Source organism: Microchirus variegatus (genome assembly GCF_963457635.1).
Source record: "Microchirus variegatus genome assembly, chromosome: 7".
Classification (NCBI taxonomy): Eukaryota; Metazoa; Chordata; class Actinopteri; order Pleuronectiformes; family Soleidae; genus Microchirus; species Microchirus variegatus.
This window is the reverse complement of record NC_139808.1, coordinates 20,172,366-20,460,723: the sequence shown is the minus strand read 5'-3', so window position 1 is coordinate 20,460,723 and position 288,358 is coordinate 20,172,366. Positions and strand designations below refer to the sequence as shown.

At 40.4% G+C, this 288,358-nt stretch overlaps 3 protein-coding genes across 4 annotated transcripts; 1 reads left to right on the top strand and 2 right to left on the bottom strand.

The window, feature by feature from the left end:
* Positions 1 to 49,540: 49,540 nt before the first annotated feature.
* LOC310929642 (adenosine receptor A1-like) lies at positions 49,541 to 60,181 on the top strand (the record flags this gene model as incomplete). The annotated part of the gene is made up of 3 exons (XM_083892459.1): positions 49,541 to 49,881; positions 55,290 to 55,584; positions 59,798 to 60,181. The coding sequence occupies 3 exons, from the start codon at positions 49,541 to 49,543 to the stop codon at positions 60,179 to 60,181; spliced, it is 1,020 nt and encodes a 339-aa protein (XP_083748585.1).
* A 4,566-nt stretch (positions 60,182 to 64,747) lies between these two features.
* On the bottom strand, positions 64,748 to 70,548 carry LOC310929592 (bcl-2-like protein 15). Its single transcript, XM_083892396.1, has 4 exons — positions 70,397 to 70,548; positions 68,723 to 68,838; positions 66,848 to 67,069; positions 64,748 to 66,231 (listed from the first exon to the last, which is right to left on the bottom strand). Exons 1-4 carry the CDS (start codon positions 70,518 to 70,520, stop codon positions 66,211 to 66,213), a joined length of 483 nt encoding a protein of 160 aa, XP_083748522.1. The 5' UTR covers positions 70,521 to 70,548; the 3' UTR covers positions 64,748 to 66,210.
* Positions 70,549 to 100,492: 29,944 nt separating this feature from the next.
* cpne5b (copine Vb) lies at positions 100,493 to 268,676 on the bottom strand (the record flags this gene model as incomplete). Of its 2 annotated transcripts, XM_083892908.1 has the most annotated exons (21): positions 100,493 to 100,684; positions 101,431 to 101,504; positions 102,044 to 102,101; positions 109,682 to 109,784; positions 111,356 to 111,483; positions 111,725 to 111,906; positions 114,840 to 114,886; positions 122,319 to 122,380; positions 122,881 to 122,934; positions 127,022 to 127,097; positions 128,572 to 128,613; positions 139,383 to 139,487; positions 142,818 to 142,921; positions 154,121 to 154,184; positions 192,123 to 192,199; positions 196,035 to 196,049; positions 196,882 to 196,921; positions 200,796 to 200,899; positions 211,208 to 211,254; positions 211,777 to 211,817; positions 268,417 to 268,676. In XM_083892908.1, the coding sequence occupies 21 exons, from the start codon at positions 268,533 to 268,535 to the stop codon at positions 100,493 to 100,495; spliced, it is 1,734 nt and encodes a 577-aa protein (XP_083749034.1). The 2 variants fall into 2 exon arrangements, with proteins under 2 accessions (XP_083749034.1, XP_083749033.1); XM_083892907.1 differs by lacking the exon at positions 196,035 to 196,049 and having other exon boundaries at positions 268,417 to 268,535.
* Positions 268,677 to 288,358: the final 19,682 nt, after the last annotated feature.

The window sequence follows — 288,358 nt, the reverse complement described above, 5'->3', positions numbered from 1 at the left end:
ATGTCAGCTCCACCACGTCTCTTCCATATGCACGGCGAAATGTACAGCTCTGGAGGGAGTGCGTTTATATTGAAATAATTCACAAATGCTTTGTTTGAAATGCCTTATTTCTCCTCCAGTCCACGCACCACCCAGACAGATGTGATATGTGATAAAATATAGGCTTTCATGAGCAATGAAATCAAACAAGATTGACATTAGTATAATCACATTTCAGAGACAGTAAAAATGTGATTTAAAACCAATAAAAAAGTAAAAACTATGAAAACAAGCAGGCAAACTTATCTAGGGATTAAAAAACAGAATTAAGGGTGCATTATGTAATAAATCTAAAGCAACTGGCCATAAAATCCTCCTAATATGTCACAGAGACTAAGGAATAATGTTCATATAACAAACTGAACTCACCAACAACAACAGTACAGACAAAATATTGCATTAAAAAAATATTTCTAGGACTTCAAATCATGTTTGTTTTGAGTCGCAGCTACCGAGCAACCATGGGTTGCCAGTTACGTCTGAGCTACAATGGCGGAGAAAAGGAAACCTAAAAGACCTCTGTATTTTACATTTGAGTGTAGTAACTGTTTTTGGCCACATTCTTACATATGGCACCTTTAAAATTAGATTAGGAAGTAAAACGTTTGGATTAAGGATCTTGTTGGTATGGCCTGTATACTTCTGCACTTTACTTTTATTATACCTCTCTTTTTTACTCTTCCTTACTTTTCACTTTTATATAGTGTTGTGAGTTTTATATTTGAAATTGTTTTGTCTCTGCAACTATTTGTATTATTTGTGCTGCTATCTTGACCAGGACTCTCTGGAAGAAGTGACCTTGTCTCTCTGGCTAAATAAATAAAAGAAAGAAAGAAAGAAAGAAAGAAAGAAAGAAAGAAAGAAAGAAAGAAAGAAAGAAAGAAAGAAAGAAAAGAAATACGATTTAAAAATAACACAAGCAAGCAGACAAAAAATAGCTAAAGAATTTGTACGGGAAAGCAGCAGTAAACACTTATGTTTTTGGGTTGAATGAGCTGAGAGTCTGTGAACTCAGTGTTCAGGGAGCTTGCTCCACATAGAAACTAAAACCTTCATCCTGTTTGGTTCTGTAACTAACTCGTCACTCCGAAACACTCAGGGCCAAAAGTATTCAGTGAGACCTTGTAGGTTTTAAAATAGATCAGTTTACACAGTGGAAGGACATGAGTGTTATTGTCTATTTTCCCCATGATATTTTGGATGAGCTGCATCTGCCTGATTGTTTTCTCTTTTTTTGTTGTTGTTTTTTTTACTTGCACCTCTAAAGACACTGGACATAAAAGCATGGACAGGTTTTTCTGTGTCTGTTTTGATAGAAATCCTTTAATTCTTGTTATGTTTTTAAAGTAGCGACAGGCTGAATTATGTGGCTGTTAAAATTCAGGTCTGAGTCGGAGAAAAACAACAAAAACAAGAGTATGAGACTGTCTGTTTTATGGTTTGTTTTTTAGGTCTTTTAAATGATAATATAATAAAGTCAATAATATTGTGCATCCCTGACAAAATATAATAGTTAATTCTGTAAGACTGATATCAATACAACATTCAACACTACAAAAGATATACTAATTCATATAACAGGGATGGATTTTGCTGTGCCAAAGTACAAACAATGTAAACTACAGACTTAAAGGGACACTGTGTAGTATTTATGGGTTTATATCCACTTTTTTATACATATTATGTGCTCCTGCATTGTCTAGTCGCTGTATAATAGTTTTTGTTTCATTTTCGTAGTGTTTCAAAAAGTCATGTAAAATAACATGGTCGCGGGCCGCGGTTGCATTGTCACTGTTAAGCAGCGAGACGCCATGTTTCTACCGGAGTCTGTAAGGACAAACGCGAGATAACAAATCAAGCGTCTCTTTACTTGTAGCGGAAGTCCCGCCTCCTCTCTCTCCGCTTCGTCTGCTACGGCCGCGGTAGCTCGCCCTCTCCCTCGCCTCACGAACCTCATCTGCTGACACGGAGAAAGACGACGAGGACGACATTTGACCGGCTGAGGATACCGTATCGCCAAGGCCGCTTTAATGCATGGGATTACCTGGGCTGAAGCCCAGGGGCCTCCCATGTTTAGGGGCCTCCCATTTTGAGATTCATGATGCGCTGAAAATGTCATATTGCTTTACAACAGGTCAGGTTTTCTGTCAATCACTCTAATCACACGTTACGTGGCTTCTCGGCTGCTGATTGATCCAAGTGACACACATGACCCCATTGGCCCGTGGGCTTACCTATCAGAATGTCTAGTTTTGGGGTGTGTGTCCCTCTATGATTGAGTGACAGTGTGGAAAATGTCGGGGAAGACGTTCGAGAGTGGTGCCCAGAAAAGAAAAGAAAAAATTAAGAAAGAGTTGCGGGAAAAGGATTTATTAAAGAGCATCCTAAAGCTCACTGGATTTTTTTTAAACCAGCTGCTTCTGCTGAAGATGGACCCAGCACCGGAGAAAACTTGCTGTCTCACACACCGGAGGGAGCGGAGGAGCCGCAGTCCGCGCAGGTGGATGGTGCTGGAGAGGAGCAGGGGGCTGCCACTGCCCGCAGCAGTGGAGAGGAAGAGGGGGAGGCACACGCGCCCCAGAGAGAGGACCAGGCTGCAAACCAGCTAGGTGGAGACGAGTCAGGTAATGACCCATATAACAGTGACACCGGCCGCTGGGGAAAACATTGACGGCGCAAAAGTGCGTGGTTATTGGGCCAAAATGGGACCGGATTCTTGTCAAAATAAAAGCGCTAACGTGTCGGCATCGGAACGCCAATATAAACAACTGAAACTATTTTCTTTTCAAAACTATATTTCATAGGCAAACTCAATAATGGAGAGTGTGTGCCCAGAAAATGGCTCTGTTATTTGCTATCAGCAGGTACTGTGTTTTGCTTTGCAGACACATTTTTGGTGATAATAAAAAGTCACCATTCGTTACCAGGGGTTATTTTGACTGGAAACATGCAAATGATCGTATAACAGAACATGAAAGCTGTGACATTCACAGAAAAGCCATGATTGCTTTCATCAAGCAGCTGACAGTGGGACAGTGGACTCGGAACTCAAATAAACAGTTCAATGAGGAGTGTGAATATTGGACACAGGTTCTACAGAGAGTTGCTGTTGTAAAGTTTTCGGCTGTAGATTACCTTTATATTACAATTTTAAAAAATGAGACTATAAATCGAGGGGATGGGGGGGCCTCCAAAACCTCTCAGCCCCGGGGCCTAACATTAGGTTAAGGCGTATCGCTCAGGGAAGGGCGGGGGTGAGCAGAGGAGCAGTTCGTTGTTGTAAATTTCAGCCTCTCCTCTAGATGGCACTATAAACTACTTACTTCACCTTTAAATTAATTTGACGAGACTGGGGTAATTGTGTTGAAGCAACACAATCAATATAGAGCGATTTAACATGATTTATTCAAGTGCGTGGCAATACAAAATGACATTAATCCAATTAATTATTTGTACTTTGTCGTCTTCATGTACTGGATACAAATATTCTCCCGGCCTGCAAAGAACACAGAGAAAACCTCGCCTCAGTGTTGACATTTGTTATGTGCCACAGTCACAATGACCTGAGAAGAGACAAATGTCATGCCAGAATTCCACTTAGCTGAGATGAGAGCTTGAGCAGGTTCCTGTGAAATATAAACTGTAAGCGATTGTGGTGACATGTTATTAGTTTCTTGTCTAATTCAAAACTCTTATATAAACACATCAGCACTGTTTGAACCTGTTTGTAACCTGCACACCTTAACTGTGTGGAATGAACTGGGGGGGGGTTGAGTCCCGATAAAGGGATTAAAAAGAATGAATGACACAAACTGTACGCTGGAAATACACTGTGTGGAGGTCACTGTAACACTTGGCTGAGGTGGGACGCTGCTCTGCTCGAGCATGGCTGTGTTCTGCATCACAATGAGCTCCAGCTCTCTCTGTGTGTGTGTGTGTGTGTGTGTGTGTGTGTCAGAGAAAGAGAAGAAGAAAGAGCTAAAATAAAGGAGTACAAGTGAGAGAGGCGAAGGTAAACGGGGAGTGACTGGAAGGTGGATGTTTGTTTGTTTACCCTCTATCTGACTTTTAATCATGTACTGATTAAAATCTACTTAGTCGTGTAGCGAGGTTGTTTTTAAGTCCCCTAAATGAGAATACTGTGAGGGCTGAAACATGGCAGTAATGAGACTCTACTTACAATTTGCACAAATGAAACCTCGAGTCACAAATGAAGCAGCAGAGAAATCATCTTGTATGATGAATAGAGCTCTTTCCTCACACAGAAATATTTAGATTGATTGATTTAATCACATCCTGTTTTATTTAGCTGATTGTATCATGCTGGGTTTCTCTGATAAACACAGGAGAACGACTGTTTCTGTCAGTATGTTTACATGAACTGTTCAAGGGTAAGTCAACTCCCTATCTGCAGACCTGAGTGAGGGGAAGAAGGAGGAGGAATTTCAATACTTTACAGTAAACTGTGAAGATCTGCACCATTGAATAACATTAGATACTAAAATATACTTAAACATGGTAAAAACTACGGTGGCCCTGAGGTGCAAAACACAAACGCAAATCACAAAACACAACACAAACGCAAATCAAAAAACACAAACGCAAATCAAAAAACACAAACGCAAATCACACAACACAAACACAAAAGCAGAAAACACAAAAACATTAACTCACAACGCAAACACAAAAGTAGAAAACACGAAAACATTAACTCACAACGCAAACACGAAAGCATTCAACACAACAACATTAACTCACAACGGAAACGCAAATCATAAAACGCAAACAAAAAAGCAGACAACACAACGGAAATGCATGTCAAAACAGCAACGCAACTCAAAAAACAACAACGAAAAACGTTGTTTCCTGCGATCGACCAGTGTCGTCGCTCATTGCACAGTCCGTGTTTTTAACATCCATAGGTTATTTTTGTGTTTTCTGCTTTGTGTTTGCGTTGTGAGTTAATGTTTTCTGCTTTTGTGTTTGTGTTGTGTGATTTGTGTTTGCGTTGTGAGTTAATGTTTTTGTGTTTTTGATTTGCGTTTGTGCTTTTTGATTTGCGTTTGTGTTTTTTTATTTGCGTTTGTGGGTTTGTTAGGTAGAAGATTACACATAGGTCTAATTAAAATAAATAAAGCGGATCACCACAACGGCTTTTTAGTCCCAGTCCGTCCCTGGTTTCATCTGTGTTAATTCAGTCAGGCTGAGTTTCCATTACGCGTGCCAACAGCCTTTGATCTGACGTCAGAGGCGACGGGACAATCGATATAGATGATATATCTATAGCGGATTCAGATAGTTACATTAAATCGTGATTGTTGTGATTATTTATTGCATTTAAATGTGCCTGGAACTGGAAGGGTTAGGGTTAGGGTAACCTGTCTGTGAGGTTTTGGTGACACCTGCGCACTGTGCCGCCTGCGCTTCACCGTGCACCGAGAGTAGACCAGGTTAGAGCTGGATCCGTTAAGGTAAAGCGGGGTTCCCCGTTCCTCCGGTCTTAACCGGGGAACATAGGTACGAGCCCTCCTTGAACCACAAACTGCAGACCAAGGTAAGCCCATACCAGTACAAACATATATTTCTCCTATGGATATCTATGTTTAATTTATTCAGATATACCAAATAAGAAATGAATGTGCGTCATCTGTGAACGTGTAGTTGAACATGCTCTGGAAAAGCGTAATTTCCTGATTTACAAATATAATATAACTATAAATAACCGCAGCCATGTGCGCGCACCGCTGTGCCAGTTAAGACCTGCCTTTCAAACGTGCTGGGTTAGGGTTAGTGCAATCAGTTTCAGGTTTGATAAATCACTTTGCGCGTGCTAAAATAACATATTTACATTTTCTCCTCCCATCACACGAAAAATAGCGTGTAAACGCCCCATATTGCATATGCATTAAGGCAAGAACGCTAAATGGGTTGCGAGTGCTATTTTGCCCGTCTTAGGGACGCAGTCCTCGTTGCGCCCTGTTAGTAGATCAGATCCAACGCTAATCTGCGTGTGCAAAGCTTTAGTAAATCAGGCCCCAAGTGTGTGGTCGTGTGTCTTGACTGGATCGTCTAGTCTGTGCTTTCTCACAATATTAAAACATTGAAAATCGGTTAGAAGGTTTGTTGTGTCTGTGATGTCATATGTTTTTAAATCAAGTCAGATTTGAAAACACTCTGTTTAACAGAAAAACAGGCTCCTTGTCAGTCAAAAAAAATTACCAAATTTTTGCTCCACAGTTTATTCCCAGGATGATATAATTCTAAAACTAACTTTATTAAATAGTAAATAACTCAGGCTTTCACATATGCATTAAAAAATGTGTTCAAAGTACATTTTCCTTTCAAAGGCCTCAAGTGAATAGAAATTATTCAAATCTCCAACCAGTAAAAGCTTTCAACTGCATGAGAGGGTAGCATTCACACTCAAAGCGAGTGTCACCTGAGGATGAGGATATTAATTCATTCAATCCGACAACAGTTTTTACTCTTGTTGATTTAGCTGATTTATATTCTGACTGCTCAGAAGATGCCGTAAACCCTGTGCACAGAATGACCTTGCGAGCAGAGCTGTTGTATTACACAGTAAAATTTTATTTGTGCTACATTTTGATTGGCATTTGATCTGGGCTTGTGTGCGTGTGCCTGAGACGCTGACAACACAACCACTTTATTAGGCACATGCACCTGTGGCACCGGGTACACCAGCAAATGATGTAATCAGGCGATCACAGGTTCATCCAGGTGAACGTTTGATTTTCTTTTGAGATAGTTCAGGTTTTTGAATTGAGTGGTTGGATGAGGAATTGGCACAATAATCAAGAGTGACATCGCAGAACATGCCTCTACAGGTAACATGGAGGTCTACAAAACTGTATAAATATAAACCTCTATGCCTCTTTCCTCACAGTTTGACTGCATTTTTCGTTTGGAACATGAAGTTTGTGAAAAATTCTCCCCCTGCACCAAAGTCCATTGTGAAAATCACAGATTTTACGTCATGGCTTGGAGGAGTTGTTGATGCACTGCTGCCTCCACCAGTAAGTTCAAATGTGTTATCTTGTCACTCTGGGGTTTGAAATCCTTTGTTCAAATATACCTAAGTGACATAAACCTACCAAACGAAGCAGCAGCAGAAAAGCAGCTTGTGTGTCCATGTGAATTAAAAAACGCTGATTTTCTTTATAGACTTTGGTGCAGGAGAGAGTTTTTAACAAAGTTTGGTTTTCAATTAGGATGTGTAATGAGGAGATATGCAACAGGTATTATGCTTAACATTACATTTAATTATATATACGGTTGTGTTTAGATTACCGTTGTCCAAATATTATTATTTATTTAAAGGCGCCAAATGTAAGAATGTGGCCAAAAACGGTTACTACACTCAAATTCAAAATACTGAGGTCTTTTATGTTTCGTTTTCTCCGCCATTGTAGCGCAGATGTAACTGGCAATGATCTGTCTGCAATGATTGGTAGACGGCGGTAGGTGGCGCCACATGCGAAAACATGATTTCAAAACATAAACATGATTTGCAGTCTGTAAAAAAACTTTTTTTAATACAAATATTTTATCTGTACTGTTGTTGTTGGTGAGTTCAGTTTGTTATATGGACATTATTCCTGAGTCTCTGTGACATATTAGGAGGAATTTATGGCCAGTTGCTTTAGATTTATTACATAATGCACCTTTAATTTTTTGATTCCATTCGATCTGTCTATTTGTGGATATATGTTGCATCATAGATGTGTTTGTGAACTATACATAGAAACAAAAGTTTCACTTTTAAATTCCACCATAAATGTTACTGCAACATCATAATGTCAATCAATCAATTTTGAATTCACATCGCTCCATCCTGACTTAACAGTCATTTTTTTGGACATTTTCCCACTTGACTGGTCTCGTCTTGACCCGAGTAGACATTCATTGGTCCCCAAAGGTCATTTGAGTTTGAGAGCCCTGACTTTAGTCAAATCAAGTTAGGTCCTGTTTATTTCAATAGTAGATTACAACAACAGGACCAAAGAACCAAAGTGCTTTACAGAAATAGATTTTTTTATTATTATTATTATACTGTATTAGTGCCTGCTGTCCTTTTCTATCAACAGTTCCTCATGAAGTAGAAGCAGGCACACTGGGGGCTTTTATCGTTATTTGCTCAGTTTATTAGACATTGTTGTGACTTCACAGCAAAGGAAAAAACAAACAAGCATTGACTTTTTGTTTTCATGGAGCGAGGGACGTGACACAAAGGAGAAAGACCACAGCAGGATCTCACACTGAGCCAGCAGGAAATAATGTTACAACAGCAGCAGCTTGACTATAAAGTCCACCACAACACCAGGAGGCAACGATTATGGGGTTTTTGTCTCAGGGCGAAGAAAATAGTCTCACCATATGAAAATGCCTGATATGGAAATGCTTGCATGTTCTTTTTTCTTTTATTGCCCAGGCAGAATTAGATTTTTTTTCCGACTACACAGTCCTCTCAAAGGTCGACGCTATGTATCGGCAGAGGAAGGAGCAGAGGAAGGAGCAGAGGAAGGAGCAGAGGAAGGCGCCAGTCTTCTTGACCTGAAGCCTCTCCTCCTCTCCTGCAAACCTGAACTCTGACATTCACAGGCAGAATGACAGAGAATGCCCAACTGTTAACACCTCGTTGTTCATCTTTGGCATTGTCTCAGTTCTCCTCGGAGCTGAGCTGTCTTCAATAAAGCTTTTCAACCACTGACTCCAGAAACTCGTCGTCTCACCGGGCAGATGGTCGCACATCTTTGAGTCTGGTTCTGTCAGAGATTTCTTCCTGTTAAAAGGGTGTTTGTTCTCTCCACTGATGAACTGTTGGGTTTCTCTGCTCTAATATTGTAAAGGCTTCTGTCTTACTATGTACAGTGCCTTGAGATGATGTATGTTGTGATTTGGCACTTTACAAATGAAACTTAATTGAATGGAATTGAATAAAATAAAGACTTAAATCTCATCATTATATATCAACTTCATTCTCTCTAATACTCCATCATAGAGTTTTGACACTAACTGAAGGTTACATTTCTGCAAATAGGGTTGCCAGGATTTGTCCTGTATTTGACCGATAAAAGTTGTGTTCCTTATTTTAACAGATACAGAACACATGTACTTTATTCCTTATTTTTAATAAATGCATTGTGTATTTTTAAATCCAAACTGAGAGTTCTTGAGGCGGACTCCACAACATGCACTTGCACTCCTTCATGATCTGCTTGTAAATTTATTCTGTTTTCATTTTATTTGTCTTCTGCTTGTGTTTTAACATGTACATTTGTGACTGTGTTGAGTGTTTTTGCAGCTGTGGACAGGAATCCCTTGAAAAAGAGGTTCTTAATCTCAATGGGATTTTACTGGTTAAATAAAGTATATAAAATATTAAGTTAAGATAACCACCTGTTCTCTCTTTTATTTGTTTTCACTGTGATTATTTAGATTATGAGTTTATGCATGCCATCATGACTTCATCATCCCCTTTTCTTCCCTTTATAAAAGATTCAACTTATTTTGAAAATCCAGTGATTTATTTTGTTGATCCTTTGTTTTACCTTCAGTACAAGAATGAAGATTACATGATTTGTGTGAGGGGAAAATAAAATCCTCCTCCTGCTGTCAGACCCTCTCCATCTGTCTGTCATTCATTACTATCCAACAGAAAATGGGCACTTTTAATGGGTCGTCAGTATTTACATTTATTATTTTCTTATTAGGACATTGGCAACCCTATCGCCAATACACTTGGAAGGGAAAGGGAACAAGCAGCCAAAAAATTTACGTTTCCAGCAGCGCAGTGCCAAGAAAAGCATAGTAAACTACAAAATAGGTGTTTAAATGTTACTGTTTTTTTAAATTTACGAGTGACTATTAATTATATTATTATTATTATTATTATTACTGTTTTTGTTTTGCTGCTTGAGGGAGTGACAATGTTAATTTTCTAAATAACGCATTGATTGTCTCATCCGTAACAGAAACAACTGTGTTCATTTTAATGTAAATGTTCAGGCTTGGGATGAGCGAGCTCTGACTGAACGTCATGGACTGGAACGATGAAGCCTCGTGGCTGAAGGTTTGGAGATAAAGATTTTGGGGCGGCAACTAAAAGAAATGAGAGAAAAATCAATCTGAATATGAATCTATTTGCATCACTCCACTAATCCCCCTGCATTCATTACTGTGAGCAAACACATTTCCTTAAGGACTAATCAGAGAAATAGATTCATAATGCCAAGGTAAACCACAGCTTCATACGTCACTGTCTCTGTGTGTAAAAGAGAGAGAGAGAGAGAGAGAGGGGGGGGGGGGGGGGACAACATGGTAACAAAACTGCCTGGAAATCTATTTAAGGATGCAGATGCATAAACTTTGCCTGGCAGGGAGAAGATAACTAATGTTTTACAGTGATATGTTCTCACACCAGATCTAAAAGAGAGACCAAATGACTTTTTTAATGATTGCAGAGAATAAAACGGTTCTTCTGGCTTTATTGACTGATCGGCCTTCAGTGAGCGAATCGGCGAGCAAACAGATGCACGCACAGGTGCACACATGCATACAGAACGACATGCACACACAGAGAGGCTGTTGTGACATGGTTCTTTTATTGAATTCATTTCAATTACTGTTTTTATCCATCCTTTCCTTTTCTGTAAGCAGTGGTGCAAGTCAAACATCGGACCCAATCACATCCACGCATGACATTAGAAATATAATTTTCAATGTGTTTTCATGATGTTAGAATCATTAAACCTAATGAAAGGTTAAAACAATAACACTCGTTGCCTTACAAAATAGTACACTCTCCAAAAACAAATGTTAGATTGATTTTTCAGCAAATCAAACCCGATCTTTAAAAAACATAGATTACATAGATAGAAACATAGATAGAATCAGTTCTGATTCCACCACAGGGACACGTGAAAGGTGGGGTGGACGTTGAGGGAGCGTGGCAGTTTCAAGCGCACTGAGGTGGGGTCGATTACCCTGTCGACAGGGAATGGGCCGATATACCTGGGGGCCAGCTTCTTGGACTCGACCTGGAGAGGAAGGTCTTTAGTGGACAGCCACACTTTCTGTCCTGGTTGGTAGTCGGGGGAAGGTATTCGGTGTTGGTTGGCCTGTCTTTGGGACTGCTGGGAGGCTTTAAGGAGGGCGGCTCGGACCTCCTGCCAGATCGCCTGGCAGTGTTGGATGTTGGCTTGGACGGAGGGGACAGCCAATTCCCTCTCCTGGCAGTTGAAGAGAGGGGGCTGGTAACCCAGGGAGGCCATGAAGGGGGAAACACCGGTGGATTGAATTGTGAACATACTCAATCCATGGCAGGAAGGAGCTCCAGGCAGAGGGGTGACGTGCGGAAACACAGCGTAAGGCGACCTCCATGCTTTGGTTCGAACGCTCCGTTTGGCCATTAGATTGGGGGTGGTATGGGTGACAGGCAAGTTTGGAGGAGTGTCCCCACTGTAGCACCTCGGACCGCATGGTGGCCGGGACGTAAAGCCGATTAGGTGGACCCCCACCTGGATCAGGTTTGGCTTGTTGAGCTCTGCGCAATCTTGTTTACACCGGCCAGGATGCTGCGCCCAGGATGCAGGTGGAGGGCAGGATGGGATCAGGTTCCTGGTCCGGGTGGTCAGGGGAGTAGAGGCGGGATAAGGCTTCGGGTTTGATGTTCTGGGTCCCCGGGCGGAATGTCAGGGTGAAGTTGAATCTGCCTAGGAAGAGGGACCACCGGGCCTGTCGGGAGTTGAGGCGTTTGGCGTTCTGAAGATAGGACAGATTCTTGTGGTCGGTCCAGACCACAAATGGCTGGGCGGTCCCCTCTTGCCAGTGTCGCCATTCCTGTAACGCCAGGACGTGGGTAAGAAGCTCCTTGTTACCTACGTCAAATTTTTTTTCAGCAGGTGACAGCCGACGGCTGAGAGGAACGCCCTCACTCCGGTGTCAGTTGTCCGTCGACCTCCACTGTAAACTGCCTTTCGGGGTCCGGGTGCGACAGGATAGGAGCCGAGGTGAATCTCTCCTTCAGATGTTTGAAGGCTGACTCGGCTTCACTGGACCAGCGGAAGATCTGCTTAGGAGAGGTGAGTTTGGTTAGTGGTTCAGCGATACGGCTGTAGTCCTTAATAAATCTGCGGTAGAAGTTAGCAAAACCCAGGAAACGTTGAAGCTGCTTTCTAGTCAGCGGAGTGGGCCAGTCCTTCACCGCGGAGATCTTTGCAGGGTCGGGGGATAGTTTGCCTTGCTCGACTATGAAGCCTATGAAAGGGACGGATTGGGCATGAAAGGAACATTTCTCTGCCTTTACAAAAAGCTTATTTTCGAGCAGGCGTTGAAGGACCAGGCGGACATGCTGGACATGTTCCTCTTTGCTTTCAGAAAATATCAAGATGTCGTCTAGATACACAAAGAGGAACTTGTCCAGCATGTCACGGAGAATGTCATTGACCAGGTGCTGGAAGACGGCTGGGGCATTGGTGAGGCCGAAAGGCATGACCAGATATTCAAAGTGTCCCATAGGTGTATTAAAAGCCATCTTCCATTCGTCGCCCTGTCTGATGCGAATGAGGTGATAGGCATTACGTAAATCTAGTTTGGAGAAATAACGTGCCTTGCTCAGAGGACAGAAAGCAGTGTCCAGAAGGGGAAGGGCGTAACAGTTTTTAACCGTGATGTCATTTAAGCCTCTGTAGTCGATGCAGGGTCTGAGGGATCCGTCCTTTTGCACAAAGAAGAACCCTGCACCGACTGGGGACGAGGAGGGACGAATCAGACCAGCCGCCAGAGACTGGTTGACATAGTCTTCCATGCTCTGACGTTCAGAGTGGGAGAGATTATATAGACGTATGGATGGTAGTGAGGCCCCAGGAAGGAGGTCGATGCCGCAGTCGTAGGGACGATGAGGCGGCAGGGAGAGGGCCCGGTCCTTGGAGAAGACCTCTGCAAGGTCGTGGTATGTCTCAGGAACGCCAGAGAGGTTAGGTGGCTCAGGAGCAGGAACAGACTTGACTGTGGGCATTGGATGGGCGGAACGGAGACACCGGGAGTGACAGTTGGTGCTCCAGCTGGAAAGTTGACCAGTAGACTAGTTGAAGGTGGGGTTGTGGAGAGCCAGCCAAGGGAGTCCCAGAACGATCGGAGCCGAAGACAAAGGGATCAGGAACAGCTGGAGTTCCTCCAGGTGATTGCCAGATAAGGTGATGGTGAGGGGTGCAGTGTGGTGGGTAACCTCAGCCAGAGGTTTGCCATCCAGATCACAGATTGTCTTAGGTTTAGGGAGAAGAACTCATGGGATTCCAGCACGTTCGGCCACCTGTTGGTCGATGAAGTTCTCGTCGGCCCCACCGAACTTGGCCAGCCAGAGTCATCCGTGTCGGAGCTGGGCAGGAAACAGCTCTGCTCTTAGGGCCTGATTTACTAAAGCTTTGCGCATGCAAAATGTGTGCAAACTGGATTGCTTTTCCAGAGCATGTTCAACTACGCCTTCACAGATGACGCACATTCATTTCTTATTTGGTATATCTGAATAAATTAAACATAGATATCCAGAGGAGAAATGCGTGTTTGTGCTGGTATGGGCTTACCTTGGTCTGCAGTTGGTGGTTCAAGGAGGGGTCGTACCTATGTTCCCCGGTTAAGACCGGAGGAACGGGGAACCCCGCTTTACCTTAACGGGTCCAGCTCTAACCTGGTCTACACGGCGAACCGCAGGCGGCACAGTGCGCTCACGTCACCAAAACCTCACAGGCAGGTTACCCTAACCCTAACCCTTCCAGTTCCAGGCTCATTAAATGCAATAAATAATCACAACAATCACTATTTAATGTAACTATCTGAATCAGCTATAGATATATCATCTATATCGATTGTCTTGTCGCCTCTGACGTCAGATCAAAGGCTGTTGGCACGCGTAATGGAAACTCAGCCTGACTGAATTAACACAGATGAAACCAGGGACGGACTGGGCCCAGCTGCATTGGTTCCGTGTCTGGGATGTGAGTGTCGGAGGGTGAGTGTGTAGCATGAGAATTACTCGGAGGTGATTGACGGGAGTGAGAGGGTGGAAGTAACGAGCGTCTCTTTTCGCGTCGTCTCTCTCGTAATCTACCATCTATTTTAATGGCGATCTCGATAGCTGTGTCAAGATCGGTTGCTTCGTCACGAGTAACTAACTCATCCCTTAGTTCGTCATTTAAACTACGTAAGAAAAGGCCCCGAAAGGCAGTGTTATTCCAACCACTCTCTGCGGCGAGAATATGGAAATTTACGGAGAAATCAGCGGCAGATAAGTTACCCTGTTTTAGGTTTAGCAAACGGTTAGCGATGTCGTTACTCTGAAAGGGATGATCAAAAACCCGACGGCGAGGAGGCGACGAGGGAGACGACAGAAGGCGGAAGTGATCTCAGGAGCATAGAGATCGGCGAAACCTCCGTGTCTTCGCGGCCAGCAGGAGACGTGGTGACCTGGAGAGTAGACGAAGTAAATATCGCGCAGGAGTCAAAGTTTCTAGTAGCTAGTAAGGCGATGTTACCGGCTGTAGTGAAACTACATTCTGACGCTGGTGTCGCGACTGGTTCCCGCTTAAGAGTGCTCCTGATTGCAGATCAGGAGCAGCTGGGAGGAACCGCGCAGGTGCAGTGATCACCAGCATCATCAGGGAAGTTGGTCAACCACGCCTCCTGCAGAGAGAGAGCAAAGACACGGAGCAGCAGGGAAAACACAGGAACTTGTAGGAAATGTGGAAGAGTGTGAGTGAGAGTGTGGATCGTGACACACAGTGCATTAAAGACGTCATAGGAGCATAAAATATCAGTAAAAGAGCAAACCTTAGTGAAATGTCACGAGACATGCATTAACACAGACAAAATATCCAAGAAATAGAAGATGAGCAGCTGTAAAAGTTGTGACAAAGCATTTATTATTTTTTTCTCTGGAATTAAAAGTGGGGCCATGGAGTCTCTGGTATGATATCATGATGTTCAGATTAGGCAAATAAACAGGCGGATGCTATGGAGTGTAATTCCCAATAATGCTCATAAATATTCATCACTAAACTCACAAGCACAACAGATAAAAACAAAATGTGTGGTGTGAAAAGGTCAAGATGCAAAAATTCACAGTAACTTTGCCAGAGTGATGTGTATCACTGATGAACTGACCTTTAACGTTTGTTATGCCTTATTCAGACTGACAAAAGAGGCTATAGAAGCAGAAGGATGATGTGATATCTGACCAAAATGACAACTTTAATACAAAGCCCCATATTAATGTGTGTCAAGTATATTAAAGTCACAAGACAATAAAAAGCTTGAAAGCTTGTGAGAATTCCCCGCAGAGCCAGCAGATTGAGCCACTTTTCCTTCCCAGTGAACTGAGCACAGACGAGATTATGGATACTTTTACAAAGCTATATTATTATCAAATCGAACAATAATAACTATGGGCATTTAAACATCTGCATATGCAATATACTCAATACATTCAGAGGGTTATTCTCTGCATTTTGCCCTCTAAAAGCAATTAATGTATTTTTGTAACACTTAACATTAGAAGAGTGAAACAATTTTGTTGAAGTAAGGTATAACATTTTGTAAAAACTATTTCACATGTGTGCAATCTCCATTAATTCTGTATGTTTAAAAAAAAAAAAAAAAAAGATTAATTTAGCATCATTAAGACATTTTCTAGAAAACATAAAATACATGGTATATATATTCAATATTCCATATCAACGCAAAGCTTTTATTTTGAAATTCTGTGAAATATCACAATTTAGTTTTTCTAAATCTAAAAAGTTTGACTCTTTTTTTTTCCAGTTAACCGACCCCTTACTGACCTGACCGGGTCATTAGAGACTTCTACCCTAGAGCAATCAGGCTCAGTGGAGCCACCAGTGGCTGATGAGTTGAGAGCCAGATTCAGGCTGATTATGTGTGAATATGTGTGTTTATGCTGCAACAGCTGCAAGTAGCAATTGTACTTTGGTGAACATTTTAGAAATATTGCTTTTATTTTGCGAAAGTGTAATGGAATCACATCTATGGTGAGGTTTTGTGCCTTTGGAGGTAAGGACTTCTAAATTTCAAAATAATACCACTTACATTTCCATTATGTATATCACCTGTTTCATTCATTATGTGACCACCAGGATCTAAGCACAGCATGTACTTTTTTAAGACTAAGATAAAAATGTCACTTCATTAGGGATCAAATATAATATTATATAACCTGTTTGAACTCATAAAAGGTTCATTATTTCCTGAACATACCATTATACTACACCTGTAAGCTTTACATGAGAACATAAATTAGTATTTATATGATATTTTATGCGTATTGCTTATTGAATTCTAAGAGAGAAATCAAATGTTCATTTGGATTTTCATATAAATCCTTTGTCGTCGTGGGTGCACTGGACTGCACCATATGACAAATAGAAGGGTACAAAAATGAAATGGTTGGGCCTGGATATTTTCCTAATAGAAACGCAAAAAAATAGTTTGAATAAGAAATGCTAGGGAATAGTTTAAGGGCGCTTTCACACCACTAGTTCGATTATTTGATCCACACCAGGCAATACAATTGTTATTATGTAACATACGACACAGTGTGGTCCGCTTTCACACCAGCAAACGAACCAAAATTGGCCCGATTGACGTTTCATCAATGTGTATATATCTTCCGGTAGAAAAGCGCCAATTCTGACTCACTATGTAGCAACACGTTCGCACATTGCTACTTGCTCTGATCTTCGTTTATTACATTCTCTGTATTGGCCATTTTTGGCAAAATATCCAATTTGAGAATGAGTGGCGGCTGCGTCTGGAGAACAATCAGCTGATGCGCTGGAGTCGGCGAAGACGTATAGCGTGTCATTTCAGGCAGAGGAGACGCGATATTTTCATGAATATGGTCGTGCTAACTATGAGAGGAAGATTGCTCCAAAGACCTACAAGGTAGGCTATGTCCATGGCATTTACTGCAGAATATGGTTTGGACCCCGAGTTTGCGTTCTCACCAGAGGGACCACACCAGAGTCTGACATTTGGTGCGGAGTCAAGTGGACCGAGACCACCTCTTTTTGGCGGTCTCCGTCTGCTTGATTTGGTGCGGACCCTAGTGCGATTGATGCTTTCACACCAACGAAAACGAAACGAACTAGAGTTTTTGGTTCGAATGGATCGTTTGGTGCGCACCAACTGCAAACATTTTATTGTGAAGGTATTTCCCCTGTGGTCGCCAACAGTCAGATATTATTTCCTGGATGTGTTGCTAGAATATTATCTCCACATATTACCACAATATAACATTGTAAATACCCAGCTAGAAACTCCATTAAAAATGAAATTGTATTAATAATAATACAAAATGACTGCACACTGTAACGTTATATATTCATTTTTTGTTTCATCAGTGGTCTGTATGAGCAAAACCCTGTAAAATCACTAGTGGCAGCTGTTGTGTTCAAGATAAATTACAGTACATGAAGTTCCAGACCTCTGGTTAGCATCATAAAGAATCAAACATCCTTTTAAGCTAAAAAATGCCCAAACAAGCAGTCGTGTTTCTCTTACTAAGAGCTGAAATGACTGGGGTTAGTGCCAAGGTGGCTGACTCTGGGGAAAAACAAAATCTATCATGACAGACAAGAAAAGAAAACAGTTCATGACAACAGACTTGGTGTGAACCTAAAACATGCAGAGACAAAGAAATGTAACTGTTTCCACACTGAGATTGACATTACTGCATGGAGTTTGCATGTTCTCCCCGTGGGTGCGTGGGTTTTCTTGAGGCCAAATCTCCTTGATTGCCACCTAGTGGCTGACTGTAGTACAGAACATAAACGTCGACGTAACTTTCGGTGACTCTCGTTGATGCTCTGCCTCAGTTTGGTCTTTGCGAGCAGAAACAATGTAAGATTATTTCTGTAAAGCAATACCATCAGACCTGACTGACGGAGTGTTTGTATGTATACACCAGCAGTGCAGGGGTGGGTGGAGATTAGAGAAGTTTTTTTGTGTGTATTTTTTTAAATGACATTTTTGATTAATTGTTCAGCCCTAGTACACAGTGAAACCACCCAGCAATAGTTTTCAATCACACTCCTTTGTCTTAAAACACTTCCTGTGCACAACACTGATTAGTAAACATTGTGTGAATTTATTTGACAATGATTCTCAGGAAAAAGTTACAGCTACACAGCAGTGGAATTGTTGAAATGAATGCATAGAATAACAAGAGAATCTCCAGGGTAAACCACAGAAATTCAATTCACAAAGCGCTCCATGAAAGATTCATTGCATTGCATATTTAAAAATTTGCTGTTTGGACTATCAATGAAGCGTTACACCGAGGGGAGACGTATATGACTCCCCTGTCAGCACAGGAGCAACAGCCCAACTGTTCAGTGAATCACGCCACAGCTGCTACACTTTTACCTTTAATGCAGAGTGTGGAAATCTCTGACGTGGTAGCAATTTCTCTTTCCCGTCTCATTCGTCACAATTGTGTTATTTACAAACTGACTCATCACACTGTGAATTATGTGCAGTATAGGTTTCAGCAGCAAGTCCTACTGAGACTATTGGAATGCGATTGTTATGAATCTCACTTCTTCCCCCATCTGATGGTTACCACTTCCACACACTAATGTTTCCACACTTGGCTGGGTCTGAGATGATGTCGATTGATGGATGGGTCACCAGAGGTACAACTCTGCTCAGGAAGGAGAACAACAAAGAGAGAAACACAACAACAACAACAACAACACACAGCATGAGAAGAGCTGACAGATGTCGTCTGAAGCTGCTTTCACACTAAAGTCAGTTAGAGCACCAGAGAAGTCTGGGTTTAAACAAAAGCACAGTACCATACCATACCATTAATACCATTACTACTGCCAGTGTTTGCTTTTGCCCTATGGAGTTTTTTGTCACCTCACCTGTGAAGTCACGGATGTGCCAGAAACAAAATGAGTCATATGAAGAAACCACAACAACATAGCCCTCAAGGATGTACAGTAGTTACTATTTGAATCTTTCACTTTAGTCGCGACTCAAATCAATTGTTAAGCTAAGGCAACATGTCACCTGAGGGCCAAAACGTGGCCCATGAGATTTAAAAACATGAGTAACAATCTTTTTTAAACCAACATTTAAATTGGTCATTTGTCAATGATATTTAGCACAGTTACCTATTAAAACATTTGTCACACTGGTTTGGAGTAAATAACACAATTATTACAAATGCAATTTATAGAGTGACATTTGTATCCATAATAGTCAAGCACAGGTGACTTCAAGGTGGTCAGGGGTGATATTTCACAGAATTTCAAAGTAAAAGCATCAGTTAATAATTAATAATTAATTGAAAAGCAGCTTCACACTCTGATCACAGTAAATAGCTATAACAATAATTTTTAGTATTATGTTCTATAGTCTAGCTACAGCTAGAGGAGGTCAGGGGTCAGTTCTCATTAAAACTTGATATGAAGTTTGTGTCCACTTTATCTTTGCATGTATTTGGACTGTGGGAGGAAACTAGAGAACCTGGAGAAAACCCACACGCACACAAGCGGAGAACATGCAAAGCTCCACACATCTCAAACTGTAATCTACACGGGTGACCTTCTTACTGTGAGGCAACCACATGCTCCACTGTGTGGCCCATCATCATCAATCATCAGGACACTAAGTAAATTATCATAATCCATCTCTACACAACGTCACAGAAGGCAAGATAAGTTCATTTGTATAACACTATTCATACACAGGGCACAAGTATCCACTAATAATATAATATATGAAATATTATGTTTAAACCTGCTTTTTCCACCTCATGTACAACCCAGTACAATTAGTGATGGGATCGGCAGTTCATTTGAGTGTACTGAATCACTAGAATCCGTTCATTAAAATGATTTGTTCAAAAGATTCGTTCACCGAATCGTTCAGGGCTTAGGAGGAGCCCAGTGCCCTGCTACGTGACTCACGTCCTCCCTGAGTGCAGTACGTTCGCGCCGTGGGTCATAGTGAGTGACAGCGCGGACGAGATTCACGTCCACAGCCACAGTTCACCAGTTCTCTGTGTGTCAGTTTTTTCGCGACGCGAACAAGATTCACGTCCACAGCCACAGTTCAGTGTGTGTCAGTACGTGCACGGGTCAGTGAGTGAGTGACCGCACGAACGAGATTCACGTCCACAGCCACAGTTCTCCAGTTCTCTCTGTCTCAGTACATTCACGAATCATGACTGACTGGCTGACTCTTTCAAACGAATCATTCATGACCGACACAACACTAAGTACAATGCGCATAAAGACAATGGCCGCGTTTCCCAGATTCGTTAAGAAGCTCTTAACGCTAAGATCTTCTTTGGAGCGCTCTTAAGAACGCTGTGAAAGAAGAACGTGTTTCCCAGAGTCGCTCTTAGCTTAAGAAGATCTTTCACTATGAAGGAAACGTAAGATCGAGCTGACCCACCCTTAACAGCCTTCTTATCGATCAAATGTTCAGTGATCATAGCCACTAGGGGCGTCTAGAAGATTTCTAGGCTACAGTGATCAAGCCGCATCAGGGAAATTTATATCCTCCACTTTTTGAAATAATAAAACAATGTTCATTGTTGAAATGAGCTCATAGCTGTGGACCACTGGCGCAAGAAACATAGGCTAATAGTAGAGAAGAAAAAACTGTTATTGAATTACACGTTTATGAGTTTATAGTACTACACATAAAAAAACCCATCAACATCCCCGTCTGGGAAACACCCGTATCTTAGCGCTCCTTCTTAGCCATTCCTTCTTAAGAGCCTTCTTAAGTCCTTAAGAAAGATCGAATCTGGGAAACGCGGCCAATGTCTCTTCATTTTCAGTAAATAATACAGTGAGTTAGCTCAGGCAGACAAACTCCGGCTGCACCATATACACGCCACACGCCTCACTCACTACAGTACATAATAAAACCCACTCAGATTTGGAGGAAAATGTGACAAATGCAGCAGGTACAGTGATATTGGTTCATAAAACTTCTAATTGTCTAATCTGAAAAAAACACATTGAGGTAAGAGAACGGTTCTAGGAAAGGTTCCAAAGGGTTTCCAGAGAGTTCTACAATGAATTCCTGTTACTGACTGTAGTAGTACGAGTTTCTGACCATTTGATTGTAACTGAGAATGCATTAAATGTCACTTAAAGCGGAACTAGACCGGAAGTTTCTATTATCGCTGTTTTTTTTGGTGTGTATCTGCGTCATTACCTTGTTTATGAAGCCTGACGGTTCGAAACAAACAGTTCAGCCATTGCTGAGAACGTTGTGTTTTATTGTAATCTCGGGGCTCAACGAAATCTCTGAAAATCCCGTACTAGTTACGTAAGCAGCGGTTCTCCTGAACAACCGATCGTCCTGCTGCGGGCTGTAGTCCGGGGACATCCGGTTGCGTACATTGAACCGCAGAAGAAGAATAACGTCCGTTGTGGAGGTGTTTCACGAGCAACAGTGTCTTCTGACTCTGGGTCTGACTCCAGTTTAAAGTCATAAAGGGACTGCGGCGGGGAGTCGTGACGAAGCTATTTTTAAACACTGTTAAAACAATGTTTTGATAATGAGTAGCAATGCATCCACCGCTCCAGAGAGGGAGCTGCGCTTCTGAGAGCTGACGTGATAGATTACGTCACTTCCAGATACCTGGCCAATCACAACACAGGTGGGAAGGCTCTACGCTGGCTGGCCAATCACAACACACTTTGTCTTCTCGGGCGAGATTTATGGCTGAAATAGTGCGACTGACAAGCGCTTCGAAAAGGACAGATTTCAATCGGCTCGTTTACATCAACTAGGAGGATTTTGACCATAAAAACAACTTAATATATGTAAGTAGACCTCCATAACTCACATATATGTGCAACAGGACCACTCTATGTGACCTTTAAAAAATGTTTTATCTTTTCTGCGATGGACTGGTGAACTGTCCAGGGTGTACCCCGCTTATCGCCCAATGTCAGCTGAGATAGGCACAGCACCCCGGCGACCCTCTGGTGGAGGACAAAGTGGTAGATAATGGATGGATGGATTTTATCTTTCAAAAAAACCATATTTTTCTATGTATTGTTTATTTGTGTTGTTTTCATACTTTCTACATTATTGTTTGTTCTAAGGTCTATTAGGTCTTACATTTTCAAATTTTATTTGTTTTATTTATCTCTAATGTACAGCACTTTGTTTCAGCTGTTGTTTTTAAGTGCTTTATAAATAAAGTTGGATTGGAGTTGGATTAACTACAGATTTTCAGTACTCTTTCCACCACTGCTAATGGGTTTTTTCCCCTTGGTCTAATGCAGGGGTTCTCAAAGTTTTGATACCTGAGGGCCACTTTAGGAACCCAACATTGGACTGAGGGCCGCCAAAGGGAAAAAAACAGAAATAAATCCCATTTGTAATAATTTTAATGACCAGATTGCAGTTCTACAGTTTAGCGTTAAGTAATATAAGCATTAATATAATGTCATTTAAGTATTAATATAATAACGCTTTATAATTTACTGAGTAATTACCCAGTATTTTGGCAATGGTTCTTACCTTCTAATTACGGGTTAATACCAAGTAACACATTTCTGCTAGTAATTGGGGGCTGTAGCTACCTGCTTATTACCAGCTTATAACCCAATAATACACTAAAACTCACCATATAGAAACCAGGTAAATACCCAGTATTTTTGTTTACACTTATTGGTCTGTATCCAGTAATGTCCAATAAACATTTAACAAGCTTAGTACCTCCTGGATTAAAACTATCAACTGTAATTCATTGAGGGACGCCATAAATGTGTCTGCAGGCCGCCATTGGCCCCCGGGCCGCACTTTGAGAACCAATGGTCTAATGTGTCAAACATGGTGGTCATCAAATAGCAGTTTCTCACCCAGGGAAGAGTCACTACACCGTTAGGAGATAGTCATTGCTCTTTAAAAAACAGGCACATTTGTTGACATGTTTTTCATCACTCTGCATTGATCTTTCTGGTTGTTGGTTTATCCAGTTGCGTACAGAGGCATTTTGATCCACGTCCACTTTCCAGTCATACTTAGTCTCAAGTGAGATGGAGTTTGGCGTTAGCCAGGCAAAGGAATGATGAGGTCAGAAAAATGTGCCATGTCTGACTGAACTGAAGCTTTCAATGTCAATTGTGATACGCAACAGTTTTTCCTCAACTCTCATGTACCTTCATGTTCAATCACAGTGATCCTCTGTATGTTGGGCATCACGCCACACGTTTCTTCAAAGTTACTTTTGAAGTGGAGACCCTCGGTGCTGCTCTCTCATTCTGACTGATCTCACTTGAACTGAATGGTCAAACTTCAAAGCTGACAACATGTTGGTGAGTAATAAGTTTAAAGTAGAGGATGAGCTCTACTCCAGCTGTATAACATGAGAGTGCTTTTAGGCCACATTCTACTTCTCCGACTGCGTAACCACGGAGTCGGAGTGGACTTCACAGGGTTGGTAACATCCTCTGTCCTTAGACCTTCGACCAGGGTAAGGAAAAACTACCAGGGAAAAAAAACCCTTGTAAAAGGGAAAAAGGGTAGAAACCTTAGGGAGAACCACAGGTGAGGGATCCACTCCCTGGACAGACAGACGTGCAGTAGATGTTACCCAAAACATACAATACACAATTACAAAGAATAAAAAGTAAAAAGTCTTTAAATGCCAGGATCATCTGGATCACTGGGTTTGTCACAGCCTGTAGTGAAGGCTGTTGTGGTCAGAGACTTGGGGATGACGGGGTCCTCTTTCACACAACTGGATGGCTACAGCTTTTTCTAAAATCTTTGAAATAAAAGGAAGGTTCGAGATCGGTCTATAGTTACTCAGAATGCTGCTGTCGAGAGAAGGCTTTTTAAGTAATGGCTTAATTACTGCCATCTTAAAGGCCTTTGGGACACAGCCGCTCAGTAAAGACATATATTTGATCTAAGTAAAATATTACCAACTTGTGGTAGAGCCTCTCTAAGGAGTCTAGCTAGTATAGGGTCCAGCTGACATGTAGTAAGTCTAGAGGAGGAGACCAGTGAGGTCAGCTCCGGGAGGCTTATAGGAATAAAATTATTTAGTACATGTAAAGCTGGAGAAGTCTAGGCTCGCTGTACTAAACTGGTTGTTAATTCTATCTCTGATCGTTTCTATCTTATCGTAAAAAAAAGTTTTAAAGTCCTTACGACTCAGCGATCGAGGGATCGATGGATTCGTTGCATCGTGGCTCTCCGTCAGCCTGGCTACAGTGCTGAAAAGGAACCTGGGGTTGCTCTTATTTTTCTCTATTAACTCTGAGTAATAAGAAGTTCTTGCCGACTCAGAGCTTTTTTATTTTTATCAAAACTGTTCTTCCACAAGACATAGTGATTGTCATTATGTGTGGAACGACACGTTCTTTCTAACTTCCGTGTACTGAGCTTTAACGCTCGAGTTTGGGCTGTGTACCACGGGGCAGACTTATCCTGGGTGATAACCTTTCTCTTAAGAGGAGCAACAGTGTTTAGAACTGTTTGCAAGGTTAAATTTGTGTTGTCCACTATTCCATTAAGTTCCGTGGGAGCTATGTTGACATCTGTACACACATTTTTTAAATGTTGTTCTTGGGAACAGAAAGGATGTAAGTGTATATTAATACAACGTGCAGGAAGCCAAATCTGATCTCATGTGGTCATGGGAGGAGATGCATCCACTGTGCAGACAAGAATCAAATTACAAATAAATATATCCTTCAGTTTGGTCATTCTGTGGAAAACTTTGAAGCTTATTTTAATCTGCTTCCAGTAAATTAAACACTACAAAATGTTTACCTACATTAAGTTGTAGAGGGAGTTCTTAGGAAAAAACTGATTAATATCTATATATGGGAGCTGGGATGGATGTGTGAGGATGATGTGATGTGAAGTGATGAGAGACGGTTCTGTGCATAATGTCTCCAGCGAGGATTTGAGGCTGTCAAATCTGGTGTTTGTAGGACCAGCTTTCAATCCAGGCACCTGGGTTCAGTAAACTCAGCTCATCAGAAACTGTCTACAGCTCTCTGAAATCCTGGTTCTCCTGTCATCCGTTGTCTAATCCCCATTTCCACTGATAAAAAAAATCCCATTTTATTCCAAATTTAAACAGGTTTTTGACCATTTTTCATGTCAGTAAAACTAAGGATTGATTATTTTATTAATAATAATAATAATAATAATAATAATAATGATAATAATAATAATGCATTATATTTAAGGCGCCTTTCAAGACACTCAAGGTCGCCGACTTTAAATGAAAGTAAAAGACCGAAAACACAAAGAATGTGATGGTAAACCAGGAACAGAAATCTATAAAACCGCCTGAGATCACACACAGCATGGCAGAAACACATGGGAACACTCTGACAAAAGACACTGAGGAGAAGAGTCTTAAATACACTGGGGTAGGGAGAGATAATAAGACACAGGTGAAAATCACTAAAGGCACAGGTGAATGAGATCAGAGGAGAGAAAACAGAACCTTTATAACCTCTAGGCTGGATTACTGTAACTCCTTACTGTGTGGATGTCCGAGTAAGTCCCTGAGAAGCCTTCAACTTGTCCAGAATGCAGCAGCACGTATACTGACTGGAACCAGACGACGTGATCATATAACTCCTGTCTTGGCTTCTCTTCACTGGCTCCCAGTGAAAAGTAGAATAGATTGTAAAACTTCTACTCACATACAAGGCCCTGAATAATCAGGCACCTTCTTATAATCACTTTATATCAACCGAATAGACCGCTGCACTCCCTGAATTCGGGTCTACTGGGTCTACTGTGAAGTTTTGATGAAGAACCGACGTAAAAGACACAACATAGTAATGACTGTGAAATTTCAGACATGTTTATCTGACGAGAGTCATAATGTTAAACAACACAGTCGTTCACCCCCCGACCCATTTTCAGCTTGTTCATTTACCCGAGTTGAGAGGTTAAAGAGCTGTTACTGTATGTGAAGTCTGCCAAATACTGGAGGATTTTCAAATCTGACTTGATTAAAAAAAAACAAGGAGAGACCACAGATACAACAAACTGATTTTAAATGTTTTAACAATGAAAAAGCTCTGCAGAAGCCTGATGAAGAGCTGTTGGAGCAGGGCAACATCTAAAACATGGAGGGCAGTGTTCCCTGAGGACCAGGGGTGAATTCCAATTCCTTGCTTAACCCTCAATCTCAAAAATGCGCACTCCCTCTAGTGCAAGTGCTGTCCCGATTCTCAGAAAAATTAAGTTGAGGGGCAAGTTTAAGGGCTGTATCGCCCTCAATATTGAGATTTTCCGAGACCACCCTTGGGAGCAAGGGCTACCCAGAATGCATTGCGAGTATTTTCTTTGTTAATAGAGATATAAAAATGATGAAAACCATTGTATTATCTTAGTTTAGGCCCATATTATGGATTACTGACGTCATTGTTGTGTAACTTTTATTTTGGCCGGTGCGAACAAGCGATCGGTTGCTATCGTTTACTTTTCAATAAGCCGTGGTGTGTGGTAACTGTCAGCTGAATATGTCTATGGTTGTGGTATTTGTATGAGTATCATCTTATAACTAACTGACAACCTAATAACTTGACTGACAAACGGATCGTAATAAATAATCGTGACATAAATGCTTTGTTCTTCTTCTTATTTTTTGGAGTTGACAAACATCGAAATAATAATGTTTATGATGCTATTTCACATAATTTCAAAACAAGAGTTTGTTTTGATATGGAACAATAACTAGTTCACAATATAAACATATTTATGATGCATTATAACTTGATATTAAGTGACTTTAAAGCCTCTGCATTACAGGTTCAAGTTCAGCCTAAAATCTGTAGACATCCACAATTGTTGAAGGACCAAATCAGGACTAAAATCTGGCTAATTATTCTCGAGTGTGGGGACAGGTGTCTAATCTAGCTAGGTTTCCAGCCTACAGAGGCTACCTGGTTTTCCAGAACTGAGAGGTAAAACATCTTCAAATATAACACAAGCAAGTCCAGTTACAGCAAACCACTAAAGATTCCTATAACTCAGCCTCTTTTAATTTGCAATTAAAAGGCAAAAAAGGAATGTTTTTCATCGCCTTATTAAGTGTTTTCACATGGAAGAAATCCCTGGTACACCCTAGTGTCCATTTTAGTATTAAAGAGGCTTAACTGTCCTGTTGGTAAGTAGGTATTTTTGAGCTGCATGCTAACCTGCTTGTCGCTGTGTCTCAGGACTCCAGTGAAAACCGGAGCAACTGTCACTGCCCTCGCTGCCGCTGCTGTCGTCTAAACACCCATTATGATCATTACACCTGCATATTACACATTAAGAACGAGTTATATATTTATATGCATATTCAGCTCCCCGTGGGACTCAGCACTTCCACAGTATTCCCACAGCTTGTTTACATACGCAGTAAGTCGATAAGAACATGACAATTCTGAGAAACAAACTCTCCAGCAATGATGAATATAAAAACTATGTTCTCATTATGACCCATCATGCTGGAAGAGGCTGTACATGGCTTTATACACTTTTAGTGAAAACATCGATAAGGGTTAATACAAGGGTTAGAATTATGTTTAGGCACTTAGTTGTGATTGTTAAATTGAAGGTATACGATATAAATTAAACGTATAAAACATGCAGGACATTAAAACCCTGGGCTAGGGAATGCATTATGTCAATGACGTGTCCTCACTAAGACATAAAAACAAGTTTGTTTTTACTCAGAAATTCCCTCATGTCATATTTCAGAAGCTATTTTCCCCAGCTATTTATGCGTCACGCACAAAGTAACTCATGACCTACACATCAGTAACATTTGTAATAATAGAGCCATTTGATAGAAAAAAATCTGGAAACTGTGTCATGTTTCCTAAAAATGCAACACATTTGCAACAAATAAGATTCGAGACAAGAAGTTACCCAGTCATCTGTCATTATATGGTATAAATGATGATAAATGATGTCATGCTGTGCAGGGTGCGCAAGACTGTTCTGATACTTGACTGTTTTTTAACATTGAGGGTTTATTTAAAGGTTCAGTTTGTAAAATCTAGGTGAATATATTTTCATTTGGCAGATACTGAAGAGAAATGATTATTTACTTTTTTGTTTATAAGTGTACAATAACCTGATCGTATTGAATGAAGCTTCTTTTTCCCCCCCCCAGAATGAGTTAGGTGAGCTCTGGACCGGCCGCCATTTTGGATCCAGAATGTTTTTACAGCAGCCCACAAAAGACAGAGGCCGTTTCTCAATATCCATACTTGTACGTACTTGTCTGTAGTTGCAAACTCCCGTACTCAGAAAATCAGCCTCAGTCCAAATTCTGTTCCAATTCTCAAGAACATGAGCAGCGAGTACAGTTCTCATACCCAGAAGTGTTCTCACTCCACCCATTTTACCAAGTATGCATCAGGTGGTGACTTGAGCGTACTTGGGAAAGCCATGTATCCCAGAATGCATTTCGGCAGAACACAGCAGGATAAAATAGTAATATAAACCTGAAATAAATATTTTTCTGTGACCCGGAACGCAGTTTTTAAATCATTTGAGGTGAGAAATTAGTCATTTAGAATCCAAACATGTGGTTTGTGTAATAAGATATGACGTATTTATAGTTTGACAGCGGCGCTGTCGGAGGTTATCAGCTCCGCCCCTTCAGAGCAGCGTTACCTCAGCCTGACCTGATGAAATTATCCGCTGGCTCAGACGGCTCCGTCATTAGATACTTGGTGTGATTTGTTGTTGACACGTTGTTTTGTTTTTAATGCGTTTAAAACGTTTTGACCTGACAGTGTGAACATTTGAATATTATTAATGTTTTATTTATTTTAACTTCTAATTTTAGATTTATATTAAAGTTGCACTGTCATTATATACGTATTTAAATATAATGGACACTATAATATAATGTCCATTATATTTAAATACATATATACACACATTTTATATTTGTAATATATACATTACTCTACACTGCTCTAATGTATCTATTTTCCACATGGTACTGTATATTTTAATAAACATGAATTAAATATTTAAAATGTGAAAATAACAACAATATATGATTTTATTATGTTCATTCATCACCACTGTAGATGGCGGTAATGAGGCTTAAGTGCTTGGCGCCACCCGCCATTCAAACCGTAGAACAAGGAAGTACTGTTCCAATTGAAGTGATCGTACTCGTGTACTCCCGTACTCGGCGAGTATGTATACTCCAGTCGTACTTCTCAAGTATGTACTTCCCAAGTACATGCAAGTACGTACTGGCATACTTGGGTATTGAGAAAGGGCCAGAGTTTGCTGCTGAAGATGCTAACTGAAGGCTACAACATGTCTTCCAGCTAAAACATCACTATGGGTTGTGTTGGTCAAGATTCAGAATCAAATCAAATCGTGATCTTAAAACTGAAAATCAGTTCTCAGTCGAAATGCAAACCTAACCCAGGGCTTACCGAACTCTACCATGATGAAAACACAGCATTGGTGTCATTGTAATTTCACATCTGCTCACAGCTACAGTAGTCTTATGTTGGCATAGACTGAGCTTCACCATCACAGCTTGTCTGGATTAAGGTGTAAAATAAGGGCCAGGCCGTTTACAATGCTTTAAATGTCAGACGGGGACTGCAGGGTAATAGTGAGGAGATGGTGATCTGTTGATGAGTAAATCAGAGGAATGCTGTAGTCTCATTATCTTAGGTGAGTCAGTAGTGGATGAGCCAAAAGAGCTGTCAGCCAAGTAGGTGCATGGGGCTGCTCGAGGGAAGATATGAGGAGTAAAAAGTCTCAGAGAGCTGATAGGAAAGATTTCTATATAGATCAAGGACATCTTAGAGGCAGAGTACATTGGCACTGGACCCCAGAGCCCTTCAGCCTCCATCCTCTGTACATGTTAACTTTTGAGAGACTTTTGTCTTGGGTACAAACTGGCTTCTGAAAATGTTCTTTGCCTTCATTCACAGTGAGAGGTAAAATGTCATGGCACCAATAATGATAATTATCAATAATGCTGTTGATGCTTTTCTTAAATCTGATGCATGCAGATGCCTGGAAGCAGAAGTGTGGTGAAGAATGCACCAGTTTAAACCAAGTGGCAGCAAGACATGACATTTACTCATGAGAATGGTGGAAAGGATTTGTGATTTAACTGACGCCAGGTTGAGTTTTTGCAACTGGAAATTCAGAGAAGTCACTGAATTTGTCAATGCCACATACAAGGACATGGCACGTCAGCACAGGTAGAAGTAAAGTCAACTGTTGATTTGGCGGGATTTTGTGACTGAATGGAGAGAGGGTGAATGAGAAAGTCCTACTTTTTTGCTGAACCCTTGGACATCGCTGTGTACTTTGTTTTGTCAGCAAATAAAACAAAGTACTTTGACGCGGTGATTCATTGACACGTTAACGGCGATTAAGTTTGTTTTTGTCATCTACGCGTCTGATTTTCTGTAAATGGGAACATGATTTACACAATTTGACATCATGTTCGATTGAAGAACACCTGAAACTAGTGAATGAGACCATAAACTTCCCAGGAAAATGTTTACTAACAAGGCAATCTGAGATGGCATCCCATTCACGCAACAAGCCTCTGGCGGCCTCTGTTGGTCATACTGGCAAGTGCAAGTGCGGAAGTACAAACAGAGAGACAGACAGACACACAGAGCCACTAAAAACAATACTTTACTCAAACTCTGTGGGGTGAAGTGATGATATAAATCAAGCAAGATGACAAGAACTGAGCTCTTTTTGTAACCAGTAGAGTCTCCCCCTGGTGGCTGTTCAATATAATCCTTCTGACTGGAAGATGGTGTCCACTACATGGTCTCTACTGTAGTAAAGTGTAGTGTACTGTCATATTTTCTCGTTTAGCTTCTACTTCATCAACTCTTTATGATGATATGAAAGTATATGAAAGTGACACAAACAGTGTTAGGAATAAATAAAGCGACATGTTTACATTCAGCCTCCAATCAGTGTTGGAGGTAGGATGGGCATACTGTACGTCTGGATTTATGCCTGACAGTCTGGATTTTAAATACTATGGACGCTCAGTTGTTGATCAATGGTCTAACAGATAATTGACTGAAAGCATAACATTTTGTGGTTAAAATAAGAAAAAAAAAGTCCAGACAGACATTTTGAGGTTATAGGCTTAATAGGTTAATACTGGTTCTTAATACATATGATAACATGAATATGATATTAGCTCTAAATTATATTACACTTAAAATCTGCTGCTAGAAATGTCATTCCTTCCATGAGAGTGACCATAAATCTATATGACACATCAGCAGAATTGAGAATGAAAGATATTGAAGCAGATGACAACATAACAGGAAGTGCAGAGGGCAGTTAGTGTGCACATTAAGAGCTGCTTTCAGCAGCAGCAGTTGGATCGTAGTGTTGACTCTGTTAAGCCTCAAGGAGAAAACATGTCAATAAGTCGACCTGCAGTGCCTTAAACTTATCTTTGTCACACAGAATATACTCCATTGAGGCTACTTTGTAGACATAATTGAGAAGAATGATCACAAATATTCAGTATTTGTGAATATTAGGCTTCTGGGCGTTCATCGATTCTTTCTCTTTTACTGCATATCTGTGGTCTTATACTGTATCTGCATGCACTGATTTAAGCTAAACCAATAATTCACCGCAGTGATGAATCGTCACGACTTGCTTGTCTGACTTTTGCACAAATTGCATGTGTCTCATTCTCATGTTGTGTGGCATTGAGTAGGTCAGCGAACAAAGGGCTTTGATAGGAGGCTCAGCCTGGCATTAAAGTGCATGAATAATTCCCTCAGTTCAGTGCAAGAGAGGGCTGATGAGCAGCTGCACGTTCTCTCCTTAAATTATCACGCTTCAACAGCAACCACACAAATCCAACACAATTGCATGCCTGCGGAGGGTCAGTTCCTGGAAAGAGAGAAGAGAAATGTTTGCACTCAGGAACAAACATGTTGTTTTCCTGTGTCGCATACATTAGCTCGAAATAGGGGGAGAAAAAGGACAGACGGCCGCAGTGTAGGGATCAACAGAATTTTCATGACAGCTGAGGGAAAGCAGGAGAAGATTTGTGCTTGTCAAAGCTCACATTTAAATTTTATTTGCCTGTGACGTCCGAGCTTCAAGCATGGAAAAGGTCACTGGCAAAAAAAGATTGGAAACTAGATCTGAAGATTAGAGGCCAGGTCAGATTCTCTGGGATATCAATAATACATAGATGTGATAGATATGGTGCACAAGAATAACTGAAACGAATGCTGAGATTTGTACATTTTTAACTTCTGATGGTTTTTTCTTGTCTTTATATTTCGGTATAAATCCATCCATCCATCCATTATCTACTGCTCCATCCAATCCCAGCAGAAATGGGTAAAGGTGGGGTACACCCTGGACAGTTCGCCAGTCCATCACAGGGCCACATAACCATTCGCTCCCACATTCACACCTACAGTCAATTTAGAGTGACTAATTTACCTAATCCCCATATCGCATGTTTTTGGACTGTGGGAGGAAGCAGGAGAACCCGGAGAAAACCCACGCACACACGGAGCGAACATGCAAACTCCATGCAGAAAGGACCTTGTTCCAACCAGGGCTCGAACCCGGGTCTTCTTGCTGCAAAAGCAAAAGCAAGAGCACCAACCACTACACCAACAGTTTTTCAGGTGTTTGGAATAACACACCAGATCACACCAGGACAGTTTAAATAATTAAATAAAACTAACCTTAACCCTGTAAGACCCAAATTAAGAAAAACCTAAAAAAAAAATTATTTGACCATTCAGATGTTGTTGTAGGAGGCCTTAGATGCAGAAATCAAAGAGTTTTTGGAAAAACAATGTTTATGTACGTTTTTAGAGAAATGTTGTAATTTTACAACGTTGGGCTTTGGTGGTAGCAGAATTTCTGTCTTTTTGCTCACTTTGTCTGAACCACAATTCACAACAACTAAGGGTTTATTTGCAAGATTGATTGCTTACTTGGCTCCATAAATGTATATAACATTTAAAAATAATCACACATTAGTCATATTTTTATGAAATCATTTATTAAAAATAAATACATAAATAAATAAAAAGGATAAAATTCTAGCTTTTTCTAGCAACTTCTTCATTCCTTTTTTCTTTTCATGACAAACTTTCATTGTTAGGGAAAGTCCTAAAAACAGTTCTTGTCCTCTGAAAAGCAAAGGCGAACATCACACTTGCTGCATTGTGTGTTGGTGAATCCTTTACTGCAGCATCCTCTCCCTGTCTTCATGTCCTTGTGTACATCCAATAACAGGTGTGCACATCTCTTGGATGGTCTCTTCTGAGCATTCAGAGGCTTCATGATGTCACTGTCTGTGTTGCTGGGCTCTCTTTGCCTTAAGATCTTATCCAGACCAGAAAAATCTGTGTTGGGACTGATGAAATATTTCTTCGGCCAGCGACACCTGTCACTGTGCATGATGTGTTTGTGTGTTTTTGGCTCAAAGTCCATGTAATTATCAGCTGGACAGTCCATGGGTGGTTGGTTTTCTTTGTCCACTTGTTGACAGACATCTTCATCTGAGTCTTCATCACTCTCATCAGTGTCATTGAGATCCATCTCAACTTCACTCTCTCCAGTTTGGATGATATCAATCACATCCTGCACACTGTATCACGGCTCTCTCCTTGCTGGTGGCATTCTGGAAAAAAAAGTAATGAATTAACATGTATAAATATGCTTTGTATATTGTAGTACATAATCTGAAGGAATAGATAGGGTGGTGGACCAAGTCCTCTGGGTAGAAATGCTTTCAAGGCAGACAATACTGTCTGCTGATTGTAAGTCACTTTGGACTAAAGCATCTGCTAAATGCCCTAAATGTAAATGTAATTGTCTTAGCCTATGCTCTCTACTTATCATACTTAAAGAAAAACATGCAAACCCCCACTTACATCCACACCACACATTCAGGAACATTTACACCTTTCCCAGAACTGAATTGTCTGTTGATATCCTCTTTGTGGACAAAGACATGGGATTTTAGCTCAGTCTGATCAAATTAAATCGAAAGTTACGTATGTAACTACGGTTCTATGAATCCTGGATGACCGCCAGAGGCGGTGCTTTAGCACTGGATGTCTCCATCTTGCGCATGCGCAGGTCGAGTGTTTATACCAACAAAGTCACCCATGACCCCTGATGACGCCGGCTAGCCTATATCTTCCGGTGACATCAGAGGATCTGTTCCTGCAGAATCTTCTCGCGAAACCACGAGGATTCCGAGTGACAGAACGCTCTGGCGGTCATCCAGGATTCATAGAACCGTAGTTACATACGTAACTTTCGTTCTATTTCATCCTTACTGACCGCCAGAGGCGGTGCTTTAGCACTGGATGACCATAACAACAAAGTCACGAGGAATGCCAGTACGTACCTCAGTGAGAGTAAAGGGTAGAGGCGGCACATTCACCCTATAGAATCTGGACAGGGTAGCTGGTGATGCCCACCAGGGGCACGCCGCGCAGAGCCGCCCATGATGTAGTGACAGCCCTAGTAGAGTGGCACCTCCCCCGGATGGCAGGGGATAACCACCGTGTTTGTACACCTGAGTGATGATGTCCATAATTCTGTGTGAGAGTCACTGTTCGGAGGGAGCACGGCCTTATTAGTACGCCGTAGTAGAGAAACAGCTGTTCTGACCGTCTCAAGCTCGCGGTCGAAGTTATATAGACTCTTAAGGTCTGGACAGGGCACGGCCGTCATGACCTTTCCTCCCCTGCTGGGAGGATAAACTGTGCCAGGATTAAGGTTTGACGATGACAGAACCTGAGGAGGAAAAGCCCGTATTTGGCCACAGAGTGACCCCTGAGCCATCTGAGTCTGAGTTCGACCTCAGACATGAGTCCCTCACAGAGAGAGCATGTAGCTCCTCAGCACTCCTTACTAAGTGATGGTGAGGAGAAAGGCAGTCTTCAACTCAAGGGGGGGGGCAGCACCGGGGCAGACCCCAAGCCAGAATTCTCTGTACCCTTGGTAGTTGTAGCCTTGAGGCTTTCCTTTAAGGAAAAGGACACGAGTCTGTGGCACTCCACGGTGTTGTCATCAACTTGAGTGTGTCGAGAGGAAAAGCCCGCCACATAAGCCCTCCCGTCCGCCATTCGGGAGTGGCTGTAGGAACTACAGAATTGTTGTAGTTGTATAGTAGACGGGGCCCTCGCCCCCGTCGGAACACCAGGCAGACAGTTTACACCTGTTCACATACTGCATTTGGGTAGAAAGCTCCATAGTTTTCAGTGTGGTACATTGGGCTGTGTCTGAACACTCTGCCCGGAGGTCGTGCCCTGCAGTGGCCGACCCAGAGCTGGAGGCAATGAGGGTCAGGATGCCAGACCTGGCCCCCTAACTGAGACAGGAGATCCAACCTGTCGGGGAGACGCCGCGATGAGCTGCAGCAGAGCCTGTGCAGCAGAGGAAAACATGTCATCCCTGGCCAGAAAAGGGGGCCACCACTAGCAGGTTGTGGCCCTGCTGGAGGACCCTCTGCAGTGTTTGAGGAATCAGCGGCTCTGTGGGAAGGCATAGATAAGAGCTTCTGGGCGATCGTGTGCGAGAGCATCCTCGCGGCTGAGAAGGGCTGGCCTTCTCTGTCAAGGAGAACCAGAGGGGGGCAGTGGGTCGTCGACTCCTCTGTGGTAAAGAGATCCCCCTCTGCCCTGCCGAAAAAACATCCCGGATATTAAATACCACCTCTACATCAGAGTGTGTGCAATTATGTCAGAGAGAGACGGTTGAGACATTGTCTGACCGTACTAGCACATGCCTCTACTGAAGGAACTGAAGAAAAAGCTGCAGTGCCATGTGCACTGCCCGTAGCTGTGAGGGATACATCTGTGTGACAGTCTCCCGAAGGGATGTAATGGCGCCCATGGGCGTGCCCTGAAGAAGAAACCATCTCACCCTCCGTGGGGCCAGAGCAGGCCGAGGAGGCAGGAGGCCAAGGAGGCAGCGTTGTGATGCCTAAGCTTCCTGTGCTGGTGCCACTTGGCATACAAGTGGAAACTGTTCGGCCACCTCTGAAGGGGGCGTAGTGGCAGCGGGCCTAAGGGAGCCACAGTGGCAGCAGCTGTTAGCTTGCCTAAGAGGCGCATATACTGGGTGTAGCGCAAGCAGCGGCCCTTCTGAAGAGGAGAAGGAGGATGAGGATGTCGTCCACACGCCGAAGTGATGGACAGGCCCTCATGGCAACAGCATCCGGAGTCACCCCCCTAGAAAAGTGTACTCTGAGAGGGAACCAGGCAGCTCATTGTGAAAATCACTCTGAGGATGTTCATGCCCCGCGACTGCAGGGGGGAGAGGGCTGCTGCCACACACCTGGCCAGCACCAGTGGTGAAGGGAGAGGCCGAACGGGAGCAGTGAGCACCCTGGACTGATAATGGCGGCCCTGAGAGCAGGCTGCAGAAAATGCCTGGTGCTATGGGGACGTGAAAGTACGCGTCCTTCAAGAATAAGAGGTAAACCATTCCCCTGTAAAAGCCAGTACGCAGAACCACTGCATTACTGAGCATGTGGAACTTCGTGAACTTCAGGAACCTGTTGTCCCCTCAAGTTGAGTGATAGGGCGGAGTCCATCGTCTTTCTTTTCCATGAGAAAGTAAGTTGAGTAGAACCCCATGGTGACAGGGTTTTTTTCTGCCGGGTCGCGTATAATGGTCATTTGACCAGGCTGTAGGTTGGGGGTGTCGGAACTGAAATTTGTACCTGTGGGGTTAAGGTGGAATCACCTAAGGGCCTGTGGTGAAAACAGTCCAGTAGCTGAGCTGCTGCTGGAAAAAAGAAGCCGATAATCAGCCACTGAATCTCCCCTGAGCTAGCCACTGGCGGCGAGTCAAAACAGTGGGGGAGCTGGGCTGGTTCACGCCTGAAGAGGCACTGGCGGGAGCCGGCTGAGCCTGTGGGGCCATGCGAATGGTGGCACCCATGAAGTTATACCCGCCACTGCTGGCTGGGGAGCGGGAGCTCACCCCAAAGGTGTGTGAGGCAGCACCTTGGGGAACCACATTGGCCCCATTGTTGGTGAACTCGGTGGCTGAAGCCGCCACGGAGATTACATCTTCCTCCGGTTCGACCGTGGCAGCGGGGAAGCGGAAAAACCTGCGTCCACTGCACCGATCCCAGAACTGGACGGCTATGAAGAGGGTCTTCATCTAGTTTAACTCCTCAGTCAGCTGGTCCCCCCTGGAGGCCAGTTTAGACTCCTCGACCCTCTTCCCAGAGGGGGCGCCCACAGCCTCTGCAGCCGAGGTCGATTAGAGCTGTGCTGGTGGCAGTCGCTGGGCTGGGGTCAGCTGGTCCGGTTCCGGAACATGACCCAGCAGGTGTTCCTCAGCCAGTCTGGCAACCCGCACTGCCCTGGGCATGAAGCTGCAGTTCATGCACGGATCCTCCGCCAGCCCCTCCCTCAGGTGTTCGAGGCCAAGGCACGGAGGGCACCTATCATGACCGTCCTCCGGCTGCAGGGAGGCCATACAGGTCGCACAGGAGTGGTCACCGAGCATGGTGCCAGTCGGCGGCTGTAGAGTGGGAGAAGCAACAGATGCTGGGAGAGGGAGCGAGAACACTGCCTTCACCAACAGGTGTCGCACGGCCGTAGTTAGGGTAAGTGGTTCTTCACACTAACTATGAGGCCAACGGCGTCCGCCTATGCTGGGAGCGGGAGCGAGAACACTGCCATCACCAGCAAAGGTCAGCTTGCTGCGCCAGTACAGACTGTCACCACCGAGCAGACACAGCTCGATGTGGCTGTTACTGACGGTAAGTAGTATACACCTGTGATGGGAGAGGGAGCGAGCACACTGCCTTCACCAACAGGTGTCGCACAGCCGAATACAGTTAGGATTAGTGGTTCTTCACACTAACTATGAGGGCACCAGCATCCGCCTATGCTGGGAGCGGGAGCGAGAACACTGCCTTCACCGGCAAAGGCCAGCTTGCTGCGCCAATACAGACTGTCGCCACCGAGCAGACGCAGCTCGAGATGTGGCTGTTACTGACGTTTAGTAGCATACACCTGTGATGGGAGAGGGAGCGAGCGCACTGCCTTCACCAACAGGTGTCGCACAGACAAATACAGTTAGCCTTAGTGGGCTCTTCACACTTCTGCTAACTGGAGGGCAACAGCATCCGCCTATGCTGGGAGTGGGAGCGAGAGCACTGCCTTCACCAGCAAAAGGTCGGCTTGCTGCGCCAAATACAACCATCCCGCCTAGCAACACAGCTCAAGATATGGCTGTTACTAGAGGTAGTAGTATACACCTGCGATGGGAAAGGGAGCGAACACACTGCCTTCACAAACAGGTATCCAATGCAGTTAGCCTTAGTGGAACACGTCTGCTTACTACAGGGGACTAGAATGAAGAGTACAGCAAACGGTGTATCATCATCGTCAACACAGTAAAAACCCAAAGCAAAAGCAGTACTCACTGTACAGTTACTCCCAGATAACTGTAGTACAGATGTCAGGAGAGGGAGCGAATACACTGGTTTCACTGACATATGTATAATGTACCGATTACACATACGCAAGGTCAAGCAAGCAGTGCTGACACTAGCGCCTGTAACTAAAATCACAAATGTCGGGAGAGAGAGCGCACACGCTGTCTTCACCGACACAGGAGAGTAAAAAAGAGAGACAGTACACACCGTACAGTTACTCATAGATACAGCAGAAGTACAAAGTTGGAAGAGGGAGCGAGTACGCTGGCTTCACAAACATACAACCACCACGAAAGGTGGGCCGGGTACAACCAGCTGTGTACCGATTACACAGCCTCTAGGTCAAGCTTCTACGGATATAGCAGAAATACAGATGTCAGGAGGGAGTGAGTACGCTGGCTTCACCGACATATGAAGCTACAACTGGAGGTGGGTACGAGCAGCGGTGTAGCGATTATGCAGACGCTAGGTCAAGCGAGCAATGTTGACCGCCAGCGCAACAACCCAATGTCGGGAGAGAGAGCGGACACGCTGTCTTTACCAACACATCAAATGAAAAAACAAAGCGAGAAACGGTACACACTGTACAGTTACTCACGGATAACAGTAGTACAGATGTCAGGAGAGGGAGCGAGTACACTGGCTTCACTGACATGTATAATGTACAGATTATGCAGACACTAGATTAAGTAGCAGTGCTGACACTAGTGCCTGTAATTAAATCACAAATGTCGAAGAGAGAGCACACACGCTGTCTGCACCGACACATGACAGTAAAAAAGGAGAGAGGCAGTACACGTTGTACTGTTACTCATAGATACAGCATAAGTACGGGTGTCGGGGCTTCACCGACATACAACTACAACGAAAGGCGGGTACGACCAATTGTGTAGCGATTACACAGACTCTGTGTCTTAAAGCAATGCTGTCTTCATAACATGGAAAAGTACAGATAAAAAACGGTACAAGTTGTACAATTACTCACAGATATAGGAGTACAGATGCACTTTCTTCACCAACATATGACCGCAACAAAGCGGGTACTATCAGCTGTGTACCGATTATACAGACGCTAGGTCGAGCAGGCAATGCTAACCGCTAGCGCCCGTAATTAACACACGGAAATGTCGGGAGAGAGCGCACAACGCCTTCACCGACTAATTTTACAGAGAAGACATATTCTCAAAGGAGGCGAAAGACGCCTGGTATACTCAGCCAGTTGTAGCGTTGGCTGATCCAACTTCTATTACGGGGTGTTCACGGCGAACCGCGACGAACCTCCCGTCTCCGCTCGTCGCAGCCCTTGGAGGGCGAGCAGCTCGCAGCTCCGACAGATTGTCACAAGGCTACCAGCGACGGAGCGGCAATGGACGCTTTAATTCAGCTAGAGTTCGCTGACATGCGTCTACCTGCAAAGCGAGAAGATGAAAAGGAACAGATCCTCTGATGTCACCGGAAGATATAGGCTAGCCGGCGTCATCAGGGGTCATGGGTGACTTTGTTGGTATAAACACTCGACCTGCGCATGCGCAAGATGGAGACATCCAGTGCTAAAGCACCGCCTCTGGCGGTCAGTAAGGATGAAATAGAAATATATTTTTTTAGACATAAAACTTTAAAATCAGTCAAATTTGACCAGAACACAACACAAGGGTATAATGTATGTAATGTATACTGTTCATGTATGAAGAAAATCCTCTGTTTCAGGCAGTGGTGTTGTGGAGGGAATACAACCTGTTTGTGTCCACTGCAACAAGCCTGCTATTTTTGCTACCACCAAGACCCAGTGTTGTAAAATTACAACAAATATGTAACAAGCTCTAAATGAAATTTGATGCATCTATTCCACAATAACTAAATATGTACATGCTCTACACATTATAATAACATCCAAAAAAAATATAAAAGACATTTTACTTACTTTAATCTGATGAATCCAGTCCAATGAAACTAAGAGATTTTGTTCGGAGGAAATCTTGAAAAGTTGTCTGCGTTCATGGCCATAAAGTGGGACTTATAAACAAATGTAACATCCACTAACATTGTTAGACTGAACAATAAGACCCAATGACTATGTACATGAGGTAAAAAACCAGATAAAATATAACAGATAGTTTTTTGGGATGGCTAAAGTTAACGTTGTAAATTTACAACCGTGGGTCTTACAGGGTTAAAAGGATTTTATCCAAATTCAACACTAAGTCCATACATTTTTCCTCTTTTACCAATAGAATACAGAACATTTTTTCTGCTTTTTTCCATTACTATGTTAAAGAGTGTAAACAGAGGCTATAAGAATGTGCAGTATAGTGTCTTAAATCCCCTTTTTTTTCAGCACAACCAAAGCAATCTGATGAAATCATAGTTCATTTTCTCCAACTATATAATCACACCTGGGCAAAAACTGCATAAAAAATAATAATCTGTTTCAATATGTGACATTTGGACATACCTTACAGTTCAAAGTTCGTTTGGCTCGTTTAATATAAAGAAAAACTTCTGCACCGATATTGCTACTCACTTTAAAAAAACAAACAAAAAAAAACCCTGAAACGGGGGATGCACTGCTCCTCATTATCAAAACATTGTTTTAACAGTGTTTAAAAATAGCTTCGTCACGACTCCCCGCCGCAGTCCCTTTTATGACTTTAAACCGGAGTCAGACCCAGAGTCAGAAGACACTGTCACTCGTGAAACACCTCCACAGCGGACGTTATTCTTATTCTGCGGTTCAATGTACGTAACCAGATGTGCCCGGACTACCGCCCGGAGCAGGACGATCTGTTGTTCAGGAGAACCGCTGCTTACGTAACTATTACGGGATTTTCGGTGATCTCGTTGAGCCCCGAGATTACAATAAAACACAACGTTCTCAGCAATGGCTGAACTGTTTGTTTCGAACCATCAGGCTTCATAAACAAGGTAATGACGCAGATACACACCAAAAAAAACAGCGATAATAGGAACTTCCGGTCTAGTTCCACTTTAAACAATTGTCCTTGATGGTAAAGTCCCGCTTATAAAGCATATCTGTTCTTTAGTCTCGTCTGTCTAACAGAGCCTCAGAAATCCTGAGTGAAACATCCTAAACAGTCAATCAGAAACTGCTATTTCCACCAACGTAACATTTCCAAACTCCTGTGTCAAAGGCTGAATTAGAAGGGATTTTACAGGCTTTTATCTACTTAGATTTTACAGGCTTTTATCTACTTAGATTTTACAGGCTTTTATCTGCTTCTACTAGTTAGTGTTAGCGTCAGCTAGCATTCTGACGCTAATGTTAGCTGCTGTCTGTGTCCCTGTTAGTTAGACAGTGACTGTTAATGTTATGATTATATCTTTATCTGCGCCAGCAGCGCCACTTACAACTGTGTGTCTTTCTTTCTTTTTTCTTCATCCTCTTTTTTGCTTCCTCTTCTAACTTCCTGATTGATAACTTCTCTTAATTTTCCTTCAGCTTCACACAGGTTAACGTGAGGAGACATGGGGCCCCTTTAGGGAGGTTTCCTACTGAGATGTCATTGCAAATCAACCCTTGTTGTTTAAGGGGGACGGGGATGCAGCTGCTCACTGACATTTAAAAAAAATGTACGCGTTAATTCCACAAATTAATCATCCTGCGTTAACGCGTTCATTTTGACAGCCCTAATATATATATATATATATACTGTATATGTATGTATATATAGATATATACACAAGATTATGTTTACTTTCTGTTTCTGTGAAGTAGATACTACATTGACAAGCTCTACAAGGGAAAATGACTCCTGGTACAGTGACATGTCCATTGCATTATATCTGATGAGCTTGGATTAAGATTACTGTTTAATTTACTGCTGTAAATTTTAGTTTGGGCTCAGATTTAAGTACTTAATATACATATGGCTGGTTTAATTTACAGTGACATATCAGATTATACAATTGTATACAATTATAATAGGATTGTATGGCTGCAAAGTGACATTTATTATGTTTCTAAAGGATTTCTATAGGAGTTCACAGCATAACCATGTTTATTTTACCTGTTCATGTTTGTCTTTCAACCTGAGAAACATCACACGCCGGCATCTGTGGTGAAGGTTCTTTATATGTAATATTAATATTGTTATTATTATTCTAATAATCTAAAGGCTCCATCCAAACTAAACTAAATTAAAAGGAATGGTAAACATACCTAAAACAGACTAAAAACTATACTACTACAACTAATTTACAACTAAATAATGATTGTAATGATATAATAATGAATTATTTTGAAATAATGAATCGTTCTTTAAGATAGTTAGTGGCAGATTAAGTAGACTATTTTACGAACACTAATACTAATAAAGCAGCTCTAGCTTCGGGAATCGGGAAGAATTGGTGACGGCTTGCCGCTTAGCGACGGCACGCTAACCGGTTAGCGTCTTCTATCGCCTGCCGTAAAGAAGAAGTAGAAGAAGAAGAGGTAGGCTAGACCGTCTCATTTTGCAGCGTTTGACTTCCGAGTCCTCCGGTGGCTGCGGTCCACATCGGCCGCAACCGACGTCGACCGCGGTCTCGCATTTGGGACATAGCTATAGTTTCCCAACCCTGGTCCTCAGAGAACACTGCCCTGCATGTTTCAGATGTTGCCCTGCTCTAACACACCTGATTCAGATGAACAGCTCTTAATCAGACTTCTGCAGAGCTTGATGACGAGCTGACCATCTGAATCAGGTGTGTTGGAGCAGGGCGACGTCTAAGTGGAGGCCAGTTTTCTCTGAGGACCAGGGTTGCTTTACAAGAACAAATCTTGTTCACAGGATCAATTAACTGAGTTTATGATTCAGTTACACTGAAAACAACTGCTTTACAAGTCACTGGTCACTCGTTTGTGATGCGTATATAAAACAACGCCAGTTTTGAGCCGAGCCGTGCTGGAAGTGTATCGTGGAAAAGTGCCATAAATGCTTGTCATGGAGGGATCGAATGATTTTGAGACTGCAGTGATTATTAAAAGTGACTTTCTGTGTTGAATTTGGAGAAACCACTTATAATATGAGTTGTGCGAGTTATTAAAATGGTCCTTGTGTGATTTGTGTAGCGCAAACAGCTGCTAGTTTAGGCATTTTGCCACTAAACCTAATTTGCACTGAGGGTTTAATAATTCCGACTGCAGCTGTGGATCGTCGTATGAAAAGGTTTTAGTCTGTTTATGGTAAGCCTTGTGGTGTTGGCTGTCAATGATAAACAACACTCTTGACTGATAGAAATGGATCTTGTAAAGACCGTAACATGGAAATAATGAGCTTGCTTCTGCATTTTTTTGAATACTAATGCACCTACTGAGTCTCAGTGCATGTCACATTTAAATATTATTGGCTTTCAGTCCAGTGAAGCGTCCGTGCTAAATGATGTCATGTCAATCATATGGGATGAATACACACATAAATACTGAGAGTCATTATAGCATGCGTTAAGCGGGTGAGAATGCAACACTGCTCAATGTTGTTCGCTGACATTAGATCACAATTAGATTGTAAAACAATTAATAAATCTCAGAGAAAATGAGGTTCACACTGACTATAATGTCTGTGTCTGAGTGGAGGGAATTCGATTAATTAAAGTCTATCGAGGTGTTGTAGGGAAATGATTGAGGGCGTGGACGGATGCAAATCATCACCTCCACATTAATTACGTTCTGTTAAACAGGCTGTCAGAGAATTAAGCGGGATTCTTTTGAGATTGAAGGAAATACTGATTGAATTAAAACCACTTTATGTCCATTCACTGATCAGCAATACAGAGCTTAACACATTTATTAGACCACCACCCAAAGCCACAGCTGCCCCAAATGAACAGCACTGGTAATTATCAAAATCATTTGTCATGTTTCTGTAATGGTTATGTAGAAGCTCTTTAACTGAAATGATATTTTTAATGCTAAAATTAATTTTAAAATGTACTCTTTTACAAAAACCCCAGAAAAAAATAGTAAAGCACATAATTATTTCTTGATTAAGATGTCACATTATAGTGATTTACTTGCATTTGACACATTTGTTTTAGTGGCTGAATGTTAAGCTTTGTTAATTGTTGCCTAAAAATGGAACTGTTTCTTATTTGCCGACTAAATAACAATAACGTTGTTTAGTTTTAAATGTTTTTGAAAGATTTATCGTTTATGACAGGTGTACATGCTCCTCATGTTCTGATAAACACACAGTTCAAAGTGTCCGGCCGTGTTTCCCCGAGTGTCCTCTGCAGCTGTACGGGTGCATCTGTCTCGTCCCCTGAGTCCTGCTGTTTTACTCCGATACCAAACGGGTGTCCACTGATGTTTTATTGTCTCCCTCCAACACAAAGCATGGGATCATTAATCTTCTGCAGCTTCCTCATGAATCCTCTCAAGAGTCTCACTTAAGACTTAGCAATGGAGCCACACTCATATTAGGGCTGTCACTTTTTCCAAAAATCTAGTTTGAACAAATGTTACGTGACACCCAATTCCCACAAAGATATTGGGATAAACCCCTAATTCAGCACTCGTTGTGCTGCTTGTCTGTGCTGCCTCACTCTGGTGGAGCTGCCAGCTGATCGAACAGGTGAGTCTGCAGATTTGTTCTTTACTTTGCCCTCTACGGCATATATATATATATATGCCGTAGAGGGCAAAGTAAAGAACAAATCTGCAGACTCACCTGTTATATATATGTATATATGTATGTATGCACTTTTTAAAGACTGTGACCCAAAATCATGATAGTTTGCCCTTAACCCTTAGAACACAGAGCATTTGGCCGTTCTCCTCCATTACTATGTTAAAACATATATACAGAGGCTATAAGAATGTACATTATATAGTTTCATATTCATTTTTATCAGCACAACCTATAGGCAATGTAATGAACTTATTTATTAAGCTTTTTTTTTTTTCATTTTCTATATAACTATATAAACACACCTGAGTAAAAAGCTCTCAAAACTTGAAAATACGTCACAGTTCAAAGTTCTCTTGGCTCATTTTTGATGATTTTTCACAAAAATAAAATCTATTTTGTGATACAGCTCAATTATTTTTTTAATTTTTAAAATATGCAATATAAAATGATTTAGAACTTTGACTCAACAACGCATAAGAAGACACACTTTTGTAAAGCCTGAAGATGTGGCATTTAATCACATCAAGACAATGTTATTGTTGCAGAGATTTTATTATTTGGTGAGTCGACCAATGGATGGAATTTCCATCCATTGGAGTCAGAGATGAGTTAAGTTGAAAAGCTTTATTGGAAGCAACTCAGATCTGAGAAGAACTTAGACAATGCTGAACATAAACATAAAGTATGTTAAGAGTTGGGCATCCTCTATCAGTCTGTCTGTGAGTCCTAGTGTTAGGATATTTAAAGGTGCTTTCTCTGCTGATACATGGAGCTGACCTTGGGGAGGACTGGGCAGTAGTGTCATCAGTCGTCTGCCCCAGTCCGGTCAGGCTCAGCGAAAATATGAAGAGACAAATTCTGTAGACAACAGACTGGAGCCAGTTCTACACCGAGGTCGCTGTGATTCGATAGTTGCAGCAGGCACCATCCTGAGATGTTTAGGCTTGTGCTTAGAAATGGGAGCTGACTAATATGTTTTTCCCTTGCAGTTATAACATTGCCTTTCTGATGGCGTCCAAAGTGGATCTTTCTTCAGGCTACGCTCATAGCGCCCTCTGCTGCTCTGTCTGATGCACTTCTAGGCTGTATATTTTGATGGATGGCACGTTTGATACTCATACTGATATTAGTCCTATTCAGTGATTTTAAACCATGGAGCTGTGAACAACACATTGTGCCACTTCAAGCGTTTTCAAAGACATAATTCTCCAACTGTGTAATGAATATTCTACTCCCATAAAGCAGAAATAAACAGCCCACAACATGACTCAGCTAAAATTGGAATGTGATCTCAAGTTTGAACTTTTCTTACCAAGTTGGGATATATATATCTTATGTATAATAGATAAGAGCCCTAACTCATACTGAGAGTAAGTGTTTATAATCACATTATTTGTTGTCATTATATGGTTTTCATGACCATATAAAATGATTTCTCAATCGTTTTATTGGAATAAAACCAGAAAACACAGGAAACGTGTATGCATTATTAAATAAACTATTCTACAGGTTAAAAAGTCATGCTCTTTAAAATCTAAATGGAGCGGAACTACAATTAATGTCGCGGGTAAAACCTGTACGTGTCCAACTATCTCATCTCAGAAATGGCTGCTGTGAAAAGGAAACGTTTTTGAGCTTTTCACACACGTGTTATTTGAGTTTCACTCACTGGAAGCTTGCTGATATGGAAGAAGACAACTTTCAGTCACAAGATACAGCATTGAAGCTGTGTTCTACATTTGTACCATTCCTTTTGGAACATGTTTGAATGGAAATAGTTTTTTGATCATGCAGTGATTGAAAACACAAACGGTCAGGGACCGGACTAAATAGAGTCCAGACCTGAATATTATAGGGACAGAATGAAACCATCTGGACAGAAAAATAAATAAAAGCCTAAAGCCTAAAATTGAAGAAGAACTCCGGGAGGCCTGGTATAATATACCAGAATATTACTTACTGTAAGAAAACTTCAATACAGTCTCCCCAAAAAGTTCAAGAGAGGTCACACTAAATATACCGACTTTTGCCCATATAAGCAATTTTGCTCTAAAAACTTTTGATATTGTCGTTATGGTTATGTTGGTGTATTTTCTGTTCAAATCTTAATAAAGACACTGGACAATAAACATGGATGTTATTAAAACGAGGACTTTTTCTCACATAAAAAAACATTCATTATTAAAGAAAATGTCGGATGTTGGTTCTTAATGATGCATTTGGTCACACATGACTTTCCAGGAAGAAAACAAGGATGTTTTGAGAATAATGACATTTACCCGTGTGGTCGTCAACACGGATGTTGGGGGAGAAAATCGCTACGATGAAATATCACGATATATTGCTTGGTGATTCGCTTTTGAGACACAGCGTATCGGTTTTTAACCTTTACATTTTTAACTGATGTTTCATCCACTAGATGGGGGGTAAATTCTCTCAGAGCTGTTTGTGTGAGAAAACGGCTGAAATCAACACATGATGGACAACGTGTGCCAACAAAGTTTAAATCCAACGTCTGGAACGGAATGAAAAAGATGTTGACAAAGTTTAATTTGTGTCCATGACTTGCAGTTGAAAAAAATATTTTTTAAAAATCCCAATATATCGCAATTCCAACCATTGTGACTTAAATGTTGCGATAATATTATATTTATGTCATGATATTGTGATAATGTATCGTGACCTTAATATTGTGATAATATCGCATTGTGACCTGAATGTTGCAATAATATCGTATTGTGACCTAAATATTGTGATAACGTATCGTGACGTAAATATCGTGATATCGTATCGTGACCTTAATATCGTCATAATATCGTATTGTGGCCTAAATATCACGATAATATCGTATTGTGATAGTATAGTATTGTGGCCTAAAAATCACAATAATATCGTATTGTGACTTAAGTATCATAATAGTATCGTATCGTGGCCTAAATATTGTAATAGTATCGTATTGTGACCTAAATTTCATGATACTGTCGTATTGTGGCCTAAATATTGTGATAATATCGTATTGTGGCCTAAATATTGTGATAATATCGTATTGTGAGCTAAATATCGTGATAATATCGTATTATGACCTAAATGTGATAACATCGTATTGTGACCTAAATATCAGGATTATATCGTATCGTGACTTAGATATCGTGATAGTATCGTATTGTGACCTAAAAATCTGGATAATATTGTAACGTGACTTAAGTATCATAATAGTATCATATCGTGGCCTAAATACCGGGATAATATTGATCAGATAAGCCCTTTTTCACCCAACATTTCCGGGAAATGTTATATGAACAGGAACGTATTTACCTGGGGAAAAGGAATTCCTGGTCATCTCTGTGGTTTGCGTTGCCCCTTCACGTTAAAGTTCCACAAAAACGATACTTAGTCATTCAGTGGCCTCCTCATCAAATACACCGTGCCGTACGTCCTTTTCTTTTGATCCGTATTTTTGAAATTACCAGCAAACCCTGTGTCTTCTTTTAAAGCTCTTGTTAAAGTCTCTTGTCGTGAGCAGGTAATTCTTTCAGTGAAAGTTTGGGGTCGAAATCCTGGGTAAATGAGAAAAGTTCCTGCGGTGGAAAAGGGGTGATTCTCAAAAGTATAACAATCATCTAAAATGACAATATTTACATGAAATTGTTGTCAGTGTATGTGCATATGTGTGTGTGTGAAAGTGTATGTTCCTTGATTCATCTCAGAGTTTTCTGTGATTTTATAAACTCAATTTTTTCCCAGTTTTCCTTTAACAATTATGTTGAGGTGCCCTTTTTCCTCACTTGAGCACGTGTCATCTAAAATGTCTGTACACACCACTGGTCTTCAGACAGTCACTGTGACTAAACTGGGGTTACTTCTCAAGAAATAATTAAACATACATGAACTACGCCTACGCAGAGTGAGTTATGTTACGAGTCACTGGGGTAGGGAATGATTGGGACACCGCGTGTCTTTTTGGACCTGTGGCGCACGGCTGACATTGAGGGGGGAATCAAACGCGCTTTTTGAGGAGCTGTGACTCATCCAGTTCCTGTTCCGTCCAGTCAGAGCGCGGCTTTATTCTCGGAATCATCACCTCCTGCGCGTGTGGAGACCAACTTCTGCGTCCGGAGCGCGGATCGCCGTCCCGGGACCCGATCCTGGAATGATCCAGAGCCGCACAGATGGAACCTTTTTACCTAAGTGGGACATGAAACATGCGAAGCCTCAGTCAGAGAGTCTCAGCCGGCACAAAACTCAGACAGGGAGCAACTCCCTTGGCGCGTATCGGTTGTTCCTCTACTGAGCGCACACTCATCCAGCAGAAACAGCAGCAGCAGCAGCATCCGTGACCATGACTTCAGCTCTGCCCGCCTCTAAAGCCATCTACATCGGGATGGAGGTGGTGATCGCGGTGTCCTCGGTCATCGGCAACGTGATGGTGGTGTACGCCGTGCGCATTAACAGATCTCTGAGAGACACCACCTTTTATTTCATCGTCTCCCTGGCCTTGGCTGACATTGCAGTGGGCGCTCTGGTCATCCCGCTCGCCATCACCATCAGCATCGGACTGAAGACGCACTTCTACAGTTGCCTGCTGCTCGTCTGCACGGTGCTCGTTCTCACACAAAGTTCCATCCTGGCGCTGCTGGCCATCGCCATCGACCGCTACCTGAGAGTTAAAATACCCATGAGGTAGGCCTAAAGGTGAATTCCCCTAGTTTTCAATATATTGTCTCCTTCACAGAAAACCTCTCTCTTTGTGTCTGGACACCTGCTGCTGCTGCTGCTGCTGCTCGGACCTAAACAGTCCTGATAGAGTCACACTTTTATAGAGCGTCTTGTCCTCAGAAAATAACTGTAACATGTTTAAAGTGTGGTGATTTTAATTAATTCACACCAACAGTAATGTTGGGCTTCTTTAGAATCTGCTCTGACATTTCTGGGAAATCTCTGCTGGGTGTTAAACTGTCTGTGACATCACCTCAATCATTCATTCATGCATTAATTCATTCAGTTTACAGCTTTGGATTTCTCCTAAGGTCAAACAGATAACATGACTGAATTTGTAAAGAAAAATAAAAAACAATGTGAGATCTCATTGTTATTGTGATTTTGAGGCATAGACGTCAACCAATATGGGTTATTTTAATGGTTGCTGTTGATCAAAGACATCAATATAGCACAATATGTTTTGGTCGATGTAATGTAATTGGCCATTTTTGTGCCACCCACCTACAAAAAATATCAAATAAACACTTTACTAATAATATGACTGATGCCCAAAACTGCTCAAATCGCACAATAATTGACCAAAGACAGTGTAAAAAGTGTAGTTACTAAAACAATTTGTAAACTAATTAAATATGTATAACAGGTGATGTAAAAAAAAAATAAACTATCCAAAAAAAACAAAAAACCTAATCAGTTGTGCTGTGGATTGGTGGAGAAACGTTGCTTTTGTTGTAAATTGCAGATGTGACATAATTGACATGATTTTCTTTGGCCCTTTCTTGTCTGACCTCATCGTTATTTAAATGAAAACTTTAAAGATGCTTCTACAGGTCGACTTGTTCTCCAATAATCCTCACAGAGTTTGACAGAGAATGCATGAATGGTCAATGGGCTCTCATGGTGGACGATTGATGGATTGCATAATTTCTTAAACTGGCAGCCAACACGCACACGCACACGAACACGCATAAAAGCGTGCACTAACAACGCAGTCTGCCACTGAGAGCGACTTACACAGAAACCTTCATACATTATGCATGAATGAAGGCTTTTACTATTAATTATCAGTCACTATGTTAACCTGACGTTAGAAAAGAAACACTTAATTATTGTCTGAGTCCTTCTCAAAATGGGACTAATGCACACAGATAATGTGATTAGTAGTCGAGGGACGACTCCATGTATATGTTAAGTCGGGACAGAGTCAGACTGGAGCTGGTGCAGTGGATCGTTGAGGAGACGGAGACCGCTGTTTGTCTGTTAATCTGTGATGATTCCATCCTGGAATCAAGGTTATCTATGAATCTAAATCTGAATCAGGATCATAGTCAGACCTCGTGTGTTCAGTTTTCTGATACTCACTCAGAACATTTACATGCATGCACGGTTTGATTGAGGCTGAACTAAGACAGGCGACCGGACAACTCGCAGTCCGAGCGTACGTGCGGAGGAGTGTGTGTGTGTACGTCTCCGCAGGTGGCGCTGCATCTCTCTATACGGCAGTGTGCTTTGAAACAGTTTCCTGTTGACCTTCACAGAAAAACAAACAGTGGAGCGTTGCTGTGGTTCTGTATGTTTCGTCTGCTGTTCATGTTAATCGTGACACAGATTAGATGGAGCGAGGCTCTTGTGGTTGCTGTGTTGTCCGAAGAAAGACGCTGCCACTGCTGTTTATATGTTGTCTCCTTCTGCTTCTGGGTCATAAGTCCTCCATAAGACTCTATAGTCCGACTAAGCATATACATGTAGGAGTAATCGGTAATCGACATGAAGAAAACCAAATTACTGTCTTAGTCCGTCTAAAATTTGACTTTTAACCTGTTTTTCCTCCTCATGTGTGGAGAAAGGTACAGGACCATGAGCTGCAGAACAAGCAGGATGCTGAAGAGCTTCTTTGGACAAGCAGTGAGACTGATAAACAGACTGGGCCTTCTCCCCATCCACTCGCACACTCACACCACTTTGTGTGTGAAATGGACTGTTACACCTCCCACTACAGCACTCACACACACATAATCACCACTAACCACATCTTTGAGTCTCATAAATGGACTGTAACTCCCCATCCACATAAAAAAAATGCATCCTGAATGCGAGAGACGGTGAGAAATATTTTTGCTGCTTCTCTCTGTCACATAATCATGTTGTCTGTCATTAGTTTAGCACCACTTGAGAAAATATTGAGCTCTTTTGGTGTGAAGTAATCAAATAAATCTAAAAGTCAAACTCATAAAGTAACTTTATTTACATGTATTTGATTCTAAATCAAGATACACTGGTAAATGTTGCCTTACATTGTCAACATGGACTTAAAAACCGAATATGAAACGTGATGAAAATGAGATTAATCGCAATGAGCGAATGAATTTCTGTAATAAATTGTGATTAAGAAAAAAATAGCAAACAGCAAGTGGAATCATGTGATGATCACTTGGGAAAATGTGGGTAAATGAATGTACAGGCACTGATTAGTGTAAAAATACAGTGGACATTAGCTGAGGACACTGTCTCTATTGTGTCCTGTGGACAGGGACAGATTGAGTTCATGCAGCTCAGGCATGGTCACATGTCTCCTCAAACCACATCTGAATGTGTTATTTTTTGTGGATTTTAGGACGTACTTAGGACGGATTTTGGACATTTAGACCTGTAACTAAGGCGATTATCAGGTTCTGCTAGTGGTCATAGGGTGTTTAAGAAACTTCACACTGAAGCTGCACAACTCAAACAAATAACTGTTTTTTCTTTTTTTGGGGTGACATACATGCACCTTATCAATTATTATCATTTTAAGATATAGAATTCTTTCTCGAAAGGATTTCAATTGAAAAAAAATGAAGAAATTGTGTCCTTCCTCCCCTGAAAATGCCCCTGAGACTCCAGATAGACACAGTTCAACAATTGCTTTTTATAGCAGAAGTGCTGTGGACGCATACTCTCATGATAAGGTGTGTGCGGTTGGTGTGAGATTTAAAAATAACACAGCCTGTTGCTGGTGAGCTTAACAGAGGAGGGTAGGACTTACAGGTGGGACACAAACGAACAGAATTCCCAGCAGACAGTGCAGATAAGTTTGGTAAATTATTTTCGACACACGGACAGCTGAACTGTGTGCAGACTGAGCTTTACAAGCAGCTGTGCACAGTCATCAGGGAGAGAGTGGTGAAAAAAACTTCCCTTTTTGGAATACTTATTCAAGACATGCTCTCTTTCGACATCCCTCTTCTCCCTTTTTTTCTTTTGTCTGGCAAAGTTCTCTATGTGTGTCTGTGCACAATACATCTGATTATAGTGTTTGAGGTGTGGAACGCTGAGAGAAAAGGAGAGGAGAAAATGAAGGAGAAATGTGACATGTGTATGGCTCTGGTGCATATTTCTGCAATGCATGTTTCTGTGTTTGCCAGCGCAACAAGACGAAGGGAACAATGTGTCTGACGTGTGTGTGGACCTTTCATCAGCTTAGAGTCAGCTTGTGTTCTTTAGAAATAGAAGCTGGATTCAAAAGTCATCGGTCCTCCACGATGACTCTGAGCCGTCCACTCACAGGCGGATGTGTGTAGGAGCAGTGACATCATTAAAATACCAAATAATTACAGACTGATGGCTGTTTTTCTCCAGCATTCATCTTGTTTATGGTCAGCGTTTGATTTGTGTCCAAAGAAAACAACACGGCAGTGATTTCAGATTTAATGGTGAGGAAGTCGTTTGCTGCCACACCTCAGTGAGACCAAGCACACATTAGGGAATTAGAGGACATTAAAAAACCGAGGCGGTCCAATAAAACAAACTGAGACCTTACATCAAGCTTGTTTAGCCTTTAAATGAAGAAATAACACTGTCTTCCACTAACAATTCAGATCATTACCAATGTTTTGAAGTGTGTGTATGCGTATAATGTCTTAAAACAACTATCTTTTGGGTTTTTTAGCCTTTGAATAAACCTTGTAAATCTGTAGTTGAAAAAAACAAAAAAAACAAAACAGCGTTTCAGCTTTACAAAAAATGTAAATGCAGAGGTCAAATTCACTATCACTTATCTGTGCATGTGCAAAAATTCTAATACTGGTCAAAATCACTGGATCAGATAGGGGTTAACTACAAATATAAAATCTGATACAATAAACAAAAACAACCCTAAATCTAATATAAATGTTCATTAAGCACAGACTGTAAAGCAGGGGTCTATCAAAAAATATCAGCATAATAACATTTATGATGACATTTCACCTAATTTAAAAATAGTTTGTTTTGATATGGAGCGATAAATAGTTCACAATAGACATATTTATGATGAAAAATTAATCTATTCATTGAAAACAACATACAGAAATAACTAATTGTAACTTGATCACATCGACAAAGTAGGAGACAAAGTATATCAGAGAGAGAGAGGACCATTGTGAGAGTGGTAACAGTGCGTGCTGCAACAATGGACACTGTCCAACAAAGGTCACACTTGTTTTAGAAGCAAGAGTAAGATTTGGAAATCTATCCTTTGACCCACCGGAAGCCAGTGTAGAGACCTGAGGATTAGGGTCCAGTTTCCTGGCATTAGATTCTGACTCTAGCAGTTGAACCAGTTAGAGCTGCCTTATTGATTTTTTGTAAAGACACTGTTACAATAATCTAGTCTGCTGAAAATGAAAGCATGAACAAGTTTTCTTTGTGTCTTGTTTAGACAGAAAACCCTTGATCCTTGTGATGTTCCTCAGGTGGTAATAAACCCCTGTAGACTGAAACAGTCATTGAGACAATTAACTCCAAAGAAAAATGTCTCCAGATGTTACAAGCGAGACATAAACTCATTGATTGACTCATGGAGTCGCCCCCTGTTGGCTATTTAGTATATCCTGACTTCTTGTATAGCTTCTTGTTCACTTATTTAGTCTTTAGTCCAGCTGTGAACGAAAAGCTTAACTTTCACCTTCAATTTTAGTTCCTCATCAGTCCTCAGTTTCACCGTTTCCTTCCCCATTCATATTGCAATTACGCTTTCTGAAACTAAGCAAAGAACTGCCAAGGACCGAATCAACTTCCTGTTTTCATTGCGGGCACATGCAAAGTGTCCCTGTATGGTCACATGAATTAGGGATGCAGATCATTTTAACCTGAAAATGCCATTTTAAATGAAGCCTTAAAGAGAATGCTGTCTTTTTTAATAACAAGCATTTTGGCTGTTGTATTAAATGACCTATGAATGAAGATACTGTCCCTGTCACTCTCACCATCCCCAGCCTGTGTGTTTTTCAAGGATGTGTATAATATGTGTATAGTGTATATGTAAAAGAAATGTGAAATAGCATTCATCATCACGTTTGCTGTCCCTGGAGATTTATACTTTTCTTAACGTGTCTCCCTTTTTGCTATAGCTACAAGCGGGTCGTGACCCCTCGAAGAGCCGGCACGGCCGTGTTGTTGTGTTGGCTGGTTTCCATCATAGTGGGCCTCACGCCAATGCTCGGCTGGAATAACCTGAATCGTCTCCATGACAACGGCTCCCTGATCACCGATGACCTTGTGGTGACCTGTGAGTTTGAGACTGTCATCAGCATGGACTATATGGTCTACTTCAACTTCTTTGGCTGGGTGCTGCCCCCTCTGTTGCTCATGCTGGTCATCTATGTGGAGATTTTCTACATCATACACAAGCAGCTCAACAAGAAGGTGAGACTTTCTTTGTGTCGTGTGGGACAAGTGTGTCATATAAGCTCATGTCAATCCATCCTAAAGACAATTTGCAACAAAAAGAGACTTAAAATGGTAGTTTGGGATCTTTGAAGTGTGTTTGTATAAAGTATTTGTTGCGGAGATTTGATTATTTAGTGAGTCGACCGAAGATGGAGTTTCCTGGAGTCAGAGATGAGTTAAGTTGAAAAGCTTTATTGGAAGCAACTCAGATCTGAGGAGAACTGAGACAATGCCGAACATAAAACAAGTATGTTAACAGTTGGGCATCATCTGTCAGTCTGCCTGTGAGTCCTAGAGTTAGGATATTTAAAGGTGCTTTCTCTGCTGATACATGGAGCTGACCTTGGGCAGGACTGCGCAGCAGCGTCATCAGTCGTCTGCTCCATTCCGGTCAGGCTCAGCGAAAATATGAAGAGACGAATTCTGTAGACAACAGACTGGAGCCAGTGCTACACCGAGGTCGCGTCAGGCACCGTCCTGAATTGTTTAGGTTTGTGCTTAGGAATGGGAGCTGATAACTTTAGAGAGGGCCGAATAATGTTTTTCCCTTTCAGTATTGACACACAAACAACAGTGACTTTCCCAAGCGTTCTGCCAAGTGAGACACTCTCTCTCACTGATAACATGGCTGCCAGCAGAGATAGAGGAGAAAATAGCTACTTTACAAAATGGACTCTTGATAAAATCTACATGTGCTTGAGTCAATGATATTCTTGAAATGAGATCAGCAACCACTCACTCTTCTGAGCCAAAGTCCATTGAGAAAAATCTGCACGTAGGTACACAAGAGCTGCTGGTAATGCCTTGTCTGTAAGTAGTTTATGTACATTTCGGTAAATCTGAACCTGTGTCGATTGCTCTCAGGGTTCATTCACACCAGCTCTTCTTAAATCGGACCTAGACCGGAAGTTCCTATTAACGCTGTTTTTTTGGTGTGTATCTGCATCATTACCTTGTTTATGAAGCCCTGAAGGTTCTAAACAAACAGTTCAGCCACTGCTGAGAACACTGTGTTTATTGTAATCTCGGGGCTCAACGAGATCTCTGAAAATCCCGTAATAGTTATGTAAACAGCGGTTCTCCTGAACAGCACATCCTCCTGCTCCGGGCACTAGTCCAGGCACATCCGGTTGCGTACATTGAACCGCAGAAGAAGAATAGCGTCCGTTGTGGAGGTGTTTCACGAGCGACAGTGTCTTCTGACTCTGGGTCTGACTTCGGGTCAAAGTCATAAAAGGGACTGCGGTGGGGAGTTGTGAAGAAGCTATTTTTAAACACTGTTAAAACAATGTTTTGATAATGAGGAGCAGTGCATCCACCGTTCCAGAAGGGGGAGCTGTGCTTCTGAGAGCTGGTGTGCTGAATAGTACTGGCCAATCACAAGACTCTGTCTTCTGGGGGTCAGAGTTCACTCTGAAACATCACGGCTGACGAACAGCGTCAGAAAAGAGGATTTCAATCGGCTCGTTTACAGCAACTAGGAGGTTTTTGACCATAAAAACAAGTTAATGTATGTAAGTAGAACTCCATAACTGACATATATGTGCAACAGGACCACTCTATGTGACCTTTAACCTCTTCTTCACGGTTGCCCCCGGTACCGGGGGCAGCGTCAGACGCAGTGACAAAAGCGTCATAAAACCATATCTAACTTTAATAAACACAGACATGCTGCATACCCACAGAATCTCTGCTAAAAGCTCATATAAACCATTCTTATGTTCACGAAACACAGTTAAAACACCGTCAGCGTGATTATGTAAACAAATGGATCCAGCCCCAAAATAAGAGCAAAACAACAACTGACTTTCAAGAAATACAAGCAGAAATGTTGTCTTACCTTTGCTGTTTATCAAAACAAGTTATTTCCACCGGAACAAAACCAGTTCTAATGAAGAACTACACTTTCCAGCATGCTTTGGGAACAAATCCCGGTCTGATTGATCATTACAGAGCGACATTAGATCGTTCTTATTAGGAGAAGGACAAATGTCTGCACAAATGCGTCATATGCATTCATGTCCTTTTGACTCTAATAATAATGAATGATTCACACGCATTTGGAGACCTGGGTCTGATTCTACCGGTTTAGAGGTTTAAAAAACAAGCTGTCAATCACCCTAATTGATCAAGGTAAGCCAGAGCTATGGCGATGCGTAACTGAAGACGCTGCAGAGTCACAGAGTTGTTATTACGCACCGCACAGGTAGCATTGATTTGCAGCGAGTTATCATATATATGTTTATATTTTTTTTTAAAACAAGTTCTTTATAGACCTGTAGTGACATATAAATAAAATTAAATGGGTTTTTAATAATTTGGTACCTAAGAAATCTCAAATGGCACAGATGGTGCCAAGCTGTGCCAAACGAGAGAATACCAAGACATCTCTTTACTAACACCTCTGTAATTTCACTCTGCTTCATTTAAACAGCATCAGACTTTGCACAGCTCATGTCCACATGATGTTACATGACCATGTGTTTTTTAAGCTCCTACTGCATATTTAAAAGGTGATATTTGCTTAAAAATGCAATATTTTTTTAGGCGCGAGAGACAAAATTCCTCCACTCATGCAGTGTTCCATGTATATTTACTCTGACACAGTGGCATCTACAGTGAAACTTACACTTCTGGTGGAATCTGACAAGTGTTATCTGTAGTTTGATACCAAGATAATCCACATAGAGCTTGTAACTGCAGATATTTACTCTATTTACTTTTGGGCATGTCATTTTCGAGCAGGGTCTCCAAAAAGAGGGTCAGGGAAGAAGTGGTTAATCAAACCCTATATATACACACGTGTAGAACATATACTCTGCAAAAACACCCACTATTATAGCCTTTCACTTTCACATTATTGTTATTTCCTTGTTCTTGCAGAATTTATGTAAGAATGTATGTATTAATAACTGGGGGTGAAATGAACTTCCCCTGAAACTTTAACTGAACAAATTATTTCAAACACTGAAATCAAAAGATGACACATTTGAATTCACAGATGGCGTTAACAGTGTGTTACGGCCAGGTCTATGGGAAAATCTGTTCTCAAACACTGTTTTCTAACATATATGAGGTGAGAAAAAGAAAGCAGTTTGATAGTGTTTTGGCTGGGAGTTGTACAAGAGACATCCAATGTAGTGAGGATGATCAGGCCTCTTACACTGGAAACACCTGTGCAGGACCAATCAGCTCCCAGGATTCACCTAAACACACACACACACACACACACACAAACACACACACACACACACACACACACACACACACACACACACACACACACACACACACACACACACACACACACACACACACACACACACACACACACACACACACACACACACACACACACACACACACGATCAGTCAATCATGCACACCTGCAGCCCATCACACACACACACTCACAGATGCAGAGAGAGGGATCCTGGGGTCATAACAAGAAGATTAGCAACTCTGGTGGAGTGAGTGGTTTCACACTTGAGTTTAAAAAAGGCGATCTAAATGTGGACAAATGTCACAGTGACATTATTAAAGACCCTGTAAAGCAAATTCTGCTTTTCTTGTCACACATAGTGGCTGAGGACATGTGAAAAAAATTACATAAAATAAAACAAATAAAACTTGTTCCTTTGTCTTTAAAGCGAGCGAGCTGAGATGCCTTTGTCCTGCAAAGGCATCTCACCTGGGTGCACCTGGGTGCACCTCACCTGGGTGTAAAAACACACAGAAAAGCTCTGACACAGGACTGCTGATAAAGTTGCTCTTTTTTGTGCAATATGACGCTAAACTGCCACCAAAATGGTAAAAATGTCATCACGTTTACGTGTCTGTAACACTGACTACGTTACCAAATATCATTTCCCTGTGGGGTGACAAAGTCAGACGTGATTTTCTTTATCACTGTACAGGAACTTCAAGGTATCATAGACTTATGTAAGTGTAGATTTCATTTTGGTCCGTGGCCAAAATCTGTTTTCCCCTCACTCAGTGCAGGCAGCCATGTTATCAGTGAGAGAAAGGGTCCAGGCTGGTTCTTGGAAACTGCAGCACACTTTGTTAATAACGATAATGTGTTAATACCTCATACAACCGCTACCTCATAAAAACCTCAGCGTTCCCTTTAGCGTGAAGTTGAGAGTTCACTTTATACGCTGACGGTCTTCTCCTTACCTCCGTGCAGGTGACAGCGAGCCACACAGACCCAAGGCGTTACTTTGGCAAGGAGCTGAAACTGGCCAAGTCGCTGGCCCTTGTTCTTCTCCTCTTCGCGGTGAGCTGGCTTCCTCTTCACATCCTCAACTGCATCACTCTCTTCTGCCCGGCCTGCGACAAGCCAATGTTCCTCATATACATCGCCATCATCCTCAGCCACGGCAACTCCACCGTCAATCCCATCATTTACACGTTCCGAATCAAGAAATTCCGCACGGCGTTCCATAAAATCTGGAAACAGTACGTCCTTTGTCAGGATCAAGTGGGCCGGCTCCCTCAAAGGGGGGGCCGGAGGGGACAGATTCACGAGAGTCGGCTGAGGCAGATTTATGACGATGACGATGACGTGTGAGCTTTGGCAACTAATTGCGTTGCTGTGTCGCTGCAAAGTTTCCCTCCAGAGGCTGCAGAATGGAAAGGACACTCGAGGTGTCGTAATTGCCCTAATGGTAGCGAAGGATGTCAGAGGGATTACACAGACGACAGGACTTCATTGTGGATGAAGATTTTCCTCCTTCCAACATGCTTCAAGAGGACAAATCAGCAAAAGTGACGAGCTCTGTGATCCTCAGTCAGACTTTGATTTAGACTGATTGTTTTACCACTGGATGGAAAATACTAAAAGATTGTTTCGTACGGGACAAGGGGCTCCTTTTCAGTTACAACATAAATCTGTTGAACTTGAACCAGTAAGTGTACTGTATATTGTATCTGTAGCACATATGATACAATGGTGATGTATCTTTACTATTCAATCTGTACTCAAACTTAAACTCATGCCTTTTTTTTCAAATAGTTAAAGTTGTAGTGCATAACTTTTAGATATAAACAAATTATTAAGCCTTTCAGCTTCCACATGAATCTCTCTGTGTTTCTTGGTATAGCTGTATTTAGATCCCTCTCTGCACACAGGAAGTGATTTGTTTTCAACTTTAAGTGGCCATGTGAAGTGGATTCTTCTGCTCAAAAAAAATACCTGCTCATTCAGCTGTTGTTAGATCATAAAAAGGATCCTTTTGTCATTGTTTATATTCAGGAAAACCATATTAAAAGGCACACTTTCATGTAAACAACAGCAACAGAAACAATGACCAAACATTACGCACTGTAGCTTTAACATCTGCTATTTTCTGTGGCCTTATGACAACAAGAATCTAAAGAAGAAAAGAATAATTAGCACTGTGGAAAAAAAACAGGAATCTGGTAAAACAGAGCGCAAACACACTGCGAGGACCAGAACACAGGATGTGGGAAAACAAAATAAAAGAGTTGGTGTAAATAACGAAGACATTTTTGTGACAAACCTCTGGTTTACCAACTATGTATCAGACTCATTGCTTTTGCACACGTGGCCTGTGGTGCAGTCACACATGTAAAGGTTTTTTGTAAACATCTGAACGCATTTGACCAACAGAACAACTAATACTAGCTCATAATTGTCACTAAACATGACTTGTACCATCTTGATTGTAGAGTTTGTATCATAAAATGAGTCCATGGTCGAACAAATTCTACCCGATGGTTGTCATTAACGACTGTAGAGGACGAGTGTGAAGTCCGGCTGAAACCTGCTGTAGCTCCAACAGAAGACTGTGACTAAGGATGATGGAGGATCTCCATCCACATTTCATTCACTTCATTTCATCCTGTAATGTACAACAGAGCATAAACAGTATATCCATCAGGCCTGCTCCACCACTCGGAGGCCACTTTTTTTCAATTCTGTTAGTGTAGACTAATAGCGGTGTATAAAATACACTTAATAAAGTTTTTTGGGGATGGAAAAATCACCATGGAAGCAAATTTATGGAAAGTCAGGGTTATCTTTCTGTGGAGAAGGTCTTCAGTGTGTGTGTGTGTGTGTGTGTGTGTGCTTATATTTATATCTTAGTGAGGTACAAAGAACATACAAACCGTTCTTTGTGGGTACCTCTTGACCTTGTGGGGACATTTTGTCTGGGCCCCACAACCTTAAAGGGCCTTTATCAGGGTTAAGACCTGGGATTAGGGTGATAATTGAGTTCAGGTTAGAGTTAGGGTAAGGGCTAGTAAATGATCATGTCTATGATGTGTCCTTATTAAGGAATAAAAGTGTGTGTGTGTGTGTGTTTATACTATTCTCATTCACCTCACACTGGTGAACATTTACAGTGCCCGTGTGATCTGCAGGCTCTGCAGGCTCTGCAGCCACAACAACACAAAAACAAAACAGGAAAAGCCAAATTAAACGGATCCTCCTGGTATATATGTATATACATACATATATATACATATATATGTATATACAAAATACTTCTACACTTTTAGAAATAAAAGTGCTAAGTAGAACCATATATAGTTCTTCGGCTTGTCTATAGGAGAACCTTTTTTGGCTCCAGGTGGAACCTTTTTATAAAGGTTCTACCTGGAACCCTTTTGGAGGGTTCCATCAAGAACCCTTTTAAAACCCTTTATTCAGGAACGGGGTTTTAAAGGGTTCTCTGGATCAAAATGGTTCTTACTGGAACCATTAGTGTTACCAAGAAACCTTGAAAAATGTCTAAGCAAATGGTTCCAGGTAAAACCTTAGCCCTTGTAGAAGAACCCTTTCGGAACCCTTATTTCTAAGAGTGTAGGACAACAAATTGTATTTATTGTCTGTGTGATAGTGAGTTTCTGTTCTCTTAGACCATGACCTTCTCAACAGTCGCTCTAATTGATCGACTGACATTTTACCTTCACCCTATGATGGAAAAAAAAAAACAAGGTCAACTAATACATCTGAAATATTGATTGTACCTCAATGTTTACACGATTCAAATGAAAAATCGTGATGTGAATGTGACCTTCACAGAGAGAGACACTTTATTGGGAAGAGGAAATCAATTATTCATTCTTTTTTCTTTTTACTCCTTTATCCTCTGCACGAGGTTCACAGCAGGCTGGAGCCAATACCCAGCTGACATGGGGGCGAAAGGCTGGGTCACACCGTGGACAGTTTATCGCAGGAGACGGACAAGCATTCATTCTCACATTTAGTGTCTAATTCTGCATGTTTTTGGACTATGGGAAGAAACCCAGAGAACCCACACACACACATGGAAAACTCCACACAGATCAAACCGTAATCCAAACTGGTGACCTTCTTACTGTGAGGCAACAACATGCTCCACCACGTGTCCCATCATCAATCATCAGGACACTAAGTGAATAATCCTAATTCCATACTTAGTACCTCTATTATTATTGAATATGTATAACCGTAAGAGACTATTATTGTATGTGAGTAGTAATATATCATCACATACAGTCACTGTTGTGCTCCGTACGTGTCTTATTGTGCTGGAAGAGCGACTCCTCTGTGTCTGAGCTCTTCTTTTCTTTGCTTTTCTCTTTTCCTGTTTAAAGGGGTTTGAGGAAGTTGTTTCTTATCTGATCTGAAGGTCTATCAACAGATGATGTTGCGACCTGTACAGATTGTAAAGCCCATTGAGGCGAACTTTGATTTGTGAAACTTGGGGGCTTCACAAATAAAACTGATCAGATTATCTCAGAGACAAGACTCATGAGTGTATTCTCTGGTGTTTTCCACTTATTTGAATTAGTAGAATATGGAAATGTGAAAGCTTTTAAGCCTCCAGTCTATACAAAGATGATCAAATATTCAAAGGAATAATATGTTTTAAGTTTCCAGCCTCGTCCAACTTAAGGTATTATTATTATTATTATCAGAAAACATACAGCTCTTGAAGTAACTCCATTATCACCAACGTTAAAATACAGTGGTGTAAATAGGTCGAGCAAAGTCAGTTACAGACTTTTCACGGGAGGCAGATTTATTCTCAATAAGATCATTTCCTCACATCATCCTCCTCTTACTCACATATACTTCACACACTGGTATAGTGACATGAGGTCTCATATCACATATACTAGTATATACAGTAGAACAGTATTTCGGATTTTTCTCCAAGTACCACTAGAGGACGCTTGCGTACCACTGGTTGTACATGTACTACAGTTTGAGAACCATGGCTTTCGCTGATACATGTTGCATATAAATGTGTACATGAATATGTGTGTGGATGGAAAACTGTGGTTTTGGTTGTCACGACTAGAGAAGCTCTAAATAAACACAGATGGACTGTTTATTATTAAATTAAAATAAAATAACATAATAATTTACCATACAATAAACCTCAAAACAATATGAAACAACAAAAATATAGTGTATTTATTTGATTTGTTGTGTACTAAATGAAAATAAAACACAACATAAAATTGGATGTTGACTTCACAGTGGTATCTAATAAATGATACTGTTCAGTGCTGCCCTCTGCTGGTCACTGGCTAGACGTGATACATATAGAATCTGTGAATCCAACACAGGTGGTTTGGTGCAAGATATCACACAAACTTAATAAAGCTACATCTGAGGTTTGAGTAATGTAAACATGCTGGTGCATGACATTGGAATAAATTAAACTGATGAACAGCTTACTGATGTATCAACAGCATTTTAAAATAGGCCTGAATAGTGGAGCTTATCAGGAAACACCTGAATAAAGTCGTTTTTGGCAACTGACAAAAAAACACTGGTTGTGGTTGTGGTTTTCAACAGGTCAAAGACAAATCTATACAAACATGTTATTACAATCATGATAAATAAATAAAATTAAGCCATTTTGAGGGCGACGTGAAAACCAGGCACTTCTTTGTTGTCTTTACTTTTTGAATAAACGATTTACCATTTAAATGTTTCAGTAGCTTTGATCTGTGTATGTGCAGGTTAACGCTTAAAAATATAAATCAATAAATAATAAAACATTAAGTATGACATTAAGAATTAAATGAGCGTAACATTATTTTCACATTTTTATTGACATGATTATAAAATGTGCCAACAAATTACACATAAACGGAAACCATTTCATTGACTTGGTGCATGTACTTTGATGTGCTATTTCCCCCACATTCTACCTGTAAACATGAATCCCCATTTGATTTTATACGTAAATATCAGAAATTACAATTTGCGGCAAATACATTCTATTTCAATGTGGACAAACACGACTAAAACAGTGACACACACATACTATATTTGAGAAAAACATTTACATTTTAAAAATATCATTGAGTGTAAGAATTGTGAAAACAGTTCATAAGAAATTTTAATTAAGAAGAAAATCAGGGTTTATTGATTGTAGAATGCTTTTTCCCCTCTATTTTGGATAAAATGAATGGTGGAAATATGTATTATTATAATATTGTACTTCACAGCACTACTGAGACCCTGAAGATGTGAGTGTTTGTCTGCATCTGTCGGTGTGCAAACAAAAACCCATAAACAAAATGTTATTACTTCACTTGGCATCAAATTAATGTTCAACTGCTTTAATCAGGGTTCCCACACCTTGGTTGACATCAGATTCTCGGACTTTCCAAGGATTTCCAGGACCAACTTCCTCAAATTCAAGAACAGGATACAACTTGTAAGAGCTGCTTCGTCCTTGACGTCCACTTTCATTCATTTGCAGAAAGCTCTGCATCTGGACATGTTATTTTTCCTTGGGATCTTGGTCAAAGTCAGTTTTTGTCATTTCCTTTGGTGAGACAGAGATGTTGGAATTTTCAATTCCCAGGCATCATGTCGTTATTTGCTCGCTCTTGCTTAACTTAAATCGCTCATTGTTCTGCACGGAATCTCACGAAAACGGTGGAGAGTGTAATTATGACTCAGCGTTTGTTCTGCGTAGGCCTAGTCTACGTACATCAAGCAATGCAGGACATTTACCTAAATATCAACTTAATTTCTTTCGTTCAAAAAAATCAGAAAAATTAATTATTTTTTTCAAATGAACAAACAAAAGGATTTCAAGGACCTGTAGGAACCCTGGTGTATGGCTGTAGATATGGCATTGTGAAAAGTACATCTGTGAGTCCTAAGAAAACAGACCCATTTACAATATTGAATCATTTACATTGACATCAAATTAATGCTCAACTGGTTTAATGTAAATGAAATGAAAAATGCCAATTGAAATGGGTTCATAAGAACTGACATAGTGGAAAATAAATGAAGTAGAATCCTGTTTTGGTTTGAAGTGCTTCCCATTATTTTCCAGGAATTAAAGTCATTCACATGATTGACTGATTACTTTGCCACTGTACACATGGCCTGTGCAGGTGGACTCTACAACACGCAATAAATGACAGATTAAATTAAGACTTAAGTGTGAAGAACTTCCTCAAAGTCTAATGAAAAGTCTTTGAGTATATCATCAGATTATCAGCCTGTGTGATCACCCTGAGCAGACGGATACAGCGGCTCCGCGATGTTAGCTGGTGAAACGTTGTGTGAGGAAGCGATTGTCATGACGGCTTCATTTCCACGAGGAAGGATCAATTACATGCTACGTTATCCTGAGAAAAAAGACACAGACACAAGCATAAATGAACTCACTCAGAACGAAAGTGGAACCTCTTGACACATGAGTGTGATGAGAGTGACATGCGTATAAGTGATGTTATTTTTGTCCAAATCTTGTTTGGACTGAATCAGATCGAAGAGACTGTGAATGGTTTGTCAGTGTCAGACGAATTGGTCTGAATATTTCAGACACTGCTGATCTACTGAGATTTTCACACACGACCATGTTTAGCATTTACAAAGAGTGGTCCGAAAAAGGGAAAATATCCACTGAGTGTGAGAGTAGGAAATGCCTTGTTGATGCCAGAGTTCAGAGGAGAATGACCCCACTGCTTTAAAAAAAAAGCAGAAGAGCACACTGTGACAGTCCTGCCACTTTATAAGGTTACCTGTGTACCTAATAAAGTGGCCAGTGAATGTCAGGAGCTACACAAGCGTAATCTGTTGTTTAACTTAATCTGATTCAGCTAATCCAATTTGAGTAATAGATCCATGAGAGAAGTATGATGAGGTCAAATATGCCTCATGCTACAGTTTTTACCGGGTTAGTTTGAAGCCTGTTAGTTTCATTTCAGGAGGAAGCAATGGATCTCAATTAAAAACACTCACCCATCCTCCTTGCTGAGCCACCCATGTGCCAACACGCCTGTTGAGAAATGCTGTCATGGCACTCTGGACTCGGTTTTTTAGATCTGGAGAGGATTTCTTAATATAGAGGCCTAAAGCCACCGAGGCCCTGATGAGCTGCATCTCTGGAGCGACCTCTGCCTTCTGAGAGGCCTGAGTCTTACACAACTCCTCCACACTATGGCTGAACACTGCCTCTGCAGCCTGGAGAGGAAACAAGGATTAAAGATACAGCTGAGGCAGAAATGCATTTTGTGCACTTTTTTTACACTAATCTGAGACAATATGATAGACATAATCAGGGGTGTGATTGGCAAAGGACAAAAAAAAGGAAAATATACAATGACCTACCATGACGCAGAGGTGCACCTACCATGATGTGGTGGCATTGTATTGTTTCAAAAATTAAAATAAAGTGCAGTAGCCAACATGGAAGAGAGTTAAACCATGTACAAAAAAAGGTCACAGGTTTCCTGGTTAAGGAGCTTTCTGTCTAGACATACACTCTGTTTGTTTTTTGTCCGTCTCTGTGTGTTGGCCCTGTGATGAACAACCAACCTGTCTGGAGTGGCTCCAGTTGCCCCTGCAGTCCTCATGTGGAGGATAAAGTGTGAGAAAATAGATGGATGGTTTGGCTGAAATCATTTTCATTGTTCTCCTATGACTACTGAAGACACAGTCTCCAAGATGTTTGTCAAGCAGTGAAAGAACACAATCAGACAGAAGCTGCTGTCAAACACAAACTACAGACCGGGCAGATAAGTGGGCAGCAAGCGCGGAATGGTAGCTAAAGGATTTTCGACCGTAGTGTGGAGCTGCATATGAAGAAAATAAAGTCAGCAGCACCTTATCTCTCTTTCAGCTGTGCCTTACTGCAATTTTGATAACACCAGTGTCTGAGGAAGCAGCTGTGCTATCACAGCTCCAAGTGAAAGTGTGAGGTTGCCACTTTTCTTCTGAGGACACTGCATCGACTTCCATTCACTTGGACAGCATAAACAAAGCATCATCCCTAACCATGACCATATCCAGTTAATGGTTAACCCTTACCTTAACCTATCCACAATTTAATACTCAGCCCTTAACTTAACCAGTTCCTCAGAAATGAGTTTCTGCCTCATTAGGACCAGGTTGTGGTATTCATGTGGACTAATGGTAGTCTCCACACACTCTATCACAGATCCAGGCCTTCTGTGGCGACCCAGGCCACTTCCAGGTCCTTTGTTGTAAGTCTAACCCTACTCTCTCTCCACCTTCATACCTAAAGATATACACTACCGTTCAAAAGTTTGGGGTCACTTAGAAATCTCCTTATTTTTGAAGGAAAAAAAACACTATTTTTCATTGAATATAACATTAAATGAATCAGAAATACACTCTATACATTATTAATGTGGTAAACGACTATTCTAGCTGCGAAAAGTCTGGTTTTTAATGGAATATGTACATAGGTGTATAGAGGCCCATTTCCAGTGTTCTAATGGTACATTGTGTTTGCTCATCGCGCTAGAAGGCTATTGATGATTGGAAAACCCTTGAAAACCCTTGTGCAATGATGTTAGCACAGCTGAAAACAGTTTTACTGGTTCTTTGACTGAAAGTTTGAAGGGCAACATTATCATTTTGAATAAAAATCATTATTTCTAATCTTGTCAATGTCTTGACTACATTTTCTATTCATTTTGCAACTCTTTTGATGATTAAAAGTGTGAGTTTTAATGGGAAACACAACAAAAATGTACAGGTGACCCCAAACACCTAACTTTGAATGCATCTCATTAGCTTCCCTGTGAGCTCAACATGCTGTGAACCCTGCGTTGTCATGCACTGAAGTTCAGAATATTCAGAATATTGTACCTCTTGTGCCACTGCTTGCCTCAACTCGTTTAGTGCAGCTTTAAAAGCGAGGTCGTCGTTCAGGGAGTCAGCGATGTGCCTCAGTTTTCCAGCGACCTTAACTGGGTCAAAATCATCTGAAACAAACAATCAAATTAAGTGTAAATAAATAATAAGCAAACAAACTGATGCTGAGTTTTTACATAGTAATAATTATAATAAGTGAAACCAGACAGAAACAACAGTGGAATACAGTGCGTTCATTTTTCCCACCTATGGTGTTTAAAATTAGGATCATTACTTCGAACAAAGGTTATGTTTTCATCAGGAATTTTGTCCTGTTCTGTTTGTGACATCCTGGTTGTTTTGTGATGATCAACCAAGTATGTTCACATTAGATTTAGGTAAGAATCTACCCACTGATTTCCTCTTCCTGTCTTTACATGATGCACTATATGGACACAAGTATTGTACTTGTTAAGTATTGAATTCAGCCGTTTCAATCAGGCTTAGGGCTTTAGGCCCTTTATGTCCAATGAAGGGCACTCTTAACGTTTTAGCTTCCAACTTTGTGGCAACACTTTGAAGAAGGCCTTTCTCTATTCCAATAGGATTGTGTCCCAGTGCACAAAGCAAGGACTATAAAAACACGGTTTGACTTTGAGAATGTGACTGGCCCGGTCAGAGCCCTGACCTCAACTCCATCGAGCACCTTTAGGGATGAATTGGAACAGAAATTGTGAGCCAGACCTTCTCGTCTGACATCAGTGCTTGACCGAGAGGTTAGATTATTAACGTATATTTAAATGTCTTACAATGTCCCTTCTCCATGTATGTTTAAAACAAAAACATGAATCTGTCAATTATTTCAATAGCTCAGCATTCACTAATAGGCCATCACTCATTTTCACATTGATATTTAAAAATAATAATGCCAATTTGTATAGCTTGTATGTCTGATTATCATGCAATTGACAGATGATGATGATGATGATGTTTCAAATAAAAACATAAATATATTATCCTGTGTATTATTTGATTAGCTAAGTATTGAATGCACAATAACAAGGCCTAGTGCCCAGTTTAGTATAAAATCAATTGTATACAATATAAATAGTAGGGGCCATCTCATCTCTCCATCATTAGCTTTCTGCTGCATTGACTGCATCCATGTGTATTCAAACTAATCAGGAAACAAATGTGATTTGCTTATTATTTTTGCTATATTTTGCTTATTGAGAGAGTAGGAAATATATATATATAAATAAAAGTTTGATAAATGGTGCAAACAAACCACACCCAGTTAAACACAGACAGACACACACACACACAGACAGACACACACACACACAGACAGACACACACACACACACAGACAGACACACACACACACACACACACACACACACACACACACACACACACACACACACACACACACCTGTAAGAACACGAACAATCAGTGTGTGTGTCTGTGAGGGAGAACAACATGTGCGTTTAAATAAAACAGTCCAGGAAACAAAAGGACACATTTGCCAAGTCATTCCAGGTCGAGTTAAGTTAAAACGAAAGTGCACGTACTGTAGCTAACGTTTGACGCAACACATACACACACGCACACGCACACGCACGCACACATACACACATACGTCACATACTGAAGCTACATTAACAGTGAATGAGAGTCAAACGAACCCGGACCGTCCGTCTCCACACAGTCATCGAAATGTCGACTTCTTAAAACATCTTCGTCCTCGAACAGACATCCTATAATTTGGCTGGTCTGGAAATCCACAGTGTTTTTATCGGCTGGAGCCATCGCTGTTCGTCCCAGTGTCTCCTCTCCACACTCGTTCACCCACCAGGCGCAAGCGCGAAGAGAGAGTGCCGGTGCTTTTTTTTTTTTCCTGAATACAAAACTTTATTTATACACTGTACAAAGAAACACAGGTTATCCATTGTGAGGACATTTTACGAAAAAAAAAAAAAAGATCTGCAATGTGTAACACATACATTCAATTTAAGTAAAAAAAAAAAAAAAAAAACACAATTCATCAAAACAAGAACAGGGAAACCCATTTTCCCCACACACATGTATGAATTATTGTAAGATGGCTTCATGAAGCCAAATGATGTTTTTCTACTCACTGTGTACCTTATGGTCTTCACCAGAAGGTGGCGACATCTACCCACAGATCTGTGATGGATGCTGCCCCACCCCAGTTCTATACATAAGAGCAACACCACAAGAATAACTCACAACAAACTGTTTACACACATTACGACAAACTGATAGTTCAGTCAGCACAATTGACTTTTAACATGTGGCTCAGCCTCTAATCCACAATCTCATACACTCGGTGTGCACTGACCTGCATTGCAGGCTGATAAAATATACAATGTCCAGATGTAATGAAATGATATAGAATGCTTGTTGAATTGTGTTCCCCCTAAAACTAGAAAATAAAAAAATCTAACTGAAGTCAGTAAGTTGTACTAAAACTGTTTAATAACTTACTGACATTCAATTGAGTGTGAGCAATTAAAGGCTTTTCCCCCAGTGGACGAACAGTAATCACAGAAAGCCTTTTACTAATTCTTTATTACCATGGGTTTCAACTCTTGTTTACTTTATTCCAGTCTTTTAATATTGTTTTTCATTAGTCACATCTCATATAATTGAATTATTCATCTTATTTTTAAAGCATTTCATATATAGGGATACGATATCAGAAATGCTGATATATTGGGAGTGACGTAATCAAGGACGTAGGATCCTTCCATTCAGCCTATACTTTTACACTCATTATTTATCAGGGAATGTTGCTGCATTAATAAATACCTTGCTTGCTTGTGTGCATATACATTCCCATACTCTACTGTTCCCTCTGAAACTCATTTATATAAATGTGTGTATGCTATCAATTTAATCCCCCCTGTCGTGGATTAGCAAAGCTTTCTTCACTTGTTAAACACAGTGTTCAGTTTATGACAGCGATATGAGCATTCAGCCGCAAACATGAACAGCAAAAAATATCCACTCTGGCTGTAATTGGTGCTTAGTTAACAATGTAGTTTCACCTCAATCTCAGCATCTAATCTGCATTTCATCAAAACACGCCATCCAGAACTCACATCCAAGAGCTCGTCTGCTACGATAATAAAAGTAAAAGAGCTGCTGTCTGGAAAGCTGTCCTGGTTTTGCAGAACAGGTGCAGCTGCCTTGCTCATGAAGACACGCACAGAGGATGCAAACAACGAAAGTGTGTTTTTTAATGTATTCTGGGATGTGAGAAGATTGAGATGAAAATTGGGTTGCCCAGCCATGCAATTCCATCTGTTCTGGAAGGAATAAAGCCTTGATTAGGAATCATGCCCCGGTATAATCAGCAGGGATGTCACAGAGTCACTGCTGTGAAGTCGGACACACAACGATAACATCAAACACAAGGCTGGGTATTTCGCTGTTACATTGGAAATAATTAGCCAAAGGGATTAATCTCTATACATCCCCAGGATGATCAAATATTAACCCCTCGCTTTACCCACTCATAACAGGAAGTGGTGCCATCCAACACAATGGCAGGTTATGACTGGTCATCATGTCAGTGTCCAGGATAAATAAGCATGAAATGTTAAGTGACCATGGAATGATCTGCAATTATGGCTCAATTTGTGAGATTATAGCCATATTATAGCTTCAATAGCTGGATTTTTAAGGCAAAGAAATGTAAATCTAAAGCATTGTTTCAGAGTGAAAAGAACAAAAAATTAAAAGCTTTAATGTACAATATATTATAAAGGGCTAGAGGATAAAGGTTTTTAAATTATTTATTTTTTGACTGCATTGATTGCAATACATAAAAACAACAAAATTATACAATTGAGGAATTATACAACAGGAAAGAAGTTAAGTTTTAGCCTCTTAACACTTGCAAGTAAACAACAAAATAATCACAAAACAAAAATAGCTTTATTCCAGCAGCTATTTCACAACATTATTCATTAATTTTCCCCAGTTTTTTATGCTTGCCATATTTCTTTTTTTGTATATTCTAATGTTGTTCCAGTGGGTCTTTTCTTTATGGTGGATTTTAAATCTTGATTAGTGAAGCCTATATGCCAATGTTTTTTACATGCTTTTATAATGAGGTCATTTATATTGCATCTTTCATACACAGCGGTGCAGCTCAAAGCGCTTCACTGGATTAAAAAAACAGAGACGAGGAAACAAGCACTATTATAGAGTTCAACTATCAGCCTTAAGGGAAACACTGGAGACTACCACACTAATGAATGACCAAAACACAGCAGGAATAAATATATTAGTAATAAAAATAGCAACTCTGTAAACAATGTTTATTTAATAAAGCATATAAAAAGGGTATATTGATGATGTATAATGGACTAAAATATAAGAAATAAAAATGTAAAATGCGTGTGTAGTGCCGGATGGTTGTCCTACTTAAAAACTGCAAAAAGGAAACAAAGTAAGAACTAACTTATCACGTCGATGACCAGAAGATACACATGTTTGATAATGACTGTTTGAAGATCCAGTGGATGCAGCATTGTTGGAATTGTAGCGATTCATTTAACAATCTGGGATTAGGTGAATTAGGTGGATGTTTGTCTCTATATGTGGCCCTGTGATGGACTGACAAACTGTCCAGGGTGTACCCCGCCTATCCCCCTATGTCAGGTGAGATAGGCACAGCAGTCTCCACGACGCTACGCTGGAGGACAAATCGGTAGATGATGGATGGATAATTTAACGATCTATTCATCAGTGGATTATTTTGTCGCTTAGTCGAGTAATCGTTTGGTCCAAAAAATGTCAGAAAATGTTGATTAGTGTTCTTCAAACATACATGTAATAATTTCTGGTTCCTGGAACATTCTGGGAACGTTACTTGAAAGTTTTCCTGAACGTTCTCCAAACGTTAGCTTTTGTGACAAAATGAATGAAGTTCTGAAATGTCTTGTTTTTGTCCACAAACCAAAAAAGATTCAGTTCTAACGATTTCTTTATTATTTGGAGCAAAGAAACCAGCAAATATTCACATTTAAGAAGCTGGAAAACCTGAAAAAACAACAACACTGAATAATCAATTATAAAAATTGTTGACAATTCATTTAGCAATCGTTTTATTTGTGATTATGGGGTTATCGCTGGTCAGAAGGAGAATAACCGCGTGATTGACTGGTGACTGGGTTAATACACCAATAACACTGACACCAATAAGAGTAACACACAGTTAATGTTTGCACTGAAGCAGAACTAATAAATACAGTAAATAAGCACTACAGGAAGCTCTGTGCCTCTGTGGAGGCTGCTCACTTTCCCCACAGTGTCAATAAAACTCCCCATATAATCTAATAATTTCTTCCTGGGGCCATTTCCAACAGAAACTTTCATTAACATCCGTCCTTTACATTTCCAGAGACTTGTCTTTTGGTTCTCCAAGGAGAAACACGGTGGAACGTGAGCGTCTTAATAAGAACACGGGACGTGGCAGCGAGTGCAACAAGGCCGCGGTGATGTGTTGCTGTGGACGTTTGTTTTTGTAACCCACCACAGGGAGGGGAGCTGTTTTTGAATCAGTTTACAGAAGAACGGAACGAGCCAGAGAAGAGAGGCTTTCAATTATTTTCAGCTTAGGCTGGAATCCTCTCATTTGCTGCCCTGTAATGACAAACCTGATCAATAGCTGCCTCAGTTAACCCTCAGTTATCCCACCTTATTTCAACTTCGTGAATGTGATTTGTGTCCCCCCCCTTGGCTCTACTTTTGGATGTCCCTGTCCCTGTTGGACTGAATCCTTCTGAGACTTACTGTAATAAGCTGCTTTGTGTTTTTCTGTATCTGCTCAGTGTTTGACCTCAGCTTTGTCTGTCCCTCCCCTGAGATATTGTCAGTTTTGCTGTAACATGTCCTGGTCTCTGTGAGACTCTGTGTGAATTCTTGGTTTCATTTTTTTTTTGCTGTTGCTGCTGTTGTTTGCCCTTGAGCATTTTGCAGTGGTTCTGTTATGATGACCTTAAACTGATGATTCATCGAAATGCTTCCCATGCTGTTGATAAACCTAAAAGTGAAATATAAATATTCATGTTGGATTATTATGTGTATTGTGGGCAGAATTGATCTCCACCAAGGTTGTTGCCTTTGTTTTGGGGAATTTTCTATGACTCACTAAATCTTAGGCTTGTGGTAGACATTCATAATATTTTTCATAACTGTCCTCTGTGTGTAGCAGTCAATACTGTTGTAATCATTCAAGTAAGACTTGTATTGTACCACCTTATTACATTGTGGAATTAAGTTATTAAATTTTGGTTCAATAACTGCATTACATGATTTACTTTTACTATTACACCAACCCTTAGAACATCCTGTTTCCATGACTATGATTAAATGTACAGTATATACAGAGGCTATCATAATTAGCAATATAGAGTGTCTTATATCCTTTTTTAGCAACATATGGGCAAACAAACACAGTTCAAAGTTCACTTGGCTTGTTTCTATGGTCTATTTTGTGACTTCTGCACAATTATTGCTACCTTACATATACAATATAATGATAACTTTGACTCAACAACACATAAACCACATTTTTAAAGCCTGAATATGTGACCTATAAACACACACACCCCCAGCATGTCCATATAAGGAGTTGGGTATTATTAGACACTTATCTAATATTATCACACTTGACATAAAGAATAGTTAGTACATTGTGCATTCACATAATGACAGTGAAAACTCAACATGGCCCTTTTTTTTCCCTTCACACACTTAATATTCACCTTTAAAGCTTCACTGTGCAAGTTATATCGTCCCCTGAGGACGTTTGAGGTATTACCAAAATGCTTCTCTCTTGCCCTGCATTTTCTCACTCATATATTTTGTGTTTGTGTATATATACATACAGGGCTATATATATGTGTATATATATATATATGTGTATATATATATATATATATATATAGGTGTATATATATATATATATATATAGTTCTGTCGTATGTTTTTCCACTTGTTTTTGTTTAAACTATGTGAAATATGATTGGTATACATGAATAAATAAAACGAAGAGGGGTTAGCCTTGTTTTTGAGCGTTTTGTGTTTTGCATAATTATGTGCTGCATTCCTCTCTGGCACAGCTTATCCTGCTGCAGCTCCACTGTTGTTTTGCAGGTTTAGATTAATCCATCTCAGGTCATTTAGATGCCAGACAACCTGTAATTACTAGAGGAGCTTTTTATTCAATGTGTATTCCTGTCACTTCCAAATCTCTTCTGTCACCTCAGATGGAGGAAACGTTGCTTTGTTCTGTGTTTCAGACGAGATTTCCCGTTGTTCATACATCCTGAAGCATTTCTCGCACATATATTGGTCATGGTTGTTTGTCTCTATATGTGGCCCTGGATGGACTGGCGAACTGTCCAGGGTGTAGCCCACTTATCGCCCTATGTCAGCTGAGATGGACACAGTAGCCCCCGTGACCCTCCGGTGGAGGATTAAGCGATAGATAATGGATGGATGGATATTGCTCATGTTTATGATGGAGTGTTGTCTAGATTCTCATTTAACACCTCAGCAAAGCGTGATGTTATGTTTAGCATTCAGGGCCCAGTGGTGAGCGTTCGGGTGCAGCTCATGAATTAATGAGCACATACTGGACAGTGACTGACAGTGAGGTTACATCGACACAATAACATTTCCTTGATACTGAATATTGTGGCTCGTCCTCTTAATTGCATATTTTGGTTTGTTGATTCTCTGGAGGAAACAGAAGTGAACTTCCAAGTCCATTAATTAAATCTTACGATTAGACTCTTACCTCTGTCTGCTGCTGATGAACTTAATAATTATCCCTGTTTTCAGCACAGTTCTCTCCTCCTCTCTATTTTATATAAACCAGATAATTGGAAGCAAAGCTGTGGGTAATTGGTCTATTATTGGCCAGTTTGAGTAAAGTAGCTTCTTCTTTGTTCTCTTGAATCTTGAGCTTGAAGAGGAGCTTTTACAGAATGTACAATTTTAGTTTTTTTCTTCTTTTTACTATCTACAGACTGTGACCTCTTGGTGTCACCTCACATGTATTGTGTTGTTTTATGATATTTAGTGCCACATGGAGTTCGTAGCTGACCTTCTTGTCTGGGTGCAGGTGACCTTTTCAAATGGCAACTCAAAGCATGTTTCCTTGTTTTTTTGCTGCATCTTTCATCTTGCTTGAGAAGAAGAAATGCATCTTCAATAATACCCACTAATACAAAATGTTTTTGTTTTTAGGCCAGTGGTTGGTCTGCCCTCAGGCGCTTTTTCCAACACCGCGTCATCCATCCGTGCCGGAAACAAGTTGGAGGAAGAAGAAAACAAAAACATCTCACTGTTCTGCCAGTGTGTTGTGTTCAGAATTCTGATGAAATTATAATTTATTGAGCGCTGTCTATTGAGGTTCACTTCCAAAAATGAAGGAGACAATGAAGACATGGAAATGTTTACTTGTGCATTTATTCCCACCAGTGCCAAAACCAATAAAAACCCAGAGTGAATGCACTCCCACTGGTCAAAAACCCATTTAAAATCGGGTGTAAATGGGTTTTGTGACCAGAGGGAATTGGGTGTAACTCTATTACCAACTCATGTACGGTTCCACCATGTAGGTGATACATTCCCTCAAAGGTTACACAAACCTAAATGCCTTTAGCTCCCATCTCTTGTGTATTGATTAGCTGCATCAACTGCACGAACCCCTCACTTATATCTTATAATAGTAATAATAGTAATAATGTGCACTTACAAAATCATACAGTAATAAAAACTATATCAAATATAAAGTGGAGGGAAAACAAGAATGGTAAAGGGAGCAATGAACAGTAAAACAAAGACAAAAAAACACCTGTTTTAATTTTTACGACTGTAACCGTTTTAAACCTGTGTCAAAGCTTCAGTTTTAAACAAAAGCTTTAGGACAGATTGTTGAAGAGAAATGACTTGTTTTTGTTCAGGAATAATGCTATAGTTGTAAAAAGCTGTTGTCAACATTGAACACAAACCTGCCCTTGTCCTGCTCGATTGACTTTGACACCACTGAGATGGTTTGTGTATGGTGAGGATGTTATTTAATATATACTCAACTAAACGCACAAACTTGAAATGGTGAACAAAAACAGAATGTCATGACATTTGCTCAGATTCTTGATGCATTTGTTCATGGAATGATTCGTTTTGCGCAAACCCAGTAGTCCAGTGTCACTTGACCACTCCTATTGACTACAATCTCAGATTGAGTATTTCAACTAAGTAGAGTCATGGAGCATGGCAGAGTAGTGGTCAATATGCGTGACCAGTACACAGACACTCCTTATGGTCTGGTCAATAAAGGGGCACACCAAAATGTGGAATTTTGTCACTTGTCAATATGCCACAGATGTCAGAAACCATGAGGGAGCGTGCCATTGGCATGCTGAGTGCTGGGTTGAGCGTTTCACATGTTGTCAACACAACTGAATGTGCATCATTCCACGATCATTCCAGGCCACGATCGACAACCTGGTGATATCCATGCGTCGCCGGTGTAGCGCTCTGCATGAGGCTAATGTGGACACACACGTTATTGAAGTTTGTGAACTTGGATCATCAACCCCCATTGTGTTCTTCCTGCCATTACTCCAGGACTTTTGTTTTTAAATTGCTTGCAAATTAAAGCCACTTTATTGATAAAATTGTACTGTTATGTTTGGATAGTTACTCTGTTTTGTCACATAACAATAACCACAAGTTTTTCTTGTTTATTACATTTTTTCTGGCATTGTCAATGCTATAGGTCTACGACAGCATCTACCAATTGCCGAGGTACCCCAAGGTTCACATAGTGCTAATCCTCTTCTCCATTAATGGTCAAACCTACACATAAACACATGATTAATTTCAACACAATTTTTGTTGTTATTATTGTTTTTGCAGCTTCTCTTCATCACCACCAGGAAGTTGTCACTACAGGGACTAAACTCTTAAGTTAGCAGCCATTAATGTCACAACTGGGTCAACAGAAGCATAGACAGTGCACACACATAGTTGCACACACAAGTTATTCACCGGTGTCAATGTAAACATTATCACGTTACCATTTAACAGTAGTGTAAGCCATTACAATTTTTAATAAAAATGCAGTAGTGTACATTTTAGTTTCAATAAAGTGGAGTCATTTCCAAAAGACAGTTGTTGTACATCATAATGTAGTAACATAATGACTAACATTATGTTTGATACTTTTGAGTGAAAAATGTTGACTTTTTTATATACATAATAAATGACTTCTTACACTTTCAGAGTAACTTATCCAACACTGTTATTCATCCGTCTCTACAACATTGAACTCCCTCAGTGCTGCTGGTTCCCGGCCTAAAGTTTGCCTAAAAATGTTATTTGAAGCTTGTTATGATTTCGTTGGACATTGTGGTGTAACGGTAGTGCAGTGCAGGAAGCAGACATAAAGCAAAGACTGGCAGAGAATAGGGTGGAATCGTTACTCCAGTGTACAGGATATCAAACGGGGTCAAAGGAAAAGGACACTGCAGGACAGGAGAGGGATTCTCAGAGTCTGTGGTGGACTGGCAACAACACAGACAAGCTCACAAATGACTGGAAGTGACTGTCATCTGTGCTGGAACATCCATCCATCCGTCCATTTTCCAAACCTCCCATGGCTGAAAGTCTCTCAGGACATTCACTGTGGGCCAGAGCAGGAGCACAGGCTTGTAAAGACAAGCACAAAATAGACAAGAGTGACACCGGTACAGTGAAATAGAGGAAGGCGTTGCTTTGGGTGCAGGCATCATTGTGACAGGAATGACATATGATAAAAGTCCCAAGGCAGATTTAAATCAATACTGAGTTAAAAATTGCCTTGGGACAGACTGGGGTAAGTCACTTAGCAAAGAGCTCTCGTTCTGTAATGAAAGCTCAAGCGTTGAACAAGGATTATACTGAAGGGATATAACATATGAACAGTATACATCTGATCAAGTCAGATTATTTATTTTCTCTCATGGCAGATTTATTTACTAGATTTATCTTTTTTATTCTTTTTATTCTTTTGCTTATTATTATGATTACTATTGTCATTATGATTATTGTTATGTGTTATGTGTATTATTATTACTATTATAGTGTCATATTAATATATTATATTGTATGACTAATATTATATAGCCACCTATACGTCATGTCATGTGTCTAATTATGTTCTCTTTATGTATGTATGTATGTATGTAACCTTTTTTGTCATATTACAAATAAAATAAAACACAATATGTGTGTGTGTGTGTATATATATATGTATATATATATATATACATATATATAGAGAGAGAGATATCTCAAATGGAACTATCCCTAACCCTAACCCTATGGGGACATAAAAACTCTATGGTGTTTTAAGGGATTTGAATATTTAAGAATACAATAATACAAATCTGCATGTGTTCTGCAGAGAATGTCCCGTTGAAGACTAACTGTATTTAATAATTTCAGCTGTAAATGCAGGAAGCTCTGGCTAGACACACTTTCTGGACTAAGTTTAGGGTGGTTTTGTGCTCTTTGGATGACTTTTTTTTTTAAACAAACTCTTTTAAACTATCAATATTAAATTGTTTGGCCATTCAACCCTTTAAAATACATTCAGTATTCTATACCACAAAACTTAATCGGGAAGTATCAAGAAAGTAGTAGTTCTTTGACTGTTTCTCCATCTATGACTGTTTATTGACCTTTACCACATGTTTATTGCTATCACCACGAAAAAGATCCTCATCCTAATTCTGCTTATGATGAGGATGACTGCTAATACTGCCTCCTGAATAAATTATTATCCCTCCCTAAATATTTTAGAGGAGAGGACAGAAGTACACTGTGGAGCTGTGGAACAGAGTTAGAGTAAGTTGTCTTCTGAGAAGTTCAGGGTTCAATCCTCTGCTTCTCCAGTCTTCATATCGTTGTGTCCTTGAGGAAGACACTTAAACTCAATCTGCTCCTGGCAGCTGTATTGTGTGAGTGAATGGGTCATAGATGTGTGATAGGAAAAAAAATGCTGCTCATGGATGCACTGTACTGTGTGTCTGATTAGATGTGAATGGGTGAATCACCAAGAAAACCCTATAAAAACACAGACCGTCAACTGGAGAGATGTGTCACTCCTTTGAATATATTGGATGTTGACTAGTCTTCTCCTGGGTCGTACTGTCTGTGTCTGCAGAGAGCCGCTATGCCTGTGTTCTCAATCTCACGTTCCACTCTGGCAGTGGCAATGAATCACCTTGAGTTTGTCCCTGTTTGTGCTGTCCTGGTATTCTTATGGCAATGTTCCATTACACACTTCTAGCACGACCTCAAACTTTGATATCAGACACATCGTGTTCCACTACTATAGTACCTCCTCAACATGGGCAGGGTCGTCATAGCACGACTGCACGAAACTGCAGTGACGTTATTTTATACAGTTGAGGCCAAAATGATTAGCCCCCCGGGAATTATGGAACATTTTCCTAAAATCCTTCCCAGTGTTTGCAGCATTGATAAAACTTGATATAATCAAACATTCACCAGTGCTATATAGTAGCTTTTGGTACATTTTGGATATAAAATACATTTTTAGGCTTGCTTTGTATCAAATATAGTGAAAAATCCAAAATATTAGCCCCCATGTGAATTTTTGCTTTCAAAACACACCTAATTAACCAATTAGGTTTCAAACCACACATATGCAGTCAATAGGCTTCCGGACAACACTTGCGCATTCAATCAGCATAAAAGGACTCCAAGGAACGGGGCACCTGTGCACATTGAGAGGGATCACTTTTACTCATCATGACAAAGACAAAGGAAATCAGTCTTGAGCTCAGAAAGAAGATTGTGGAGGCTCATGAGAAGGGGGAAGGTTATACTGCCATTTCAAGTGTTTCACAGTCTACAACCGCTGTATGTTGTATCACTGCCAAGTACAAGGAGACAAATTCAGAAAGACACAAACCTGGGCGTGGTCGTAAGTGCAAGATTTCAATAATTCAGGATAGGAAAATCGTCTGAGATGTCGGCTAGAACCCCCGGACATCTGCCAATATGATTGTTGCTGACCTGGCCTCTTCTGGAGTTGATCTTTCAAGGAACACAGTTGTGAGGGTTCTTCATCGTGGTGGACTTCATTGCCATCGTCCAAGAAGAACCCCTTTACTCAAAGAGCTGCACATCACAGCAAGACTGAAGTTTGCCCGTGAACATTTGAAAGGTAAAGATGAGTTTGGAAGTCTGTGCTTTGGTCTGATGAGACTAAACTGGAACTGTTTGGGCACATGGATGTGGCGTATGTTTTGCAAAGAAAGGTAGAGGCCTTCAACACAAAGAACACAGCTTCCACAGTTAAACATGGTGGTGGGAGCATCATGCTGTGGGGCTGTTTTGCAGCCTCGAGCACAGGGAGCCATGTTCAGGTGCATGGCATCATGAAAAAAAGAAAATGATGTTGAAATTCTGAGGAATAATATGCAGAAATCTGCTCGTAGTCTATATTTAGGTCGTCGCTGGGTCTTCCAAAAAGACAATGACCCGAAGCACACATCGAAATTGGTCCAAAAGTTCCTGAAGGATACCAAAACCAAGGTCCTGGAGTGGCCCGCACAGAGCCCAGACCTCAATCCTATTGAGAATCTGTGGCGGGTGCTCAAGTTGAATACTGATGCTTGGAAACCACGCACTTTGGACCAGCTGGAATGGAAGAATGGGCCAAAATCCCTCAGGAGACCTGTTCCAAACAAGTAAAGAACTAATCTTAGAGGTTGTTGTCAGCTGTGGCTCAGAAAGGGTTCACTATTGACTATTAATGGGCAGGGGACTGATCATTTTGGACGTCTCATTTTTGCTCTTTCTTGTTTCAATTCAGTGAATCAATAAAATATTCTAATTTAACTTAGTGGACATTTTGTCTTTGTTATTTTGGAAACACATGCAATATACACACTTGTTGTTAATGGTAATTTTCAGAGAGAAATAAAGTGTTTTGTCTAATTTCACAAGGGGGGCTAATAATTTTGGCCTCAGCTGTATGCAACACAAACAAGTGTAAGCAGTTCTTCTCTGTGTAACTGAATCATTAGAATCAGTTTATCAAAAAGATTGGTTCACCACATAGTTCAGTACTTCCTGCATGACCAGAGCATAGACTCGCTGACACAGTTACTGAACTGAAATACGACTGAACGTGGCTGGCTTTCAGCAGTGCTGTCACTAAATACACCAGACTCATCTGTTAAATATTGAGATTTTAGAAATTTCCTTTGCTAAATGTTGGAGATTAACACATGTTAAGGATTTTTAAGTCTTTAAGTCTAACGGATCTACAGTTCAGGCATTGTTCAGTTTGATTCGTGTCGGACATCGCGCTCATGACTCTTCAGGTGACGACACTCTCTGACCAATCAGTGACGTCACATTTTAGTATCGACTCACCCACTTGAAACCTCACCAGAGCAGGTACCAAAAAAAGCACCAGGTACTATAACTGATAGAAAAGCAAAAAAGAAAAACAAGTGGAGTGGAGTCGAGCCAAGTCCTGCAAGAACTGTATCTGTAATGAAAGCACCATTTGAGGGGAGGGGTGGTAAATGTTTGGGCACCAGTGCATGTTTATCCTCTTCTTTGTTGTCTCTTTTGACCAAAACACCACTAACTGGACTGGAAAGAGCAAGTATGGTCTGCCTGCACCAGCTTTTTCCAGCTTCTCCTTTCAGCTAAAGTAAAACCCTTCATCAAAAGGCATGATCTTGAAAAGCCAATTCACACTTTTATTAGCTCAAAAACGGATCACTACAATGCACTTTATGTTGGTGTTACCCAGTCTTAGACTTTCACACCTCCAGTTAGTCCAAAATGCAGCTGCTCACTTCTTAACAAACACCCTTAGGTGAAAACACACCTCCCCTGTTCACTCCAGTGGCTGTTGGTTCATCTCATCATTTTAACTTCTTGCTGCTTGTTTTTAAAGCCATTAACGGCCTTGTTTTGCCTAATTTAAGAGGAAATTTAACATAACAGGGCTTCGCGATCACTGTGTCATCTTTAACTCTATGTCCCCTACTGGTTGAGGTATAAAATATGGGGTGATCATTCCTTTGTTGTTGCTGTTCCCCAACTCTGGAACATTTTTGATAAACATTGATTGATTAACATTGATCGATATCAGACATTTGCAGACATACTGAAATGGAAGGTATGACCCAGTCGTTACCGTTGTCATAATACCGCTTACCTTATTCTCCAAGATTGCCTCCAAGCGCCAACATACCTGCTAATGATGATGATAATGCAATCACACAGTTCATGTGTGTCCTTTACCGTGATGTGTGCAGGGAGATTTTAATCACATTGGCCTCTCAAAATGCACATGCACAAAAAAATAGGTTCCCATTTTGAAGGAGAACTACACTTTGATCTGGCTGTAGCGTTACCCAAGGTAATTGAGATCAGTGTAAAGAAACACAAACAAGCCAAAATATAGTGTTTTTCCCTTTGTAACTCAATGATTATGAGTGCAAGTCTGACCATTCACCAGCGCCGCCGATGATGGGTCTGGCTGAGTGAGACTCATTTCCAACAATGACAGCTCGCTAAGACATTGACAGAATAAAGAAACACCTTGGCCCACAGGCAGTACATTTTCTGCAGATACATAATGTTCTGGAACTCTGAGCAAGAGTAAATGAGGTTTGTTGCCTCATTTAAATCCAAACCTTAAATATATGACCAAATTTTCAATTTGTACAATGTGCAAATGTACAAAAGCTATTTTGGTGATGTTTTATTGCACAATAAGAACACTGTTTAAGTGATGCTATCGTTTTGTACAGAGGATGGGGATATTTAACGGGTGAATGCTACTATCATCATTGTTTTTGCCACAAAGTAACATTTATTTAGTTAATTTCTGCTGTAGTGAGACACGATTTTTCCATGGAAACTGCATTTTGCCAAAATATTATTGCACTGTTGATAGGGAATTAATGTAAGTACGAAGGCTGGCTCTCCTCCTTGAACTGCCACCTCACCTCCTTGAACTGCCACCTTATCATGGTGGAGGGGTTTGAGTATCTGTATGATCCTAGGAGCTATGTTGTCCGGGGCTTAATGCCCCTGGTAGGGTCTCCCATGGCAAACAGGTCCTAGTTGACGGATCAGACTAAGAGCAGTTCACTAACCCTTATGAAGCAAAAGAACAGGAAGACGTTTACGTCGCCCAGATTGGCGTCACCGGGGCCCCACCCTGGAGCCAGGCCCGGGAGTGGGGCTCGCAGGCGAGCGCCTGGTGGGCGGGTCTTTGCCTGCGGGACCCTGCCGAGGTTCAGCCCAAACGGGCGACGTGGGCGCCTCTCCAAATGGGGCTCACCACCTTTATGGAGGGCCATAAGGGGTCGGAGCTGTGTGATTTGGGTGGAAGTCGTGGGCGGGGGCCCCGGCGGCCCAATTGGAGTCTCTGGAAGGAGTACTGGAAATTGCTCCAACCGGGGACTCCATAGTTCTGTTGGGAGACTTCAACGCCCACGTGGGCAATGACAGTGTGACCTGGAGAGGCGTGATTGGGAGGAATGGCCTCCCCGATCTGAATCCGAGTGGTGTTTTGTTACTGGACTTCTGTGCTAGTCACAGTTTGTCCATAACAAACACCATGTCCGAGCATAAGGGCGTCCATCAATGCACGTGGCACCAGGACACCCTAGGCCAGAGGTCAATGATCGACTTTGTGGTCGTGTCATCTGACCTCCGACCGTATGTCTTGGACACTCGGGTGAAGAGAGGGGCTGAGCTGTCAACTGATCACCACCTGGTGGTGAGTTGGATCCGCTGGCAGGGGAGGAAGCTGGACAGACTTGGCAGACCCAAGCGCGTTGTGAGGGTCTGCTGGGAACGCCTGGCGGAATCACCTGTCAGGGAGGTCTTCAACTCCCACCTCCGGGAGAACTTTGACCAGATCCCGAGGGAAGCTGGAGATATTGAGTCAGAGTGGACCATGTTCTCCACTTCCATTGTGGACGCGGCTGTTTGAAGTTGTGGCCGCAAGGTCCATCTGTATCGGATGCCCCCTGGACGCCTCCCTCGGGAGGTGTTCCGGGCATGTCCCACCGGGAGGAGACCCAGAGGAAGACCCAGGACACGCTGGAGTGACTATTTCACTCGGCTGGCCTGGGAACGGCTTGGGGTCCCCCCGGAGGAGCTGGAGGAAGTGTCCTGCGAGAGGGAAGTCTGGGCATCCCTTCTCAGACTGCTGCCCCCGCGACCCAGCCCCGGATAAGCGGAAGAAGATGGATGGATGGATGGATGGAAGGCTGGCTCTGCCCAATCAGTCTAAATATCATAATGACAGGCTTAAGCCAACAACATTTCTATTTCTCCAGTCTTCATTACACAGATTGGACTCTAAACTTGAATCTATTACTCACAATGTTTGAGTCGAAATAAAACATTCAGAGCCTGAAACTGTGCATTTTAAATACCCTGTTAACAGACAGAAAATCAATAAGATAATTGTCTGAAAAGCACACTGGGTAATCCATGACATCAATCTCTGCTCGGAACATTGACGGATCATTGTGGTAGTGATCTTTTTACAAGGAAATGGTCTTATTTATTAGTGTAGAGTGACATTTCAGAGGGTTTATTTTCATAGATATGGGACTTTTTGGCGGCTTAGCACATGAGCTAGTGCTCGGGGCTTAATTGAGACGAACATCTGTGATATTAGGCACTCTTTCGATGACTACGGTGACTGCCAAATCATATAACTGTTTTTTTGGCAGTGGTCATATAATTGTGAACATCCCAGCTGCTTCTGTCATCATCTAATAATTTGCAGGAAACTGTGAGAAAGCCCACGAGTGTGACCACAGAACTCCTGTACTAAGCCAAAGCAAGTGTTGCTGCCTCCAAACATGAGAAAATATACTGGGGACAACAAATTGGCAAACTATATTAGATGCATAAAAGTATTAAATGTAATAATTTCTGTTAAACACTTAGGTGCCATGATAACATATTTGGGATGTGACATGATCAGTTAATGTTGTCAATCTGGAATCTCTGTGGTCAGACTACATATCTGCCAGTGGATGAAAACTAAGAATTTGTCCTCCAAGTCATTATATCTGCCAATTCAGAGCCTGCTCTGAAGTTTATATTAACATGATTAAATATGTATCACACTGAATGAAAGCTGCTTTAGTCTTTGCTCCTCAGAATTTGACACTTCCTTACTTTCCCTTAACCAGAGGTTGTTGGTTTGACAACTATACGTATGGACAATTTAACAAGTGTGTGGGCTTTTTGATATCTGGGGAAAAGCAGAGTTTTCACTTTCATCAAATAGTTATAACCTTTCAGGCTCATTACTTTCAGTCTCTGACTTGTTCCCCCACACTTTGAAAAAATAAGTCAGGTATACAGAAAGGGTGCAGTGGAAAAACTTTGGAAATTATTATTTCCCCCCTCTACTACCTTGTTATTTCTTCTTGACCCACATACTGACTATACTCTAGAATCTCCAGAGTGTGCAGGCGTGTATCTGTCACACGATAAATTACCTGAAATATGGCCATTGTAATCTACAATGCTTTTCGAAAAATTATGGTAATATAACGTTGATGAGATGCGAGTACTCTATATTGTTTTTATAATAAGAAATTCTTGTTGAGAGCAGCAGTACTCTGCTGCAGAGAGGAGGATGCACTTTTTTAACATTCAGTTTGAGTTTCAATCAGTTTTATGACAGCTGTCACAAATGCCACCCCCACCATAGTCTGCTGAGAGAAGACATGATGCAAACGGAATAATTTAAGGAGAACACACTTGTATAAGTCAGATTAAAAAAAACAAAAAAAAAAACTTTTCCCCTTATCTTGGTGGAGGATCTTGGGGGAAACAATAGCAACAACCAGTCTTGTTTAATTTGTAAGTGGTGAATGGACTCCAGTTATAGTTTTGCATTCTACACACACTCATGCATTTTAAAAGTAGTATGTTCCGAGACCTTCTGACCAGTATGTAACTGATTTATTCATTCATAATTGACCAGTTATGTGCTTTTAATGACATTTAGAGTGGATTTTTGTGTGTATGCAGAAGAAAAAAAATCCCATAATGACCACAAATCATCACTGCATTTTGTGTAAACTATGAAACATAGTGGTGCAGCCCATGGCCAAGAGGAAAGGAAGTGGGGTATTCACCGGTTCAAATCCCTGGAAGGGCTGAGGGCTGGGGTGCCCCTTGTCTGTTTGTTTGTTTGTCATTCAGTTAAGAAATTAAACGAAAATAGCAATACCATAAAGAATGAAAAGAAGCAGAAAGAAGAAACATCTTATAATATCTGCCCCTCTTTCACAGTACGTCAGTGCACATACACACATTGCTCTCTGGGTGCAGATAATTGTGTTCAGTACTAGTGTGTAATAAGCATGGGTTTAAAGCAGAGGTCAAATACACTATCACTAATTGGGGTGTGTGCGCGCAAAGATTACAAATTCTAATTGTTGAAAATACTATTGTCTTCTTTATTTCCTGTATGGTGGTTTGGTTTAGGCCAAACACATTAACCCTGTAAGACCCACGGTTGTAAAATTACAACGTTAACTTTAGCCATCCCAAAAAACTATCTGTTATATTTTATCTGTTTTTTTACTACATGTACATAGTCATTGGGTCTTATTGTTGAACACACACAAGATTTCAAGATTTCCTCCAAACAAAATCTCATAGTTTCATTGGACTGGATTCATCAGATTAAAGTAAGTAAAATGTCTCTCTTTTTTGGTTGTTATTACAATGTGTAGAGCATGTACATATTTAGTTATTGTGAAATAGGTGCATCAAATTTCATTTAGAGCTTGTTACATATTTGTTGTAATTTTACAACACTGGGTCTTGGTGGTAGCAAAAATAGCAGGCTTGTTGCAGTGGGCACAAACAGGTTGTATTCCCTCCACAACACCACTGCCTGAAACAGAGGATTTTCTTCATACATGAACAGTATACATTAGATACATTATACCCTTGTGTTGTGTTCTGGTCAAATTTGACTGAAGTTTCATGTCTAAAAAATATATATTTAATTTGATCAGACTGAGCTAAAATCCCATGTCTTTGTCCACAAAGAGGATATCAACAGACAATTGAGTTCTGGGAAAGGTGTAAATGTTCCTGAATGTGGGGTGTGGATGTAAGTGGGGGTTTGCATGTTTTTCTTTTAGTAGGATAAGTAGAGAGCATAGGCTAAGACAATTACATTTACATTTAGGGAATTTGGCAGATGCTTAAGTCCAAAGCGACTTCAAGGCAGACAGGTCTGCCCTGAAAGCATTTCTACCCAGAGGACTTGGTCCACCACCCTATCTATTCCTTCAGGTTATGTTCTACTATATTTATACATGTTAATTCATTGCTTATTTTCCCAGAATGCCACCAGCAAGGAGAGAGCCGTGATACAGTGTGCAGGATGTGATTGATATCCAAACTGGAGAGAGTGAAGTTGAGTCGGAACTCAATGACACTGATGAGAGTGATGAAGACTCAGATGAAGATGTCTGTCAACAAGTGGACAAAGAAAAACAACCACCCATGGACTGTCCAGCTGATAATTACGTGGACATCGAGCCAAAAACACACAAACACACCATGCACCGTGACAGGTGTCAGTGGCCGAGGAAATATTTCATCAGTCCCAACACTGATTTTTCTGGTCTGATAATCATCTTCAGGCAAAGAGAGCTCAGCAACACAGACAGTGACATCATGAAGCCTCTGAATGCTCAGAAGAGACCATCCAAGAGATGTGCACACCTGCCATTGGATGAACACAAGGACATGAAGACATGAACATGAAATCTACCTACACTCATGAAGACATGCTTAAAGATCATTTTGTATTTTCATGCACTTGTTTTTAATTGCTAGTTTGTCATGATATTGTATATGTGTTATATGTGTGTTTACTCGACATCATTGTAAATGAGGGCTAAGCCCTCAATGATTTTTCGAGTTTAAATAAATCACATCAAATCAAATCAAATATCACCGGAAAACATGGAGAAAAGTAAGGAGACAGTTAGTTAAAGTACATATTAGCACATTCCAGATGAGCTACCTAGCTGCTAATTTCATTGTTTGCCCCAGATGCGGAATTGGACCAAATTTAGTGGCTTCTGAGGACATTGCACTGCTGTTTGACAAATGAAGGACAGAATACAATATTAAATATCTTTGTAGGGTGTTTGACCATCAAAGGGGGAATGTTTTGTCTTTTCTTGTTTCTTTTTAATGAACAGTCTAAATACATGGATATAAGTCATTAAATTGCAGTATAGGGTCATTTAAGTCAATTGGCACTTGAGGTATACATTATGAACTGGGGATAAGAAATGATCAGCATAAAGACAACAGTAACCTCTCATTAAGAATGTCAAAAATCTTAATCCACTCAGTGATTAGAGAGTCGATAGATGCACCTCTGATCCCTCAGCATCTTGAATGTCTCACACTGATTGTAACAACTTGTTAAGAAAATCACTTGTGCACTCTCAGTTGTCTCATTACCTCATGATAGAGATGCTAAAATCATAAACAAAGCTATTATCAAGGGAAATGATGGTGAATCTTTACCCATTTGCTTCATAATGGTTTGTTTATTGGTGCAAAAACATGCAGAGTCCTTGGAAAGCAAGAGGGGGGGGGGCTTTTTATTCTCAGTGCCTATTATAAAGACATTTTTTCTTGTAGATTAAGGATGAGATCTAAAAGGCATTAAGAAAAATACTGGACTTGTCCCTGAGTGTAAAACTACAAACAAAAATGTGTACATATATCATTACCTTTTAAGCATCAAACTGCTATAATATTCTTAAATATACATTTCTACTATATTTTTTGTTTCTTATACAAAATGTATTATGATATTATATGATATTATTTATATATTATTATATTATATTATTATAAATGCACTCATAATAAATATGTTTGATGCTAATCATTATACAATCCATACTACTTCCAAAGAGTTTTATTTGCACACTATCAATAATGTATGTTTAACAATCATTCGGGGGATTAGGAGTCACATCTGCTTACTTACTTACTCAGTACTTATTTTAAGTTGTTACAAATAACACATTTCATATGCACTTACTGTAATAAACATTTTAAAAAGTACACTGTGCTATAATACGTCACACTTAAAGGTATGTATGTACAACGACCTCCTTTAGTGTTCACAGTTCACATTGCAGGGCCCTGCTCCAACACATCTGATTCAGATGAACAGCTCATTATCAGGCTTCTGCAGAGCTTGATGATGAGCTGACCATTTGAATCAGGTGTTTTGGAGCAGGGAAACATCTAAATCATGCAGGGCTGTGTTCCCTGAGGTTGGTTGGGAAACACTGCACTAAGGAGGCTACAATTGGTCACAGTAACTAGCTAGCTGCTCTCTGCTTTCTTGTGTTCAAGTGCTACGCGCTGTATTTTTGGTGTGGCATTGAGTGGCACAGTTGACCAAAACCGTTCCGTTCCGATGACTTCCATTTATCGGGGTTGCGTGGCAGCAGCAAGGACGCCCAGACTGATCTCCCCAGCTAATTCCGACAACTCCTCCAGGCAGATCCAAAGGCAGTCCCAGGTCAGCCGGGAGATATAATCCCTCCAGCGTGTCCTGATTCGGCCCGAGGTCTTCTCCATGGAAGGACATGCCTGGACCCCCTCCCTAGGGAGACGTCCAGGAGACATCCTAACAAGATGCCCGAATCACCTCCGCTGGCTCCTCTTGACGTAGAATTCTACCCTATCTTTAAGGCTCAGCCCGGATACCCTGCAGAGGAAACTCATTTTGGCCGTCTATATTCGCAATTTCGTTCTATCAGTCATCACCCAAAGCTCATGACCAAAGGTCAGGGTTAAGGCGTCAATAAATCCTTGAGAGCCTTGCCTTCTGGCTTAGCTCCCTTATCATCACTGTTGACGCTGTCAGACCAGACCAAAACGCCAAACCAAAACATAAACACAGTTTTTCGGCCCAGCATTGATATTCAACTCAACTCAACTCAACTTTATTTATAGAGCGCTTTAGGCAGCTATAGCTGGTACAAAGTGCTTAACAGTACAATAAATAAAACATGGCACATAAAACATAGGAGATGAAATAAAAACAATAAAACAATTTATATATATATATATATATATATTAGGGCTGTCAAAAGATTAACATTTTTAATCAGATTAATCACAGGGTAGCTGTGGATTAATCACGATTAATCACAATTAATTACCATTCGTAAATATGCCAAAAAATTCTAATTTTCTCTTTATATTGTTGTAGGAACAGAGAGATAAATAAAGTACATGAAAATATAAATGTAAGAACAATAAAATACTGTAAATAACTTGTAAAACCAATGCAAACTTTACATTAAAATAAACATTACATTATAAAAAAAACACACATTATAAGACAATATAAATAAATAGATAAAATAAAATGCTGTAAATAACTTTAAAAAAAACTATACATTGCACTGTAAATAACTCACATTATAAACAAAATATAAAGTATAGAAGTTAAATAGTTTTCTTACTAAACCCACAGCAGGAAATTCCTCATCAGCACTTTGAAGCACTGCTTCTACTAGTTAGCGTTAGCGTCAGCTAGCATACTGACGCTAATGTTAGCTGCTGTCTGTGTCCCCGTTAGTTAGACAGTGACTGTTAATGTTATGATTATATCATTATCTGCGCCAGTAGCGCCACTTACAACTGTGGGTCTTTCTTTCTTGTTTCTTCATCCTCTTTTTTCTTCCTCTTCTAACTTCCTGATTGATAACTTCTCTTCATTTTCCTTCAGCTTCACACAGGTTAGCGTGAGGAGACGTGGGGCCCCTTTAGGGAGGTTTCCTACTGAGATGTCATTGCAAATCAACCCTTGTTGTTTAAGGGAGACGGGGATGTGGCTGCTCACTGATGCATTTAGGCTCCGAGTGTCGGGTGCCCACCTATGATCGGCTCGGGGCCTCAAGCAGTTGCTCGCCGCCTTGCCTGTTCATAAACTGCACGTCTACCCGTAGCGCGATGGAAGTGAGAAAGTGCGTTAATGCGTTAAAAAAATTAACGCGTTAATTCCACAAATTAATCATCCTGCGTTAACGCGTTCATTTTGACAGCCCTAATATATATACATATATATATATATATATGTATATATATATATATACATATATATACATATATATGTATATATATTTAGCGGGAGGGCGTTCCAAAGTTTGGGACCGGCAATGGACAAAGCTCTTTCCGTTTAGACCTCGGTACCTCCAGGAGCAGCTGGTCAGCTGACCTGAGGCACCGAGCAGGAGTGTAAGGATGGAGAAGCTCAGAGAGGTAAGGCGGGGCAAGACCATTTAAAGATTTAAAAACAAATAAAAAAATCTTATAATGGACTCTAAAATGCACAGGCAGCCAGTGAAGGGAGGCCAAAATGGGAGTGTGCTCCCTCTTATGCGCTCCAGTTAAGAGGCGAGCAGCAGCGTTCTGGACCAACTGGAGACGTGAGAGGGAGGACTGGCTGACTCCAAGATAAAGAGCGTTACATTAATCCAGCCGAGATGTAACAAAGGCATGGATTACTGTTTCAAAGTGTTTTTGAGACAGAAATGGCCTCACCTTTGCCAGCTGCCTGAGGTGGAAGAAGCTGGACTTTACTGTTGCCCCAATTTGCCGGTCCAATTCAAAATCACTGTCCATAATAAAACCTAAGTTTGTGACTAAAGGCTTTGCATATGGTGCCAAAGGGCCCAAGTCAGCAGGGGAAGGGGGGTGGGGGGTTCACTAGAGCCGCTTGGACCAAACACTATCACTTCCGTCTTCTTTTCATTCAATTTTAAAAAGTTCAGTGACATCCATGCTTTTATGTCATCAAGACATAATAGAAGTGGTTGCAGACAGGCATTTTTCTTTCTCAGTGGGACATAAATCTGACTGTCGTCTGCATAAAAATGAAATGAGATGCCATGTTTTCTTAGGATGGAACCCAGGGGAAGCAGATACAGGGAGAAGAGCAGGGGCCCTAAAATTGAGCCCTGTGGAACCCCATATGATAGCGGAGCAGATTGGGACTCAGAGCCACCGAGGCGTACACACATAGATCTTCCCTTAAGATACGATCTTAACCAATTTAGGGCGCTACCACTTACCCACTAGATGATGCAAGCGTGCCACTAAAATATTGTGGTCCACAGTATGAAATGCTGCAGTTAGGTCCAGCAGGACAAGGATCACAGAGTCTCCAGAATCAACCATCAGGAGGATGTCATTGAACACTCTTATTAAAGCTGACTCTGTACTGTGCCTTGTTTTAAAACCAGACTGGAAAATCTCCAGGATATCATGCTCATCTAGGAACGACTGTAACTGAGCGTGAACTACTTTTTCCAGGATCTTTGAAATAAAAGGCAGCTTGGAGATAGGTCTATAATTGGCTAGCATAACACGATCAAGGCCAGGTTTCCTAAGCAGGGGTTGTACCACAGCATGTTTAAAACTTTGGGAGACAACACCAGAAGACAGACTGCTGTTAATAATGGCCAGAACTGACTGCCCTATACAAGGAAATACCTCTTTAAAAAAGTGAGGCGGGACAGTGTCACAGGGAGAGCCTGATGGCTTCTTCTGGGCAACCACTTTTTCTAAGGCAATCAGAGACACGGGCTCAAACGAATCAAGCACAGCTGAGCAAAGCACACTGTCAGAGGGGTCAGATGCAGGTGTGGTGATGAGAGCCCTTGTGGTAGCAACCTTATCAATGAAGAACTGCAGGAAGCTATTGCACATTTCAGGGGATTCCTCTGTGCACACAGGCTGAGGTGAGCCAAGAACAGACTCTATGGTTTTAAATAACACACGTGGGTTGTGTGAGTTTGATTCAATAATATTAAACAGGTGCTCTCTTCTGTCTCTTTGACAGTGCTCTGGTAGCAGCGCCAGCTGTCTTTTAGGATTTGGCGAGAAACCTGCAGCTTGTCCTTTTTCCACCTGCGTTCAGCTTTATGGCAATCCTGTCTGGCTGCGCGAGTTCTTGCATTGAACCAGGGCTCAGGTTTAGCTTTGGGCTGCACAGTTTTAAATGGAGCCACACAGTCCAGTATGGTTTGGCAGGAGGAGCGAAACCAAGAACTGAGCACCTCCGTGTTTGATAATAATTCAGAGGGGACACAGAGCTGGTTAAAGGCAGCAGAGAACTGACCGGCAGTGACAGAGTTAAATATCCTACGACAGCGAGCAGGAGCGGCAGATTTAACTGTAGCACAGGAGACAGCAGCTTCAAACAGTACCGGAAAATGATCGGAAAACACATCGTCACATATTTCCACATTTGACACAGACAGACCATGACAGAGGACGAGGTCTAGTGTGTGTCCACGTTCATGAGTGGGACCAGACACACACTGCTCTAAGTTAAAAGAGTCAATAAGGCTTAAAAAGTCCTTCACCAACTGTTTATCAGAACAGCACACGTGAATGTTAAAATCCCCTACAAGGAGAACGCGATCATACTTGGGCATAATTTCAGCCAGAAAATCAGAGAAGTCATTTAGGAAGTCTTTGTTGTATTTGGGCGGTCGGTAGATGACGGCACACAGCACCAGGTCAGAGCGACCCACCTCAAATGCATTCGCTTCAAAGCTGGAAAAGGAGGACGAGACAGCGCACTGCCTACAATTAAAGTCATTTTTATAAACAGTCGCCGTTCCTCCTCCACGACCCGATGACCGCGGGGAGTTGAAGAAAGAACAACCAGCCGGTAGCCGGTATTAAGTTCGATCAGAGGGCTGCACTCACCGGCACCGATCCACGTCTCTGTCACAAAGAACGTTTCCGCCGGGGAGGTGGAGCAGAGGCCCGGCACAGGTATGTCGGGATCCCCGCTAGTAGCTGAGGCACAGTTTTCTGCCCATTATGCTTGAATGCACATACTTCTCCGACATTTCGTCGAAGACTCAAAAGAGCCTGACGATCATACACCAGCAGAGACTCGATCTGGTTAGTGCCAAGGCCTATAAACAACACAAAAATCAACCAAAGTAGGAGCAAGAGGCGTCCAGCAAAACACAGCGGCGCCATGTGAAATTCTTTCTTTAAATTCTGGATATCACTGAATCCAGAATTTAAATGTGACGTGTCCTCCATCTTTGATGACACATAATGGTCTTTTTTATGACAATAATATAATACATTTCTAAAATATATCACCTTTAATGAAAAAGTGTTTTGTAATCAATTTTCAAGATTTCAAGAAAATTATCATAAAGTAGGAGTAAAACAAAACGCTTGAGTGACTTAAATGTTGCTGATGTCAGAGCTCTTTTCATGTCAATATTTACGAGGAGTTTCCCTCAAAGCTGTTTGCACTCAGACAGATAATCAGCACCCAGCTGCCTGATATTAACCCCACATGGCTGCTTTTCAATCAGCAATCACAACAGATCACCGAAATCAAAGCATACAAAGACACAAATGCTTTATTATAAAAGTGTTTTTTTAATTCATTTTCATTTAAGGCAATCCAATACAAAGCATATCACAACCCACCATATGACAATAATCATGTACAATAAAAATCAGTCCATAGGAATGTAGGGAGTCATGCAAATCAGAAAAATGAGAGAGAGCTATAAACAACAAATAGAAACTGTGGGATTAGACAATAAATTAAATTAATGTAAAAAAAAAAAAAGTGTCAGTTGTGACATGCTAGTTAGCTACAGTTTTTAACCACTAATGAAACAAACAAACAAAAGTATTTGGAGAACCAGGCACAAGAGAGAGAAAGTCCACAGAGTTTACGGCCACATTGGCTCTGACATGCATGTAATCTGGTTGGGCTGGTTCCTTTTTTTTTTGTTTCTTTTTTTTCTTCTTCAACTAACGGTGACACTCTCATTTTACCCGAGACAACATGCAGCCTATATCACGTAAACCGGGGGCTTCAGGAGGAGACAGAATCACCGTGATGACATGAGAACAGCAAGAGCAATGGCTTAGTCATACAAACTCCAAAAATAAATACTTAAATAAATAAATAGTCATCTTCAGTACCTTAATATTGCCCAAAAAATATATCAAAGATCGGCTGTACAACCCGCACTTCTCTCAGTGCTGACGGCATCTACATATGCAAACACTGGCTTTACATTCTAAAAGAAAATTAATTATTTTCACCGTTATCTGTTTCTTCTCGTATATGCTACACTTAGAGTGCTGTTTGCCATTTTGACCACCAGTTACTATTTTGTTTTTCTTCCACCTGAGAGCCATGCTTATCCACGTGGAATACTCTTCATTACAGAACTAAATGAGATGGAGCGACTGCCTTTTGTGTCATTAAGGCCTTTAGTTTGCTACATTAGACATTTGAATAGAACATTTCTTTATCCGGCTCACATTAGTTCTGCCTCTGCCTCTGTCAGTCGAAAAAGAAAACGAGACCTTTTACGGGCCATTATCATCAGCGTAGCATTGTTTTTGCATTTGTTCCCTCTCTACACCAGTGAGGGGGAACAGGATTACAGCAGTAAACAAACCCAAGTGAAACAGGGTAATTAGGAGAAGAACAGTGGCTGCAGTAAAAGAGCAGTAACGATGGAAACAATGTTGTTGTCGTTAATATGAAAATGTTGAATTGAGCTACACGTTAACATGCTTATAATGACGTTAAATTTCTGTACATATTGCTAATCCCTTTTATAGAAATGATGTATGGCTGCAATCAGTTTTATTCAACCTTTGCATGATTCTCATACATTTCGGGGACTCGCCCTCCCTTAAAAGTTATTTGCAGGATTGGAGCCCCATCAGAGACTTCTTTCAGATCGAGTGCAAACTGTCCTCAGTGATCCAATCATTTGTGGACAGCCTAGGACACCTGGCATTAAAATGCATCCAGGATCTTCTTTCCTCTACACGGATAAAATCCAATCTGGCTTCTCCACCCTACACGCCGACATCATGTCTGTTTGCAAGTACAAAATTGTGTTCTTTACTAATCTGATTGCACAATGTTTGTGTGTGTGAGTGACGAAAGAAAAATAGATGGAAAAGAAGCTCCAATGATCCAAAGCCCTACTTAAGCTGCTGTAACATGAAACAAGTTTTAACCGGAGGGGAAAAAAGCATTATATAGTGATCATCCTCAGGCTAGGGTCGTACTTTTCACATCCATGTGTCTTCAGATGTGCGCTAAAGGCTCATGTTTACGCAATTTTCGTCTGCTTTATGTCAGACTACATCAACAAACGTGGCGACCATTGAAGGTTTTTGAAGAAAATTATTAATACAAGGCAACAAATAGGCAACAAAGAAGATGATAATCATGGAAACTTGCTTGCCTGCCGTTACCCATGCAACAGCTCTCAAAGCATACAGGGACAGGATGAACTCCTCACAAAAAAATCACAGCTACTGGAATTTAACTTAAGATTGTGTAAGCATGTGTGGAATGCTAGACTGACGCGGACCCTCATTTTAGTGTCAAAAGAACTGCGGGTAAGTACGCTCAAGCAAATATATCAAGTTTGTCTCTGCAGACACAGAATGTGGTAATTATGACCCAGCCTAAAAAAGTGAAATTGCCACAAATCAGCAGATGTCAGCTGGCAGACTCTAATTCTTCCTATGGTCAGATTGTGGCTATGCGTGGAATGGTGCATTCAGCATGGATTGGGAGTGTTCTGACCTCTACCTAGGATGATCTGCCTGTGATTGGATCACTCAGGATGGATGGTAATACCAGGTCTAAACAGGGTCTAAATACTGTGTACCTCTGGCTATTTACTCTTGAGGTGACATTGAAGGTTGCTGATCAATGGAAACTGGCAGTTTTCAAATGAAATGGGAGTCTCTGGGTCACAGAGGAGGAGTGTTTGAGAGAGTTGAGACCCATCTCCAGTCTCCTCAAACCATTTAGCAGCATTGGGATACCGTCCTGCCCCAAAGATTGCTGTGTGTCAGGTGTACCAGAGTTTTGTAATCCTGGTCATGTAGACTCAGTGCCCTGTATGTTTTAGCTGCTTCCCTTTTCCAACACACCTGATTCAAATGGTCAGCTCGTCATCAAGCTCTGCAGAAGCCTGATAACCAGTTCTGTTCATCTGAATCAGGTGTGTTGGAGAAGGGCAACGCCTAAAACTTGCAGGGCAGTGTTCCCTGAGGACCAGGTTTGGAAAACACTGATCTAAAACATGCAGGGCGAGGGGTCCAGATAACCAGGATTGAGAAAATACGGATTTATATTGTAATTATCTTAAAAATTACTTGCATACATTTAACACAATTAGATTTGTATGTAATGCCCCAATACAGATAGGTCAGGTCATCAAGGTTAAGTAATAACCCTAATTTAAGGCCCTTATTATATCTGTCTATGTAATGCTATAGTATGACGTTACCAAACAATGGCAACAAAAGTAGTTGCCTTAACTTTTAATAAAGTAAATACCCATAGTTAAAATAATAGGTTTTTTGGGCTGTTTTCCCTATAATCCAAGTTTAAATAGTATTAAATATATGTTCTGCTATATTCTCTTCCTCTTATAGGTGATAATATATTTTGTTTAGTACATTACAAAAAATGAGATAAAAATTTAAGAGCTTTAAAAGGTTAAAAGTGGTGATGATTAATTAGATAATGCTGTTTTTGTGCCACATCCTCTGTGAAGGGAATGTATCTATACTGCATGAGAAGCAAAAACATGCCCATTTCAAACCATGTTTCATAAAAGACACAAAGATATTTGACTTGCATGAATGAATTTGGTACTTTGTTTAGGAAACAATGACTAGCAGCAATCAGAATTATTAAATAAGATAAACCTGGTAACATCACCATCATTCTTAATGTAGAGATGAGTTGTGCTTTATTATGTAATCACCTAGAGATAATGAAGACTACTTCAAAATAATAATAATAAAAACAATGTATGATATCTAAAACAGATCTATCAAATGTCCATGCCACTCTGAATAACATTCGAGAATAAATATACTGGATATGGGTAATTAAATCCTCATACAACATGCTCCTATAAACATTTACCTAATAAAGAAGATAGGAGGCAACACCTCATGGTATGAAAAGCCTGATTAATGTTCAGTGTAATAAGCTGTAAACTACACACCTGTTGTTTTTCCAGAACTGATGTATTACCAGAAATGGACATAATTCCCAGATATATATATATTAAAAAAACTAATTACAGAAGGGAAACAGTGCCTAAAATATCACTGTATATTAGGCCACACAAACGACTGACGAGCAAGGCTCAGGTTAAAGATCACATGTCCTGATATACTTAGAGAAACAACCACAGACAGGCACGAGTTTTAACCACAACATGATCTTTTAGAACCAACCTGCTGTCAAATTAGACGTGAAACAGTCACTGCCTCGGTGTCGATTAAAAGACTGCGGCCTCTCTCCGAGAGAAACCAAAGCAATGTGTCACAGAAAAATAAAAAACCAGACAGAAACGCTGCTCCAACAGTCACTTTGTAGGACACAGCACAGACGTCAAACACCACGTTCCTGGAGCTTCATCTCCTGTTCGCACCGGAAACAGGAGGTTCAGGTCCCACTGGACTCTGAGTGGCTGCTGCATGCGGTCAGTCCTAGGTGAGAAGAAGAGTGGGGCATGTGGGTGTGGGTGTTAGATTTGCGTGTGGTGGTGTGTGTGTCCGGGCGGCGTGTACGGAGGTGGAGCTGGGTTGGGTTTGATCCCTCGGCTCTTCATGTAGGAGATGAACTGGTCGGGGATTTCTGCGAGCACATCTTTGGCGAGTCGTGCCATGCTTAACACGTGGTTTCCCGTCCGGTCCATGTAATCTCTGAAAGGAACAAACTGAGGGGGAGAAAAAAGACAAGACACAAATGTACTTGTCAATATGTCAATGCATACAAGTTGGTTTCAGGAGCAATGGGATATAGATTAAATAGATAATTCCCATTTAAGTAAAGCTTTGCCAGCTTTGCCAGCTAATCCCAGGTTCTGGTTTCCCCTCAGGAGCGACAGGAAAATACATTGAAGTAGAAGAGGAAATTATATTTATAAATTTAAGCTTAGCCTTTACGAATATGGTGCTTTATGGATTATTTATAATACCATGTAATTTTTCCACATAAATACACAAATTACTACTTGTACTAACTGGCATTACAATGTATAGATGTTTTGTAAGATAATACAGTGACCAAAATATAGATACTGTGAAATGCATACATTGGTAATGATGAGGCAGAGTGGATACAGTGTGCTATAGTAGGGGAGATTTGAAAGCTGGGGCCAACACACTGCATGGGGGAGGTAATATATTGCAGGGACAGTTTAAGGAAATATAGTCGGGTTACTGAAATGTCTTTGCTTATGGATATTTATGTATAGCAATAGGGAAAATAGCAGATAATATAAAAACATAGACCACATAGTAATAATAATATGACAATTCACAAAATACTGTTTAACCTCAAACTAAGTAAAAAATTATTCTTTCTTGTTGTGTCTCAGTGGATTTTTGTCTCTGTGTCCTTGGTCTCTACATCTGCAGTAAAGTATAAGTTGCTTTCATGCTGTAAAAAGTGACCGATCACCTGAACGATGTCTCTTTCTGCCAGTTTCCCCCGGGATGAGATTCTGATGTCATCACCGTCCAGCTCCACCATAGCTGGAAGAAACGGCAACAAGAAAGACACACACACATTGATTTATTACTGCTATAAACAGTTTGGTTTTATATCTCATATTAAAGCCATACATTCGAGTGAATGCGAGGATGTTGGGCTGACAATGTCTAATCAAGTAATAACTCCTTTATTATAGTCTCTCCGTGCAATTTAGAATAATCAGCACCTAACACTGCAAACCCAGCAATTAACCTCAGCTATTACTTTTACAATTATGCTTACATCTACCTACGCATTCCTGCCCCGAGTGACTCAAATGAGTTTGTACAGCAGTTCTCTCTTGAACGTGTCTCTGAATCAATGCCACAGAGGTTAGTACTAGTACTGTGTACATTAATTAAAATCTCAAATATTAGCTGATATATAATTATTTTTCCACTGACTAATAATGCTGGAGACTTTAAATTATTACTTTTGGCTAAAATGTCATCTTAGATTTGCCTCCCTCTGCAGCATAACATTTCAAGAATATCTGATAATTATGAGCATGCAGTAGTTGAAAAATGAAGGGTTTGTGTACCATCGAACTCAGCCTGTCCCACTCCAACTATGATGATGGACATGGGAAGCTTGGCACCCTGCACACAAAGCAAAACAGAGGAAGTGAAGAAACACACAAGTACACATGTACATATACTGCAGAAGAAGCTGTGCCAGTGTCTGGGCAGATTCACGCTCACCCATGTAGGTTACAATCACACTAATGTTCTTTACCCCCCTTTGATTTGCTTATTGAAACCTTTTCTCTAAAAAAAACAGGGTGAGCGAGAAACAGAAACTCAGAATAATACGATTTTAAGGAACATATTCATAGAAAAAAACAAAACATATTTTGGCTACTGCTTTCCTTATTCCAGGTGTTTTGTGTCAATAAATCTAATTTAATGCCTCCCTGCTGCTTTCTTGGGTTGCCCCCGAATGCTAGTATCGGGAATAAAGCCCAGTTAGTAGTAAAGAAAAAAAACAATAGCCATCTATTACTTATTTAAAATACATTTCACACAAATAATAAACTGTATAATGAAAACTATGTCCTCAGCCTGGACTGAAAAGATGTCAAGCTGCAGAATGAAACATATTTTGTATCTACATAGTCCATTAAACTGGTCAGGAAAAAAAATAGAAGAAGAAGTGAAAAAGACAAACATGTTACAGTGTATTGCACCAGAGGACACGACGGCATGTGTGAGCCAGAAGAGGAGGTAGAGGGAGGAGGTGCCAGCTTCAGTCAGAACAGCAACCGTCCTCCATCACCTGCCCAGCCACTCCTAACCACACCACAGGTCATAGAAGAGCAGGGACTCGCTGCACTCTCTGCAAACAAAGGCAATGTCTAAAGATAGAGAAGAGTCAATCAACGGAAGCGACAGGAGATCTCAACATTTATGAAATATGTGTGTGTGGGCGTTGAGCAATAGCTCTGATATTACACTTTATTGACTTTCGATGGAATTGCACCGTGAGGATGTGAGGTCCTTATTGTTATATATAATATGTAACAAGACTGAGAGTCTGACGTCAATCCTAGCAGCTCTGTGGGAATTTACAGAGATGTGGGGGTGATTCAGATTCAGCTACATTTCAAGGATGTTACATCATCCCACTTCACAGAGGGAATGGTCCCGGGTCCTTCAAATTCCGTGTTTTTTGTCCACAGCGAATTTTAACAGGACACGTGATGAACAAATTCCCCACAAGAGAAGATTAATTTTTGAATGTTAAATTCACCAATGTTTTTTGGGAAGCTCTGCATTAAAGATGTATGCTTTAAGTTTTACAACCTCTCTGAGAGGGGAAGTATGCTTTTTAGCTTGTTTTTGAAGAATATGACTAATCATTTTGCAATTCAGCATGAATTGAATAAAAAAACAATGCTATAACACACACATATATATATATATATTAAGAGTTTCAACTTGCTGAGGACCACTAACTAAAAAAATAACTAACTCCTCTAGTCCTTAATTTTATCACACCTTCCTAATTTTTTACACTCCATCCAGTTTCTACCTCCACATGAGTTGCGGGGGTCGCTGTGCCAATCCCAACTGACACAGGGTAATAGGTGGGGTACAAACAACCATTCACTCTCACTCACACCTACGGTCAATTTAGAGTGTCCATCCATCCATCCATTATCTACCGCTTTGTCCTCCACCAGAGGGTCGTGGGGGGTGCTGTCCTATCTCAGCTGACACCGGGTGATAGGCGGGGTAAACCCTGGAGTTCAGATTAATTCTGTCTGTGTGCCTGATAAATAAATATCCCTAACCCTAAAGGCCACATTATACTTCTCCGACTGCGTAATGCGTTATCCGACTGCATAACCACGGAGACCCCTCGAGCCTTCATAGTTCACCGTCATGGTGACAGATACGCACTGCAATTTCCCACCCGATCAGTAGGGGTCACTACGCAAGGTTGTTGTGCTTTTGGCTACAGTGAGCAATGGCGTCCGAGAGAGAAAGACTGTTGTTGTTAGTGGCCGTTTCTCACTTTTCTGTGTCACGGGAACGCAGTTTTAAGATAATCTGAGGCGAGAAATTGGCCATTTAGTCTAAACATGTGCTGTGTGTATTAAGATATGACGTATTTATAGTTTGATCAGAGCGGTGATCAGCTCTGCCTCTGTGGACGCTCGGTGCTAACTGTGAGCCGGCACAGAGCAGCTTAGCTCGGCCTGTCCTGAGGACCAATCACAGCCCTTGCCATCTCCATTGTCCCTTGACAAAGTGACGGACACTTAAAAATATTTTGTGCAACAATCTCTCCGTCGACGCAGAGGACTCTGCGTAACCTACGGAGAGCACTTTACGGAGGAGTATGAATCGGCCTTAAGCCTAACCACTTTTATTAATTTGTGATTGTCCTTGGGATCTTGGTAAAAGTCAGTCTTTGTAATTTTCTTTGGTGAGACAGAGATCTTGCTATTTGCATTTCCCAGACATCATGTCTTCATTTGCTCTCTCTTGCTCTCATGTAAACAGTAGAGAAAGACAGTGGACAGTGTCCACAACAACACCAGTAACGACTCCACGTTTTATCTGCATAGGCCTAGTCTACGTACATCAAGCAATGCAGGGCATGAAATAGTCATCAACTTAACTTCTTTGTTGCACAAAATTCAAACACTGTTAATTACCTGTGTCTATTTAGGGTGACTTTCAAAAACTTTCAAGGACCTAGAAATTCATCAATTCACTAATTCTTCCACGGAGGCTCACAGGGTGTTGTTGGCACATAGAGACAAACAGGCCTTGAATTTTTTTCAAAGGAGTTCAAGGATCTCAAGGAACTGTGGGAACCCTGGCTGATGTTACCACGCTAAAACTGAATACAGCGGTTTTGATAGTTTGACTGTTACTGAGGTGATTTCCTATTATTTCCAGCTTGAATGACAGTTACTGCATTGCACCCTGACAGGCCACGCTGGTGATTGTGTTGTTGTAATGTCTAGATAGATGGCAACATAAAAGCTCAATGCAAAAAGCCCTCTATTATGTGTAATGAGTTTCCTGCAGTCATGTGTCTCCACAAAGCTCTTACTACAAGTGCAGTTATATCTCCAGCAAAAGATAAATGTACTGTGGCAAATCAGGCAACCTCTTATTGCCACGGGGATGAAAGCAGCAGCACATCAGCACGATTATCAGTGTTCAGCATAACTCCCCTCAGTGCATGTCCACCCACGCACATGCACGCACAAACGTACATTCGCAGATGCACGTGTGTGCACGCGCGTATCGGAGACACACACGTACACACACACGCACACACACCAGAACTTCAAATGCAACCAAAAATAACCTGGCAATCCACGATGTCCCACTTTTGCCGTCCTCCCGTCACCCTGACTGTCAGCCGAGATCCCGTCTCATGAGACGACAAAACAAAGTGTCAGTCAACACTCATTACTGCAGCGGCTTACACTGAGTGTGCTGCTTAAAGCTAAATGTCATGCATGTGCATGCTTTGATGGCTCTGTGCACTTGTATACGAGGCTGTACTCATGTATTCACTCATACATAAACAGGTGGATATGTGTTTGGAGAGGCAGCTGTCTCGTTCACATGAAGGTTAGCTGGGTCACAGGCATATCATATTTTTAGTGTATTGGTCTAGTTTATGTAATAACTTATGATCACCATATATCATCTTGACAGATACGCTAGTATTAAATGTCAGACCTGCAGCCATAATCTAATGGGGAGCTATGGATTTGGTGCCATTGCTGTGCAACTGTTAAAAAGACTTCTACAGAACTGCTCTTTAGTCTCCCTTCTCTGTTAGTGCTTTCAGACAGACACCATTTTGGCTCTGTCCTGGAGCCAGATCCATGGTGCTTTCTGGTGAACAAGCCCACGATCACACTAGTTTGGGAGGATGTTACTCCATATTACTCAGGCAGAAGTAAACACAGCGGCTGCACTTTTCCCTCCATACTTCCTCTAATTCCTGCTCATCTTAACAACCCTGAATATGACACACCCACTGATGATGTCAAACTGGAAAAGAGTCCTGCCGGTGTGAAAGAGCTATGTGTGTTTCTGCTACGAGGTCCCAGCTGTTTAAAAGTTAGTCATGGTTTCCGTAAACATGCTTTGAGTCTAGCTAATGCTGCCAATGCTGAAAAAAGCATCAATCCAAACTGAGACCGCATTCAAACCTGATATTAACATTCATCCTGAGTGATCCCGTCACGGATGGTCTTAATGCTCTCAATCCGTCCTGAATGAGTCCTCATATACAATCACAAAAAACACATTCTAAAGGGATTTGGAGACGTGTGTGCCCACATTCCTGAACATTCATTAACTAATTTCAGTGTGAGACAAATCAGAGATTGACTCCTCAGCTGAGTCAATCTCTGATTTGTATTTTTTTTACTCATCAGTCAATAAAATTTGGATTGGGCATTTCAGGATTGGTTTTAGATGCATTAGCTTTAAAATATGGAGTTCCACAGGGTTCTCTTCTAGAACACTTTCATGCTTCCAAATATACCATACCATAAAAACACTATATTGCTTGCAGATGACACAATTGTACCTCTCAAACCTTCACTGCTAATGAAACAAATCAATTAGGCAACTTCCACAGCTGCATTAAAGATATTATTAACTGGATGATATTAAACATAGCTTAATCATGACAAATCTGAGTGATGGATCATGACTGAAAGAACAAGATCGAGGGTACAAATTTTTTTTTGTTTTCTGGCTGGGGTCTCCCTTGGAGATAGGGTGAGAAGCTCAGCCATCGGAGAAGAACTTGGAGTAAATTCACTGCTCCTTTGCATGGAACTAACTCTTCTCTGTTTACCAGCTTTGTCACATCATAAAGAATGAAACACTAATTACCATTTCTGTGCAGATGACACACAATTATAGCTCTCAAACCTTCAATGCTAATGAAAATGAAATGGCCAACTTTCACAGCTGCACTGCATATTAACGATGACATCTCATCCTCACATCATCATCATCATCATCAATCCCTGTGAAAATCTGAACTTCAATAAACATATTACTTCTCACAAAGAGAGGACGTAAAAGCCCCGAAAGACAAGTAGAAGAGGAAAGAAAGAGAGAGAAAAAAAAAAATCAAAGGCAGGAAAGGACTTTGTGATAAAATGAATATGGAGATGGAGCAGCAGATGGAGATGAAGAGATTGAGACCTTAGAGGGGGGTGAAGAGAGGGAGAGAGACAGCAATAGTCATTGTATCAGTGAGTGAGGGAGTCTCATATCTTCACAGAGAGGGAAAGGCAGTAGAGGGACCCAGGCTGTGAGCAGAGGGGGGATGCTGAGATTGATAGTTATATTTCTGTAGTATACAAGATTATGTTGTGATTGATAATCCCCCATTTACTCTGCTACATACGCCTGTGTTACTGCAGAGGATTGGGGGGTTAGAGCCTGATATCGGGTTTGTGGGGAGAGCAGCATGTGCTCATGCTCATCACAAACCACAGATACACAGAGTGAACTGCTAAATTCATTGTGGAGCTTTGGGTCAAAACCATAAAAGCACTATAATGTACACTTCAGTATCAGTCGATGCTGCCTCGATCTTCTCCAGCCACTGCCGCTGCTGCTATAGGATAATTAGCAGGGAAAAAAAGAGTGTGTGCGCCTCACACCAGCCCTGGCCTCCCCTCACTGGCTTCCTGTGGGCTTTTGCATTGATGTAGAACATGTATTTACTTACTTTTAAAGCTTTAATTGGCCTGGCCCCAACATACGTTTCAGGATCATTAAGCTGGTATGTGTCTGCTCGACTGCTGAGATCAGCCGATGGATCCCTGCTGCTCACTCCCAAATCACAGGGTGACGAAAGGAGATCGAGTCTAAGCTATTAGAGAAGTCTGCCTATTGATCTCAGTCACACATAGCATCATTAGGTTCTTTTGAAGTGCATTTTTAAAATCTTGTGTTTTTTAAAAGAAAGATTTTGGATTCTTTGTATGTGTTTTTATTCAAAGTCATCCTTTCAGGTGTCATTTTAGTCACATTTGCTTGGTTTACACCATTTTTGTTTTACTACTTCTTGTTGAGGACGATCATTTTCGTAACATTGTTAAAACTTCTTGTTGTCGTTATTCTGCCTCCATCTGATAATATTTGTATTCTGCGTAAACTGCGTTTGTGTGTATACAGTGGCAGCGCAGGGATGGGTGGGGGCAAGAAACTGCATGGACTTTTCTGTGGACAGTTCTTGATGTTTTCAGTCTTACTCCAATCTATTTGCAGTTGTCCCACTTTACTAGCTCATTGATGCTGTTGCCTATATCTGTCTTGACATAAATCATGAATCACGTCCTCTGTGCAGCACAGGAATTTTGCTGGGTGACATATGATCGAAAAAGAGATTTAATATCAAGGGACTTCCTGGTAAAATAAAGGTTAATTAAAATTCTAAACACAGAGCTGAGAAAAACGAGTCGTGGTGATGGGTAATGGACTTTTGTGTGTATGTAAAAGTTAGATGCTATAGTTATATATATATATATATATATATATATATATATATATATATATATATATATATAAAGTAGAACAATGCTGTATAAAAGTGTATTATTATTATCATTATTAGTGAATTACTGTTTAATGTAATTCTCTGGTCAGAAATTCCGGCTACATAAGAGCTGGAGGACCTACAAAGATTCTGCATGTGCAAATGAAAACCTACAGAAGTTCACACACTCTTGCACATTCAGGTTTCCTCTCGCTCCATCTCCTGCTCTTTGTTGAATATACCCTCAGGCATGAATAGGTATGAGGAAAGGCTTATATAACCTCAACACTGTGTCCTCCCTCACCCAGGATCTGTAGAGAGTAGCAAGGAGAAGCAGTTGAAGAGATGAGCATCAGTCAGGGTAGAGACAGTGAGACAGAGCAGCAGGCAAGATCTTAAAAGGAAGGTGTGGCTGTTCTAATGTTTTGATTAACAGTCGCAAATTCCCTTTAAATCCAGTCTGCTGGGAATTCTGTGCCAGCGGCAGTTGGCTGAAGAGGACGGTAGAAAAGTCCAAGAGAAAAGAAAACAGACACACCTTCTGTTATTCAAAGCTGTGAAGGGAAAAGAGTTTTGGGCAAAGCTCAGAGGAATAAAGCACAATATTTAAAATACAAAATCCATTTAAAAACTATGTTCATGGCCTTTTTCAAGTGAGATACAAACACATCTTTGCCCTTTTGAGAAAGTAGAGATCGATTCACAATAAGAAAACAAACATCCCTCGTGCCTTGAGGAACTTTGCTGTAACTTTCAGGCACATTTATTTTAGAATTTATGAGGTTTATGAATTGATCTTGAGAAATTTCAACATGGACACGCGAAACATAAAAGAAAAAAATTAACTTCACATAATGTAAACACCAATTATTGGTGTTATGTTTACTTTTGTGTAGTTCCTGTATAATTTGTATAAGAACTGAAGGGTAAATTGATTATGTGATTATATGCTGTTTCATGAGTTTTGGAACAGAAACTTTCGTCATCAGCATAAGGTTGGAGAGACTTTCACAACGTTTGCTTCAGTGTACAGAATAAATTCCACAGCACCATTCTCTTCAAAGGTATTTCTCTTTCTTATTTGGCATATTTTCCTTTGTAGGAAAGCACAGAGTGTTTTTCCCTTTCCCATTCTTACATTTACGATAGCCTCTTTGGTCTGGGCCATGTCGGAGATGACGCCGTCTGTGATGATGAGGAGCACAAAGTACTGAGAGCCGTCCTGCACTGCTGCTGCGTACCTACACACACGTTTACACACACACACACACACACACACACACACACACACACACACACACACACACACACACACACACACACACACACACACACACACAAACATTCTGTTTAATCTCTTTAATACAAAAACAAATCTGAACAAAGTAAGTATGTGGTACACTCCCCCCACACACACATGCAAATTAAATAAACGTTGTCTTCACTACAAGCCTCGTGAGCAGCCACTGATTCATGAGGCCAAACAATCCAGTTTAAAACAAAATCGGATTTGATTCACACCTTTGTTGAAATCTCCTCCCTGCTTCACTTGACCTATTTAAATGTAAAACACTGATGCTGATTGTGGATTCATTCAGCAGTGGCTCCCTGCCACAGCTTCAAAGGCGCGACTCCCATTTTATTTATCAGAATGACATTTTTAATTAGAGACCGAGCGTCGGCGTAATCAGATGGAGGATTGTTTGGCCACGGCTCGACAAATGAGACGGTGAGGGAAGCAGCGTGCGGTGGGTGTGTCGTGTCAGAGGCTTGAAACATCAAAACTCAAACCATGTCCATGTCTGCACAGCTCGGAGCAGAAGGATCTGCTGTTCCGGAGAACCGGTGTTTTTACGTAACCGGACCGGGTTCGGAGCGGGATCTCGCTGAGCCCGAGATTATAATAAAACACAGCGTTTTCAGCAATGGCTAAACTGTTTGTTTAGAACCTTCAGGGCTTCATAAACAAGGTAATGATGCAGATACACACTAAAAAATGGCGTTAATTGGAACTTCCGGTCTAGGTCCGCTTTAACTCTGAGTGATATGTAAGTATTTGTTTTTGGCTATAGGCCGACATGCCACTTTTTGATAGCTGTCAGCATATTTAAATCCATATTCAGGCATTCTTATCTGTGTCTGGAAGGACAGATAGCTAAACAATCCCTCATGTGACATTTTGTCTTTGATAACTTGAATCTTGGAGAACATCTGCGATGATATTAACATTTATGCAAAGACGACGACTGCATGAAAACTGATTATTCCACGACTGTTGATGTTTGTATGGGAAACGGTTCAGTTTATGGCGTCAGACAGTACATTATTCTCTCTGAACAGAAACACTGTCAAATCATAAAGAAAGAACAACAACTTACAAAAAAACAATCAACATAATTCACTTAGGGAAAATAAGTGGACAGTGGAAATATTTATCCTTAGCATCAGGACTTTGAAAAGAGTGTGGAAAGAAGTGTTTTTTGAAGTAACAATCACACAAACTTGGAGGAAAATCATCTGCGTACTTTGAAGATTAAAAAAAAAAGAATTCTCTTCAGATTGGCCAAAATATTCAATAAGATAATCACTTCTTGTCCCCGCCTACCTCTGCGCTGGTGCTGTATACAAACAACGCTCCCTCAGACATGTCTGATAGTATTGCCTGACAGAGCTTGTTTTCCAATTAGAGGCATAATAATAGCATAAGAAAATAATTCAACAAAGGTTACAGGCTGCAGCTTTAATTTAAACATAGTAATTAAAACAGTGTTATAGTTACGTGAAGTTATATTACTTTGCCACTTTCTCTCACCTGGCAACATGGTTCACCACCGGAGCGAAGTTAGTCGGCCCGTACAGCTGCACTGTCTTTAAACTCTGGTGATACGCCTCTAAGATGCCTTCAATACCATTGCAGTACGGATTTTCTATGTTCCCATTCTGGAGAATAAAAAAAACATAATCAATTACATGGTTAGGGTAAATACTTAGGGTAAAACAAGAAGCAGAAAGATCTTAATTAAACGCAAACTGGCTTAATTTTCATCCACAAATTATGCAAATTAGAAATAATCAAGTGTTGTGGTTTTTGGATGTTGGGGGTAAAAGGCATGAAACAGCCTTGATACATTGCCATGGAACAGATTAATCCGAGGTGAAATGAGAAATTAGTTGACTTCACCAGGGGAAACTCATGTGACACGCGTCCATCAGGGGGCAGTTTGGCGCCAAAACCCAGAGCAGGGAACATCTTGTCACTGTCGTAGTCCTGAATAATCTCCCCGACTGCCTTCAGTGCCATGGCGTAGGCGTTCAGCTGGTACGGGTTCATGTAGTGCAGGGAAGTGGACTGAGAGGGGTTACCTGTTGACCCATCAATCAATCATGAGGTCACTGTGGCATAGAAGGTATAAGAGAAAAGACACACTTTCTGCAATGACATGACAATTTGCATAGGCTATTGTTATTTCACTGCAGTAAGTGATTACAATTAACAGGATTTCTGTCAGGTGGAGCTGTCATGTTCAGAGATGATTAATAATGAATGTTCTAGCAGCAGGTTTGAACCATAAGGTCAATCCATCAGCGCGGAGGAGGAGCGTTAGTGTTGGCAGTGAACACCTCTGAATGATGAATTAAGTGAGCATCTAAAAAGACCTTCAAATTTACCTTATACGATGACTTTTTTTTTTTTTATTAAACATCTACATTTCAGAAAACAAAAGTGAAAATCATTTATTAATTCCAATGTGGTTCATGTGGGTGTTGGCAGCCAAATCAAACATTTTTTTACAAGCTGTCATTGCACTAAACAGATACAGGTGGCACGTATTTAATTACTTGCTATTTGAATCTGTGCTGTTTTCCTGATCAGTCTGTGTACTCACACGGTGTAAAATGAAGTAAAATCAGATTAGACAGGATTAAGATATATCCTCATTAGCCCTATGGAGGGGAAATATGTGGTACAGCAGCACAGTATAAAGTACAATGAAAAACTGATACTAAACTTAAAAATTCAATAGTAGCATGGGATAACATGTATATATCAAGTAAAAAATATGCAATCCTACTGTATTATATACCTTTGTCAGCTTGTTTAAATCAGGGTTAAAAACATTATTGTTTACAGCAGCTTTCTAATATTACCAATTTTAACCACTTTCACTTTCCTTTTTAATGATTTTAATAATTTTAAAATAATGATTTTAAATTGCATTATTTTTTGCGCGATTTTAAGTTGTTTAATGTTTTAAATTGTTGATTGTTGATGTGTTTAAATTTCAAATGATTTTAAATTACAATTTCTGCTTCATTTTGAGATGTTTTAAATGGTTTTAATTTCTATAATTGATTTTGTAATTGATTGTGTTTTAATTTCAAATGTATTTCCTGCCTGTAAAGCACTATGAATTGCCTTGTGTAAGAATGGCGCTATACAAATAAACTTGCCTTGCCTTTTTCAGTGATGCACCTACTTCAGGTTATGCACAGTTTTTACAACATGGAATCCATGGAAATCCACATTTTTTATTTACTATAATAGATACTTTTTGTAATTTTGGAAACCTTTTTCATGCTTTGAGCTGCCTTTGAAAAATCCCTATACAATATATACTTTTAAACACTGCACTCAGAGTGAAATGCCAGGACACATCAGGATGTGAACCAAAGCTCATGATTCCACACACTGCTCCCCGATGTTATCAAACAAGGTCTTTCGTTGTAGTTTTGATTAAGATAGAGACCCCTAGTGGCAGAAATGACATACTCTGCATTTATGAATGATACATATCCCTATAAAAAGTGCACATTGTAATAACAACAGTTGTGATTTGATAAACAAAAGTGTGTTGTGATCCTGCTTATATACAATGGTATGCAAAGGTTTGGGCACCCCTGTAAACTTTCATGATTTTCCTTTATAAATCATTGGTTGTTTGGATAATAAATTTCAGTTAAATATATCATATAGGAGACAAACACAGTGATATTTGAGAAGTGAAATAAAGTTTATATGATTTGCAGAAAGTGTGCAAGAATTATTTAAACAAAATTAGGCATGTGCATAAGTTTAGGCCGCTTTAAATCACACCACAAATGTTCAATAATATTCAGGTCTGGGGACTGAGATGACCATTCCAGAATGTTGTATTTGTTCCTCTGCATGAATGCCTTAGTAGATTTTGAGCAGTGTTTAGGGTCACTTTGTCACTGATTCCTGGACATTGTTCTCCAGAATCTGCTGATATTGAGTGGAATCCATGCAACCCTCAACTTTAACAAGATTCCCAGTCCCTCCACTGGCCTCACAGCCCCACAGCATGATGGAACCACAACCAAATTTTACTGTAGGTAGCAAGTGTTTTTCTTGGAATGCTGTGTTCTTTTTCCGCTATGCGCCTTATTTTGCCCAAATAACTCTATTTTAGTTTCATCAGTCCACAGCACCTTATTCCGAATGTGCTTTAGCATACCATAAGCGACTGTTTGTGGCGTGTGCAGATAAAAGGCTTTTTCTGCATTACTCTTCCATACAGCATCTCCTTGTGTAAAGTGCGCTGAATAGTTGAACGATGCACAGTGAAACCATCTGCAGCGAGATGATGTTGTAGGTCTTTGGAGCTGGTCTGTGGGTTGACTGTGACTGTTCTCACCATCCTTACCCTCTGCTTATCTGAGATTTTTCTTGGTCTGCCACTTCAGGCCTTGACTAGAACTGTGCCTGTGGTTTTCCAATTCCTCATAATGTTCCTCACAGATGAAATTGAGAGCTTAAATCTCTGAGATAGCTTTCTGTATCCTTTCCCTAAACCATGATGTTGAACAATCATTGTTTTCAGATCATTTGAGAGTTGTTTTGAGGCTCCCATGTTGCCACTCTTCAGAGAAGATGCAAAGAGGAGAAACACTTACAATTGGCCTCCTTAAATACCCTTTCTCATGATGGGAATCACCTGTGTATGAAGGTCAAGGGTCACTGAGGTTACCAAACCAATTTTGAGTTCCTATAATTAGTGCTAAAGGTATTGAAATCAATAAAATGACAATGGTGCCTAAATGTATGCACATGCCTAATTTTAATAATTCTTGCACACTAAATCCTATAAACTTTATTTCACTTTATTGTGTGAAATCCGACATGCCACAATCAAACAACCTTACGCACACACACACGCACGCACGCACGCACGCACACACGCACACACACACACACACACACACACACACACACACACACACACACACACACACACACACACACACTCAGAGAGCTTGGTGTTAGTATCCCTTACCATTAGATGCTGTGAAATCGATGGCCACCGTGAAATTGATCTGTGTCCTAGAGGAGAGGTGGAGGGAGAGGACGTGGATAACATTTAATGACATATAACAACTAACAACATGCCAAGCCTCATTAAAGTGCAGTGTTCTTTCACACACTGTGGAAAACACAGAGACACAGACACAATTGCTGAAATCCAATACCATGTCATATACATACATAAAGGAGACATATTATACCATAATTCTCCAAGTTAACCTAGTTCCCTGGTGTCCTAATGAACATGTATGTGACATGCTTTGGACATGCTTTAGCGCTTTATCCTTTGGTCAAGGATAAAGCACCATAGCAGTTCAATCACTCTGCCAAAACAGCCCTGTTCAGAACATTCTATTTTGAGTGCCTGTCTCTTTAAATGCAAATGAGACACGGGAAACTACGTCAGCGTCACTGAGGCTCCGGCAGCTAACAGCAGTTAGCATTTGGAAAAGCCATCATTTGTGAAACGAAAACGTATCCACTGGACACGTAAATCCTCTGAGGCTGGAGGTTTGTGTAGGACTCTGTGCTGCACTGTGGAGCCAAGAATAGAACACTTTGCCGACTTCCACTCTCCTGGATACTATTGCCCTCAAAGCGGAGCTCTGCGAGACAACACTTCCAGGAATGTCTCATTGTGATGTCCCAGTGAGTGCAGAAGTCAACGTCGCATGTTTTATCTCTTGTAGGTGTACCACAAAAAAATGACGTCATGAATGAGTCATCTTTTTTCACACTTTGCCTACTGATAGGGTCTCCAGTCCCAAATATAAGTATAACTATGATTAAAAAGTTAATTTTGCATAATATGTCCCCTTTAAGAGTGCTGACTACAAAAGTCAACCATTTGATAAAACATAAAATGATTCCCTTACACTTGAACAATAGAGCTCCAGTGGCTGACATCAAGCTATAGTCCCAATCAAAACAACACCAGCTTGGCAGGAAGCCGGCAGGCTGGCCATATTCATAAAAAGTGAACATGGTGGGTAGCTGTTGTTCCCCAGGATACCAAAACAGTCGGGAGAGCATTATTCCAATATCACCACACAGTTTTTATCACTGCCATAAAAACGTGCTCAAAGCGAGCATAGAAGTCAGAGCAATGGGAATCCATGTTGTGAAGAACAAAATCAAAACTTCTGAGCTTGGGTAGCTCGTTTATTTTACATTATTTTACTGTTATGTGTTCTCTGAAGTAGGATGAGGGAAAATTTATTAAAAACTATAAGATCTCGCAATACTGCAGTATTACGACTGAATAATGTCCACTACGGCTGAACTCCGACAGCTTGAAACCATTAATTTTTGCAGAAGCTATCACATGGTAGATCAGCTTAAATATATATCCAGAGTCAAAGGTTCAATGCCCCAAACAGACCAGGAGAAGCTCATCCATGCTTTCATCTTTGGACTCCCCACAAGGAGCATTAAACAACTTCTTCAGAACGCTGCGGCTCGAATTTTAACCAGAACAAAAAGATCAGATCACATTATTCCAGTTTTAAAGTCTTTACACTGGCATCCATTCACATATAGAATAGGCTTTAAAGTTCTGCTGCTAATCTACAAATCACTAAACGGTTTAGGTCCAGAATACATTAATGACATATCAAAAGAATATACACCTCTTATATGACTTAGGTCAGATAGTCGAGCCCAGAGTTCAAACCAACTATGGTGAAGCAGCATTATTTAGTTGTTATGCTGCATGAAAGTGGAACAAACTACCAGTGGAACTGAAATCCGCATCAAAGATGGACAATTTTAGATTCAACTTAAAAAAACACTTATTTTCTCATATGCTTATGACTGAGCTTTTTAAAGTTTAATCTGCTGCACTTTACTTTCTTTTAATCATTTTAGTTTAGAGTAAATTATTGTTTTATGCCTGCACTATCAAATTGTATGGTCCATTTTAGTCGTACTTTCTCTCTCTTTTATCTAAGTTATAATAGGGCTGTGACTTTGAAATGTAAAATGTTATTTTGTGTATGGAAAGACTCTGGCTCTTTTAATCCTAATGTGGAACCTTTTAATGCCACTAGTAAAACACTTGTCTGTACTGCCGTGTCATGTTGAAAATGGCTGCAGTAAAAAAAAAAAGGTATATTCCGCCAGTTTTATGAGTTTACTTCGTTGAAAGCTTGTTGATATGTCCAGTTGCAATGAGAGACCAACTTTCACTCCACTCAAATACCAAAGATCACAGAAGATGACAGACATAAAATCATATGTTCACATTAGCAACAACAACAAGAAAGTCATGGTGGACTAAGACTTTTGCACTCCACTATATGATGCTATCGTTATAAACAGTTTAATATTTAATATGTGATCGTCATTGTCTTCATCTGCATTCAGACAGAACGGAGTCATTACCATGAGCAGCTGATATGGCTTTTCACCTCCATGTCGGTGTGAAGCAGGAGCTGCAGAAGAGCCTGGGCTTGGTAATAAGCAATTATACTGATGGAGCACTTAAGAGCAAATCATAATCCAATTTTCCCTGCTGATGAAGCACTCCTGTCTTCTTACTAATTTATGACACATGAGATGAAGCCTTTAGGGGACTTAACGACAGCCTCTCATTAGAAACAGAGAGAGAGAGAGGCTAAAGGATGATAATAAAATTATTGAATTCACAGTGACCTTTCGGTGTGAGGTGTGGAGCGAGAACGTGCCCACAGTCTGACCCTGCTAACCTTAGCATTAATTAGACTAGACTTATTAATTCATAACTACTTAGTATCACTGTCTCTGTATGAGACTGTGGTTTGAAAGTATGTGCTAGGAAATTAAATGTAACACCTTTTTTTTTTTTCACATTTGTAATTTAGGTTTTCGGTGTGATTCCTTATTATGTGTGTGTGTGTGTGTGTGTGTGTGAGTGAGTGAGTGTGCACTTGTATTTATATGTTTGTGAGGTCCAAAGAAAACATACAAACCTATCTTTGTGGGAACATTTTGTCTGGGTACCATAACTTTTAAGATTAGGACTTTTAGCGTTAGGGTTAGAATTAGGTTTAGGTTACCACTTAGTTGTGATGGTTATTACAGGCACATGTTGGCTGGTCCTCACAACTTTAAAGATAAAGAGTGACTTTTTCAGGGTTAATACTTGGTTTGGGGTTGGGGTTGGAATTTGATTTGGGATTAGGTTAAAGGTTGTGGTCAAGCCATTAGTTGAGACGGTTAAGATTAGGGTAAGGGGCCTACGCACAAGAATGTGTGTGTGTGTGTGTGTGTGTGTGTGTGTATTTGAACGTTTGTCCTGAGCTATTTGAAGAAAAGTTCAGGCACATCATCCGACTCTAGTTGCTTTGGTGAACTCTGTTTGACACTTGTTCACAGTTGTAGGTTCACCTGGGTTCACAAATCCCAGGTGAACTGCAATGAAAAAAGCCTATTAACACCAAGAAACAGTCAATGAACACCATTTCCTTTATCGGTGGTTGGTCTGCCCCTGCAGTGTTTCTGTTTTTCACATCTCTCTTTTTTTGGAAATAAACAGCAACACCATGGATCTCTGTGATAATGTCACAGTAGTTACTAAGTTATGGCTTTTAATTCTGATTGTCAATCAATCTATCTTAAACCTCATCCCAATGATGAATGAGGAATATTACGAACTGACTCAAGTTGTTTGTTACAAACATTCATGGCTAACAGCTATGCTAATAGCCATAGGATGGATGTGACTAAAAGTGCTGCACTGAAAATTCCAGTGCAGGAATTTACAACACGAAGAAGAATGAAGAAATTCCAGCAGTGCCCTTCATAGGACCTTAGGGCACTTTCACACCAGGATAGTCGGGGGGACTCGATTCGATTGGACAGGGAATGCGGAATGCTTTGGTTCTCTTGTACAGTGGACCAAACTGCCTCGCCAACGTCACACAGTTACAGCTGCTGGTTTGAGACGGTGTTGACCGAAACAAAGTTAATTGGTTTTTCACAGTTTGGTTTTGGAACCACATCAGGGTTCACTTTCAAGCTAGACCCATGTTGTCAGGCGGACCACAGTTTGCTTGTTTGGTCTGCACCAGAGTTCAAATTAGCTTTCACACCAGCCCAAACGAAGTGGACTAGCCGAGGAAATTAACTCTGGTCCGTTTAAAGCGGACCAAACAGCTGTGGTGTGAAAGTGCCCTTATTTAATGAGCAAATGTGGAACAATTTTGCTGAGGGTCCCCAATGTGGCCTGAGGCAGCCCAGTCTGGTTTACGCAGGTCTTACGTAAGTGCAATGCTGATAGAAGCCGAATCCCACGAGAAACCTTCATACCTTCATATAACCCAGGTTTTTTTGTTTACCAGAGAGAATTGGGTATAACAAAAGTGATTTACCCTCACTTCTGTGCAGCTCCTTCCTAGTTCAACCATGACAAGCGCTAATCTGCTTTTTTTTTTGTTGCGTTTTCTCTTACTAAAATAAATGGTTGGCATATTGTAACACTAATTCACCTTTCCTTGGCCTTTATGCAAAACCACTTCACCATGACGTAATTCACATCATTCAAATTTGAGGATTTGAAAACCTAAAATGAGAGCAGTGAACTGAGGTCAGTGAAAATACATTTTGTTGTTTTTGTTCAGCTCTTTTCATCTCAGACTGCACTCCACAGCTGTACATAAATTCACTTTCACCTCACTGTTGACTGATGTAAAAAATTATTTTGAGCAAATTGGTCCTTTTCAGTGGTTTCCTGATCGAACTTAAATCATCAATGTCATCAGTCATCAAATTAAGCAGAGAGCAGAAGATTTTCCCATTTTTCATTTTTCATTGAAAAAAACCAAAACAAAATTAATGAAATTCATTTAAAGTCAGTGAGTTGAATGAAGACAAATCAACTCACTTTAGTCTAAATTAACTTAATTTGTTAAGGTGTTACCAAATTATACCAAAGGTATTTTAAAAGCAAATACATTTTCGTTTTTCAAGTGTCTATGCAGCAAAAAGCTCACACAGTTCCGAGTGGCACACTTTCTAAGCCTTCATCAATTTTCCTCATATGAGCAGAATCCACAAATGCAATAACCAGGTTTTTGATGTGTCACTCAGCAAATGTAATCTCGGAGTGAGTGGGGCAGAATGATAAAGATTCTTTTTTTTTCTTTAAAGGGGCCACTAGAACTTCAGGTTATTGTATCATAGATCAGTTGAAGCCAAGAACTGTCAGAAAAATCTGTCACACTTGTCAGTCCTGACACAGCCCATAAAACCCCTGACAGTCATCCTGCTGTGGTGGGACAGTGCAGATCAAAGTGCTGCCCATCCTGCCTGGAAAGCACATTTCACCTGGGGAATGCTTGATATTCACATTTGAACCCCCGGCTCTGAAAACAACCTCAGGTTGAAGGGCTGATCTTCTCTTTGAAGACGTTTTAGCTCTTGCCAGCTTATTTGAAATATATCTGGCAGGAGGTTCCTTCGGTGAACTTATGGTATAAATAAATCAAACAAAATCACAGTGGAACTCTGTTTCTGTGAAGTTTAACCTTCATAATGTCCTCCTATTGCCATACACGTTTCCCAACCCTGGTCCTCAGGGAACACTGCCCTGTATGTTTTAGATGTTGTTCCAATACACTTGATTCAAATGGTCATCAAGCTCTACAGAAGCCTCATAATGAGCTGTTCATCTGAGGCTGGCTTTACACGGCAACGCTCCCGGGTGAAACCGACAAAATATTTTATCAGATGTGCCTTTCGTTTAGAGGGCGACTGCGTTTTTGGGGCTTAAAAACGCAAAAAAATGAACCCACCCTCCAGAGTGGAAATCTTCAAAACGCTCCGCTGTCGCGTTCCCGTCTAAAGGGTTGAAAACGCAAAAGTGTTCTCTGAGCTGCTCACGCTGGCTTATCCTCCTGTACGCGTTGACATCAGATCCATGCAGTACAGACAAACAACAAACATGTCGGATTATTATCCATCAATCGGACATTCAAGTTGCCTTAGCTGCTCTGGTACCTATCCAGGAGTCATTTCAGCAATTACACCGAGTTAATGTTTTGGTTTTCGACTGTGGGCTACTCAGCCCTACTTAGAGAGAAGTAGAAGGACGTTTCAGCGCATGCACGCGCTCCTGGTGTTGTTGTATGGCAGGCTTCACAGTGCCACCTAGCCACCTGGCATGCATACTACATCAAATTTCACACACTTTTGCGTGACCGTGTGCATGCAGATTTCCACCCAAAGACGCTCGTCTAAACGCGTTGTCGTGTAAAGCCAGCCTGAATCAGGTGTGTTGGAGCAGGACAGTGTTCCCTGTGGACCAGGTTTGGGAAACACTGCTTTAAAGCATATAGTTTAAATTGCCAATCAATTCTGTGTTACACCTTTAGGCTTACTTCAGTCCAACCCATTACAAAAATATTAATAATAAAGTATACCCTGTTTTTGAGTTGTTTTTTAATTTTTTTTATAATAAATTAATAAATGTTATCAGCACTTAACCAGACCTGCTGTCCTCCTGGGTCAAAATTGATCCTGTCTGGTCAGACAGTTAATAAAGCATAAGGTGTAAATAAATTATCACTCACCTCTGTGCTTTTAGCCAACTTTAATCTAACCCATTACCTGAGATAAAACACGTCAACATTAATTTAACCCTCCTCAAATTCACTTACACCAGTGCCACCTCACCCCCCTCCAAAAAAAAAACCTCTGAGATACACGTCTCATTCTCACAACAACAGAGGTAAGTTGGGATTGAAATAAATAAATAAAATTGTCGAAAAAAAGTTTAATAAATAATAATATATATATATATATATATATATATTACCTGGTTAAATTTGGTCGAATTGCAAACACAGCAGCAATCATAATGATTTGAAGTTTATTCTTCATTTGACCGAGTGGGAAAAAAGTGGGAGAAACCACCCTTTAATCCTTGGCGTCAGCAACTTAAACTTAAAGATTTATCCGAATTTATGTATCAGGTATTTTAAGTGTTTGTTGACCCATATAGCCCTTTAAATAAAATATAACCCTGATTGACCTGAATTTGGAAAGATAGATGTTTTCAGTGTTAAAAGACTTTTTATTATTTCTAAGTAAATATGTTTTTTATTGATAACTGTTCATTTCAGTCATTAAATATGAAGTAAACAAATGATCAAAATATTTTTTTAGAGCTGTGAAACACTGAACGGGGTCAAATTGACCCCAATGAGGAGGGCAAATGTAAGAACATATGGCTTTAGTTTGGTATTTTTGTCATGATAACAAAATAATGAGAAAAACTAATGAGAATTTCAAAAGTGCAATAACTCTTCTCACAATATTGCATCCCATCCCCCAACAATATATATTTTTTTATCAGCAGTCACCACAGCATACAATAAATAAAACAACACATATTGTCCTCGAATGAAACCTACTGCAACATTTCTAAATATAAATGTTCTCTTTGAATATGCAGACAGTCGTTTCCACTCACCCGCCTTTGATGTAATCTAAGAATGTAAACTCTGACTCCACTGAGAACGAGAGCAGGGTCACCTGAAGTAAAAGGAAAGTCGAGATTTTAATTAAATCCTGATGTTTTCCTTATAAATACACATTTTAGGGTTCAAGCACTTGATGTTCTCTACGATGGGATGACTGATTAATATTTACTGCCAGAAGATAGATTTGAAGAGTTTTAATCATTACTTGCACAAGCCCACGCTTCTGTATGGGTTGTGTGGTTGTGATCTCTCAGAGTTGATGTTCTGCAGCACCATTATCCCTCATAATATCTCATAATATCTCACTTTCATGCCTTTCCATAGAGTTCCCCTCAATACACACACCATTCATCATCTTCAACGTTGCTGAAAACTAGTAAATAACAACCTTTGTTCTTACGTTTGACTGCACCATTAAATCAATTGGTGTGAGATTAGAGAATTGATGAGGAGCATAAAAATATTTTCTCACTTTGCTCTAAATCACTTGAATTAGAATTACAATGGAGGAAAATAAATGTGCAGCAGAAAATGAGACAGTGTCATACTCACAGTTCCAGAGTTGACATATTTCTTTTTCTTCATTTTCTTCTTGGTATTTATTACCTAAAATCAACAATGGGAGAAACATGTAAGCTATAACTTCTACATCATATTTTTAAAGCTCTGGTTTAAACACCTGTTATATGTACATAAGTGCATATATGTGACACAGTAATAATGAATTAGGGCTACGGCTGGTGATTATTTTCATTTTAGATTGATTCATCAATTGGTTTCTCTATACATTGATTAGTTGCTGTGTCCATAAATTGTCAGAAAATCAAATCAATCACTTTCCTTTTACTTGAAACATCTTTGTGTGTCTACAATAATGATTTTTCCCTCAATTTCAATGTTATAAAGAACATATTTCACATTTAAGAAGAAGAAGATTGTTCAATTATTTACTGAGTGCAGCCCGATTATAAAGTATTCAACTGTACCAGGCTGTGCTGTCAACAAATCCACTCACAGGGAGTCACAGGATAATTTTTTTGGGTCCTCTTTTCAGCTCAGATGTAGGTGTATTTATTATAAATAACTTACATACACTGAAGTTGTAACTAATTTACAAAAAAGAACGTATTATTTTATTACAAAATTATTTTAAAACATTAGGCTCTAAGGGATATGGCTGTAAGTCATTTGCTACCTTATGCACAAAATGTTGGTATTGTCATGATTTATTATATTGTGATTTGGGTCACGATAGTTCGCCATCTTTACAAAGTGGGTATGAACCATCAAAGCACACGGTCATGTTGTACTTTTGAAACTGGATCAATTTAAATTAAACAGAATGAAAGTATATTTGATTTAGAATGGTCCCCCGGTGGCTTGGGACAATTTAGTGTGTCCACTTAGCCGAATTAGAGGTCAGAGGTCAGAGGTACACAAGCCCTTGACCTGTCAGGATACAAAGCCCCCACTAAATAAATAAAGACTAAAATTTCAATCAAGTAAATGACCTTATTGTACATTTACTCTATCTTCAGGGCTACACCACATCTGACTGTGATTTAGTCAGGTTTTGTAGCATCATGTAAAAACCCCTGTATTTAGCTGTATAAATTACATTTGACACATTTTTATTGCCAACAACTGTAACTTCTCAATGAAAAACACAAAACTTTTTTATTACATTTCTATAAATTAAATCCCTTCTCTGCTGCTGCTGTGAATAATTAGAAATCCTGTGGGTTTGACTGCAAAATTAAATTTTAAACAGTTTTCTTGTTTTAGTTCACTTTAATTGTTTTTTTTACTTAATAAGCACATATTCCGTGTCCATGTTTACGTTTCATGTCAAATTTACATATTATCCTATATTATCCTATTCTCATAACTCATTTTCTATGACTGAGTGTTACTTTCATTCTGAAGGAGCAAATGCAACACAATTCACCCCTGGGGATTAATAAAGTATTATGAGTCTGTAAAAATCCTTGTAAATAATTTAAAGTCAACAATTAATGGTGGAGAAACAGGCTTAAGGTACAAGAAATATACACTGACGTGAACAGTAATGTATCGGGGGCCTCAGAACACGAGCGAACATGTCAATCGGGGGAGACCAAAGACGTCTCAGCTCATTACCTCCATTCTTTATGCCTGCGAGGCATGAAAGTGACAGCCCCTAATTTAACATGGAGAGATGGCAATTTATCTGACACACGGAACAATCTGCTGATGCAAAAACTAAAGGGCCTTTTGGTCTCACTGGGAGGTAGAGAGGAATCAAGAGTGGCGTATAATGGTATTTGTCCCTCAGCTAAAGGCCACCAAACTACAGAAGCATAAGGATGTCGACGTGTTGATTTTTTTTATTATTACTTATATAACTTCAAATGGTGATCAGAATATTGATAATAACTATAGTAAATGTGATTTGATTTGGGCTATTTTGAAATCTAAGAGACAAAATACAAGAGAGATTAAGATAAGACAGTACAGAAAGAGGCAGAAAATCAATTGGACTTCTTAAAATTTCCCTGAAATACACAGAAGATAATACGCCTAGACTCTATCGATTGCAAAACTATTATAGTCCCAAACATAATTCAATAATACAGTATGTGTTACGACCAAAATCAAGGTGTACTTGACGACCTTACGGCAACTTTTGAAACATTGTTATGGTGGAGCAGTGTTCAGCTATATGAGGAAAACAAAGCCCTACATTTTAAAGACAAATTTCCTCTGCACATGGGTGACATTTAGAGAGATGAAGACCTACTGATCGACAAGTTAAATATAACAAAACAATGCACAAGTGAATTTGCTTTCAATTAAGTTGTGAACTGCTCTGGGATATTATTGGAATGAGGGCTGTCAGCATTAACACAGTTATGGTGAATTCCAATTCTGTTCCAAAAGCGATCGTTTGCTATGGTTTACTTTTCAATAAGTCGTGGTGTGTGGTAACTGTCAGCTGAATATGTCTGTGGTTGTGGTATTTGTATGAGTATCATCTTATAACTAACTGACAACCTAATAACTTGACTGACAAACGGACCGTAATAAATAATCGTGACGTAAATGTGTTCTTCTTCTTCTTTTTTGGAGTTGACAGACTGGACGCAGCTTTCTCGTTATTCTGGCCCCACAGTCTGAAGACGTATCTGCATTTAAGGGGTGTCCCATTTCTAAGTGACAAAATAACCCTCAACACTTGGTTTTGAGGCCAGTTATGATTAAGGGTTGAGCTTGAGGGTTAAGATTGAGGGTTAAGATAGGAATTGGAATTATTGTCATTAATTAAGGGGTGACCATAATGCATAATTTTTTTTGTTTTACCTCCAACAAGGAGGATAAGAGCTTCCTGTCTACAGATTTTGATGGATCAGTTGGGTTTTTTTCCAAGTTTGATGAGAATCTGCTCACATTTTCGAGAAATCACCATCTCTTATAATGGGGAAAAGTGTATAAAATCATATCTCTGTCAAAACTCATTGGATTTCAACTATTTGGTACGTGTATGCTGGATTAGACACTCTACCATCAGATAAATCTCATCCAGAGCTGATCCAGATTACGGATTTGGCGGCAATTTAAATTTAACATGGTTCAATCCCATTTAACAAGTTATCTCAACTAACTAAATCTCAGCGTCATCTTAACAGATCAGGATGAATCTGTTTATGTAAGATAGTAACAGGTCTTCTCGATCCAGGGGATCAAAGTGTTTAAGTCTTGCATTTATTGTGTTCACACATGGTGTGTTGAAGCTGATGCTCAACAAAAATATACAACACAACTGCAGGAAAAATACTGAAGATTAAAATCTCAGTCAGGAAAGGGAAATTAATAAATGAAGCTTAAGCTGCTAAGAGGCAGTGTGAAATAATGCTGCACAGAATCTGCCTGTATCAGTTTAGACTGTTTACATATGTTAACACTGCAGTCTGGTTTGTTCATCTGCCCAAAGTTCATGCACAGCCTGTATGAAACAGAACATTAAGTGCAATAACATTGCAACAATAATATTAAACATGTCATTTAACTAAAAAATATATAGTTTGACAGCCATATTATAAAACATATTTGAAATGCCGTATTTGAAATGGAAATGGCCGTGGCCAGAAATATGTTGTGTTTCACGGAGAACATGAAGAACATTGTTAAAAATGATTGTGTTAATATGTTGTGATGGATTTAAGTTGCAGATAAATTGAGTTGTGTCTATCTATCTATCTATCTATCTATCTATCTATCTATCTATCTATCTATCTATCTATCTATCTATCTATCTATCTATCTATCTATCTATCTTGTTTCACACTGTCGCTAATAGCTCCATTTATATGCGTGTCAGCATGCAGGTGGTTATGGAGGTGAAATAAATCTCATAGGCATAGGCAAGGAAATAAGGAAGAGGAAATACTGCATAAAAAACTGCATTACAAATGTATAGAGTCATTTCCTTTGTTGCTGTTTACTACATGAAATAAATGTAGTTGCCGCAGGAGTATAAGGTATCCACGGGAAGGAATGTGCTACAGAAACTGGAAACGGTGCAACAGTGATGTCGAGGATCTAAATGTCACTCATGTCAGAAATGGGATCGAAGGAACCCGGCGCTCAGGGAATCTGCATCTTCGGAGTCAACAGCAACATTTGTGAAGTGCGGAATAGCTAGAACTTTACTCACCTCATACACGTTGAACTGGCTCTGCCCTCGAGCTAGCTCTCGGTAGCTGGTTGTAAAATCCCCAATGAAGTCGTGACTGTGAAAAGAAACTTAAACACATAAGCAAAAAAAAAACAGGAAATGTGGGGCAAAACAGGAAAAGTGCAGAGAAATCCTGTGTTTTAGTGAGTGAATATTTGAGAAAAGTTTTCTCGACAAGTTGCAGCAACTGGCCCTTTGTGAGTCTGCACGTGTCTGTGGTGGTCTGAATCATGTAAATGTCTTCATTGTCTTCAGTCAGTGGCCTGCATGAAGTCTATGTGGACAAACGCAAGCACACCTACAGACTGAGATGACATGGTTTGGTCACGTGAAGAGGAAGGACAGGGATTATGCTGGACAGAGGATGTTGAAGATGGAAGAGGAAGACCAGAGTAAACGTTCATGGATGTTGTGAAGGACGACATGAGGTCAGAGGCAGATGATCCATTGTGGCGACCCCTAAGAAGGCGGCTAGACCGACATGGACGCTTGTTTAGTAAGAACTGAACTGCAGGCATGTTCACGCATGCAGAAATGCAAAGTGTCTCTCCACAGACACAGAATGTGGAACATATGACTCTCTTACAGCTCTTACACTATTTATGTCGCCAGTTCTTACGCGGTGGCTTAGCTGCAGAGCGAGTCATCTTGCAGCCGGAAGGATGTGAGCTTGATTGCCGGCTCTGCTGGCCTATGTGCCAATGTGTCCCTGGGCAAGACACTTAAAACCAAGTTGCTCCTGAGAGCTGTGCTGGCAGTGTGTGATTGAGCATGAGAGACGTGTGATAAAGACTTTATCTTGATAAAGACTTTAAGCCTATTAACTATTTACTTTTTTTTATTTTTTTTTATTTTGGGTGAATTGTAGTTGACATGATATTTAACTGAGGCCTCCCTTACACCTGGCATTAACATGTGTTTTCTGTGACCACTTGTAGGTACAGGCGTAAATACACCCAAGACGCATTAAGGACTGATCTGTCAAACCACTTTGGAAGGTGGTCGGAGACTCAGATGTGTCCCCACTCCACCCACAGCAACTACATGAGTGCATACATCAGGTTCCGGGCACAGCTAACATGAAAGCGGTGACAAAACTGCTTTCATTTTTCGTTTTTTGCGCTTCTCCTTCCCCTGCTTCGAAAAGTGGCTAATATTGTTGCTGTTGTTGATATGTCAAAACACAGGATGTGATGTGGATGTGGAAATCTTTGCGGAAAAAGAAGGGGAGGTCACGTAAGAGAGGATGACCGTGATTGGATAGCAATAGAAATTGAATGTATGTTTTATGTGTGCCTTTTACCTGTCTTTGTAACACTTTGAGATTTAAAAAAAAAAAAAGAAGAAAAAAAAGAGTGCTTTATAAATAAAATGAATTATTACAATACGATTTTGATGTGGACACTGGGGTTAATAGCAGTAAATGAATGTAAGGTAAGGGACAGAAAACACATTCTAATACCAGGTTTAAATGTTAAAATGTGTGTTCAAAACTCCTTGAGTACCAGTGGTAGTGTCGTGCCACTAACCTGCCATCCCGATCCCAGTCGTACACCTCCACCTTGATTGTTCTGGAAGAAAACACAGCAAGAACAAGGTTTCGGTCATAAAAACAACAGGAAAACCACATCACCACATGTTCATTATCTGGTCCTGAAGAAGCTCTGGATCATGTTGTGAAGTTAAACATCAGCAGATGGAGTTTTCTCAGTTGGAAGAAACCTCCCGAAGAATCCTCAGAGAAATGGAAATAACAACAGTGATATCTACATCAACATCTACTGTATATCTTCTCAAAAGATCAAAAGCTCCAAGCTAATTACATTTACATTTCTCACAATGTATATCTCACTTCAGTAAAGATGCACAAAGATAAATCCTAATTCTTTGGAACTGAAGAAAAACACGTTTTGGATTATAATTCATTTCTTTACTAAATGAGTAAAACATATATAATTCAATTGAAAGCCCTGTATTCAGTTATATGGAACATTTTTAAAATTGATATAAAAGTAGACTTTTAATAATCTTGCCAAAGTTTTCCTATTTAGTCTCTTTTGGAAGAATGAATCATCTCACAATTTACATTTTTGAAGAGTTATGGCAGCCATTGTTTTCTATCTTAAATGTTATGATTGTTGATTTGGGTCTTTATAATTTGAAAAGATTATTTTGTTCCTGTGTTTTTTTCCCCCAATGCTGGTGAGTTTGTTTATGTTTTTGTGTGATATTCTCTTGTGTTTTGTCTGTTTCAGTATATTATACACAATATACATGATTTGCATACATACATAAAGAGAAAGAGAACAGCTGCTGTCCAGTTATTTTGATGGACTGTTTGCTGCGTTTTCGTCTCATCCATGCAAGTACACACTAAGAAATCAAAGTACGAGACTGTACCTAAAAAGGGACGACTGCTTTGTCGCTCCAGTACTGTACCTTTAAAATGTGTAGCTGCTTGTTTGTACCTCTAAAGAAACATTTCTGCACTTTCTGAGAAAGGTACAGCGCTTGTACCCAGATGGGGTACAACTGGAGCGACAGGAAAAGGTACAGTCTCGTACTTTGATTTCTTAGTGTGTATGTATAGGATACAAACATAAATCCAAACAAATCCAACACAGAGAGTAGAATATGTTGGCCTGAAACAAAAAAGGTCCAACTCTCTCTTACAATTCTATCTCGACTTCAAGATTTACAGTGGAATCTTACACAGGAGTCTTGTAAGCAAAGAAGGATATGTTATGTAATTTTGTCCTACCAATCAACAGCCATTTAAATAAAAGTGTGTAGCTTCCTGTTGTCTGTCACGCTGCATAATGAAGCCCTCTGGAGTTTTCTAGTCAACAACAAGTGTTTGGTTTGTATTCATGTTCCTTAATCAGTGTTGTGTCAATTGTCAAGGTCTAACAAAGGCTGTGTATTCAAAGCCATTTTAAATGCAGACTTTTCACTTGCAGTCTTCACAAGAGACAGTCTTCACAGAACAAAACTAAGGTCTTGGATGAGTTCTTAAGTACTTGTTGGACATGTAATGTAAACAATTATTGCACTTATTACAAAGACCTTTGAAGGGTCTAAAAATGGGTCTAAAAAGCTCCGAAAACAAAGTGTGTCAATCAAACACATCCTACACCTTGTTGTTGAGCCTCAGTTGTGCAGTAGCAGTGGCTCCATCAGTTATGTTTGCACAAGTTGCTCTAAGCCAGGCTGTGATTTCCATTTTTCCAGGGCTGTTCCACAGAGTTAAGTTTATTCCTGCTCTTGCTATATGTTTAGATTCCATGTGGATTAAAACGAGAGAGGGAAAAACTTTATTTTGTTGACGTGACTTTCATTCCTGAGTCACGTTGATCTCACCGCCCATGTCTCCCCACTCTTCCAACTCCATCTAACACAGGAACTGACACCACCCCAGATCCAAAGAAAACAGAAGCAAGCAGCACAACAGAGACTCTTCCCTGTCACTAAGGAATTGAAAGACGCCTGAAATAAGCGACTTCCTCCGTGCAACATAGAACCTGCCGCTCCACCGTGACAATTTGTTCTTTTGAGCTTATCTTCAAGGCTGCGAGCGAGCGGAAACACGCTTGTCATCTCGCTGCATAGGAAGAAGAAAATACACGGGGAGAAGACAGATATATAATGACAAAACTGAAGACATGTACCTATCCCTCCACTTAATTATCTATATGCAGGAATTAAACGTATTATATAGCTCTGAGTGGTGCAGTTGTAGTGGACCATAAGGATCTGTACGCTGACATCAGATTAGCTTTTACTGTCTTTTTATTTCACATCGGAACATAAAGCTGTATCAGAGGAGTCTGATCCTTGAGAGGCCCCTCAAACTCTCAGAACAATATACACTTGAAAACTAATCTGTCACAGATGTCTCCAGCAAAGGCCCCTTTAATGAACACTCATCAGTAATGGAGGTGCGTATAATTGAGGGACTGAATTTGCTGTTGAAAGAATCTTCACCTCCAATTACACAGACCTTTCTGTGATATGTTACCACGGAGGCAGATAGAAAAAATGTCAGTCAAGCTTTTTTTTAATGAAAAATAAAAAAAAAAGATACATACATACTGATACCAGGGAACACATGGATGTGTTAAATATGTATGGAGACACATGGAGATGATTTCAAATGTCCTAACACTTACGCAAAGTGCAAAACGAAGGAAGCCTCTGCTCTTTCTATGAACACAAACGATTATTTGAGGATGAACGTTTTGATCCAGTCTGGATCTTCTTCTGGATTTAACAGATGTGCCAGGTACCACCTATATACAGTATTGTGGCTCTGGTTAAGGTTTTGGGATAATGGTTTGTATAGACCAGGGGTCTGCAACCTGCGGCTTTTCAGTCACTCTGCAGTGGCTCCTTGTAGCTTTAGAGATCAAGGCGACAAATAAAAGTGTTTTAATATCTTGTGCATCACATCCAACGTCGATGTAAAATGCAATATTCAGTACATGTTTGGATGTGTCCTGTCCATCTTTGGATCCACATACTGTTTTCTTGAGCCACAAACAATGAAACAATGGAAGAACCAGGTCTACGGGGTCTAGAGGTTGGGTATAAACTGAACAGTTCTTAAATGTCATAAATGAAAGAGAGAGTTATTATCTTCATCCTGTGTGGTTTTTTTTGCGGCTCCAAATGAATTTTATTTTGGTGGAGTGATGACAAAAATGGCTCTTTTCATCCTAAATGTTGCAGACCCCTGGTATAGACTCTCCAAATGAATGGATTGTCCATAAAAGGATAGCTGCAGGGACCTGCATTTGTGTGTGTGTGTTTTTTGTCTTGTCTTTGGCGATTGTTTGACAGAGTTACAAACTATTGTCAATGAAAAGTAAAGCCAGTCTGTAAAGACGCACGTCCTGTCTTGAGAGATTTCACACACAGAGGTGAAAAGGGCGTTGAATCGTAAAATAAAGTGAGAAGAGAGAAAACAAAACCTATTTTTACTTGAAGAACCATATAGATCAGTGATTTTTTCGGCTGTACATCCACAGCTTGTTCTTATCTGTGAGTGTTTGTGTTTATGTGCACTCTGTGTGTGTGGCTCCATCCACAGTAAATACAACACAGTTGGATTTGTCGCTAGACGCTTTTTTACAAAAGAAAAAAAAAGTTGCCAAGGGTCTGTAAAGTCACTACACACGGAAACGGCACTAATCATAAACGGAAACAAACAGACATTATTTTCCTTTTTTTCCCCTGGCTCGATTCATTCTGTCTCTGTTTGTTATTATATCTGTATTGTTGACGTCTTCTTTTTTGTTTTTGGTGGAAAGTTACAGCACAAATTACAGCCCTGGCATGTGTACAGCTTTTTGAGTCGTTTCAGGAGGTTTAATGTGGACGGAGATGTTTCCTGAAACGCTGCCATCTTTATGGGGAACTTTTTGAAAACGGCAAAGAAAAAGATTGTTTCTGTTTCGCGTTGTTTCCGTCTGGACGTGGCCTTAGATGTTTCCGACTCCAGGACACCTGATTCAAATAAATGGGTCGTTACCAGGCTTTTGCAGAGCCTGTTGATGCACTGACTATTTGAATCAGGCGTGTTGAAGCAGGGAAACATCTCAAACATACAGGACAGTGGGTCTCCAGGACAAGGACAGGGTAACACTGCACTAGTTTGAAAGCAACATCAATATCATATACAAAATGATCAGACTATACTTGATTCACTCTCGTCTTTTTTTATAGGAGGAGTTTAACTCTTGATTCAGAACTTGTACGGATAAAGTCTGAAGATAAAAAAGAACAACAACGAGGAAATCTTCGTTCTCGTCTTTTTTTTTCTTTTTTTTTAATAAGAGAGGCCACTGGGTAATTGGCCTCATTAAGATCCACTGCCACTAGGACACATTGCTCCTGAGTTCTGTTATTTTAGTGCTGCCTGTGTTTTTTTCCAAATAGGCTAAACTGCATTGGCAGAATGTACAGTGTTCCAGCTTTTAAGTGTCTCCTGTTTCTCTTGTCTAACTCCACTCTCCACTGTGCTCCTTTCCTTGACTTACTCATGTGGAACTGGGCCTTTGACATATTGGATTTCTGTATTTTTATCCACCCTGCTGTTACACTGTAAGTACACGTTCCTTTGCTGCCCGTTATCTGCTATTCTTCTCTCTATCACTTCTCCTTCGCGCCATCTCTCCTATTATTTTCCGTACTTCCTCTTTCTCCTTTGCTAAAAACCTTGTCTGTTCCTCCCTGAGGAGAGAGCATGATCACATAGAGAGACAGCTTTGTAGATATCTCAGCTGCTTGCTGTCACTGGGGATTCAAAAGGATCTTGGTCACTTGGAGGACAGTCTGCCTAATCAAAGCAATGCTCTGACACCAAGCAAGTGGTGTTTTTAACCTAGTCTGAGTTTGCAAGATTCTTTAAAAAATTCAGGGTTTGATTCCTGAGTAACTATTGTATAAATATGAAATGATACGACTGTGGAATCTATCTATCTATCTATCTATCTATCTATCTATCTATCTATCTATCTATCTATCTATCTATCTATCTATCTATCTATCTATCTATCTATCTATCTATCTATCTATCTATCTATCTATCTATCTAGAGCACATCTATTTGTTGCATTGCAGTTGTGTATTTTTTGAGAAGCACATTATGTTGAAATAAACATAAACTAAATCAAAAAATGTATTTGTTTATATCTTATTTTTTTACTTATTTTACATATTTGTGTCATTACCTATTACGAACTCACTCTTAAAGTTAAAAACACATTCAGCAAGAAGAAAGGTTCGGCGATTTGTTATTTTGATGAATTAAAAACAGCTGCAATGAAAGAATGTATCTTCTCAATCTAGAAAGGTGCAATGACAATAACATCATTTAATGTTTCTAATATCCGGTAAAAACGTTTGTGTGTTTATTTGAATGTGTTTGTCTTATTTCGTCTCCCTGTGTGTTTCACTATTTTATGTGTTTGCTAGTTTCTTCTCTCAGTGAGTTTAAACCCCTGTGTGTTTCCTCTTTTCTGCTCCACTGTGATTGCCTGCTCTGCCCTGATGTGTTCCACCTGTGTCTTCAGAGTTTCACCTGTGTGCCATTATCCCCATATCTCCCTGGTGTATTTAGTCTCTGTGCTCTTCAGTCTCTTGGTTTGTTTAACTGTTGTTCCAAATTCTTCTGCTCTGCTTTATGTTTTTGCTTCCCTGCTCCTCTGTGTTGTGTTCCTAGTCCTTGTGTTTAAGTTACTTTGCTCCATCTGGCCTTTGTTTATGCCTCTTTTGTTGACTTTTTGCTTTAAGTTTTATCAAAGATGCTGTGAAAACTGAAATTCCCCTTGCACTTTGACAGTTTGACATATTTTCTATGCGAGAAAATAACATCAAAAAATAAACATCTATCAGTCTACCACAGTTTTAAAACAGGCAACTGTAGGAGCTGTAATGTAAGAAATTATACAAATTAAAAAAAAAAAAAACTACTGTTAATTAGCTTCTCCTTTTGGCCTTTGATGTTTCAAACAAGAGAAATGCGTCCAAATGCAGGCGCTGTTTTAATTAGAGCAAAGTAAATCACCAGCAGGTCATCCAATGACATACTTGTGCAGCCTAGTGCTCTCATCAGTGAGAGGTGCCTCGGTGCCTCATCCAACATGTGCTGGACTTGATATGAGAGAGCAGCTTTAGTGCCAAAGAGATAATGAGCTGTTGGTGCCACATGGCACTGTCCCCTCTCCATACACTGTAGATACAACAGTGAGAAATCACCATGTTCTCTGGGAGTTCATATAAAACCAGAATAAATGAGGAGAACACACAGTTTTTTTTTTTTTATATTTCCCAGTCAGCATGTCCATGTGGGCTCCATAAGGCTTATATTTGGGCTGACAATATGGGTCCTCAGCGGGTTTGTCCATGGTTTGCAAACCGTGTTTGGCCCATGTTACTGAAACCATATGGAACCTGCACAATATGCCCACTTTAACACGATGACCACTTTGTAACCACTTAGTACCCAGGTAGCATGGAAAGGGTAATAAGTGGACATGGGCTTGAAGTGGGCAAACACTGGTGGAGCCACCATGGAAACCACAGACAAACCTGCTTAGGACCCATACTCTCAGCCCGAATATACAGTTAGGCCCATAAATATTTGGACATCGACAGTTCTCTTTATTTTGGCTCTATACACCACTACAATGGATTTGAAATGAAACGAACAAGATGTGCTTTAACTGCACACTTTCAGCTTTAATTTGAAGGTATTTACATCCAAATCAAGTGAACAGTGTAGGAAAAGGAATACTTCCTATATGTGCCTCCCACTTTTTAGGGGACCAAAAGTAATTGGACAATTGACTGAAAAGCTATTTCATGGACAATTGTGGGCTATTCCTTCATTATTTCATCTTCAATGACACAGGTAAAAGTTCTGGAGTTGATTCCAGGAGTGACATTTGCATTTTGAATATGTTGCTGTTAACTTTCTATATGAGATCCAATGAGCTGTCACTGTCAGGGAAGAAGCCATCAATAGGCTGAAAAATCAAAACAAACCCATCAGAGAAATAGCAAAAACATTAGGTGTGGCCAAATCAACTGTTTGGAACATTCTTAAAAAGAAAGAAAGCACCAGTGAGCTCAGCAACACCAAAGGACCTGGAAGACCACAGAAAACCACTGTGGTGGACGACAGAATAATTATTTCCCTGGTGAAGAAAAAGCCCTTCACAACAGTTGGCCAGATCAAAAACACTCTCCTGGAGGTAGGTGTTTGTGTTTCAAAGTCAACAATCAAAAGAAGACTTCACCAGAGTGAATACAGAGGGTTCACCACAAGATGCAAACCATTGGTGAGCCTCAAAAACAGGAAGACAAGATTTGAATTTGCCAAACAACACCTAAAAAAGCCGTTATAATTCTGGAAGAACATCCTCTGGACAGAAGAGACCAAGATCAACTTGTACCACAGTGATGGGAAGAGAAGAGTGTGGAGAAGGAAAGGAACTGCTCATGATCCACAACATACCACCTCATCAGTGAAGCATGGTGGTGGTATTGTCATGGTGTGGACATGTATGGCTGCCAATGGAACTGGTTCCCTTGTGTTTATTGATGATGTAACTGCTGACAAAAGCAGGATGAATTCTGAAGTGTTTCCAGCAATATTATCTGCTCATATTCAGCCAAATGCTTCAGAACTCATTGGACGGCGCTTCATAGTGCAGATGGACAATGACCCAAAGCAAACTGCAAAAGCAACCAAAGAGTTTTTTAAGGCAAATATGGAATGTTATCAGTCAGTCACCTGACCTGAATCTGATTGAGCATGCATTTCACTTGCTGGAGACCAAAATGAAGGGAAAATGCCCCAAGAACAAGCAGGAACTGAAGACCGTGTCAGTAGAGGCCTGACAGAGCATCACCAGGGATGAAACCCAGTGTCTGGTGATGTCTATGCCTTCAGACTTCAGGCTGTAATTGACTGCAAAGGATTTGTAACCAAGTATTAAACAATGAAAGTTTGATTTATGATTGTTTAGTTTGTCCAATTACTTTTGGTCCCCTAAAAAGTGGGAGGCACATATAGAAAGTGTTGTATTTCCTTTACAGTCCACTTGATTTGGATGTAAATAAGCTCAAATTAAAGCTGAAAGTGTGCAGTTAAAGCACATCTTGTTCGTTTCATTTCAAATCCATTGTAGTGGTGTATAGAGCCAAAATAAAGAGAACTGTGTCGATGTCCAAATATTTATGGGCCTAACTGTAAGCCCACATAGACATGCTGACTGGGATACTGACGTATCTACTCTGAACAAGTTGCCAGACATGCCTCATAGCACTTTTTTCCATCAAGGTTCAGCAAAGACTTGACGTGACCATGGTGAACATGTCACAGTACATATGACAGGTGTGTGTGTCAGTCTATAAAAAACACATTTTTTTCCCTTATTGTTGGTAAAAGGTTTTAAACGGACTCCAAAGCCTGTGTGTTTGCTGAGTCCTAGTATACATGCAGAGGAGAACATGTTGGCCACCTGACTCCACCTCAGTAGGTGGCGCTGTAACTCTCTATAAACTAATACATATAATATTGAATCAGTTTCCTGTTGACCGTTACGTCACAGAAAATAAACAGCGAACAACGAGATGGGCAATGAGATGTGGTTCTCGTATCTGTGTCACTCCAAAAATGGGTCTTCTCCATGGCTTCAATAGCAAAATGTAAATGTGTTCTTCTTCTTCTTTTTTGGAGTTGACAGACTGGACGCAGAGCTTTCGCTGAAGACGTATCTGCATTTAAGGGGTGTCCCATTTCTAAGTGACAAAATAACCCTCACCACTTGGTTTTGAGGGCCAGTTAAGTTTAAGGGTTGAGCTTGAGGGTTAAGATTGAGGGTTGAGATAGGAATTGGAATTGGCTCTTGGAATACAGGAAAACACAAGGAGGTTTTTAGTATAGGTATTTCCTAAACTCCCCCTCTTATTTACGGGCCCTGAGATTCAGCCCTTGACACACATTTTGATTGAGAAAACTGATTTTTAAAAGTTGTAATACTTATGGGGCACAGCATTAATACTTTTCAAATCCCTGCATGCAGGCTTTCCTTCACTTGATGGATGTAAACAGTAATTACATTGATTGAAAGCACTGACAGCCTCAGGAGCTGCGGTTGTTGCGCGGACGCAGCTCGGGTGATGATGATAATGTAGCATTGGGGAGTTTGAGAAAAAAACATTTTTTCTGGATCTGGAGAACTATATAATTAAAAAGATAGACAGGCAAACCATCCCACTCTTCCCTCACAGGAATATGAACACAACAAACAAAGCAGAAGCTGACACATGAAGTTTATACCTCACCCATGCACCAGCAATATAACCTGTTTATGGTGCTGCCTTGGTGATATTTCAAGTCTTGAAGCATTTCAGGCTGTTTCAGCTAGTGGCTTGTCATATTTAATTATACTCTCCTTTTGTGTGAGGGTGTGTGTGTGTGTGTGTGTGTGTGTGTGTGCACGCTTTGCACTGGAGGATTTCATGAATTGCCTTTAAAGCCCAGCTCAGTCCCCAGTGTATGATTGGTTCTGACAGGGTAGTGAACCCGTCTTGTGTTCATGTGTGATTGGCCAGTTCACACAGTTTCACCTTATAATTCCTCAGTATCAAAACATCTCTTGAGGCAGCTCTGTCCCTGTCTGTCTGTCTGGGATTAATCTCAGTTTTTTATCTCAGTTTCCTTAGCACAAACAGGTTCTCTGCATTCTTGGTAATTATAATTTGACAGCACACAAATAAGACAGGATGGAAATGGAGACAGAGAGATGAAAATAGGAGAGGCAGAAACACACACACACACACACACACACACACACACGTTTGAGCAGCTTTTCTTCTAAGGACACTGCACTGACATCCGTCCTTTTGCACAGCCTAAACAAAGCATTATCCCTCACCTTAACTTTAATCAAACCAATTCAAATTGTAGCCTTAAACTTAACCAGTTCCTCAAAAACGATGTTCTTCCTGGTCCTGACAAGGTCATATTTTTAGACTCTCTATTGACACATTTCCACTACATGTTCCTAGCTCGCCTCTATAAGGTTTGGTTGCTTACGATCAGCAGTGCTGTCACTAAATACGTCAGACTCCTCTATTAAATATTGAGATTTTAGATCAGGTACACGGTACTATCGCTAAAGGAAACAAAAAATAACCGCGTCGTGCTGAGGCGAGTTGTGCCGCGCTAGTGGAAAAGAGGTTTATGTGTACTGTATCTGTCCCTATCAAATAAACAATGACAATGTATTGTCTGGATTTGAAGTGTTTCAATGGCGCCATTCGTACCAGTTGGTTTATTCCAGTGTGATAGATGGTGACGGTGATCTTGGAAACAGCACAAGGTCAGAATAGATTAGACGTTGTCTGACCTGTGCTTTTCTGTCAAAAAAATCCATCCTGAGCAATGTCCTACAAACACAGTTGGTTTTAAATAATGGAATGGTAAGGAGAATGGGGTGCTTAACACTGCAGCATGCTGAGCAGGTATTGATTTCAGCTGGTTAAGCTTGTCGACGCTCAGGTTGTAGTAATGGCTGTCATCAGTATGCCGTTTGTCAGTCAGAGTCTGGTTAGACCCATGAAGGCAATCGGAAGATTGAGCCAGTGGAAATCAATTACAGCAGACGGTGTCAATGAGACAAACACACACATGGTGTGTGTGTGTAAGCATTTGTGTGTGATAAAGTAGCAATTGGACGGATGTGGGCAGTCAAGTCCAGTGGAAGAAGGATAAAGAGGAGCTGCCAGGATCAGCAGGTGCAAAGAACAGGAGGAAGTTCAATCGTACCTGTCAAAGTCCCCGTTGCAAAGTGCTCGCACCGGGATCGTGAAAGGCTGCCACACAGGATTTAATGTGTTCTTCACCACCTCTGTTTTATGGCAGATAGTAAACCTGGAGGTGGAGGAGGAGGAGGAGGCATGTTAGGAAAAAACAGAGAAGGAAAATTGTGTATTATTTGTCAATCACAGAAGCCACGATGGTAGAAATTTATATGCAAATGAAGAAAGGTGCACGACACAAAAGAGATGGAGGCAACAGGAAAGACAGTGTCAAATCCTACAGTGACAGGAGAGCTGCTTTAAACAAGGCTGTACCCAGCTTTGTTTACCGCTTGGCCTGTATCCCAGCTATTTGTGGTTTAGACCAGAGAACAGTTTCATAATTCAGCCTGGCTTTCAAATCCGTCCCCTTGACCACAAGTGTTTGAACAATATGCAAATGGATTTGTGTGACATCTGAAATGCTTCGCAGAGCAGATCCACACAAATTCCCATCAAATGCCACCAAATAACCCTCCGCGAGTGCAACAATGCATATCACACCTTTTTTATGCAAAGCCTTGGATTACTTGTGCTCCACTAAAAGCCTCAAGGCTTTTAAAATCTCTGTGTGTCTATTACCCTCACAGGCTTTTTCGCGTGAACCCCCCCTCGTCTGTCACCAATGGCACTTTGTGGGGATCCATTTCCTACCCTGTTATGTATGAATAAAAATAATGAGAAAAGCTACAAGATGGCTAATAAAGCACTTGCTAAAGTATCCCCTGCTAGATTGGGCTGACGCTGCCACAATTGCTGAGCCCCTTGGGAGGCAGAACAGCACTTTGGGAAAGTGGGGAGAGATGAGAGAGAGCTATGTTTCCCCACATGAACCACCTCAGAAACTGACAGTGTTTTTTTTTTTTTTTTTTGTTGTTGATTGAAAATGCAGATTAGTCCCCTCCCCCCATTCCTCGTTTTTACAAAGGCAGAACAGGACTCCTGTTTTAGCCTCCCTGCACTGGCTCTTCTTTTTTGACCTTAAAGCCCAATTTATACTCCTGCCTAAAGTGCTCTGCGTAAGTTACACAGTCCTCTGCGTCGACGGAGAGCCTGTCAGAGAGCCTCTGCGTCGTCTCCGTCTGCACAAAATATTTTTTAAGCGTCCGTCACTCTGTCAAGGGACAACGGAGACGGCAAGAGCTGCGATTGGTCCTCAGGACAGGCCGAGATAACACTGCTCTGTGCCGGCTCACAGTGCGCACCGAGCGTCCACAGAGGCGGAGCTGATCCCCGCCGAGAACGTCGCTGCCAAACTATAAATACGTCATATCTTAACACACACAGCACATGTTTAGACTCTAAATGGCCAATTTCTCGCCTCAAATTATCTTAAAACTGCGTTCCATGACACAGAAAAGTGAGAAATGGCCACTGTTTCAACAACAACAGTCTTTCTCTCTCGGACGCCATTGCTCACTGTAGCCAGAAGCATAACAACCTTGCGCAGCGACCCCTACTGGTCGGGCGGGAAATTGCAGCGCGTATCCGTCACCACGAAGCAGAAGTATGAAGGCTCGAGGTGTCTCCGTGGTCGAATAACGCATTACGCAGTTGGAGAAGTATAATGTGGCCTTAAGGCTCTGTAACTCTCACACAAAGCTCTAAATAATATAGCACCTTCTCACATCTCGGATCTTTTTAATACCTTATCATCTAGCAAGAACACTCAGGTCTGATGGCCTAATGGCATGCACTGAATATAAGAAGTGGTTGTATTCTTCAGGTTTATTGGGTGAGGAGGTAAACACTTAAAGGCAATCTAGTACCTTGGGTGTATCGTCAACAAGAAGCTTTAATTATGCTTCCACAGGCAGTTAGCTGAGTGGTTAAAGCTTTGTACTTTGGTGTGACTGACATGGGTTTGACTCATACATTCCCACGTACATACAATACTAACCCTAACCTGACTTACTTGAGTTGAAAAATAGTGGTGCGCTAAAAACATACCTATGGGTCGTATTCAGGGGTTGACCAAAACTAAAATTTCAGTTGGAGGACAGGTTGACGTTTACTCAATGGGAACATGAGCATCTATTACTCATTTGCTCCCAAATTAGCCATGTGCTTTCTGCTCCAAAATGTAATGACCATTGCCTTGAAGTGAAAACCAACACAGAAGTTTGTTGGTAAAGAGCTCAAGAGAGAATCAATGAAACATCCTTGATATTATTATGTCATTTTTGTGTCAGAACTGTAGACCATCCTTCTATATTCTACTGCTTTATCCTCCACATGATGGTCACTGGTGTCAATCCTAGATGACAAAGGGCGAAAGGCGGGGGCCACCCTGGACAGGTCACCAGTCCATCACAGGGACACAACAAGCATCGTAGAGTGTCCAATTTGCCAAATACCCCAATCTGCATGTTTTTGGATTGTGGGAGAAAACCATTTCTATAAAATAGAAAAAGCCACTTGACAGTGACTCCACTGGTTGCAAAAAAAAGAAGTCAGTTTGAATAGAATTAGTGAGGAAAGTGAGTTCTACTTCACAACGTCAGTGTCATTTGTTAGTTTCATGTCTTCAATAGAACATGATGTCAATTTTGTGAATTATGTTCCAATTTAGATGGAAATGGATGAAGCAGAAATGCGTGTGGACACCAGTGTGATTGACGACTGACAGCTGACAGCTGGTAACGTCTGGTAACTTCCACTTTTGAAAGCTGTTTTTTTTCTTTTTTTTTATCCCACACAAAAACAGAGAAGCTGCTTTTTACCTTCTATGCACCAACATTGTTGAATACCTTCCCCAAAAACATCAGGTATGCAAGGTCTGTCGATATATTTCAGTTAATTCACAGAGGCATCTGATAAAAAGGAATTTGACATTTATTTATTTTACATTGGCTCTTTTTAAAAATTGTCTCTTTTATCTGGTGTTTTCAAAATCTCTGCCTTTTATTGAATGTATTCTTTATATATTTTCACGTTGTTAAAAAAGCACTTTCCTTACTTTATTCTTATCTTCATGTTTATAGACTTGCCTTTTTGCGACATCACACGTTTAATAGTTTCTCATGTGTTTTGTGTTTTATTGCTTTAAATTTTTACTTTTTATAGTTATTATTTTTATCCTATTTTCATTCTTATTTGCTTTTATTTGTTCTATTTTTTGCTTTTTATTTATTTTCCAAATTTTTTTCTGTCCTTCAGTTTCCTATTTCGCTTTCTGTCAAAGTTTTATAAGTGCTACATAAATGACATTACATCTACTTCATCTAGCTTCATACAGCAGCAAAAAGGACCTCCCTGAAGAGAATGCAATGCACTTCCATCTTCTTATATAACAGTGTGCCTTAAAGATGTAATTTGCATGTATTCCAATGTGTGCCAAAAATAACCTGCTGTGCTTCTTTAAAACATCTCCTGCCATATTTAAAAGATAACAAACACTCACGTTCCATCCTCGTTGCTTCTGTAGAAGACCATGAAAGGGTCCGACTTCCCAAAGAAGTCCTTCTTGTCCAGCTTGTTGGCACAGAACTGCATCAAGGCACTGTCCTGCAGAGAAACACACACATGGACGCGTGAAGATGAATCAAATAGATAGAATTGGCCATAAGTGTGAATGTGAGAGTAAATGGTAAATCTCTGTGATGGACTGATGACATGTGCAGGCTGTACCCCACATTTCACCCCTTGTCAGCTGGGATTGGCTGCAGATTCCCATGGAGGATAAAGCAGAATGAATGAGTAATATGTGGGTCAGTGATTCTGGCCACTTTCTATTGTATTTGCTTACATTCAAGCACAGATGCTGTACACGCATGACACAAACACGCATTAACCTGATAAAAATGTGCTCCTGGGATGAATCAGAACTTATTTTTAATATACAATCGTTATCTGTGTGAGGACGATGCTGTTGTTTCAGTCTGTGAATGTCACCTGCTCACACGCTCTCTATGAACTATGGCAGTCAGCCGACAATGCACTCCAGCTTTATCTATCAACACGGCCTAATGGTCCACAAGTACTGGTGTGTGTGTGTGTGTGTGTGTGTGTGTGTGTGTGTGTGTGTGTGTGTGTGTGTGTGTGTGTGCGTGTGTGCGTGCGTGCGTGCGTGTGTGCCTTGCTGCTCCAGTATGCAGGAATTGTAACCCCAAACCATCGTACAAACGTCCGCCCACCAGCAGCACAGCCAACACCACTGGCGGCTGCTTACCAAGTCTAATTCGAGCACAAGGAATGGTCGTCAAACTAACTTCTTCCGATACCTGTCAAAGCATCTGGGGAGCATCAGATGCTTCCAGTGCATTTCACCCTCAGAGAAATGTCAAATACAAAGAAAGCACATTCTGCTTTCGGTTTTTTTTTTCAATTTTTCGAATAGTTTTTAGGGCTGTTTATTTACGAGATGTAATCGATTGTAGACGAGAAGTCTAATGTTCGTCTCAATTTAAGACATTGTTTCTTTTCACTGTAAAAATGACTGGCTACAAACCACATTGATGTGTGTATTAATTAATTTACATTAATGTAAACTGTACTGTAAAACTTGGAGTTTTCAGGCTCAAAATCTGAGGTCAGTGGGAAGTTCCCACACGGAAATTCCAGGTTCATTACAAATGCAGCATCATATTACCATGATTTAGAGTACACTGTAAGATATTTGACTGCACGTTCACAGTCGATTACTGGCTACTTCACAGTGTGTATTTTTAAGTACTGTATCTATATCATTTTATACTTATTATAACTGGGATTTAGCAGTACTTTTTTTTATAAGTGCCGTATGTTACTATAACCTCAAGGTTCCAGTACTATACAGTATATTCCTGTGATTTAGCAGTATATTCTTGTGTAGTTTTCTGTTGACTGTAACTTCACATTTATGTCATATTACTGTGATTGCAGTGTATACTTAATCAGTTTAAATTCCTCTTCTTGGTTCTGGTTCAGGTTTAATTGTAGAGGAAATTGCAAAATCAACTCAAGAAAAGAAAAGCTAGTCAGAGAATTTGCATTAATAATGATGATAATGTTCTATTATATTCCATAATAAATGTAAATTGGAGATATTTGTTCAGTGTATGTTTCAGTCTAACCAGATTATTTAATTAACAGTTCAATTCACTGTTAAGTCAGTTTGCTGGACATTAAACCATTATCTCCATTAGACATTATTTCTTTTCACATGGAAACTTACACAATATACAGGGTAAATAAGATCAAATAAAAACAACACTGCATTGATTTATTCTTGTATTACTACAATCTATGCACCTTCATGTCATCTGCAGTGTGTACATATTGATTGGTGTGGACTGGATTATGTGTGTTGTGTTCTGATAATGTACAGTATACATTATTCCCTGTGGAATATTTTATGTATTCTGTTGTATTTGATTTCCATTTCATTTTTGTAAATATATGGATCTTTCATGCTGTGGACCTGTGTGTGTAAACCGTTGAATATAGATGGACAAGGTAAAACCGCAGAATAACTAAATTGTGGCTGAACTTCTTAACAAAGACAGAGACAGAGACCGACACAGATAGCATTTAAGCTAGCATTCTTTATGCTAACGCATTAGCTTAAACGTTAGCAGACCTCATCATCGCAAAAACAACAAACAGATGATTATTTAGCGGCCAAAAGAGAGCAGGACATGAGAATAACTGGACACCTTGAGGAACAGACACAGTTGTTGTCTGAGATGATGACGTGATGCCAGCACCCTTCACCTATTATTAACCTTCTAGTTTTCATAGTTGTTAATATGAGTTACGTTAGTATTCGTTTGAAGTCACATACAGGGATTAAAACATGTTCTTGCCTTTTAATAATCCACTGTGCGTTACAGAAGGTTATGTGGCTGCATTGTTATTCACTAGCTTCAGGGCCGGCCCAAACATGCATGGGGCCCGAAGCTGAAGTTGATTTGTACCTCAATACATTGCATTAACTATATTAGCTAAGTTTTTTGCATTATGCTTTACGCATTAAAGCATTTGTCATGATTTTGTCAATTGCAGTTTTGAGACTTTTTCTTTCTTTCTTACTTTCTTTAGGCCAGAGAGATGTGGGCACTGTTATGGCGCTTTGCCACCGGCCCGACTCTCAGCGGCACTGCGCGACACTACACAGTTTAGCGAGTGTTTCCACTAGTGTAGAACCTGGAACCAGGCACTATTTTTAGTACCTGCCAAGTCAGCGGCACAGGTACTATCCGCTCATTGGTCAAAACTGCCGGCCACTGATTGGCCAGAAGTGTCGTCACTGGGTGCGTCATGAGCGCGACACAGGATGCAGGAATCAAATCCACAATTTTTCCAAAAATAGCAACGTGCGAATACTTCGACATGGCAACTCTGCGTCAGAACATTTCATGGTCCAAAAACGAGGTCCAGACTGTCCTGTGTTTAGTCGGAGACGACAAAATACAGATTGAGCTGGACGGAGCCGCCCGTAACGAGCAGGTCTTACCGGGAGTCGATGTCCGCTCACGGCTTCCACGGCAACTCCAACAACTCCGCATATTTACATTATAGACAAAGAATGAGCATGGGATATTATATGTTTGTATTGCACTTTTGTAAAATGACAGTATATTGCACATGGTATGAGGAGCCTGGTTATGTGTTATCTAGTGAGAGCTAACTTTACACATTTTATTCTTTGTCATTGTGTATTGTATGTTTTTGGGTAACATCTATTGCACGTCTGTCCATCCAGGGAGTGGATCCCTCACCTGTGGTTCTCCCTAAGGTTTCTACCCTTTTCCCTGTTACAAGGGTTTTTTCCCTGGTAGTTTTTCCTTACCCTGGTCGAAGGTCTAAGGACAGAGGATGTTACCAACCCTGTGAAGTCCCGTGAGACAAACTATGTTTTGTAAACTGTGGGCTATACAAATAAAGATTGATTGATTGATTGAACAGCTGCAGGGAGGAATGACCTGCGATAAAGCTCCTTCAGACATTCAGGGTGTTTCAGTCTGTGGCTGAATACATATATTGTTGTGCGTGTAATTACAGTGTATGTGTACAATTCTTTTGTTCAAGAATCCCATTCCATATGTGAGGAGTGTTCATCCACCCCAGCAGAGCCATCAGCTACTTCGTCGTTGGTGGCACCAACTTCGCCACAGACCACAGCTCTGTGCAACTGGTAAGAAATAATAAACATGATTTACAGCATTTGTGTATTTCCTTAATGGTTTGATTAATAACCCCTTTCTACTTCTCTATATTGTTATGGAGGGAAGAGAAAAAGAAGCACACAGCTGTCCTAGCAGAGCTTCACGTGGATGATGTTCAGTAGCAGGAGTGGAACCGGACACAACGTGACCGCCACACCACGAGAGTGCTGCGTTCAACCACGCATTCCTTTGAGTGATTGGGCAGCTTGTCCAGGCAATAGGTGGCAGGAGCATGTGACCTATTTCCTCCCTCCTGTCCTAGGACTCCACCATCTATGTACAGTTTATTTGATTTGCTGTGTTTTTTTGTTTGAATAAAAAATGTGACTTATGCGATTACGTCATGCGTATTTCTTTTTCATCTACACTGGTAGGATGAGTTAACGGTTAAACAATAATATGCATCTGTGGTGTTTTGATAGTTAAGACGTGTGGGTAAATTTTCATAAATGTATGACTTTTAAACACTTGAGTTACCAGACATAATGGTGCTATTGCAGTTAATTGTGGCAGCCTTTACAAACAAAACGTACACAGACAAAAGGAGACATCTCTGCAGAAAGTACAAACTTTTATTCATAATTCAGTGAAAAACAGTACAATAATAAAGCATTTTACAAATTCACAACAAGTGACACATCAGGCCCTCACATGCATCTCTGCCCACCTCTACACCCTGTGCCACTGCCACTACAGGTTCAACCACTGTTGCTGCTGTGTGTGCATCTCATTCAGTGTCATAAGGCTCACCATGATTTTCACACAGGTTATGCAGAGCACAGCAGGTCACCACCATGGATTTCACCAGCTGAACATCACAGTCATTCCAGGAGCGACAGAACCATCTGAAACACACATGCAGCATGCTTACGTTAATACCAGAATACCAAAAATAGAGATTGCTTTCAGTCACTACTATGCTGTACACTTGTACAGTACTATGTAGAAGCCTAAGGCCAACATTAGATTTGTTGCTTGAGCAATGCTATAATGACAATAGAGGATCATTATTTCACTTTACTGCAACACATTCAGAATATATGTATGCAGTTTTTTGTTGTTTAAAAACACAGCTCTGTTAATTCTGGAGTGGAACCTTAATTAATGTTACTGGTAAATCCTGTGTTTGTCCTACTATCTCATTTGAAGAAATATATGCTGTAAAAAAAACGTCTATTACGCCAGGTTTATTCAAGACATGATTGAGTATTACATACACATGTTGCATGAGTTAAAGTTAAGATAAGTTAGCGATAGCAACTATATTTAGCTTACCCTCGTCGTAACATCTCATCTTCAGTTTCATGTTGTATGACTTCCCAAACTTGTCTGTACGCCTCCACAGTATTTCTTCTTGCCGTCTGTAGCCTTTTCTGGCGATCTTTTCTTCTGTGTGTGAACAAATGCCACAGACCGAGCAACAGAACGACTCCACGTCCTCCATTGTTTATGTGTGTGTGTGTCTCGCGTATAAGACGTCACAGCAGTTTCGCGCAGCCGCGTTGTAGCCGTGTTGTGATAACCACGCCCACGTTGAGTAGGTACTTTTTTTGTAGTGGAAAAACAACTGAACCGTGTCGCTCAGTGCCGTGTAGAGTAGAGCTAGTGGAAAAGCGCCATTACAGTGGGAGTAGCTGACGAGACGCAATATTAATATTCATTCATTTCACACAAGTAGGGCAAGAAAACATCCCCATGATCCATTCATCATCTTCTTACTTTCTCTGTTCAGAACTAACTGGAGTAAATGATGACATTGAAAATGAACATGTCACATCACCTGGCTCCCTCCCCACAGAGTAAACAAAGATGTGACTGCAGTCACATGCAGCAGCTGTGGTCTTCACTAATGACTAGAACATGCTATTATAATTAACTTGGCAACAATTCATCAGCTGATAAAATGCTTTATGCCCAGTGGTTGATCATCTTTTATTGCAGTGTGTGTGTGTTTGTGCCTGTTTGTGTGTGTGTGTGTAAGCTATTGTGGACATAAAGAAATAACAAATACCATTAAATAAAAAAAACACACAGTAAACACATCAGATAAATCAAAGACCGGCAGCAGATGCTGGGGGATTCATTTTCACAGCTTCTTTCTTTGCTGCTGGAATTTTCCCTCACAAATAATCCTGAGTCTGCATTTTCTCTACCAGCTGTTTATCACAAAACACGCGTCAATTCTTTAAATCTATCTATTCATTCATTTTCAACTGCTGTATCCTTGCTCACCCGATATGTTCCGGTTGACATAGGGTGATACAGGTGATACATTGTAGATATCAGATTCAGTTTGTTGGCCTTTGAACTGGGATTTGAACCGCTCGCCTTCTTGAAGTGAGGCATCAGTGGGGCACCACTGTGTGGCCCGTCTAATTTAACCTTTATCTGAACTCATATTGAGATTGAAACATCTTCAATCTATTAGTAGAAGGATAAAAAACACAAAACAACAATAATAAGGCATCCATATATCAATTCAAGGGGATATAGGAATCAAAGCCGTAAAATGACCATGATATGTCATCAGACAAACCATCATGTTTGAAATACTGGCTTCACTAATCACACAGCCATAAACTAGCTAGCACTTTGGTTGTGAGTAGAGTTTCTTGGACACAGTAGGTGCCGATGTGGGTCAAAAATGCAGAGCGTTACTGAACCTAAGCATCCAAACTATCTCCTTCAATAATGTCTCAGGAGAAGAAAAATATAGATGTCTAAGGAAGAAGAAGTTGAAGACAAAATGGACAACTTTCTTCCAGACAAGGAAATAAAAGCTTCAGCAAAGGTTATCCAGTACTAACAAATAATGTTTATTCAATATCTATTACTACAGTCGTGCAGCTCCTACTGTGTTTCAGACACTGTGATAACCGACAGTCTGTTTGAACTGACATTTAAGTTTTTAAATGCTGAAGGTCGCTGTTGTACATATTTTTTGTATATCACCTTTCATTTTGAGGGATTTAAAGGGATGAGTTTGAGTTTGGACCGAAGATGGTTTCCAGGATCAGGGATAAAAGGAGAAAACGATGCGGGATTTATCAGCCTGTCATCTGACAAAGGACATTTAAAAGTGTAACTGAGCGTGAGAACTGAGGTTATGACTTTGCGCTGTAAGAATGAGAATGAGAAATTCTGACTTAAGTAGGACATGTTTATGACATAATGTTGAATATTAAAATCTATCAGTGTTATAGTCTGTTCTTGTCTTCCCCTGTGTGGTGGCAGTATAGGGACAGGATCTGTCTTATCTTAAGCATATGGGCTCAAGCTAATCTCTGAAACACAGTGGGTTCATTACCGTACATTCAGATGCTATAACGGTAGATTGGTGTTGTTTTCACAGCCCAGGGCCTTACACTGGGCAGCTATGGTGCCACTAATGATATCTTAATAGCTTTTTAATGTTGCAGCTTGCACCTCGTGTCTGGCAGTGCGCCGAGTGGCAAATCAGCAAAAGAACGTGTGAGAGGGTTGTGAGAGTGTGTAAGAGTGAGAGCAGGAGTGTCTCTGTGCATATATGCCGGGTCCCCATTGTAATGCCTGTGTGCGTCTTACCACGGTGTCCTCTCTGAGTCTTTATCACACAGCCAGGGAGCACACACTTCACTCTCTGACACACTCCACTCCTGCTGCGGGAGGAACTTTATCTGTGTTCCCGCTCTCACCCGGAGGACACAAACACACCACGTTTCTGCCATTCGACACAAGCCCCCCACTCAGAAGAGCAAATCTCATTTTCCTACTCTGTTTCATTCCCTTTAAAACACTCCCTCAGTCCTTTTCAGACGCTGGTTCAGGAGGATCCACTGATTTTTTTTTCGGGGGAGGTTGAGAAATACATTAGAGTTTAGCTTGTGGTGATGTTTGATGTTGATGTTATAATTCTCCATCTGTTAAGTCTGAAAATGGGCTCTGTTGAGCAGTACTATCAGAACTGACTGAGGGAGCGTTTGTGTGTATGCACTGGCAGAGCAGAGTTTATGACATATCAACTGTATTGTAGTTGATATCTCATGAACTATTATTTAATGTGTGTTCAACAATTCACAACAGCAAATTGATGCAGTGAAGGTTTGGTAATTAATGTCATGACTGTATGTACAGTTCTCAATATTTGTAACACTGGTGATAAATAGGGATCATATATGTAAATTCCTTCAATGAACTCTTCTTACAGTGGCCTGGAACTTCAAACCATCATTACAAAACATGAAACATTTTTACAAAAGGAAAGGGAATGTACCAAAATGTCGCAAGTGACATTAGTAAAAAGATGAAGACATCGCCTCTTATTTTGAAAGCCAGGTTGAAAGGAAGTGGTGCTCTATAAGATTGGTAGATTGACTGCTGGTCACTGGTTCGCGTCTCTATTGTTTATAACGGATCAGCATCTTGTAAATTTGTTTGGGGAATTGTAAGTTTTGCATCTTGTAAATTCGTTTTTCGAAAATGTACATTCGCTTTCCGTCAGATTCGTGTCTTGGTAAAATCCCTTTCTGTAAGAATTGTGGTGTTGTTAATTAGTTTGGGGATTTGTGAAAGTGTTTCATGTTTTGTAATAATGGTTTGCACTCCCAGGCCACCATAGTTTTTCTAAATTTTAATAATTCAAATTGCATAAATGAGCATTAACTTGTTCGCAAAACCCCAGCACATTAACTCCTAATGGACAAATATTTCAATAAATTTAATTTCTATTGTTTATTTTTACAAGGGCAAACATTCTTGCAATTATAAATAATTGGACTAGAATGGAGCTAATTTACATCCAATCATGCCTGGGCAGGAAAAAACAGAACACTCTACAGGTTCAGTAAGTGTGGTACTTAACTACATGATAAGAAAAATAAAACTTAACTACAATTTGACTGAAAACACCTATGACTCTGCTCATCCAAATGGACCAAAATGAGTTAAAAGACTCAACCCAACAATCCTGTCATCAGATAAAGCGCATTAGCTGATCCCAGCTCATCCCTGCATGAATGCTTTGCAGTGGTTGCTTCTGTTCAGTGGACATTTTGCTGAACATTTTTATTCACAGAGCTGAGCATGGAAGCGTCTCTGCTTTAAATAAGGAGACGGAGGGACAGAGCAGAAGAATCCCTGTGGTTCTCATAAGCACACTGAAGCATTAACAGTGAAGAAATGTGCTGGGGGTATTAAATATGTATCTATGCTCAACTCATTAGACGTCTCTGGCATGAAGACCCACTCTTCCAAAGGTCTGTGATCAACAGCAATCTGCTAATGTGAAGAGAATCAGAGTATCAATATTTAAAGAGAGGGGCCAGGCGAGGTAGAGACACATTTACACCCTCAGGGAAGTAATGAAGGAGTGTTTTGTGGCATTAGTGAAGAGCAGCGAGCGCATGTGTGTGTGTGTGTGTGTGTGTGTATGGGGGATAAGCTGGAGGAGGTAGTAAATGCACTGTAACCAGTGCACTGGCATGAATTAGCGAGGGCTGATGTGCTCTTGCCTCCAGGAGTTAAATGTGGAAAAGGTATCAATAGAGAATGGGAGGGAAAAAAATAAAGTAGCTCAATTAAAGGTGATGAGGTTGGGCAGTTAAAGGGCGAGGAAATGACAGGCGACGTGAAAGAGAATGAATGATTCAATCCAGAAGAAGGGAGTAATGCAACATTACTGCTGCCAACTGTCGTAAAACACCAACCAACGCACGCAGGAAAAAAAATTTAACATGACAGACGATAATAAATTAGACCTTTACTGTTTTTATTGTAATTTTGCACACAGCTGAATTTATAAAGATCCTCAGTGATTGTGTGATTGTGTGTATCCAGACTGATTTCTCTTAAATAGACAAGTCCTTACTTCTCACTTTTCTTGACAAATATGAATCCACTGGAATTCTCTGATTTATGTGAAGTCATTAGTTTGTAGTCATTTAATGAGCATTATTGCATTGAGTGGATTGGAGTGGCAGCAATTTCTGCTACACACGTAAAGTATTGTTGCATTATTTAAATATTTGGCATCATATGTTTTGCACTCCATGATGTGAAAAGTGAAAAGACACTGGTGCATATTTCTCATATTCCTTTCTTCCCAACCGTCCGAGGCAGATGCTGCACATCTTTGATGCCGGTTCTGTCAGAGGTTTCTTTAAGTTAAAAGGGATTGTTTTCTTTCTCCCCCCAGGTGCAATGAGGGGTTGATTTCCCTATTAATGTGTGAACATGATGGGCTAAATGCAGAGGTCAAATTCATTATCATAAATTGATGTCTGTGCAAAAATAACTAACTCTAATTTTACTTTCAATCTCTAACACCTGTAGCTGAAGCATGAAAACCGATGTTTCCTTGTTTAAAGGTCACATAGAGTGGTCCTGACTCCTGTTGCACATATATGTGAGTTATGGAGGTCTACTTACATACATTAACTTGTTTTTATGGTCAAAAACTTCCTAGTTGCTGTCAACGAGCCGATAGAAAATCTATTTTCAGCCGCGATCTTTCAGACAAACTCTCGCACCCAGAAGACAGTCTGTCTTGTGATTGGCCAATACCCGGAAGTGACATATCAGCACACCCGCTCTCAGAAGCGCAGCTCCCCCCTCTGGAACGGTGGATGCACTGCTCCTCATTATCAAAACATTGTTATAACAATGTTTCAAAATAGCTTCTTCACGACTCCCCGCCACAGTCCCTTTTATGACTTTGACCCGGAGTCAGACCCAGGATAAGATAAAACACAGCGTTCTCAGCAATGGCTGAACTGTTTGTTTAGAAACTTCAGGGCGTCTTAAACAAGGTAATGACGCAGATACACACTAAAAAACAGCGTTAATTGGAACTTCCGGTCTAGTTCCGCTTTAACACACACAGAGTATAAGTGCAGCTTCTTTACTTTAGTGGTCAATATGCAATGTGGGATGACAGCACCAGTTTTAAGTGATTATTAACGTATACTGTTATTAACTACTGTTTATAGGAAAGGTCCAAACACACACACAAACTTGTTTGTATATGTTAGTGAGGACACATCATATAGGCAAAATGCACCTTACTCTAACCTTAACCATCACAACAAAGTGCCTACACCCCTAACACTAACCATAACTCAATGGGAAGCAGACAAAATGTCCCCACAAGGTCAAAATTTCCTCACAAAGCACATAACTGTTTCCTTCCATCCCATCATGTCTTGTTTACTTTAATTTTCATCAGGACATTTTTTTTGTTGCTTTTCCCTCTACTCCTCCTATATCTCCCTATCTCTACTGTTTTATCTGTACCACTCTCTGTTTTCAATATCCTGCTTTAATCTGTGTGCTGGAGTCCAGTTAAACATCCCAAGCATCCACCAGCATCACGCTGTTGCTGAGCCATTTCATTAGGCTGCAGGTCGCTCTGCAGAGCGAGAGCAGCTGCTCTGTTATAGTCTGAGAGCTGCAAGTCTATTAATGCCATAAGTGGATAGACCGAGACACAGGCAGATAGATAGATAGATAGATAGATAGATAGATAGATAGATAGATAGATAGATAGATAGATAGATAGATAGATAGATAGATAGATACTCACTCGACAGTTGCTGAGCTCCTCTGCACTCAAGATGATGGCGCCACATTTCTTTCCTGGGATCCCTCTGTGGAGTAAAGAGCAAAAGCTTAACAAAAATCTCCACTGGTCAGTCGTCGAGAAGTGACCTTCCTCTAAAACCTGTTTGGTCTAGTAAATTGCATGAAGAACTTCATGCAATAATATCCTCCTCACTAAGCATCGAAACAAGAAAAAGAAAATCACCACTTTCACTGAATTTTGAGCCAAAAATGACTGCCAAAGGAAATGGATGGGTAAGACTTTATTATGTTTATCCAAGAGTTGGAAAACATGTCTCTCCCCCCCAACACACACACGCACGCACACACACACACACACACACACACACATTACCCACCCCCTAACCAATTAACTCCTGTCAACCACACATAGATACAGCATTGAACCATACATCAGAATATTTCCAGAGAGTTAAGTCGCTGGCCCAGATCCTGTCTCTTTCTCATGCATATGTACCCACTCCCATATGAGCGACATCTACTATATGAAACAATGAACCACATCTTCTTATAGACTCCATATGCTAATCTTGCAGTTATGAACGTTAACCGCTAGATCAGAGTTTCCTAAATGCTTTGTATGGCAACAACAATTGATATTCACTGTCTGTGTATATATATATATATATATACATATCACAACAAGAGCAAATATGTGCACAATATAATGTTAAGACTATTTTCACTCTTTTCTGCAACATCAAATATGATTTTGAGTTAACACTGGTACTCCTGTGTGCACAGACATCATGGTCACAAGTTCAACTCCACCCCAGGCTGGTTGTACTCGAATTGTAAGTCTCTTTGGATAAAAGTGTCTGCTAAATGACATGTTATGTAATGTAATTGTATTATTTATTTATTATTTACTGTATTTATTAAACATATTTTATGTCAAATGCTGAACAACATTCTGCAAATTCATGTCACAAAGCGGCGTTTGTTAGTTTAGTTAGTTAGTTTACTTCCTGTTTTATTTGGTGATGGGTTTCCGCTGTCTGTGTTCACTGTCTCCACCTTCACTGCGTTTCCATTCATTAGTAACCACTTGCACCTGGTGATCATGACCACTCCCCTTTTAAAAGCTTCCCTCTGCCTTGGTTAGTTGTCAGTGCTTCACCAAAGAGTATTCAGCGAAGACCAAGTTATCGATTCGAGCGTTTGTCGTTGTTCCCTGTTCATGGTTATATCGCAGCAACGCTGTCGTTTTGTTATTCGGTTTTTTATCATGCAGCACCGCTTATTTTCTAGTTTTCGCAGCGTGGCTGTAGATTTCGTTTCTGTATTTTTGTGGAGGTTTTTGAGTCTGTTTGCTCCCTCCCTGAATTTTGTTTGGACCTCCGGTCGCCTTTTTGAATTGCTTATTCAAGCAAATAAACCTTTTTTGAAAACCATCTTTAGTTCTCGTGCAGTTGAGTTCAAGATCCTGACTCCGATCCTGACAATTTATTTGGCTGCCCCAAAGAAATCTCTTATGACAGCTGTGTATTCCGGCCCAGTCCTTGAGTATGACTGTGCTATTATGGTATAATACTGGTTAACACTACTGCAACAGACTAGTGCATTTTTATGATTCATGTTTTTTATCTTAATATAAGAGTTTAAATACAACGTGAACACTGAAATGAGGAAGGGTTCAAGAAACACTAGAAGGGTCAGTTTTATTATTGACACGAGTGCAGTACTCGCGTATGTGTGTTTTGTGAGTGGGCGGCCGAAGTGGCGATTTAAGCAATGTCTCTCTCACATTTCTATCAATATATCTTGCATTTCTTCCCCAAACAATCCCAAAGTTTGCACTGCACACACTGTTGCCCCAGTGAGTCACCTGAGTAGTTTGAAGCCTCAAGTGAAACGTTCGACAGATATGTGGGGAACAGACAGATGAACAGACTATCTGTTGGTGCACTGTAGGAGATGAGGCAAAAATTGCAAAAATGTAGACTTTTATACCAATATCTCCACCAACGTGGGCACTGCACACATCAGTGCACATTTAAATCACCTGACAAGTGTAAATCCTCTTAATTAGCAGACAGACAGCGAGAACCATGTATGGACATGTGTGTTTATTTTTAAATTTGACCAAATGTCATTTGATTTAACATCTGATGCTTATAACGAATGTCATACAAACTATACATGAGTGTTGACAAACCTCCCAACAAAAGACTGATGGACTTAAGTTGATGGACTCAGGCTTTGGACACAACATGCTCCCGTTAAAAAAAAAACTACATAAAGTGCTCTCCTGCTGTGTTTGAAAGAGCGTTCTGTTCTTTGGGCAGAAAGTGTAAGTGTGTTTTAACAAGTGAATGGAGGCTTTTGATCCACTCCGTAAAAGACTCCCATTGATCATCAGGTGGGGGAAACCATCCTCTCCACATAGACAAGTGATGCATGCGACGAAAGCCCAATTTATACTTCTGCGTAAAGTGCTCTGCGTAGGTTACACAGAGACTCTGCGTCGACGCAGAGCCTGTCGAAGAGCCTCTGCGTCATCTCTGACTGCACAAAATATTTGTGTCCGTCACTCCGTCAAGGGACAACGGAGACGGCAAGAGCTGCGATTGGTCCTCAGGACAGGCAGAGCAAAGATGCTCTGTGCCGGCTCACAGTGCGCACCCGACCGTCCACAGAGGCGGAGCTCATCCCTGCCGACAACGCCGCTGCCAAACTATAAATGCATTATCTTAACACACACAGCACATGTTTAGACTCTAAATGGCCAATTTCTCGCCTCAAATGATCTTAAAACTGCGTTCCGTGACACAGAAAAGTGAGAAACAACAACAGTCTTTCTCTCTCTTTCTCTCTCGACGCCATTGCTCACTGTAGCCAGAAGCACAACAACCTTGCGCAGCGACCCCTACTGATTGGGCGGGAAATTGCAGCGCGTATCCGTCACGACGACTCAGAAGTATAAAGGCTCGAGGCGTCTCCGTGGTGATGCAGACGGATAACGCATACGCAGTCGGAGAAGTATAATGTGGCCTTAAGAGTGTTTTTCACCACAACTCTGAACTCACACTGACAAAGACCCCATCAGCCACATGCTCAAAAACAGCTTTTGAAAGAAAAGTGACTCCCTATCTACTTTCTTTTCTGCTCTTTCATTCCCTTAACCTCCTGCGACTGAATCAATTCTCCCTCCTTTGGTTCCACAAATAGCCTGTAGTCTTATGACCACTGAAAAAAAACTAAACAATATCCGCAATAAAGAGTGACACAGGTGAATCTTCAATGTGCTGACACGTTGTTCACTGTGGAACAACATAACTCTGGTTGTCACTGTGTAACCTGTGCGTTCTTAAACAATCATTTTGTCTTTGAACGTTTTGTGTCCACAGTTGTAAACAACTTTAAAAAAAACAAAACAATTGTAATATTCATGATTTTCCTTATGCAGAATTCACATATATAAAAACTAATCAGCTGGTGTTAAAGTGAAACCCCTGTCCTACGCCTGAGAATGCATGGAATCTCACCTATCTCTTTACTTGATAAAGTATTGGAAGACAGGGATGAAAAATCTGACTTATAAAGCACATTTAAAAAACCACAGCAGTTGACCAAAGTGATGTGCAGTAGTATTACACTTTTTTTTTTTACAGTATTAAACAATAAAATATAGAATAATATATCTATAAAGATCACATGGTGGTACAGAGGGTAGGATTGTTGCCTGACTTCAAGAAGGTTATCAGTTCAGATCCCGGTTTGACAGAGGGCTGTGTGGAGTTTTCATGTTCTCAGTGAACTAATATTGATTGATTTTTGGGTCACCCGGCAGCTTAGTGGCTAGCACTGTTGCCTTACAGCAAAAAGACCATGGGTTTACGACCTGGGTCCAATCAAGGGTTTTTCTGTCATGATGTTTGCATTTTCTCCCCCGTGTGACTGTGGGTTTTCTTCCACAGTCCAAAAACATGAAGAGGTTAGACACCCTAAACTGCCCGTATGTGTGAATGTGTGAGTGAATGGTTGTTCGCCTTATGTCAGCTGGGATTGGTTCCAGTGAGCCCCCCCGTGACCCTCATGTGGAGAATAAAGTGGTGTACAATTATGATAGTTCACCAATCAGAGCTTTACAAAGACACCAAGAATAGTTCACTTCTCTTCCAGAGATTTCTGGTGATGAATCTTCGAGTGGAATGATTAACACTTTAATGATTTCAGTGTATTTTAGGATGAATGTCTTTTACTCACATCTAAATATACTTCATGTGCAACTATAACCAAACAAGTAGAGGAACATAAGCAGGGAGCTTGAAGGACAAAAAGCTTGTCCATGCAGTGCCAAGGGCTTTTGTAAAGATCAGACTACTTGAGAGTGAGACTGTGCTGGAGGCCATCCAGAAGAGCACTCCACCAGAGGAATCTACTGTAAAGAATAGCCCCTCATTGATCTGCTCTTAGCAGCAGCTTGACAGCGAGGCTGGTAAACTCACCAGCAACAAACAGAGAAACATGAAAGGTTTGAATTGAAGGTGAGAGAAGGTGAAAGAAAGATAAGAGCTTGAGCAGGACAATAAACGCTAGATGCTGTGGTCTTGTTGGAAATGAAACTTGAAAATCGTGAAGCTCAGTGTCATGGACACATTCTGTATTCATTTCATTGACGCTAACCAGAAATGTTACACTTGCTCATAATTTTTTGTACAGATGTACTTTATCAGGGGAAGAAGACACCGCCCATGTAGACCATGTTAAGAGTCATTGCACGAGAAAACCAGGCAAAAACAGGCAGAGGTGGGAAGATGGGGGTCAGCCAAATCGGCCCATACTTTGTATGTGAGATAGGTATGTGGAACTATGAACAGCCATATAATTAAAACCCTCCAGCTATTTTTCGTTATGGAGATCTGGGACTGGGATCTGGGAAATCAGGTTATTTACGGCTGAAAAATACTGAAGTTTTGATGGCTACCGTTAGAATTCTGATAAAGATATGGATATAAGTTTTATATTTCCACATAGCATAGGTTTCATTGTTTTACAGACCAAAAGTTGAAGAGGAAGCGTTGAAGTTAAGAGGGTGTGCTAGGGCGTTACAGGAACCAATGAAAGCAGAATTTTCATCCCTATGAATTTTAGTCATTTTCAAGGCGCATTATCTGCCCTGGGCAGTGGCTTTGGAGAATGGTTTTACTGTTGCTGGAGAGAGGAACATCTACTGATTCAAAAACAAGCGTCGTAAATTTGGGCCACACATAACGCGGGCCGTGACTGGGGGGTCTTTATGGGGATTTTGGGGGGTTTGGACTATAGTAAATCTAGTAATGACGTCTCGCTACAGGGTAAGTTAGGCCCAGTTTTTTGTGACAATGTGTGAAAATCATTAAACAATTGTTTTAAAAAGTCTAATTAATTAGTAGTATTGATTTGGGCTCTACATGTGGGATATAACGATACTTAAAATGAATTAATTGGTTAAAATGTAATTAATTTGGGTCAGACATTGCAGGCCTTGGGAGTTTGGAGCTTGTAGCTTGTAGCCAGTCTTATTTATTGCAAAATGCACTACCGTTCAAAAGTTTGGGGTTGCCCATACAATTTTTTCCATTAAAGGTGCATTATGTAATAAATCTAAAGCAACTGGCCATAAAATCCTCCTAATATGTCACAGAGACTCAGGAATAATGTTCATATAACAAACTGAACTCACCAACAACAACAGTACAGACAAAATATTTGCATAAAAAAAAATATTTTGCAAACTGCAAATCATGTTTTGGCATGCGGCGCCACCTACCGCCGTACCAATCATTACAGTCAGTAAAGTCTAAGGTGCCGAGCAACCACGGGTTGCCAGTTACGTCAGAAAACGAAACCTAAAAGACCTCGGTGTTTTGAATTTGAGTCTAGTTTCCCAACATTTTTGTGGTTTCTAGCTACACGCTGAGAAACTAAGACAACGAATCGAACTCCAGTCACTGGTGATTCAAAGTATGGTTCCAAGTATAATGCCATTATGTACACATTACCTCTGCTTCCATGTGGCATGTGTGTTAAACGGAAGCTCCGAGTCCTGGTAACCCTTTATGGGGGTCTTTATGGGGATATGGGGGGTTTGGACTATAGTAAATCTAGTAATGACGTCTCGTTACAGGGTAAGTTAGGCCCAGTTTTTTTGTGTTGATGTGTGAAAATTACTAAACAATTGATGAAGAAGCTTTAATGAATTATGAATGTTGATTTGGGCTCTACATGGGGGATATGGGGATACCTGTAAATGATTTAGGCTAATTTTACACATTTTATTGATGTTCTCTTAGCTGCAGACAGCTAAATTATTGTGTACATTTACTTTGAGGTAGATGATAAAAAGGCTCTGCATGGGGGTTACCAGGACTCGGAGCTTCCGTTTAATACACATGCCACATGGAAGCAGAGGTAATTTGTACATAATGGCATTTCACTCGGAAACAAGGTAACATAAATGGTAAAGAACAATAGGCAATCATGTTCGAAATACGGGTACTTGTACTTTTCTTGATCAATTAAGAGCAGTACAGATATACTAGTTATAGGCATTTACTATAGTATACAGATGGTGTTCATTTATCACCATACTTTGAATCACCAGTGACTGGAGCTCTATTCGTTGTCTTAGTTTCTCAGCGTGTAGCTAGAAACCACAAAAATGTTGGGAAACTAGACTCAAATTCAAAACACCGAGGTCTTTTAGGTTTCGTTTTCTGACGTAACTGGCAACCTGTGGTTGCTCGGCACCTGAGACTCTGACTGTAATGATTGGTACAGCGGTAGGTGGCGCCGCATGCCAAAACATGATTTGCAGATTGCAAAATATTTTTTTTTATGCAAATATTTTGTCTGTACTGTTGTTGTTGGTGAGTTCAGTTTGTTATATGAACATTATTCCTGAGTCTCTGTGACATATTAGGAGGATTTTATGGACAGTTGCTTTAGATTTATTACATAATGCACCTTTAATGGAAAAAATTGTATGGGCAACCCCAAACTTTTGAACGGTAGTGCATTTTGCAATTAATAAGACTGGCTACAAGCTACAAGCTCCAAACTCCCAAGGCCTGCAATGTCTGACCCAAATTAATTACATTTTAACCAATTAATTCATTTAAAGTATCGTTATATCCCACATGTAGAGCCCAAATCAATACTACTAATTAATTAGACTTTTTAAAACAATTGTTTAATGATTTTCACACATTGTCACAAAAAACTGGGCCTAACTTACCCTGTAGCGAGACGTCATTACTAGATTTACTATAGTCCAAACCCCCCAAAATCCCCATAAAGACCCCCCAGTCACGGCCCGCGTTATGTGTGGCCCAAATTTACGACGCTTGTTTTTGAATCAGTAGATGTTCCTCTCTCCAGCAACAGTAAAACCATTCTCCAAAGCCACTGCCCAGGGCAGATAATGCGCCTTGAAAATGACTAAAATTCATAGGGATGAAAATTCTGCTTTCATTGGTTCCTGTAACGCCCTAGCACACCCTCTTAACTTCTACGCTTCCTCTTCAACTTTTGGTCTGTAAAACAATGAAACCTATGCTATGTGGAAATATAAAACTTGTATCGATATCTTTATCAGAATTCTAACGGTAGCCATCAAAACTTCAGTATTTTTCAGCCGTAAATAACCTGATTTCGGAGGGTCTCGGAGGGGGGTCCCAGATCTCCATAACAAAAAATAGCTGGAGGGTTTTAATTATATGGCTGTTCATAGTTCCACATACCTATCTCACATACAAAGTATGGGCCGATTTGGCTGACCCCCATCTTCCCACCTCTGCCTGTTTTTCTCGTGCAATGACTCTTAAATGTGGAACAGGGAGATTTGAGTTTTTATCCCTAATGATTAATTTACTCATGATATAAGACTTACTGCATGCAGGCACATGGGGAGGGTCTACTATTCACTTGAAATTGTCCCTTGAAGAAGTCACAGGATCTTTTTTTTTCTTCCAATAACAATAACAGTTGCCTCCCACCATGTTCACTTGAGGCCAGCAACACTTGGCTCCGACATAATGAAGCCCTATTTCCTGCGTAATGCCTTTGACTGTATCTCAGCTTCACAGTTGGACGCCCTGCAGTTTTCCTGTGAGGACAATCAGTTTGTGACATGAACAGCTTTGGCCTAGATCTTATCTTCACACACCAGCTTCAACGCCATTTTGTGAAACTCACACTCAGATTCCTTACTCCTGAGATAAAAGAAATAATCTAAGGTGCAGAGATTTACTAAGTTAGAACATGACATATACCAAGGTCAAGGCAGACCACGGTCCAGATACAGACCCAGATGCTGTCCTGTTTGGACCGACACTGATAACCTTTGAATCACTGATTACTGCCATGTTTTGACAAAGCATTTTTTTTTCCAATTAGTGCAGCTTTTCTAGTATTTATGGCACTAGAGTTCAAGGAAATCCAGGTCTATGATTTACGCTATAAAGAGTTTCTGGTTGGTAAAAGAGAGCGCGAGAGAGAATATGAAATTAATTTATTATGCACTGAACTTTAGGATGCACATTTTAGTGGTATACATATATAAACCCTTCAGTTCAACGTGAAGTATTAAGTATTTAAGTATTATTTCTTCTGTGTTTTTATTAATTGCATGAATGGTGTGTTGCCATGGAGTGTGTCCGAGCTGCACACTATCAGTTTAGACTATTTGTTAATATGTTTATACAATGTTTGTTAAAACGTGGACACTGCTGCCCCTGGTACACCACCTGTATGAAACAGAGAAGAATAAACGTATCTAGAACTCCTGTAAAGTGCAAATGCTGCTGCAGTAACATTTCTGGTGGTCACTGTTGTTGTTTCCTCAGGCTTGTTGCACTTGGATAAGATTTTAAATAATTCACTAAATCTAAAAGTCAAGTCCATTGAGTATTATTTTGCATTTTGTATTCATTAGGAGTGAAGACACACTGGTAAGACTTAATTTATATTGTTAACATGGACTTAAAGACTGTTGTGAATTGGATGAATTGATTTTCTGCTACTTTTTATTTCATATACATTTGAATTTAAAAGTCAGTTCTTGTAATTGCTGTAATTGTCTCTAAATCAAAACTACTATTATGTTCTGGAGCTTTTCTTGAGGAAAAAAAAAATGTTCTGGACCTGTGGGATTAGGAATGAATACCACTGACATATAATTCCAACTCAGTCTTGACACTTGACATGTTTCCACCTTTCCAGGGACGACTTTTAAATCCTGATACTCACCAGTTAAACAAGTAGTTTTTTGACTTTGCATTTGTGGCCATCATTATTAACAATGATGAGTTCAAGCACAGGAGACGAGCAGCTGTCGTTATCTGCAGCTTCGCTCTCAGTCTCCAATTAGATTAGATTCCAGTATGCACTCATTTACACCTGAGGAAAAGTGTCTAAGAAAGAAAGGGAGCAGCTACTAATCATTATCATTCAGACCAGAGGTTCAACAACCTGAGTGACAACAACCATGCAGCAGCTGACATATTTATGATGGACCAGTGGGTGGAGAGGTATATCTACCAGTCATAGTTATTATATATATAAAGAGAGAGAGAGGGCATAATTCAAACACAAAAGTCCACAAAAGAGCTCAGCCTGTTTTTGTGAGACAATGTGCTTATAGTGTAGTGTTCTGTTTGTGAGTGACAGCTACACCAATTTTATTTTATCTTTATTATAATCTTGTTTTTTTTTTTGATTGTTTTTGTCTAGTCTGCTGCAGAGACTTGTTTCCGTTATGTGCTTGTAATTTCTTTGATGTGGAGCCTCAAAAGGTAATTAACACTATTCCCATTGCCAGTGGTTGGTCTGCTCTGTGGTGCATTTTTCACCCATGCATCAGAAACCTGCCGGAAACAAAACAAGTCTGAGGAAGAAGAAGAAAACAACAACAACAACAACACTGTGGAGCAACGTGACAACGCCTCGGATAAGAGGAAGCTCCATCGCCTCGCTGTCTTCCCAGTATTGCATTTTGATTTTACATTTCTGGGTAATGAAACTTTAATGGCTCCATGTGAACGGCTGAAAGTCAAATCACGACGTTGGAGCTGGAAATGATGCAGGGATTTGCATCATTGCCAAAAATAAAGAAGATGAAGAAGAGATTAGCTTGTTCTTCAGGGTCTTCCAATCAGAGCTGAAGCTTTGCAGAGTCATTTGACCCGGGAGTGAATGCCAATTAAACACGTTCCGTCTTCTAAAAAAAAACAATTAAAACCTGATTTAATAGACGATCAACAATGACATCACTAACCCGGGGAAGAACCATCATTCACCTCATCCACAAACCTCCCTCTGCTGGTAATAAAAGTATCAATGTGACATATTTACTATGGAAAAGAAAATCACCAGAGCACAAAGAGATGAAGTTAATTAAATGTACTCATGCCCTTGTCATTTGCCGTCATCGCCTGTCATTAGGAATCTGTCTGACTCCAGATAACATGTGACAGGCAAGTCTTCCACCGACACACACTGCAGATAACCATCTCCTGTAAAAATAAAGTCAAATTATTAATAATCTGCAGAGAGGGCATTTGCATCGGAGATGCATTACCTTATCTACCCAATTACCTTACCTACATTTTCTCCACAATGCTCTGCACCATCACTCACAAACATCTAGTTAAACTGTTATTAGTCAACTCAGTGTTTCCTGCACTTTTTTAGATCCAAATCACAATATACAACCTGATAAGAGCAAGTCCATGCATAATAGAAATGTTCTGGCTGTTTTAGTGCCACACCTAATATTATTTTGAATAGATAAAGCTGTCAGCTAATCAACTTTTTGTATACAAGCAAACAGGGGCGGCCGGTTGTATAGGGACGATTTGGGCGACGCCCTCCTAACTAGGAGGAGAAAGAGATTTTTTTTTCCTGAGCAATTCCAAAGATCCAGTACTAATATTCCTTTCAGTCGTCTCTGCCAGCAATGGTAGTTATTATCAGTGTTCTAGACATATTGTCTGTCATTGTCCAATCAGAATCGTCAGATTCAAGTCACGTTTTATGGTTCCGCCTCTTCTGGGGCGATTTGACTGACGTGAAGAATCGCCCGAAAATTCTATTGACTCTCTATGTTAAAAATGTTTTTTTCGAAAAACATACCCTCCAATGCATTTTTAATGACGATTTATGTGCATGCACTAACGTGCTTACGTCATATGTAAATTGAGCAAAGAGAGGAGGGGATATCTTCTCTTCTCTTCACTTCACGTCTCTTTGTTTGTCTCTCTGATACCGGCGCACTGAGCGAAGCGAAGCTCACTGTTCCACGGAGGATTGTGCTCGTTTAATCGGTCCCAGCACTAACGGATAAGTACATGTAGTTTGACCAGTGCCACGGAGTTCGCGCTTTCATACGTGTTAGCTGTTTATGGCTCGCAGCAGCTGACAGCAGTCATTTGAAGCTACGTCCGTTAGCTTGTTTGCTAACATTGTTGTTGTTTGTATTGCTCTGCTCAGGGTTTAACTGCAGGTTAAACTTCACGCAAATCAGACAATCGGACTGTTTTGTGTAAAAGAGTATTGTAAGATGCATTTATCAACACATCTAAAGATCAAATTCTGCACTTTCCTTTACACTTAATAATTATTTGACTGCACTATCTTGTCATATGTGTGTTGTATGTATCTGGTAAAGGTTGTGAAAGCTCTTGATCCTTGGTCAGTTAATAAATACTTGACTTAATATGCTGCCCCTGTCTTTATGTGGTTGCTGGACACATCCTGTGTCCTGTTTAACTATTTTACATCATACATTAGATTCATGTAAATAATATTTGTTTATCAAGTTGCCATGTAGTGGACACAAGGAGGACTGTTAATCACCTAACAACACATTGACACTGTCTTTCTTTATGCACCTATTGAATGAGTCACCTTATCATTATCAGAAAAAAATGCCCCCCCTGAAATTTTCTTCAGGAGCCGCCACTGCAAGCAAATGTTACATTCAAACCAAAATGCTGGTTCCAGTGATGAGCTCCACACGGCTCTTCCTCTGTGTCTCACTATAGCGGGGTTTTAGATCTTGAGTTACAGTGACATGCCTGTGCTGCACACAAGAAGTGATTCGTTTCAGGTGAACTCAGGCAATAGCAACAAGGGACGAGGCAACAAATGAAATACTCCCTCAGTCAGGTCTGATAGTTTTGCTTGACAGAGCCTGTTTCCCACACACGTCATACAAATCAGGTCGCATTGTTTGTGTTCAGGAATCTCAAACAGAGGCAGAATAATGACAAAAATCACAAAAACTTTGGCACACTGCAGTGAAAAAATGTAATTATTTCTATTCAATTTACTCATAGTTCAGGATACATGGAGAGCTGAAACGTTCATGTTCATTCATGCAGCTTGTTTGTCAGTGAACTGCTGCACATGTTAGCTTTAGGGGTCGTCTCATTGGCAGCCTCCCACCCACAGGTCACCTAATCCATTCCTTTCTGTATCTTTTTGTCTAAAATGGTGAGCAGGAATAAAAGAAGGCAGAGCATTTAGCCTCCTGGTGGTGACTGCACGCTGTGACTCAGTCAAGTGGGAAGCAAAAGCCCAACGGGGAATATTCTGAAGAGTCGGTGATGATTGTATGTCATTAAAATGGACCAAATGCTGCTCAGTATGACTGGAAGCAGCAAGGTAAATGGGTGCTGAAGGCCTTCTAGCCTATAATACAGCCCAGCTTCTGTTGAAATGTATGGTTATATTTCAAAGCTCATGGTTTTTATTGAACCACAAAATAAATAAATGTGCTTATCATTCACAAGTGTGGCCTACATATATTCTTTCCTATAAACAGTTTTCAGGTGAAACTGTATAAAGCAAATAAAGGTTTGAAAAAATAACACAAGAAAACCTCAAGTCGACCGAGAATAGAAACTAGATGTTTCGTGACAGAGAAAACAAAAATATGTTGAGTGTGCATATGAGCATAAAACCAATAACATGGCCAGCTGAGTGATTCCAAACAACTCACTCTGTTTTTTGTTTTTTTTTACCTCTTACATTTTTGTTTTACAAGATAAATATATAAATAAATTCCGGGTGACATGACAACGCTTTTATCATCTGATTATTTCAGGTTCACATGCAGATCTGAAAAGCTGTCATGTCACATTCTGTCAATATAATGAAAATCACATCCTTGGCAACCTTGCATTACGGTTGGGATGAATAAAACTCTGCTGTGCAGCCAAGCTTTGTTCAAGCCCACAGATGTTTACTTTGAATTCTAGGGAAGTTTTTGACACCAGGTCGTCCAAGGTTTCTGAAAAATTAAGTATTTCAAGGATTTGCTTTTTGTATGACTGTAACATTTCTACCATAGAGTAACCTCCTTCTTTCTGTTATCATGAATATGTAGTAATCAAATTAGAATTTCCAAAATGAATGCATTTCTAAAAAAAACTAAAGCCTTCTTCTGAAGCTAACTCTAAAGCCTGATTTTGAAAAATGCCAATAGGTGGACCGAGAGCTGAGTGAGGTAGAGGAGGAGGAAGGAAGAGTGGGGATCAGTGCAGGGAGCGTGGCCTGAGTGAGCTGCTCAGTGAGACATCGTTCTCAATCACTATCACACCACACTTCAAGCCATACAGAGAGAGAGCGAGAGAGAGAGACTCATGCTGTGTTTCCATCATGGTATGGTCCATTATGGAATGGAAAAGCCCTGGATCAGGCTTGCGTTTTGACTGAGAACTGTAGCCCAATGGCACAACAAACAACAATGAAGTGGCTGCTATTTGCTGGCATCTTCTGTTTCTTTCTTCATCTTCTTCTTCTTCTCAGTGGTAGGGTGCAATATAAAACTGCCTCAACTTCCATTGTATATTTTCATAGACATAATGCTCTTCTCAGCAGCCTTGTAAACATATGCGGTAAAATCTCTGGGTCAGGCATAGAGGCCTGTTTTCACTCTCCGGAGATCAGGTGGTTAAAAAAAAAACATTATTGATGATCATGATCACATTCTGGACTCTGAGTTCAAGTGTCTAACCTCAGGTTGCCTACTTTTCCCCTGAGCAGAGTGAATAGATAGTATTTTGTTTCCTCAGCTATCAGACAACTCGACTCAGATTGGGGTCAATTTTACAAATTTATATTTAGGACTTGTTATTTACTAAAGTTTTCTGAATCTGAATTTGAAACATAAGTCACAAGGTGACATTTGCCTGTCGCTCAAGCAGCTGACTGTTGTGGTACACTTGGTACAACATGGGAAAGGCGCCAAAAATTGAACAGTATGGGCTCGTAATTTTGGTTCTGTTCCCAATGCAATTGGAAAACAAATATGTACCAAATCAAACCGTTCCACTCAGTGGAAACACGGCTTAAGAAGTCAAATGGCAAACTGTAGAGTTTACAGAGAATGGAATGAGGAAATGCCTTTTGGATATCAGAGGTCAGAGGAGAACAACCAGACTGGCTTGAAACTATAGAAATACCATCTATCTAATTGCACAATATGTCAATCTTGTGTTAAAGCAGCACTAAAGCAAACCAGGTGCCAGTCCTTTATCCTGTCACTTTAAGTGTTCTTAAGTTTACCTCATAAATAAAGTGGCTTGTGAGTGTAGTTTGAATTCTGACTCCTGTGCCAGTGTAAGATTCAGGAGACAAAGTGAACACACGCTCAGTGATCAGGCATGTTCCTTCCAAATCAACAGCTTTGTAACCTTTGAAATTGAGTATGAGCTCCAGCAGCCGAACATACAACAATGTTCAGCGAAGCAGGAAGCCTCAAAGTTAACTTCACTAACTCCACCAAAGAGAACAAGTGAAACACTTTTCACTCTCACGAGGGCAGAAGGCAGATAGGGAGCCCCCACCTGAGACATCCACCTCCTCAATTATCCACTGCTGATTCTACAAAGCCTCAGCTATTCAAGACCTCATTTGACTTTATTACGATGGCCACTAGAGAGATGCAGGCATTAATCAAATAGAGGAAGGAAACAGTGAGCAGTTGTTTGGAAAAGCTAAGAAATGAATTGAAATTGCCATAGTAATTTATCTTTTGTGCTTTAAGAGGGAGAGTGACCCAGCATCCATCACACTGTACCTCAAATGAAGTGTACAATGTATCATAATGACAATGCTTTGTTTTTCACGGTAGGGTTGCTATGGTTTATACTGCAGACAGGCTTGATAGAAATGTAGGCACTAAAAAAAGCAGATGTGCCTTAAATATGGGCGGCAGTGTTTGACTGATGTGTCTGTCTCCCCTTGTTTGCCGTCATTATTGCATTTTCCTGTAAATTCTTATTCATCTTCCTGAGTAGGAGCGATCAAAACAAACAACTGGGAACAATAATTAAAAGAAAAAACAAGACAAGTGGAGGAACGTGAGATGAATCAAAGAGGGAGAACATTAACTGTGTTGATTCGTCAGTGAATGATGTACTTGATGGACATAAACAAAAACGTAGGAAGGGAAGAAATACATTCCATTACAGGTGTTTTCTCTTACTTTTCTATACTGAGGATGACAAAGAGGATGAATGACAAATAAAAACCTCCATCTTTTTGTTGGTGGGCAAACGGCAATTCAGGCTATTAACATCGTACGATGGCAGCCAGGCTCTGTAATGCTTTGTTTGCCATCAATGCTGCTGAGTCCTCTGATTCGTTTTGGAGGAAAATCAATGCTATTTGCCAAAATCTCCAAATGTTTAAACAGGCTGTGCTTAGTGCAGGGGGAAGTGTGGTCTGTGCATTTTTCATCCATCTGTGGATTCAGGTTCAGGTTCACGGTGCAATATAACCTGATGAAAAATATCCATACTCAGCATCCGTGTATTTGTCCATTTAGTGTACGGAACTCCATCTGTCAGGCTGATTGATAGCTTCAATACAATCCGCAGTGACAGAAAAATTGTTCTGCTAACAGATGGCTCAGCAACGAGAGACAAAGAGGTGATCAATTGCTGCCGGCAGGAAGAGGAAATGGAGTTTTGCTCAGAGATATTAGACACAAGGGAAGGGTATCAATAGTGGCTGAGCTTTCATCCGGACAACAATGGACCATTTGGACCAAGCTCAGGTTCAGGAAACTGAGTCTGTAATAGTTAACAAACCTGCGTCACAATTCTGATCATAACCAGGATTAAAAACAGCAGGTGAATCGTGTTCACAATGACAATCGCTCTGTGTGATAAAACTTCATTAGCCACTGCTTTTATGATTCACCGTTTAATGCCCTGTACTTCCTCATAATCACAGACATTTTTTCTTTAGAAATCAGTCTAAATAATAATACATAATAAATAATTGCCAGTAAAGTACTTCGTTCGAGCAAGTTGAGTCCAGCTCAGATGTATAAAAAGAAAAAATAAAGTAGAAACTGGGGTAGCCCGTGGACAAGAGATAATAAATTGAATTGATTGTACCAGGCACATAGTGTCTGTGATAACTGCTGTTCTGTAATCAGCAGGGGTTAAATGCATAGGTCAAATTCACCATCATTAATTGGTGTGTGTGCAAACATTACTAATTTTATTCTAAGTGGAATAGAACTAGAAGTGATTAATTTCTGTTTAGAAACACATTGTTAACTGTTTACGACAGGACAGTAATTGTAACACACGAGCTGTTGAAGCCACTCACTGCGGATTTTACTTTTTCTGTCGCGATTTTACGAGACTCAAAATAAACGGTTGGATTATGTTTCTAGTTATCAGCAGCTACAGTTAGACAAGAGTTAATAAAGAAAAAAATCACAAACGGTGAGTCTGAAATGTGTTGTCCTCCTAGATAGTTTAAAGTTATATATTATTTATTTATTTCATTAATTGAAATAAAAAAAAACAATTTAAGGTAACACAAATTCTGAATGAATAGGAGAAGAAAGAAGAACAAAGACCATCTTATATGTAACAAAACATAAGCGAAAACAACACAAACTACAATAACTGCAGGCTGACACAGTCTGTTACATCCAAGACATAGTTGTGTACATATACCTAAGTATAACATGTTTTCATCCCAATTAGTATCACACTTAACTAACCTTTGTTGTGGCTAACAACCATGTGTGACAGTCAGAGCAGCTTCATCTCAGAAAACAATACAGCCCATTAATATGTCAACATTGCTTTGTGAAAATGAATTCACTCATTCGTTGCCTACCACTTTATCCTCCACATGAGGGTCACCAGTCGCTGGAGCCGATCCCAGCTGACGGGGTCAAAGGTCAGGTCACACCCTGGACAGGTTGCCATGCAGTCAGCAATGTGATTGCAAGGCTACCTCAGCTCATTCAACATACAAAGCGTCCACTGACAAAAGGCAAAACTAGTCTTTTAACATTCACCACGCTCACTGTGCTGCTGTGTTACTGATTACTGATACTGGGGCCTAATAAAAGCTGTGGAAAACTGAGCTCAGCACATTCACTGACAATAATAGAGAGATCAAACTCTGTATGTGCTCTTTGCTGAGGGACTGTATTGTTTTATTTTCACCAGTTTATTATTTTACAGTAAATCATCAACTTCTAGCACAAGCTATAGTGGCTTAGTTCAAATAGTTTTCTCTTTTAGATTCCAGCCTCTGTCGTTATATTAGAGAGGAGCTTCCTGATCAGCCTGGTGATGGTCCTTTGGTAGTGCGTACATTTCCATGGAGCCTGGCACCCATGAACCATCCGTTTCACTTCACCTAGCCCCTCGAACACAGGATGCCCTGGGCATTACAGCCGTCACTTCTCATCAGCCTCAAAACTGTCAGCTGAAAAGCAGCAGCTCGATGAGCTGTTGGAAAATATCCTCCCTCTCTCTCACTGTCTCTCTGTCAGGACTCCCACTCTTTGTGGAGTTTTCACTCCTTTGTAGCACTCCTGAGTAGAAAGTAATTTGTCAGCAACCTTTTTATTACTGTATAACATTTGCAAATGCAGATATCTTTTTTCTTCAAGGGCCAATTCCAAGTCCTATCTTAACCCTCAAGCTCAACCCTTAATCATAACTGGCCTCAAAACCAAGTGTTGAGGATTATTTTGTCACTTATGTTAAAAAAAAAAATTTCCATCAAAGTGTTGGACCTCTGTCTGAGCATGTCCTATGCTATGCTGTGACTGATCAATCTTCATTGCAAAGGGTCAGTTGGAATCAGCTATATTTACCCCTTTTGACCCCATCAAACATTGACTCCACCGATATTCAATATAAACCTCCCAGAAGATTGAAGGGAAGCTGCTGCAGCCTTGGCAAAAAACAAAAAGCCCTCTGCCGAGACATTTCAGAGAGACGGATATATGAGGAGAGGAAGAGGTGAGATATTCATGCGAAAAAGAAGCCCTCAAGTCGTGATTACGCTCTCGACCATTACTCTTTCCTGACCACTGAAAACCCCAAGAAAGTGAGTCTCATATCTGATACTTTCCTGAAGTGAATTTACTCCCAGAACGGACATTACTCTCATGCCAGAAACACCAATGAAGGCTTCGCCACAGAGCGAGAACAGCACTGCCACTGGATCTAGTATGTGGTCTGGTATGTGGTCTAATGTAGGTGGAAGATTCAAGTGTGTATGTGTGTGTGTGTGCGTGTGCGTGTGTGTGTGTGTGTGTGTGAGAGAGAAAGATAGATGTGGAGATATTGTATAGAGTGACTGGAAGATCCATAACAGAATAAAACAAATAGGAATAGGTGAGCAGATCTTGTTTAGCAGCTATGAATAGCCGCTCTCAGCTTCACCCGGAGCTTATGGTGGATCCAATTTATTTGTCTCTGATCTGTGTGTGTGTGTGTGTGTGTGTGTGTGTGTGTGTGTGTGTGTGTGTGTGTGTGTGTGTGTGTGTGTGTGTGTGTGTATGAAAGAGTGTTGGTAGACAAAAGCGTGTTTGTGGGAGAGATGCCATCAAAGGGGGTTACTTTATCACTCTGTGTTAAAGGAATGAAAGAAGTAGAGTGGAAGGCAGCATGACAGCTTTATCAGTCCACTGTTTCTAACATCCATTAGCTCTCACACACTGAGCTAAAGGAGAGAAAACAAAGATGTACTGTGTGTGTGCGTGTTTGTATTTGTTACCTCTGCAGGACCTTTCCTGGCATCAGTCTGAGATCAGATTCTTGTGGGTAAAGTCATGACCAGCTGCCTCTTGGGTTTTACTGCATAATCATTCTTTATGAGAAAGTGTGGTTTATCAGATCAAGTCAAATATTGGTTGTCACAAACTGGCTCAAGGCAGCACAAAAGAGTGAAGTCCACACAACTCTTCCATACAGAAACAAGTCAAGGAGAATCTGCCAATGTTTTTTATTGTATCGTTTAATTCACACTCAAACTGCGTTTTGGGAGCCCAGAAACAGTATTTTTCTGAAATGGATCCCACAGTGGGAAAATCTCAAAAGGGTACACTAGCATTTTATGACATCATAATTCCACCTCTTTCTTGAATTGGCATTCAAGGTCACTATCTTTGTTGTTGTTGTTTGTCATCCTCCTCTTGTGTTTGGAGATTGTTTGTTCTGTTCGCTTCATGATAACTTTTTTTCTCTCCTTTGTTATCTTCATTATCTCCAGTCTCTTTTTCTGTTGTTGTGTTTCGATTCGACCGAGGAAAAAACTAAAATCTTAAATATCCCGATCAAAAACTGGTAATGGAAACCTTAATTCTAAATCTTAATTTCGGAAACCTCTCAAACATTGGAGAAACATTTTTACGATCTCATGAAGTGGCTTTTCAGACATGTCGATATAAAAGTTTATCGCAAAAGTGTAATGGAAACACGTTACAGTCAATGAACATGACGTAGTGGGGTCACATGACCAGCTCACTTCAGTGCAGTAGCAATCGAGATCACGGTTCCAAAACCATGGAAATGCGAAATACTTCCTGCCATCATCCTCAAAGTGGAGTCTTGCGAGATTGGAGTTTTCTCATATGCAAAACACCCTTCGAAGTATTTATATTAGACATATTTTTCTTTTATTTCGCAAACACTAGTGATGGGATCGGCAGTTCATTTGAGTGTACTGAATCACTTGAATCAGTTGATTAAAATGATTTGTTCAAAAGATTTGTTCACCGAATCGTTCAGTGCTTAGCAGGACCCCAGTACCCTGCTACGTGAGTCACATCCTCCTTGAGTGCAGTACACTCGCGCCGCGGGTCATAGAGTGAGTGACAGCGCGAACGAGATTCATGTCCTCAGCCACAGTTCAGTTCTCTCTCTTTCAGTTTGTTTGTTCGCGAATCATGACTGAGTCAGTGACTGACAATGCGAACGAATCACAGCAGCACGGCAGACACAGTTCTTCTAACTACTCCCTCCCTCCCCGCCCGACGCACGTTGACTGGCGTCGTTTGCCGAAGACTCACGAGTGAGTGACGTCGCCGACGAACGACTTCACGAGTGATTCACAGAATGCGGTTCTTTTCGAAAGAATCACTAATGAGCGACACAAACCTGGCGAAAAAACCTGTAAAGCACCCACAACCAGTGGCCACGTACAGGCCTGATACTTGTACTCCAACATTTAGAGATTGTGGGGATGAAGATATTGTAAGCTTCTGCCAACAAGGGATGTTATATGTGGATGTCTACCTGCAGGAGAAAAGAGTAATCTTGACAAGAGGATCTCGAGATTTATCTTCCTTCACCTACTTAACATCTCGCAGAACTCGTACAGGCTGTCGCTCTAACTCCACACCACAGCCAGAGGCGATCTCAAAAAAGACATGTACAACAACAACAGGAACTTTACCATCACCACTACTTCCTGGAACAAGGTAACACTTCTGTGCCACAGATCAATACTCTCTAAATCCTCTCAACATAACAGCAGAAACAACATGGGGGAAAGGAACAATACTGTCATCAGTACGACAATATTCCCCAAAAAGTTTCCATGTTTCCGAGATAACTTTTTCATTTCTATGTGGATAGGGCCGTACGTGGTCTCCAAAATGATATTGCATTCTGCTCCACAGGAAGAGCAGCCTTTTAAAGCAGTAACAGATATTTGCATTTTGAAACTGCAACCTGCTAAATATCTCAAACCACAAAGGCAGCCAAATATGTAAATCCAGGGTGGAAAAGGTAAAAAAAATAAAGAAAATAATGCTGTTACAGTCTTTTTTTCCCCCCCCATGGCCCGAGTTCCAGTGCATCTGCAAATCCTTGATAGGTAATGATAAGGAACACTGGAGCTTGGCTTGCTCAAAGTGCGGGTTAGAAATAGATGGTTACCATACCAACAGAGAGAAATGTGTGGTGTCACTACAGGTGAGTGAACAGGGGAAATAGAGAGCACTCAGATGCGAAACAGCAAGGAAATGGGAAAATATCGGTGAATAGAAAAAAAAAAAGACAGTCGGGCAGACAACACCTGGCCCACAGAGTGAATTAAATTGTTCAGCCTCCAAACTTGCTGGAAAGATCTTGGCAGATATGATGAATGCAGCATCCCGTCCCCCTCACATATCTCTTAGGCGCTCTTGTCAACTCATAGCAGGGGTTAAATTTAGATAAGCAACTCACCGTCAATACCTTTTACTGTTTTACTGTTTATCTGTATGATAAATGAGGGTTTTGACGAGACAGAGGGAGATAGCACAGACTAAGAAGTAACAGCATCCTCTTTTACATCTGAACTCAGTCATACAATGGCTATAGTCTGCAGTTTGCGGTGCATAAATCAGTTTGTGACTCAGTTTGTTTACAGTGTCATGATGGCAAGAAAAGCTTCTGCAACAATGAACAGCGTCAGTGACGTTCATTTAATTGATGAGATGATGCATCGCAGAGCCTGACAGACTATGGAAACAGCTGAAGCACACATCATTCCAGTCCTGCAGTTTTCTGACATCTTCAATTTTCTGATAAAACTTTTCTCATCATACTCTAGGAAAAACACTTACACAGTGCAATAATAGCATGTAAAATGAACAAGGTATCAAAGGTAGATAGTGTTTGATGCTTGATCACTACACAGGCACAATCTGCTACTTGTGGATTCCCATCGCACCATCAGCTCTCCTGTTTGCTTGTCCCTGACTGCTTTGTCACCCTGGGACACAACAGCTGTCCACCATTTAAAATTCTTATCAATACAGCAGCTGGAGAGATGTGTTACCTGACATATTGCCTGGTATATGCTGCCAGTTATACTGTATATGTCTACTGACGCTCTTTTCATTCCACTACCAGAGCTCTATTCGACGGAAGCTAGTACGATCCATGATTATGACGGAGGTCCAAACAGGTCCAAGATACAAAGAGGCTTGGTTAGTCAGTAAGTTTACCTACACAGTTTAATTGAGCTAAGGCTGTGGTCAGAGTAAGAAAAATCAATTTCTTGGCCCGGTACATCTGACTCCACCTCCATAAGTGGCACTGTATCTCTCTATAAGCTATTGTGTATTGAATCGATTTCCTGTTGACCTTTACGTCATAGAAAAAAAAAACAGCGGCAAGATGGATTGAAGATGGAAATCTCATCTCTTCGTCAGCCCAAAAGTGGGTCTTCTCTGTAGCTTTTGCTCTCGCCGACGCCATTGTGTTCTTTCTTCTTTTCCGGCAACAGCACTGCAGTTTATACGTCATCTCCTTCTACTTCCAGGTCAGAGACCAGGGTGGACATTTTGGGCATGTGCAGAACTCTGACTCAAGTCTGACTAAGCGTATACATGCAGGAGTATTGGACTATGAACCATGAATGAATGATCTAGGTATGTTAGTCTGACTAAGACAAGCTTGATTTTAGTCAGACTAACGTGTTAACATGACATTTAGAAAACAAAATTATTGTCTTAGTTTGACTAAAATCTGACTTTTAACATGCATGTAAACACACTGGTGCTAAAGACAAAAATATAACATAAGACACATATAAGTCAGGGAACTACGGTGGCCTTTACAAACCCAAGAAAACTCTCTGAACTATCTCACTCTCCCAATCATTTTCACATTCTTCATTGTTTCTATGCTCTGGATATTTGGATGAGGATGGAATTTCACCTCCATAAGACAGGACTAACCCTTTGCCTAAACTACATATAAAAGACTAATTTGAAGTCTACAAAAACAAAAGTAATTTGCTTTTTAATTTAAAGCGATTATACACTTAAAATCTCAGTATTAATATGTTTTAAACTAAAGCATTATCCCTCACTCAGATTGCTTGTTGTGTTCTTCTATTTCTGCTTGTTGTGTTTTCCTGTTTCTCTCCTCCTCTGACCACATGAATTCAAACACATATCTAACAGATTTTTGAAACAATACATTAGAGGACAGAGGAGACCATGTTTGCAGCCTCTGCTCCCAGCATGACTCCTCAGCTGCTCAGGATGTTGCCTAGCTACCCACAATTTAGCACTCAGAATATGTGGAACCTTCTGTTGGGTTTTTTGGGGGTGTTTTTGCTATTTCACAGTCAATTCTAGCTTTTTCAAATGCTTTTTGATGGCATGTGGATTTTTGGAATAGTTTGGCATACAAATGTTGTGAAACCCCAGAGAGAATAAGACCTATACTTGCCTTGTGTTTATACATAGTATTGTCAGCACTGAACTCAAAAATACTCATCGATGCCTTTAAATTGAAAGTATTGTGGAAGAAGTGCACACAATAACACTGAAATGTGTAGCTTTTCAAACAAGTTCACACAAAGCTCCACACTACTTTGTCTCTGTTTCTCAGTCAAGACGTTTGAAGGCGTTGTGTTACCGTGTGACATTACCGTGTAGCTCACAGTAAGTGATTTGCTTTTTGATGAGTGCAACAGTGACTTTTTGTTCTAGTAAAGCCAGACGACTGCAAAGAAGTGTTCACAGAGAGTTTCTGAAAGAAATTTCACTGCTACTGTTTGATCAGATAAATGCTTCTTGGCTCCTCCCGCCCCTGCGCTGCTGCTGTATACACACAAACATACCCTCAGTCAGGTTTGATTTTTTTGCTTTGACACAACATACTATGTGACATCTGTTTGTGAAGACCAGCTAGAGCCACAATAATAACACCAACAACAAAATACCACCCAAAGTTACACACTGCAGCTTTAAAAACTAAATTGTTCCCATGTTGCTAATCTAGCCTGAAATTCAGGGATTATGCAAGGAATTTAAATGAATTTCACAACGGTTGGTTGTTGGTGGTGTTTTGCAGCAGTGGGTAGGTATAATGTTGCATCACTGCCTTCGTCTGGAATCAATTATCCTTTTGCTTTTCTTTTCTTTGATTAAGTTTTTATGTGCAGGAGTGCTTCCTCTCTCCTTACTTTCAATTTAAAGCAATAATTTAACTTTGCTCCACGTCTATACAATTGTTTTTGGTTGCGGTGCAGTTGTATACAAAGTTCTTATGGATTCTACGTAGCCAAATATACAACAGTTAATGAGTATTTCAGTTCTCTTAAAGCAGAATACAGCTTGAGGAGACTTTTAAAAGCAACATAAAATATGATGACAGTATCAGGGAGTGGGTTGTAGGTGGTAGCAGCCTGTAGGTTAGAGAAAGGTGAGCATAGATGTTTTTACTTGAATGTTTGAGTTGCACTGAGGGAAAATTTTTACACTAAAAAGGGCAAAGAAGAAGCAGAAAAATTCACTCATGTTATAATGCTATCGTAAAAAAAAACACCACCTACAAAAAAACAAGGCTCACACTGACTGACAAGGAACTGGCGGCACCGTAATATAAAAGAAAAATATACCAAATTTTAAAGTGAATAAATGTCTTGTGTGCCTTGGTCCCTGTCCCATCTATTTGAATGATTTTCTGTGTAAAAGAGAATTTTAATTTCAGCATTAAATGGGAAGCATCATAAAAGAGCAACATTTGTTTTGATGTTAAGATAAAACAAATGTCTTGTAAGTGCTCCGACCCACGCACACGCACACACGCTCGCACACACATTACATATGAATGAAAATTAAAGGTGCATCTTATTGTAATAATGTTACCTCACATACACAATTTTGCCTCTCACATTCACAATTTTTGGCTCTCATACACAATTTTACCTCTTACATACAATTTTTTCTTTACCTCTCACATACATTTTTTTTAACCCCTCACATACATTTTTTTTATCTCTCACATACATTTTTTTTACCTCTCACATACAAATCATGGTGGCTGGAAGAGAACGAGAGCACCTTGGCCAAGCTGTCGCTTTATTCAACAGTCTGCTTTCTTCACCAGAAGCCATTCAGAATGTATCAAATTATCAGGGTGCGATTTGTAGGGGGGAGGGGGGATTTCCCCACTCTGGTTTTCCTATCCCTAACTCTGCTAAATTAAAAGTTTTGAGTAGCAGTCCCAGAGCCAGCTCGTTACAGATGGGGATCGATGACGTGAGGCATAGTATAAGAGAACTTGTGCCCGCTGACAAAGCGCAGCAGATTCTCATCGGCTTCTCTGGTTCTTCTGCTGCTTTTGTCAGGTTCCATTGACGCTTACGGAGTAGTTTCTGGCTTTATCAGCCATTTGTGAATGCCCATGAAAATGCCATGAAAATATAGCTGGTTGCTAGCGCTTGAAAATATGTACGGGAAGACACACTGACAACATAATGTAAGACGTGTGATGGGTTCAAGGACAACTGGAAAGTGGGAATTTGAATTTTCTCAACTGTTCATTTTGGTCATATCTACGTGGAAGAAAGGGAGCAGAACATTTTAGCTCCCTGTGTTTTCCTACAGTTTGCAGCTCCAATTTTCTGTACTTTGACTGCCGAAGTCACAGCCACAACCAATACCAACAATGGCCGCGTTTCCCAGATTCGTTAAGAAGCTCTTAACGCTAAGATCTTCTTTGGAGCGCTCCAAAGTGTTTCCCAGAGTCGCTCTTAGCTTAAGAAGATATTTCACTAAGAAGGAAACGTAAGATCGAGCTGACCCACTCTTAACAGCCTTCTTAGCGATCAAATGTTCAGTGATCATAGCCGCTAGGGGCGTCTAGATTTCTAGGCTACAGTGATCAAGCCGCATCAGGGAAATTTATATATTTTGAAATAATAAAACAATGTTCAATGTTGAAATGCGCTCAAAGCTGTGAACCACTGGCGCAAGAAACATAGGCTAATAGTAGAGAAGAAAAAACTGTTATTGAATTACACGTTTATGAGTTTATAGTACTACACATAAAATTATTATAATAATAATAATATAATAATATAATAATATAATTCCTCACTTTCTGAGAGGCCTCGTCCCCCTCAACATCAATGCCCCCTGTCTGGCTTTGGAATTCCTGCCACTTCTTTCACACAGCACCCCAGTCACGCAGGCCACATGGGCTGGAGGGGGACATCTTCTCCACTATAGCCTGCCTTACACGGTTCTTCACCGTGATGTTTTTCTTTCCTTTAGTTCCACCAAATAAAACTTCACGGTGCTGCCACACCTCGTCCACCAACACGCCCATCTCCTCCGCGGTAAACGACGGTGCCCGCTTGGTTTTTTTGCTGCCGATTTCTTCCATTCTCACATGTGTGTGCCAATATTCACGGGGGTATATATGCGCTAATGGGCTTGATTACTACTTGGATACACCTGATGGCACACACACACGTTATCAAAATGAACATAATGCTATATCCACCTGCAAACACTTTGTTTGAGCGGGAGAGACGCGCGCAGACGCGCAACTAGGCTACTTGTTGTTTTCTTTTTAATTATTTTTTCTTTTCTTTTTTTTCTTTTCTTTTCTTTTTATTTTATAAATATATGGTTATCAACACATAATGTGAAGCTAATCCACTTACTCAGTACTCATCATGGATATCGCAAGTTCTTATAAACAACGACAATAGAAAGGATGGAGGATGGACGCAGTAAAGCTAGAGGAGTTATTCCAGATGGGCAATAACAAGGTAGACAACTGGTGTGCTTGTCAAAACGCCATACATTAACGGCACGCTAAAACAAATCTAAAGGTAACTTAGTCTTTATAGGGCTGTGTAAAGTTGATGGGCGTGCGTACCATAGCATTAATTCCTGCAGGCGCCCCTGAGCCTAATTGCACCTGTGTGGGGGGACCACGGGGCGCTGTGTGTGACTCATGTGCTGATAAAGCGGTGGGTGATCGATTTGCCTGGCATCGATTGATTCAGTTTCAGCACCACCGTGGTGAACAGCTCTTGTTAAGAGCTTCTTAAGAAGCTTCTTTGGCTTGATCTTAAGCCCAATTTATACTCCTGCGTAAAGGGCTCTGCGTAGGCTACGCAGAGTCCTCTGCGTCGACGCAGAACCTGTCGAAGAGCCTCTGCGTCGTCTCCGGGTGCACGGAATATTTTTTAAGTGTCCGTCACTCCGTCAAGGGACAACGGAGATGGCAAGAGCTGCGATTGGTCCTCAGGACAGGCCGAGCGAAGCTGCTCTGTGCCGGCTCACAGTGAGCAGCGAGCGACCACAGAGGGCGGAGCTGAACACCGCCGACTTCGTCGCTGCCGAACTAAAAATACGTCATATCTTAACACACACAGCACATGTTTAGACTCTAAATGGCCAATTTCTGGCCTCAAATTATCTTAAAACTGCGTTCCGGGACACAGAAAAGTGACAAACAGCCACTGTTTCAACAACAACAGTCTTTCTCCCTCGGACGCCATTGCTCACTGTAGCCAAAAGCACAACAACCTTGCGCAGCGACCCCTACTGATCGGGCGGGAAATTGCAGCGCCTCTCCGTCACCACGACGCAGAAGTATAAAGGCTCGAGTGGTCTACGTGGTGACGCAGACGGATAACGCATTACGCAGTCGGAGAAGTATAATGTGGCCTTTACGGTTCTCCTAAGAAGGCAGTTAAGAACGCGTCTGGGAAACACCCGTATCTTAGCGCTCTTTCTTAGCCATTCCTTCTTAAGAGCCTTCTTAAGTCCTTAAGAAAGATGGAATCTGGGAAACGCGGCCAATGTCTGTGTAGTTGACTCCACTTGGCTCTCATTAGCTGTAGTTATTTTACAGTGAGCCAAGATAGAGGAGACACCAGCTGGTATTTTATGACATCGGACATGAACATTATTAACTGCTCCACACGAGAGGCTGGCAAATTGAACATAAGCAATGTTGATCATTTAATTTGGTTTAATGTGATTGAATGTTGAATAAAATGGCGTGGCCTCACTTTTGTTGCGACCTCGTGAGCCGTGTCAGTATTAGTAACATCAACCACAACCTTGAATAAATTATAGACCACAAAATTGATTTCACATCCCGCAGAGCAAACTATGATATGTAATTTTCCTTGGTGGGGGATTCTCACTACCTGCATTTGCATAACCATCTTCTTACACGGGGGATTTAAATGCCAAGCACTGAAATGGGACTGTGCGTCATAAATGGAGTAAATGTTATGACCTATAGGGCTGCATGATGTATCGTTTGAGCATCGTCATCGCGATAGTCACAAGATGTTTTTCTCTTTTTTTTAGAACATGTCAACTTTTGTTTTGCTTCAGAAAAGCATCTCTGAGCCGACTCCTTTGCTTTGCTCTCTCTCTCCCTCGCTCTCTCGCTGAGCAATCAGCTCATAGTCAACCCCTCCCCCATACACATGCTGTAACCTCACACACCGAGGATGAGCGATAAACAAGAGGGAGAAACTGTGGCCACATCCAGACGGAAGTTCTCCGTAAACAGCATTGTTTCAGAAAATACAGCATCTCCGTCGGCTGTAGAACATATGACGGGACTGGAAGTTGCTGTAACACTCAACACCAAAAACAGCGGAAAAGATGTTAAACATTAGATTAGATTAACAGAAACAGAGACAGAATGAACCGAGCCAGAGGAAAGAAAGGGAAATAATGTCTGTTTGTTTCTGTTTAAGTCACGTGTCGTTTACGTGCACAACCCCAAAAAAAGTGAACAGTGACAAATATACCGACTTCCTGTAATAAACCTGGATACTTTCTGAAAAGGGAAAGCACAATTCTGCCACACAAGTGAGATCCACCTGACTGTATTTACTGCGAGATCAGCACACACACAGAGTCACAAAGCTGTATAATAGGTTTTGTTTTCTCCTCTCATTATGTTACGATTCGCCAACAATCTCCCCCATCTGGTGAGAATTTGCAGAAAATTTACCAATATCGTGCAGCTCTAACTACACCAGTTTCTGGTGGAAACTGTTTTAAAACTCTCATTTTCTAATGGGATTTGCTTAAAAAAAAACCTGTAGCTTAAAATAGCTCTTATTGTGTACCTGCCCCAAAGGGAGCATGTGCATTTCATAATGTACATTAACATTGGCTGTAACGATATTCGTATCAAAATCGAAATCGCGACACACAGAGCCACGAACCTGTCTCGTGGCGTGAGAAAACAGAATCGTAAAACGCCCTTTCCAACTCCCAGTTATTTTTCCAGTCAGCCACTTGATATGAGCTGTTAGTGCTACCAAACTTATTTTTATTAGGGGTGTCAAATTATCGTGTTAATTGTGATTAATTAATTACAGTCATCATTAACGTGTTATATTTTTTAATCCCGTTAATCTCTTCTTTACTGATGTCCCCATTACCGGGAGCAGCGTCAGACGCAGCGACAAAAGCGTCATAAAACCATGTCTAACTTTAACAAACACAAGGTCAGAAACTCTGCTAAAAGCTCATTGAAACCATTCTTATGTTCACCAAACACAGTTAAAACACCGATGGATCAAACCCGCAGGAGGTGAAAAAAACCCGTTCCAGCTCACACATTGAAAAGTGGCACCGGAGCGTCAGCGTGATTATGTAAACAGCAGATAATTCACATATTCTAACGGTACCATTTTCATCACTCTACAGACAAGATTCACGGATCCAGCCCCAAAATAAGAGCAAAACAACTGACTTTCAAGAAATATAAGCGGAAATGTTGTCTTACCTTTGCTGTTTATCAAAACAAGTTATATTCACTGGAACAAAACTGCTTCTCATGAAGAACTACACTTCCCAGCATGCTTTGGGGACAAATCCCAGTCTGATTGATCATTTACTTTGTATTTTTCAACAGTATTATTTTGTTACAGAAAAGAGAGAAATCTTTTGTTATTTATATATTTATGTTCAAATCTGTTCACAGTGTTCCAAAATATTGTTATTAAATGTTACATTAAGTTGTTATACAAGTAAATGTTGTTTAAATAAAATGTTTTTTAAAATGTTAAAATCGTGGAATGTATCGAACCATGGGTCGAAAATTTTTTTTCAAATCACAGAAAATATTAAAAAGCTTTACAAGCTTTTATTTTCCCTTCTGGAATTTGAACACAATTCCCCCTTAAGTGCAACAAAACACAAGCCTCAAAACAAGTTTATAAACAAGACACTAGGCCCTGGCATTGTGAACAACAAAATAATATAACTTTTCAGCAAGCTTACCAGTGGCAAAGTCTTAACACGGGGACCTTATCTTTAGCAACATGCAGCAATAATGCATTTCCAGTGGGTTCATTTTTTGTTGTGCGGGATGCAATGTGAAAACTACTCAACGACTGAAGACAGTTATTTTCTCTCCCACTCGGCTTCGTGCTTCCCTTTGAGGTGCTGGAACTAATTCTTGGTGCTGCTCCCTTTGGTTGCAACAGCTTTCAAACAAAACTTGCAGCGGTTTCTGCTTTGTTCGTGGTCTAGCGCCACAAAACCGAACCAGTTCCAAATTTACAGATGACACTGTGCCTTTCTTGCAGACTAGCTCTTCCCTTTTTTCCTACCATGCTGTGTGCATCTAAAGACAAACAGGGTCAGACTGCTGTGAACAGCAGAGCCGTTAAAGAGGAAATTCAATTTTCCGATTCTCATGAAAAACAAATTGCCCTAAACAACAAAACGATTTATAACCCAGCTTTAATACATACTATATATTCTTTCTTTTTTCTTGCTTCATACGCACAATAACGTTGTGCTGCAAAACTCAGCCATTCCTTCACCAACAAAACATCACAACATACAGTTCAATATGGAGCCAAAAAATAAACTGCAAACTGCAGTATGAATGAATTAATGAATCAATGAATATTTAGGAGTGGAATGGAAGTACAATTGCTCAAAACACTTTGGAGCTGCACAGCGACGTTGGGCTTTAATGGAGAAATGTGGGCTAAACTTATAGGGACACTATGTAGGATTTCATCGTTCAAATAATGCCTCCAAGATTATTTTAATGGTCCATCAACCTACAACAGGTTGAATGTCACCTCTGTCAAAGCCTGAGAAGGTCTGCAACACCTGTATTGGCACAATGGAACTTCTAGTCTTGGGTTTGATGCCATAAAAAGAACTACAACATATTACTTTACGGCATACGTCACGGTCCGTCTAGTGGTTCCATATTAGATATACAGACATACTAACAATATCCACATTGACAATTTCATATGTTTTAGTTGAACAAAAAGGAACAGCAACAAAAAAAGGTGATCATTAATTTGGATACAATATGCTCTTCCTCAATAACCACACATTTTCTATGGCATAGATCTCATTCTTAAATAACCAACTTCACAATCAGAGAGCCAAAATAAATCAGTTTTTCAAAGAAAATTGTCCTGCACATACCGCAGTGGTGCAGAAAATCACATAACACACATAAACACTGCTCTTCTTAGAAGTCCTGCTTCAGAGTGTTGTTGGCTTGTCGGCAAGTGCACATTACAGTGACATGTTTATTTTATGACAGTTGTAACAAACAATACCGTTAACCAACTGTAGGGGGACCCTGAGAGCAAATCCAATCAAAAATGGACAGCAACATTCAAAGTGACCGTATTTTTCATTTCATGTTTAAAGAAACACCTCTGAGGTAAACGATAGACTGAATGAAAGTCTCACAGTCTGTAATTGTCTGTCAAGTCATTATGTTATAATTCAACCTTGTCAAAAATCATCATGGAGGCATATACTGACGGCCATTAACTCAGTCAAAACATCTTTTTGGGTCATTTTTTTGGGTCACGGGGGAGGGGGCAGGACTTTTTCAGTGAACTCAGAGAAATGCAAATGTGCGCTTGCGTATTCATCTTGTGATGTCAACTGCTTAGTTTCTATCACCTCAAATCACTCTCTCTCTCCCGGGTTTGCCAGTTTCCCAATAATGAATTCTACATATTTAAATAAGCACTCACTTCAAGAAGATGAAAGCCGTCACAATTAGCCAGGAAAGAAGAAATGAATGAGACCAAACAAACGACAGAACTAAAACACACCATTAAACCAAGGTGCAGAATTTAAATCTATTCAGGAAATGTGTCTATTATCTCGGAGTGTAACCCTCCCAAAGATCTTTGACTTACACCCAACAGTATTTCCATTTTACCTCCTACAAGCAGGTGAAATGAGAAGCAGAGGGCCGACGGAGGCACAGTAAACAAACACAGGATAAAAAGATTCTCCCATTGGCTGCAAACAGCTTAGACAAATGTCTTGACATTTTCAAGCAATAGAATATGAATCACTCTTCATTACCACGGAAGCATAAAAACAAACTCCACCAGGCTGCATATCAAAGAAGGCAATGCATCACTGTTTGTGTATGTGTGTGTGTAACCCGTAAATACTTAAAACTAAAAAAAACTATCTTTGTGGGGACATTTTGTCCTTGTGGGGACATTTTGTCCGGGCCCCACAACTTTAAAAGGCTTTTTCAAGGATAATACCAGGTTAGGGTTAGAACTGGGTTTAGGTAAGGGTCAGATTAAGGATTAGGCATTTAGTTGTGATGCTTAAGGTTAGGGAAAGGGGCTAGGGAATGCATTATATCAATGATGTGTCCTCACCAAAGGCCACATTATACTTCTCCGACTGCGTAATGCGCTATCCGTCTGCGTCACCACGTAGACCACTCGAGCCTTTATACTCCTGCGTCGTGGTGACGGATACGCGCTGCAATTTCCCGCCCGATCAGTAGGGGTCGCTGCGCAAGGTTGTTGTGCTTTTGGCTACAGTGAGCAATGGCGTCCGAAGGAGAAAGACTGTTGTTGTTGAAACAGTGGCCGTTTGTCACTTTTCTGTGTACCGGAACGCAGTTTTAAGATAATTTGAGGCGAGAAATTGGCCATTTAGAGTCTAAACATGTGCTGTGTGTGTTAAGATATGACGTATTTATAGTTCGGCAGCGACGAAGTCGGCGGTGTTCAGCTCCGCCTCTGTGGACGCTCGGTGCTCACTGTGAGCTGGCACAGAGCAGCTTAGCTCGGCCTGTCCTGAGGACCAATCGCAGCTCTTGCCGTCTCCGTTGTCCCTTGAAGGAGTGACGGACACTTAAAAAATATTCCGTGCAGTCGGAGACGACGCAGAGACTCTACAACAGGTTCTGTGTCGACGCAGAGGACTCTGCGTAGCCTATGCAGAGCACTTTACGCAGGAGTATAAATTGGGCTTAAGGTATAAAAACCAAGTTTGTGTGAATGTGTGTGCTTGTTTTTGTTTTGGGACCGGGTATAAACACAGTCCTCATGAGGTAGAAACTAAATTCCGAGGTAAAGATTAAGATGTTAATTGTGGTTATGTGAAGGTCTGGCTACTATATTAACCAGTTTTGATTAAGGTGAGGGATAAGGATACAGCTTACGTTGTCCAAACCCCCTGCTCCTCCATCTCTGCCACTCTCCACCAATGACATGTTTAGTCCACTTCAATGAAACCTCAAGTCCTGAATGTAATCACCATGTTAAACACACTAGTTGTATTAAATTTAATGCATTCAATGTGTTTCACATGTCGTTGCAGTGAAGTGGCTGCTTTCAAGAGAGGAACTGTGAAAATAGCAGGAGCAGACATTCAAATTGTCCACCATGCTGAGAGCTTCATTCTGCACCCAATAAAAAAGATGACAGGTTGTCATGAAAAGAAAAATTGGCAAGCTGTTGTATTATCTTAAACCGCACTGTGTCCCAAATTAAAAATGAATAATTCACAAAGAGCTGTATTTCCTATATACATATACATACATATACAGTATATGCTCTACCTTTAGGTCTTATATAGGGGAACATTTTATTACCACAACTACAATCTCGAGTAAACACCATGCACACATCATTGGGGGGAAAAAAATAATCCAAACAGTGACTGACATAACTGTTCTCAAGCTCTGTCATCATCAAAGGAGCGCTGTGGAGCGAGAGAACACCCTTTGGTGTAATGTCTGTTGCGATGATAACAGACAGTATATATCTTATATAAACAGACAGTTCAATCCAAAGAGAGACAGTTTGATGACCAAGTAAAAACATGAGACGTGACACTTGAATCATAGTGATGCCGGGGAAAATTAAGCATCATGTGCAGGTTTCCACCATCATGAATTCACTGATAAAAATAGGACTGTATTCTCTCTTTTATGGCGCTTTTGCAATATACCGTTCCAGCGTGACGGTTTGGTATCGTGTTCCATTACTATAGTACCTCCTCAATGTGGGTGGAGTCACCACAGCACAGCTGCACGAAACTGCCCTTAATGTTGTTTTATACGCAACACACAGTGACTAGTGACTTGGAAAGAAGTTAATTAAAAAAATTAGTTCAGCTTTCAGCAGTGCTGTCGCTAAACACGCAAGACTGCTTAAATATTGACATTATAGATATTTGTTTGATGCATGTTGGAGATTAAACATTTTCAGAAGGGCCAATTCCAATTCCTATCTTAACCCTCAAGCTCAACCCTTAATCTTAACTGGCCCTCAAAACCAAGTGTTGAGGGTTATTTTGTCACTTAGAAATGGGACACCCCTTAAATGCAGATACGTCTTCAGACTGTGGGGGGCAGAATAACGCGAAAGCTGCGTCCAGTACTCAACTCCAAAAAGGAAGAAGAAGAACACATTTACGTCACGATTATTTATTATGATCCGTTTGTCAGTCAAGTTATTAGGTTGTCAGTTAGTTATAAGATGATACTCATACAAATACCACAACCACGGACATATTCAGCTGACAGTTCCCACACACCACGGCTTATTGAAAAGTAAACCATAGCAACCGATCGCGTGTGCGCACCGGCCGGCTATTGACATATTGACGGCTATATATACAAAAGATCGTAAAATAAAAATAAATGTTACGCAACAATGACGTCAGTAATCCATAATATGGGCCTAAACTAAGATAATACAATGGTTTTCATCATTTTTATATCTCTATTAACAAAGAAAATACTTAATTTGTATCGCACTCGCTTCGCTGCTTTCGACGCCATCTTTCTTATGTGAAAACACGCAATGCATTCTGGGTAGCCCTTGCTCGCAAGGGTGGTGTCGGAAAATCTCAATATTGAGGGCGATACAGCCCTTAAACTTGCCCCTCAACTTAATTTTTCTGAGAATCGGGACAGCACTTGCACTAGAGGGAGCGCGCATTTTTGAGATTGAGGGTTAAGATTGAGGGTTAAGCAAGGAATTGGAATTCACCCATGGAATACTGTTTCACTCTCTCCTTGCTCCTGCTGAGTCTCACACACACACACACACACACAGAGCAATAAAGTGAGGTCTGCCCAATACTATCTTCCTCGGGGCAGCGTATAGCTCACTTGGTAGAGCTGCCGTCCCATGTTGAGGCTATAGACCTCACTGCAGGCGGTAGTTTCGAATCCCGTGTCGGACGGCCCTTTCCTGCATGTCTTTCCCCTTCTCTGCCTCCTATCCCCACTTAACTATCAATTAAATACAATAAAAGCCCAAAAAATATATATATATAATATATATAAATATATATACTGTTACTCGCTCCCGGACTGAGAGTCCAGGTTTATTTTTAGCAGAAGAATCTACATGTGAAACTTTCCATGGGAGATTCTTGGCATTTTCGGCCGCACTCAAACTGTCAGTCATGACATAAAATCACTCACACAAATCGCAGTACACAAACACAAAACAGTGCTCTACTGAGAAACACATTTGTGTGGAGCTGTTTGCATTCTGAATTTGTTTGACAAGGGCTTGAATGTTTCAGGCCTTGGTTCATATTTAAAAGTTATGCACTACAGCTTTAACTCTGAACCAGAGGTCACAAACTCACGGCCCATGGGAATACAATTACAAATCCAACAATGTTCTTCTTCTATATCAAAAACAAAGACTTTTATTTGGAATTTACTGTGATAAATATCGTTATTGCAATACATGGTGATACAATTGTAAAGTCATATCACCCCACTCCTACTGAACAGATGTTTTTTTTTCCCAAAAAGTAAGACTATTTTTTCCACTTCATTGGCCCCGTTAGACCAGACTAGACACTAAGTGGCCCCCAAGTCATTTTAGTTTGAGACCCCTGCTTTAAACTATAGCAATAACCAAAAAAGGTTGTCACATACTAATAAAGGTGTTATGATCTGGGTCAGCAATGTTATGTGCCTAAAAACTGACCGAACTATATGACCATGAGGTACACTGGTCATATTCCAAGATGGCCAAAGATTCATCAGTCTCAGGGAGCATGAGTCATTTTCACACATGGACTGGCACCACAAAGTCAACACGTGTTAACGTCACTGAAAATCTTTGGGTTGTGGTGGAGAAGACTTGGCAAAAATCTTGGCAAAAAATGAATGCCACTGTGGATTGAAATAGATGTATTAACTCAAACATTCACTCCAGAACAACTCGGCAATCTATGCTGCTGCATGTTCCACTTTGTTGTACAACTAGAGCACAGTTTTCCATCAAATATAAAGGTGTAACTTTATGGAACAAGTATATCCACCTGGGTGGTCTGTCTGTCAGGTGGATATACTTGTTCCCTACCTGTCTATAAAAGGAAATTAAAAGATCATCTGTACTCTATGGGATTGTCTTAATACTCTGTTCTGTTTCTTACTTTGTTTTGCCATTCTAATTTATTTCTTGATTCATCATCATCATCATTATTATTATTTTTATTTTTATTTCTCTTTTGAAACATTGTTTAGTTATTTATTTTGATTATTTTGTTTAAATTCTTAAATTTTTTTCTTTTTCTCTCGCATTAATTTTTGTCATCTTATTTTGATAAGATGAAAGTTTTATCTAAACAATGACTTGTTTATTTAATGGTGAGGTTCTCGATAAACCCTTCCAGGGTTTCTAACCTCTCCAGCACTGACTCATTGTACTTTATCATATATTATCTATTGTTATCTATATTTTTGTTTCTTTAATGTGACATGCTCCTTGTTGTAATGTTCTATTAAAGTGCAAACAAAAAAAAAACAAAAAAAAACAAAAAAAAAACATTGCATAAACTTATCCAAGCAATGCCACTGCAGATCTGTGCCCTGATCAAGCAAACCAACAATATATATGTACGTATGGGGTTTTGGGGCCAGGAATTCTAAATAGAATGTAGTTTTATAAAATATTTTTGAGGCTGTAGTTACCTCATGTTGGGACATATATATTTTAGTAGACTGCGTTGGCACATTTGAAACAAAGTGAAAAACTGTTACGTCATTACTGTGGTTGATTGTCAAATGCTGGCATCGAAACCAGCAAAGTTGAATTTCAGTATCTTATTGCTCCCCTGATTGTTCTCCACTGCAACAGAGTTAGACCTGAGAAGTAGAAAATGCCACTGACTGCAGCATTTAAATGTTTCCACCAGAATGTAAAGAACCCGGCAGACGGAGGATAATGGTGATGGTGGGTTAGAGTGGTATAAAGACAGATAAAAGGATAGCTCCATTAGCACTACGTTTTTCTCTGCCAATGAAAGAGCACACGCTTTGGAGAGGAGCAGTAATTTAGGTAATTTTGCAACGCACTTCACCTTCTCCTTTAAAGACAGTCATCAAAAACACCCTCTTCTTCTTCTTCCTGTCTTTTTACAATTTAACACACCAAATTATTTTCTCTGTCCCATCTCCTCTTTTTCATTCTCTTCCAAACAAATTAACTATCACTTCAGTCCATTCGTGTACAATTATCAGAACAAACGAAGTATAGCTGCAAATGCTCATTTAATATGACTTCAAAGCAATTTTCTTCCTTCTGATGTTCACGCTTAGCAAAGTTTCGATATTTAATAACTGGCGCTAACTTACCCGAGTGGTTTCTCCAGTCGACTTGCTGGTGATCCTACGATCTCCCCAAGGGTACAGAACATCTGGCCCAAAAAGTCCTGTAAGGAGGCAAGGAAGGAAGGTATATTAAGCAGACAGACATCAATTGAACTGAAGCATGGTGCTGTCACTCTTGGAAATGAGAAAGTCCTGAATTTGTTTCTTCAAAAAAGGCTTATTGGCTTACGCTCCCTAAATTTACTTTGTGTGTGCATCCACTTGTTTGACCCATAGACTGTATATAAGAAATGGACCTAACCTTCCAGTTGCAAAAACTCCTGCTTTGGAGCCTCAGATTTTGCGATTAGATCAGCAATCATATTTTTCACGCTTTATCATCTGTTTTCATCTAAACGGTAACATATTTGACAAAATTGACATTATAGCATACTGGAGAGTACCTGGAATTTTGGGATTCAGACCATTAATTCCTCAGGACAATGTTTTTGACGTCATAAATAAAGTCAGAGTTTGACTTTATTTTGTAGTTCTTTTTGCCAACAGTGGAGTCACCCTGTTGTGGTTTACTTCTACTTCCTTCCTACTTCCTAGGCTTCACTTCACTGTCTAGTTCTCATATATGGTCTATGGTCTGGCCAACAGAGACTGTTGGAGCAATGCTTTTAGTTACATAATGATAATAATAAAAATATGGTGGTGTCCTTGGACACTGTGTCTGCAAACTGAATATCTGAATGCTTCATCTTCTTCCTTACTTCTTCCTAAACCCAATTAGTTTGCTCTGCTCAACAATCACGTCCAGTTTTTAAGTAGAATCTGAAGCAAGATTGTTGACCTGTGGTCATGATGGTGAAGGTATTAATGGAAAGCAGGGTTTAAAACAGTGTATCCCAACCAGTCTAGCTCAGTTCTCTGAGACAACAGCTCGGGCTGCCCCCTACCGCTCAAATTATATGGTAGAGACATCAAGTGAAACGTTTCTGAAGACTTGCCATCAAGTGCTAAAGTCCTTTGTGTCTCATTTGCTTTGCTCATGCTCTGTGCAGCAGAAGCCAGCTACGATTGGCAGCAAAAGCCTATATGCAAATATGATAGCCAATCAAATCACATTTATGCATTTAGCTCAAACACTACAAAGCTCAAGTAGAGCGTTTGACAAAGCTCGACAAAACCACAAGTCCGCCTGCATTTTGACAGTCAGACAAAAATACTATAATCTTAAGCTGCAAAACTGTACACAGTGCAGCCCAGAAGCAACTGCATGTTTGTTGTTAAAGCTTATGGTTACAGCTAACTCGGGAGAAAACTGAACCATCTCTGCTGGGGAATATCACGGATATCACATTATTACTTGACACTAACACTGTTCTTTTTCAGTCCTAGTTTGTACGTTTCCTCCCTATCATTCAGGGCTGCAGGATCCAGATCCAGTTGTGAGGCTAACATTATAAGTAGTAGTTATATTATGTCATCATTAATATGCTCTGTTTAAAAATTGATATCAGTATAATGTTTTGAAACAATTCTTGCTACTGCTTGTGTAAATGACATTGTAATGTTATAAAAAATATATATCTCAGCCCATTCTAAACTTTCCTGACTGAACTTAATACAACATCTGCTCCTGGTCTAACTTGTCTCCCTCTTTCCTTTTCTCTCCCCCCCTTTTGTCCACCATGTCTCATTTGTCCCCTATTCACCCTTTCACACTTTGAGTCTGGTTCTGTCAGAAGTGCTTGCTCATTGTTTGAACTATTTGTTTCTCTTCTCCATATATAATATTGTAAGGATGTATGTGTATGTTGTGATTTGGAGCTGTTCATAAAAGAATTTCATTTGATGTGTAAGGATCCTGTTAGTCTCCATCCCTTGTTATTTGGATGATTCCTCTCTGTCGCCCCCTGTCTGTCTGTTCCTGATGCTGGCTGGGCGTGGCTGTGACTGTCCCATTTTCCTGCTCCTGCAACCAACCAACACAGCTGCTGCTCTTCCCAATGATTGCCACTCTTCACCACCTGCTATAAATACCCAGTCTTCAGGTTTAGCCCTGCACCAGATTGTTGTTTACCCTCAGGGGTAATGTCATGGATGAAGTCTACTGCGAATGTTGCAACTTTTGTCTGTCTCTTTATGCCTCACTTGCTCTGTCCTCCTCTGCCATAGATAATAATGTCCTGCCATGTTCATCCTGTTCCAACGTCCAGTTTTACTCAGTCACTCATCTTTACCACTTCATCCTCCACACGAGGGTCGCTGGTGCCAATCTCAGCTAACATAGGCCAAAAGGTGTGCTACACCCTGGACAATTCACCAGTCTGTCACTGGGCCATATATAGAGACAAACAACTATTCACTCTCACACTCAATGTAAAGTGTCAAATTTGCCTTGACTGTGGCAGGAATCCAGAGAACCCAGAGAAAACTCACCCACACACACACAGAGAGACTCCACACAGAAAGGCCCAGACAGTTTTAATTTTCATAAAACTTGGACACTCTGACTTTCTGGATCTTTGACACCCGTTGTCTGTGCACTGAACTTGGATGAATCCTTAACTTTGCTGGCAAACTTTTGCTATTAAGATGATTTGAACATTTATCTGAGTCTTGATGTCTGTATTGTTTCGTCCAATCTGAGACTAAAACTTAACAGCATGAGGCTTTTGACTTTACAAACGAAGGTAAGTCGCAGGTGGCCCAATTTATTTTCATCAAATCAGTGACACTTTTTTTTTTCTTTTTACCAAATCCCCAAACTGCAAAATACATGTTCCATTTTTGGATTGTATCAACCAAAATAGTAATCAATCTCAATGGACCCATGACCCATGATATCACACAACTGACTTGTTGGGAGCCACTGGTTTGAATTAGGGGATGACAACAGACGAGCAACGGGAGGGAGGGATAAAAGCACCATGAACACTAGCACTAAACATGATTCACAAACATGTGGGACATGAATGTAAACACTTGAGACATGGCTTTCATCTGCAGTTGTCTTTAACTGGACAGTCATGTCTTGGTATCACGCAGAACTGAGCAGCTGTAATCTACTTCATTCTGACAAGTAAAACAAAAAAAAATCTGTTAAATTACAGTCTTTTTTGAACTAGCCACAGATGGAAATCCAAACCCAAGTAGCACAAACTAAATAATTCAACAGAGGGTTAGTCTGTGCTTCATCTGAGAGACTCGGTGGTCTACTATGTCCAATGTTTCCAAAGAAGAGCTTGGAAAATCTTTTGATTTAAAGAAATAGTTCTGTGTTTTAAAAGTCAGGGTGTATAAGTTACTAATGTTTAGACAGAGCATGTTTTAGAAAGTGTTTCTTTTTGTTTAGCACGCTGCCTGTTACGAGAGAGAGATCTGACACATCTGAACACAATTTATGGGTTATAGCCCTTTGAACGTGCAAAAGAAATGTTGTAATGACAACGTGGTTAACCATTGTGTTAATCTGACTTTGAGAAATTAGATTTAGTACAATTTCAGCCAGACTGAATATGTAATTTGGGTTTAGTCAGACCAACACAATAATTGGATTTTTTCTGTTTTACTGAATGAGTCATTCATATTCCAGTGTTCCTCTCTTTAAACTGAGAGAGCACTGAACACTGTCTACTCTATGTAACACAATGACTACGCAGACATGCTTCATACACCCCTACTTCAAAAAAACACAAAAAAAAAACTATCTTTTGAAAATGTTACAAATACAAGGGACAAAAACTGATGAAAGTCCAAATGTCTTGTTTAAGACTGTGGTTGTTGTGGAGCCATTTAAGACAGCACTTGTTAAGAGCTGCACAAGTAGCTGAGTCTTGCTGTTTTTCGTTCTGATCGGTGACACCATCCTTCCTCCTGAGGGAAGGATCATTAATGAGACAGCAGCCATGCAGTGTCATGAGTGAGAGAGATGCTGGGACCTACGTTGAGTTCTGCAGGCTTCCAGAAAGGTTGGGCGGCAGCAGCAACAACAATAACAATAACAACAACAACAATAACAGAGCACATCATATACCAACACAGCACTATACGTACCATAAACCTAACATCCCTAGCACTGCTTAAGATGATGTGAGAGTGGAAAGACAACGCATGCTGTGCCGGAAAGTAAAAGAAAAACACACTTATGCACAAAACTATACAACTGATGAAAAAATGCAAACCCAGATCATCCAAATACATACAATAATCACCTAGATGGATTATTTAGATAGCAAACTTAATGCTTTCTGTTACCATAGTTTCCAGCCTGCAGTATAAACCATGTTATTTTTAACCAGTGAAACCACATAATCATGTTCAACTAATAAAACATTGCCTACAATGGAAACTAACCAGTAAAAGCATTGTGTGTCTACATGAAGTGGGCATGACTGTCTATCAGTGCTGTGCCACTATTACTACTACAAACAAAACAATAAAACATGAGACTTATTTATAAATACATAAATGTCCTTATAGCACAATCACAATGTATATAAAACACGATAAAGTCTAAACATGAAAAAGAAATCGTATTTGGACAAATCTATGAACAGGCAATAAACAGGGTTTGCTTTATTTCATCATGGTAAAACCATGCAGCAGGCAACGCCCAACTAAAATATACAGAAACAAAAATCTAAAAATCATCATGAAACCAACGATAAAATGGTTTGGCCAATCTTTTCTCCCCCTGTTTCACAATCAATTGATATAATAAGTCAGATTTTACTCCAGATTGGCCCCCATTTATCAGTGGCTCAGGAATAAACTCAGCGCATGCACTCACGTGTTTGGACAGATCTGGACTTTTGGAGTCCATGTCGTACCTGAAAGGGAAAAAATGAGAGTAGGGAAACCACTTCACTTCAAAAGCTAGAGTCAAGACTCTTATCTAAGTGAGGACATGTTGATTGATATATACTCTTAAAGAAAAGCACTCAAAACAGAGCCTAGTAGGAGCAGAAAGAAGAGTCTCTCTCACACAAAACAAAAACAAACATCCGAATAATGTTTGTTTTTGTTTTCTCTAACCCTAAAAATGTAGGGGAAAGAAAAACAAATCTAAAACAAAGAAAGTGGTGATTCTTAAATAATAGAAAATATAAATCATTTACCATTTATTATCAGTTTAAAACATGGCAGTGAGAATAAAGGGAGTTGTGAAAGAGTGTTTCCATTCTTGCCACCAGTTTCCTGTTCCTCTGCTTGATGCAATCTGCAGTTTCACCAATAGATGTCACTAATTCTTACACACTGGAACAATAAACCTACAGTGTAGACCAGTGATTCCCAAAATAAAAAACGTGACGAGAGCAAATGTGTGCACCATTTAGCAACTCATTTACATCCATATCTTTAACTTAATGGTAAATTAAACATTTCAAAGAAATTAAATGACTCTTCATATGATGCATGTTTTTTAAAATGTATAGGTTGGGGAAATTCTGCAAATTGGTTTTGGGACGGCCACACGGTCAAGGCCCGGTCAGAACAAGGACCTTTCTGCATGGAGTTTGCATGTTCTCCCCGTGTGTGCATTGGTTTTCTCCAGGTTCTCCAGTTTCCTTCCACGATTGGCCACTCTAAATTGACCGTAGGCGTGAGTATGAGAGTGAGTGGTTTGTCTCTATAGTATATGTGACCCTGTGATAGACTGGCAACCTGTCCAGGATGTGTCAGCAGAGCTTGGCACCAGCACCATCACAACCCTCATGTGGAGGACAAAGCGGTAGAAGATGAGTGAGTGATCGGGGGTTGGTGACCCTGAGAAAAGTCTTTGGGAATCACTGGTATAGATGAAATAAAATAAAACATCTTTATTAGAAGTTATTATCTGTCAGGCAGAGCTAGGGTGTAACCAGGCTTTTGTTCTCCTTTTCCATAATAATGAGTGTTAGGCTTTGTCGGATTTTCATTTGAATAAAAAGCAATGAAAGTGAGGGACAGAGAGTAATGTTAGGTACTAAGATGAAACACCTGGTGATACAATGGATCCCGTCAGTGAATCAAAAGCTGGACAAATTAAAGCATTTGTGTTTCTCCCTCTATTAAAGGAAATTAAACTTGTTACACATGTTATTTGATGGCATTAAAGGCAGGTTAAAGGTGGAAGTTTAAAGGATGTAATGTTTGTTTGTGTGGAGTCAAAGAGAAATGACGATTAAAGAGCTGTAACAAAAAGACACAGTGCTGAGGAGGAAGAACGATCATGTTCAAATGTGTTTTGAGCATCCCATCATGTGTCAGAGAAATCATCATCAAGAAATACAAGTCGCTTGATTTTAAAGAGGACGTGGTTTGAATGATTAATATTACTTAAAATAACTAAACTAATCACGAGGTGGCGACAGCTGCCATTCAGTGCTTAAACTACATCTTTTTGATTTTGATTCTCACACTGCTCTTACATTCTATGATGGTAGACTTAAGCCTTTAACGCCAAGGGTATCGCTGATAAGACATTTGCATAAGTGCACTTTGCATTACTGTAATTATGCAATGGTTTGTGCTATCGGAGAAAAGCTATACTGGTCATAATTCTAATTTAACATGCAAAATCTGTTGTCCATGTATAACTGCAAAGTTTTTCTCTCTAAAATCAATTTACATTTTCTTAATTTTAAATTGTAAAATACAGTATGTTGAAAAATAACTGCCACATATTCAAAGTTATTCTTGAAAAATGGTCAAAATCACATATTCAGAGAACATGTTTTCTGACACTTTTATGGTTAAATTAGCAGAATATTATGAGGCTTAGGTGTTAGGGTTACATTTAAGACCTGTATGAACAGCCTGTCACTAGTTTTGGCAATTAAATAAAGATACATTTATTTTACGTCTTACTTCTTGATTTCCACATCCTTTGAGCAAAACGCAGGTGAATTTCAGGCAGTTGGTCTGTTTTTATGCATGGTTGGATTTGTGCTTTAAAAACAGACCTGAATGACAGACAGGCAGAGAATGAAACATCTTGAAATCACATCAGGGTTTTTATGCTGGAAGTGGAAAATGTGTCACATCGATAAACTGAATGAATGAGTGCAATGGTAACAATTCAGTGAATAAAGGACGGCGTTTGGAAATCACTTGACTGAAACATCTTGACAGCTTTTGCATTTCACTGCACTGGAGAAATGGCAGAAAATGGCAGATGAGAGGTGTGTGTGTGTGTGTGTGTGTGTGTGTGTGTGTGTGTGTGTGTGTGTGTGTGCGTGTGTGTGGGGGGGGGGGGTGTTTGTGGGGGGGGGGGGGGGGTGTGTGTGTCTTTTCTGTGAACTAACTTCCATTTTTTTAGCTGAACACAATTTAACTGTGCATTTTTCTTTGACCAAAATTAAAAACAGAAAAAAAAAAAAAAATGAAATCCTGGATAATGATGATGACATTGGAAGAAAACAGAAAACCACAGGGATGGTGATCCTGGTATTAATTATAGCATAGAATGACAGAGAACATGATTGGATTTGTTCTGTTTCAGTGAAACACGGGCTGATTAGAGAAAGATCCACAGCCAGTGTTTATTAACTTTAACTTTGGTGAGGATGAAAAAAGTCAGAATGATTATTGTTCATCTCATCATCACCCCTGAGTGTCTGTGATATTTGAACAGGGATCATGTTCAAAGTGTTCAGAGAGTGTAAGATATTCTTGGTACAGATTCATGGCACCTGTGCGGGTACTGAACTGAAACTGATGCACACAGACCACTGGGTGCTGTCCTTGGTGCTGAACCCATATGAAAAGGAAATGGCTACTTGAAATTGGAAGCTGGAATTCCATGTGATTCTGTCTGTAAGTGCAAACTTAATGTAAAGTGCGACCAACAAGAGTAACCACAACAAAGGCTTTTTTTAGAAACACTTTATTTTAAGGTCCTTGTAATGCGCTCTAATTAACAATGAACAAACCACTTATAAGATGTTGTCTGATTATGAACATAAATAAGTCATATTAGTGGTCATAAAAGCAGAATGAATACATTTTGGCATAATTATTTTTACAATACTTGTATAGTGTTGCAGACCTGTCATGGACAATAATAAATTGTTTATTATGTAATTAATTATGTTTAATTAAGCTACATACATGGCAGTTGAAGCCGTAATTAACATTTATTATTGTATATTATCATTAACTTAATCAATAAGACTGAATGATTGTTAATTAATAAAGACCACATTTCAATTTTTACAAGATGAATAAAGACTTTGAATTTGAAAGACAAGAATTTGTGGTGCATAATAATGCCTTATCAAGTCCTTTATTATGCACTTATCAACAGTAACAATGCATCTGCAGCTACTTAACCTAAAGTGGGAACAGTGTCTTATTAAAATTAATAAATAAACTGTTAACATTTGTACAAGGTTCCAATATGAACCTATCAGTGTCTTAAATGCAGTAATAAATGTGTTGATTATGCTTTTACTGGCACTGAATTTGATGTACTGGTGTTTATAAGCACCTTATGACTGGATTATGAAGTGTTTATTACAAGGACTTTGAAATAAAGTGTCACCAGGTTTGTTTTCTGCAGGCTTCTGTCAACATCAGCTCCCACCTCTGAGGTTAGAAGAACGCAACATGTGGTAAATGTGATAGGGACACAGCAGAGTGCGAGGGGAAATGGAGTGAAGGAGGACAGAGGGCGGGGAGGGACAGTGTGATGAGGACACGACTTCAAAGAAATTCACTCACAAGTCAAAGCGAAGGTTCTGCTTCTCCTCAAAAAAGTAATCCAAGATGTATTTTCTGACAAAGTCGGGATTGAGGGTGTTGTCTATCACCTCTGTTCTGCCAAACTGTGGATGGGAAAGGAAAAAGGGAGGTCAGAGGAAACACAACACAACACTTTATTAAGAGACAAACTTTTAACTTTTAAATTTCTTCTTCCTTTTTAACACATAACGTTGCAGACGTGATTAGCAGACACAAATTCACACTGCTGCGACTGCACAGAGAAAGCCACGGGTGTGTTTTCTCCTTGATCCTCACTCCTCTTCCACACTAATTACAATGATAACTCACTTCCTGAAACCCACAGAGAGATAAGCGACAAGAACAATGTGTAGCAAGAAGCCAAGGAAAAACAACATGGATGGACCTGGAGAGAAAAGGAGCATGGAAGAATATGGCTTGGGAGGAAAAGAGGGAAAACATGCTCAGCGGACGGGTTTGGACAGAAACTGGGGTCGGGTGAGTGGGAGTGGGAAAGGAGTGGGAAGGGAGAGGAAGAGAAAGAGAAAGACACTGATTAAGGCTGCCTAATTAGTGGGATTCTCACTCCTAAAGTATCAAAAGCAGGGAACCGTGCCAGAGAAAATGCTACCACAGGTCCAGCTGCTGCACATACTGATTAAATAGCCTACACGGTGGAAAAAGCTGAGCTACACACACTTATATGTAAATGAGAAAGTACACACAAATCATCAAAAGCCTCCTGAAATCACCCTTATTTTTAGATTTCCCTCCCAACAACTATGACATCAGGTGACGACAGCTGCTGGAGTGAAAAACCAACATTTTTGAAACGTAGCTCGACCCTTTAATGAGTCATTTAATTAATAATTGTCAGGTATTTACTTAAAGCTGCAGTGGAAGACTGTTACAGTTGATGGTGTAATTTTCGCCTCATTTTGGTCTTCATGCACAGAAATTGTAATACTATAAACTGGTAATGGAAACACCTACATTTCAAAAATACCTCTCAAATATCACTAAAACATTTTCACACTCTCATGAGGTGGTTTTTCCAGATGTGGCGATATAAAAGTTGATCGCAAAAGATGGTGCAGCGTGTACTTCACCCGCCACCTATGTCAGCAACAGCAGTCGCGAAAATCGGGATCACTGTTCCTAAAACGGAAACGCAAAACGCTTTTTGTCATCTTCCTCAAAGTGGAGAATTCAAGGAATTCACCCTTCGAGGAAAAACATCTGCAAGCAGCTATTTGTACTGTTGAAATTTGCAAAATTTGCAAAAAAAAACAAAAAACACAACGTATGTAACATTATTTGTACGATACCTTCATCTGTAAACAAGCTCAGTCAATACTATCAGACCAGTGTTTGTGGATCACAGGAGAATTCATATTGCTAAGTTGTTGTTGTTGTTGTTGTTATTGTTGTTTTTGGAGCAGTAGAATTCACTTCTGAAATGTTCCATTGACATATTTGAGAGGAGTGAAGTTTGTGTCACATCATAAACCGCTCGCTCTGCTAGTGCTGGCTACATCGTCGATATAGCTAGCATGCTAGCTAGGTAGGTATGTTCTGAAAAGGTGAGGTTTGAAAAGTAGTGCACACATAATTTGACAATTACGACACAAAGAAGTGTCCTCATCATCCACAAATGGTGATTGAGTGGTTTCACGGCAACATACTGTTAATGTTTCCATACAAACGCTGCCACTTTTAAAGACGGCGTTTATAAGAACACGTACTCACACTCACACTCAGACCACTTCCATCGAATCAGACAACAAATATATAAAATAATGACATAGAGTTACATATGACATAATAATTACAGTTCACCACATAATGCAACTAACAATCACAAAACAATCAAGACACCATGCATTTAACCTTGATTAAAGTATTTTTTATATATAAAGTTTTCTGATGGATTGATGCACAAATGCACGTTTCAGTCATAGTCATATTCAGAAATACTCAGAAACGGTATCGTGATTATGATCATAGTTTGTTGATTCACAGAGGCTCTGGAAAAGGTTGACCTATACAGTCAATCTTGGAGCATTTTGTTTGGATGAAAATATTTAACTTTTCGAGACGCATGCAGAAAGAGACTCAAACCATGCAATTTTATGCTGCTGCACCACATTGAACACCATGGTTTCTCGAATTTTACCACAGGGATAGAGAGGTGGGGGGGGGGAAAAGGACTCTGATGTTGCATTAGTGAACCGCCCAGATGTTAGAGGAGACCCTGAGGTGTCGACGAGGCTGTGAGTGCATGTTAGTAAAGAGATGGGTGAAAAGATGAGCTCCATAATGTGATTTCCCTGCTGAGTGAAGGAGACAATGCCGTTCTGCTGAGTTCATTAGATACGGCTGGGATGTTGGAGCTGGCTAATGAGAATCTGGCGTGAAGCCCCTGACCTCCACCCTCAACATGTGAGTGCACACACACACACACACACACACACACACACACACACACACACACACACACACACACACACACACACACCCACACACACACACACAGACACACCCAGTCCTTCAGGCAACAGTTACAATAGAGACCTGTAGTGTCAGATATTGAAAATTGAACATGTCCTTAAACCACAGACACAGGGTGAATCACCTTTTCTCACTCTCACACACACACACACACATGTGTACACTGTCTCGCATGGTGTTAAATAAAGGCTCAGTGCAGCAATGACACAAGTCCAAGCTTTCATTTTCTTGGAGGTTTTTTTTCTTATCGTTCCTCCTGAGCACATGTAAAACCACTGGGGGATTTATGTCATCTGAATGTCCTGTTGTTCTCTGGTTAACATGTTTTTTTCCCTTTCTTTCTTGTCCTTGTACAGAGTTCAGGAGATGATAATAAAGCTTGGTGGAGTATTGTGTTCTCACAAAGGGAAGTCTGTGACCACAATGTGAACCAGGGGGAGCTTTTTGGAAAGCGCTGGTACATGTTTACAAGCACTCAAAGAAAAGAAGAAAATTTACGTAACCTCTAAAGTTCCGGAAAGGGATTTTGTGGGAACATGGAATCTTGTGTCTTTATGTGACATTCTAAAGTGAAAATATACTTTGATTAGTAGGACTGTCAGAAATAATTAGGGGCTTTCCTTCATGAATGAATGTCTGTTAAAGCAGAACTCTTCACCTGCAATATCATAGAATAAAAGACAACTAGTAATACTGAACTGTTCCCTCCTAACGCTGATGTTTCACCCCAAATGTATATTTTTTTATTCTCACTATTGTAAAAACTCACCCCTAATGCCCACCCCCTTTCCTCCCCATATACATTTGTTTTCAGCAGAGCCAACGGACACAAGCCATGGAGCCATGTCCATGCTGGTCAGCATCCATTTTGCATGTGTCTGTGTGCTGCATTCGAAAAGTTTTCTCTGCTTCTTTTTTGCCTCCTCTTCCATAATGAACTCACAAAATAACGCTATCACTACCTTGATCCTATCGCCAGTACCTGCCTAGCGGGTGTTGGACACCCGAGACTCTGCCAGACCTCCTGATTCTGAGGACTCTGGGTCAGCGGCCCTGATCTTGCAAAGCTGGTTTTCCACTAACAGACGTTAGAGGGAGTTGAGACAGGCCCCAACCCACCTGCAACAAACCATTCAACCATCACAATGAGTCTGAAGCTGAAATTGGGGTACACACAGCTCTGCTTCAATCACATGAAAGGTGACTTAGTAAGACCACCAGTGTACAGTGCTGATTTTGATGTTGTTTGGATAACAAATGCAAAAGAACATTTACTGTACTTGTGGATTTAAAAACTGTGAATTTTAAACATGATAAAGAAGATGATTGACTCCTGAACTTCTGCGATTATTCGTGAATAAGAAAAACAACTGACAGCGCTATGATTATAGCTGATAAGTTGTTTCCATTTTACAGCAGGTGTGGGGGTTTGAATAGAGAGACGTGTGAATTTAAAGTAAAGTTGTTATCAGGTGTGCATAAATAGACATAGAGAGATAAGAAACGAATGAATTTATTTTTTTTGCAATGAGGGTGACTTTTTTTTGTGTGTGTGCATATGTACTTTGGGAACCGGAGGAGAACAAATCGAATATCCATCTGAAAACCATGTCCCCCCTTTATATACACGCACCAAACTGTGGTTTCAGGGGAAAATAATTCCCAAAGTTCATTAGAACTTTGACCTAAAGCAGTGAATGTGTACACACAAGTCACAGTGCACTGACACACACGCATGCACCAACACAGGAAATAGGGGAGAAGCGATATATGTGTCACAAAGGGCACTAAACCAAGAGCATGTGATGTCAGAAGCAAATTGGAAGAAAGAAGGAAAAGGTCAGCCATGTCACATGGTGAATTAGCCACAGTAAATTAGCGCCATCCACCATCTCACTCTTGTTCTTAACAGTGAAACACTCACTTCTCCTCATTTCTATGTGAGTGTTCTGAGTCTGCAGCAAATCTATGTTTTCACACTTTTGCTGAAGCTGGAAGATACTAATTAAAGATGGCGGAGAAACTAATAAGGTTTGTTTAAAGCTCCCAATAATTAGGCTATAAAAGTGGTCATTAAAATCCACGAACGAATGTATTTCTGCTCATCAGAAACCTTGAAAGAACTTAATAGAAACATACAGTTTGTACATGCCTTACAATCCCAGCTGAACATATTCCTCAACTACTTTAGTTAATAAACCACCTTTCAATTCTGAGGACATGATTAATGGCAGTAATAATGCCTTATAATGCTAATAATCCTTTATTATGTAGTCACTAACAGTAACTCTTTTGCAGCTACCTAATTTTAACAGGGAAGTGTGTCTAATTAAAATAAACATAGACCGTTTAAACACAGCTTATTGCAAGGACCTTACAGTGGAGTTTTTGCAGGGTTTTCTTCTGGTAGTGTCTATTAGGGCTGCAATGATTATTTGATGAATCGATTATTAATCGATTACAAATTAATCCTCAACTATTTTGAGTGAGGGTTTTTTTTACAACATGTTTTAGGCTTCTTAATATAAGAACATGTGAACAGCAGTCAACATGTTTCAACATTTCCAGACATTTTTGTCTATCTTGGTTTTCCGACTGGGTCATGATCACCTCAGGTGTGACAGCGTCACATACCGCCGGTCTCTCGTCTCCCTCTGCTTCGCCTCTGGTCTGGCAACCCATGCTGCTTTGAGTGTTTTTATTTTCTTCTATGTGCTAAAGTGGTCTGCACTTGACATGCCTGAATGGTGCACTTTACTGTCCGTACACACTAATGCATCACAGTTATAAACATAGAAGCGAGGGGAAAATGAAGGGTTGTTGACCGCACAACACCACTGGTCTGCGTTGTACCAAATCTTGCATGTTTTAAGACTTTTACTGTAGCTGTGAACTACCCATTAAAGATGGATAAATTAAGTAGGTTTTTTTTAAGACTCCCAGGACTCGCTCTCTGCTGTGAGGCCACGATAATCCCTCATAACTTACAGACAAAGGTAAACACATTAGCTGCTGCTGCTACGTGTCTTGCACAGTAATGTGTGATTGCCCAGACAAGTGCTGCTTGTAAATCACATCACAAAGTCTGTCTGAATTGTTATTGTTGTTATTCTTTTCTCGACTAATTGGAGGATTTAATAAAGAATGTCTGTAATGTTGTGTAAATCTTTCATCTCCGCAAGGCGAATTCGGTATTTGTGATATTTATGTAACATAAATATGTTTGGAATGAACAATTTTTAATCATGTTGATGATTTGCCATAACGAAGCTTCGAGATTATATGGCTGTGAGGGTTCCTGTCCTTGTTTATACAGCACTTGTCTTTTTAATCAAACACACAGTAATGAAGTTAAAACCTCATAACCTCTTATAACAAGCTGATTCACCAGGCATTTTTGAACCAAGGTGAACTCACTTGAAGTTCTGTTCCCAAAAATTACTAAAAAAAACTAGTTTTAAAGATTATGAGTTCAATTTAAATTTAAAACAGTGTGTTTTCATTAAAGAAAAGACGCAGGTATGACTCACTTTTAATGTCTGTAAATACTTGACATGGGATTAATTATAATTGCTTTAATGTGTTTTATTATTATTATTATTATTATTGGTTCCACTTATGAGCACCATGAGAAAAATCAGTGAAGACAGTTTATTTCATTTTGCCAGAAAAATACAATCACTATTTATATATTTATAATAATAAAAAAATCTAACATTTTGTTGGATGTTTTGATGACTGACTGATTTTAAGGCACGATTAAATAGCATTAAACTGTTTGACCAGTGAGAATGAACACTGTCTTGTTTCCTGGTAAACCTTTCCAATATCTTATATATGATGCTGAAAATAGGAGTTGTTGTTCATTATAAAACTGAGACTGGTTTACTTCACTGTATCTGAGTTATGTAACAGCTTTCACACTTCAAACACGATGAGCTCTCGAAGGAAAAGGACCTTTGGACCAGGAAAAACCCTCCAATCAGCCTGAGCATAAAATTACCCTGAAAGTATTTTCAAACATCACATAGAGAAAAGCACTTCACTGTTGAGGAGACGGAACGACTGTGACCATGAGGACAAGAGCTCCCATTTAAGTTTGTGATCTTACCCAGGTCTGATCTGATTATACAGAAATAGCAGCAAATACTGGGCTAATGTTATACCAGTTATCTGAATAAAAGTTTGCACAAATCCTTTTGGCTAAAATTCCATGCATTATTTTTCATGCATTATTCATTGTCATAATCTGCTTTTAAAATAATAAAAAAGGGAATACTGAAATAAATCTTAAGGAAAAAATCCAGAAAAGTAGGCACCTGCCCAACCGCCTGAATGACAAACCGGAGTTAAGAAAAGGGGCACTGAGATCTTAAATTAAGTCAATCTCTATATGCTAGTGCATATTGTATCAGTTTGCTGTTGACCTTTACGACACAGAAAAACAAACAGTGAACAGTGTGAAGGATTGTGAAATAATAATCAGACTATGAATCATATCATCCAGGTATGTTAGTCTGACCAAGACTAAGTCCGACTAGCTTGATCTTAGTCAGACTATCGTGTTCACATGACATAAAAAAATCATTGTCTTGGTCCGACTATAAAAAAAAATAACCCTAACCCAAAAGTGACACAAAAATGCAATAAATATGAAGTGGTGAAAGTAGTTTAAGCCATCTTATATTATATCTGACAAATAGAGTATCTCCATGAGGAGAGAATGGGCTTTAATGCGTTAAAATAAGTGTGTGACAAAGAGGAAGTATGTGTCTTTCCACCAGAATGTATCAGAGCAGGAAAAACAGAAGTGCCATCTTTGAAAAAGTGTGAAGAACAGTTTTAAAGCTCTTTACATATGGATACGCCTATGCATGATGCTTACATCCATACTGTTTTGTTTTGTTTTTTTTAAAACACCATCTGTTATGTGGCAGATTGACACCTGCCTGTCCATTTCAAAACATGCTGACTCAGCATATTTTGTCTCCAAATTATGCTCCACCTGCTCAGGAAGGTGAGAACTTTTAATGTCGGCAAAGAGAACTTAACTCTAGTTTATACTGTAGCTCACTCATTAAATCCACTCTTATTTATAACATTTCATCACCGTCAAACATAATACAGGACTTTCCCAAATAATAAATCAGGCCATTAAAATAACTGAAACAGCTCAGGAGGCGTTTATCCAGTCAAACTGCTGAACAGCCAGGTTTTTTTAGTTCACTTTTGAGACTTTGTTGAATTTCTTTGTGTTTTCAGTAGGGCTGTCAAAGTTAACGTATTAATCGTTGCGATTAGTACAGCCGAGATTACTGCGATAAAATAATAAAATAATAAAATAACTCAGTTAAACCCAAGTTTGTTTACCTCTGGTGTGCGTAAAAAAGTAATTTGCTTGCAGTCAGTCAGTCAGAGAGGAGAGACAGAGATGGTAGCTGAAGATGGAGAGAGGTGAGGGATTGATACCTGGCTGTCACGGCACAATTTATGGACAATTACTGGAAGTTGCGATCCTTTGCCTTGACTGTCAAAAAAAAAAAAAAAATGACTAATTGCTGAGACCTGCACAGAAGAATTCCTCCACATCACCAACGAGTGGAAAGTAATTGGTAAACTAACCACTCTAGGCACCGATAGTGTCCGTAATATACTGCCAGCTGCCCGGCGACTTCTTTTTGGACACCTATCCTGCGTGACTGACTTCTGTGCTCTTTCTCTCCAAGGACATTCTCAGGTGGATGTTTTTGTTGTGACGTTAACACACGTTCTTCTTGCATACAGGATGGCAGTCATCCATGCTGAGACTTTATTTTAAGACGACCTGGTCGACACTTGATAGACCTGAGTCTCTTTGAAATGTACAGTTCAATGTACAGTTCTGTGTTTGAAAATAAAGATACAATTAAACTCATTAAGTTAGTCATTAGAAGAAAACAAACGTTTAATTGTGATTAATTTTTTTTTTTTATAATTATTATTTATGTGTTTATTATTATTATCTATTGACAACCCTAGGTTTCATTCATATTACAACCTGTCGTCTTACGTCACTACTACAATCTTCGATCAGTCTAGACATATTTGACAAAGGTTTGAATGTAACAGACATTTTTCTTCTTTTTATTTGACCTTTATGTAAAGGTCAAGTCTGCCCTAACAAAACAATTCATAGCAATCACATGTATGAAGTGAAAAGGATAGGATGTTAAATGCAGAGTGGAATGAATGAACTGAGTTTTAGCATTTAGTGAAAAAGCTGCGCACAAAAGTGTTAAAGGTGCCATAATAAGAATGTGGCCAAAAACGGTTACTACATTCAAATTCAAAATACTGAGGTCTTTTAGGTTTCGTTTTCTGACGTAACTGGTAACCCGTGGTTGCCCGGCAGCTGAGACTCTACTGACTGCAATGATTGGCTTTAGATTTATTACATAATGCACCTTTAAGTTTAAGGTTTGAAATAATCATCATGAACATCTGCCCCTTATTAAAAGACATCCAATGACTCATTCCAAAGATGGCTTCCATTTACAAAGCCTTCCATAACAAACACTTCCACCCACAGCGTGAGAGGATATTACTTTTTGCAGCCCCTGCTTCAAATATTTACTTCATTATGATTTTTTGTTTTACGAACAGAAAGAAAGTTGAATACAAACAAACAGGTATGGTCAGATAACCAAGGAGGATTTAGTGCAATAAAGCAAACAAGACACAGTAAGCGCTGCCTTAATTCCTCCCCACTGTGCTGTTTAGTCTCCCAAATGCCAACATATTGATCATTACAGTGAGTTGGGATTTCTTTGCAGGTTGCTGTCTCCAATTAGAGAATATTTCCTGGCATTTTCAGACAGCTGATAGCTGAACAGCATAAATGGAGCGTAAACGCAAACAACCACATGTTCACAGAGGAGAAATGTCTTAACTGGAGCCCTGAGCCCTAATGTCCCATTTATACTGTACACGCACACACACACGTTTGTGCAGCTATTGTTCTAAGGACAAGGCACCGATCAGTTAATGCCTTACTTTAACGTATTTGCCCTAAACTTCCTCGGAAATGACGTTCTGTCTCATTGGGACCAGGTTTTGGTCTCCATGAGGACAACTGGTCCTGACAAGTTCAGTGTTTATGCCAGGAAATGTCCAAAAAGATAACAAATACAAGAACAAACACACACAGTGCTGGAAGGACGGCCAATTAATTTCTTGCAACACTCACAATGTAGTTGTTGTAACTGCTTTGTGTGTGCGTGCGTGTGTGCCCGATTGGGGGGGGGGGGCTATGAGGGGCCGTGTAGGCCATAATTCCTTTTTTTACCTCTCACATACACAATTTTACCTCTCACATACACAATTTTACCTCACACATTCACAATTTTACCTCTCACATACTCTCTTTTACCTTTCACATACAATTGTTTTGTTCATACATGTAATTCCTCTTACATTAAATGTTTTACCGCTCACATTAAATGTTTTTTACCTCACATATTAAATGTTTTACCGCTCACATTAAATGTTTTACCTCACATTAAATTTTTTTTACCTCACACATTAAATGTTTTACCTCACACATTAAATGTTTTACCGCTCACATTAAATGTTTTACCGCTCACATTAAATGTATGAACAAAACAATTGTATGTGAAAGGTAAAAGAGAGTATGTGAGAGGTAAAATTCTGAATGTGTGGGGTAAAATTGTGTATGTGAGAGGTAAAATTGTGTATGTGAGAGGTAAAAAAAGGAATTATGGCCTACACGGCCCCTCATGGGTGTGTGTGTCTGTGTGTGTGTGTGTGTGTGTGTGTGTGTGTGTGTGTGTGTGTGTGTGTGTGTGTGTGTGTGTGTGTGTGTGTGTGTGTGCGCGCATGCGTGCGTGCGTGTGTGTACTAACCTCTCTCCACTGTTTGGTTTCCACACCTTGAGTATAGAGCACGCATACTGTAAAAAAAAAAAAAATTATATATATATTACAACACAGAGATGAAATATTGCAAAAGCATAAAAATGAATGGCCAGAAAATAAGTGCACTAAGAGCATATTGTAAAAAATATTACAGTGTATGTGAGGCAGTATGTGAGGCAGCGACAAAAATGCTTCCGCTCTTCCTTGGTGCTCATTGTTCATTTATTTCTTATTCTTTTCAATGGGGATGCAATTTGCATTACCTACTGCTGCTTATCTTGGTGAACTAACCCCCCATGTTCACTGAACAGCAGTGGGTGGAAACACATGTAAATATGCATATTCTTTTAACAGATTTCTGATGGTTCTGTTAAAATTAGCAAAATATTTGAATGAATGAAAATCATGCTGTTTACCAAAGGCTTACCAAAAAAATACATAATCACTAAAGAAGGAGACTGAGAACAAACATGAATGGACTGAAGTAGTATTTAAGAAGAGTGACGTATCAGAACAAAGATGAAAAATGAGCACAACGACTTCTTCATCATACTCACATGGATCTGACTTGGAGAATGTGTCTTTATCCAGCAGATTTCTGGAAAATACAAAAAGAGAACTGTTTATTTATGCAATCACCAATTATACGGGTCAAATTATTCTTTCCATACTTAATAACATAAATGTTACAACAGAAACCAACATAAGCTGTTTGGGTCTTTTGCTTCATTTGGTTTTACTGTCTTTATTTAGCTTTGTTTGATTCATTTGCATTATTCTATTTCTAGCTTATGTTATCTTTTCCCATGAACCCTGCAGGGATTAGCTTTTGTTGCAGTATACGTCAAACACCACCACTGATTGCAGCTTCACATAAAACATGTATAGCTTGACTCTTTGAAGTGACTGCTGAGCCCTCCCACTCTCAGAGATATTTTACCATCACACATCACATCAAAGTCTAGAGCGTCACACCTTGTAAATCGTACAAGGGAAAAAAACAGTAGTGGGTGCAAATATTAAATCCTCGAGGATTTAAATCAGTGGAAAAGAAGGAGGACTGAGTGGAGAAGCTCTGGAGAATATCCTGGCAAAAATTGGACCTCTGAAATTCACCAACGAGGCTGGACCTAAAGAGATCCAGATGATCAGAATATTGGATGTTCATTCGAACTGCTAGATACAGGTCAGGCAGTGCTTTGATGTGATCGTAACAGAAGCAAGTGTTCACTGTCAACTGCATAAACTAGAACTGAAGCTTCAGAAGTTAGCTGTAGGCAAGTGGACTTGCTTGAGTTATATTGAAGATGTTTCACCTCCATCCAAGAGGGTTCTTAAGTTCTTCTTCAGTAATTCAGTTCCACAACTAGAACTATTTCAGTTCCAGAACTGTAGAACAACTGAAGAAGTCCCGTTTTTCAGGAACTGAAGAAGCCTGTTGGATGAGAAATGAGACATCTTCAACTTATTTCCTATTTGCCTACAGCTAACTTCTAAAGAACCTTCACAGAGAACTTGATACAATAATACTTTATCATCAGAACATGCCTGAAAGTTGTCTTGCATGACAGTTTGGAAAAGAAGAATATGGGACAGACATAAAACACTACAATCACCCAGGAACCACAGATTGACTGGTGTACAAAGGCATTTTTCAATCTGACCTCTTTGAAATGTGGAACAGTGTACCTCCAAACGCATGGTGATTGATTGATTGTATTCATGGTTAGGTCAGAGGCGACGTCCTTAGCCAATCTCAACATGTTGAACAAAACTGACAGTAGGCAGTAAGGACTTACAGAGAACAACAACTCAGTCGTATTTGTAGGACTGAGTTAGTGTCAAAACAACCCCAAATTTGGGACTATTCTCCTTCTTGTCAACATCATTCCAGGAACCATTTGTGTCACCATTATTCCAGGAAGTGACCCTTGAGATCCTGTCACCCATTTCTTTCCTGTCACCCCCAACTGACTGAGGCAGATCCACTGCATGTCTTTGCGTCTGCTGCTGCCAGAGATGACTTCCTGTTAAAAGTGCTATTTTTTTTCCACTAATGCTAAGTGCTTGCTCGTTGACTGTTGACCTTCATATTTTAAGGTCTCTGGGGCCCTTAAAATAATGCATGTTGTGTTTTGGAGCTACACAAATACAATTTAATTTGATTTCAGACCCAGCTAACGCTGAGTCACACCAGGGCAGAAAAGTGTTGGGTTTGGTAAGATGTTGTACATTTGCAGCCTGATTACACTGAATCCCTCTCACTGCCCTCCAGGCAGCTGGAGGAGAAAGTTGTGTGTGTGATTTCATCAAACTCAGTGGAAATCCTTGTTCATATGAAAGTTTTGGTGACTTAACTTAACTTAAATCAACTAATTACTGATTGTAATTACAACCATCAGCTCCCGAACTGTTACTTTCTCGCCACTGACAATTACAAGCTATTTTCAGTCGTCATAATCTCAGTATGTAACCCATGTCACTCTGAAAGGAATCTCCTGAACCTGAAGTTTGATAAGTACCATCAAGTTTGATTTTGATGAAGGGCTGGAGGCAGAAAATTATAGGGTTTGTGAAACAAAAGAGAGAGAGAGGCAGACAGAAAAAGTCGTTGGCAAAAGTCTCTCTCACACTGTGAACTCAAACTTCCAGTCCCTGTCACTAGTTTATTGACAATAAGCTAATGAATGTGTTAATTATGCATTTTTAAGCTGCAAATCCATCTCAGCAATAATATAGAAATTATTCAATGGAATTAGGTTTTCACTTTCACAGAATTTAATTAAAATACTGCAGCGCATAACCACAAATGTAGAAGCTGATTGAACTTTGAAGAGCGATGGCGGAATAGGCTGAGGGTGTTTTTGTTTGTTTGTCAGTTGTTTATTTTAGAGCCCATTAGTGTCAAATTAGTGTCATTCTGGGATCTTATGAGTCAATCTGAGTCTTTTGAGTCAGAAAAGATATTACTGAAAGGGATGCAGCGTTTTAAAAATCAATTAATATAAACACTAAATTTCAGTTGAAGCCTTTGTGAGTGTGTTGAAGTGCTGCCAGTGCATGGGAAAAAACATATGTTACCAGAACTATGCAGCCCATAGTGTTCCAAGAACATACTTGATTTAATTCATGTGAATTCTCCAAAAAACACTGAATCAGTAGTAACCGGAATTGTTTGCTACTGAATCATTGATTGTAGAAGAACTATACAACCTAAAGAATCTTCTTTCTCAGGATATGGTTAGAGTTAGAAATCGACTGGTTGTAATTTTTACATTGTACATGTGTCTAATCAAATCTAATAGAGGATAGCAGAGGTTAATATTAAACAATGCTGATTAAGATGAGCTGTGGGTGTGTTTCTCAGCGTGTTACACAGTGACATTTCTCTGCTGTTCACAGGAGTGAAGTGATTCCAGCTGACGACCTCTGACCTGTTGCTGTTTCACAGTATATCCATTCAATATACCACGTTATCCTCCACTGGAGGGTTGAGGGGGTTGCTGTCAGCTGACACAGGGCGATAGGCGGGGTACACCCTGGACAGTTCGCCAGTCCATCGCAGGGCCACATATAGAGACAAACAACCATTCACTCACACTCTCACACCTACGGCCTAATCTGCATGTTTTTGGACTGTGGGAGGAAGCCAGAGAACCCAGAGAAAACCCACACACACACGGGGAGAACATGCAAACTCTTCCTGCTGCAAAGGCAAGAGCGCTAACCACTACACCAACCGTTGGCCCTTTCACAGTATATTTCCTGTATATTATACTCTAATTGCCCATATTAATTTATTTGTAGCCACTGGCACAATATAACGCTGATCAACACACAAAAAATCTTATTTCATGTAACAGAAGCTTTTCTCAAGTTTCTCCAATCTATGATGTTATTTTAAAGCAACATATGGACAGTCTTACTTTAATTCATCCTCTACATGTTCTTACAATCTGTCTCTCTGGCAGAGATTTACAGTATTTCTAATGCATAATGCATTTTTAATGCACAAACCAGTTTTTTGTACTCCCTCAGCCTACACCTGTATTCCCAATGTGTTGAGTGCTACACTTCCATCATGCTTGCTTGACCTTTTCATAATGCAGCCAGAGGCTACTGTGTACCCAACTCTATTATCATTCCTGTTTCCTTCAGTGACACGAGAGCCCTCACTAAGACGCCAAAGTCATGAATTCTCTGATTCCTGTTTGTGTCTTGTTTCATTTTCTTCCACGGGCGTCTATTGTGATGAATCCTCTGCTGTGTTCTTTCGCCAGACTCAATCTATTTTGATCTTTTCTCTGCTTCCTGTATTCCCTCCCCTCTCCCTTTCACAGCTTTCAGGAGCAAATTGAGAAGACAAAGTGATATAAAAATGAGAAATCGTGACATCCCGAAACCTTATATTTTTCACCGACTGATAAATGCAACAAAGACGACGCTCGCTCATAATGTGTGTCTGTTGAGATCCATGTAATTGAAGAGTGTCAGTTGTAGTACTCGAGGCAGAGTTAAAGGTTCCAGGCAAAAATGTTTTCAATTACAGTTTGATCTAAATGGAATCTCTTGAATCTTGAATCTAAAATGAAAAGAATAATGGACTTGTCGGCATGACAACTCAAATTTAACTTTAAAATTAATTCAGAAACACTTCCAGGTTGGTAATTTTATTTACTATTTATTTATTTTATAAGGCGTTAATTTTACTGTAATAACAAGAGCTGATACGATACTGGTCATAATCACTGGATCAGATATCAAGCAGATAAAAATGCTTAGCTTAGTCATGTTGTGGTCTGTTTATTTGTTATTTACGGGAGGAGAATATTTGTTACACAGTTGGAGAATTATGTCTCAGCACAAACGTGATGTTAACAGTTAATCATAGGTCTTAAATGATCGGATACTGTTCTGATATCGGTATCAGCAGATACTCAAGTTTGTGGTATCAAGCAGAAAAAAGTGGTATTGTGCCATCCCTAAATATAAAGTTGAAATGCATCCTCCTAATTACCAAGCTATTACTTACAAAGCCCCAGACATGACATGGGGGAAAAAATGTTTTACACAAAGTTATATACACATAGGTATAATGTGCGCACAAAATACTAACTAATAATTCACATGAATTATCTTTAGAGCCTAACAAGCAATAAGGGGCACATATGGCACATTTTTTAAACATTAAATCACCAAGTCACCATTACAGATATTTGTTACGTCATTCTCGTCAAAAGTACACATCAGATATCTTCAAGTTCAAGATATCTACGACTTCATTCTGACTATCTGAAACTTATTTCAAGTTATCTAAAAGGACATGTTGATGTCTTCAATTGAGGATTATTTAAGATATCTTGAAATATGACTCGTCATAATGACGATACCTACATTTCAGTTGTGGATATCCATGACAAGCTCCATACACATGAATGGCAAAAGTGGCGTCATTCTGTCAAGTAAAAACTGAATCTATAAGACATTTCAAGTCTTCGTACTTACCTGCAAATTCATACAGCAATAAAACGAATGCCATAATGTTACTGTAGTGTATTATAAAGGGCAGTTAATTCATCCTTAATCTGAATTGTTGCTCTGCAACAACGCCGGAAAAAAAGGTATTGAGCTGTTTTCAGTTTTACCAACTTGTGAGCCAAGATCTCTCAGGAAAGTGTTTTTTAATAAATGGATGATTTGTTTTGTTCAGTTTAATTTATTCAGCCATTATCCAAATACATGTTCAGTTTCAGTTGGACTCTTTCCATCTACCAACCCATTCTAACCCTCACAGGGCACATGAGCACACATTCTGCTCCTTTGTTATAGTTTTAATTTGATTCCACAGCAGATACATATTTCTGGCAACATATTACACGCTATAAATGTTGTAAATTGCTGCACCCCATTTGGAAAACCAAAGGGAGAACTATATTGATTGTCAATGCAGGAGTCTCAGTTGTAGACGCATGCAGAGGCACACTATTGTTCCACAATCAAAACTTTTCAATATCAACAAAATAAAACCCACACAGTTTCCTGAAGAAGAAATAAACAGGGTTATTATTTATTAAAAAAAATACTGTTTCTATTAACTGTTGTATTGAATTAAATAAACAATAGCAGAAGGCACAAAAGACAATATCGAGCGTTTGGGGAGATTAAACCTCGCCAATGATGGAGGCATCTGAAACTCAGCATTTAAAGGTGAAGTCCACCAAACCAAACCAATGATATTTGAAATTATTACACATGTGAGAGAAAGCTAATATCTCCACTGGCCTCATCTTTGCCCTCTGTTATTGCGCCACTCACTGCTCAACTTAACCTGAGTGTGAGGTCGCACAATCCTCAGCAGGGGTTGCTTCTGGGGGGCTTTGATGTAGCCATGTTGTTGTTGCCTAGCAGCGGTGTTATCAAGAGTTCAAACGGCAAATATATCACATACACAAGGTCACAATTTCCATTCGAAGGCACAGGGAATGCATAACAATGTGTTATTATATATAGCTGTTATATATAAACAGTGCTTAACACATTATATTAGACCACCACCCAAAGCCACAGCTGAATTAACAGCATTGGTAACTATCAAAATTTAAGCATTTTTTTAGGTTGCTATAATGGTTTTACATCAGTATGTATAAGCTCTTTAAACAAAATCATATTTGTTAATGCTAAAATCAAGTTAATATTGTAATCCATGAGTTTTCACATGTACTGTTTTACAAAACAGAACAAAACAGTTAAGCCATGATTATTGTTATAATTAAGATAGACAGAAAAATGACTGAATTCAGTTTATTTGCCAAATAAATAACAGTTAAATTTTTGTTTTAAACAAGTTGTTGAAAGACTTGTAAAGGACCACACCACTTTTTAAAAATGGACCAGCCAAGTCTTTCACACTAAAAGGATATTGGTAAATCCAGGATTTTACACCTGAATAAAGCTGTTGGTGGTTGTTCTTCCCTATGGTGTTTTTCTTTTTTCGCCCTTGCGTCGCCTGTGTGTGACTTGACTTGCGTGTGCTTTCACTTCCTGGTTTTCAATAAGCCCAGTCTGACCTCTTCCAATGAGCTGTCAGCCAGTAATGCAGAGATGTTCTTCAGTCAGTGTCTGCAGACATTACCAAGAGTGTTTAGTGATATATTAAATGGCCAATCTCTGCTATGTTTTTGTTGGACGAAGAAGAAATTAAAGCGATCCCATGGTCTTTCACTGCCAGAATTGTCGATAAGAAGAGGTGCTTCACCCAAATGTGAGGACGAATCAAAAATATTCCCCTTAAATCTGGGATTATTTGACCAGTGGGATCTTACTGTTAGCGCTGCACTATGAAAATCACAATTTTACAAGCTAAACAATCTAATGTATCATGACTTTCTCTCCAACCATTACTTAGATTTTGCAAATGTCATACACACATTATATTTTATTGAAAAAGGAAATAATTAATTCAACAAACATGTTATTGCAAACATTCTTTCCTACTGTTTAATTTTGCAAATCAGAAACCTCGTTCCGAGAGTGTACATGGAAATTTAATTTCGACCTTTCCTTCATTAAAAAAAGAAATAATAATAATAATGACTGCAGAGGATGTCCCTACTATATCTCAGTTGGTCTAATTATACACTAATACTGACAGAGAAAGTGTGAGACCTGACCTTTCATGTCATCTTTTATATTTAGAGCTCCTTTAGCTCTGCACGCCTCATCAACACAAATTGGAGGAGAAGAGAGAGCGGGTGTCAAGGTCTTGTGTCTCCAGAAATCTCACATACTGTTCACACAAACGTGTAAATGTCAGAGAGACATTTTTAAAACCACCCACTCAGCTGAATGTCAATGTGCACGAGAGGAAATGTGGGAGAATCTGCTTCAGAAATATGAATTTCCACGTTTAACTCTTTTATTTATTTGGTTTATTTTACTGAATGCTTTTATACGTCAACAATTTATATAAAATGGATTAACTTTAGTATTGTGAATTATTCCCTGGAACTATTATTTATTATTTATTGACAAATGTTCTATTAAAATATGTAATTGTCAACATTTTTAAAAACAAGGTTTATGATATTGTAATAACGAGTTTGCATTGACTCTGTTCACCAAATAAACAAAGATGTTGTCAGTACAATAAATATGTAAATAAGTACAAGATTCTTGAACAAGTTTCTTTCCATTCATTTTGACAGGGGGGCCCTTTCTTACTTGAGCACCTGGCCCCCAAAATGTAAGCTGCAACCAGAGGTGGAAAAAGTACTAAAATGTTGTACTCAAGTAAAAGTACCAATACTTTGATGAAATATTACTCAAGTAGAAGTAAAAGTAGTCATCTGAAAATGTACTCAAGTAGAAGTAAAAAGTAGTTCATTTGAAATGTACTTTAAGTAAAAGTTACTTAGTTACTTTGCGTGGGGTGTGAGGGTAGTAGAAATATGACGAGGTCTGAAATCCAAAACTATTTTGGAGCTCACGCGCCCGGCGCGACACAGGATATTACGTCTCTGCCTTTTCTCCAACCTTCATACAACCTTTGGAGAACATTCTCTAAAGGTTCCCAGAATGTTCCCCTAAAGTTCCTTTTTCACTGCTGGTGCTAATCACATCATCATTCGTCTGGTTCTGGTGTATATTTTCCCCCTGTAGGTCTTCATTGTGCTGAATTTTTATTTTTACTCAGTAACGGATAGGATTTATAAAGTAACTAAGTGCAATACTTGAGTCAATACGTACTCAAGTAAAATACAAAATCCTGATTTTAAATTGTACTTAAAAAATACAAAATACACAAAAAAAAGTATTCAATACAGTAACTTGAGTAAATGTATTTAGTTACTTTCCACCTCTGGCTGCAACACATTTAACCATAATAAAAAAAAGTTAATACAATTTTTCCGACTATTTCTCTCCGTTGGCTCCAAACTCCTCTCACAGTTGCTGAGTCATGCTCCTGCAACAACTCCCAAGTCGCGAGAGTTCAGTGACACCACTGCTTCAGCAATGTTGCTATATTCAGTAACAGTAACATTTATTGACCAAAACAAACCCTTGTACTGAACAAAGATAAGAGATAAGTTAAGATAGAATTTAGAAGATGTTCAAAACACAGACTGTCACAGCTTCACGGATGAATGGATCTATTGGATCAGTTCAAAGGCTTTATTTGTATTGTTCACCTACACCCACATAAACATAGCCCTGAATTCTAATTCAACTTCAGTAATAAAGATACTTTCTCTCTGCAAGATCATGTACAACTGAAATAATCATAGTCAATTCAGGGGCACTAAAGGAAATTAAATTATTGCTTTTAAAAAATGTTCTCATTCAAGTGGTTGTATTTGTATTAATGGCAGGTTTAGAGTCAACATTTTTCCACTTAAGGCGCTGAGAGTGCACATAAAGTAATGGAAAAGAGTCTTGTAGGTAATCAGTGAGTGACCAATCCCAGGCTGCATTATCCCTCAAAGAAAATCTCATTATCATGAAGTATTGTGGAAAATACTGTATATTTTAGGCTTAAAATTGGGGAACTAATACTAAGAGAAATAAAGCAATTAAACTGTTACAATGTTGAAAACTGATGATTTTTGTTTTTGAATCATTGTGCCCTGGGGGATTTTGGGGAGTTCTCAATATCACCATTATTATTATTTTTTATGCCTAAGCCTAAGCCTCAGCCCGAAAGCCTTTTTTATTTTTTCTTATTTCTCCCTTTTTCTTAATTACACTCATCTGTTTTGCTCACTGAATATCTAATGGGCTCATCCCAAGTTAGTTATCATTCTTATCTTACTTCCTATGACCTGAATTCCAATAAATGAAGACAGAAACAGTCAATTATTTCTGCAAGATTATGTACAACTAAAATAATCTAGAAAATGACAATTGTTCTCACTCAAGTGTTTTTGTATTAATGGCAGGTTTGGACACTGTACATTTTTGTACCAAAGGTGCAAAGTGTAGGGTTTTTTTGTTGTTGTTTTTTAGTCACACTGCACAAAAATATAGAAAACACTCATTGTTGTAATGTAAAGTATATATATATATATATATATATTATATATATAATACTAATGGTAAAATTGTGGGAAGAATTAAAGTAGACATAATACCCTATTTCTACAAGTTAACCTAGTTCCATGGTGTCCTAATGAACATGTCTGTGACATGCTTTGGTCAAAATTCCTTAAATAAGGTATATGAAGCACCACAGCTGATCAATCACCCTGCCAAAACAGCCCTGTTCAGTCGGTTTTGAGTGCCTGTCTATTCAAATGCAAATGAGACAGGGAGGAAACTATGTCAGCGTCACTGAGGCTCTGGCTGCTAACAGCAGTTAGCATTTGCAAAAGTGATTAATTTGCCGACTCTAGCATGTCGTCATATATAACATGTATCCACTGGACAGATAAATCCTCTGAGGCTGGAAGTTTGTGTAGAACACAATGAGTGCGGAAGTCAACATCATGTGTTTTATCTCCTGTACTTAGACTGAGGTGGACCACACAAACATGAGTGAGTCATCTTGTTTCACACTTTGTCTATACTCATAGGACCTCCACAGTCCCAAATATAAGTATTAAATTTATAAAAAAGTTGATTTTGCATAATATGTCCCCTTTAATGTTAAAATTGTGGTAAAAATTAAAATGTTAAAATGCTGAAAACTGTTTGTTTTTTTTGTTTTTTTTTAATCATCAGGACTGATTTAGCCGAAAAGCTTTCCATTTTTACATTTTATATTTTATACACTTAAACTAAGCTTTTTAAAAATAAATGAGAAAATAAAGAGAATATCTTTATGTTAGAGTTGATTCCACATGATGTGTCCTGGTTAGTTTTAGGGAGTTCTGACTACCACCAATTTTGGTGTGCCAGATACAGTTTTCAAAGCCTTGACTATCTCCTGACACTGATGCCAGTCTATGTCCGCGTTTTTTCTTATCTTTTTTTAAATTACACTCATCTGTTTTGCTCACTGAATATCTAATGAGCTCATCCCAACTTAGTTTTCATTCTTACATTAGTTCCTTCCTCATTAGAGCAACAGCAATATTCCCAATGGACGTTTAACATCTACATTATTCAGATATGTGCGTGTGTGTGTGTGCGTGTGTCCTATATAAACACTATCATTTAACCACACACATCCCACCAATGATATCAGTTTTCCTCTTTCTTTCATCCCTCTCTCCACATTCACTTCATGTTTTGCCTGCACTCTGCTCCAAAATGGATCAGCCCAGATATGTCACCCACCACTGCCTCCGCTCTATCTCTGTCTTTTTCACCTCCTGTTTATCTGTCGCCTGTGTGTTATCCCTCTAATGGTCTCTCCATTATCTCTCATGTTGAGCGTAGCCTCAATTGCTTTCATCCCGGTGCCACAGCTCAGTGACGTTCATTCAGACAACCAACGCATATATTTTTAGATGTGACCAACAGCCGCTTGTAATCACCCTATGCAAGTGCTCACTTATGGGGAGGTGATCATATTAAAAACAACATATACGCATGTTGAGGAGAGTGTTGCGGAACGGAATAATGAATTATGAAAAGAGTTGACGATTCGTTTAATAATCGATGAATTGTTGCAGCCCTACAGTGTATACTATTATTATAAAAATGATTGACTGACAGCTGTAGAAACATTTTAATTGTGCAATAACTTCCATTTTTGAGTAAACACTCATCTTTTATTAAATGTACCACAATAGATCAGCATATTAAATGGTCTCACAATGGAAAGAGCACTTTCTTGCAGTGGTTTGCCCCAGTTTCCTTTTGCTGCAGGACCACGGTCCATGATATAATGAAGAACAAACTGGATCTGCCACTCTCTCTTTAAATAATGTTGTTTTGTGTACAGCACTTGTTTCTGTCACTTGAACAGAGTTGAACAGTACATTCTGTTTATACCTCGAGGGAGGACACCCTCTGTTTTCATTCCCGGAAAAAGGGTAGCTGATGCGGTGGTGGAGGCGGCGCACTGAGCTCGTGTGATAAACGATAACAGTGGCAAAAATATAAAGTCGGCACGTTTGTCTGTTGAATATTTTTCAAAGCAACAAAAAAGTAACCGCTGTAACTCCTTGGTCATAATTAGTGATAAACATTGAAGCTTCTTGAGGTGGTCGCAAGAGAAAGTGGAAATAATGAAATCAGGGGTGAGATCAGCGAATGTGCTTGTGTTAAAGGTCACCTAGAGTGGTCCTGTTGCACATGTTAGTTATGGAGGTCTACTTACATACATTAACTTGTTTTTATGGTCAAAAACCTCCTAGTTGCTGTAAACGAGCCGATAGAAATCTGTCCTATTTGAAGCACTTGTCAGCTGCGCTATTTCAGACATAAATCTCGCCTGAGAAGACAGACTGTGTTGTGATTGGCCAGTACCCCGGAAGTCACATTCGGCACACCCGCTATCAGAAGCACAGCTCCCCCCTCTGGAACAGTGGATGCACTGCTCCTCATTATCAAATCATTGTTTTAACAATGTTTAAAAATAGCTTCTTCACGACTCCCTGCCACAGTCCCTTTTATGACTTTGACCCGGAGTCAGACCCAGAGTCAGAAGACACTGTCGCTCGTGAAACACCTCCACAACGGACGTTATTATTCTTCTGAGGTTCAATGTACGCAACCGGATGTGCCCAGACTAGTGCCCGGAGCAGGACGATCGGCTGTTCCGGAGAACCGCTGTTTACGTAACTAAAACCGGATTTTCAGAGATCTCGCTGAGCCCGAGATTACAATAAAACACAGCGTTCTCAGCAATGGCTGAACTGTTTGTTTAGAAACTTCAGGGCTTCATAAACAAGGTAATGACGCAGATACACACCAAAAAAACAGTGTTAATAGGAACTTCCGGTCTAGTTCCACTTTAACTTGGGGAAACACTTTTACAGGAGAACACATTTTTGAACGATGCACCAAATCGTGAACCAATTCCTGACCCAGTCACGTAGTACGTCTTCAGGCGGCATCACATATGTCATCAAAACAAGCTTTCATGTGTGCTTCGCAAAGTATTTCCTGGCTGACCTGACATTTGAGATAGAATTTGTGTTTTTGAATTGGTTGGTTATGATAAGTGGTAATGCATTAGCATAAGTGTGGTGTTAACAGCTCAGTAGCTTCAAACCACTGTATCAGACTGCTATCGATATTGGTAGATACTCAATTTTGTAATATTGGTATCAGTGTTGGTCAGGTAAAAGTGATATTGAACTATTCCTGTTATATTGTATTTTGTTCAGTCATAAATAGGCCATGATCAGAAACATTTTCCCTTTGATTTGGAATTGCAGTACCTGTTTAACACTATGCTTTCTGTTGTACACATTTTACATATATTGAAGCCGTCGATGCACACAGAGGCACAAACTCTGCATTCATACAGTTTACGCACATAGAGACATGAAAGAAAGAAGTGGGGCAGAAAACATTGCGTTGACTGGAGCTTCAAACACCAACACCCAGCAAACAGGAGCTCAACCTGAGAGTTTTCCAAACTAGGTCTGCTGAAACCAAACCTCATCAAAGTGATTGCTTTATTACCCTGCATTTGTCAACCCCAACAGCACACGCCTTCCTCCACACCAGCCCCAAGACAACAGCGGTTCTGCCCTAATTGTGGAAACAAACTTCACCCAAAACGGGGCTTTTCCTCCTCAACAATACATCCAAACTTTGGTTCAAACACACAAGCTGAAGAGAAGTGAAAATTATGTTAACTGTTTCCGTCAACTAAAGTGAGACCAAGGGGATGTTTATCGTCGTAGGCAGTGTATAAAAACGGACATGAAGCCTTGAGATTCGCGAAGTGATAGTTTTCACAACCCAAAATTCATAGATGTCACCTGGAAACGCAGGCACCTATAAGCTGTCAGTCACATTGGTGTCCACTGTCCACTCATATCACCTGAAACTGTGGATTCAGACTGAGAAGCTTATTTTTCACATTTCTGTTCAAACAAATTTCTCTTTACAACCAGTGGATTTGTCTTGTCCCTTCTGGTGCTGAACTGCTGCTATCGTCTGACATCCTAGGTGTGACTCAGGGAACAGGTAAAGTTATTTTAAGCCCAAGTTATTTGTACATAAATTCTGCAAATGAACATCTACAGACTTTCCACACAGGACTGTGGCAGAAAAGACTCCTCTGTCGTTTATGTTTCTGCAACGCTGTCAATCAAGAACTGGCTCCTTCCACTGCTCCATTGACTCTCACGGAAGCTGAGCTTCCATGAAAGTGACACTTTTGCCTCATTTGCTCAATCACTTTTGATCTCACGCAGTGAAAAAAAATACATCCCATAGAGAACAGTTGAAGCTGAGCTTCTGATCTTGAACATCTGATACTGAACAAACTAGTGTGACACATTATAATTGCCTTCTAGCGCACATTTAATATTGACATGTAAATACACCACAGTACATGACAACATTTTAAAGGAAGCTGAGCTTCACTTGTTGTCTTAGAGCTGTCGCCACTGCTGTGACTCTTCAAATGAGAAAGAAGTCTTTGTCCATCTTTGTCCATCTCTTCACAGTCCGTGGTTCTGTACAATTCTGATATTCTTAAAAAAAAAAAAAAGGTCTTATTTGCACACTTTTTAGAGTCGGTGGTGCTGAAAATTAGAAAAATTATCAGGCATATTTCATTACTTCTCTTTACTGAAGCCAGTATCAACTCATATTTTCCTCTAAATGGGAATATCACTTAATGTCTTTATGTTCTCTTGAAGACCTGAAACTTTTCAAACAGGAGGACTATTTTGGTAAATGCAGTTTCTGATATTTGGCTGATATAAATCAGAATATCTTAGAGACCGTTTACAGAAGCTTCAGTGAATATGTTTTAAGTTTTAATTATGTGCACATGGTGCGGCCTTCAGGAGGCTGAGATCAATAACAGAATATCCAGAATTATAAATATGGTCAGTAAAATGGTTGGGAAAGAGCAGAAACAGCTGGGTTTATATAAAATATGTTTATAATGAAATGTGTTCCTGTTTGCCCTGTTTTTTAAAGAATTAGTTAAACTGTCCTGTAGAAGGCGCTGTTCAAAACATGTTCCATTCTTAAAATAACCATTCACACTGAAACATTCTCCATCATCTGCAACCGACTGATGTGATGTGTTTTTAAATTAGACTGTGAAGTCAGACACATTTCCACATATACTAACAATAAAGGATGATTGTTATTATTTATTTTTAATCATTGCAGTATAAAAATGTTTATGGGGGAAAGGAAATTGCACTTTTGCAGGTAATTAAATAACTGTCCTCGTATATTGCTGCAAAAATGAAATGTCCTGATTTATTTTCCATTAAAAAGTAATATAGCAAGAGCATACGTTTTGTATTCTTTAGAGGGAGATGAAAATGATGACTGAAAGGACCATAGTGCTTTTTAATTAGCTGTGAGTTGTATGTGTTGGGTTTAGCAATATATATTAATGAGGTTGCGTGTGTTGCATCTGAATGTCTTTCAGGGTTAACACTAACCCTATGACTGAAGGTTGTCCTACATACTTGGACGATGGTCCAAGTATGTAGGACAACCTTCAGTCATAATAGATTTTGTCCATTAAAAACATGGTGGTCCAACATCACAGCCTCCATTAAGATGGAGTATTAGGGCCAAACTGAAGAGAAACAAATATTTCATCTTTTGAGAATGTCATAATATTATGAGAATAAAGTCGTAATATTATGAGGAGAAAAACAGAATTTTACCACAATAATGTCGGAATAGTAAAAACCAGTCATAACAGTACAAGAAAAAAGTTGTAATATTATTGGAATGAAGTCATAATTTTAGAATAAAGTCATAATTTTAGAATAAAGTCATCATTTTACAAGAATAAAGTTGTAATATTATGAGAATGAGTCATCATACTGCGAGATGAAGTCATACTTTTACAAGAATAAAGTCGTAATATAAAAAAAGCCATAATATAGGAGAATAACGTTGTATTATTACTCATCTTGGCACAGGCACACAATGTTATTCTCATAATATTACAATTTTATAAGATTTAAAAAAAAATGTATTGGTGTGTCTCTAAAACTCGTACTCCTTAGTGAAGACCTGCTCCTGATGAAAATATAAAAGGCTTATTCTGTGGTGATGAAAACAACAATTCTTACATTCAGGTGAAATTATACACTCAAAAAAGAAAAAACAGACTGGACCTTTAAGATGATAATTCACCACACACACAAGCTGCTATGACATATAGCATATTGACTGTTTGAAATGTCTTATGTAAGACCAAATGCAAATATGGTGGCACATTTCAAAGGGATTGGCAACAGTAAAAGGGTTTCAAACTAACTTCCTGAAACAGAACTTCCCTTATGTAAATGAGGTTATGAAAAGATCTGAGACACGCGGAGGCAGCTGGGCCAGGATTTGGGTTTGCCCAAGGGAATATGTGAAATCAAGAGAGCATCGTTGTAAGAAACAATCGAATGGAAGAAAAGAAAAGAAAAATGTGAGTCAGAGAACGTGTGTGAGAGAGAGACAGAAAGAGAGAGACTGATCCTCAGAGATTTGGTCAGAAATAGAACGAGTACAACGGGGTTCCTCTTGCTCAGGGAGAAGAAACAAGTGCTTGTTATAGACAGACATGGCTGACTTTATTTATTTGAGATCTGACACGAACCACCGTAATTAGAACGTTTCCTTCCCTCAAACCTGCAGGAGGTTCCTCAGCTCCTCGTCGCTGAGTGCAGGCTGAGAAAAGGAGGATAAATATCTGGGGACGAGTGGCTCTTTTTGAAGAGGAGCTGTTTCAACACATGCAAATTGAGCTGATGACATTCTTTACTCAGGAAGGAGCACAAGTCAGCATTAAAGGCTTGCACAGGCTAATAAGTCAAACTTTAGGAGCTCTTGATTTTTTTTTTACTTCACTTAGGGATTGTGTTGTGTTTGTACAGGGCCGGCCCAAGCCTTTAAGAGGCCCTGAGCTGTTTGAATTTGATTTGGAGCCCCCTCCCACCATGTGGCAGTCACCTGTGTTTAACTATTACTAATAGAAATGTAACGCTATAAATTGCATTTATTATATTATAGCTGTGTTAATTACTCCAACTGTCTGTCAGGGTGTGACCCCGCCTATCGCCCTATGTCAGCTCAGATTGGCACAGCTCCCCCCGCGTCCCTCATGCGAAAGATAAAGTGGTAGAAGATGGATAGATGGATAACAGCGGACATTGCATCTGCTGCAAACTTGTAAACCAGTTCAATAGCCCCAAGCAACAGTTTAGTTGGATTATGCCTCGGGCCACTTCTGTGTTTATACACAGTATATTGAATTTTATGGGCGAACCAATACAGGTTTTTCTATCCCCAGTGCCTAAAGTATATATATGTATAATATGCTCAGGTTATGTTTTCAGCAAGGGTTTTCTCGTACCTGCAACTTCCTGTTTACAGTTCTTCACTTTTTTTTTGTAATAAAAAAAAAAGTTTTTGTATGTTCCCATTAAAGTTTGGTAAGAATCTAATCACTGATCACATCACAGAAAATTGTCAAATTTTCAAAATCATATCTCTGTCATCGTATTGGATTTGAACATGACTTTGCAGGATTAGACACTCTACACTGGGAAGTTTTAAAAGATTAGGATGAACTAAGCAGGTAAAGTTCTATACAGATCCCGGAAGTTGCCAACAGGACAAATGTACAGATAAACCCATGCTGATGAACACATAACCTATACTGTAGGCACTGGAGATAGAAAAACCTGTATTGGTCGACCCCTAAATTTCAATATAGTGTGTACAAACACATTAGTGGCACGAGGCATAAGCCAAACAGCTGCTTGAGGCTATTGAGCTGGTTTACAAGTTTGCAGCTATCCATTTTCTACCATTTTATCCTCCACATGAGGGTCAAGGTGTTGGTTTGTAGAAAAACACATGGTGGACGTCAACCCTCACTGGGTGCTCTTATTTTGTTTGTTTTTGGAGGGCTTAAGTTTAATGTTAAAGAAAATCTGATCTGTCTCTCCAATATGCATTTTTTGTCACAAAAATAACATATACACTACATATTTAAAACATGATGCTTAATCTTGGCTTTTGATTAACTTTTCAATGAAAATATATATTTTAATGATTAGTTTATGTGCACAGAAATGAGTGAATTTGCATTAATAAAACTCTAATGAATTAAATAGTAATCTGTTTTCTGTAAGACTGATTTTTCGCTGATTTGGATTGTATTTCTTATTAGCCATCCACAGATGTAGCCGAGTTTGCTGGGTCTTAGTTGCTGTGCCTGTAGCCAGAGTACGATATGACCATATATTTTGCATGAACCGTGTAAATATTGTATTCCCCTGAAATGTAAATCTAAGAAAAGAATGTGAAAAATGCATGTGTGGGTCAAAGGTGGACAGTGAGGGTGTATTTTTCTGGTGCAGCGAGGACTGTTTGTGGGTGTAGCATGAATCTATACTGTTCTGTGCTTCACCTCTGACTTTTCACACAAAGCAGCAGAACTCAATTGTGTGCAAAGAAAAGAAAACAGATGACTTAAAGACTCATGGCAGAAAATAGAAAGCACAACTGAAACTAAGGAGATTTTGATTCAGTTAAGTGTCAATAAATATGGTTAATGTGCAAATTCAACATTTATGCTTGCACTAAATTGCATTGTTAGAAAATATTTCAAATATTGTGTCTGTCTCGTGCATGTAATCTCACAAATATGTCTCCGTCCATTGTAAATTAGTTTATTATTTAACACAGACAAATGAACACCCCTCTGACAGACTACAGTCCACCCCCGAAATCATATGAAAATCAATTAAGATAAAAGTATGAGTGACGGTTTTGTAGAAACCTGTAGAGCCTTATATGAAAACCACACCACACCCAGAACAATATACACTAGCAATCAAAAATACACCACAAGTGTACCTAGTAAAGTGTATGCACAAGATAAATGTACAGAAATGTAATGTAGAGAAAAAACGGCCCCATCATTGTGTCATTTTTTTCACCTGAGCAGGAAGTGAAGGGGGAGGGGAGCTGATGAAGCACTCACACCTGTGAGCTGAAAAGAAGGGAGGGAAAAGAAGCTTGAAGGAGGACTGAAATGCTGTGACAAGAGAGATGAAAATTTAAAAAATGATGAGGAAATAATCTCAAATTTGGATTATCTCAGTTTTCTTGGATTAACTAAAGAGAAAACTGCAAAGTAAACTGACCAAGTTGTTTGAATTGAGTGAATTGTTTGGATTCAGTTGAGTTCTCTGGACAACACACAAATAACAGATAAGTCCATTTTATTTAACAGTCCGATGAACACACACACACACACACATACACACACACACACACACACACACACACACACGCAGCTGCATGGTTGAACACAGTCAAGTTATCAGGGGTCCATTTCACAAAGCAGGTTTAGTGAAAACTCTGAGTCTGTTAATCCTGAAATGAGGGAAACTGAGTTTTCCGTTTCACAAAGGGAGGTAAGTCAAACCAGAGAAAGAGGAGTAACTCTAGCCTGTTTCACAGAGAGAGGTAACTTAAGCTCTAGGTCAGTTACCATGGTAACATGCTCTTTGAAACTAACCTGGTCGGGAGCAGGTTTTTCTCCGCAAACCTTGAGTTTCTCTCTGTCTCCGCCCTCTTTCAGACACACACGGTATTTGATTTCCTCATTCATTCAGTCAGCAGAGTTTTGAAGTCTGTTCTGCGTCTACATTACAAGTTATATTAGGTGGCGACTATTTTCACAACCATGTACTTCTGAGAGTGATCCCGTGGATGAAGGTGCAGCATTACTGTGCAGAGAATTAAATATTTGTCAGGAGATGATTATCAGACCGCGCATAGATGTTCTTACATTTCCAGACACTTTTCTTTTTGAGATGGGAGAATTTTCGGGCGATTTTCCACGTCAGTCAAATCGCCCCAGGAGAGGCGGAACCATAAAACGTGACTTGAATCTGACGATTCTGATTGGACAATGACAGACAATATGTCTAGAACACTGATTATAACTACCTTTGCTGGCAGAGGCGGGTGAAAAGAATATTAGTATTAAGGATCTTTGGAATTGCTGAGGAAAAAAATTATCTTTCTCCTCCTAGTTAGGAGGGCGTCGCCCAAATCGTCCCTATACACCGACCGCCCCTGATCAACTCTCAAATTTGACAGGTTTTGTTTTCTGATTGTTCTCATGTTTGGCACCAAACATTTGGTTTTTGAGAAGCTTCTATGCTGCAGCAATAAGGTTTTAAGTTTCACTTTCAAAAAACTTGTTTTTCAACGATGGCTTTAAACAAAACATTCAAATCTGATCCTCCGATCAGCAGCATGGTGTCATCTTGTCTTTGCTTTTTAAAACCATTAAAGACGACGGTTAGAAAATTAATCTATTTTATGACACGACAACACAACAGCTAATGTTTGCTTATAAAGGCTATGCCATTAAAGTAAGTGGAGGTTTGAGGGGGGTGATAAATACAGTGAGGGCCATGGCAATGACTCTATAGGAGTTACAATAAGTTGTGTCTTATTAATGGTGTGAAATTGAACAGCCATTTAATTTGCAGTTTGTTTGTTGTGGAGTCCATCGTCCCTGAGGGATTCACAAGAGACAGTAAGTGGAAGGAGTTCAGTCTTCCTGTCTGTAACTTTCCACTTAAATCACCTTCTATGTTATCTGTGCAGCAGTCACTGAGGTCAGTGTGGTATTTCCAAAGAAAAACATCAATGCCGTAACAATCAGCTACTGGTCGCGGAGCATAGGTTAGAGGAGGAGAAAAGGGACAGGAAAGTTCGTAACTGTTCTAATAACCTGAGCATTTATTCAGTTCACTTCAATTTATTTAACACAGAGGTCTCAAACACAAATTTCTGTATTTTTTTTAGTAATAGATACATAAATTCATTGCTATTGTGAAGTATATGTTCCATACCAACACAGGGACATTTATTTTGAAATCAGGATGGAATATTGTGATATGATTCAAAGCTCATATCGCCTACCCCTACTGGAGTTGGTTTTCTTTAGTTCTTTTCACCGGACCCCTACTGTCTCAGTTGCCCCATGGTCATTTCAGTTGCAGACTCCTGGGTTAACACATTCCAAGGCTGCCTTCATTGTCTGTGTATGACCTTTGTAACTCCAGATTATTAGGCTGAACTATATATATATATATATATAAGACGCATACACACATAGGAAATATAGATTAGTTTTTGTGGCATACACTAGTTTTGCTTTGTTTAGGTAATGTAGCAGATTAGGTTTGTTCTACTTTTATTTAGAATTCAGAATTGTAAGCAGTCTTTTTGTTATGTATACATTATACATGTATGATTTAATAACACCCTTCACCCTCAGCTCCTCGAGTGTTTGTATTGCAGTCCTTTGGAATTGCTTCATCAATTATCATTAAATGACCTTTTGAGTTTGCTACTGATTTTCAACTGGTGTTTATGTGGCTTCCCTTTTTTCCTCCTAGCATGCTGGTTTGTAACAGACATTCAATCCTGATATATTGAAATTACAAAAAAGAAATGGTGTGTTTACTTCTTTTATTGAGAAGTAACAATTTGCCACTTAATAAAAAGCAGACACGGGCTGGATGTTTTACTCAAGGGCATCATCGATATAATGGGCATCCTTGCACCACTTGAAGGTGAAAGCACTGCAAGTGAGACAAAATGAGAGGAGCAAGTGGTGGCAGTAGATGACTGGGGAGAAAAGAAGTGAAGAGAGGCGAAAAAGATGAAACGTACAGGGAAGCAGTAAGGCAGGATGTGTGGACGTCAGGGGGTGATGCGTTTTTAAGAGAGGAATATGAGTACAGCACAGTTTCATAAAAAGCCAAGATGATAAATCAAAAGAACTTTCATTAGTCCGTCGTCACAGCCTCTCATTTATCACTGTCCTTGTTATTTCTTTTTTATTGGTTAACCATGTCATTCCACTAATAGAAAAATGTAACATTTATACCACTTTATGTACTTTGATACACAGTCATGGGCATCTGATTATGTTTTATGTTGGAGGAAGGACTTTCAGACATGACTGGCTGCATCTGCACAACATCACCTCTTTTATTATTAGAATGATGTGGCAATGAAAGCAGTCCAAACCACCATCCACCAGCAGGAAATTATTATGAGGAGAAAGTCTCTTTCAAATCAATGGTAAATAACACTTAAATGTTCTTTATTAAAACATTAAATGGCAAATGAGGTGTCCTCAGAGATTAAGGACAAATACTGGCTTTGCTGATAACAATGGTGCAGTCGGTATATTGGCAAAATAAATTCTCCCGGGCTGGCCACAAACTGTGTTTGTTTTGGTTTGGTGTTTTGGTCTGTTGCTCCACATAATAGCACAGCTCATAGCACTTCAACACACCGGATTTCAGCAGAGAGAAGTTTACTGCTAAACACTGGAAATACTTAACCTTACCAGAAAGCCTCTGTAGCCCTCTCAAAAATGTCTGTACCAGAGAAGAAGAGAAATGAGGATCTACAGAGGAGATATGTTAAAATATAGACAAGTAGCTCAGTTGGTAGAGCTGATGGCCAAAGGGCCAATTACGGGGATTCCACCCGTGCTTCCCTGCTGTAAAGACATCGTCTAAAATACAGATACAGCAGAGAGAAGCCACCTCCTAAGTCAAAGCCTCTGTAAAATGTCTCAAACATAAAAGAAGATATACAAGGGTCTGCAGTGGAGATACATTAAAACATATAGAACTGAAGAAGGAGAGGAAGTTGGCAACAGATCGTGACTGACTTTGTGGACAAAGAAGCAACATGGAGAACTTCAGTCATTGTTCATTATGCTCTCTCTCGCTCTCTCTCTCATACATAGAGTGGGTGGATTTTTTATCATAAATAATCTTCTTATAGGCTCTGATTGTTACTTTGTCTCCTCATCATGTGATAGGTCTGCAGTGCGGCTCTAAAGCGTTAAAACAGACACTGGGACAGTTATGTATGTGTATATGAACCCTCTTGTTTGCATAATTTGGCAAATTTGGCAACTGAACCTATCTGAAGTAAGCTCATGCAATGTTAGTCTCTACATGCTGATGTGTCCTTGGCCAAAACACTTTGCATCTGACCACTGTGTCGCCAGCCTGGGTTTGAAAGATGCACGTAGCCGCAATGTATGAATGTGTGAGTGAGTGAATGAATGAGTGAATGGCAAAACTGTAGGGTCAAGCAGCTTTGCATGGTTGTCAAAACTAGAAAAGTGCTACAGTAAATAAAGACCATTTAACATTGACTTTTTGCATTATTACTTTTTGTGTAATGTCACTTTTTAAGAAGAACTGCACTCTTGGCACCCTTAATACAAAAAATGTCACACCCCTAAAAACAGGTAGTAAACAAAATGACACATGAAATGATTTCATTATGTGAGAGTTATGTTGACCTTGCATTAATTTCCAGTGAGATAAGGGTCATGTGACACAATTATTTTGGGTCAAAACAATTTTGTTACTGTACTGCACTAAATTTTGTGTACAAGTTGTTTCCAAAAAACGATTTGGACTTGAGCAAGTGTGTAAATCTGATTTCCTTTGACATTTGGGGCCCCTGCAGCCACCAGCTTTGCCCAGTTGTTAATCCACCATGATCCGTGATTGCGTGTAGCCCACAAGGTTTCATGGCAACCGTTCCAATTATAGCTGTACAATTACGTATAAACTGCGGAGGCTCTAAAATAAGACAAATGACACTTCAAAAGTTAATGACTGTTTGAGAAAAGTAAACACATTTCAAGTAATTTCAGCCAATAATACAAAGATGACATGGTTGTGTTTTTTTCGAGAGTTGACAGAGAAACATACAGTCATTGATTTGAAATAAATGCTCTTAAACAATTGTCCTAAACATCACATCCTTATGAAAGCAGCCAGGAGAGTGAGTTATGCACTGACATACACACACATTTTCCCCTCATCCATTATCTGTTTTCCCTCAGGGCGTTGGTAGGTCCATAATCAAATCCAGTCATCTCACCCACACACTTTTCACACATTTCCAGTGTTGCTGCACCACACAGGACCATCTTGCCCAGTCGTTCCATCTTGTGTTTAGAGGCTGGTGCCAGAGCCAAAATAGCTCCATTAACTCAGAATAGACAGATAATCTCACATCCAGAGAGCAAACTCACTCAATCACGCGTCACCAGTTACAAGATCCTGACTGTCCTGCTGTTGGTGAAAGTGTCATCATAAACAGAGGCAACATTTGCTCCATTTGATTTATGAAACAGTTTCTGTGAATGTATCTCCAGAGTTTGGCATCACGACATTATTTGTTAGTTTCCACAGGTACAAAATATGATGGATTTGAAAATGAGTTTTCATCTAAAACTAATTGCACCCACACTTTGTTTTGACAAAGTATTATTCCAAAAATAATATCCAGTGTCTTGAAATGAAAACCTTCACAAAGGTTTGTTGAATTGAATTGTGCTTTGTTTGTTGGTAACAAGCTCAGGGACTTTGGTAATGCAAGTGTGATGTTCCTGCTCACTGGCTCCATTTGAGAGACATAATGAAACATGCCTGGTTTTATTTGAACTAGAATTGACACTGTGCAAATACAATTTTTAGTGTTTTAGGTGACGAGTGTCAAAATATGTCAGATCTGTAGACTGTATATAAGAAGTGGACAAAGCCATGTGGTTTGAAAAGTGAAGTCGCGAGCTGTGTTCACGTGTACATTTTTGTAGTGATGTGAATTCAGGAAATCTTTACCTAATGTTATTCGTATTGGATATGCAAAGCCAATTTTTTGTTTCGCTCTGCACCAATCGTGTCTATTGTGTCACTCGTCAAGCGATACATTTACATCACATCCAGTGTGAACACAGGGTAATAGGTCAGACGGAAGTAGCAGTCTCCAGGGGGCGACAGAGAGCTGTGTTATACCATAGACGTATAAAGAGTAGACGCCGAATTGGCTGCTGGGGCGCAAGAAATGCGGCCGCCATCTTGGACTGGTCATTAGTTGAGCAGCGGAAGCAATACGATGCCAGAACCTTGTGCAGCATATTCCTGCGTTAATAGACGGACGTTTGAAAACAGGGCTCAAGGGATTACTTTTCACAAGTAGGATTGAACATTAATATTGGTTGTATTTTGTGACTCGAATAATACTGTACTGTATTTATGTCCAGCGAAATCGTAGCTAGCTAACGTTAGCTACGCTACGTTTGTTGCCAGTGTTCACCCGACGATGAGCCTCTTAAAAAATGTGATGGAAAATGCAGGATATTAATGCAATTTTATGCTATGAAATAGCGTGAATATGCTAAAACCAACATATATAACTAAATCGGTGTTCAAATTCAGGGTGTATTTTTCATTATTTTGGGAAAGTGTTTATTTCTCAGAGCTTCTATTTGGTATCTCTCTCTGTCCTGATATGAATTATATATATTTTAATTTTCTCTGATATATACCGTGTGTGTGTGTGTGTGTGTGTGTGTGTGTGTGTGTGTGTGTGTGTGTGTGTGTGTGTGTGTGTGTGTGTGTGTGTGTATATATATATAGATATATATGTATATATATACATATATATCTATATAGATATAGATATATCTATATCTATATCTATATCTATATAGATATATATATATATATATCCTACCAAGGCAAACAGGTCCTAGGAGACGGATCAGACGAAGAGCAGTTCACTTACCCCCTAACATAAGAACTAACATCAAGACGAGTACGTCGCCCGGATTGGCGTTACCGGGGCCCCATTCGGGGAGGCCATGGAGGAGGACTACCGGTCGTCCTCGAAGAAATTCTGGCAAACTGTCCGGCACCTCAGGAGGGGGAAGCAGTACTCCGCCAACACTGTTTACAGTGGAGGTGGGGAGCTGTTGACCTCAACTGGGGACATCGTTGGGTGGTGGAAGGAATACTTCGAGGATCTCCTCAATCCCACTGACACACCTTCCCTAGAGGACGCAGAGGCTGGGGACTCAGGGGTCGACTCATTCATTACCCAAGCCGAAGTCACTGAGGTAGTTAGGAAGCTGCCCAGTGGCAAGGCACCGGGAGTGGATAAGATCCGACCTGAGTACCTTAAGTCTCTGGATGCTGTAGAGCTGTCCTGGTTGACACGCCTCTGCAGCATTGCGTGACAGTTGGGGACAGTGCCTCTGGAATGGCAGACCGGGGTGGTGGTCCCTCTTTTTAAAAAGGGGGATCGGAGGGTGTGTTCCAACTATCGGGGGATCACACTCCTCAGCCTCCCGGGGAAAGTCTATTCCAGGGTACTGGAGAGGAGAGTCCGGCCGATAGTCGAACCTCGGATTCAAGAGGAACAATGCGGTTTTCGTCCTGGCTGTGGAACACTGGACCAGCTCTATACCCTTCGCAGGGTGCTCGAGGGTTCATGGAAGTTTGCTCAACCAGTCCACATGTGTTTAGTGGACTTGGAGAAGGCTTTCAACCGTGTCCCTCGTGGCATTCTGTGGGGGGTGCTCCGGGAGTATGGGGTGGGGGGCCCTTTGTTAAGGGCCGTGCGGTCCCTGTATGACTAGAGCAAGAGCTTGGTTCGCATTGCCGGCAGTAAGTCAGACTTGTTCCCAGTGCATGTCGGACTCCGGCAGGGCTGCCCTTTGTCACCGGTTCTGTTCATTATTTTTATGGACAGAATTTCTAGGCGCAGCCAGGGGCCGGAAGGGGTCCGGTTCGGGAGCAACTGGATTTCATCTCTGCTCTTTGCAGATTATGTGGTCTTGATGGCTCCTACGAACCAGGAACTCCAGAATGCACTGGGGCGGTTTGCAGCCGAGTGTGAAGCGGATGGGATGAGAATCAGCACCTCTAAGTCCGAGGCCATGGTTCTCGACCGGAAAAAGGTGGCTTGCTCCCTCCGGGTCAGTGCAGAGATCCTGCCTCAGGTGGAGTGAGGGAAGGATGGAGTGTGAGATTGACAGGCGGATCGGTGCAGCGGCCGCAGTAATGCGGTCGTTGTATCGGTCCGTTGTGGTGAAGAAGGAGCTGAGCCAAAAGGCAAAGCTCTCGATTTACCGGTCAATCTACGTTCCTACCCTCACCTATGGTCATGAACTTTGGGTTATGACCGAAAGAACAAGATCCCGGATACAAGCGGCTGAAATTAGTTTTCTCCGCAGGGTGGCGGAGCACTCCCTTAGAAATAGGGTGAGGAGCTCTGTCACCCAGGAGGAGCTCGGAGTAGAGCCGCTGCTCCTCCACATCGAGAGGAGGCTCGGGCATCTGTATCGGATGCCCCCTGGACATCTCCCTCGGGAGGTGTTCCGGGCATGTCCCACCGGGAGGAGACCCAGAGGAAGACCCAGGACATGCTGGAGTGACTACATCGCCCGGCTGGCCTGGGAACGCCTTGGGGTCCCCCCGGAAGAGCTGGAGGAAGTGTCCTGCGAGAGGGAGGTCTGGGCGTCCCTTCTCAGACTGCTGCCCCCGCGACCCGGCCCCAGATAAGCGGTAGAAAATGGATGGATGGATGGATATATTATATATGATTACTCTATGATTTCTATTGCTGTGTTTATATTTATAGTGTTTGCAAAATACCTACATATCACATATATCATATATCTAAATATTCTATTATTGTTAATTCCACTATGACTATTAAAATACGCCGAACCATGTGTTCTGTATCATAGCTACATGTATGACGTTTTCAGCCAAAAAAAATCCACGTGAAAATAAGTTTTGAATTCAGAGTTACGATTGATAAAGTGCGCATTGAGCTGTCAAACATGTAGACAGACCGGTCCAAGATGGCGGCCCCACGGCTCGTCAGCGCCAATAGGCAGTAGCGGTCGATTCGGTGTCTACTCTTATGTCTATGTGTTATACCATGTGTCTCTATATGGTGTATTTATTTAGAACTGTCATCTAAATTATTGTGCACCAAGCACTGGGTCAGGACCCACAGATTGGTCACCAGAGATTGTTTTTGGATCCCTCAACATATTTTGCTTATTTTTTTACTTCAGATTTATAAATAACGTGCATAAAATAAAGTGTTTTATGCACCATTTTATATTGTGATGTGTGTCAGGAGACTTTGCTATTTTTAAAAAGTTTGTTCATAAAGTTTGGGTTCAAATCATCCTACCTTTGCTGTTTTGGACCAAGCTAAATGTTTCCTGTTTCCAGCTAAATGAATTATTCTTGTGTGGGTTTAATGAAGTTGGCAGACCAGCTTCCAGCTGCAGTACCACCTACTGGACCAGTAGTCATTTATACGAGTTCCTGGCCATCAATAACATTCCAGTCAGAACGAATTAGTTCACTGTATTTGATTAGAATGCATTTACCTTCCATGGACTTGGTCCTCATGACCATGGTAAAGGCCCATCTTTGTAATTACCAGGTGATGGTAGATGTCTACAGCTGTGACTCACTTCCCTCAATAGCTCTGACTGGAAGCCATTAAACTTCCATTACTCCATCACACATGCTGTGAACAGATGCTTCTACTGCTGCACAGTGGATGCAACTTGCACAGATACAGGACTGAAAAGGCACCTGTCTTGCTTATCAAATGCTCACAGTTTTGCTGCACTGATTTATTTATTTATCTTTGATAGTTTGAAATCACAAATACACGTGTTCAAAATTAATAGAAATTAGTGTCCTTTCATTATTAAGAGGAAGTCAATGAATTGGCATTAAAAGGCATATTTTATAGATGTCATCTGACTGTGAATTTGAAAGGACAATTTTTAATTAACTTTTCCTCTTATGCACATGACGATCACCCAGTTTTTACTGGCATTGTCACGCAATGCAGCCCTCTTTGTTGTATTTTTCAATATAGATCATAGTTTATTTAATCAGTGACAATAAATCTTTTATTTAAATTATCAAATATTATTTTTACACCTTATTTTTTTACAATTCCGACTTTTTATTTTATTTAATTCTGTGTTTGTTCATCCATCTGTTTGGGCTGGGCAATATGACCGAAACATAAAATCTCTGACAGTCAGAAGAAGTTTGCGTTTATTTGAACTATAACATTCGGCGACTCATGAAAGGCGCCTCCAAAAAAAAAGTATTATTATTATTATTATTATTATTATTTAAAACGTTAATTATGACACAAACCGAGAAAATTATTGGATACAAAATGCAACTGCCATCATAAACAACAGTGCTTGTTGCCATTTTGTTAGTCTGAGGAGATGCCAGGGTGGGGGATGGGCTGCAGCACACCACTGTGAACTACGGAAGCGCAGGGGGAACAGTGGTTTGGTTAAATATGAATGATCCTAAAACATTTATTTGAATTAATACATTAATTCAGTTAATTACCAAGCCTCACTATCTTTAACATCCATTCTACTCCATTTTTGTTTCATTTGTGTTTTAGAGTCCAAAGTGGAAAAGTTTCATTTGAAATCTCTGAAATTGTATTTTAGTGTGGACGAACAAAAACGGAGACCTTCAGAAATGATATCGATGACACAGTTTCCTGCACTCACTTCCTGGTGTGAACAACAATCTCCATTAACACTTGTCGTCCCTGTTTTTGCTTTTCATGATTGTTGTTTCTTGTTGGTAAAACTCTGAAACTAATGGCACTTTCCATTATACAGTTCCAGCACTACTCGGCTCTAATCTACTCACTTACATTGTTTTCCATTACTAAAGTACCTCCTCACCATAGCACAGTGATACATTCAGCTCACAATCGCCAGCTTTCAGCAGTGCTATTGCTAAATACACAAGACTCCTCTGTTAACTATTGAGATTTTAGAAATGTCCTTGCTAAATGTTAGCGAATTAACGCACTTTTTCAGAATTTTTAAGTCTTTTTAACTCTAATAATGGAAAAGCAAAAGCAAAGAAAAATGAGCAGAGCTGAGCTTGAGTCGTGCTACAGCGGTATCATGGAAAAGCTAAAATGCTCGCCTGGATGCAGATCAAGATTTGCCTTTTTGACAATATAGTTGGATGGATGTCGCATAAGAGTTACCTACATTTAAACCTGCTCTGAAAGGAAACAACAAACAAAAGAATCATGGTGCCGGTTGGTGTTTATTCGGTATCAAGGACTTTGCCATTTCGGTGTGTATCCCTTCATCCTTTATGAGAGAAAATGGTTACTGCACTGAGCTCTATTATGCTTAGAGCCTGCAGAGATGTGGCCTTTTATCTTTGATTGGTTTGTCAGTCGCTGCGACTCAGACGCCAAATGAATCCAATCATACAATAAAATAATACAACTCCTGAGAGTCTGACAGCAGCCACTAACTGTTTTAAAATGCTTTTTACTGAGCTGTAACAGGCCAATCGCACACAAAGATGTTTATAACGACTCACCCAAGTAGAACAAATGATTCGTGTGAACAGGATTCCCCACATTAACATCGACCATATGTCCTTTATCCGCAAGGGAATATGTAGACACAAAATTCTTGGAGCAGGAACAGAATATGTATGCAAATGTGCTGATATCGGCTCTGAATTAGGCTTTCTTGTTTTACTTATTTGCTGAACAACGTGTCGTTCGAACACATTTGATCTTTGGACACATCGGTTTTCCAATTCTGTTTTGGTTTCTCTTAATTTAGCCATGGACATCTGCGCTTTCACGACGACAAAACATCACACTTGATAGGATGAGGCATGAAAACAGCAATGATAAAAAAAAAAACTGAAGTGCTAAAATAAAATCAAACTGAAAATATCCAGCACGACACAAAACACTGCAGATAAATAATGACTCTGGTAATTAGAGAGCAAAGCGAGGAGATTATCTTCTTGGAGAATCGTCAAAAATGTTGGTTTGCAACAATGAATTATAACATTATAAAGACTATTGTGGAGGAGAGAATAGTGTGAGGGATACACCTGTATTGTGTCTGTTGAGTGGTGCTCTCAATTATTCTCACTTATTGATTGTTTATTGTTTATTGATTTATGTTTATTTGTCAGAACATTGATGTGATTATGATTTGATTGTGAAGGTGAAGCCACCTGTCAGGTGGGCGTGGTTGAATAAAAGAGCCCTCCTGCACGCAGCTGAGAGCAGTTGCTGTGCTGAGTGCCATGTGAGGCAAACTGAGCGTCTCTCGTCCTCCTTCCTTCTCCTCCGCGTTCGGTGCCAACTAAGTGGGTTTTTACAGCAGTAGCCGCTGTATGGCTACTCTGCCAACAGGTTATGGGCCCAGAGAACCCAAGTGAAAAGTTTTGCAGCATGTTCCCACCGACGTACAGGTGATGAAAGCATGCTGTGAGCACCATGAGCGGACGGGCTGCAGAGAAGAAGAGCAGTCTCGGTAGCCGCTGGTCGCGGCTCCTGTTTGACGGAGAAGAAAATAATTATGAATTATGGGAGGTGAAGTTTTTGGGCCATCTCCGGTTGCAGGGGTTAAAAGACATTATCTTAACAGAGCCCACAACCGAAGAAGCAGATGAGTTGCTTGAAGACGCAGAAAAGAATGCGGAAGCATATGCGGAGCTCATCCAGTTTCTCGATGATAAGAGCTTGTCGCTGGTGATGCGCGATGCTGCCGATGACGCGCGGGAGGCCCTGCAGATCCTGAGAAACTACTATCAAGGCAGAGGAAAGCCACGCATCATTAGCCTCTACACAGAACTGACTTCACTGCAGAAGTCAGACAGTGAAACTGTGACTGAGTATGTGATCCGGGCAGAGACGGCAATCACAGCGCTAAGAAATGCCGGTGAGACATTAAGTGACGGACTATTGGTTGCAATGGTATTGAAAGGTTTGCCGGAGTCCTTTAAACCATTTACAATCCATGTCACACAACGAGATGAGACGATGCAATTCTCTGAATTCAAAACAAAGCTACGAAGCTACGAGGACACAGAGAAGATGCGGGCTGCAGATGACAACGTGATGAACGTGCAGCAGCGGAGAGCGAGACCCGCCGGAGCAGGTGACCGGGGAGCTGAGAGAACCGCCGCGGAAGTGGTGTGCTTCAGATGCGGCCTGAGGGGACACCTGGCCAGAGGGTGCCAGCGCAGACTGTGGTGAAGCCACTGCAAGAGCACCACACACCGGGACACGACCTGCAGGCGGAAACAGCGTGGGGACCGAGACGACGCACGAAAGGTCTCCGGGGAGACAGAGGACCAGGAGGACAAGGAGTACTTCTTCCGAGTGAGCGAGGGAGCAGCAGACGTCGACGTGAGGGGCCTGATGGTTGACTGCGGGGCAACCTCGCACATCGTCACAGACCTGGCGAAGTTCAAGAGGTTTGATGACGGGTTCCAGGCCAAGTCACACTGCGTGGAGCTGGCGGACGGCACGCGGTGCAAGGACGTCGCAGAGCGCCGAGGTGATGCAGAAGTCTGTCTGATCGACAGTAAAGGAAGACACCTGAACACAACACTGAGGCAGGCGCTGTACATCCCATCCTATCCACAAGACATTCTGTCTGTGAAAGCAGCTACTGCAAATGGAGCCACCGTGGTCTTCAAGAAGGGGAAGGACGTTCTGATCCACAGAGACGGTACCAAATTTCACATACACGTACACGATAGACTTTATTATTTGCACACATTGAACAATGATGATGATGAAGGTGATGATGATCAATGCAAGGGGTGTCATGATATGCAGACCTGGCATGAAATTTTGGGGCACTGTAATTATAATGACATTCAGAAGTTACAAGATGTTGTGGATGGTATGAAAATCAAGGGTTCCACACAGAAACCTCCACATTGTGAAGTGTGCACTCAAGGGAAGTTTTTCCAAACTAGAAACAGAGACCCTGATGTAAGAGCTAAGACCCCTCTAGAACTAGTACACACAGACTTGGCAGGGCCAATTCACCCAGAGTCTAGAGATGGTTACAGATATGCACTTTCATTCACTGATGATTTTTCCAGTACTGTGTTTGTGTATTTCTTGAAGAACAAAAGTGACACTGTTCTAGCTACAGAGAAGTTTTTGGCCGATACTGCTCCATACGGCAAAGTGAAATGTTTCAGATCTGATAATGGTACAGAATTTACAGGTAAAGATTACCAGACATTGCTTATTAAAAATGTGATCAAACATCAGACATCAGCACCTTACTCTCCTCACCAAAATGGTACTGCTGAGCGCAATTGGCGCACACTTTTTGACATGGCAAGGTGCATGCTAATTGAAAGTGGTCTGCCGAAACTACTATGGACCTATGCAGTCCAAACTGCTGCTGTGGTCAGGAATAGGTGCTTCAACAGACGCACAGGGCAGACACCAGTCCAGATGTTGACAGGAAGACGACCCAATTTGTCTAGAATGCAGAGGTTCGGGTCAGAGTGTTTTGCTTATAAATGAGACAAAAGAAAACTTGATCCAAGGTCTGAAAAATGTGTTTTCATTGGGTATGATAAAAACAGTCCTGCATACATGGTCTACTTACCTGTCAGTAAGAAAGTGCAGAAGCACAGGTTGGTAAAGTTTGTGACTAAATCTGGTGTAGAGCAACAGACACAGACTCATTTTACACCTGAAGATGATGACTTCATAAAACCTAGATCTAGAAGTCCAGATCATGTGATAGAACAGAAAGCTGAAGTCAGCCATCACCAACCACAAAGAGTTGAAGTCAAGTGTGAACCTGAGTCAAGCCGTTATCCTTCCAGAGAGAGAAGGAGGCCAGACAGATACACTGATCTAGCCCAGAGTAACATTGATTATTGTTACCGTGTGATATGTAACCTACCTGTGTCGTTTACAGAAGCTGTAACCTCAGACAAATCAAAAGAGTGGGTGAAAGCCATGGATGAGGAAATGCATTCACTTAAAGAGAACAACACATTTACACTGACCAATTTGCCTGAGGGTAAGAAAGCAGTGGGGGGTAGATGGGTGTATGCTATTAAAACTGATGTTGATGGATCTGAGAAATACAAGGCCCGATATGTTGCCAAAGGGTACAGTCAAAAGATGGGTGTGGATTATGAGGAGACATTTTCTCCTACAGCTAACATGACTAGTGTTAGAGTTTTGGTGCAGAAAGCAGCACAAGATAATTTGATCTTACACCAGATGGATGTGAAAACTGCCTACTTAAATGCACCCATAGACTGTGAGATCTACATGGAACAGCCAGAAGGGTACGAGGTGAGATCTCACACAGACAAGAAGTTAGTCTGCAAACTAGAGAGGTCATTGTATGGGCTCAAACAATCGGGCAGGAATTGGAATAAGTTGTTACATGACCATTTGACACAGAATGAGTTTCTCCAAAACCAAGCTGACCACTGTGTTTACACACGAGAAAGAGAACATGAGAAGGTCATTATGGTAATTTGGGTTGATGACTTGTTAATTGCAGCAAGTGATGAGAATGCTATGAAGGTTACAAAAGACATGCTTGCAGCAAGGTTCAAAATGAAGGACCTAGGCAAACTGAGAAGTTTTTTGGGTATTGATTTCGAACAATGTAATAACTGTGTAACAATGTCTCAATCAAAATATGTTGAGAAGATTCTGGTAAGGTTTAACATGCAAGATTGCAAACCTAGGTCAACACCTTGTGAACAGAAACTGAACTACACAGATGATGCTGCATTACTGAGTGATGTTTCAATGTACAGAGAAGCAGTGGGTAGTCTGATTTATCTAACTGTTTGTACAAGACCTGATTTAAGCTTCATTGTAAGTAAACTGTCACAGTATTTCAACGAACCTACTGTTGAACATTTTTGTACAGTTAAACATGTGCTAAGATATCTGAAAGGTACAAGTGATAAGAAGTTGTGTTATAGTAAGAGTAATGAAAACCTGGGTATACAAGCCTACAGTGATGCAGACTGGGCTGGTGATGTAAAAGATCGTTGTAGTACAACCGGGTATTGTGTAACTTTATCTCAGGGTGGCACTTTAGTGTCATGGAAGACCAATAAGGAGCCCACTGTAGCACTGTCCACTTGTGAAGCGGAGTATATTGCTCTTGCTACTACCATCCAAGAGTGTCTGTACCTCACACAACTGTTAGATGGCATTGATAAACATGTGTATATGCTACCTATAGTTTTTGAGGATAACCAGGGCACAATTGCTTTAGCTAAGAATCCTGTTAAAAGACAGCGATGTAAACATGTGGATATTAAATACCACTTCATTCGGTCCACTGTAACTGATGGTAAACTGTCATTAGAGTACTGTCCAACTGAGCAGATGGTTGCAGATCTTATGACCAAGCCTGCAACAAAATTTAAGTTAGCAAGATTTGCTGAATTTATGTTTGGGTATAACTGAAAGAAAATAGACTGTATTGATGTATTCTGACTGAATGTAAATGAAATGTTTTTTTTTGTAATGTGAGAGCAAGTGGGGGTGTTGAGTGGTGCTCTCAATTATTCTCACTTGTTGATTGTTTATTGTTTATTGATTTATGTTTATTTGTCAGAACATTGATGTGATTATGATTTGATTGTGAAGGTGAAGCCACCTGTCAGGTGGGCGTGGTTGAATAAAAGAGCCCTCCTGCACGCAGCTGAGAGCAGTTGCTGTGCTGAGTGCCATCCATCCATCCATCCATCCATTTTCCACCGCTTATCCGGGGCCGGGTCGCGGGGGCAGCAGTCTGAGAAGGGACGCCCAGACCTCCCTCTCGCAGGACACTTCCTCCAGCTCTTCCGGGGGGACCCCAAGGCGTTCCCAGGCCAGCCGGGTGACGTAGTCACTACAGCGTGTCCTGGGTCTTCCTCTGGGTCTCCTCCCGGTGGGACATGCCCGGAGCACCTCCCGAGGGAGGCGTCCAGGGGGCATCCGATTCAGATGCCCGAGCCACCTCAGCTGGCTCCTCTCGATGTGGAGGAGCAGCGGCTCTACTCCGAGCTCCTCCCGGGTGACAGAGCTCCTCACCCTATCTCTAAGGGAGCGCTCCGCCACCCTGCGGAGAAAACTCATTTCAGCCGCTTGTATCCGGGATCTTGTTCTTTCGGTCATAACCCAAAGCTCATGACCATAGGTGAGGGTAGGAACGTAGATTGACCGGTAAATCGAGAGCTTTGCCTTTCGGCTCAGCTCCTTCTTCACCACAACGGACCGATACAACGACCGCATTACTGCGGCCGCTGCACCGATCTGCCTGTCAATCTCACGCTCCATCCTTCCCTCACTCGTGAACAAGACCCCAAGATACTTAAACTCCTCCACCTGAGGCAGGATCTCTCCACTGACCCGGAGGGAGCAAGCCACCTTTTTCCGGTCGAGAACCATGGCCTCGGACTTAGAGGTGCTAATTCTCATCCCCGCCGCTTCACACTCGGCTGCAAACCGCCCCAGCGCATTCTGGAGTTCCTGGTTCGTAGGAGCCATCAAGACCACATCATCTGCAAAGAGCAGAGATGGAATCCAACCGCTCCCGAACTGGACCCCTTCCGGCCCCCGGCTGTGCCTAGAAATTCTGTCCATAAAAATAATGAACAGAACCGGTGACAAAGGGCAGCCCTGCCGGAGTCCGACATGCACTGGGAACAAGTCTGACTTACTGCCGGCGATGCGAACCAAGCTCCTGCTCCGGTCGTACAGGGACCGCACGGCCCTTAGCAAAGGGCCCCCGACCCCATACTCCCGGAGCACCCCCCACAGAATGCCACGAGGGACACGGTCGAAAGCCTTCTCCAAGTCCACAAAACACATGTGGACTGGTTGAGCAAACTCCCATGAACCCTCGAGCACCCTGCGAAGGGTATAGAGCTGGTCCAGTGTTCCACGGCCAGGACGAAAGCCGCATTGTTCCTCTTGAATCCGAGGTTCGACTATCGGCCGAACTCTCCTCTCCAGTACCCTGGAATAGACTTTCCCCGGGAGGCTGAGGAGTGTGATCCCCCGATAGTTGGAACACACCCTCCGATCCCCCTTTTTAAAAAGAGGGACCACCACCCCGGTCTGCCATTCCAGAGGCACTGTCCCCAACCGCCACGCAATGCTGCAGAGACGTGTCAACCAGGACAGCCCTACAGCATCCAGAGACTTAAGGTACTCAGGTCGGATCTCATCCACTCCCGGTGCCTTGCCACTGGGCAGCTTTCTAACCACCTCAGTGACTTCAGCTTGGGTAATGGATGAGTCGACCCCTGAGTCCCCAGCCTCTGCTTCCTCTGGGGAATGCGTGTCAGTGGGATTGAGGAGATCCTCGAAGTATTCCTTCCACCGCCCAACGATGTCCCCAGTCGAGATCAACAGCTCCCCACCCCCACTGTAGACAGTGTTGGCGGAGTACTGCTTCCCCCTCCTGAGGCGCCGGACAGTTTGCCAGAATCTCTTCGAGGCCGACCGGTAGTCCTCCTCCATGGCCTCCCCGAACTTTTCCCAGTCCCGAGTTTTTGCTTCTGCGACTGCTCGGGCCGCCGTCCGCTTGGTCTGTCGGTACCTGTCAGCTGCCTCAGGAGTCCCTCGAACCAACCAGGCTCGATAGGACTCCTTCTTCAGCTTGACAGCATCCCTTACTTCCGGCGTCCACCACCGGGTTCGGGGATTGCCGCCACGACAGGCACCGGAGACCTTACGGCCGCAGCTTCGAACAGCCGCGTCCACAATGGAAGTGGAGAACATGGTCCACTCTGACTCAATATCTCCAGCTTCCCTCGGGATCTGGTCAAAGCTCTCCCGGAGGTGGGAGTTGAAGACCTCCCTGACAGGTGATTCCGCCAGGCGTTCCCAACAGACCCTCACAACACGCTTGGGCCTGCCAAGTCTGTCCAGCTTCCTCCCCCGCCAGCGGATCCAACTCACCACCAGGTGGTGATCGGTTGACAGCTCAGCCCCTCTTTCACCCGAGTGTCCAAGACATGCGGTCGGAGGCCAGATGACACGACCACAAAGTCGATCATTGACCTCCGGCCTAGGGTGTCCTGGTGCCACGTGCACTGATGGACACCCTTATGCTTGAACATGGTGTTTGTTATGGACAAACCATGACTAGCACAGAAGTCCAATAACAAAACACCACTCGGGTTCAGATCGGGGAGGCCATTCCTCCCAATCACGCCCCTCCAGGTCACACTGTCATTACCCACGTGAGCATTGAAGTCTCCCAACAGAACTACGGAGTCCCCGGTTGGAGCACTTTCCAGTACGCCTTCCAGGGACTCCAAAAAGGCCGGGTACTCCGCACTGCTGTTCGGCCCGTAAGCCGAAACAACAGTGAGAGACCTACCCCCCACCCGAAGGCGGAGGGACGCGACCCTTTCGCTCTGCGGGGAGAACTCCAACACATGGCGGCTGAGCTGGGGAGCTATAAGCAAGCCCACACCAGCCCGCCGCCTCTCACCTTGGGCAACTCCAGAGTAGTAGAGAGTCCAGCCTCTCTCAAGGAGTTGGGTTCCAGAGCCCAGACTGTGCGTGGAGGTGAGCCCGACTATTTCTAGTCGGTATCGCTCCACCTCCCGCACAAGTTCAGGCTCCTTCCCCCCAAGCGAGGTGACATTCCATGTCCCCATAGCTAGGATTGTTGTCCCGCGATTGGGCCGTCGGGGCCCCCGCCCACGACTGCCACCCATATCACATTGCACCAGCCCCTTATGGCCCTTCATGTGGGTGGTGGGCCCACTTGAAAGGGCGCCCACGTCGCTCTTTCGGGCTGAGCCCGGCCGGGTCTCGTGGGCAAAGACCCGGCCACCAGGCGCTCGCCTGCGAGCCCCCCTCCCGGGCCTGGCTCCAGGATGGGGCCCCGGTAACGCCAGTGGGGGCGACGTACTCGTCTTGATGTGATTTCTTCTCATAAGGGGGTAAGTGAACTGCTCTTCGTCTGATCCGTCACCTAGGACCTGTTTGCCTTGGGAGACCCTACCAGGGGCATTAAGCCCCGGACAACGTAGCTCCTGGGATCATACGGATACTCAAACCCCTCCACCACGATAAGGTGCCAGTTCAAGGAGGGGCTGCCAGTTCAAGGAGGGGCCAGAGTGCCATGTGAGGCAAACTGAGCGTCTCTCGTCCTCCTTCCTTCTCCTCTGCGTTCGGTGCCGACTAAGTGGGTTTTTACAGCAGTAGCCGCTGTATGGCTACTCTGCCAACAGTGTCACCTGTATTTTGAACTTTTCTTTTTTTTACGTTTCATGTCGATATTATATTGATTTGTTTTTCATGAGTATCATCAACATTGAATGGTAGTTTTCTGTGGTTCTTTCTTTGTTTATTGACATTTACTTCATATCTGCATTTGTGTTTTTTCTGTAAATGGTTTATTTCTGTATTTCTTTTTCTGAAAAGCACTTTGTGCTAATGCTTGAAAAGTGCTATATGGATAAAACATTTGTTTTGGGGGTTTTTTGCAGTGACCGTAAATCAGAGTCACACTAGATGTAATCAAGAGATCACTATTATAATTTGAAGACATGCGTTATTTGATGATCATGAGGTGTCATCAGAGATTAATGAAACAAGTTCAATTTAAATAATGGCTTCACTATTCATAAAATATTTTCATTTTAATAAACCGAGTGAGCAGAGAGCTACTAAGCCTTGTTAAATACTGAACCAATCCAGACCTTAAAATTCCTGGTGTCACTCACAAAAATGACTAAACCAGACAAAAAGAAGAGCAAGGGTCTGCAGCGGCGAGGCGTTAAAATCTAGAAACTGGAATTGGAGAGGAGACTGACTATATAATGTATTTTCCTCATATTTAAACCATAACAATCAGCTCAGCTCATGATGTGGGGTTCCAGTAATTCATAGCTTTACCTCCACCTCCCATTTACCAGCTACTCTCATCCCAACCCACCCTTCATTACCATACATATTAATTAACCGAAAATATTCTACATGTGTCTCTGCACTATGTAATGTGAATTCACAGATGGGTTATACAGACGAGACGAGATCTGCTGCTCTTTTCAAAGCCTCTCAAGTTTCTCTTCTGGCATCATTTTCAGATGCAATAATAAAGTTCTAATATAAGTACAAGATGAAATGATGAAATCCATTCCTTAACTGATAACGAATGAGGGGGTTTCCATGTAGCGATAAGAATTTTCTTTGCAGCATTAAAGCCAGCAAAGAAAACTTGTCTCTGCTGGTTTGATAGTTGTAAAGATAAATCATGATTTAGTAATATAAAGTTTGGATGACAGATGATCTGACAGACAATAAAAAAAATATCAGACAATAATATGTGTATATTGTCTCCTTGTCACCTTGATAATTCTCTGCTGCTGCTCTTGAGCAGACGCACTTTCACTCTTGATCTCTGCCTGTTGTCAACATGTTAAAATTAACCAAATATGTTCAACGTTTATTAAAATACAAAAGACACAAGATCAGTTATATGTGTATGTGATTGCTCATGAACACGCTGTAAACGCAACATCGTATTTCTGTGTTTTTGGCATATCTGGTATAAACCACACCCCTGGCATTTTAAACACTAAAGTCCAGTCCAGGGTTTGATTTTTGTGTCTGGTTTTATCCACAAAAAAATCAATCAAGCAAACAAAAAAAGAATTCATAGGTCCAGATGCATTCTGGTCCCTTACCAGTTCAGCTCAAATCAGGTAACTTGCAAGATTGCTGATTTTATTTAATTATAATCGGATTTTTGACATGTTTTATTTAAAGCGGACCTAGACCGGAAGTTCAAATTAACGCTGTTGTTTAGTGTGTATCTGCGTCATTACCTTGTTTAAGAAGCCCTGAAGTTTCTAAACAATCATTTCAGCCATTGCTGAGAACGCTGTGTTTTATTGTAATCTCGGGCTCAGCGAGATCTCTGAAAAAACCCAGTCCGGTTACGTAAACACCGGTTCTCCGGAACAGCAGATCTTCCTGCTCCGGGCACTAGTCCGGGCACATCAGGTTGCGTACATTGAACCGCAGCAGAAGAATAACGTCCGTTGTGGAGGTGTTTCACGAGCGACAGTGTCTTCTGACTCTGGGGCTGACTCTGGGTCAAAGTCATAAAAGGGACTGCGGCGGGGAGTCGCGACGAAGCTATTTTTAAACACTGTTAAAACAATGTTTTGATAATGAGGAGCAGTGCATCCACCGTTCCAGAGGGGGAATGTGAGCGGATGTGCTGAATAGTATTGGCCAATCACAAGACTCTGTCTTCTGGGGGTGAGAGTTCACTCTGAAATATCGCGACTCAGGAACAGCGTCAGAAAAGAAGATTTCTATCAGCTCGTTTACAGCAACTAGGAGGTTTTTGACCATAAAAACAAGTTAATGTATGTAAGTAGACCTCCATAACTAACATTATATATATATGTATAGATATATATATATATCTATATATATATATATAGATATATCTATATATATATATATATGTATATACATGCAACAGGACCACTCTATGTCCGCTTTAATTGTTAGTTATGGTTGCATATCTCCATACTAAATTACAAAAATGGAGATAATGCTAACATACCTAACAACTACTTTAAATTAAAAACATCAAAAATCTGATTATAGTGAAATCTGCAAAAATCTAACAAGATAAGTACCAAAAAAAAAGAATTCCTACATTGTATGATTATTGCTTTATATATATATAAAAGAATAACTCATGATATTGACATGATTTCTCTAATTTATGCTCCTCTCATAAAACTCCTCTTGAATGGCTGCCCTGCAGGCAATCTGATACTTTTACTCCACAAGCAAAGGTTACATTTCATGGCATCACACAGAGGCTGCGGCTCTCACTGCTCTCTCTCCTACGCAAAAACTGAAACTCATTTTAGCTCTAATGTGTTTAGTGCTCACAGTCTTTTTTCAGGACGGAGAGAAAGAGATAGTGTGTTTGTGTTTGGGTCGTCCGCCACTCCCTGAGTCCTTCACTGATAAATTTGACTTTGTCTCCCCATGACTCCACTGCTCTTGTCAGTCAGCCAGCCGGCCTGTCAGCCTGAGAGCACAGATCAAAGCCCTGTTTCAGGCTCTTAGCCACTGAAGCCAGCATGACAGTGAGCCATCATTAACACTCGTGGAGAGTGTAACATCACTTATGTTCGACCCCAGCCTCAGCAGGCGTAAGAGCTGTAAGACAGGAGCTTCATACAACAATGAAGGCAAGGAAGAATCTGATGGCTACAGGAATGAGACGGTTGATTCTCAGCAGCAGAGCTGACAGAGCTGATTATAGCCGTCGCTGTGTGAAGACACTGACAACTGAACAGTGCTGCTGCTGGAGCTGGAGGGAGATTCTGTGAGGAGTGAGGGATAAAAATCTGCATCTTTTCAGGAGCAGAGATGATGCCATTTTTAATGAATATAAATCTACAAGCAAATATTAAATTAATTGAAATGTGGATGGAGGCTGTTGACATGAGCACGCTGAATCTTTTCATCATGCCCACAGTCCACTTTATTGATTTGGTAAAAGTATTAGTCACAGTCTGTCTGTCATTGTACAGAAGACACAGAAAATAGAGGAATCTACCCATGGGCCCAGAGTGCAGCACTGAACTGTGAATGGCAATAAAGGTGCTTTTGAAAGTGTTTGCTGTCTGCAATGAATGCATTGCAGACAGGCGTTAGTAAAGCCTTTTTCACATTAAAATGATCTTGTATGAGTTTGTGAAAGCAAGTGAACCAGGTAAAAAAATTCCAATGGTTGGTCTTCTTTGGAAAGAAGAACAAAGAAACCCAAAATGATACCATCGAACAAGCTCTGTCCCAAGTCGAGTTCGCTCCAAAAATTAATGACAAATACAGCTGTCACCCCGGATTTCCACTGGACACGGAACGGCAGCGGCGCGGTTCTGCTTAGTCTTCTGCCCGGCGGCAATCCCCACCGGGCGCGTTACGGCAGCGGCGCTGAGCCTTGGGAGCCGGCGGTATTCACGGAAGATCGCACGATAATCTCGAACGGACGCGAGTTCGCGAGATCCAGCGAGAGACTGTGTGTATAAAGTAAACAACAACAACACAGCTTCTTTTCATTCTCTGACGTGGAAGAACTGTTGATCTGGTGTCATAAATGATTTTATGTTTCTCCACTTCAACAATCAGTCTCTCGTCGTTCATTATGACTCTCAGAGACGCTCTGATTAATTGACTGTTTACCTGGCAGCACCGGTCACGACGTAATGTTGATGTGAAGTTGTGACAGGCTGTATGACCTGCGTATTGTGTTTTATTTTGAAAGGGGGGCAGAAAAGTTTTACTTTGATTCTGTGTCGGACTTCCTGTCTGGTGCGATCTCTTCGTTGAAATTTACGAGGTTCAGCAGCGGCAACGGAAAAAATAGAACTGATTCCTATCGATAGCGATGCGGCGCGGCGAGCCGCTTCTGGGCCGCTGCTGAAATGCGCCGCAGCGCGGCCGGTGGGAATGCTCTCATTGATTAGAATGGAAGCGATTTGCAACGGCGACCGCGCCACTGCCGTTCCGCGGCCGTTCCGCGTCCAGTGGAAATCCAGGGTCACTCTTTCTAAAAGACCATGTTAAAAAAAAAAAACTATTACATGACAAGCTATTCCTTCCATATGTGTATTTTTCTGACAGGCCAAGAGGGCAGTAACACTTGGCTAAACTGATCATTTCAGACAGACTGATGCATTTCTAGGCTGTTTGGGTTTGAACCCCAGCACCACCCTCTCAAGTTAAAAACAGATAACCAAATTTTGAAAAAGTGTAAAGGCGGATTTCCACTGGACGCGTTACAGCCGCGGTCACCATTGCAAATCGCTTCCATTCTAATCAATGAGAGCATTTCCACCAGACGCGATGCGGAACGTCTCAGCAGCGTCCCAGAAGCGTTTTCGCTAGGTAGCAGTTCTATTTTTGCCGTTGCTGCTGTTGAACCGCATAAATTTCAACAGAGCAGATCGCACCAGACAGGAAGTCCGACACAGACTCAAAGTAAAACATTTCCTCCACCCTTTCAAAATAAAACACAATACGCAGGTCATATAGCCTATCAACATTACATTGTGACCAGTGCTGCCAGGTCAACAGTCAATTAATCAGAGCGTCTCGGAGAGTCACAATGTACGACGAGAGACTGATTGTTGAAGTGGAGAAACACAAAATCATTTATGACACCACATCAACAGAATGAAAGAAGCTGTGTTGTTGTTGTTGTTTCCTTTATACACACAGTCTATCGCGGGATCGCAAACTTGCGTCCGTTCAAGATTATCGTGGGATCTTCCGTGAATACCGCTGGCTCCCAAGGCACCGCGCTGCTGCTGTAACGCGGGATTGCTGCTGGCAGAGGTCGAAGCAGAACCGCTGACGTGCCGCGGCTGTAACGCGTCCAGTGGAAATCCGCCTTAAGACCAAATGGCTAATGACTGGAGGACAAATGTGCTTTGTTGCATCATCTTGGAAATGAAGAAGACAAAGATAAAAGTGCACGTGTTGACCTGGGTCTTTCTGAAAAACCTGCGTGCATTGCAAAGTCATTTGACGCAGGACTAAATGCTGCTTAAACAAATTCCCACTAGTCAAAAACAGCCCTTTAATCCAGGGTTTAAATTAGGTACTTTTTTTGACAAGTGGGAGTGGGTTAAATGAGGAAGAGACATTAATTGATTGGTTGTGCTAAGTCAGGACAAGAGTGCTTCATGCAGTAACGACTGTAATGGCTCTACACAAACACATCAAATGCAATGTGCTTTGGGTAGATCGTGTCGCAGAGAGATAAAAACAATTTCACTTTTACAAGCAGAAACAGTAACTGATGCATTTTTAATGGGAACCCTTTGAACATTCATAAACTCTTTGAATTGGCCTCATAATCACATTTCTGTGAGACAAAAGCACCACATGTTTTTAATCAGTGAACAAATTAAATTGCAACCTTTGCAGTTTGCTGATTGTGTTGTTGTATATTGCGATTTCAACTTGAAAATTATTAAAGCTCCCAAAGAGTGGTCCTATCGCACATGTATGTGAGTTATAGAGGTCTACTTGCATACATTAAATTGTTTTTATGGTCAAAAACCTCCGCTGGTGTGCTGACGTAATCAGCACGTCAGCTCTCAGAAGCGCAGCTCCCCCCTCTGGAACGGTGGATGCACTGCTACTCATTATCAAAACATTGTTTTAACAATGTTTAAAAATAGTCAGAAGACACTGTCGCTCGTGAAACACCTCCACAACGGACGTTGTTCTTCTTCTGCATTTCAATGTATGCAACCGGATGTGCCCGGACTAGTGCCCGGAGCAGGACGATCTGCTGTTCAGGAGAACCGCTGTTTACGTAACCAGAACAGGTTATTTCAGAGATCTCGCTGAGCCCGAGATTACAATAAAACACAGCGTTCTCAGCAATGGCTGAACTGTTTGTTTAGAAACTTCAGGGCTTCATAAACAAGGTAATGACGCAGATACACACTAAAAAACAGCGTTAATTGGAACTTACGGTCTAGGTCCGCTTTAATTATTCAGCCAACTGCAAACTCCACACAAAGGACCCAGATTGTACCAGCATTTATAATCGCAGAGCTTCTTGCAGTGAGTTGAGATCTCTCCCCACTAGGGGTCGACCAATTTTGGTTTTTCAATGAGTTACTATGTCAGATGACTGATATTGTCAAAAGGTTTAATTTCACAAACTTTGTTTAAATGCCTTTAATGTTTATAATTACTACATTTGATAAGATTTGGAAACTTTCCTCCGATTCAATTCTGGCATTGCTAGAGCCAGAAATAAAAGCACAGCCTTTTGTTCTTTTTTGTCTGCCGTCATTAATATTAACTTTCCTAACATTATTCTAATTAGTAGGAAGAGACTCCACATTGTTATCAGCTGTCGTCAGTTGAAGCAGCAGCTTGGGAGCAAATGGCCCAGATAAAAAGACATCAGCGGAGCCACAGTAGTGCACTTTGTAATTACTTGATAATATCGTGATCCTTAAAATAAAACGCTGATACGGATAATCGACAAAAACGCCTAATATCGGCCCCTGAAAAACAACCAAACTGATAATCAGTTGACCACTACAAACACCACTTTACACCCTGTTGTGATGAACTGACAAAAAATTATTCCCTGTATCTGCAGAACAGAGCTTTTACTCTTCACTGCTTTCACAGCATCATTGTTTGCCTCAGTAGTTTTCAGTCAAACACTACCAACTAGTACATACACTCTCTCCTCAACTACAAACAGCAATTCAGTGAGAAACTAAAGGATGGAAATAATGGAGTTTTCTGATGCTAAAATGCCAACTATTTCCCTGAAATGGAGCCAAAACAGAGTCATTGCTTTGGATGGGATTGACAGCTTGAGGCCAAACGCACAGCTCCATATGAATGATAATGATGGTCTGTAACCTCTGGGTGGGAGCAACTGTTTGTTCACAAGGTCACTGTATCAAATTAAAAAGTGATGAGATGTCAGCGTTGTGCTCACAACTTGTTTCCGCTGCTCCCATGTGGCCAAAAACAAATCAATCACCATTAGTGTATGACTAACACACCTGTGGGCTTATTTAGAGAAGTATTGCTGTGTTCCCGTCCCTTCTCATTTACTGCTTCACTCACTTTTAACACATAAATGACTAAGACACATCTGCAGCCTCTGTGTTTGGTGAAAAAGAATCTCTCCTCACTGTGAAGTCTGCCTTTATTTGCACTTGATGGTGAATTCACTTCAGCGGTCTCTTCTGTGCACTGACGAGCATGTCCACCTCAATATGTTTCTCATCTCAGTCTGTCCTTGATAATCTGCTCCGTTAGCACCCAGCTTCTTTTTTTTTTCACTCGCTCTCTCTGCCTCCATCTCTGTCACCACACACCAAATGTTCTCGTTCAAGATGCAATATGTACCATTTCTGCATTAAAGCAGAACTGTGCAGGATTTTTACCCTGATTTAGACCCAGTGTGATGGTTTAACGTCTTGTTACAGGGAGATTTAGGGGCTGTCTCCACTCCCTCTACTGTCTGTTAGCGGGAAAACCAGCCTTGCAAGATCAGGGCCGCTGACCCGTAGTCCTCAGAATTATATTACATGTTCATTATGGCAGGGCCGGCGAAAAAGAAGCAGAGAAATCTGTAGTCTGAGAAAGCGAAGAAGAGGAAACGACTGTCTGACCGAGCGAGGGAGTAAATACCGGACCGGCTTTATTTAGTCAGGAGAGGAGGAGGGAGGGGGAAGCATCAGTGGTGCGTTTTTGTGAAGTGAGGATAATGCGGTAAATGATGGATGGATGGATGTTTACAGTGTTGTCGTAAAAGTATGTACTAGAAAACAAAACTGTAGCAGGAGCTCCACAAAGGAAAAAGGCGAAAAAGCGACCAGACTTGCAAAGTTCCGCTTTAAAACACCTAACAACTATGGGACAAGTGTTGAGCCGTGTACTTGCATTAGCCAAAACATTTCCACCTCACTTTAATTCCATATGAATCCTCAAACCCCTTCTATACAAGGTAACAGACCGTTTGATTGTGGTTGCCTTTTAATTACATCATCCACTTTCTCTACTATAAATTTCAGATTAAACCCCCTTTGAAACATCAGAATAAGGGAGGAACTCTTCTAGCTGTCCAGCATGTTGTCTTTTATTCTACAATATTACAGTGTACAATTTTTTTCACCAATGAATCAGACTATTCATTGCCGTTTGCAGGGTCTTCTGCCGCCAAAGCACAAAAGAACAAGAGGACGAATGTTTCCATCATCCCACGCTGTTTCCGAATATCATCAAACTAGGACTTTTGTTATTGTTGTGATTGAAAGGCCACTCGTGGCAGAAATGACATGCTGTGCTTTCAAGGTCAATTCAGCAGTTTGTAAATTAAGCCTCTTTCTCACTGACAGTAGTGGAGATTCACAGGATGTTTAAAAGTGGATGAAGCTGCTGAAAAAGACTATAACTAACACCCATTTTCATTGCCTGAAGTGGTTTTTCTTCACCTGTGTCATTTGTGAGTGACTTGTGATTCTCTGTAATTCTTAGTGATAATGTTGCTATTTTGAATCTTTTACTTTGGTCTCTCTCTAAATCGGTTGTTCAGATGATATCATCATGAAATAAATAAATTACATTGAGCATTTTAAAATCTAGAATAGTAAGGATCTTTACAAGGTTCGCACTCTTGCCTTTGCAGGAACAAGACCTGGGTTCACAACCCGGTCAGAACAAGGCCTTTCAGCATGGACTTTGCAAGTTCTCCCCGTGTGCGCATGGGTTTTCCTCCCACAGTCCAGAAACATGCAGATTGTGCAAATTGGACACAGTCTTGTTGTTTCTTGTGGTGCAACTGTGAGCTAAAGCGATTTTAATACCATTGTGTCGTTTGAACCAGATGTGAATGTCAGCACTGGTGAAAAACCAATTCAAACCCAGGATGGAACGGGTTTTTCTGACCACTGAGAATGAGGTATTACCGTCAGCATGTGTGTGGGAGAGAGAAAGAGAAAGGAGGGAGGAAGTGATAACTAACAAAGACGTTTAACTTCCTTAAGTTTGGTTGGTGAGTCATCTGCAAGATAATTGCGATGTGTTTTGCAAAGCAGAGCTCATGTTCTTATCCAAAACATTCTGGTTATGGTTAATTGGCTCCGGTGTTCTGCTGCACATACTCTCTACCAAAAGTTTTCAAGCCTAAATAGAAGTATAATGTGAACCAAACAAGGAAAGTAAGTGTTGTTAAGCAGCAGATTATGTCCCACATCTGCACAGGAACCTATCAGGTGGCGCAACCAGGATCCTCCTGAGCACAAATCTGTATGCAAATGCAGACCATGCTGAGAAATGTAATCAGAACAACATATGCAGGGTCAGTGTCTGCTAAACAAAGTGAGGATTTTTACTTTGCAAAGTTATTTCACTACCATATGTTACAAATTACAGCAGCAACAATAACACTGTCGAGGAACAGGCAATCATTTGGTGGATTAGTAGAGCCTCGACCTCTCTGACCCTGATCAACCTCATTATACGCGATGCATTTAAAGGTGCATAAAGTATATCCTCTACATGAGGGTTGCAGGAAAAGCTGGTGCCAATCCCAGCTGACAGGGCCAATGGTGGGGTTTACCCTGAACAGATCACCAGTCCATCACAGGGACAAGCATCCACTGTCACACCTGCAGTCAGTATAAGGCCACATTATACTTCTCCGACTGCGTAATGCGTTATCCATTACGCAAAGGCTTGAGATCCCTCAAGCCTTCATACTTCTGCGTTGTGTTGACGGATACGCACTGTAATTTCCCTCCCGATCAGCAGGGGTCACTGCGAAAGGTTGTTGTGCTTTTGGCTACAGTGAGCAATGGTGTCCTAGAGAGAAAGAGAGAGAAAGACTGTTGTTGTTGAAACAGTGGCCGTTTCTCACTTTTCTGTGTCACGGAACGCAGTTTTAAGATAATTTGAGGCGAGAAATTGGCCATTTAGAGTCTAAACATGTGCTGTGTGTGTTAAGATATGACGTATTTATAGTTTGGCAGCGACGTTGTCGGCGATGATCAGCTCCACCTCTGTGGACGCTCGGTGCACACTGTGAGCCGGCACAGAGCAGCTTTGCTCGGCCTGACCTGAGGACAAATCGCAGCTCTTGCCGTCTCCGTTGTCCCTTGACGGAGTGACAGACACTTATATAAAATATTTCGTGCAGTCGGAGATGACTCAGAGACTCTGCGACAGGCTCTGCGTCGACGCAGAGGACTCTGCGTAACCTACGCAGAGCACTTTACGCAGAAGTATAAATTGGGCTTTAGAGTGTCCACTTTCAAGCCACTGATATGAGTCAGAAATGCCCATCTTTGCTCCAGATATATCACATTCCCTGGTCAAAAGAACCAATTTAAACCAGGTTTAGAATTGATATTCACTCAGGTCAAATAAATTTTCATCTACCCACTTTTATCATAGCTTTTAGCTGTTACTGTTTGTGGCTAATCTTACCCTTTTAGTCTGCCCAATTTCAAATCATAAGTATTATTTATTTTATTTATATTTAAACATTTAATATGTTTGATATTTACAACTGAACAGTGATTGAGGGCATGAACAGAACCCCACAATAACCAATGAGAGATTTGTTTGCATTTCTTAGCACAAGACATCGCAACACAAACAACAGCTATGTATTAACTAACGACGCTCTGCGACAGTCTACCTCCATGTCAGTTTATATTCTGAAGTGTTAATAAATATGTGAGTTTCTGTGAGATCCCAAATCCCTGGAATCTCCTCCCTGAAATCATTTGCACAAACCCTGTTCCCCTCCACCCCAATAAGTGAACTGATGTGCAATAAGCCCCTCATCCTCCAACTACTTTCTCTTTTTTTCAATATAGTAACACTTCAATATGTGTACCAGTTTTTCATATTTAATTGTACATTTTATACTGTATTTTATATTTGACTATTTTATATTGTTACTATTTATATTGCCTTACACTTTAAAGCTGCTAAACTGTGTTTTGTTGTCCTAAAAACAATCACAATAAAGAATTCTGATTCTGATTTGACTGGATCCTCTAGTCTGTGCTTTCTAAGGATTAAAACTTTGAATATTGGTTATAAAGTTCATTATGTGGTCTCCCAAGTATTTAAATCAGATTTGAAAAATGTGGGACAGACTTAAGTGTGAATACAGATGCAGAGGAGTCTTTGCAGATTCTGCAAATCTTTTCAGAACAATGACAACTCCTGTTTGATGTCAGTTCTTCAAAGTTGATTTTTCTGCCTATTTTTTAAAAATACAGGCTGTGACACAGATGTAATGATAAATCGAGAGATGCACAAACAAGGCCAGGGGGCAGAAGTGAATGGCAGTGAAATACTGACTGTAGCAACTCCAGCACTGGCTCTGCAGGCTCCAGCTCACAGAAACCAGTATAATGTCAGCTGAGGTGATTGCTTATCAATATCACTTTCAGTCAGTCTCAGGCTTCTTCAGTGACAGACCTAATGTTCAATACACACTCCAGACAAGCTTCTCCTCAGCTGACTGAAGATGGCTATGGACCACATTAGACACATAAGTACTTCTTTATATTGTTTGAATTGACTGAGGCAGAAATGGGAGAGCAGACTTCGACTGGGCTCACTAGTGAGTAATGGAGGGATTGGACAAAGGTCTGAATGGAGGGAAACTCCAGTCAATGTTTGTGGCTGGAGGATTTTCACCTCCACTCCTCTGTCCACATGCCAGTTATACCATTCTGCCCTCATTCCTCTCGCCAACGAGCTACAGCACTGACTGACGAGCCCTGTGGGAGTGTAAAGACCAGTTTAAGAGAAAAGGTTGGATTTTAGCCAAAGAAGAAAATTAAATCTATTTAATTCTTTGAAAATGTGTTATCAGACACTGAAGGCCACAGTTTCCCAAGAACTAAATGACAGGGTGGTAAATGTGGTGGTGACAGACCAATCCCAAGGTCTGTTCTTTGTTATACTGTTTGTTTGTTGTACTGTGTTGTTGGGGTTGGGCAGCTAAAGGCACATTTCTAACACGTGGTTACAGGAACTTAAAGTACCAGGAAGCTTTTAAGATGAACTAAATGGTTGCTGGCTGCAGAAAGCTGTTATCTATATATGTTCCACTGTAGTAAAAAGATCAGGAAGAATTATGCAAATGAGCATGATAAAGTGAACGACCCACATCCACATCAATCTATTCACCTCCAGCCCACCGGGTGGCAGTAATGCCACAGATTATACCACAATGATGTTACTATAATTTACTATTTAAAGAATGTAGCGTTGTAAAAAGCAGCACAGCTGTTGTTCAAACACCAGGCCGCAACAGACGATTTTGAATGTATATCGAATTGTGATTGCAATTCACGTTTTGTGAGGGGATGGAAATTCTTACATAATTATTCTAATTTTTAATTGAATAACATATTTAAAATGATAACTGTGTGATATTTGTGCAGATCTGTGACAAACAAAGATGTTTTCTTCAGTCTGAATAAGACAATATTTAATATAAAATGGTCATTTGACACACATTTTGGCTTTAAGAAATATTGCGCCTCCTGTGATTTGAAAACTGCAGTAGGCAGTGTTGCAATTTTGATTACATTTCAATTAATTGTTCAGCCCTAAAACTGTGTTTATAACACGACACTGAGAAAAAATAATGCTTCTATTCTGTCACAGCTTTGATGCCAACAGACCAGGTGTGGTGCTTGCTCAAACTCACAGTGATGCAGAGCCTATAGAGTTTCAGCTACTGCACAACCCAGGAGTTCTGCCCCCTGTTGACAGTCTTCCCGTCCTGGCCCCACCTGGACTGACCATGGACAGGCAGATGTATCTTTTTGAAAAAATCAGGCCTTTCTGTTCTGATGAGGCAAAATACTTCACATGCCCAGCACCAAAGGTTACAGCACAGAAGAGTAAGCAGAAGAGGGTGTGCTTGTGATGTCATCATTTAGCCCACATATCAACTGTGATGGACAGAGTGGGTACAGTCACATTGTGGGGGAGGAACTGGTATTGAAGATGATAATATAGTCCATGGTCTGGAAAATATTGAACTCTCCTTCACACACTTAGATATATTTTATTTGATATTTGAAGTATGTATCTATCTTTCACCTTTCTTGTTTCTCATTTTTATTCAAGTGCTTTTTGTAACAGAAGAATTTCCCTCTGGGGATCAATAAAGTAAATTCTGATTCTTATCAGTCCACTTAAGTACTTAAGGCAAATAACACTACATTGACATGAACTACATTCATTCCTTTGTTTTCAAACTGCTACACTGTTTCTGTCCTGTGGGCTAACAGACATCAGATGTCACTGACAGCTAGACTGGGTGGGGGGTTGTGACCATGTTAATGTGATGCAAATGAGCAGCTATAGGCCTGGCTCCTCAAGTAGGTCAAAATCTTTCAGGCTGAATTTCTCCCTAAAGCAGTTTGAGGAGTGCCTACATTCAAATGACCACATCTTCTTCAAAAATGATCAGATTTACACGTGTTTGACATTGTTGGAAAGATTAGAAATCACACTTTCGGAATCTGTAAATAACTCCAAATGTCCCGAAGTAGACTTGTGAACGGTTTTGCCATGGCTGGACACATATTCACATTGTACTACTGAATTAAAAACATGAGAACTGCTGTGAAAGTGTGACATTTTACAAGCTGTTGTAGAGATTGGTCAGGTGGAATAAAAAACTGCATGTGCCAGATAGCTCAGCTGGTGAAGCTGGAACCCTGCAGTGGCCTGGGTTTGATTCCACCCGTGGTCTTTGCTGCGCGTCTCCCCCTCTTTCTTCTTTCACACCTACTCTCCAAACAAATAAGGGCAAAAAAAGACCCGACAAAGTATCTTCAATATGAATATAATTTCAACCAAACACTTTTTGCAGCTTCCTGTCACAAATCAGTCAGTCTTCTTCCCTTCTGTGACAAACCAATTCCTATCATTTCCCCCAAATTCCCCCCTTATTTTACCGATCCAGCTCCCACCCGCCCCTCGCCATTTGCGATTGGTCCTGATAATAATACGTTGTCAGGAGCAGGGGGTTGTTCCCTGTAATAAGGGGTATTAACCCGGAGGGAACGGCGATCACCATGATTTTGACGGTTTTAGAGGATGCATGTGCCCCATGTGCATGATGACAAACAGAGGAGAGCAAAGACGACGCAACAGGGGGCCTCCTATCTTGAATAGGAATCTGTCTCCCACAACATCTGTACAAAGGACTGGGGTATTTGTAGCAGCTTAAACTGCGATTAGAAGTCTTTGAATGTGACATAAAGACTTTACCATTGATTTAGCAGGCCCTGGCATATGTATTTATTTATTCATTATTTATCTGATATTGGCATGCATTATGTTTAGTTTTGTCTTTCATTAATCATTTATAAATGCCACAAATACTGAGGTGTCCTCAAGAAAACCACTTGCTCACGCTCATCCTGTGACATAAGCATTTTCACGCTTAAAGAAATCACAGCAAACCCACCCACTGATCCGTTGGCCTGTTCCCACAACCAGATACAAACTCTGTTATCATGCGTTAAATGTATGCTTTTATAAGATGAACTCTGAGACTCTTTGTTAGGACACTTCATTGGTCAACCAAACCAAAACCTCATCCCTAACCTAAACAATAACCTTGACTGTAACATTACTACACTTCTACACTTCTTTATCCTAACTTGAACCAGGACCTCTGGATTGAGGTTCTGCCTCACTGGGTCCAGATCTTGGTCTCCTTTCAGACTACTGGTCCTGAAAAGGTCAGTTTTTATACCAGAAAATAGGTCACACACATCTATCTATAGTTGTCAGGAAGATGGACCTATTAACCCCCAGCCCTAACCCTAAACTAAATTCCTGTAAACCATTAAAAACCCATTTGAAATTTGGAGGACCAACTTAAAATGTCCTCACAGTCAACAGTTTGTCCTCCTAATAAAGATGTTTAGATTCCATTGACTGAATAAAAATAATATTTAAAAAAAAAAAGTGTCTTCCTGTTTTCAGCATTGAAATATAAGTGAAAGGTTGAAGCTCATTTTCCCTGAGGCTTCCATTCAAACAAAATTCATTTTGCCACCAGCAGAGTTGCCCCCTAGTGGCCGACTTCTTATTTGGTCCTACTTCCTGGGGCTTCCCCATTTGAGACCGGAAAGCCATGGTTCTCAAACTGTGGTACGTGGTCCACCAGCGATATGCGAGCATCCTCTGGTGGTACTTGGAGGGAAATCAGAAATACTGTTCTACTGTATATACCAGTGAGGCTGAGTGTGCAGAAAATAAAACAAATAATAATAACTAGAGTCACATAATCGCTGGCGTCATCTTAATCTAATCTCACTATACTAGTGTGTGAATTATATTTGAGGAGGGTGAGGGGGGAGTAAATGATCTTATTAGGAATACATCTGCCTCCTGTGAAAAGTCTGTAGCTGTCTTTGCTCGACCTATTTGCACCACTGTATTTTAACGTTGGTGATAATGAATACTTCAAGAGCTGAATAATTTCTCAGGCGGTTTTTGGTATAAAAAGTTGCAGTGGACAGTAGATAGATTATTCATCCCGGTCATTCAAAATCATTGAATTAGTACCAACTAGACTTTTGAGGCAATTTATTGTAAATGACCTTATTTAACAGCATTCTCTACATCTTTTGGCTGCTCTCTCTGTAGCGGTCACCACAGTGCATGATCCTCATATTTTATTTGGCAGAGAGTTTTACACTGATGTCCTTCCTGATGCAGCCCTCCCATTTATCCAGGCTTAGGGCCGGCACAAGGAGACCCTGTGTCCAATTAACAATAGGGATTGAGTGCCTTGCTCAAGGGTACCCAATGTTCAAGCTCTCTTTCCGCATGGCTGTGGGCTCCCCACTTTATCCTCTCATGTGTTTATGATCGGAATATGTTTGTTTGTTTCATGTGAATGTGTTTTTTTGGGCGGGGGACTCTCCTACTTTCATACTTTCCTTATATTGAGACAACAATTACCTCGGTTCTGTTCTATTGTCTTCTAAATCCAGTTGCTACTGATTCAGTGACTAATAAAGACAAACACGTGTGTTCACGGTGGCAGAGAAGCACTCGAGAAAAGCATCGACCACTCCTTTTGATCAATGATTTCTTCTTACCAAACTCCTCTTCGGGTAGGAGGCACTCTCTCCATTTCTTTCTCTTATACACACACACACACACACACACATACACGTTGTCAGAGGAATCGTTTGCATAAATGCAGGTTCTTCACAGAATAGGACTCATCATCTACCTGAATGCAGTTTAATTGCGTGTCACTGAGGCGTGTAATCCCAATCGCCTCATCGTTACAAAACTAATCATAGCTTTGACTTCAACTCTCTGCTGAGCCGTCCCTTCTCCAGTGTCAACTATCGCCCACCGCGTCCTGCACGCACTGTTCATGCAGTAAATTGATACATATTCATTTGTTTCTTGTTCTCTTTATTATTTTTTTCTTTTTAACCCAGGAGCTGCAGAGATGTGGCAGGCAGCGAGGTTCTCTCAACGTCAGAAAGCGCATCAATAATGCACACGCAGCTTGTTATAGCTCAGACTCGCTCTGCTTTTTCGATGGCACACACCAACCTAAACACCCATGCAGCATCAAAGAGCACCACGATGAGTCTCTTTGTGTGTATGTTCTTGTATTTGTAAGCTCTTTAGGACATTTCCTGGCAGAGATGCTGTCCTTGTCAGGACCAGTACTCCTCATGAAGACCACAACCTGGTCCCTAAGAGGCAGAAGGACCTTATTTCTGAGGAACTGGTTAAGTTGAGGGCTGAGATTTGTGGTTAGGGTTGTCCTAAGAAGAATAGCTGCACCAACTGTGTGTGTGTGTGTGTGTGTGTGTGTGTGTGTGTGTGTGTGTGTGTGTGTGTGTGTGTGTGTGTGTGTGTGTGTGTGTGTGTGTGTGTGAGAGAGAGAGAGAGAGAGAGAGAGAGAGAGAGAGAGAGAGAGAGAGAGAGAGAGAGAGTCATACACACACAGATGCCAGCACTGTATAGAAATGCAGTGACTGAAGGGCATTGAAAGCCTTGACTCCCAAACCTCTCCAAATGGGAAGTGGAGTGATTCTTTATTTCCACTGCACAGAGGTTTGATTTGTTGAAAGCAGATTTATTGAAGTGAAAAAGAAGCACCTTTTCATGAAATAATACAGAATGAGGCTAAGATTGAGGCCAGGGACACTGCAGGCTCCAAACCTCTGAATCTTTAACACGCAGTGAAAATGCAGAGGAGGAAAGAGAGAGGCTCTCAGTGCTTTGACTGAGCTGAAAGCAGCAGCTTCACATGCAGTGTGGTTGACTATAATGTACAGGATAAACAAGCTGCTCAGAACCCAGTAGATAAATTGTCAGTTTCTATTACAGGACACAGGTGTGGCTCAATAACATGTTTTTCCCCCCAAAAAAATGCTCTGTTGATTCTACAGCTTATTTTTTATATATATATATTTAAAACATAATTGTACAGAAAATGTTGGTATTATTAAAATACATTTTCTGTACAATTATGTTCTGTAGATCCAAATAATTTTGTCTTTGATTAAGCAACTTTCTGGATATAATTACAAAATAAAATAAATGATCCGCCACTTTCACATTTACACATACTTTTATGTATTTAAAAAACATATATATGTGTATATATATGTAAATATAGAGAGCTGACTGTATAAGTCTCACTCGCATTGAACGATCTTAACTCGGTCCCACAGAAAAGGGTGCGGCGCAGCTGCCACAACTTTTCCAGCACACGCCACAGTCTTCCCTCCGAACTTTCCTCTTACCTGCAGGAGACGGTGATCTCCACTTTGGTGGCGGGGATGTTCCCCGTGAACGGGTCAAAGTCGTACACCGAAGACATGTCCTCCAGCTTGTCCATAACGTCTCCCTCCATCATCTCCATCGCCAGCGCTCGCAGCGGCTCGGGGGTGATCCGAGAGGCGCACAGTCTGGCCCCGACGGAGCGCGGTGAGTCTCCGGTGAGTCCACAGACCAGATCAGAGACCAGATGGCCTCCGGTCCGACCCGGTGAGGCAGCCACTTCACAAATACTGAGGCTGGAGAAGAGAGAGGGGTCGATGGAGCGCGCGCGCGCACGGACAGAGACGCACTTCTCTAACTGTCCACGCAGCGTGGATGTCTTGTTTTCTTTGGAAAAGGTGGGGACAGTGTTGGGTGACGAGTGTTACGGCTTCACCGAGCAGCTGCACATCACATGGAGAGGTGGACACTTGTGCTTCTCTGCGCTCTGTATTCAGTCTGTGCGCACAGCGGAGCGCGTGAAGGGAAAAACCTAGATACAATCAAACCCACCCATTCTCCTCCCACAGACCTACACTCAAGTGCTGCCATAATAACCCTGCCCGTGTGTGTGTGTGTGTGTGTGTGTGTGCTCTGTCAGAACCAAGAAGCTCATAAACCACAGGAAGACATTTTGTGAAAAGTGAGGACATTTTGACTGGTCCTCGCGTTCTGTCACACCTTAAAAGCGTCTGATTATTATTGATGACATGGTTTTAGGATTGGGGTTAGATTTTAGATCTTCTTCAAAACCTAGTCCCAATGAGGCAGAACCTAATTTCTGAGGAACTGGCTGAGTTTAAGGCTAAGATTTGATGGTGAGGGCTCAGGCTTTGTTGAGGTTGCCTAAATGAGTGGAATTCAATGCAGTGTAGCAACGCAAAGCTTACACCAAAAAAACTATGTAAATTGTATAGAAGTGAGAACATTTTGGTTGATCCTCACTCTCTGCCACACCTATTTCTGGGTTCAGACCTCATGTCAGGGTTTGGCTTGGACATAAATTTATATCAGGGTTTAGTTAAGACGAAGGGTGAGGCATGTAGTTGTGATGGTTAAGGTCCAAGTGGAAACAGGTCTTGACGTCACCTGTAAGAATCTGAACTCCTGATTTGTAGATTCACAATGATTGATGTTCTACAAATGAATGTTTACAGATGTCACCTCCAACCAGGCAGCCGTATGTCCACTGATGTCCACTAATAGTGCTGTCTATTGTTTATTTTCCTCTAAATATAATTTACTTGTTCTGTTGAAGAAGACCAGACCATCAACTCCTCTGGAAAATCTTTATTGACATAAATCAAGTAGGAAATGGACACATTTTCTCACAGAAATTTAATCCAGAGTTCATTTTGCAACTGGTGTAGTCGCCCCCTGGTGGCTGTTATATATGTATTATGTAGTTGTGGTAGAAACATTTAGAATGGATCAGAGAAATTTCCCAAACAATTTGAAATCAAATGGAACAATTGTTTGTTTCTTTCGCCAAACCTTTTCCTCAATGGTCGTCTTTCTGTTGGTGGATTTGGATGGACGTCCATTCGAAAAACTATTTCTTAAAGTCTCTCTGCCTGCGTGACTTTTATAACAAGGTCCGTCAACTGGACACAGCTTTGTTTCAGCGGGTCAAACTCGCAGGGCAAACAGGTTCAAACAATGCTGCTGTGGAGCAATTTTGCAATAGAGAAAACATTTCAGCACCACAGCACTGGACAGCTCCCAGATAAATCCTACTCAGTAAAAAAAACAGCAGGTGAGTTCTGTTAAATCCCCACAGTATACACACACACGTTATTTGAATATTCCAGTTGAGAATGTGTCAAAAAAAACTTTGTTTTTTTGTTTTTGTCTGAAATGTGGTGGTTTTATATAAAAGAAGAACGGTGGCCTGCACATGACTTTTTAAGAAAGAGTTACCAATTAAAATGTGTTCTTGCTGGCTGTTTCAAAATCAATGTTAATTACAGAGAGGGAAGTACATACAGATTTAATGGCCACCATCCATCATTAGCCTGCTCTGTAATCCACATTCTAATGAATATGTTAAAGTGGTGCAGACGCCAAGAAGATGGGGTTTTTTTTGTTCGGTTTTTTTCATTCATAACTCCAATTTCACTATGTGAATGTGCATAGTTATATTATTATTATTATTATTATTATATAGTGGCCATTATGATCATATGACCTCTGGAATGGGGACATTTTGGACAGTCCTCACAAGGACACACAAAGACAGATTTAACCACTTAAGAAAAAGCTCACCTAATAAAATCCAGATTAAATTTACACTGATCTAAGAATATGCTCATCACTGTATTTTGCTTTGTCCATCTTAAGGTGGAGACTACACAATATCTTTTTCCTGATTTTACCAACGATAGACAGAGTCTGCTCCAGCCAGCATGAGTTGGGGACAGATGGCATGGTGACATGGTACACAAATCCATTAATGTATGAGGGGTAAAAGACCCAATCCGACCTCAGTCGCAGTCAATCACACATTTTTGAGCCAATTCTTGACATAATCGGGTGGCATGTACTGATTACTGACCCGACTGCTAACAGCCAATGAAAGAGAGTAGGTGGGACACAGGACATAGCATCAGAAGACGACAGGAAGTAGCGGGAATATCTAAACAACGGTGCCAGTGTCGACTCCTCCATGACTTCATCCATACACGTCCTTCCTTCTTTGATTTCTCAGAGCAGGTAGCTAAGCAAGCAACAGCAACAGCAACAGCAAACTGTTTGTCGTCCTGGTTAGTTTATCCTTCGCACTGTCGCTCATAGACTCACTCGCCAGAGTATGATGTGTTCAGTGAGCTTGTCAAATGAAATAGACTGTGACCCCTCATCAGACACAGTCATTAAATGTGTGATGCCCAGTCGTCATAAACAAATCTAATGAACCCAGTTGGTCACTGTGAACTCTAGTCTAGTCCTAGTCCTTTCAAAATCGGTAAAGACTGTGAAAGTTGCGTAATGTGTCCCCAAATTTAACTTTAGCAACTCCCTGCACCAAAGTCTATAGAGAAATTTAACAATTTCTACATCACACAACCCTAACCCTAACCCTCCAGCGTTTAAGTAAAATGTTATTTTTTGACTTTAGTGTTTCAAACGCTTCATTCAGATTAAACCAAGTGACAGAAACTCACCAAAAAAAGGCAGCAGTAGTTGAGCAACTTCTGCTTCCCTGCTGGATAAAAATGTTGACTTTCTCAATGGACTCAGATGCAGGAGAGTGAGCAGTTTGCAGAAACTTGTTTCCAGGCAAAGAAGCATCTGTTCTTCCTGCTGGTAGAGCATTTCTGCCTGGCTCATCCAGTTTTCAGCAAAGCAGTGCGAAAACTGAGCTTTCATTTTCAGTTTATGGAAAGGTGCTGCAGAATGTATTGCATCAGTATTATGTTCTCACTAAGATAGGAGCATAAGTGTGTGAGATAAAGAGGGCGAACACCGACACTAAACATCTATCTCTCACTCTCTACATGGAAAATACTGAATGTAAACAATCACAGTCATAAATAGACAAAAAGCCAATTGTTTCCTGTCGACCTCTGTTCACCTTTGGAGAGAAATCTTTCCATCAGCTTTTCATAAATGTGCAAAACTATAGCCGTGATCTTTTCCTGTGTTGGAAACAGATGCGTCAGTTTCCCTGGCAGTTATTTTTTCTGTCACTTTCCCGCTCACTCACTCCCGCATGCACATCACACACACACAGGGAGGTAGAGCTATAAACCATTTTACCTTCTGTCATAAATTGGAGCAGAAGCAGCTCAGCATAGAGCACCCAGCATCTGGATTCTGAGAAATCAATTTACCCCGGCACAAGATTCCTCTGCCCACACAGCCCTGCAGCTCAGGACTGGTAACACGCACACACACACACGCGCGCGCACACTATCTTTCTGTCAGACGTACACGTTATTGGGCACACACAGAAACAAATTATTTTCTCATATGTCACTGAAAAAGCCCTTAAACAGAGATAAATGCACACACACACATCTACATACACACCCCTTCCCTCTCCAGGAAGATTCATGTATTCTCAGGGCTCAGTGTGTGTTAAGTGTGGGTGTGCACGTTATTGCAGATGTTCCAAGGAGTGGGTTGGCTGGAGCAGGGCCAGAGGACAAAGATGAAGAAAAAAAACCAAAAAAAACAGAGGAAGGGGAGGAAGAAGAGATTTAGACCCACAACAGCAATTTGCCTTCACTGCCAGCAGAATTAGAAACATGGCAGTGCACAGTTTTGTACAAGGTTTTTAATTAAAACTGGATTTAAGATACACACTGACTGTATGTCCACAGTAAATTACTGGCTACAGTAAGTTGCAGTATGTGTCTGAAATACTTTCACATGGACATTATTGCACTACTGTAAACTGACAGCTTTAAAGCCCATTTACACGGAGACTTTCGTCCGTAATTTGCCTTCATTTCGTTTGTCATTGTGCTGCCAGCAGGGGACTTTACAATGACGGACAAAACAGAGCAATACCACCGGAAGCCGTGGAGGCTGTATAGAGTCAATTGTCCAATCAGACAGGAAATTAACTGGCAACCGACAGTTGCCAGAGCTTTCTGGTTCATTCCTGCAGCCAGGAAATGTCTCACACGCCACTGCGAACTATATGCAAAAGCTTCCATGCCTTCATTGAATGGAAGAAGAACGTAAGAATAAGATGACATTGGATCCTGCTTATTTATGCACGTTTCTTCAGAGAACAAAAAGACATCATGCCTTAGATTCCAATGACATTTTGTAACTGTCTACTCTCTCCTTGTTTGGACCGAAATGGCAAAAAAACCTTCTAGTTTCTCTGCCCCTTGTGCTTGGAATAAACCTAAATCATCAACATTTATTTCACTATTCCACTCTATCTAAGAAGACCGACAACAGGAATAGGATTGAACAGTGCTGCTACTGCGACCATAACTCCTGCACTTTTTTTGTTGTATTTACTTGCACTTTTATATTTCAGTGTTTGCTTTGTAACTGTTTTCTCCCTGTTTTCATGAACTATGACGTGTGCTGCTGCTTTTCTTGAACACGTCACCCTTGAAAAAGAGGTCTTGCTCTCAATGGCTCTTTTACCTGGTTAAATAAAGATAAAAGTAAATAAATAAACAACTCAGTCTGCTGATGACACAACAGTGATAGATAGATAGATAGATAGATAGATAGATAGATAGATAGATAGATAGATAGATAGATAGATAGATAGATAGATAGATAGATAGATAGATAGATAGATAGATAGATAGATAGATAGATAGATAGATAGATAGATAGATAGATAGATAGATAGATAGATAGATAGATAGATAGATAGATAGATATTGCAGAGGGAATGAAGGACTTCTTGTAAATGTTTTTACGTGCGAGTTGGGCAAATATCTGAGGAGGGGATGAGACCGCGAACAGGGACGAGGTACAGAGACTGCTCAGTGAACACCAAAAAAACAAAGGAGATATTTCTGGAGAAAATGTGACACAGACCCGGCAGCCCCCTCTACGTCTGTGGGAAATGTGTGAAAGACCTCTCCTAGGAACCAAACACCATATGTCATGATCAAAAGGACTTCCTAAGGATGCTCAGGAGAAATGACGTGGAGAGGAAGCTGCTGCTGCTGCTGACGGTCTTCTGGGCGACCACAGAGAGCGTCCTCGTAAACACAGGCCGCTCAACTGCAGATAGAAAAGCACTGTGTAAGACGAGTAAGAACAGCAGAAAAGCCCACTGGCCGCCCACTGGAAGACCTCTCCGGGTCACTTAACTTCTCCAAGGCTAAAAACATAATTAAAGACCCTCCTCACCCTGGACCCCATCTTTTTGAACCCGCTGCCCTCTGTAGACGATACAGAAACTGCCAAATCACACACAACCAGAGACTCAGAGACAGATTTGTTCCTACAGCCATTGCCATGATAAACAAATAGTAAAAATAAAGCTGCACCTTGCACTGCACTGCAGTTTATAGTTTCTCAATTCTAATTTCTCTGAGCCATAATAGTTTATTTTGAGTCAGGGGTGTGAAAGTAATTTTAGTTCAGGGCCACACATACAGTGCAGTTTGAACTCAAGTGGGCTGTACCACTAAAATAATAGCTTAATAACCTATAAACAACAACAACTCTTTATTTTTCCCTTTGTTTAATATTTAATGAAGTATCTTTATACAAAATATATTGAATAACCTAAAATAATCCCTCATGTGGGGCATAAAGCGGTAGAATAGATGGATTATGCAAAAGTCGTGGCGTGCATAAGTCAAATATTGAAAATGCAGCTCCACACTTTGGATTTTTCATTCGTTTTAGTTTTGACTTTATGTTTTTAAAATGAGCTAGATTTTATTTTTGTAAATGCTTACTTGTTTGCCAGGTGCAAGAATCAAAAATTCCGCACCTTGAATCTGTGTTGGTGTATATGAAAAGTGCTCTATAAATAAAACTGTCTGTACCAATGGAATAAGGGATAAACACTGAAAGATTAGAAGATTAAAATATGTAAGGAACATACCACAGCCGCACATATGTTGAATAAAACCTAAGAATGTGCACGAATAATCCAAGTCAAGGCAATAAATATCTACATGGAGCAAGTGAGCAGTTTGTTCTGTGTTTGTGAAGGTGCTCTGTTGGAGGCGTATTTGTTCCCCACATGATGAAAGTGGAGGCTGTTTCTCTGTCAGGCAGAGCTGATGTGTCGTAAAGTCTTATTGCACTTGACAGGAGAGATTTTTTTGTGTTCGTCCTAATGACAGTGTTTTTCAAAAAGATGCTTCACTGACTGTCCTGTGTGGAGAAATCCAGTAACCCAGTATCCTGTCAAACCATGTTCATACTGTGCTTTAAGGGCAATATATCCAGTATATGTAAGATGTTTACAACAGTGACAACACATGATGAACAACAATTTCCTCTGGGATAATAAAAGTATTCTGATTCTGATTCTGACCCTCAAGGAAAAATCCAGAGTCAAAGACTCTCCAGGTCTATTTTGAGATGCCATGTATGTGGTAGTGAGGAGAGAGGGTTTCCTACAGACAAACCAAAGTCTCCATAACTGCATGTGTACACACAGATTCTACAGAAGCCAGTACTTGAGCCAAAGTTGTCTTCCTATGACACCATCTTCAAAAGTCCATAACAGTCGATTGCAGAATACATCACATGACATTTCATTACTGCTGTAGAGCCAAACAGACTACGCTGTTCCATGCAGCTCCCTTTCAATTTCCACTTCAATACTAGTCGATGTTGCAATATGGAAAAACTCTCCTCCACTGGTGTCCACTGCTGCCTTATGCAATCGACTGTTCTGGACTTTGAAGATGGAGGAGGGAGGGTGGCAGTTGTCACAAGAAGACAACTACATTTCCTCCAAATATCTTTGTTACTCATTACTACCAAATAAAATCAGAAGAAGAAGAGTTGGTAATAGTCTGTTTTTATATAACGCTTTTCGAGTCTTGACTTAGGAGCTGCTTTACACTACAGTTTTGCCATTCACCCATTCACCCGCTTCAAAAGGGGGTTAATTGCCTTGCTCAGGGACACATATAGACTAGCAGAGCCAGGAATTGCACCTACAACCTTCCAGACTAGTGTTGTGTCAGTCATGAATGATTCGTTCGAAAGAACGAACTGACTGGGATCACTTCATGAACTGATTCGTTCCTTTCTTAGTTCAGTTGAGCTCAGCAGCGATTGTCGCTGCCACATTCTGTGAATCACTCGTGAAGTCGTTCGCCGGCGCAGTCACTCAGTCGTGAATCTTCGTCGAACGACGCCAGCCAACGTGCGCTGAGTGGGGAGGGAGTGACTAGTAAGAAGAACTGTGTCTGCCGTGCTGCTGTGATTCGTTCGCGCTGTCAGTCACTGACTCACTCGTGATTCGCTAACGAACTGACACACAGAGAGCTGGAGAACTGTGGCTGAGGAACGAACTGACACACAGAGAACTGGAGAACTGTGGCTGAGGACATGAATCTCGTTCACGCTGTCACTCACTCTATGACCCGGGCGCGAGTGTACTGCACTCAGGGAGGACGTGAGTCACGTAGCATGGCACTGGGCTCCTGCTTAGCACTGAACGATTCGGTGAACAAATCTTTTGAACAAATAATTTTAATGAACGGATTCTAGTGATTCAGTACACTCAAATGAACTGCTGATCCCATCACTATTCCAGACCACTCATACCACTGAGCTACCATGGCTCAGTCTTTACTCCAGACTTTTATTTAACCCTTAGAATGTAGATCCTTTTGGCTACTATGTTAAAACGTACAGTATACACAGAGGCTAGAACATAATAATGTGCAATAGAGTGTCTTATATGCTTTTTTCAGCACAACCTCGGCAATCTGATGATTTTTTAATTTTCACCAACTACACAAACACACCTGAGCAAAAAGTACTCAAAATGATTAAAGCTCAGATAGAGTGGTCTTGTTGCATTATGTGCAACAGGACCACTCTATCTGAGCTTATATTATATGTGAGTTATGGAGGTCTACTTACATACATTAACTTGTTTTTATGGTCAAAAACCTGCTATTTTCTGCAAATGAGCCGACCAAAATCTCTCCTGACTGACGCTCGTCTCAGCCGCGGTGTTTCAGACATAAATCTCACAACCAGAAGACAGAGTGTGTTGTGATTGGCCAGCCAGTGTAAGGTCTTCCCAACTGTCTTGTGATTGGCCAATACCTGGAAGTGACGTAATGAGCACACCAGCTCTCAGAAGCGCAGCTCCCCCCTCTGGAACGGTGGATGCACTGCTACTCATTATCAAAACATTGTTTTAACAGTGTTTAAAAATAGCTTCTTCACGACTCCCCGCCACAGTCCCTTTTATGACTTTGACCCGGAGTCAGACCCAGAGTCAGAAGACACTGTCGCTCGTGAAACACCTCCACAACGGACGTTATTCTTCTTCTGAGGTTTAATGTACGCAACCGGATGTGCCCGGACTAGTGCCCGGAGCAGGACAATCTGCTGTTCAGGAGAACCGCTGTTTACGTAACCGGACCGGGTTTTTTCTCAGAGATCTCGCTGAGCCCGAGATTAAAATAAAACACAGCGTTCTCAGCAGTGGCTGAACTGTTTTTTTAGAACCTTCAGGGCTTCATAAACGAGGTAATGACGCAGACACACAATAAAAAACAGCGTTAATTGGAACTTCCGGTCTAGGTCCGCTTTAAAATCGGATTGACTTTGTGGAATTTGGAAATATGTCACAACTAAAAGTACACTTGGCTAGTTTTTATGAACAAAAAGAAAAGAAAAACGGTCTATTTTGTGTAATTGTACAATTATTGCTACTTTATATCACTACTAAAAATGCGATGAAAAATGAATCATAACTTTGACTCAGTTTGTTTAAGCCTCAATATATAAACACACACCCCGTGGATGTCCATATGAAGTATTATGTATTATTCCTACAGCAATTTACCATGAGTGCACCTGTGTCACAGAATCGTGCCACGTGAGCACTAAGGGTTAATGTTCTAAAAAAAAAAGTGACTTGTTTTTAAATATACTCTATAAATAAATTTGAGTTGAGAATATACTGTGAGTTCATTTTATGTCTTAATATAATACATTTGCATTATCTTTAACTAGTGCAATGAATCTTACCATTATCTTGAATTAAACTAGACTAAGACAAAACACTACACAGAGGATTTTTGCATTTAAATGTAAAAACCTTAAGGTGCTGGTTTGTTGAGTGATCAATGAGAAAGGCTGGATTTGTCCTTTAAATTCTGCCACCATCCAACTGCAATGGACACGGAGGTGGTCAATGCTTTGTACTGATGGTGACATTAATAACACCATAGAGGATTCAAATGTCCCTTTTCCTCCGTCTCTGTCTTATTCTCTCTGTGGTTTCCTAAGCACTAATTACTGTGTTTGTGCTTTCTTGCGTCACGTCGTCCAAAAATATCGCCTTTGTGGAAGCAATTATGCAAAAACAGACAAATGCCCTGCCAAGCAAATGACAGAGAAACGTACTGTATGTATGTGTGTGTGTGTGTTTGGGGTGTGTTAAACGAATAAAATGTATAAATTTACTCCTGTTGTTTTAATGACATTTCAAAAAGAAACATAAACAAATATTAGATAATTTTAGGGAATTTATTTTTATCATGGCTATGATGCACAATTTGTTATTTTTGACAGTTGATGTCACACATTGAGGAAACCATTATTTTGCCTACTCTAGAGCGTACAACAATTCTGTTTGACAAACCGAAGATGTGAACTTTGGTTCATCAGACAATAACACCTCCTTCCAGTCTTCAGTAATCTTTCTCTCTATTTATTGAGAATTTCTCGATTCAGACTTTATATATATTCAGACTTTCTCTATATATTTTTTGGACTTTCTCTATTTATTGAGAATTTCTCGATTCACACTTTAATTATTCAAACTTTTTCTATATATTCAGACTTTCTCTATATATTTTCAGACTTTCTCTATATATTCAGGCTTTATATAATATATAGAGTCTGAATAAGAAAAAGTATATATTCAGTATATTCAGACTAGACTATATATAAAGCAAGTCTTTTGCCTGATAAACATATATCTAAAAAGTTTTATTCTAAGGCGACAAAAAACCCAAATAATTATAGACTTATACAAACAATTTGCTTTTTTATTAAATATTTATATTAAATGTTACACACTAGACTTTTCAGTGTATTTTTTTGTTCTCTCGCTCTGTGGCTTATATCATGCAAGTACAGGAACACAAGTGGAAAAGTATTCTGAGGTAAGAGTAAAAGGAAATGTCAAAAATGAAAAATGTGTAAATAATAGAATTATTTAGATTCAGGATCATGGAAAATTTCCCAAAGTATAAGTCGTGAACATCATAATATCTAACAAGCGTTAGTTGGTTAAGTGAAATATACCTTATGTTTAAAAATGTGCATCTGTTAGCAAGACTGTGAGACTGTGGTTCTGCCATTCAGACGAGCTGCTCACATATCCAGTGATGCCACACAATTGAATCACATTTCATGGACCTCTTGTGCAGAAGAGCTGCACCAGTAAGAATGCAAATACTCCATTTAATGTGGAAATGATCAATTATTTATGTTAAATAAGTCTGGGTCAGGACAGTGTCTGGAACCAGATCTAGACCACAGAAGCATGAGCCCTGGATTCTGTGTAATCACAGTGTCTGAGAGTCGATGTGTTGTTGTTGTTTTTTTAATTCAATAGTGTATTGATCAGGACCTGGGGATTTCCCACTCTGCATATCTGTGATTGCTCCAGCAGTTTCAAAACGGAGGTAAAAGACGTCCAAGATCAAACTTGAGCTGCTGATTCAATAATGTTGTTTAAGAAGGAATCAGTGAAGGAGTCATCTACACAGAGAGGAGATGTGATCGTTACTGGCTTTGTGATCTGTTAACACATCTCCAGCAGGGGGTTTTATTTCAGGCTGTCACCTGAACAGCTTTTCTCCATGTTCCTAAAATTAATGGTGAGTATATAATAACAAACACCAGCGTAACCATATTAAAGCAGAAGGCAAAGGAGCATCTTGTTCATCTAGCGACACTGATAGCATGTGACAGCTCCTTAAGTTTAACAACCTCCAGGTTCACATTATAGAAAACTACAGTGTATTATACACTTGATCAACAGTCTGATTATTATTATGGAAATGTCATTAATTTAAAGGTGTTTTAAAAGTGCTGCTGAACAGATATAGTAGATATACATAGTGGATATAGACATAATATATATAGTAGATATAGATATATAGCTATAGTTGATATAGATATAATAGATATAGAGCTATATTAGATATTATCATTATTATTATTCATATAATAGATATATAGATATAGAAGATATATTAGATATATAGTTATAGTAGATATAAATATATGGGTCAATGACAAATAAAGCTTCTAAAAAAGGTATTTTTAAAAAGTATTTTCAAAATAGATGTAATGCATATTTTTGAGTCCAGAACAATGTGTTTGAACATTTCTCATATATGGAATAACTATTCTAAATGTTTTAACTCATTTTTTAACAGTATTTTTAACTTCACAACAAAAAAAATGTCAGGTGGCACAACCAACTATTTATAAAAATATATATACATTCCTAATATTTATTTTAAAATTAATTATTCGGCAACTATACCTTAAGGTGTCTACACTAGATAAACAGTATTGTTTTTATCATTGTGGGGTTTTTTTACAATAAGTTAAGATTTTTGCTCTCTGAAGGTCAGGTTTTAAGCATCCTTAACATCCAATTTTACATTTAAAGACAGAAAAATAATCACACAAATACACAAATTCATATATTCAGTATAATAACTACACACATTACATTTATAAGCCATTTCGTCACTTTGACGTATCATTTATTGATTTAAATTAGTTGCACCACTTGACAAATATTGGTTGCACCACCTGATCACATTAGCTATGACATGAAATATGCTGAACAAAATGCATTTTACTTTCAAATAGTAACATGTGTTTTAGACATCAGTTAAACCTAACCCTAACCCATCAAAAACAATTCACATAACATTACATCTTTATGATGAGGATCGAGTAGTCGCGATGAAGTGCAGGGGATCTGGGTAGATGTTAATAAAACGTGGTGACAGACTCTTAAAGAGCAGAGCTCACTTTTCATTGTTTTCACTCAATGTTCTCAATCTTTGTGTAGAAGATGCTTTAGTGCTGCAATTAATGGAATAACAGATGCATCAGATGAGCTGATGTCTTTAGTTAACTGCTCAAAGCACACAGAGAGAATGTTCTCTGGTGTGAAGTCAATGTCACAGGGTGTTCATAATCTGCTCTGTATGCAGCCAAGTTTCGCTTTAGCGCAAAGAGACATTCCAGCATTTAATAGGTGCTGTTCCACAGTGTACTCGCTGTGTTTCGGCCGCCGAATTATCAGTGCATCCCTAAATATAACATCTTTATTGACAAGAACAATGTAACCGTAATAATGACATAATTTTGATATTTGATGGTGTGACTTGAGTTTCAATCAGCACATGGACAAGGGAGCGCTCGCCGATTACATGGGGGCGCAGTGGCCTTGATCCCTGGTTTAGAAAAATCTGTGGTGTATAAAAAAAATAGATTATAAATAAATAAACAACAACTCTTAGCCTGGTGGGGGGCAAGTAAACCCTGGCGGCCCACCAGGCTTATAATGCACTGGGGGAAACCCTGTAATAATAATAATAACTGTTGTAGAACTTTCCAGCAGGTGTTAGATGTTATGACTAAGTCCATGAAGCATGCGTAGTTCGTAATCAAAGCACAGTTGTCAGCTGGAGCATTGTTAATACTTAACCTGTGTCATGCTAATTTTGATAGTGATATTGGCATCTACAATGTACAAATTATCATGCAAAATGATTTAAAGTGTGTAATATCGTTACATTCAAAACTAATAAACATTCTAGAAGTGTCATGGATAACCTTAGAGCCTTGAATAGAATTATATAGTGACATTCCTTGCAGTTGTGCCACCTGATTAACAGTTGTGCCACCTGATAATTGCAACTAAACTCAAATTAAACAGCTTCTGTTTGGATGCAACCATTATTTTCTACCCTTGTCATGAAGGTCCCACAGAACACTTTTTTAAGAAATAAAGAATTTTATGATAAAAATCTTTTTTTTTCGAGTTTTACATTGGTTTACATCGTACCACACTGACATGGAAAATGTACCAACCTACATAGTTAAAAGTAGTTATTTTTTATCAGTATTTGACAGAGATCTACAAACCTTTTAGCTTAGTTCCAAGGTTCTCTGGAGTTCCTCTGGCTGATGCAACATTCAGTTTACAGCTATTGGCCGCGTTTCCCAGATTCGTTAAGAAGCTCTTAACGCTAAGATCTTCTTTGGAGCGCTCTTAAGAACGCTGTGAAAGAAGAACGTGTTTCCCAGAGTCGCTCTTAGCTTAAGAAGATCTTTCACTAAGAAGGAAACGTAAGATCGAGCTGATCCACTCTTAACAGCCTTCTTATCGATCAAATGTTCAGTGATCATAGCCGCTAGGGGCGTCTAGAAGATTTCTAGGCTGCAGTGATCAAGCCGCATCTGGGAAATTTATATCCTCCACTTTTTGAAATAATAAAACAATGTTCAATGTTGAAATGCGCTCATAGCTGTGGACCACTGGCTTCCCTCCTCACCTGGGCACTCTTCTTCTTGGTCTGGCTTTGGAATTCCTGCCACTTCTTTCGCACAGCACCCCAGTCACGCAGGCCACATGGGCTGGAGGGGGACATCTTCTCCGCTATAGCCTGCCTTACACGGTTATTCACCGTTATGTTTTTCTTTCCTTTAGTTCCACAAAATAAAACTTCACGGTGCTGCCACACTTCGTCCACCAACACGCCCATCTCCTCCGCGGTAAACGATGGTGCCCGCTTGGTTTTTTTGCTGCCGATTTCTTCCATTCTCACATGTGTGTGCCAATATTCACGGGGGTATATATGCGCTAATGGGCTTGATTACTACTTGGATACACCTGATGGCACACACACACGTTATCAAAATGAACTTAATGCTATATCCACCTGCAAACACTTTGTTTGAGCGGGAGAGACGCGCAACTAGGCTACTTGTTGTTTTCTTTTTTATTATTTTTTCTTTTCTTTTCTTTTCTTTTTCTTTTTATATATGGTTATCAGCACATAATGTGAAGCTAATCCACTAACTCAGTACTCATCATGGATATCGCAAGTTCTTATAAACAACGACAATAGAAAGGATGGAGGATGGACGCAGTAAAGCTAGAGGAGTTATCCCAGATGGGCAATAACAAGGTAGACAACTGGTGTGCTTGTCAAAACGCCATACATTAACGGCACGCTAGAACAAATCTAAAGGTAGCTTAGCCTTTATAGGGCTGTGTAACGTTGATGGGCGTGCGTACCATAGCATTAATTCCTGCAGGTGCCCCTGAGCCTAATTGTACCTGTGTGGGGGGACCACGGGGCACTGTTTGTGACTTATGCGCTGATAAATCGGTGGGTGTTCGATTTGCCTGGCATCGATTGATTCAGTTTCAGCACCACCGTGGTGAACAGCTCTCGTTAAGAGCTTCTTAAGAAGCTTCTTTGGCTTGATCTTACGGTTCTCCTAAGAAGGCAGTTAAGAACGCGTCTGGGAAACACCCGTATCTTAGCGCTCCTTCTTAGCCATTCCTTCTTAACAGCCTTCTTAAGTCCTTAAGAAAGATCGAATCTGGGAAACGCGGCCATTGTCTCTTGACTTCAAAATAAAGTCCAATGTTTATGGTTGCACCACCCTGATATTTAGGAAATGTACATTTCTGGACAAAAGTTTTGCAGTTATTTTAGCAGCTTTAAAACTATTGATATTAGGGAAAAAACATTATTCAAAAGACTTCAAACATAAAATTATGTCTGAGTATTTTATTTTGAGTTTATCATTATTAAAATAACATTTTTAATAGTTTTCTTAGTCTGCTCACTTGCTCGGACAGCTGCATCACCTGATATTTTAGGGGTTTGAGAAGCCAAAACAAAAAAATTATATTATTATTTGAATTTACTGGAAAATGCATGAAAAGTAATAGGTTTTATAGAATAAAGTGATAGATGTCATGAAAAGATTACATTTTGGGTTTTTTATATAATGGACTTGGACACAAAAATATGCACGTCATGTCATTGACCCATAAATATATATAGTAGGTATAGATGTTGATATATATATCTTTATCTCTATATCACCAAGCAGTTCTACAGTCTGTCACTCAAAGTTATTGTCTGTTTGTTGTCAGTTATCCTACAGTCATACATTTAAACTTATAATCTGGCTGAAGAAGACTTCTTTCAGTCAGATTGTCACATCTCTAACAGACGGATTACTTTGCCTCATTTTTAGCAGCTCCATTTACAAGGAACATACATTAATTTGATGAGAATCCTTTGATATCGGACCACTGTCTGATCTCATTTGAAGTTGTACTTACTAATGTTACTGACCCTAAACAGCAGCATTATTACAGTCGCTGTTTATCTGACAGTTCAGTTGAAAAATTCACTGAACAGCTCTCGTCTGCCCTCCAGCCATGTTTCATCACAGAGGAAGACTATAGAAACATCTCTTCCACGGAACTTAATGGAATAGTGGACAACACAAATTTAACCTTGGAAACAGTTCTAAACACTGTTGCTCCTCTTAAGAGAAAGGTTATCACCCGGGATAAGTCTGCCCCGTGGTACACAGCCCGAACTCGAGCGTTAAAGCTCAGTACACGGAAGTTAGAAAGAACGTGGCGTTCCACACATAATAACATCTTGTGGAAGAACAGTTTTGATAAAAATAAAAAAGCTCTGAGACGTGCAAGAACCTCTTATTACTCAGAGTTAATAGAGAAAAATAAGAGCAACCCCAGGTTCCTTTTCAGCACTGTAGCCAGGCTGACGGAGAGCCACGATGCAACGAATCCATCGATCCCTCGATCGCTGAGTAGTAATGACTTTATAACATTTTTTAACGATAAGATAGAAACGATCAGAGATAGAATTAACAACCAGTTTAGTACAGCGAGCCTAGACTTAATCGCGGCTCCAGCTTTACATGTACTAAATAATTTTATTCCTATAAGCCTCCCGGAGCTGACCTCACTGGTCTCCTCCTCGAAACCCACTACATGTCAGCTGGGCCCTATTCCAGCTAGACTCCTTAGAGAAGCTCTACCACAAGTTGGTAATATTTTACTAGATCAAATAAATATGTCTTTACTGAGGGGCTGCGTCCCAAAGGCCTTTAAGATGGCAGTAATTAAGCCATTACTTAAAAAGCCTTCTCTCGACAGCAGCATTCTGAGTAACTATAGACCGATCTCGAACCTTCCTTTTATTTCAAAGATTTTAGAAAAAGCTGTAGCCTCCCAGTTGTGTGATCACCTGTGTAGCAATAATGTATTTGAAAAGTTCCAGTCTGGGTTTAGAACCCACCATAGTACAGAGACTGCACTACTTAGAGTAAAAGATGATATTCTTATGGCCTCTGAAAAAGGACTGGCTTCTATACTGGTCTGTTGGATCTCAGTGCAGCATTTGATACGATAGATCATGAGATCCTGCTACATAGACTAGAACAAGATGTTGGGATTAGAGGATCGGCACTTGTCTGGTTCAAGTCCTATTTATCGAACAGATTTCAGTTTGTTGGTGTAAACGAGGAATCCTCCATATTCACTAAGGTAAACTACGGAGTTCCTCAGGGTTCCGTGCTTGGACCTATTCTTTTTACCCTGTACATGCTGCCATTAGGCAACATTATCAGGAAACACAACATAGATTTTCATTGTTATGCAGACGACACCCAGCTCTATGTATCTGTACGACCGGACGACCCAAACCCATCTATTAAACTCCAGGATTGTCTCATAGACATACAGACGTGGATGACTCGGAACGTTCTGATGCTTAACACAGAACAAACTGAGGTCATGGTCCTCGGGCCAAAAGATATAAGAGCACCACTTTCACTTCGTCCCTTGCACTACAGTAAGGAACCTAGGAGTCCTGTTTGACCAGGATTTATCACTGGATGAACACATTAAGCATATATGTAGAACAGCCTTCTTCCACCTTCTCAACATCAAGACAATTAGACATATTATATCACGACAAGACTCTGAGAAACTTATCCACGCCTTTATAACCTCTAGGCTGGATTACTGTAACTCCTTACTGTCTTGATGTCCTAGTAAGTCCCTGAGAAGCCTTCAACTTGTCCAGAACGCAGCAGCACGTATACTGACTGGAACCAGACGACGTGATCATATAACTCCTGTCTTGGCTTCTCTTCACTGGCTCCCAGTGAAAAGTAGAATCAATTTTAAAATACTTCTACTTACATACAAGGCCCTGAATAATCAGGCACTTTCTTACATTTGTGACTTAATCACTTTATATCAACCGAATAGACTGCTGCGCTCCCTGAACTCAGGTCTACTGGTTATTCCAAAAACTAATAAAAGTAGAATTGGTGGTAGAACATTTATCTACCAGGCTCCTCTCCTGTGGAACCAACTTCCACTTTCAGTCAGACAGTCTGACTCGGTCTCTGCCTTTAAGGTGAGACTGAAAACCTACCTTTTTAACATAGACTATAGTCGAAGCTAGATCAGGTATGTCCTGATTAGAATAGTCTATCTTATGCTGCCATAGGCTTAGACTGCTGGGGGAATTTCCCATCATGCACTTAGAATGAGCACACAGACTTTGCACGAGCCTCACTTTCTCTACCCCGTCCTTGATTTTTATCCCTCACCACTTACCCAATGTCCCCCCATGACATGTAGCACATAAATCCACATGTAGCACATCTCTAACTGATTTTTAATCTCTTACAGTTCTGCTGACACCAGTGAACGACATGAGGTCAGGACAGGAAAGAGGACTCCGTTATCCCCAAGTCTCTGACCACAACAGCCTTCACTACAGGCTGTGACAAACCCAGTGATCCAGATGGACCCTGGCATTTAAAGACATCTACTGCACGTCTGTCTGTCCAGGGAGTGGATCCCTCACCTGTGGTTCTACCTAAGGTTTCTACCCTTTTCCCTGTTATAAGGGTTTTTTCCCTGGTAGTTTTTCCTTACCCTGGTCGAAGGTCTAAGGACAGAGGATGTTACCAACCCTGTGAAGTCCCGTGAGACAAACTATGTTTTGTAAACTGTGGGCTATACAATTAAAGATTGATTGATTGATTGATTGATTGATAAAAACCTTGAATACTATTGAACATACACGTGTTACAACTGTCCACATATTAAAGTAACCACAGAAAACAAAAACACCAAAAAGAGAAAACTCCTTTCAGGATCTTTTTCACCTTGATTTAAGTTTTTCATTATATTTTTTTGGAGCGTCCAACGTAGACTCTGGTTCTTTAAATGTCCCACTGCTGCAGCCTGAGGCCTGAGGCAGCATCAGCCGATTAACCAGCCAATCATCTGCCATGGTGACTTCCTGTGATTGTGTCCTCACCAGCTCCTCTGTGATGTCTGTCTCCTCAGGAGGCGGATTAAGACCACGGGGCCATAGAGCAGTAATACACTCTGGGAGGGAACATGTGGCTTATTTGAACTGGGCTTTGCTAAAAATAAAAATAAATAAATAAATGAATACATGAGTGAGGTCCCCACAGAGAAGGACAAAGTCTCAGCAGCCATTAAAACTAACTCCATCATAAATGAGAGCTCAGTGGTGTTTGTTAAAGCTGCGTAAAATGTCTATTACTGTTGTGATAATAGATTCTCACTGACATACGTCTTCTGCACCCAAGACAATGCTTCACTTAGACGGACAAAACTGAATCAGAACATTTCCAATTACCATTTACAGGAAATCAAAGAAAAACAGAGAGAAGGAAGCAAATCATTAAGTCACTCTGTTTCTCACCTCCTACCACACAGTTTATGTTACAAATAAATAAATCATTTAATCTAAGTGCAGCAGGAAAGAGATTCAAAAAAGTGATTTGCTCTGGCTTCTCAACCCACGTTTAAAAAATAATCTTATTGTTTCTGGCACAGAATTACATCTTTATTATATCTTTTACCAAATTCCCAGTGGTTAAAAAAAAAAAACATTTAACCCTTGGTCTAAACATTTTCTCTGTATTTGTGGGCTTTCAGTGTCAAGTGTCAGTTCAAAGGACTTTGTAATACAAAGTGAAATATATATCTATATATACATCTGTCTGTCTATGCTTGAAAGAAGGAGGAGAAAGCAAAACAAGACAAAATTAAATTAGAAAAATAGGAGGAACAACCAAGGTCATTTCTAATTCTTCCAGAATAACAAACAAACATATTCTAAATAAATAAATAAA

Bases quoted from the DNA above. Each gene is read 5' to 3' on its own strand.
- LOC310929592 (XM_083892396.1), bottom strand. From the start codon at position 70,520: ATGGCTCCAGCCGATAAAAACACTGTGGATTTCCAGACCAGCCAAATT. The intron at 68,839-70,396 runs GTTCGTTTGACT...TGTTTGTTTCAG, and splicing joins TGTGGAGACGGACGGTCCGG to ATGATTTTGACCCAGTTAAG. The intron at 67,070-68,722 runs GTACAATATTCT...TTTCCTCTCCAG, and splicing joins GGCAAGCAGTGGCACAAGAG to GCTGCAGAGGCAGTGTTCAG.